Below are 253,080 nucleotides of genomic sequence, written 5' to 3'. Positions count from 1 at the left end.
ATCTATATCTATATCTATATATAATTACTGTACTCTCTGAATCTGTACAAAGTATGATTTAAACAGCCCAGGTAGTGTGAGATATCTAATGCATGAATGTAAATACCCTGAGACCTGCCTTCCTAACCGTGTGCCGAGAGTACCGGGAAGATGGCTCTTATTCCCAGGAGTTCTGTCTCAATGGACAAATACACGCATCGGTGCCGTCTTGCCCACCAACAAGCCACTGATGTCGACTCTGTGCTGAGATGTTGCACAGGAAGCAGGACGGGCAGCACTGGGGGTGGGCTCCGTGTTACTTACGAGGAAGAAAGCACCATGCCTTTTTATTTTCAATAAAAATATACTTATAAAGATGGCTGTCAGTTGTCCTTTGTGGCGGAGTGGGGAAGGAGAGAGCGGACTGAGTGTGGCGGTGTGGTCCTTCCTTGAGGCCGTGCTATAGACCCAGGTACCTTGGGTACCTGGCTGGCCGTGGTACTTTGCTTGCCTGGTTTCTATATGGTTTTATCGTAACACCCCGAGGCTGGCATTTGTGGGGATTCCAAGGTATCAAGCCTCTCCGTCAGCCCCAACCCGGCCACCTTGATCCTTGACTCAAGTGAGAGGAGGGTGGCCAACCATCCTAGTTCGCCTGGGACTGGGGGGTTTCCTAAAATATGGAACGTTCAGAGCTGAAACGGGAAAAGTGCCTGGCGGAATGGATGAGCCAGTCGCTCTAATTTGACAAGTGCTCACGGGAATCATGGGGGCCAAGGATCAGCGGGCCACGCTGGAGGGGAGACGGGTTACTTCTGTGGCCAGTGACAGGCCTCCTACTATATCTACCCCCAGGTCTAGACCTCGGCCCCCAGGGTCAGTCTGCAGCTGCTCAGATCACTGTGGTGTGGCCTACCCTGCGCCCCCAAGCAGAGGGACCCCAGCCCCACCAGGAGCAGCCCTCTTTCCCTGTGCTTTTGGAGAGAAGAGGCTCCTGTCTGATGGGCCAGGCGGGATGGAGAAAGAAAACAGTTGCCCCTGCAGCATCATCGTTTTTATCCGAGGAGTGAGGAAAGAGTTTGGAGACGGAGTGACAGCCAAGGTCACGCAGACACAGGAAACGGATGGGACTGGGGTTTGCACCCAGACTTGGGTGTCTTCAGCATGCAGCCACTGGACACGACTGAGGGGGACCCCAACCCAGACTGTCTCCCCACAGTTGGGGTGCTGCTGGACCCCATCACCTCTACCTGGGTTCCCCACGGCTTCAGAGTCAGCTCCGTGGAGGCAATTGGGAGGCCCCTGTGTGCCCGGAGTTGGGGGCCTGGAATTTCTCCAAGCTGCCAGCCGAGGGGGATGTTGGCTCAGTGCAGCGGCTCTGGAGGAAAGGGCCTGTGTCTCAGGCATCTGGGGTCAGGGAGCGGAGGGGAGCCGTGGAAGTCCCTGCTGAGAGCCAGGAGGCTGTCACCCCAGTGGCACACCCCCCGACCTCCACCTGGGATTCCACGAGCTGTCATTTCCCGAAACTTGACACGTGTCCTGGCAGACAGTAGGCGCACGGTGGGTGGTGGCCACCATTGCTGTCACTGTCACTGCTGTCATTAATAAAAGGCTGCCACCCAGGCCACAGGGAGAGCTCCTCCGCCCACTGGCCACTTACCCGGGTCCCCTGTTTGGGGCGGGTGAAGATTCGGTGGGGCACCTCCGACCTCACTCCCGGGCACCCCAGCCTGGCCAAACTCACAGCAGCAAAGCCCGAGGCCAGCAGGGCGTGTGGCAGGGTGCATCAGGCCTGGGTGTGAGGCTCTGCTGACCCCTGCAGGTGCCCGGCGGGCAGGAAGCAGCACCAGCCTAGGAGAGGACAGGTGCTGGGGAGCCGTCAGCCCAGAGCGGCAAAGTGCCCCCGCCACTTCCCATCTCCACCCCGCCTTTCTGGGGCTTTTGGCCGCGCTTCCAGCTCCAGACGGAGACCAACACGGCAAACAACGGCGGGTGCTCCGGCCGCCTGCCAGCCCCGTGCCCACCCGTGAGCCTCGCCCCTCGTGCTCGGGGTCCTGCTGCCGCCACCCAGGTGTGGGACACGGTGGGATCCACAGGTGACCGGGGTGGCGGCACGGAGCTGTGCTGGAATGACTGCCCCTGGCCAGTGGGGGGCGGCTCTTCCTCCTTGCTTCCCTCAGACGCGGCACTGAGACTCACCGTGGGTGACATCTCGGGAGACGGTCCTGTGAGGTGGAGGGAGCAGTGGCACGTGGTTCCCGGTGGCGGCCTCGCTGCGGCCTCATCTTTGGCCATGCCCACCCACCCCACCTGCCTAGGGACCGGCCCCACTGGACCTCCACTTCCTTCCTCCACCCTCCCCTGCCACCCACCCCCGCCCAGGAGGGAGCCATTAAGCTCCCTCCTCCCTCTTCCCAAAGTAGCTGTCAGGAAAGCACCTGAAAACTTCCTTGACATAGTAGTTTTGATGCCCTGTCTCCTGTTTCCATCCCTGGCACAAACAGTGCCACCAGCCCAGACTCCGGGCGCCGCTGTGACTGCCCTTATCCAGCACATCCGACCCCTCGGGCCACCCCTCCTTCCCATCCTCTGCTGGGGAGCGGTTCTCCCAAATGTACATCCTCAGGCTCCTGACTTCAGCTGTCAATCATTTGCTCAGTCGTTCCCCAAGTACTTACAGAGCATCTGATATGTGGCAGGCAGCACACTGGACACTGGGGTTCAGCTTCCCCGATGCTTGAGGTCCCAGCTCATTCTCGCCCTCAAATCCGGCAGGTCCCGCCCTGGCCCTCCAATCGGCTGTCCAGTCCCACCTCCGCTGTCCCAACCCCCAGTGCTGGTCCCACTCCCCACTTTCCCCAAGCTCTGCCTCATTCCATCTAGCCTCTGTCTGCCCACAGGAACTTCCTCAAACCTACCCCGCTGACGGCTAGGGACCACTCCCTGGCCACGGTCTCTGGCCTGGCTGCCCTTCCCTGGGCCATCCCACACCGCTCACCGCAGCGCCACTCCACGTGCACACCTCCCCGTCTGCAGGTTTCAGGCTCCCCTCCCCCACCCCTTGGCCTGGCTGCATGGCCACATCTAATGTGCTGTGCAGATCCTCTCAGAAGCTGCCTCTTCCCTGACCACATGGACCAAAAGCCCACGGGTGCACAGAGCCCAGTGATTTCTGCCTTCTCTGGACGGCACAGACAGCCCTGCGTGCACAGCTCTCATGTCTGCCCTCTCCCGTGGACAGTTCCAGAATCTTTCTCCTCTCTTGTGTGAACCTGTCACCCCCTGGAGAGCCTGCATCCACTCCTACCCTAGGTGTTGACCATGCTGTGTCCTGGGGATTCAGAGAAACAGGAGAGGGCCCCACCCCCAGGAGCAGTTTGGTGGTGGCGATGTAAACAGACAGTGACACCCGTGTGGAGATGGAGGGACACCCAGGGTCGACTTCCCAGCACTTCACATACATCATCTCTTTTAATGCTTCCTGCAAGCCTAGGAGGATGTAGATCATCCCTATTTCACGGAAGAGTAAACTGAGGTTCAGAGAGGTTCAGAGGGGTTCAGTGGCTCACCAAGGGTCAAAAAAGCAGTAAATGGCAGAGCCGAAATTCAGACCCAGTTCTGTGTGGCTATAAGTTCGAGGCCCTTCCAACCCAGACAGGCCCTCAGATTTCAAATGGTCCATCCCAGCTAGATTTACACCCGATTATCTTCCCAGCCCATGAAAAGCAAACAGGACACTCAGCGTCCCCAGCCCCTGGAAGCTGGAGTCAGGGATTCATGGATCTAACATGAATCATTTTTGTGATTTCTTTTTTTTTTAATCGAAGTATAGTTGGTTTACAACGTTGTGTTAATTTCTGCTGTACAGCAAAGTGATTCAGTTCTACATATATATACACCCTTTTTTTAAAAATATTCTTTTCCATTATGGTTTATCATAGGATATTGAACATAGTTCTCTGTGCTATACAGTAGGACCTTGTTTTTTATCCATTCTAGATATAAAAGCTTCCATCTGCTAACCCCAAACTCCCACTCCATCCCTCCCCCAACCCCCTCCCCCTTGGCAACCACGAGTCTGTTCTCTACGTCCATGATTCTGTTTCTGTTTCACAGATGGGTTTATTTGTGGCATGTTTTAGATTCCACATATAAGTGATATCATATGGTATTTGTCTTTCTCTTTCTGACTTACTTCATTTAGTACTAACATGAATCAATTAATATGTGATTCTGGCAAGTCCTCTCCCCTCTCAGAGCCTCAGTTTTCTCATCCGTAAAATAAGAGTAATAATCCCTGGCCAGCTGCTTCTCCAGGATGTGCACATGGAAGGGACTGGAAGGGTCCCAGCATCACCGGATTGAGGTCACAGCAGTTGGGTCCTCATTCCAAGCCTGCAGGAGCCTGAAGCTCTCCTGTCCTCTCTACCCATCCCTTGGGGACTTACATCTGGCTACAGACTTCAGAGCCTTCAGGGTTGCCCCTGGTCCCCAACAAGCCAGCCATCACGTGACACCCAGTCCCTGCTTCCTGGGTCTCCACAGAAGATTCTCCAAGTCCTGTGAGACATTCATGTATGGGACGACTTTAGGGGGGCTCTGTGTAGGTGGGTGAGGGGAAAATTGCCTTCTCAGTCAGTACCGGCACCTGGACCCTGAGGACGCCCCCAGCCCCAGGGAAGGAACCAGAGATGGGCCTGAGACCCAGGCGGCCCCTCTTTTCTCAGTCTTCGAGAAGGCCTCGCCCCAGCCATGTGAGCCACAGACTCGGAGGGCCCCTCCACCAAAGGTGGGGAGCCCACGCCAGGCCCCCCAGGGGTAGTAGGGGCTCCCTGAAACCAGAGGGGCCTGCAGGGCTGCCCAGAACAATATGAACGGCGGCCCTGGACCTCCTGACTCCCCTTGGCTGACGCAAACAGCTGCTTCCCACCAGGCCCAGATGCCGTTGGGTGTGGGTGCCTGAGGCACCCTTGGCCTCGCATTTGATGGCTCTCTGTGGGTGGCCGTGTGGCCTCAAGAGGGTCTTCCTGGGACGGCTTCTCAGGGACAGGAAGCAGAATCCTGCCCCCACAAGGTTGCACTGGACTCTCATCCTCCCTGGCCCCTGGTGGGCATCGTCACCCCTGCCTTGGCTGCAAGGTCGGTCATTCAGAGTCATTCCCTCAACAGAAGCCCTTGACCTTTGACCTCGGCCCTGTACTCCTGCCCTCATGCCACATCTCTATTTCTTCCACTCAGTTTCCTCAGGGGGATGGGGGTCCTTTCCTGTCCGCTAACCAGAGCCAGAGCCATCTGGGGCCAATAGAGAAGCTCTTCTAACAGTGAAGCCCAGAAGGGACAGGGTTCAGGCTTAGTTCTCTTCTCCCAGGAGCTTCCTGAGGGAAAGCATCCTCCTTTTTTTTTTTTTACGAAGACAAACACAAGCCACCCTTTCCCAAAGGAAATGAGTGTCTACTGACTCCCAGCTAAGAGGGGCCCTCAGGAATTCCTCCCAGAGCAAAGAGGTAACTTGCTGTCTCCACCGTTAGAACTAGAAGAAATCAGAAGCTTTTGTTTGTTGTTCCCCATGTGCCCGCCCTACACCCCTTAATTAAAAAAAAAAAAAAGTCCTTTCCAGACTCGCTGATACATGGGGATAATGCAATTATGAAAAGGGAGTCAGGCAAGGCGCCCCCCAAAGAAAGAGTCGCTCTGATGGTGGGCGTGCAGGTTGGGGGATGTCTGAGTAGGGGGCACTGCACCCCTGACGTGAGCGCAACCCTAGGAAGTCCAATCCCTGCCCAGGAAGACAGAGGGGTCCAGAGGATCGTGACGACACAGCTAAGCACACAGACGATCGCCAGTGAGGCCACTCTGAACCTGTCCTCAAAGAGCAGGGCTGAGGAGGGTCTGGTGGAAGGAGCCCTTGTTCTGTGGAATTCCAGGGGGGCTGGCTTCATGCCACTGACTTTTGCCTGGAGGTTTGGCCTCAACCTTTCAAATGGGACGTATTCTCAGCGGTAAGTCTGTTCTCTGTGAGAACTTAATTTTCGATTTCATTCTTAGTCAAACTTAAAAAAAAAAAGTGTAATAAACATGTCTGGATCATAGGAATACATACTGAGATTTCAGGCCCACATTTGTGTTCAATGTCGCCCGGTGACGACAAACAGCACCATTTTAGTCGTCGTGGGTGATGAAAAAAGAAGCCAGCTGGGCACCGTGGCTGGCTGGCCTCCCCACTGCCTGGCCTCTCCGTGCAATCCCCCTCCTCTGTCTGCCACACCCTCCCAGAGAGCTCATCCAGTCCTGGGCTTCACACCCCATCAAACATGCATGACTCCGGTTCCCACTTCCCAATCATCCCCAGACCTGAGTGCGTCCAACTGCACACTTGCTGTACGCGGGCATCTCATCAGAGCCCGGAAGGACTCCTGGCTCTCTCCTTACGACCTCTCGTCACCCCATTGTCCTCACCTCCACACCTGGCCTCTTCAGCACCACTGTTTCTCAGCCCAAACCCTGACAGTCAGTCTTTATTCCTCTTTGCCTCTCAAAAGGGACATGTTCTCAGGGGTGATCATTTGTCAGTGGCCAATAAACCAGCAAGTCCTATCAACTCGGTCTCCAAAACACTTAAATCCATCTGCTTAACTCGGCCCCGACCACCCCCATCCAAGCCACCATCACTTCCTGCCTGGACTACAGTGACAGCCCCTGCCTGGGCGCTCTGCTTCCACCCCTGCCGCCCCCAGGATCGTTCCCACAAAAGCCAGAGGGATCCTTACAAAACGTAAGTCAGACCACACGTGAGTTAAAAACCTGCCCATGACTTTTTTCATACTTAAACGCCACACTCCGTGCACTGGCTCACAAAGCCCCTCCTGACCTCGCCCCTGCTTCTCCGGCACCCACTCCCCTTCGTCACCCTGGCCTTCCTGAGCTCCTCACATGTGCCAGCACCTTCTCATTTTAGGTCTTTTCAGCCACTCTTTCCTTGTGGCTTTCTTCAACCAGCCCTAGTCCTTCTCTAATCTGTCGCCTTAGTAGTTTATTTTCAATACAGCACTTCTCGCTAGCTAAGGACACTTGTTGAGAAGTGTATGCATTTCCTGTCTTTCTCCTCCCACATGAATATAAGATGCGTGAGGACAGGGGCCTGCTCTGCTTTTGGGTCTTAGTCATTGCCAGGTCTCTAGACCCCCAGTGTGACTGACCCCAGAAATGTTTGTAGGATTCATTGATTAATTGTGGGTTACAAATTTAATACCGTACACACAGCGTCAAGAAAAGAATACAGCACTTTATTTCCCAAAACTGTTCAGAGTCCCCACCTCACTGGGTGTAGGGGGGTTGAGGCGGCAGAAAACCCTGAATTTGCAAATTGATGGTGTTTGGGCCTCTTCTGGTTTAACTAGTTTCTTTTGGATGACTCTGTCTCTTTGGGACAGATGCTCAAACTGCGAGCCATCTCCTCAGTCCGGCTCCCCTCCAGGAGGCTCCCAGGTGTGCCCCTGAGGGGGGTATCCGTGGTCTCGGGCACAGGCAGAGGCAGGTGCAGACCACGTGGTGCCTTCGGGGTCCTGGCAGGTCTCGTGGCCGGCCTGGGCTGCTTCCGGGCCAGGTGACTGCAGAACTGTGCCTGGGCCCTTCCGGTCTCCAAGGGTGACGGCACCCCCAGCTGCAAACGTCCACACTGTGGCAGCCTCTTTCCCCTGACCATGGGCCCTGCCCATCTTCCTGCTCTCTCAGCTCCAGCCACGGGGACTCTGGAACCTGCACGCTCCCGCAAGCCGGGAGAGAGCTGCTGGAGCTGGGTGCAGGATTCCATTTGCAGCACCGAGGCTGCCCAGGGCTGCCGGCCCTTCTCCTGGAGGCTTGTGCACCACCATGTGATGGGGCTCCCTGGGACATTCCCATCATGACATTCCCATCAGAACATTTCTACAATGTTCTCACCCCTAGCAGGGAAGCTGCCGACATGCCCACCTGGCCTCTCTGCCCTGCCCTACGTTTGTCTCCCTTTTTCTTTGGCCAACAGTCCACTAGGGTCCAGAAGAGGCGGGCTCCCCATTCCCTCATCCTGTGTGACCAGAACTTTCCCTGCGTCTGAACCCCCTCCCACCCACGCCATCCATGGAGCTAGGCTGGGGAACGCGATTTCCTGGAGAAGAACAAAAGACATATCCATTTATTACTTTCAAAATATCATCCCCATTACAAACACAAGGATGTGTTCACACCATGTGAAGTCCCGGTGAGGAGAGAACACACCATATGCAGGAGGATTTCCCAGTTGCTCATTCAAACAGAGAAACGCGGGAGGGAGAGCCTTGAGTCACCACACGCAGCCCAGCAGCGTAGGAATGCCGCATTCCAGAGGATGGGAGCCAAGGTCCCATTGCAAGCTGTGATTTCATCTCAGCAAAGCACCAGCTGCCACGTGGCATTACAGTTGGAAGAAGAAACGGCTGCGTGACTGTCGGCTGCTCAGCCCAGAGCCTGGCATCCCCAGGAGTAGCGAGGGGTCCTTAAAGTTCCACTCTCATTCCTGTTTACGACTCCCTCTCTGTGCTAAGTACCGGACAGACATCGTTGCGTTTACTCTTCGTGGAAACGTCCGCGGACAGGACTTAGCATCCCCATTTTGCAGCTGACGAAACTGAGCCTTAGCGAGATGAGGTACTTGCCGGCGGTCATAGAGCGGGTCGGCGGGAACGTCCGCAACTGGCCTGGCCGCAGAGCCTGTGTGTGTCCCCCTCCAGCTGCCCCCCAGCCCTGAGCCCAGCATCGGGCTCTCTAGCTGAAGGCTCTGGGCACACCGTGCTGTCTGAACTGGCCGATCCCCTCTTGGGAACTTTCCCACCACCAGCCCCCAGCACCCCACCTGGGCAGCGTGATTGTCCTCACCTGGAGTGTTTCTGTCTTTCACGCCTGATTACTTGCTTGTTCCTTTCTTTTCCAAGTGGCCACTTGAAGGAGCGGAAATCAGGGCATCTGCCAGGCAGCCCCGGGAGGCTCCCCTCTCCACCGGCCTGCGGGCGGGGGCCTGTCTGGACTGCATGATTAAAAAGGCAGCTCTCTGTTCGACCAGATCCGTGCCTTCCGCCAATGTCCCTGGCACCCTGCAGGGAAGAGCTGCTGCCAGGGCTCACCTTGCAGGGACCAGCCCTGACTAGAAATGAGGTCGAACTGATGGGTCGGGGTGTGGAGGGGGCCCATGGCCATGCAGATGGAGGTCGGGGAGTGATGCCAGGGAGAGGTGGGCCACTGTGGGGCTGAGAGCACGGCCCCAAGTCCTGCTTGGCCACTGGCTCGCTAAGTGACACTGGGTCAATCCCACCCCGTCTTAGGCCCGTAAAATGAGACGGTCGGTCTAAACTGGGTGGCAAACTCACAAGCCTGCAGGGTGGAGCAGGTGAATGAGTGAAGCACCAACTGGAAGGCAACAGGATTTCTGCCGAGAGGCTGTGGGGTCTTCCTGCTTGGGAGGCAGAGGTCAGTAGTGGGAAACGGTACAAAACTGTAGACTGCATGCTCTAGCGGAAGTATTCAAACTGAAAGGGGAAATGGAAAGTTCAAGTTCATCAAACAAAATATGCTGTGGGCCAAGTTTCACCAGCAGGCTGCCGGCTGCTGACTTCTGGTCTATGTGATTCTAGGTTACCTTGTGGTCAGGTGAGTAGCAAAGGACTCTACCCATCATTGACCTGCCAGAATTATGTAGGAGAAAGAGCCAAGGCTTTGGAGGCAGACATATCTGGATTCAAAGTTTGCTCTGCCTCTTACTGAGTGACTCCTGCAGATACTGTCTCTCCATGCCTCAGTTTCCTCATCTGTAATATGGGGTTAATAACAGAAGTACCTGCCTCACATCACTGTTGAGAAGACTGAATGAGATTGCTGTATCTAAAGTGCCTGACATGCAGTAAGCCCACACAGAGGGTAGCTATGATTATTTGAATTAGGGGCAAGTCTCAGCAGGGCTGAGTGAACTCAGACCCCTAATCTAATAGAGTTCACCATCCCAATCTGATGCATTCAGAAAATTTTATTCTTTGCCATAAAACTATTATATTAAGTGGGAAGCTAAATGTGATTTAATTTGTGAGCTATAATTCTTTGGCAAATAAATGAATTCCCAAAGTAAAGGAGAAAATGCCTTTGTCAGATGAAGTGACAGTGGCTCAATGGAAATTTATTATGGATGATTAATAAACAGAGAAACCAACAAGACTGAGCTTCCTCCAAAAGAGCCCTCAGATTGCTTTATCCCATGCTCTTGGCACATTTTAGCCAAAAGAGGCCAGAATCAAAGAAAGGGAGAGAGAAATTAACATTTACTGAGTGAAGCTCTGATGGAGTCAGTTGGCCTTCTGGTCCTAATGCTACTACTGCCAGCTTGACCTTGGATGAGCCATTTAACTTCTGGGCTTCAGTTGCCTCACCTGCAAAGTGGGAATATTAACGGGGAAGAGAGGGCTAAGAGAAGTAAAGATAATGTTTGTGAAGTGCTTAACACCTAGTAGATACTCAGTAAACGGTGGCTCTGTGGTTTCACTTGAACCCCCTTCAAAAGAGGCTCACTGCTGTCAGTGGAAGGAACTGGCCAGCCTCTTACTGATAACACTTCCTCTCCCAGAGGGTTTGACTCATAAAAACATAGTTTGGTTCCATTCCATTGAGTTCCAACCACTCCCTTCATTCTTCTTAAGACCATTACTGTTAAAACACCCAATTTGCCCAAAATACATAGTTTCAAATTAATTCTATTAAAGAGGTATATTAAATGATCTGCATTGTCCGATTAACGCCAGAAGCCCTTGAGTCCCAGCTCACGAAAGAGTCTTGGTGAATAACCCATCTTCTCTGATCCAATCCAACTTTATTTGTCCTGTTGTAGCTTGGAAATGGAGACGAAGTTGCTGCGGTCACTTGGCCTCAGATGAGACTCTTAGGGAAGAGAGTTGCTGAAAATATCCCATTGTCAGGCAGAATGACACGCTTGTAAAGAATGGCATACAATGAAGACTGGACACCCTTGGTTAATGAGCGCGTTTCAGCTCCCATGGGTCTTGTAGGTCTTGCTTCTGAGGGACTGGCTGAAGGAAAAACCAGATGAGCCTGCAGCTGGGAGCTGTCCCCTCGTCTGGTCTTCATAAGGTGGCACAGGTTTCCTCGGAGGTCCACAGAGTCTGGTACAGTCTCCCAAGCACCACCTCAGTCCTCCACTCGTTTGTGCTTTCCATCCCCCCAGGGAGATGCGTAGACAGCTCCATTTTACAGATAAGGCAAAACAGAGGTCCAGAGAGATTTAATAACGTGTCCAAGGTCACCCAACTAGTAAGAGGCATGCTCACTGCAAAAGAGTCATGGAATCTACGCATTTGCAGATTCTGGCCCATTCTACCCTTGGGAATCTCAGAATGTTCTGTTCACATCCTGGAACCTGTAGGATTCCGTGAGGGAAGGAAAACTGAATTTATTTATTTATTTATTGGCTCTTCTCCAAGCCAATAATCAGAACTGGCCAGATCTGGATTGAAGTCTCTCTGCCCTCTCTGCTGCTGTCAGAGCTGTCACCCGGGGCTGGACTGTGGGGTAGCAGGAGTCTATATGGACCGTGGTTGAGAGCACAGTCCCTGGCGTCAGACAACCTGGGGTCATGTTCCGGCTCTGCCTCTTACTAGCCGTAGACCTTGGGCAAGGAGCTTTACTTCTCTAGGCTTTAACATGAGAACAAAAACAGCAACCGATAACTTTTATTGAGGGCTTACCATGTGCCCGGCATTGCTTTAAGCTCTCTCCTTGCATTCTTTATTTCGTCATCTCAACAACCCTGTGAGGTAGAATGTGTCACTGTCCACATTTTACAGGTGAGGAAACACTAGTAATGCAACTTCAAAAACCCTGAGGCTTTGGGGAAAACATACCCATGCAAGGGTTCAACTCAGTGCTCCTCGGTGGCCTTCACCTAGGCCAGAGGTCAGGAGACTTTTTCTGTAAAGGGCCAGATGGTAAATGTTTTAGGCTTTCAGGACTATTCAGTCTCCTTCATGACCCTTCAGCTCTGCCGTTGTAGCACAAACACAGCCAGAGACAATGTGTAAATGGCTGGTGTGGTTGTGTTCTAGTAGATTTTTTACAAAAACAGGCAGTGGGCTGCAGTTGTCTGACTCCTGACCTAGGCAAATGGCTTCTCCTCTTCCTTGTAAGGACAAATCCTGCTAAACTTCCATCTGTCCCTTCTTTTCCTGGCTTTTTTCTTCTAAGTGCCTGAGCCCCGCTTGCTGGAGAGGCTACCACAATGACATAACAAAAGAAGATGAGGATACTGGGTAATGAAGTGGGCAGGGGGGAGTGAGTGTAAGCCAGAGAAGCCTGCTGATCTCTATCAGCCAATGAAGTGGCAGGGTCCCAGCAGGGGCAGTATTTTGGTCAAGCTGGTAGGAAAACTGGTCCCACAGTTCTGAGGGGCAAGGAGGGAGACCTGCCTGGATGGGACCAAGGACCCAGGTTGTGACTGGGGTAAAGGAAACAGGTCCAGATAGCAGGAAGCATTAGAGGTGACCCAGTCAAGAGGGCTGAGCTAAAGGGTCATCTCCAGCCCTTGGGGGGATGCAAATACAAAGGGAAATTGAGGCAGAAGTTCATTCAAGGAACTGGGCAAAGAAGATGGAGAAGAAGCTGTGGATGACTCTGGACCTTGTCTACTGGTAGAATAGGGCCACCAAGATCCCGGCCACCTGTGGCAGGGTGGGCTCAGGACCACTAAAGAGCTGGGCCTACAGCTGAGCCCAGATGGGGAAGTCAGTTAAACCTCCAGGGAGAGCAGCCAGGGCCTCCTGCTCCAGCCTGTGTCTGTAACCCCCTCTAGGAATCCCTGCATAAAAAAGAGAAAGTCACAATTTAGCCCTTGCTGAGCCCACTGGGTAGCTCAAGAAAGACCTGCTGCTTAATCAAATCCGTTCCATTCAATAGACACTAATTAAACATGTATTATGAGCCAAACCCTGGGGATACAGAGACAGGACATATCCTCAAAGCCGTCACAGTTTACAAGCGAGATAAGTACATGCGCAACTTTTTATCATACAAGACAGAATGTGCACAGAAGCATAACCAAGCACGACTGGGACAGAGGAGAATTCTGAACAGGGGAAGGCCTTTCCAAAGAGTTTGTTGGCAAAATATGAGGAAGAATCATTTCTACACTCTTACTATAAGGACCTATTGGTTCCCCACAAGTTTTCATAAGAATGGAGATCTGCCAGCCTGTCTTTCTAGAACTCATGTGAAATACTTAACATTTGAGGACTTGTTTTCCCCTGAGAAGCATTAAGATATCAGACTTCCCAGAAGAAGAGAGAAGCTTCTTTAAAACCAACATTAAAAAAAAAAAAAAAGTCTCATGCCCTCAAAGTCCCTCCTAGAGAATGGACTTCAAATAAATTGTGTATTTCTCTCACCAAATGACCTTCAAGAAAGCCTTTTCCTCTAAAAATTGTACTTAGTCTTAATGGAAGTTAGAAGTTTTAAAAGTTTAGAAGAAATGGTTGTCAGGAACTAAACTCTAGCTCTATAAACTGATTTTAAAAAACCCCAGGCTCACAAAGATAATAAAAAATGCATTTAATAGCATGTCAATATACAGCTTAAATGTATATTAAGTCTTCTTTTAGTCAGTGCATTACAGGGATAGAGAAGAGAAATATCATTTGTGAATGCACAGTCAAATGTTAAATATAAGTGCTGATAAATCTTGGTGCTCTTACACTATTAAAATTCCGTTTTATGAAACACAGCTCCAGGTGCAGTGTTCTGTGTCAGCGTGGGGAATCGTCTGGTCCAGTATGCAATCTACAGTTTTAAATTGAATTGTATACAAGTATTAACAAAAGAATAAAATTTATTATTCACAAAACTAAAGTGGTTGTCATAAAGCTTACAAGAAAGTACAGCCTAGGACTAATGAGTTGAAAAACTAGTTTTAAAAATAATAAAACTTACTGGACAGTCCTGGAAAATGATATTATAAAACAAAGAAAACAGTTGGCACAGTTTAACCACCTAATTTCTAAGTGCACTTTGTAATGGTCCTTGCAAGCTGCCACTTTTCCCAGGATAATGACAAAAAGCTTCAGTCAAGTGTCACTGGCTTATGGTGACGGGGTTTTTTTATTGCATTGCCAAGAGTGGATTTTAAGAAAAAACACTACAAAGGTTTCAAAAACCCTATTTATTCTCTATCATCAAAAATAGCAACAGGGGGACTTATACAACTTTTCTGTGAGTACCCACCAGTCTATTTTTTTTTCTTAAAAAAAATAGAAGTTAGTTAAAGAAAAATGATTTGGTTTTTAAAAAATAATGTAAGGAAACACTTAATCGGATAGCCCAAGGAGTCATCAGAAATGTGTAGCAAGAAAGCTTCATTTTGGCCCTCTCCGGCCTTTGCACGTCTTTTACTAAACTAGAAAGAGAATGTACAGTACCAATATGTTCCCCAACCTGCTTGGATCGAATTGTTTTGTTTTGAAACCCATTATTGCTAAACCAGAGTGTTGACACTGAGAGCCGAGGAGTCCGCTCATAGAGGATAAAATTGAGAGGCTGCTTCTGAGGACTGGATCTCCACCTGGGCCATTTTGAACTGGGTGCACTGCAGCCACTTGCGCAGGGCCGCCAGGCTGGCACTGCTCTGGGTGGAGCCCGGCAGCGTCCTGAGGCTGTGGTGGTTCACGTTGTTCTGAATGGCCTGGAGGCGAAGCTGGAGTCCCGCAGATAAGTGCTGTAAGAAAGGGCAAGACGGTAGTTTAGTTTCTTTCCTGCTCGGGTTCCTGTCAACCCAAGGAGTGCCGGCCGGGACTTCTTCTGCAGGCAGAACTTACACGTGGCACGGGAGCTGTCTGGCCTGAAGAAGGCCAACTCTCAAATTTGGGGAGGGCTCAGGGCAGAGGGCGTGGGCTGGTGCCATGTTCTTAGAGCCCACCTGGCCCAAATCCATCCAAATAATGCCCCTCCCATCTCGACTCATTCTTTGCAACACGAGTGCAGGGGCTGACACTTAGAGTTGTCCCGCTATGTGGGCCTGGTGTTGCGGGCTATGTTGCCAGGCTCCCTGGGTTCAGATCCTCGGTCCTCTGTAAACAACTTGGGGAACAAGGTTTTTCGGTCTGTGTTTGGATTGTCTCATGGGCAAAGTGGGGATAGTAACACTCACCTGACGGGGTTATTGTAAGGTGAAGTGATTTAACAGAGGGGTCAGAACAGAAGCTGGCACATAGGAAGGGCTCAGGACATTTTCATCATGATTATAGTCTCTCTGTTCTCACGTTCATGCACACGTTCATGTACACACAAAGGAGCTAGGTTGTAAGCTTTTCTTATTCTTCTTAGCTTTCCATGAAGTTCTGTTGGCCTCCACTTAGCACTCTGGGCAATGTCAAATTGCCACAGATGACTGCCAAGCAGGGGGAGGGCAGTTTGGAATGCCTTGGGGTGAAAGTCCAAGCAGTTTTCACAACAGAAGCTAGTGGTGCAATGAGGTTTTCAGCAAAGCCATTGGCCCTACCGGTGGCCACAAACAGCAGTTAGGCCGTGAACCAGTACTCAAAGCCTGTGGGCACTGCTGACAGCTGTATATCTCTCTTGGTATCCCTTGAAGTCACCTCCCTTCCTTCCACAAGCATCCCTCCCCAACTCTGGGAGGAAATCCAGCAACAAGGCTTCCATCTTCTCCCCCTCCTTCCTGATACTCCCAGTGCCTTAGACGGGACCCAGTTTGGGATGGAGAGGGTGGTGAGCTTTGCCATCTTAATGTTAAGCCCCAGTAACTAGATTTACAGCCATGGAGTATGTCTGGCCCTGCAGTGACAATGCGTCACTCAAGGCGGGGCCTGGCAGTGAGAACTACGTTCTGTCTCCCCCTCCCTGGCTGTGGGACCCTGTCCAAGTTACTCTTCCTTCCGATCCTATGTTTCCTCTTAAATAGAATGAGGGGGGGAGTGGGCAGGTCCCTTCTAGTTCAATTCTGTCATTCACTGAATGTTATCCTCTCTTAATAGAATTCTTCCCATCACAAAATGTCAGTCCTAGTGGCCAGGAAATAGCACCGGACATGTCTGGGACCGGATCCCATGGGTATCCTCTGAAGGTACAGTAGCTTTTCAGACTGTGTTCTAGACAGTAGCGGAGCCTCGCGCAGACTCTGGGATCCTCCCCCTCCCCCTTCAATCAACGATGAGTAGGACAGCGGCTCCTGCTGTCACCTCGGCCCACAGGCCCCCTACCTGTCCCGCAGGGTCTCCTGCATTATCAGCCCCCAGAGACCAGGAACAGGTAATGAGTGGCGCATTGTGGAGCCCTGTGAATGTTATGAGCTTCTCTGGAGGGAACTGAGCTTCCAGTCCACCCGGGGGTGACTTACCTTGATATTTGACTGAATCATTGGCAACCACATAGGTATCAGCTGTATGGAGAAACACAGAAGGCCCATTATTACTGTTCTCCATTCTCCCACATAAGCTCCACTTACTGCCTGGCAAAGCAAGGCACACGGAATCCCTTTAACATCACAAAAGGATGTGGGCCTCTGCTACAGAGTTCCCCCGCTATCAGACAAACGTCTCTCTGAGGCCAAACCCTGCTGAGCTGGTGGCATTTGGAGGTTAATAAGCGCCCCATGAGTGCCTGAAACACACACGGTAAATGACTGATTGTCTCTTGAAAGCTACCAAGCATGGGAAATTAAATGTGTATTTATTTAATTAAATCCTCTCTTTCTTGAAATAGAATTTCCTCCAGGGGATCTTTAGAACTGAGTCTCCAAGTAGCATGGTGAAGCTCTCTGCCTGTGGTCGTTAAGAAAAGATCACTGGGAAGCGGTTAAAATGCTTAAGTGATGGACAAAGACAAGCCCTGAAGTTGCCTGGCTGTGATCTGGGAGACGAGACACAGCAGGAGTGAGCGCAGGCCGGGGTTTCAGCAGTGTGGGTGCACGGGCAGGCGAGCAGCGGGTCCCTGCTCCAGCCGGGAGCAAGGCTCTCAAATCCTGGGCATCTGGGGAGCCCTGCCCCTCCGCTGCCTCTGATTTGCCCTGAGACCCTTCCTAGGAGGTCACAGGTGCCCCGCCCGAGCTCCCCCAGCAGCGGCTCTCCTCTGTCCGCTTTGGTCTCTCGCCACACTTCAGCCCTTCCAAACGCCAAGTGTTGACTTGTGTTCGTGGCCTCATAAATCCGCAAGTCAGGGACAGAATACATTTCCCAAAGTGTATTCCACAGAACTCCAGTTGGGTGGGATTTAAATGGGGAAGGGGGGCTATGATCTAATAAGTCTGGAAATGTTCGTTTCTTTCAGGACTGTTCAGATCTTTAATATGCTCAAATGCATCATATCATTTCAGTCCACGCTCCTTCGGACTCAACTCCAACAGAGCTGATATGGATTGCATTGTGCCCTCTCATATAGCCGTTGTAGTCCTTGCCCACAGCCTCAGATGGGACCTTATTTGGAAATGGGGTCATTGAAGATGTAGCGAGTTAGAATGGGGTCACTCTGGAGTAGTGGGGACCCCTAATCCAATATGGCTGGTGTTCTTATAGCAAGGGGGAATTTGGACACAGATAGGTACACAGGGAGAGCGGTACATGAAGGTGAAGCAGAGATCTACAAGCCAAGGAACGCCAAAGATGGCCAGCAAACCCCCAGGAGCCAGGGGAGAGGCTGGGACAGATGCTCCCTCACAGCCTCAGAAGGAATCAATTCTGCCATCACCTTGATCTCATAACTTCCTGCCTCCAGAACCACGAGACAATACATTTCTGTTACTTGAGTCAGTCACCCAATCTGCAGTGTTCAGCAGCCTAGCAAACTAATACAAGGGCACTCAAGGAAGCAAAGCCCAGAGGTGGGAGTGTGCAGAGAGGCGAGGAAGCAGTGGGGGTTCACGTGATGCTGAAGGGTGAGGTTCTTAGCACAGGGTCATGAAAAGCAAGTTTAGAAAAGCAGAGTGAGGCCTCTTGATGTTTGGCCTTGATGTTTGGGAAATACCTGAACTGACCTCTTGTTAAGAATCCTGAGGGATGGGGAGGTGGGTTGAGACCAGGGAACACTGAGTACTCTGCCCCTGGGTGGACATCTTTCCCAGGGTTGCCCCAGGGGCTAAGGGCCTTTATGAGGCAAACAAGGGGAATACTGAGGCTGATTTTAGAAGTGCTTTTGTTATTTCCCCACTGATGTAACACAAGACCATAAGATTCTAAACATACCTGCAAGGCGCCTTCAGGTTTGTGATTTACCAACCTGACTGAAGGCGTCAGGTTAAAGTTCATTGTGAAGGACAGCATTATACAATCCAGCAGTCATCCTATTTCAGGAATGCTAATTTGACTGTTTTGAATAACGGTTCATTTCAGTACCCTTTTGCTAGTGGCTCCTACAAAGCTGTCAGTAAGAATTAGATGTAATTTATTCTGGGCACTGTAATGTTATAATAAAATTGGTTGGTTTTTTTTCTTCTCCAAAAACAATATCCAGAAAACTGAAGGACACTTAAAAAAATATGTTTTTCATCAAAATCAAAGGGATACTTTTCCTCTTATCTTGGTTTATGTTATGGGATAAATTGAAGACTTCCTGCTCAGTTGGACTATATTCATTTCACTCTGTGCTTTTCCCAGCCCTCAAAATAAAATTAGTCATGAAACTTTCTCTTTCACCCAAGATGGAGTGACAAAGACCAGATTTACAATCCTGCCTAAAACAAAACTAAAGTTCCAGATGAAGGGTAATGAAACAATGATTTTCAGACTTTAAGTATCAGCAGTGCAGGACAGCGATCACTGAGGGAGAGGAAACGAACAAGGTGACCCCTACAGTTACCCTAGCTCACTGCCTAGACAGTGTTTTCAGGCAGTAGCACAGGGAGAAGGAACCCAGGTAGAGTCTGGTGGTCTTCCTGAGGTGAGGAGATGGAGCTGGGAGTCCAGGGAGGCCAAGGGAGCTAGAGTTTGTAAGGCAGAGTAGTGGAAAGGAGAGAGCTGGAGAGAGAGAGAGAGAGAGCACTAACTCTCTGAAGATCTGTAAAGGGCTCCCCTTGAGTCTTCAGCTCAATACTGACCAGTATACACATGTGAGAAAATTATCCAAGGCTGAAGAAAAAATAACCTAAAAAGATTAGAGGGAAAAATCCCTGGTAATCACATAGCAATAGTTTGTGTTTCCACTAGTTATAGTGGAAAAGTCTTGCAAATCATAGAACGCCAAATAGAGTACTCAGGATATTACCTTACCAGTGAAGAAATAGGAGCCCTAGACAAACTGCTGCTCCGATCCTACCTAACAAAGCTTAACACCAAGTTTAAAAGGCATAAAACTGTTTCTAAGTAATTTAACTATGGCATAGAGTACAGCTCAAGAATGCTTGTAGGAATAAAAAAATATCTAGCACCCAAAAAAGTCAAATTCAAAATGTCAAGAATCCAATAAAAAATTACCAGACATGCTAAGAAGCAGGAAAATGTGATCCATAATGAGAAGAAAACTCAAGTAACTAGGAAAGACCCCGAAATGACACAGAGAACAGAACCGGTAAACAAGGACGTTAAAACAGTTATTACAACTATATTCAATATGGTCAAGAAGGTAGAGGAAATATTGAGTATGTTAAATAGAGGTATGCAAGAAAATCTTAAAGAAACAATAGCTGATACTTTTCCAGATATAATGAAAACTATAAATTCACAGATCCAAGAAAGTCAACAAAATCAAGAACAAGAAATATGAAGAAAACTACACCAAGGCATATGCAACAATGGTAAAGAAAAAAATCTTCAGAGCAGCCTGAGAAAAAAGACGTATCATATACAGAAGAAAAAAAATAAGAATGACAAAGATTTCTTCTCAGAAACAATGGAAACAAAAAGACAGTGGATGAATAGCATCTTCAAAATACTAGGGGGAAAAAAACTTTGAACCTAGAATTCAATAACCGCTGAAAATAGCTTTCAAATATGAAGGCAAAGTAAAGACTTTCTCAGACATACGAAAGCTGAAGGAATCAAGCTTCAGTAGACCTACATGAGAAGTTGTAAAGAAAGTCCTTTGGGCAGAAGGAAGATGGAAGTTTAATTCTACAGAAAGGAATGAAGAAAACTGAAAATATGGCAAAAACAGAAAATATAAATAAATATAAAACAAAATTTAAATTGCTTTGAGAGATAATTGTTTAAAGCAAAAAAAAATTATGGTTTGGTTTATAACGTATGTAGGAGTAAAATGGATGACAATCATAGCACAAAGTCTGGAAATGGAAGTATACTGTTGTACATTCTCATACTATACATGAAGTGGTACATTATTACTTGAAGGCAGATTGTGTTAAGTTAAAAATGTCGACTATAAACTCTTAAGTCAACCACTAAAAATGTCGACTATAAACTCTTAAGTCAACCACAGCTAAGACATATAGCTAATAAGATAACTGAAAAACACATTTAAATAACCCACGGGTCAAAGAAGTCAAAAGGGAAATTAGAAAGTATTTTGAACTGAATGGAAATGAGAATATATCAAAATTCAGAGGAATACAGCCAAAGCAGTACTTAGGAGGAAATTCAGAAAACCAAACACTGACAGCTGAATAGAAAAAGGTTCTCAAATTAATGACCTCAGCTTCCACCTTAAGAATCTAGACCAAAAAGTGGAAACCGTATCCAAAATTTAATCATTAAAAACTCAATTAGTCAAAAAGAAGGTAGAAAAAGAGGGAATAAAGGACAAAGAACAGATGGGAAATAAAGAAAACAAATAGCAAGGTATTTTAAGCCAAATGATATCACAAAACACATTAAATGAAAATGGTTTAAAAATCCCAATTAAAAGGGATTGTCAGATTGGATTTTTTAAAAAGCCCAATACCCAACTACATGCTGCCTATAAGAAATATACTTTAAATAAAAAGACACAAATAGGTTAAAAGGCTAGAAAAAGATATACCATACTAATACTAGTCAAAAGAAAGCTGGACTGCCTTTATTATTACCAAAGAATATTATCGAGGATAAAGAGAACCATTTCATAATTTCAATTCATTAAGAAGATATAGCAATCCTAAACATTTATACACCTAATAATAGCTTCGTAATATGTGAAACAAAAACTGGTATACCTGAAAAGATAAATTAGGGAGATATTTCAATACCCCTTTTCAATAACTGATAGACTAAGTGGATAGAAAAAGAAGGAAGGACATGAAAAAATTGAAAAATACTATCAACAAGCTTGAATCAACTGACATAGGAAACTATATTCAACAACAGCAGAAGACATATTCTTTTCTAGTACACACAGCATTTACCAAGATAGACAATATCCTAAACAAGACTCAATAAATTTAAAATGAGTCAAATTATACAAAGTATTGATATTTTCTCTGATGATAACGGGATTGGATTAAAAATCCATAACAGAAAATCTCTAGAAAAGCCTCAAATATTTGGAAACTAAATTATTGCCTCTAAATAAGCAATGGGTCAAAAAGGAAAGCAAAAGGGAAGATAGAAAGTATTCTGAACTGAACGAAAACGAGAACAGAACTACCAAATTGTAGGATGCTGCTAAACCAGTGCTTAGATGGAAATCTTAATCACTTATGTTATAAAAGAAAAAAATCTCAAATCAGTGAATTCCACTTCCACCTTAAGAAACAAGAAAAAGAAGAGCAAATTAAATTGGGAGTCAACAGAAGAAAGAAACTGATAAAGAACAGAAATCAATGAAACAAAAACTACAGAAAAAATCTATGAAAACCAACCAAAAGCTGGTTATTGTTGTCATTGTTTTAAATCAAAAGCTCACTAAAATTGATAAACCTTTAACCAGATTGATCAGAAAAATAAAAGTGAGATCACAAATCACCATTATCAGGAATGAAAGAGGTAGCATAACTACTGATCCTACAAATATTAAAAGTATAATAAGGGAATATTATGAGTAACTTCATGCCAATAACATCAACTATTTTGATGAAATGGACAAATTCTTTGAAAGGCACACTGTCAAAGATCACTCAAGAATAAGCAGATAACTTAAATAGCCCTGTATCTATTAAAGAAATTGAATCTGTAGTGTAACACCCTCCTGCAAAGAAAATTCCAAGCCCAAGCAGTTCCACTGGTGAATTTGACCAAATATTTAGGAGAAAAAAAAATACCAAACATATATTAACTTTTCCAGAAAATGGAAAAGAAAGGAACACTTCCTGACTTACTCTATAAGGCCATCATTACCCTGATACCAAAACCAAAAATAGTTATTACAAGAAAAGAAAATTACAGTCCAATATCCCTCATAAACACTGATGCAAAAAAATTATTTTAAAGTGTTAGCAAATAGAATTCAGCAATACATAAAAGAATAATACTTCAAGACCAAGTGGTTTGTCCCAGGAATATAAGGTTGGTTTAACATTCAGAAATCAATCCATGAATCTCACTGTTAATAGTCAAAAAAGAAAAATCAAATGACCATCTCAATAAATGTAGAAAAAGCATTTGACAAATCCTACATCTATTCCTGACAAAAATTCTTAGCAGACTAGGAATAGAAGAGACCCTTACTCAATCTGACAAAGGGTATCTATGAAAAACTAACAGCTAACATTTATATTTAATGAATGCTTTCTTCCTAAGATCAGGAACAAGACAAGGTTTCCAACCCTCATGACTTCTATTCAACTTGTATTAGAGGATCTAGCCAGAGCAATGAGACAAGAAAAAGAAATTAAAAGTATAAAAATTCGAAAGAAAACTGCTTCTACTTGCACATGACATAATTGTCTACAGAGAAAATCTGATGAAAGCTACAAGAAAGCTACTAGAACTAATAAATGAGTTTAACAGATTGCAGGGTATAAAGGCATAAATCAGTTATATTTCTAAATACTAACAATAAAATACCAAAAATTTAAATGTAAAAAACCATACTATTTATAATACTATAAAATTACTATACACTTAGGAATAAATTTGATAAAATATTCTAGTCCTGTATATGGAAGACTATAAATATTGCTGAAAAAAATTAACAAAGACATAAATAAATAGAGTGGTATACTCTGTTCAAAGATTGGAAGACTCAATATTGTTAACATCTCAATTCTCCTTAAAGTGATGTATACATCAGTGCAACCCACATTCCCAGCAGGCTTTTCGTAGTAATTGACAAGTTGATTTTTAAATGTATCTAGAATGCAACGGACCTAAAATAGCCAAAACAACTTTGAAATAGGTGTAGAAATTTAGAGGAGTAACACTACATGATTTCAAGGCATATTAGAAAGCTATAGTAACCTAGACAGTGTGGTACAAAGGTAGACAAACAGATCAATAGAAATGAATTGAGTATCCATTAATAGAACCATACATGAATGATCAATTGATTTTTGACAAAAGTGCAAAGTCAATTCAATGGATAGAATTTTTCACAAACAATCCTAGAATAATTGGATATCCACACACATAAAAAGTACCTCAATCCATACCACACACATCCACAAAAGTTAACTCAAAACGGATCATAGATATAAACTAACACCTAGAAGAAAACATATATAATATCTAGAAGAAAACACAAAGAAAACTCTTTGTGATCTTGGATTAGGCAAAGATTTTCTTAAATACAACATCAAACGCATGATTCATAAAAGAAAAATTTGATAAATGGTATTTCATCAAAATTAAGACTTTCTGCTCTTCACAAGTCACTGTGAAGACAATGAGAAGACAAACACAGAAAAAAATCTTTGCAAATGACATATCTGATAAAGGACTTGTCTCTGAAAATTCAATAATAAGAAAAAAACCAACTTGATTTTTAAAATGGGCCAATAATTTTAATAGACATTTTACCATGCAGATATATGGATAGCAAATAAGCACATGAAAAGATGTTGAGCATCACTTGTCAACAGGAAAATGCAATTTTGCAGTACACAGTTCTTAGAATGACTAAAACTAAAGATTAACTACATTAAGTCTTGACGAAGATGTGTAGGCACTGGAACGCATACCGCTGGTGTGAATGTAACAGGGTACAATCACTTTGGAAAACAGTTTGCCAATTTCTTTAAAAGTTATACACATATCATACAGCCTAGCAATTCCACTCCTTGGTATTTACCCAACACACCTGAAAGCCTATAGCTACACAAAGACTTGGGTATGTGTATTCATAACAGCTTTATTTGTAATAGCCTCAAACTTTTGGAAACAGCTCAGATGTCCATTAATTGATGAATGGATAAACAAAATGCGTTATATCCATATAATAGATACTACTCAGAAATAAAATAATCTACTGATACATGTAACATGGATTAATGGTAATATAATTATTCTGAGTGAAGGAAGGCAGAGAAAAGCATAGCTACTGTATGAATCTATTTATATGAAATTCTAGAAAATGCAAACTAAGCTATTATGACAGAAAGCAGATCAGCAGGTGCCTGGCGATGAGGAAGTGGGGTACAGGAAGTGGTGGAACAGAGACTAACCAATGTGTATGAGAAAACTTTAGCTGGGGAGGACAATATCCATTATCTTGACTGTGGTGATGGATGGCTTCACGGGTATAATACGTGTGATGTGAAGATATCAAATTGTACATTTTACGTATGTAAAGTTTACTGTGTATAAATTATACTTCAATAAAGCTGTAAAAAACAAAATCAGGTATGATCACCCAAGTGTCAGTCATGTAGTTTCTCCCATAGTGTTGACTTTTGCTATTGACTGTCAAGCTAGATAAGCTATATCTATCCCTTTTTAACCAACAACCTTGCAGTTTTCTGGTAACAGTCAAGCTTTCCCTAAAAACGTGCTGCTTTTCTTCAGCACTGTGTGAGTTAACTTTACAAATGTCCTTTATTGAAGGGAGTCAACCAAGGAGTGAAATAGGAAGTTATAAGGTTCTAAACTGATGCACTCTGTGGGTTGGGAGGGGGGAGGTGGGTGGTGATGGTGGCTGGGATAATGGAATATAGACATGGAAGGCAAAGAAGGAAGTGCTACAAGAAGAGGAAGGACAAAGAATCAGTGAAACAGAGAGGTGGAATGATAGAAAGGAAAGGAAAAAGAATGGAAATAAAAAGAGAAAGTGAGTGAGCAACCAGGTTCTCCTTTGTTCTTTTATCTTTTTATCACACTAGCATGTTTCTGATGTCCCTGGATAGAAAACAAATACCTGAATTACTTTCACACACTGTACAGTGATTTAGAATAGTAATATTAGAAACAAAATTAATTTATCTTAGAGAATAGTATCAGCTACCAAGTCAAACAATGACAGAGTATTTTCCTTGGTTGTCTGGATATCTTGCAAGGTGAGGCTCCACCAAACAATTTATATGACTCTAGGATCATTTCCAGATCAATGTTTCTGGTAATATTTTAATTACTTATGTTGCATGCAATCATGGTGTGACATACTGAACCCAGCTAGAGTTGTTATATGAGCCCGATTCCTCCAGCCCCAACTTTGAATGTGAAAATTAAATCAGTTTTATTTTCCTCTTCAGAAGGTACATTCAAAATAAATCCACATTTGTTTTTAGAAGCAAGAAATGGTCTATAGAAATCATAAGATTTTCCTACCTTGACAAAAATTGTTGAATTGCATTCTTGCAATGCCTCCATTAAACTAATCACATGGAGACACACCATTTCTACCATCTGAAACAACAAACAGGAAAATCAATTCCACTCAAGGTGATACGGAAACAGTCTGCAGCCGCATGCCCTGTGCCCAAGAGGACATTCTGCACAACAACCAGAGGGGACCAGGGGTATTTATTCCTCTCTAAAACTTCAACCAGAAACTGAATTTTATAGGCTGCAGAGGTTTCCTCATGCCATGCCTTCCTCATTTAACTTGGGTCTGCCAGTGAATTCAGGTATCAATCTCTCTAATCCACACCACACTGCAATTCACACCAGAGGATAAACGGTTTCTGCTTCCTTCATTTCCAGCTGCAGAACTCTTGGGCTTGGGTCTTTTCTCCATCTTGATCGATCCTTTCTCCACAGTTTCTTCACTTGGAGCGGCTGTTTCATTTATTGCACCATCTGTGTTTGAGGCTTTATTCTCCGTGGAACAAGGCAGTCATATTTACGACAGTTTAAAAATACCATAGAAATGATATCCCTCATCAGAAATCCCTGTGGCTAGATTTTAAACACTCCAGGGGGCATTTTACCAGACTGGCTTATGTAGTTTAACAAAATTTTCAGAATTTAAAATTAATTCAAATTCATTTGTAACACCATTTGTACAAGATTCACCAGTAACAAATTCATTTCCAACATTTGAATATTAAGAGACATTTGGAGGAGAGGTATTAATGGTATCAAAAAACGAGTGACAGTAGAAGGAAACTCTGAATCTCTAGTTTAAATTTAAGGTCCCAGTTTCATCGTCTGTAAAAGAGCAGAATAGAATACTTGACCTCCAAGTGCTTCTTCAGTCCCAGACTCTATGATCTAATAAATGTAATTATCTATGCGGTGGTCAGAACTGTTGGTGTACCCTAAAGTTTTCACGTAAATTTCCTTTAAGTTGAATTAAAACACCTCTCTCCCTACAGAACTGCCTTAGAATATCTGCTTCTCTAAAGAAAAGAAAGTGCTTCCCTAAAGGAAAAATATAATCCCCTTTCCAATTACAACAAAAAGAAAATGTTTCTTAGACTAATATTCAATCAGTCAAAACCACTGCAGAATGCATTGGTGGACAGTGAATTACTGGGTTTCTGGGCACATTGTAATCATCATTATGGCGTTCTTCCAGGCCCCTTGCCCTTCACAGATAAGAACTCTATTGATGAAGCCCCCATAACCAAGACACTGGATGCTGCTTTCCCAGCTGAGAATCTCCCTCCAAAGTAGCAAACTAAACCAAAGGACTCCCTTGTAAATTCCTTCCATACACCCTCCAATCTTGACTCCATAGGACTAAGCTAAGCTTGTTCAATGAAGTGGGCTCATGCTATCCATACCTCAGCTATTTTCCAACAAGGTGAGCCATCCACATTAAAATGGAACTGGATTTGAAGATTGAGGAGCTTAGGTCCTCAGAGGGCAACTCAAAATGGTGAGACTCTTTTCAATTTTGGGCCCTAAGTAGAATTAACACGTACAGTCAATACGCTCTTTTTTTTTTTGCGGCACGCGGGCCTCTCACTGTTGTGGCCTCTCCCGCTGCGGAGCACAGGCTCCGGACGCGCAGGCTCAGCGGCCATGGCTCACGGGCCCAGCCGCTCCGCGGCATGTGGGATCTTCCTGGACCGGGGCACGAACCCGTGTCCCCTGCATCGGCAGGCGGACTCTCAACCACTGCGCCACCAGGGGAGCCCCAATCTGCTCTTAAACACCACAAAGAGATGACTTAACTGGCTATGGTTTTTCCAAATTGCCTTAGAATCCAAAAATAATATAAATCTCCCTCCTCACTCTCTGACTTTACAGCACAAGACAACTCTTAAAGGCAGAAGTTTCACATAAATTTCCTTTGGCACTAGGCAGAGAAAACAAAAATGGTTTTTACTAAATTTGTTTGCATTGTTTTTCATCAAAATTATTATGCAGGTAGAACACCCAGGTTATAACATAAAAATTCACCAATCCATTTATGTACTGTTACAACTGGAGTCTTTAAAAAAACATGTAATGTGAGGACTGAGAGTGGTTTTTGAGACTCTGTCCAAGAGGGGAAACTCATTTGTGAACTCACCACTTTGTTATGGGCCATCAGCTGAAGGATGCTGGGTGTCACCCTACTCCAAAATTCTAGTGCTGTCAGTATCGCTGTGAAGCTGAATTCATTCTGACTTTGAACATTTGTAGCCACAGCACTTTGTTCACAATATACGGTCCAGAGCTGAGCAAAGATAAATGCATGGAAAAGAGAACACATGTGCAACACGGAGGTCTGAAAAGGAAGAAAACAGGGAACCGTTACATGCTAGTGGGCTGTGGTGCTCCAAGGAGCCCTCTCCGCACGGCTTCAGCTTTCCAAGGAGCACAGCCGAAGTCATGTAATTCAAGTGATCCAAGGCTGGAGGAGTCGTCTCCAAGTTACAAACTCATGATTCATCACCTCCAAACAATCTGCTCTTCACTCAGTTAGTGGGAGTGCGCTTAGAGACCAAGCATCTTTTCAGAGAGAAGGCACCTTAGTTTGCAGAATAAATCTACCCTCCCCCTTGCCCTTTAATGAAACTGACGTTCCTATCCCTACACTAGATTAGGAAGAACAATCATTCTACCATTTTAGGGTGCTTGCTGATCTGTAACATGGAGATAACAGTACCCTCCTCAAAGAGTTGTAGTTAAGAGTAAATGAGGTGATATACATGAACGCACTGCCCAGCACTTAATAATTATACTATGAGTAGTGATAGCAGTAGCAGCAGCAGCAAAGATAGTATTCCTAACTAGTAGTGAGTACTGATAGTATTCCTGACTAGTAGTGAGTACTGATAGTATTCCTGACTAGTAGTGAGTACTGATAGTATTCCTGACTAGTATAAGTACTGATAGTATTCCTAACTTGTACAAGTATTGATAGTATTCTTAACTAGTAGTACGTACAGATAGTATTCCTAACTAGTAGTGAGTACTGATAGTATTCCTGACTAGTAGTGAGTACTGATAGTATTCCTGACTAGTATAAGTACTGATAGTATTCCTAACTTGTACAAGTATTGATAGTATTCTTAACTAGTAGTACGTACAGATAGTATTCCTAACTAGTAGTGAGTACTGATAGTATTCCTGACTAGTAGTGAGTACTGATAGTATTCCTGACTAGTAGTGAGTACTGATAGTATTCCTGACTAGTATAAGTACTGATAGTATTCCTAACTTGTACAAGTATTGATAGTATTCTTAACTAGTAGTAAGTACAGATAGTATTCCTAACTAGTAGTGAGCACTGATAGTATTCCTAACTAGTAGTGAGTACTGATAGTATTCCTAACTAGTAGTGAGTACTGATAGTATTCCTGACTAGTATAAGTACTGATAGTATTCCTAACTTGTACAAGTACTGATAGTATTCCTAACTAGTAGTGAGTACTGATAGTATTCCTAACTAGTAGTGAGTACTGATAGTATTCCTGACTAGTAGTGAGTACTGATAGTATTCCTGACTAGTAGTGAGTACTGATAGTATTCCTGACTAGTATAAGTACTGATAGTATTCCTAACTTGTACAAGTATTGATAGTATTCTTAACTAGTAGTAAGTACAGATAGTATTCCTAACTAGTAGTGAGCACTGATAGTATTCCTAACTAGTAGTGAGTACTGATAGTATTCCTAACTAGTAGTGAGTACTGATAGTATTCCTAACTAGTAGTGAGTACTGATAGTATTCCTGACTAGTATAAGTACTGATAGTATTCCTAACTTGTATAAGTATTGATAGTATTCTTAACTAGTAGTAAGTACAGATAGTATTCCTAACTAGTAATGAGTACTGATTGAGTAAGCACCTATAATGTCCCAGACACTGTGGTAAAGACTTTTTATAGATCACCTCAGTAATTCTCAAACCATTTCATCTATTTTACAGATGAAAACCTGGAGCTCAGAGAGGTTAAGTAACTTTTTCAATGTCACAGAATTACAAAGTACCATCATGAGGAATCAAACACAGATTGGGTTGAAATATTAGGAACTGACTGCCTAATTCCTTTTGCAAACATCATTCAGGTCATTTGGATGGGTGCCCTATTTGATTTCAGAATAAATCTATTGCAGGTCAGCTTGCCCTGGCCTAAATCCCAGCTGTTCCCAAACCCGCCGTGACCTCCTAGAATTTGTCTAAGCTCTGTGAGGGGACCTTGTCTCCTCATAACTGATTAGTACCAGTGTGTCTAGTTTGCTTGTATAGGTTCAGATTGATGCTTGCCCTGGATTGACTTTATTCCCTTAAGCACATCATCTGTCTCTACAATTTATAAGTTCCTCTGTGTAAGGGATTCCAACATATACTTTAGTGAGCTCCCAACTGGCCTTATTTTCATTTTTTATCTTCATGTATCTCTAGAGATTTAAGTTGAAAGGCAGTGCATAAAAAATTAGAGTGTAAATTATCCTCCTCTTCATATTTGGTTCTAAAAACTGATCACAGAATTTTTATTATATTTCCATCCTTGTATTGCTCTTCATTATTTTGAGACAGAAATGCCTAGGAAGCTAACTCTTGCTTGCCTCCATAATTTATCTACATAAAAGTAAACCGAAAAACAATTTAGGGGGAAGAAAAGATAGTCTGGGAATTTGAACAACTTTAAATACGGCATTAGCACAAAGTTGCTTTCCTAGCATCCACAGGAGGGCAAGTGATAAGATGCATTTTCTTCTCAGAAGAAACATAATTGGCTGATAAGGGTTTCCATTAGCAATTTTGATGCATATGGTTTTAATCTTGCAGAAATCACTTACCTTTGATTGCTCTGGAAATCCAATCAGGATAACAATAAGATGATCTGCAATATGGGAACCTGCATCCAGAGGTATTGGCAGGCAGGGAAAGGAGGCGTTTGGACACACTGCATTATGAGTGAGGGAACCCAGAAGCAGCCAGGACAGCAGCCGGATGTGAGAGACACACTCAATGAATTCTTTTGGTCTATTAGGGAGGAAGGAAGTGTTAGAGATGTTTTTGTGTTTTCGGTTTCGTTGGGTGCTTAACAAATGCTTATTGATGGAGGGGTTTAAAAGTGTGGTCTTGTAGGCAGTTACATGAAGTAAAACACCAAAGCAACAAAGTGAGAACAAAATGATAAATCTGGTTTTCTGGTTCTGCACTCTAACCCTGGATCTTAGCTTCTCGAGCAAAGAGCAGCCTTTGGCGACACAGGATTAAACATCATTCTTCCACAAACCTGGCTGCCATTCTGATGAGCTTCTCTTTCTAAACTCTTTCCTTTCTTCTCATTAGAAAGTTCTCGGATATCCCCACCAGAAGGGAAGGAATAGGAGAGGAGATAAAATACACAGCCACCCACATTCCTGTTCTCCAGTAATTTTCTCCCCCTGCCCCCCCTACACCCCACTCCAAACCTTTCCTCTAGCCAGGAAGCTGCCCATGCAAGATGGCAGGTCAAGCGTGCTCCAAGGTCCCAAGTAAACTAGCCCACGGGCACCTCCCTCTTCTCAGCCTCCCTTATGGGCAGGGTCAGGGGCTCACACCTCCTTGAACTCTATTTCATCTCTGATGTAGATTCTGTTCAAGCTATAATCTAAGCTCCTTGAAGGCAGAAACTATGTAAGTGCACAAATAAATACCTATCAATTTACTTAACTAGTGGGAATTCAGAGTTAAAGTGATAGTTCTAAGCTCCAAGTTTTCATCATCCATCAGGATGACTGAGGTCTTTGTAGGAGGGCAACTTTTATTGCCAGCATGTCATGAAGTACTCGTGTTCAAAAATGCTGCCAGGTCAGCAAATAAGTATGGAAATTGGTCTCAATTCCCATCTCCCTAACCAACCATATTCTATTCTCATAGATCTTCAATGCATTCAGTAGCTCTTACTGAGCCCCAGGAAACTCAGGGGTGTTTCCTGCCTCGTGGCCCGAATAATAAGGGTCTTACCCTTGTTGCATTGCAGAAGGGGGATGATAGAGCCAAGGCAGATAGCGAATCACAGCTTTGTTATCTCTGTGGTTGCCCCGTGAGATTTCCATGGCTGCAATCTGAGCCAGCCCAACTTTGAGATGGCCACCAAAGGTATCTTCATGCAGAGGCTGGGAACATGTCTTCATGTGGCTCTACAAAACCAAGTGGTATTTTGTGACTTTGGCAGAGTAAATGGGGATGTTCCAGGGCACTCTTTAAGAAGATCAGGTTGTCATTTCCACACCTTCTATCACCACTCCCAAGCATACAACCCATTTAAACTGCTTCAGGGGCTTCCCATTGTTCTTAAGATAAAGGGGGAAAAAAATTCCTTAGCATGGCCTAAACAACCTGGAATGATCTAGATACTTCAGATTTCTGCATCTTACCCCTTCATCCTTGTGGTCCAGCTACACTGGCTCTCCATGTTCCCTTCCATCACTGGCCTTTGCTTATGTTGTTCTCTCTCCCTGAAATACTGTTTCTGCCTCTCTTCGCCTAATTAACCCTATTCATTGTTCAGATTTTAGCTCGTGTCACCCCCTCCAGGAAGCCTTCCTTGATCTACTTTAGGAGCCTTCCTAACCTCCCTGGTAGGTCATATCACCCTATTAGAAGCTCTCATGCTGCTGTCTACCTCTTTTTCATAGCAATTGTGAAAGTCACAATTTCACTTTAGTTTGTATGAAATTTTCATTAAAATTGGCCATCGCTGCCAGACTATAACTGAGGGCAGCCACTGAGTCTGTTTTTGCGGATCATCACATCCTTAAATGCCTAGAACAGTGTCAGGCATGTTATTGGTGCTCAATACATACCAGTTGAATTAATTCAGAAAAATTTCGTTGCTCAGTGTGGCTTAGTGGAAAGAGCAGTGAACTGGGAGTTGAGACCTAGGTTCTAGACCCAGTTCTGTCCTAACAGTCACATGGCCTCAGCTAAGCCACTTGCCACTTGACCTTTCTGATCTGTTTCCTAATATGTAAAATCAGAGGGTTGGATTATGTCTACAGTCCCTAACCTTTTGGTCATCATGGATCCTTCTTATTATTTTTCTCTGTATTTTGGAAGTGGCTATAAAACTATTTAGGTAATATTGTTTCCTCTTCAGACAGCAAAGTGGTTTCAGCGTGGGCAACCAGATTCAGCACGTGCGTGAGCAAACACTAGGGGAGCTTACTCAGAAATGACTGGATTTGGATATTGTGAGAAATCATCAATTTAAATTTTGATTCTACTCTCTGCAGAGCATTTGCAAGTCTATCCCTATCCCAAGAAACACTTGGATCATCTGAGCAGAGTCTGGAAACTGAGTTGGGTGCTGAAGGGACCATAGCTTTAGCTGATGAACTTCTGGGATGACTAGATCCTATTTATCAAAAAGCCACATTTAGTGCTGGACTGCAATCTGGCTGCTCATCGGGCCATGTCTGGCTCCTCTTCTGCTCTTTGTCTGGGGCCTTCCTCAAATCTCTCGGACTATCAATCTTTTAGCTCCCTAGTCTTCTCGCAGCAGGGAAGTTGACTTGCATCAGCAATTCATTCCACCCTGCAAAGCAATCAATATCCTCAACAACCTCACTGGGATTTTATCCATATGCAAATTAAATGTTGTTCTGTCTTTAATTATTTTCTGGAAGGACATAGCCTTAATGCAGATAAAAACCATAAACAACTTACGTTTGCATAAGGTGTACACATTTCATACAAACCAAAGTGTACAAAAGTGTCTTCACATGCATTATTTCACACCAAACCTTAGAACGGGCAGCAAAGGTAGGTTGATTTAGGTGGGTTTATTAGACTTCCTTTGCTAATGAGGAAACTGAGGCTCAGGGTAGCTAAATGGGTGGCACAGTGAAAAGAGGATGGATTGGGGGTCACTACAGTCTTAGGTCACCCCTGATTCCACCACTTAGCAGTAGCGTGATCTTGAGCAAATGACTGCACAACCTTAGGCCTCAGTGTCTACATTGGTAAAATGGGAATATTTTACAATAGGAGTATTATGAGAATTGAATAAATGGCAAAAGTAAAGGTATGCACAGAACTGGAGCCGCCATGGAAATATCCTTTCCTTTCTTCACTCCCTCTTCACAGAGGTGGAACTCGGTTCTTCAGAATCCCAGGACATGGGCTCATTCAACAGTGCCACCACGGCCTCTCCAGGTAATGATAAATTTCCATCCAGTCTGCTTAATTCCCTAAAAATGTCTCTCCAGTCTCGCTAACCTGAGGGATGAGGGGACGCAGGCCCTCTTACCTTCAGTTTGGTCAGCGTGTGCATGTCTGCCATGAAGTCCAGCACGTCGTTGATGTACTGCCGCACACACTCCATCGCCGCCGTCCCGCACTGAAACACACAGAAGGACACGGCGGGGCGCGCGCTCTGAGTCACGGCCTGCACTTTTGCCCTGACGGAAGTGATTGTCTCGCTCTGGTTTCACGCTGTTTACTAATGAGTTGTTTCATTTTCTGGATTTCTGACTCACTTCGTTACTCTCAGCCATAGCCTGTGATTGTCTGCCCCAACTTTGGACAAAAATTAATAAAAAGGTTTGTGGTGGAGAGCAAAGAAATGGGATGGCCTAGGGAAGACAGGGTTTACAGGCTTTTTTTTCCCACTGGGTCATTGAACTGATTTTGTTTGCTTGTTTTTAAACTGGTTGGTATATAAAGATTTAGCCTATGTAAAAGTCATTAGTATCGGTCTTCATGACATGAATCACCTCAAAACAACAGTAACACTTTATCACTCCAGGGAGTCTTAGACACACAAAAAATATGTACCACCAAATTCTACCACCATAATCTTAGATGTCTTTCTCTATCAAAAAAAAAAAAAAGGACATAAACAAATATCATGTTTGTTGAAAGAGTCAAAAATTCTTATATTCAAGCACTTACAACTTCTTATACATAGTAGGTACACTATTAAACAGATAAATTTATCATTGTTGAATTCTTGCTAGGGATAATTAAAGAAACAAAATGGTCATCTTCCCCACATACTAGCAGCGTGTTTGAGAAGTTTTAAAGGAAAAAAAAGCATACTTGTGTTTCAGGTTATTAAATGGAATAAACCTGCTCTCTCAGGGCAATGCAGTGAATTTAGGATTATAAACAAAGAAAAGGAAAATGGACAGACAGGCTGCTACATCAAAGCTGTATGAGAGAACTCATACATAAGACTGGATATAGTGTGGATCAAAAGCAGGCCCTCTTTGAAGCCATCTGAATACTATGCTAAGGCCTTTCTTAGCTTTCTTTAGGAAAATCTGGAACATTATATACTTAACTAGCTCACCCAGTGGCTCTCATTTTCCCATATTCATGTAAATCTGCACAGCACTGAACTATATCACCTTCTATCTCTTCTAGAATGTTACGCCTGTCGGTTCCTCTGACAGGATAACAAACAGTAAAATAAGGTCATTGGCAGTTCTGTCAAGAGTGTTTTCCAAGCATTTCATATGTTTTAAGGTTTTCTTCTTTTAATTTAAATCAAGTGAAGGAATTATAAAAGGTTATTGTGCTCCAGCTTTGGGAATATTAGTCCCTTAGTGCAAGAAAGGATTTCCCCCCCCCCAGTTTATTCCATTTTCTCTGACCTTTCACATGTCATGCAAATAAGAGCATATACTCTGCTCCTGAATTTCTTGAAAGGGATTTGTTTCTTTCATAGGCAATATTTTATACCATTTCAACTAGGCAAATGTCACAGAAAATAATTACTTGGAGCATTATTCAATATTTGTCTTTTACTCTTGAATTTCAAAAAATGAGAGGAAAGAATTTACTATTACCAGTTACTTTTGCTCTAGAGACAGTAACTAGATCTAATAAAAGGCTTAAAATACACTTTCTAGTCAGGATAACTTCAGTGAGCCATCTACACTTATAAAACAAAGCATATAATTTCCAATTGCCCCCCTTTTTTCTTTTACTTTGCAAAACATAAGTATAACCTTAGTGTGTTATTTTAAAAAACCAAAAAACATAAAGAGTCTAGCTCAACTTGTTTCAAAAGACTTATGTTTATTTCAGTGGAAAAACTGATGATAAAGGAGTTGAAAACATACTCTAATCTCAAAAACATGAATTGAAGTGAACCACATCCAATTCTTTCTCAAAACTTGTATCTGATTTTAAAGTTACATTTCTTACATTATAAAGATAACACGTGTTCGATGTAGAAACCTTGGAAAATACAAATTAATAAAAGAAAAAGAAAAATCACCATAATCCTAATTCCTGCTCTCCACCTCTGAGACAGCCACTGTTAATATTTCCAAATATATTTTAATGCATATAACATACACACATATATCATTTTTTATAAGATTGAGATAATTTTTTCTAACCTGCTTTTTAATTAGATTCATCATAAGCATTTTCCAATTAATTAAATATTCTTTGAAAATTTGATTTGGTCCACATAATAGTCTATCTTATAGATGTACTTTATTTTATTTAAATAATACCCTAATGTTGCACATTAATTTTGTTTCCATATTTTTGCTATTTTAAATGCTACTTTAATAAATATACTTGTAGATAATTCTTTATGTGCTTGTAGATAATTCTATATTTAATTACTTTCTCAAACATATTCCTAGAAGTAGATTGTCAACTCTTTTTCAGCAAAACTGACTATCACCAGTAGCTTTTAAGAATTTTTGTTTCGGGCTTCCCTGGTGGCGCAGTGGTTGAGAGTCCGCCTGCTGATGCAGGGGACACGGGTTCGTGCCCCGGTCCGGGAGGATCCCACATGCTGCGGAGCTGCTGGGCCCATGAGCCATGGCCGCTGAGCCTGCGCGTCCGGGGCCTGTTGCTCAGCAACGGGAGTGGCCACAACAGTGAGAGGCCCGCGAACCGCAAAAAAAAAAAACAAAACAAGAATGCTTGTTTCACTTCATCATCAGTAAGTTTCTTTGTTAAGAAAAACCTGTTGATTTGCTAACTGATTTTAGATTTTTATATTTTAATTTATATTAAATTAATTTATATTAATTTACAGTTCACTGATTGCTAGTGAGGGTAAAAGGCTTATTTTGAATGGCTTATTGGTCATTGGAAAGGGTTCTATATGTAGAGCTATAACTGTTGCTATTTTGTTGTTTTGGAATATTTGTCTTTTGTTGATTTCAATAAACCTTTACATATTAGGGATATTATTTTTTAGCTATCGCATAGGTAGTAAATATTGAGTTTTAGAGAATTAAATAAGGAAATCAGTGAGTGCTGGGCAGAGACTGGCTAGCTACTCACAGAACCATTTTTCTTCTTCCCTAGGATGCACTAGACCACATTTCCCATCCTCCTTTGCAGTCGGGTGTGGCGGAGTGACTGAGTTCTAGCCAATGGAACGTGAGTAAGAGAAATGTGCACCACTTTTAGACCTGGCCCATGAAAACGTTCCATGTACCATATTCCCTTCTCTTTCCCCAACCACCAGCTGATTGCACAGGACTGCACATGACAGAAGAAAACGGATCCCCAAGTGCTCATGTGGAAGTCCTCCTCCCTTTGTTAATCAGGACACCCGTTCAAACTTCACTTGGGCAAACAATAAACTTTTTTGGAGCTAAGTTGCTAAGAACTGGAATTTTATCTCATAGCATCTTGTATTACCCCAACTATTGTCAAGAACCTTTAAAAAAAAACCCAGAATCTATGAATCTACTCCTAGAAATCTATTATAAAGAAATAGTCTAAAATATGAACAAAGATTTAAGCACAAAGATGTTTATCACACATTAGTTACAATTGCAGAATACTGAAAATAATGAAACTATCCAACAATAAGTAGTGTTTGTTAATAGTATTTTTTTTACTTTTAGTTGTATTTTATTTTTTTATTGAAATATGTTTGACATATAATGATGTAAATTTAAGGTGTATAACATGTTAATTTGATGCATTTATATATTGTAATATAACTGCCATCGTAACAATAATTAGTACCTATATCACATTATGTAATTATCCTTTCTTTGTGGTAGGAATAATTAAGTTTTAGTCTCTTAGCAAGTTTGATTATTATAATACAATTTTGTTGTCTATATTCACTGACCTGTGCATTACATCTCTAGGACTTTTTTACTGCTCATTGTAAGTCTGTACCCTTAAACATCACCTGTCCTGTCCCCCTACCTCCATTAATATTATTTTTAATAGTTAATGTTTACTCAGCACGTACTATATATTTAACACCATGCTAATGTGCTTTACATGCATTATCTCATTCAATCCTCAACCTAGACCTTAGGCCCTATTATATCCCATTGTACAGATAATACAAACCAAAGCATCATGGGTTAAATAACCTTCCCGATCACACAGCTAGTAAATGTCAGGCCTCAAACTCAGGTGTGAATCAAAACCCATATTGTTAACCACTATTATGTGTGCAGTCACATGAGGTAACGTCACTTTGGGGAAAATGCTTATGACATTTGAAGCCAAAGCTGCATCTATGTTACGGTTTGACTATATTTAAAAATATACATAGAAAAAGAAGAAAGAAAATACATTAATATGTTAGCAGTAAAATTATCTCTGGGTTGAATGACTGTTATTCTTCCTCTCTCATAATATTTCTCCACATCAAAAAAAAAAATGAAGTAATGTTTAGTGTGCTGTGGATAAAACTGGTATACTTATAAATGTAAATGAATAAAACCTTCTTGGAAAGCAACATGGGAATATGTATTGTGAAGATGTTCCTGCCCACTGACTAAGGAATTTATCCCAAGGATATCATTCAAAATAAACATGAAGAGGATCTTTGTGTATATGCTATATACTATGCTATGCTATACAAGCAAAGAAACTAGAAAGCATATAGATTTCCAACAATATGGGAATAAGCAAATTAGGATACTGAATAGATTAAAAGATGTAAAAATTTTCTAAAACAATAGGGTTCTTATTTTAGGGCAGAAGGATTATAAGTGATCTTTTTTCCTTATTAAAATTTTTCTCAGACTTCCCTGGTGGTGCAGTGGTTAAGAATCCTCCTGCTAATGCAGGGGACATGGGTTCGAGCCCTGATCCGGGAGGATCCCACATGCCGCGGAGCAACTAAGCCCGTGCACCACAACTACTGAGCCCACGTGCCACAACTACTGAGCCTGCGCTCTAGAGCCCGCGAGCCACAACTACTGAACCTACGTGCCACAACTACTGAAGCCCGCGTGCCTAGGGCCCGTTCTCCACGACAAGAGAAGCCACCGCAATGAGAAGCCCGTGCACCGCAATGAAGAGTACCCCCGCTCGCCGCAACTAGAGAAAGCCCACGTGCAGCAATGAAGACCCAACGCAGCCAAAAATAAATACATAAATACGTAAACAAATAAACTAAAAAAAATTTTTTTCTCTACTGAAAATTTAAATAAATTTTTTCCATTAATAATTTATATCTCTAAGTTTTCTCAGTTTGTTGCAATAACCTTGCTATCAATAAGTTATTGTGGTTTCTCATATTCAATCCTATCTATAAGAATCTCAACATATTTCACCAAATAGTTCACTAGTTGATGATAACAGAAGTTTTTTTTCAATTTTCAGAGGAAATATTATAAAGGAAAACAAGATATTAAATGCTTATTTCTTTCTGGCAGTAGTTAAATCAAATTGGTTAACAGAAGCCAGTGTAAGAAAACTGATTCTGGAAAAATTGAACTTTAATCAAATCTATGCTGTATGCCTGGTAATTTCTTCCCTCTCCTTAATTGGCTGCTTCAATTTCATTCATGTTTCCTGGAATTAAAAGTTTCCAGGGGCAGAGATTGATTTAAATGTTCACCAGTGCTCTTTCAAACAAGATACTAATGATTTCAATTTTACAGTGTTTGTTCTATCAAAAGCGAACCAGGACACAGGCCAAAAGTACCTCTTGGCTAAATGAGGAAATGAGTAATAGGAAGTGTGGACAGTTAACTCAGTCAGGACTTACTCCAGGTACAGAGGCGATCGTCTGCTCGCTCAGGATCGTCGACTCAGCTAGTTTGGTTCCAGCATCTGCACAAATAAACTGATAAGAAATTGAAAGGAAAATTAAGAGCATTTGGACAGTAATAAGGAATTTGTAATTTCATTAACGTGGCTTAAATTCGTTAGCGTTTACTTTGGTGACAAGCTGCCCTAGATATATGGGACTTGCTAGTCATGAGAGTTCATTCCTACCAGAAATTCAGAATCGTAGTACTGGGATTAACACACAGATTCTCACTTTAACCAGACAGTAGTTCAGTGGCACTGAAGTGCCACATTCAATCAAGGAAGAAAGGAAAGGTGTCAGCGTTGTCAGATTTATTCTGAAGTCATGCTATTTACTCTTCAGCACTTTTTGACAGTTCCTGAATTTTCATAGATTTTCCGGACTTCTGTCATTATACCATACATTTAGACTGAAAACAGAAAAACAGTCAACTTCAGAGTGAGGACTGTACCTGTTTCTTCCCGTCCGAGGCCCCTCAGTATCTGGTGTTTCTCCTCCCACTTCATTCACGCCTATCCTCTGTGCTGATAATGACCACCGACCCCCCGCCCCCGCCTCCCTCTCTGTATCCCCACAGGACTTTCCACACATTTCCATTGTAACAGTCATCACATCAGGTTGCAATGATCTACAAGTCTATTTCTCAACTGGCTACAAGATCTTCGAGACCACAGATTTGATGCAGCTCACGCCTGGCACTAGCTTCATGCCTGACATCTCGGAGGGGCTCAGCAAGAGTTTGTGAAATGAGACGATTAATCAGGTACAACTCGAGATCATGGTGAGGATGGCTTTGTCAGCTTACAACCTGATTTGCTTCATTACAGATTTTTACAGGTGTTTCCCACTTAATGCAATGCCCAACTGTTTATTAATGGTTTTAGGGGGAAAGTCAAACATGAAGTCTGTAGAGTTTGCTATGAGCAGCTGGTTCCTGGTTAGTTTCTCTTTCCTGGCCTCTGGCCCCAGTGACTTGAGGATCCAAAGCTGCTGCTATCCAGAGCTCAGAGGTTCTGAAAGAAGCTTTGACCCTGACAGCTCTTCCTTCTGATTCATTTCACTCTCATACTGGAAGAGCATGGTAAATTTAGGTAGGTCAGCCAGGCAGGCATGGTCCCCGTCAAACTGAGGAGAAGCAGTACGGATCGGGGTAGCAGAAAAAGTCTCAAGGAGGACGAGGAACAAAACCCAGCATGTTGTCAGGTTAGCCAGAGATTGGAATCTAGGCGTTATTAACAGGCAGCATTGGCCAATAAGGTGAAGCTCTAACGTCAAAAGACTTTCTGAGGGTCAGGGGCCTGTAGACTTCTCATCTGGGGCCATGAGCTGGTTTTCAAGTGTGGGAGAGGCGGTCCTCCCTGAAAGGTATTTCGGGACAGGTAACTGAGCTGGAGCTGAGACGACAGCAAGCAGAGCTGTCCCTGAAAGCCGCATGGCAGGAGTGGACACAAATCTCCAGGCTCACATTCTATCCTCTCCATTTGCCTCGCAGACAGTTAGAGAAAGCTGAAGAATCCATTTGGCTATTAACTCTGAAGACCAGCTAGTAACATCTAGGGAACACCTAAAATTTTCTATTATTTTATTCAAGAATGCTTTATGTCTGCTCTCCTAACTTGGACTTATTTCTAATAAGAAAAAGTGAATAAATGAGGATAAATAATAATAATGAAGCCTACAACCTTGGCAAACCTCTAAGTAAAAAAGGAGAATATTTGAGGGACTTCTCTGGTGGTCCGGTGGTTACGACTCCACTGAAGGGGGCACGGGTTTGATCCTTGGTGGGGGAACTAGGATCCCGCAAGCCGCGCAGCGCGGCCAAAAAAAAAAAAAACTAGTTAAATATTTGATAGAGGTACATAGTGAAAAGGAGGAACACTCCCAACCTCCTGGCAGATACTGCATGTTTTCCCAAAAAACATATTTTCAAAAGCTATCAGAGTCTGCCATCTAAGACAAACGACTTATAATAAGTTCCAAAAGCCCCGTCAGGACTCCAACGTTTTAATTAATTTCTTTACAGCAGAACCAAGAGACTGCACAGCTAAGAGAGGCAAAAAGAAAAGAGAGAGATGCATCTAACTGTGGGTGAAGCGGGTAGGAGTCCTCTGCAGTATCCTATGTAAGGATGGTGCAAACCCTGACCCCTAAAGTATGCTTGCAAGCCTGGCTGTGCCCTTAAGGGCAAGAGAAAATGTGTGAAGAAGCAAAATTTCAAGTGTCTGTATCTCCCTCAGCAGAAGCCTTTCTCCCTCACCAAACTCAGGTTAGAGCTTCACCTTATTGCGTAGCATAACGTAAGCAGGTTGTCAGCCATGTGGTGTTAAGATTTGAGGCCAAATTCAAACGTCCGATCTGCGAGAGCTAATAGATAACTTCAGAAGTCAGAATTAATTTTTTTAAAAATCACTCTAAAAGTTATGGAGGAGTCTCAGAGAGTCTGATGTACTAAAAGGCATAAAAGTACATAAACCTCTAAAATCATCTACTATTTTTTATCAATGTCTTTTCCTCCGGTGTAATTTTACATAATATGTGTGACTAAAACCTTAACAAACCTTTCTGTCTTCATTTTATATAGCTGCCAACTGAAAAACTCCATTATTATTTTATAGAGTTGTTCAAAATATAAAGATATAACTAAATCAGAGGGAAAAAGAATGATGGCTATAGAAGGAAGAATTCAGTACTTTTAGATAGAAATATGCCACTGAAATAGGCACTCCCGCATGAATACAAAAGAAACGCAATACCCATTATGTGTCATTACTAAAATCATTATCAAAATGATAATAAAATAGGATCACCACCTCTCATCCCAGAGAGTGATCAGATTATTACTAACGCAACAAATATTAATTACCCCACATCAATAGTATCTGGGAATTAAAAACAACAGCCGTAACTCTGCCGTTTCTTTGTCCTCCAGCCCACAACTAAACTATCTTTAAAAGAAAACCTTTCACCCACATGATTTCCCACAGCTTGAATATGCAGGTGTATCCCACACAGTGGGAGTGTTACATGCAAATTAGCAGAATGTCTACTCTTGACACATAATAGGAGCTGAGGAAATTCTTTTGGATTTGAGCCTATATAGATTTTATGGTAGCTTTCAATGAGTTACCACTCCATTATGAAAACTCTAATCCATCCTGAGAACAATAATAATAGCTTATTACACATAAAATATCTACAGCATGACAGCAGAAGAGAAAATGTTATAAGTGAAAGCAAAAATGTCAACAGATCTGAATTAAAACAAGATAGGGCAACTGTCCAAAGTATAAAAGGGGAACTACACCCTGATGGTCAACAATAGTAGATTCTGAAGAATACATATATTTTTTCTATTTGGAAAATTCTTTCCTGTCTCCATGCCTCTTTTTCCGTTTTTAAAAAATCCACCTGAACATTTAAGGCCACCTGATTGTATATGTAAGTTAAAACAAATAACAGGAGTGATGGCTGAACAACCATAATATAGCAGACTGGGAGATACTCCACAGTGCCAGGCCTCCAGGAAGAAGTTCTAGAAATTGAAAACCAGATTGGTACCTGTCACTGCCTTGAAATGTTTAGAGCCTGAATGACCCTGCATCCCTTGGGCAAGTGTTCCATTGTCCTTTAAAGGAACACTCTTACTGCCAGAGTATTTGGTAAACAACAAAAGTATGGTTTACCCATGAAAAGAATTATGAACAGCCTCATATCTGTGAACTCATCTATCTACTAAGTTATTAATTAGAGAAGTACAATAGTAGAGGGAATATCCTAGTGGTTCCCTGTGGGGTGAAAGAACCAATGGTAAATCCAAGGTCTGAGCAACTGACTCTCTTCTCGCCAATGGGGCTAGTGTCACTCATGATGGATCACCAGGGGACTTTTGGTTTTTTTACTTCTAAGCTTTAAGAAATTTATCTTTTTAAAAATTTTATATTGGAGCAGAGTGGATTTACAATGTTGTGTTAGTTTCAGGTGTACAGCAAAGTGATTCAGTTATACATATACATGTAGCTATTCTTTTTCAAATGCTTTTCCCATTTAGGTTGTTACATAATATTGAGTAGAGTTCCCTGTGCTATAAGGTAGGTCCTTGTTGGTTATCCATTTTAAATACAGCAGTGTGTACATGTCAGTCCCAAACTCCCAATCTATCCCTCCCTCTCACCCTTCCCACCAGGGGACTTTTTCCTTCCAGTTGTTACTTTCTTTTCTTTTTCCAAGTTGCATTTTCAGTTAAACAGAGCCGCCTCCAGTGTCCTGAGATGACGGTCATGATATCCAAGAAGGAAGTCGCTGTCTGCCCCAGACACATTGTCTGTTCATATTGTGAATCTGGTCTCCCAGGTACCAGGAACTGACACTGCCCACCAGTGAAGGGGAAAGCTTCTCTCTGACTCCATGCTAGATTCTCTGGTTTAAGAGAAACTACCAGAGAACAGGCTACCACTTCTGCTACCCGCTTGAACATTTGTCAAGGGCAAGAGAAAAAGGAACGGGGAAACCCTGCAGAAAGATGCACCGCTTTCTGTAGTGAGACAAAAGATGCTTCTCCCTCATCCCATGAGTGGCCCCGTGGCAGACTTTTCTCCACAACTTAGCCAGGAAGCACAGCGGGGAAAAGGGAACTACTTTTGTTTTTTTTAAGGTATGCCTCACTTTTATTTCTCTCAGTAATTTTTTCATTACTGGTTTATTCCGAGTTTATAGAACAAGGATATGTTACTTCAAAATGGCATGGTGTTTAATATTTTTTGTTGGAGAAGGTCGAAATATTATTCACTAGGTTGTTCCTCATGGGCATGATCTCAAAGTGTCCCCCCCAGATATCTCTTTGATCTAAATAATTTTACAATCTGATTTTTAAATTTAACTTAATGACTCAATGACAAATACATACCTGTTTTTAAAGATGAAAATGTTATACATTTGAAATGGCATGAGAGAACCCAAAATACACAGAAGAATTTACTTTTTTGTCTTCCTTCTTCCTAAAGCTAATTTGTGTTTGTTATTTATTCACCTAGCTGTGATGCAATAACCACTGTTTTCAGGGTCTCCCGAAGCACTGAGCAATTTAAACTGTCGGTGTTCTTTCACTGTCTTGTGACAAGTGCTTATTACAGCCAGCTAACGTACTTCAGAGAAAAACCCGCCCCCAGTTGCAGTCACAAAGCGGGGTGCTAGAACCCAAGAAGATCAGCCACACAGACCGGCTCTGCCAGGATTGAGGGCAATCAAGGGACCAGCCTCTGACGCCCGCAGGAAAGCACCTTCAGGGCCTGGAAACTGAGGTTGCTTTGAGGTGGCATGTCCCCAGTCTAAACGCTATCAGAAGCAGGTGACTTCCAGACACTGTCAACCTGCTGGCCTTACCTCCCTCGTGGGCTACTTCACTAAGCCTAGGTCACCTGCCCTCTCCTCCAAACCAGTGTTGATCTTATTAACCTCTATGGTCAGTTGCATCAAAGTTACTTGTACTCAAAAGTGGTGTTGCTGCTGATGTGTGAAGAGGTAGGACTGGCCAACGGCAACGCACTGGAAGAGATTCAATCTGTCTCTTCTTAGGAACACAGATATTTCCCGGCTATGCTTTGCTTCTGTCTCCCTCTTGGGCTGTCCAGCATCTTGGTACAATGGGAGCCATTTCACTCTGACTATATCATGCCCAACATCCACTGCCATCATTTTCCAGCAGTCACTCCTCTCAGAAAGCATCACTGTGCCTGGGAAAGCTCTTTAAACATGCCTTAAGACCATTCTTCACTGAAAGTATACCAACTTTTTATTAAATCTCAAGCCTTTGAGAAAAACTTGGTTCTGTTCCCAAGGATTACTAGTATAAGGCGGGGGAAGAAGCGGACCAGTTAGTGGATATTAAATGGTTAATGACAAGGGTATTCCTCCTCTCCTCCCAGGTAGACCCCCAAACTTCTGCACACCCTTCAAAAACATACGATCCCTTTTCTACACTACTTCCCTCCTCAGTACACACCTCTGCTACCATACCCGTCACACTGCGCCGGGAATTTTTGTTTCGATGTCAGCTACTCCCACCAGACAGGAAACTCCTGGGAGGAAGGGGCCATGACATTCATCTCTGTTTCCCCAGCACCTGGGCCAGGTCAGGGCTCATAACGGTTAATGAGCCTTCCTCCATCTCCCAGGCTGAGCTGGCCGCTCCCTCCTCTACAGTAGTTTATATACCGTACAGATTTTCAGTATACTGGTTAGCACGTTATAGGGGTAGGGCCTATGCTTTTATATCTCTATATCCCCAGAACCTAGCCGAAGATAGGTGGTCAGTAAATATTTGTAGTGGGAAATAATGCTGAATAGTCAAATATGGCCAGACAACGGAAGACCTTGACAATTCGGGTACCACAAGGTCACTGGAGGTTTTCGATGCACAGAATGATATGATAAAGAGCAGAGCTTTAGCAAAATTCCTCTAGGCAGCCATAGGCTATAAGACTGGATTGACGTGGGGAGAAATGAACGGTGCAAAACGCTAAGAGCTATTAACGGTAATCCAGGCAAGTGATGTGCGGGCCCTGACTAGGCTGTGCTCTATACTGATTAGACCCTGCGGTCAGGTGCTTACGCTACTTATGCCAGCTGTGTGATCGTGGGCAAGTCACTGACGCCCCCACCCCGAGCCGCAGTCTCCTCATCTACGGTGCAGGACCAATTCCTCTCACGGCTGAAGGAGTGAGGGGGATATATAAAACCCCAGCATGCTGCCTGGCACTTAATAGGTGCTCCATTAATTTCCCCTTCTCCCTCATCTCTCCAAATGGCACCCAAGGTACCTAAGATTCAGGGAAACCTGTCTAGTTCCTTGATATCAAGCTCCATTTTCCTTCATTTATTTAAGCTCAACCTTGTAGGACCAGACTCTGGGACTGGCCATAACGCTCAGCAGGGAGAACTGAAACAGCTGTGACACACTTCCTGGGTACTTTGCACAAAGGCAGTCTGAATGATACCCTGATCCCAGCTGCAGCTCATGACCAAGTCTTTAAAACCAGGCTCAACCTTTGGGGTAAGAGGCAGGATCCCAGTTTACCTGATCCCTTGCTGACACCCCTGGCATGGCCAGCCTTTTTCTAAACCCATCCTCATGTCGTTATTTCTAAATTTATTCCATCTTTCTGCTGAAGCCTCCCTTTATTGCTTGAAGATGGTCAGCCTCTGGTGCTGAACTCCAACCCCAGGCAGAGTTTGGCCTGCACCCACCAGTCCTTTGTGACCCAGTTCAAACGCCACTTCCTTCATGAAGTCTTCCCTGATTTCACACCATATGAGGTAAGATGCCTCCTGCTCTTAACTCCCCCCTAGGACTTTATCTACATCTCTTTCTCACTCATGGCACTAATTGCAGCCTATCTTGTGTGATCAAAACCTGCACACTTGCCTAAGATGCTGAGCTTAGGATGCCAGGGATGGAGAGCTAAAGCCTCTCGTAAGCAGCCCTACAACCAAAAGCATTAATCTTTGCAAGTTCTCTAGAGCCTGCCTGGTATGTGTTCAAGCCCTGCCCCCTGCCTTAGGGCTCCTGTGGTGCTGGTTCTTTCACACCCACATCCCACCCTGGTTGGACTCAGTCCGTCCTGCCTTTTGACCATATCTGGCTGGGGCCCACCCTCACTTTCACTTCTGCTTCACAGAGATTTGGCGACCCATCCATACTCATGCGACTCTGCGATCAGACCTCAGCCTCCGGGTCGCTCACTTTTGACTTCGTTAGTCCTGCCTCAGCTCTGGTAGCCATTAATGGGCTGCCCCTCCAACCTACTGGACCATAAACTTCTCGCGGACACATTATCGTTTCATTCTTCTTTTTTGTCTCTCACAGAACCAGTTCCACAGTAGGAACAAAATAAATACTCCTTTTCCGGTCTTTTTTAGCCAGTGGAAGTGCCAAGTGCATAGTGACAGACAGATCATGGCTCACGTAAGATATATTATTTCTTATCTCTGGACAGACATTTAATTTATGCATATATCCCACACCTTCCTTAAATTTTCCAAACATAAGTGAATTTCATGAAAAGTGAAATGAGGCATAAGCCTACCTGGACAAGCAGAAGGAGGTTTGTATCCGGTAAAGGAGATTTGAGCTTCAGGGCCTGCAGGAGTTCTAGAACAACACTACGAGACAAATAGAATTTATCCCTCTCCTAAACGAAACAAGAGAGAAGAAGGTAAGCGATTTCTAAAACTTCAATTAGAATAGATCTATGTCAAAAGAGCTTCCAAAAGATTCACAGATCAGAAATAAGAAACAGTATTTTAAAATGCATAATGAACTGTCCTTAAGAAATAAACCCAAGAAAAAAGAAAAAGAGCATTTTTGTGTTTGTAATGAGTTTAGTGAAGCACTGAGAACACATAATTTAATGGATAAGAAAAAGACAGGCTACCTCTTAAAGACTGAAACCACGAGATTTGGTTCTTATTCACAGAGGAGAGGTTCCAAGAACTGCAGAAACTAAACAAATCTAAAAGGATGTTTTTCAATAGAAAATGATTTAGAGAAAAACATGTAACACTGTTGAAAGGGTCTCATATCCTCTCAAAAGGAACTTACTTTTTAAGTGGACTATTTCAAGCATACAGAAAATTAGAGAGATGGAATGCATCATCTACCTATTACCCATCTTTGTTAAATCATAGCATTTTGCTTTATTTAATACTTTTTATCAAAAATCAAACATCACAGAAATAGTTGAAGCTACCTATACAGTGCTCTCTTTTCTTTCTCCCTTCCTTGAAATAGCAACTATTTTGAATCTGGTGTTTATTATTTCATGTACTACACTTTTACTACATATGTATACCTCCATTATAAGGCTTACTATTATTTTTGCTTGTTTTTAACTTTCTATAATGTTATCATACAATGCAAATCTTTCTGCAACTTATAATCTTTTACTCCATTATACATATACACATATATATATATATATATATTTTTTTTTTTTTTTTGATGGTACGCGGGCCTCTCACTGTTGTGGCCTCTCCCGTTGCAGAGCACAGGCTCCAGACACGCAGGCTCAGCGGCCATGGCTCACGGGCCCAGCCGCTCCGTGGCATGTAGGATCTTCCCGGACCGGGGCACAAACCCGTGTCCCCTGCATCTGCAGGCGGACCCTCAACTACTGCACCACCAGGGAAGCCCTCCATTATATTTTTGAAGTGAGTCCCTGTTGATACATATAGTTCTCATTCTTTCAACTAAACAGTTTAATGATGTTTTATTGTATGAACATACTGAAATTCATTGATCTGTCCTTGTTAATGCAATGCTAGAGTATTTTCAATTTTGTAAGCTTTATTTATTGTCAAATATAGCACCCATGCAGAAAAGTACATAAAATATAAGTGAACAGATAAACAGATTAGCATAGATTGAACACTCATGTGATCAGCACCCAGGTCGGGTACACATCACAAGCACCTTAAAAGTCCCCTATGTGTCCTTTCTTGATCATAACCAACTTATTGGAGACCCTGTAGGTCTGTATCCACTGTCTTTTCTTTCTACTTATTCTCACTTGTGGTGTCTTGCCTCCTCATATGTCTGGTTATCTTTGCATGTTGCATCCTTTATTTTTAAAATATTTTTAGAAATAATTTGAGGCCTGAAATGTTATCTTCCTCCAAAGAGCTTTCTGTTCATTTTTTACCAGGTACTGGAGGCACTAGTGATCCAGGGTTACCTTAATACACATACAAACCTCGTAATATCTTATCTTGGGCCCCCAAAGGTCTTGACAGGGATCTGGGTCCATGTGAGGACAACTTTACTTCTGGGTTATCTTTACTTAGTGGTCCCAGCCAAAAGGTGCAGGAGGTGCAGGATCAGAGAGTCTCTACTCTTGGAAGGTCCCGGATTCTGACTTTTTTCCCCCTAGCCTCCTGGATCTTCCAGAATTGTCACATCTTTCAGATAGGCAAACACCCCCAGAGCAAAAAAAAGGTCTTCAGTGCTAGACTCACATCTCTGCATTTCTGTGTTCTCTCAGATCTTAGCCTGGTAATTCTATATCTGGTTAGCACTTTGATGATTTTTTAAAGTTTTCAGAGAACAGTTTGTTCACTTTTTTAAGAAACTTTTCAAATCCAGTGGGAGGATACATTCAAATTATCTAGTCCATCAGTATCAGGAGAGAAAGTCTAGGATATTTATTGGAATTAGACTAAATTTATAGGTTATTTTGTGAGAATTAGCTATCTTTATTATGCTGGGTCCTCATTCATGAACATGAGATCTGTCTCCATTTATTTAACGTTGTTTAATAAAATTTTCTGGTTATCTCCATAAAATTCTTGCATATTTTTGTTAGATTCATTTTTTGTTGCCACAATAAATGCTATTTTAAAAGTACATTTTATAATCATTTGTAGCTGAATAATTAAAGGTAGATGATTTCTGCATATTCATTTGTATCAGCATCCTTGCTGAACTCTCATAAAAGTTATAAAAAGGTGTCTATAGATAGATTCTCTTCAGTTCGTTTGTAATCACATCATCTATGAAAAGGGAGAGTTTTTTTCCTTTGTAATCCTTATACTTTGATTTATTCTTCCTGTCTTACTCAACTGAGCAGGACCTCCAGAACCATAGCAAATAGAAGCAGTGATAATGGCCATTCTTGTCTTACTTATGATTTTAAAGGGACTACTGTTGGCATTTCACCATAAGTATAATGTTTCCTAGAGATTTCTGGTAGACATCCTTTATCAAGTTATCCCTTTTACTCCTAGTTTGACAAGATTTATCATAAATGGATGTTGAATTATATAGAATGCTTCTTTTGTATCTCTTGAGATAATGATAAAAGCTTTTCCTCCTTTAATCTGGCAACATGGTAACATAAATAGATATTCTAATATTCAAACCAATTTTATATTACAAGAAAATCCTCACTAGGTCATGAGGCTTTAGCTTTTTAAAATTTTTTAAATTGAAGTATAGTTGGCGTACAATATTATATAAGTTCCAGGGGAACAATATATTTATTCACAATTTTTAAAGGTTACACTCCATTTATAGTTATTATAAAATATTTCCTATATTCCCCATGTTGTACAATATATCCTTATATTTTATACATAATAGTTTGTACCTCTTAATCCCCTACCCCTAATCTGTCCCTCCCCACTTCCCTCTCCCCACTGGTAACCACTAGTTTGTTCTCTGTATCTGTGAGTCTGTTTCTTTTTTGTTATATTCACTAGTTTGTCGTATTTTTAGATTCCACATATAAGTGATACCATACAGTATTTGTCTTTGTTTGTCTGATTTACTTCACTTAACATAATGCCCTCCAAGTCCATCCACCATGTTGCTGCAAATGGCAGAATTTCATTCTTTTTTATGGCTGAGCATGAGGTTTTATTTTTAATGCATTAACTTGGGATTATTCATTCAGAATTTTTGCATCTTTGAAGTATAACTGGCCTATAATTTTCCTTTCCCCTATTGCCCTTGTCTGGTTGGTATTAAAATTCTATTGGCCTCATAAAATATGTTGCAAATTGTTCCCTTTTTTCTATTCTCTGTTTTAGTTTGCATAAAGTAGAGCTCAATCTGCTCCTTAAATGTTTAATGAAAGTTGTCTTTAAAATTGGAATGGTTTTTAAACGTAAGATAGATAGCTAGTGGGAAGCAGCCACATAGCACAGGGACCTTTGTGCTTTGTGACCACCTAGAGGGGTGGGATAGGGAGGGTGGGAGGGAGGGAGACGCAAGAGGGAAGAGATATGGGAACATAGTATATGTATAACTGATTCACTTTGTTATAAAGCAGAAACTAACACACCATTGTAAAGCAATTATACTCCAATAAAGATGTTAAAAAAAACTGGAATGTTTTTAACTACTGATTCCATTTTTTCATCATTTAAGTCTAGCCATCTTTTTTCTGATTGTTACACATTACATTTTTTCTAGAAAATTGTCCCTATTTCCCAAGATTTCAAATTTACTGGCTAAATCTTCCCTTTATATTCTTCATTTCTTTATCTCCCTTTGCTGCATGCTATATAATTTCTTCAGATCTATTTTCATTTCACTAAATCCCTCTTTGGCTATGTCTAATTTGCTCTCTAACCTGTCCACTGAGGTTTTTTTTATGTCAATGACTATTTCATTTCTAGAATTTCTACTTTGTTCAAATCTATCTGTTTTTTTTTTTAAGTGACTAGATCTTTTCTCAAGTTTTTAATTCATCTTTTAATGCTTATCATTCAGAGTATGTTTTTATAGTCTCTATCACATTGTTCTAATATTGGAAGTTCTTAGGGGGAATAATCTGATTTTTGTTGACTATGCTAAAGTAGCTCATGGTGGATTATTTCTTCACATGTTTTGTAATTTTAGATCATGATCTCATGTTCATCCAGATTTTTTTTTTTTTTTTTTTTGGTGGTATGCGGGCCTCTCCCTGTTGTGGCCTCTCCTGTTGCGGAGCACAGGCTCCGGACGCACAGGCTCAGCGGCCATGGCTCACGGGCCCAGCCGCTCCGCGGCATGGGGGATCTTCCCGGACCGGGGCACGAACCCGTGTCCCCTGCATCGGCAGGCAGACTCTCAACCACTGCGCCACCAGGGAAGCCCATCATCCAGATTTTAATTATGGGAATCCTGTTGGGCCTAGGTTGAAGGCATATCCCTCCAGAGAGGTTTGAGGATTGATTTTGAGCTTGTTTCTGCCAGACACTCCAATGCAATTACTTGCCCAGCACCAATTTATTTGGCTTTTGGGGGTTCACAGAGCATGCAGGTATTACAAATTCAAATTCTAAACATGTTCAAAGATAGGCTCATGTTTACTAATTCTCAAGGGAAACTACAAATCTTTCAGTTCCCAGGCTCAGACAGAGCCCATTCTTTGTCACCTCCATATAAGAATATATCCTTTCCAAATCAAACTTTTCTCAAACATATAGCCTTTCAAGGGTTCTGGCTTTCTCCTGGGGACAACTCAGCTCCAACTCCCAGCCTGAAATAGTCCCAAGACTTCATTTCCTTTCTCTGTATGGGCTTTAAAACTCAAGTCACTGAGGAATATAACAAAAAAGAAACAGACTCACAGACATAGAGAACCAACTAGTGGTTACCAGTGGAGAAAGGGAAAGGGGTAGGGGACTAAGAGGTACAAACTACTGGGTATAAAATAGGCTACAAGGATATATTGTACAACAGGGAATATAGCCAATTTTAATAATAACTATAAATGAAGTATAACCTTTAAAAATTGTGAATCACTATATTGTACACCTGGAACTTATAAAATATTGTATATCAACCATACTTCAATTAAAAACAAAAAACTCAAGCTACTAAGTTACCAAAACAATCAACTTCTCTACCCCAAGACTGCTACAATATCAGCTTATATGCTTACCACTCTGGTTCTCAATTCCCTTTTCACTTTTTCAACTTTCATTCTTATAAAATTTGCTATATATTTAAAATCATGTTTATTACTTTTCATCCATCACTTCTAGCATTTTAAGTGGGACGGTTTTCAAGTTATCGAGACTGCCCGATTGCCAAATAGTCTCCAAAGCTATTACCTTTCCATGTCTTTTCTTGGGCACATGAAAAGATGCTCAACATCACTAATTATTAGAGAAATGCAAATCAAAACTACAATGAGGGTATCACCTCACACCCGTCAGAATGGCCATTATCAAACAAATCTAGAAACAATAAATGCTGGAAGGGGTGTGGTGAAAAGGGAACCCTCTTGCACTGTTGGTGGGAATGTAAATTGATACAACCACTATGGAAAACAGTATGGAGGTTCCTTAAAAAACTAAAAATAGAACTACCCTATGACCCCGCAATCCCACTACTGGGCATATACCCTGAGAAAACCATAATTCAATAAGAGACGTGTACCACAATGTTCGCTGCAGCATTATTTACAATAGCCAGGACATGGAAGCAACCTAAGTGTCCATCGACAGATGAATGGATAAAGAAGGTGTGGCACATATATATAATGGAATATTACTTGCCATGAAAAGAAATGAAATTGAGTTATTTGTAGTGAGGTGGATGGACCTAGAGTCTGTCATACAGAGTGAAGTAAGTCAGAAAGAGAAAAACAAATACTGTAGGCTAACGCATATATATGGAATCTTAAAAAAAAAAATGGTACTGATGAACCTAGTTGCAGGGCAGGAATAAAGAGGTAGACAGAGAAAATGGACTTGAGGACATGAGGTGGGAGGGCGAAGCTGGGGCGAAGTGAGAGTAGCATTGACATATATATACTACGGAATGTAAAATAGTTGGCTGGTGGGAAGCAGCAGCATAGCACAGGGAGATCAGCTCAGTGCTTTGCGATGACCTAGAGGGGTGGGATAGGGAGGGTGGGAGGGAGGCTCAAGAGGGAGGGGATATGGGGACGTGTGTGTGCATATGGCTGATTCGCTTTGCTGTGCAACAGAAACTAACACAGTGCTGTGAAGCAGTTGAGGAGAAGCCTCAGTTAGATACTGCTATTTCTTTAGCTATTTCTTATAGTTTCTCCTTATCTGTGAAAAAGGTGGGAATGCCCTAGATCAAAGCTTTCTACAACTAATAGTCATTTTGAGTTGCAGAATGAAGAAGGGTAGATGACAACAGGAAGAGAGAGGCCACAAAAGTTATGATAGATTATGAGGGGATATAATGCATAATGAATATTTAAAACCAAAAATATCTTGAATTCAAAATAGTGGAAGGTCCACTGTAATAAATACTTATAGTACACAGCATAGAAAGTACAAACTCATTATGATTCCTCTTCTATAAAATATATAATTTAAACAAATCAAACATAAAGAAAATTAAGAAATAAAATGACTTCTAAAAATAGAATATCTTTTCATTGTATTTGCTGCTGTGTCTTTTTTTTTAAGTGAAAAAAAGTAAAAGAAGTTATTTTTCAGGAAGGATTTGAAAGAAGAAAAAAATACTGATTATTTTCGTAGTTAGAAAACATATTGTTCCAGGCAGAGTAATAAACAGTTTATAATCATAAAGATTAAAGAGAAGGTTATCATGAAACACTTAACATGGCGGAATGGACACAAGATGGTAAGAAAGGAGACAAGGGTGTTTTAAATAGAATGAAAACCTTGATAAAAGTTAGATTTTTAGGAGAAATTAAAGGGCTTGTAGAAGTGGACAACGTGAATAAAGGAGTATTCTGAATGTTTAAGAGGGAACAACAGAAACAGAAACCCCATTGAAAATAAACTTGGAAAATTTGGAAATTGGAAAAGTAGCATTTGCACATTGTTCTTAAGGACAGAAACGCTCTCAATTTGTCCTGCCTTCTGCTTTTCCATTAGGATAGTGTCTATCAGCACCAACAAGGCTGCTATATGCACTGGGCAAGCAGTACTTTTCCACTTCCTCAGTAGTGGGGCAGGGGATACTAAAGATAATGCAATAGAGAAACCATTATCAAAGCAAGATGACAAACGATGAGATTACAGTCTCAGAGGCCAAGAACCCAGAACTGGGGAGACAGACAAATGATGAGAATTAAGGAGCTCTCCACAGGCTTTTACAAATGACAAGCTGGTATTTTTCTACTCTGGGTATAAAATTGATATGTACTGATGGCTTGCCCACTAATCATAGGATGGTGAACTTGAAAAGGACATTAGAGGTCATTTAGACCATTATCTCATTTCATTCGGAATACCTCTTCTCTAAACCATATGACCCTCAGTTCTCCACATTTGCATATATAACGTATAGTTTATATATTTGTGTGTGCAAAGTGTTTCCTTCTAATGAATTTTATTAGATCTCAGTTGAATTACTCACTTTTAACTATACTGAGGCAATTAACCTAAGAGGGATTTGATACTGATTAGAAAGAATATGTTTCTGCCAGTTTTTTGTTTCCCAGGGACACATAAACACACATGCAACCTTACCTTAGTGAAAGCTCGGTAACATAAGCCACACACCTCCACCAGGTAGGCCAAAGTGAAGATGGCATTCTGAATTACAAAGCTGAGCAGTTTTGAAAATGGTTCCAACAAACTCTGCAATGAGATTGGGGCCAAAATAAAACCAAAATCAATTGCTGATTCTTTCATTAAAAAAAAGTATTAAAGTCTAATGATACCTTAACTAATGGGATCACTCTTTCTTAATTTCAAATCTGTTGCCAGGTGGCTACTGTAGCAACCCTGTTTGTCTAACAAGAACAGAACTGAATCTTCAATCAATGGCTCAAAGAGCATGACTTAATCATTTTATTGCTAAAAATAATCCATTTTTTCCATGTGGCATCATTTATAAACCTATGTAACTCCAATCTTATCCTCATACCCACCCCCAGCAATCAAGACTCTGGGAAGTTTGCTTTAGGATCTCCCACTCTATTTCTCTGAATCTTTAGGCATGTGTGAGTTCATCAGACCCAGCTCCTCTAGAAGCCTGTCATCTCAGTTAAGTAGCACAAACCACCCTTGCACGTAAGTACCAAAGCACTATTAGCTTAGATAATACACATCAGGACCCAGCTTCCTGCCAGTGTTTACCAGGAAGGCTGTCAGTTTTGGTTTCCCCATCTGAATCCCACCCATAAAGGGTCAGTTTTAGATCCTTATGCTTTCTTAAGTCATTTAGAGACATTTATTGGGGACCTACTAAGTATCAGGCAGAGTTACACGCTTTTGTTTCGTTTATCTCGTTTAAATTTCTGATAACAATCCTGGGGAGACAGTATATTATAATAATTAATGACACAAGCTCTAGAATTTCACACCAGTGTTTGCAAACTTTAGCTCTCTGTGACCTTGAATAAGTGATTTAACCTCTCTGGGCTTAATTCTCTTCCCTGTAAAATGAGGATAATAATGACCTCCATCTCAATAGTGTTGTGAGAATTAAAGAAGATAATGTATGTAAAGCACTTGGCAACAGTAAGCCTTCCATCACTGTTAGTTATGAACTGCGCCATAACTCTCTGAAGCTTTACTATCCCCATTCTTCAGCTGAGGCAGTTAAGTAGGCAAGTAACTTGCCTAAGGCCATACAGCCATTGAATGGAATTCAAACTCAAATTCCAGGGCAATTTTCCAGAGGGAGAATTGCTCTGTAGGGAAGACAGGATTTTAATTGGGCTCCAAAAGACTTCGATGCTGTGATTTCCACTACTTCTCAACCTCTATGGTCCTAACTATCTGGATTATGAAAGTAATACATGCTCAGTGTGCAAACTCAGGATCTGTAGAAAAGCACAGATAAGGAAATAAAAGTCATCCATATTCCCATCACCCAGTGATAACATTTTGATATATTTCTCTTCTTCATCACACACCAGTTTACTCAGTTGAAATCTTACACGTATATATAATACTACATTTTGTTAAGATAGTAACGTACGAAATTTCCAATGCTATTTAATTCTTCATAAAGATCCATTTTAATGGCCACAAAAGTCAGATTTTATTATATATAACATCTCAATAAATATGTTTTTGCATGAAATTTGCATTTTCTTCCTTAGAATAGATTACTAGAAAAAGAATGACTAAATCAAAGAATATGTGCATTTTTGAGGTCCTTTTTCCTTATGGATACAAAAATGAATTCATTACATGATAGCTGCCTCTGAGGATAGGAATTATGTTTGTTATTTGTATTACCCGCAAAACCATGCAGTGCTTTCCATACAGAAAATCTTAGAGACACTCTTTGAAATAGTACTATTGATTCAGTACTGTTTGCTTTGTATAAATGTTGTTGCCTTAAAACACTAATAATGAATGAACAGGGATAGGGATAGGAATATGTCTCTGGTTGATATACATCCTTATCGGTCAAAAAAAGAAACCTGAATTCAGACCTATATAGAAACTTGCTCTTTTATCTAGCAAAGCAGCATGGTAATGGGGCACTACAGTACAACAGACAAATAAAAAAGTTTGAAATCAAAGGACATAGATTCAAGTCTCAAATCTTCCAGTAACCAGCTCTGTGACCTTGGCCAAGACACTTCATCTCTCTGAGCCTGTTTCCTTATCTGTAAATGAGCAGACTAGACCAAACGATCTCTATGCAATTTTCCAGCATAAACCATGAGTCTATGCAAGCACAGTCAAGGTAAGAAGTTACAGGGGATGTGGCTTCTTGGTATATTAACTAGTAGCTACAAGCCATTGCAATACAAATTATTGCACTATTGCATATAATGCAGCCTGGGAATGTAGCCAGGAATACGAAAGTAAATGAGACACAGTGCTGGACTTCATAAAGCTCACAGGCTCACTGGGGAGACTTCAGTATAATATAACTGCTCATATAAAGAGCTCTGTCAGGTATTGTGGGATCTGATATAGGAGGAAGTTGCTACAGAAAACGTGAGCCTTTTAAAAATTGGAATGGAATTCAGATTCTCATCTTGAAGAATGAGAAGGAGTTCACTCACCAGCAAGGGTATAAAGCGTTTCAGGCAAAGGAAATGGCCTAAGCAAAGGCAAGGAAGTTTGAAATTAAATAAGATGATAAATGTACAGCAATTAGCACAATGTCTGCCATATGGTAAGTGCTCAGCAAACAGTGGTTATTGTTTCGCTGACGGTAATGATGATGATTCTGAAAGTGCGCAGGAAGCACAGGGATGGGACAAGTAGCCAAAGACTAACTAGGAAAGGTAGGCTTGCAAGTTAATGAAGTACCTTCTTGTATGCTCCATTAAGGAATTTGGACATTATCTTAAAAGAAGTGAGAAGTTATCAAAGATTTTAAACAAGGAACCAGTGCGATGAGATCTGTGTTTGGAAGGATCATCTAGTTCATAGTATTGAGGATGAACTGGTGGACATGGCCCAGGACTAAAAGGACCAATGATATTGTAATCTATTAGAGTTCTTCATACTAGGCACTTTCAGAAGGTTGAAAGTGGCAACTACAGATTATCATACTAAGTGAAATAAGTCAGAAAGAGAAAGACAAATACCATATGATATCACTTATATGTGGAATCTAAAATATGACAGTGAATCTATCTATGAAACAGAAACAGAATCAGGGACATAGAGAATAGACTGTTGGTTGCCAAGGGGTGGATGGTGGGAGAGAGATGGATTGGGAGTTTGGGATTAGCAGATGAAAACTGGTATATCTAGAAGAGATAAACAACAAGGTCCTACTGTAGAGCACAGAGAACTATATTCAATATCCTGTGATAAACCAAAATGGAAAAGAATATGAAAAAGAATGTGTATATGTGTATAACTGAGTCACTTTGCTGTACAGCAGTAATTAACACAACATTGTAATTCAACTATACTTCACTAAAAAATAAATTAAAAAAAAAAGGTTGAAAGTGAAGGATTCAGTATGTGATAACTATTTCTTCAGTATTGCTTGCTATATGCCTGTCTTTTTAGGTTAAAAAAATAACCAAATAACTAACTGGTTATGTTTTTCTGAAACATACATACCCTTGTGGCATTGGTAGAGGGTATCTTCAAGAGGCAAATCATAATTCTCAAACTGGAATCTAAAGAACACTATGAACAAATACAAAAAAAGTAAAGTCAGTACTCTTCTTAACATATTTTTGCTTCATGTATTTCCTCTAAGCATTTATTTTAGGGAAAAAAAGTCTGAAATATAGCTGTCTCCTTACAGTTTTCCATGCCATATATTCATGTTGAAAAAAAAATAATTCTTAGCTTTAAAAATTTCATTAAACCATTAATTAAACAGTGTGAAACAATTAAATAATGTGAATTGATATTAAATGTGCCCAATCCTAAAGAGGTCTATTAATTTGTGAAAGGTCCTGTTGAAAAAAAAAAACCTACTTAGATCAATTTAAAACCATTAGGCTTATTAGTCCAAATAAAGAACATGTCATCTGTCATTTCTCTGCTACAAAAAGATATAACAATAACCTAAGAAAAAGCAGTAAAATTCCTACAAGAGAAAATCATGCCTCACAAATCAAGTAGCATATTCTGGCACAATTCCACATCAAAATGTACTTTTTAAATAACGTGTACTGGGTTTGGGGGAAAATGTTATAGCAAGAATAAGCAATGATATTATTTAACATTGTTAAATATATGAAAAGAGCAGGTTACAGTGAAATCTCTGCAGCTGTGTACAATACGAACCTCTTTAAGATAGTACAAACGAAGCCAGTGTTTCTCCAAGTATGATCCCTGGACCAGCAGCACCTCTATTACCTGGAAACTAGTTGGAATGCAAATCCTCAGGTCGCACCCCTACTGAACCAGAAGTTCTCAGAATAAGGCCCAGGAGTCAGATTTTTAGCAAGTCCTTCAGGGACACTGACACACACTGATGTTTGAAACCCATTTCTCTAAACTGATGAGAACAAACTACAGAAGGTCTTTCAATGGCTTAATGTTTTCCCCAGAGATTAAATACACAGCATAGGATGATCAGAGGCAGTGCCCAGACAAAATCCAGCAGGGCAAGTTTTCAGATAAGTGCTGAAAGCATTTCACAAGTATCAATACCTTCTAAGGGAACCATTGGTCTATTTAATCTGCTCAATACCCATAGGAGTTGACGTGACATTTACATTACTTTAAACCAGGGGCTGAAAACCGGGTGCTCATCAGGTCCCCACAGTGACCTATGAAGGAAGTCAGGAAATATCTCAGGAAACGTGGGGAGATGAGGATTGCATTCTCAAATAACAGTCGGCTAGAGTGGAGTAGCAGCTGACCCCATTAGAAAGGACTTGTGCTCTCCCGTTCTCAAGGGTCTCAATTCTCCTTATCTCACTCCACTCCACTCATTAACCTTGCAGTCAGGGTCCCTTTGGACAGGACTGATTATTACAAATTAGGTTTACTAATTGTTTCCAGCTGGCAATACTTCCAACTAGTCCATGTTCAAGTTAAATATTTTCATTATAGCACCGCCCTACAGGCATTTGAATTTGCCATGCCTGCCCCACACCTTCTCTAAAAGTGTGTGGCTCCTAAGCAATGAATGGCCCTGAATGGCTCTCTGCTCCTAGGGAAGGTCCATGTGGTCGTGTTAAAATGCATGCACTTGAATATTGTGGTACATGACTCTTTTTGAATTATGGTTTTCTCAGGGTATATGCCCAGTAGTAGGATTGCTGGGTCGTATGGTAGTTAGATTTTTAGTTTTTTAAGGGATGTCCATACTGTTCTCCATAGTGGCTGTATCAATTTACATTCCCACCAACAGTGCAAGAGGGTTCCCTTTTCTCCACACCCTCTCCAGCATTTATTGTTTGCAGATTTTTTGATGATGGCCATTCTGACCGGTGTGAGGTGATACCTCATTGTAGTTTTGATTTGCATTTCTCTAATGATTAGTGATGTTGAGCATCCTTTCATGTGTTTGTTGGCAATCTGTATTTCTTCTCTGGAGAAATGTCTATTTAGGTCTTCTGCCCATTTTTGGATTGGGTTGTTTGGTTTTTTTATATTGAGCTGCATGAGCTGCTTGTAAATGCTGGAGATTAATCCTTTGTCAGTTGCTTCATGGACTTGAGGATACGGGGAGGGGGAAGGGTAAGCTGGGGCCAAGTGAGAGAGTGGCATGGACATATATACACTACCAAACATAAAATAGATAGCTAGTGGGAAGCAGCTGCATAGCACAGGAAGATCAGCTCGGTGCTTTGTGACCACCTAGAGGGGTGGGATAGGGAGGGTGGGAGGGAAGGAGATGCAAGAGGGAAGAGATATGGGGACATATGTATATGTATAACTGATTCACTTTGTTATAAAGCAGAAACTAACACACCATTGTAAAGCAATTATACTCCAAAAAAGATGTTAAAAAAATGCATGCACTTGATTTCCTAAGTGTATATGTACAATAGCTATGTACATACACAGTTTCAAAGTACCAATTCTCTTTGCTTGGATTTATTCAACTACTCTAGATTTCTGGATAGACAAGAATCACAGGATGTGAGAGATGGCAAAGATCTCAGTATTCCTGCTTCTTACAGTAATTTCAGACTCAAAGAAACCAGTATACACCAAGGTAAGGGTCCCTGAATTATCATCCTTACAGACCTTATTTGGGGGTCGCATTTTCCAAATTTGCCAATTTGGGAAAAGGTATTATCAGAGGTGGTTGGTCTTTTTAAAACATTTTACATATATGTAATATTCTTTTCAGAAGTAGTGCTGCTAACGTGTAACTTCACTTGTCAGATCCAGTTTTGCTGCAAGTTGAATATTTTTATCTGTGACCTGGATAAAGCACAAAAAGCTTGTGGAACCAATGAGGTTCAAAGACACAGCAATGGCCACTCCCAGCTACCTCCTTTCTCCCTGCTATAGAGACCTGAATGCCTCTAATTCACCCTTGTTCTAGAAGGACTCTAGGAGTCTGCTAGTGAAAGGACACTGGACTGGGAGTCAGAAGACTTGAGTTCTAATCTTTACACTGCCACTATCTCTCTGAATTTGCAGATCTCCATCTGGAAAATGGGAGCGTTGGAAAGGGTGGTTTTTACAGGTCTCTTCCAGTTTTGACAGTAGAGGATTCTGGTTTTGCATTTAATGGGCTCATATTGGAAATGTTCCTTAGGCTACCAGATTTCTAGCTAGGTAATTTTGTGTGTATTCTTGGAGGGCGGTGTGGCGTTGGGCAGGGGCGGGGGGAGGGAGGAGGGGGAGGAGGGGTAAAGCTGTCAAATAGAAAAATATCATCTTGGTCTTTCAAGTACTTTATTCACACACACAAAAGCAATCACTTCCCTTTAGATAATGCTCTAAAATTGAAGCCTTACATTATATGTCTGGTCTCCTTTTAGATGAAACTATTATGTTTTTATTTAATATCCTTTTGAGAAAAATTTCTAGATAAACACAATCTACTAACGTCTTCCTGAACTTTTTTATGTTTTACTCAACCGGAAACATGAAATCACTGAGTCAAAACGTCCACTGCATATTACCGTCAATCTGTAACATTTGAAGAGAAAACCTAAATAACACTCTCTACTCTGTGGCTAAAAGAGACTCCTTATAGCCCTTTATGAAACATTCAATCACCCAAGACCCAGATGATCTGCAAACAGTAAGGAAGTAATTTAAAATGAAGTCCTGGGTTCAGCTTACCTTCAGAGGCAAAACACACGGCAGCTTGGCAAAAAAAGTCTGAAACTGGTTGCTGACGATTGCCCAGAGGCTGCTAGGAGAATCCATGGGCAAAGCCTCCATGAAGGTAGCCATGTTTTCCAAACAGCGTATCATAGCACCCCCTGCTGGTAAATTCTTTTTGTTATTTAGACCCTAAAAACACAAAGCATAGGCAATCAACTGCTGAAACAGTGTGGGAATTCATACAGCTATTTGGCGAAGGTCAGTTTTTAAAAATCATATATTCCCACTATAAACGCGTGTTGTGTGCCTGCTATAAAAGCTAATCATTGTAACTTCAGGAGTACAGGGAAAAATGGACGAGTCCACACAAAGTTGGGGGGGAAACTGTGATCTCTGACTCAGTGAGAAAGGGTGAAATGTGAACAGGAAATTAGAAACACCTTTTAAGGATCTACAGTTGGTGTGGTTAGGTGTCAAGAAACGCAGTGAATGATGCTTGTTGGAAATCCACCGGCCAAAGACTGAGGATGCCTACTATAGCAACAGCAAAGTCCCTACGGCAATCTGCCAACCCTCCAAGCTAACTGAGAAAAGCTAATGAGCAGAGGACAGGAGACAGACTCCAAGTAAAGCGATACAGCGAATAAGCCGTGGAGGTGAGAAGTAGCTTCAAGTCTCATGATACAGAAAATAAGCAGACCTCGAACCCAGATCTTGTGATACACAAACAAACAGTGAAGCTGAAATCTGAATCCAAGTCTCGTGATGCAATGCACATGGATCTGCGCACCACCCATTCTGAAAGCTGGAGACTTTTGTGGAGGTGAGTGTTCCACGCCTGACATCCACCTCTTAGCGAAGGGGTCCAGAGACTTCAAGTAAATTCTAAGTCCACACTAAACAGCAGTGTCCAACTGATACTATTCTATGCGTTGGCAATTTTCATTTTTTTAATTTTTTAATGTTAAATTACTTAAAATTTAATTTGACATTTAAATTTTAATACTTAAATTAAATGACCCTGAATTTCTTCCTCAGCAGTGATTTCGGCAGGGGCTCAGAGTGCCGAGAAAGCAAACCTACCTCCAAGAGCTGACTGAGGACAGCAACAGAGCTCAGTTCATTGAAGTCCATCAGAGACGTGGCCAAGGTCCGTAAAAAAGTCCCATCTGGAAAGACAACAATCAGATTCAGTAGCGTTTGGGTTTCAGCGACTAGCCACGTCTGTGGTGTCTGAATTCCCCATGGATGAATTACCTTTGATAGTGCTCTGGAACAGCTGCGGGAAGATGCCATTGGGAGCCAGTTGATGGAAGATACAGCGCAGGAACTGCTTGGCCACCCCCGCTGCATTGCCGGGGAGCATCATGCTGGCGTTGACCAGGGAGAGAAAACACAAGGAATCTTGGAGCAACCAGCATGAGTTCAGGTATTTATTTACTTATTTATTCACATACACATCAGTCCTCTTATGGAATATCCCACTGTCATTTTCATTAGTAAGATGAAATATTCTAGTCACACGGAATCCCTGTTAACGATACGTTTTTAGAAAGAGGGAACCAGGTAATGCCAGAGTTGGTCTCAGACTAATTCCAGCCACCCCACTGTACAGATGAGGGTTCCCAGCCAGAGGGAAAAGGTGACCTACAAAGGCTACAAGTCCAGAGAATGGCAGAGTCAGGACTAGAATCCAGGATGGGGATTATCAGCAAGATCCTCTCAGAAAGTGGCGTTGGCTAAGAGAGACAGCCCCTCTGAGGGAAAATGCAGGAGGGACATGTTCATTCCTACTGGAAGATCTGGGAAGTTTTCTTGGGGCATCTGAGCTGCTACTTGTAAAAAGGTTAGGACTTTGATATGTGCAGTTTTCCCCTTTACCCTCTGCACTACCAACTGCATATCAAAACAGGGAGCCAAGAGATGATTATTTGGCCTTTCCCCTTAGACCGAAGTATCAGAAAGGACGTTCCCAGAGGTGACTGTAGCTGAGTTGCTGAAAAGCAGAAGGAGGAAATCAAAGAGCCCAGCTGGATAACTAGTAAAAAATCCGTCTTGTCTAATTGTTTCTTTCTGCCTTGTCTACCCTGATATGCTGGCTCAAACTTATAGGTCAAAAATGTTCTTCAGGAAGAAATGACACCAAACTCTCACAAACTCTTTCGAAAATTAGAAAAGGAGGGAACCCTTCCCAGTGTATTTTATGAGGCCCTAAAACTAAAATCAGATAAAGCATTACAAATAAAGCAAAACAAAAAACAAGAAGGAACAAAATGAAAAGAAAAAGGACAGACCAATAGTCCTCATGGACATTGACTCCAACTGTAGATAAAAAGGATGATTGACCGTGACCAAATAGAGTGTATCCCAGGAATGTAAGAATGACTTAATATTCAAAACCCAATCAATGGCCTTCCCGGTGGCGCAGTGGTTGAGAATCCACCAGCCAATGCAGGGGACACGGGTTCAAGTCCTGGTCCGGGAGGATCCCACATGCCGCGGAGCAACTAAGCCCGTGCACCACAACTACTGAGCCTGTGCTCTAGAGCCCGCGAGCCACAACTACTGAAGCCCGCACGGCTACAGCCCGTGTTCCACAACAAGAGAGGCCACTGCAATGAGAAACCCACGCACCGCAACAAAGAGTAGCCCCCGCTCACCGCAACTAGAGAAAGCCTGTGCACAGCAATGACGACCCAACACAGCCAAAAATAAATAAATTAAAAAAAAAAAACGAATCAATGCAATTCAATATCTTAAAGAATAAAGGGCAAAAACCATAGTTATTTCAATAGATAACAGAAAGTGCATTTGATAAAATTCAACATGCATTCATGATAAAAAACTCTCAGCAAACTAGAAATAGAAGGAACTACCCTCAGTCTGGTAAAGGGCACCTGTGAAAACCTATAGCAAACATAATTAATGGTGAGATATTAAATGATTGTCTTGTAAGAGCAGGAACAAGGCAATGGTGCTCATTCACATCTTTACTATTACACTGGAGGCCCTAGCCAATGCAAGAGAGTAACAAAAAAGTAAAAGGCATAAAAATCAGAAAGAGGTGAAACTGTCACTATTTACAGACGATATGACTTTCTACATACAATTGCCTTTACATTCTAAGGAATCTAAAAGACAGCTACTACAACTAAGTGAATTTAGTTTATTACATTACAATATTAATACAAAAATTGTATATCTGTATATCAGCAGCAAAAAGTTAGAAAACAAAAAATTTTTAAATTTCATTTACATGGGCATTAAAAAACCAAAATTCCTGGGAATAAATTTAACAAAAGCTATGCAAGATCTCTACAATGAAAACCATAAAACATTGCTGAGAGAAACAAAGACCAAATGAAATGACAATAGACACCATGTTTATTAATTGAAAGACTCAATATTTTTATGATATCATTTATCCCCAAACTGACTTAGAGTCTGAGTACAATCCTAGGAGGCTTTCCCCCGCAGATTGAGAAGCTTTTTCTACAATTTATATGGAAATGTAAGGAATCTAGAATATCCAAATCAACCTTCTTTTAAAGGATGACCAAAGTTGGAGAATTCACAATGACTTCAAGGCTTACTATACGGCTACAGTAATCAAGACAGTGTGGTGCCAGCACAAGGATCAACATACAGATCAGTGAAACAGGATAGAGAGGCTAGAAATAGACTGAACCTAATACGGTTATTTGATTTTAACAGACACCAAAGTGATCCAATGGGGAAAGGGAAAGTCTTTTTTTTTTTTTTAATGGTGCTGAAATAACTAAGGTATTCACATGGATAAAATGGAACTTCAATCCCTACCTCACACCATACATAAAGATTAATTTGAGATGGATCATGTAAATGCTAAATATAAATGCTAAAACCATAAAACTTCTATTGGGAGACACTGGAAAATATATTCTTGACTTAAGGATAGGCAAAGGTTCCTTAGATAAACAATAAGAAGGAATAGTCATAAGTTGTTTTAAAATTTTAAAACATTAGACTTCATCTAAATTAAAAACTTCTCATCAGAGCTTCCCTGGTGGCCCAGTGGTTAAGAATCCGCCTGCCAATGCAGGGGACACGGGTTCAAGCCCTGGTCCGGGACCACAAGCCATGGAGCAACTAAGCCCGTGGGATGCAACTACTGAGCGTGCGCTCTAGAGCCCGTGAGCCACAACTACTGAGCCCACGTGCCACAACTACTGAAGCCTGTGTGCCTAGAACCCGTGCTCTGCAACAAGAGAAGCCACCGCAATGAGAAGCCCACACGGCGCAACTAGAGAAAACCCGAGCACAGCAATGAAGACCCAACGCAGCCAAATAAATAAATAAATTTATTTTTTAAAAAAAAGTATTTGTTGACTGAAATGAGTGAATGCAGGATTGAATAAATGAAGGTGTGAAGAGAAAATGAACGAGTGCTGTCTGGAGCTGCAACTGAACCTAACCATATTCCTCCCGTGGTAAACACTCTAGTGTTTTAGAAATGGATGAACACGCACAGGGGACGAAAAGAAAGTGAGATTTGAGCTCATTTTAGGACCTTACCTTTCTGCTTGATTAGAAAAAGTTGTGCTGGATGCCAATCTAGGAAATAAAGTAAACAGAGTCACATGAGTATCTTAGGGTTTCATGATGAAATGCATGAGTACTGTATGCCACATTGCAGCTCCCATTTCGATGCGGGACATGTAAAACCATTGACAACGCCCTTGACCAGGGACAGAGGATCCACTCAGGGGTCAATCTCCAGGGTTCAATTTAATCTAGTTTCTGAAATCTGCTTTCTGCATCAAATATTTCCACGGAGATGCATACAGTTAAGTTAGTTGAATAGCACCCAGTCAATCTACAAACATGTCCTTTGCAGCCAGGTTAGACAGATAACAGAACAGTATTTGACCCAGTCCATCCCCATATTAACTCAACTCAAAATTCATTTCTTTGTATACAACCTCTGAAACCTCACCGCAAACAAACCACAAACTGTAAAAGCCTCTGTAAGATAGCAAAATGGGTAACGGGTATTTGTCAGCTAATCGTTGGGTTGAAATGACATATTGAAAAGAGAAATGTATTAGGTTAAGTAATCAATATATAACATGTAATTTTTGAAAAATATAATTATATGGTTCTATATGCATGGAAATATTCTAGATGTATAGAAAGAAAAAGAATGTAATAAATTTGTGGGTTTAGAAAAACACGTCTTGATCAGTGAGATACTGAAGAAACAAACAAGGAGAATGCTAAAAAGTTATTTACTTAAGACCACAACAGTGAATCGAGTCAAGAATGCATTTGGACAGGAATAGAGGGTCCAGCACCAGTAACACCAGACATGATTCCCAGTTTCTTTGGTTATGGTCTCTCTCATACTAATGACACTACAATGAATAGATAATCATTGGCAAATGAAATAAACAGTAATTAAGGGTGCAGCCAATGTGATCTTGAAGGCTGCATCTAGAAAAAGGGGTGGGTAAATTTTAAGAGATCTAAATAGAGAGCAAAATATGAAATCATATGGAAAGGCTTGGGTGATAAATGAAAGGGATGTGCTGAACTTACACACTCTTAGAACATGCTGGAAATAGTTCCTGTGGGACTAGAATAAACTTAAGTGTTCGTAAATCCACACTGCTTCACCGGGAATTGAGGTATGCAAGGAAACCCTGAATCAGGTGACTCCTGAATCTGCCTTCTTGGTAGGTTTGGTTGCTAAGAACTGGGCAGCTTGCTTTAATGCTCTCCCTGTCTCTTGCTAGTCTGCCCAAAGGAGGTACAGATTTAACGATTTTTATATGTAAGTATGTAAAAATATATCTCTATTGTTTTTCCTTTGCTTTTCTTCAAAACTTGTTTGTTTCCATCCTAAGAATTGGCAATGCTTGAACATGATTTATTCTCCCTTATGTTAAAACAAAATAAAAACCCCTCTGTGTATCTATTACAACTTAGATCAGCTATTTCAAGGAGATGGTAACAGACCGGAACAATAATTCTGTCTGTTCTAAAACTGAAAAGTATTGATAGTAGGAATCGAGACCTTGCGTTAATAAAAAACTTTCAATTTCACAAGTATTGCTGATAGCTGGTATAACATTTATTCCACATTTATTATGATTAGGTTAAAATCAAGGGCTTAATTCATCTTTTCTTATCTCTCTATCTCCCTGTGTTCATCACTTACTTTACACATTGGCTATTTCTAAGTATTAGAGGTGGAATAGTTATACCAAGTCTGACTGCATACTCCTAAGGATACACACACCTAAGAAAAATCTGGGGAAGGGGGATAAGGGAGTCACATACTTCTGGGCTTGAGGGGTTTTTAATGCTTCCCTGTTTGTCTTTAACTTGAAATCACCATTTTTTTCATTAAAAAGATTAAATTTTAGCTCCATCAAGATTCATTCTCTTTCCTCCATCAAATACCAGGAATTTGCAGAATCCAGGTTTTTTTCTCCAACCTCCTCCATAGAGACCTTCCCTAAGAAATCATTTCCATCCTGAACTCCCACAGCACTCACCACACATATCACTCATGAATACAGCTCTTAATCATGTCCCATCTTTTATGGCTACTCAGTTATTCCACATATCACTGTCCTCTTCAACAACTAAGCCATAAAGCACTTGAGGGCAAGAGCTAGGTGTAATGCCTGCAACCTAAAGCACCTAGCTCTGTGCTAGCACAGATTGGAAACTTAACACATTCACGGGGAATTAACTCAGTCCTCTCCTATACGTTGTGTATGCTAGGACTACAATTTGTTACTGAATTTGAACTTTACTTATATCCATGAAGTACATCACTTTTCTTCTAATGTCCTATCTACTAAATGGAATTTTCTTAACATGAAAATTCTCAAAGCAGCTAAGTTTTAATCAGTCAGGCTGAAGGCTCTGTTCCCAAAATGTGTGCATCTTTCCTTTTTCTGAGTCAGAAGTATAAAACTACTATACTTCCATTTATCCCTTCACGTGACAATGCCGCAAGTTGCATAATTAAGTGAGCCACCCTAAGATTACAAGAGCCTAGAGAACCCATCTTAAAACAGGTAAAGTGAGGGACTTCCCTGGTGGCACAGTAGTTAGGACTCCACGCTCCCAAAGCAGGGAGCCTGGGTTCGATCCCTGGTAAGGGAACTAGATCCCACATGCATGCCACAACTAAGAGATTGCATGCCACAACTAAGAGATTGCATGCCACAACTAAGGAGGCTGCCTGCAGCAACAAAGACCTGGTACAACCAAATAAATAAATAAATATTTTTTTAAAAAACAGGTAAAGAAAGATAATAATAATATCTAAAAGTTACAAAGTGTTTCGTGTGAATTATGCACAGTTCTGAGCACTGTAACATACACTGGCTCACATAGTGTTTAATAGAGAACAACAAACAGTAGGGTTTTCTTAGTGCAGTTTCCTCTAGCTCCACTCTGACGTTGTGACTCATGACCCTACATGGCTGCAGAATTCAACCAAAAGTTTGGTACATTCAGTTTGTGAAATTAGTCTGAGTTGATCCCACAAATATCAAGCATCTGTAAGGTTACAAAATGTTTCACTTTTGAATTGGCAGTTTTTATTTAAGGATACAGATTGAGTAAGACTCCTTCCTACCAAACAAAACAGAAGCTGACATTCACCTTCCCACAGACTGCATGATATCCAGCAACAACGGGGCTGCCAAGTCTGGGCTTAAGTGAATGAATGTGGAGAGAACCACAATGGCCAGCCCAAGGGTTTCCTCATCATACTCTTCAAGAATGGCCCCACAGTCATGGCATCTGCAAAGAAAACAGAGGAATGCTTTCCATGAAAGCCGACAGTGGTTTCAAGGTGTAAGTACATGCAGCCATTTTTGGTGAGTCTTGGAAAAGTCCCCAAAAGGAGGTCAGCGGTCCCATTCTAACAATAAATAGAAAACTCCAGCACCACCATCACCTTAGACACAGAAATAGCACACACACCAGAGATCAGGAAGGTTCCGCTGATCACTGAAAATGGTCTTTCAACTCATTAGCATCTGGCCTTTACACGAATTAGTGCTCCCTTTTACAGTGAGCGCCAATTGGACTAATAGTCTGAAGCTTCTGGTTGAAGGATTTTCTGCATGTGAAATTATTGCTGGGGATAGTCACTAACTAGATTTTTTTTCATTTGTTGAAATTAAAAGTGAAAAATATCTAGACAAAAATGGAAGCCTTCTCAATCTTTCAGATTTAAAAACATCCTATTAATAAAGACGTAGACACAGAGAATGTACTTGAGGACACGGGGGCAGGGAGGGGGAAGCTGGGGAAAAGTGACAGTAGCATCGACATATACACACTACCGAATGTAAAATAGAGAGCTAGTGGGAAGCAGCCGCATAGCACAGGGAGATCGGCTCGGTGCTTTGCGATGACCTAGAGGGGTGGGATAGGGAGGGTGGGAGGGAGGCTCAAGAGGGAGGGGATATGGGGACATGTGTGTGCACATGGCTGATTCACTTTGGTGTACAGCAGAAACTAACACAGCATTATGAAGCAATTATACTCCATAAAGATCTATTGAAAAAAGAAATAAAACAAAAATAAATAAAAAATTTAAAATCCTATTTGTGACTGAGAGACAGAATAGTCTAGTCAATAGAACCCTGTAGAAAGCCTAGGGAGTCTGGATCAAGTCTCTTCTCTACCCGTCACTCAGATCAGTTTATGAACTCACCATGCCTACTGAGAGAGCAGTCTGTAAAAACACAATGGTCCCTGCTCTTAAGGAACTTCCAGCTTATTGCTCTTTGTAGTATCTAATGTGGGTTCAACTGATGTCATCTCAACCAAAGCGGAGCTCTTTTTCTCAGTGGCCGCTGAACAGATTTATACGGTGAAGGGAAAAGCAAGGGAGGCAGCGCTAAAATAGCTACTGTGACCTTTCCATCTGAAAACTTCCTGATATACATATATATCACTCCTTACAAACTTCCTGATATACATACATATCACTCCTTACAAACTGACTTTTAAAAAAAATATAGGATTCACACTTGTAACTAAAAACGAAGATAAATGGAGTACACACAAAGGCAACCGGGAAGACAACTAGGAAATATTGAGACTTGGAGGAGGACACAAAACGAGAAAATTATACCAAAGAAAGAGCTAAGAAGAGCCCTCCACAAGCAACTAGGTGCTCCCCATGTGGACATGGTCAGGAGCTGTTCAAGACAGGCCTTTCACTTCTTCAGTAATGATGGCCAGCTGTGGCCAGCTGCATGGATACTCATACCAGCCCCTTCCACCTCATCTTCCTCTCCTTTTATCACAAGCGTACTCAATTTCTCACGTGGGTCACCTTTACCAGGAAGCCTCCCCGGCCCAAGGGATCTCTCCAAACTTGAAATTGTACAAGTCTTATTCTTTATCGTATTCACTGAACAGCATTTATGTGCCAGGAAATGTATAGGGACCTCAGAGTATAAAGTACAGAAGAAAGGGTACTAGTCCCTAAGGAACTCACAATCTATTACAGAACATGTGTGTATAAACATCTAACGATTAAAATACAGCGTGATAAGTGGTAGAACAGAGAGATGTATCAAATACTATGGAAACTTGGAGAATGGCATGATGCATTCTGCCTTGTGAAATCAGGGAAACTTGGCCTCAGGTTGGGTCTTGATGCATGAATAGGAGTTCACCAGGCAGAGAAAGTACAGAGTGAAGGGCACCTATGAGATCACAGAGGAGAGAACACATCAGGCATGCTCTGGAGAAGGTGAGGGGGCTAGGGAAGGAGTTCCTGGTGAGGAGTGGTTAAGTCCATACCTTCACAACCTAAAGGGCCTTTTACAATCAGCTAAAGCATTTGGACTTTATCCCATAAGAAATCTGGGGGGACTGAAGGCTGACAAACAGAGAGGCAACGTAACCAATCTGAGATTCAGAGAATGAATTCTACCAGCTGGATCATATCTCAAATTTAGTCCCACTCTTAACAATTTGAAGCTTCTGGATGAGAGATTTCATTTGTGTGAAATTATTGCTAGGAATAATCAGTAAGTGGACATTATTTGCATTCATCCAAATTAAAAAAACAAAAATGCCTTGGCATAGATGAAAGCTGCCCATACAATACTGCATTTCTAAAGTAACAAATGTTTACCAACACTTATGGCTACAGCCATTTGAAGAACAAATTATGACTTAAAAGCATAGCATGCCTCCTCTGATATTTTCTCACAACCATGGTGAGCAACTTCTCAAATTCTGTAAACAGTGAAGAAAATAACTGTGAGCTTACTTGTCTGTCATCACCGTCGGCTGCTCGTCTGTGAATTCTTCGGGTGCTGGTACAAACATACTCACAATGCTGGGTGCTGACAGCAGGCTGGATTTCGTGGCACCTGGGTAAGCAGCAAAGAAACAGGTGGCGAATAAATATGTGTGTCTGGGGGCCAGGAAAAGCCCTATTCTCCTCTTATAAATCCTCCAAAGATCACATTCACAGGGATGTAACAGGGACAGCCCAATTCCATTGTGAAAAACCATCAAGAGTGAAATGAATTCAAGAAAGACTGATTTGTTTTGGCTTATATCATTTTAAGAGCTAGACTCCTATGGTTCATTTTGCTTCTTGAGTCTGAAAAAAAATCAGAAAGAGTTCAGGTGTGCCAACAGGGTACTAAAACAGAGAGGAAAAAAAGTGTGTGTGTGGGATCTATTCAAGGGTATCCTTAAATGAGTTACAACCCTTAATTGCTAGGCATAAATGGAAGCTGCTCATACAATACTACATAAAATCACAAATGCATGCCAACACTAAAATGTTGCTAATTTGGAAAGGGAATCAGATCCTAGATCTCTACACACCTAAGCAAGGGGAGAAGTTTGAGCTAAGAAATATCAGGAAAGTTTTCTACTTTGTAAATTAATATAAGCCCCAAAGCAAAAGACTTCATTTTTCAAACTGAAATCTTTATGAATGAAATGTGAAGTTTTTTTGAATGAACCATCTGGTGACTTCAGCCAATCGATATCACAGAGTTTAGTACTTTGGGTTTTGCTGCCTTCAGAGAAATCTGAGGCAGGAATCTAGTGCTCTAGTGATGAGTAAATCTGGAGATCCAGGAGGCTGTTCTCCATTAAGAAAACCACCAGCGCTAGACAGATTCTCCAGGAACTATGGAAATAAGGCACTCCAAGAAGAATACCAAAGTGACAACTCAGAATAATACCATGTTCTACAAAGTAATAACTGAGACTCTGAGTTCTTCAAACAGGAAAGAAGCCAGAAAAACCCAATGGTCATTAAAGAATCTGTTTTTCATTAAGGAACTGCTAACTTTGTGCTGAAAAACAAAACAAAACTGTCTGGTCTTTCCTTAAATAGGAGAAAGATAATGATTCAGAGAATTGGTTTCTAAAGGAATCAACATAAAAAATTTTAGAAACCTCACCAAGTGGGCAAAGTATTTCAATCTGAGGGAGAAAAAAATGGTATCAAAGCCTTTGATGCTTCCATACTATACAGACTCCCTTGTCCGATCAAAGGCTACAAAATCTGTTTATAAGGAGACTTCAGACCCAAACAGCAAAGGAAATTATCTGAAAATGTCTTGATGTCACTTCTGAGGATCCCAAATGGGAATCCAAATTTTGCTACTATATTTATCAGCTATCTCTGAGATAATACTCTTTCCAATTATATCATTAACAAAGATCTCCAGCTGTTTCATAAAGATGATGCTTTGAAAGGAAGCAACATATTTATTACAAGCAAAGGTATAAATCGATTAATAATAGAAAAGGCAAGAACCGGGCCAAGATAAAAGAAGATATGATTGATTATTAAAACAGTAAGGTAAACTGCATGAAGTTGCTTCAAGAAACCAAAACAAAGAAAGTTCAACTCCAGTACTCCACATTTCTTGAACACTGACACACCACATCTGCCAGATGCCATAATGCCTGCGCTAAAAGTGGAAACTCAGCCCACAAGATACGTGGTGATATATATACAGTCTTACTAGAAACATAAGCAACTGATTTTTTAAAAAACCAACAACTCTGAGTCAAGGCTTTCAGAAGATGCTTGCTAATTACTACTGCGTACATAGGAATCACAATTCAAGTCAAGAAAAGTGGGAATCCAAGGCATTTGGGTGGTTTCAAGCCAATCCTTACCTAATACAAATGCCGAGGAACAGATTTTTTTTTTTTTTTTTTTAAGAAGATGTTGGGGGTAGGAGTTTATTAATTAATTAATTTATTTTTGCTGTGTTGGATCTTCGTTTCTGTGCGAGGGCTTTCTCTAGTTGCGGCAAGCGGGGGCCACTCTTCATCGCGGTGCGCGGGCCTCTCACTATCGCAGCCTCTCTTGTTGCGGAGCACAGGCTCCAGACACGCAGACTCAGTAGTTGTGGCTCACGGGCCTAGCTGCTCCGCGGCATGTGGGATCCTCCCAGACCAGGGCTCGAACCCGTGTCCCCTGCATTAGCAGGCAGATTCTCAACCACTGCGCCACCAGGGAAGCCCAAGGAACAGATATTTTTGACAACAGCATCATGAATTTGTTTTTCCACACAACACAGAATGTACAAGGCAATATTTATGACAGTCATTTATAAAAGCAGATAGGTTAAGTTATGAGACATTGGCCACCTTATGGCAACATTAGCTGAATCAATGGATTTCTAAATACTGCTTATGATAAGGGAGCAAAGAGTAATATACAAGGAGAAGGTGGGCAATGCAAAAAGGAAGCCATTGACCTCAGCCACCTTGTGCTATAGCTGAGTCACAACTAAGTCTGCAGTATTAAGGGCAGTCCCATTATCTCCCATTATCTAGGGCAACACTTCTGGTGCCACCCCTACTAGTTCCCCTACTGAATACCCAAAGTGCACTGTATATGGAATTAGGAACAGAAACAGAACATTCTTAGAAACTTGAATAAAGAGGGGACCTCCTCCAAAGCCCAACTTCATAGCTGGAGATTTTTTTGTTTGTTTGTTTTTTGAGGTACACGGGCCTCTCACTGCTGTGGCCTCTCCCATTGCGGAGCACAGGCTCCAGACGCGCAGGCTCAGGGGCCATGGCTCACGGGCCTAGCCGCTCCGCGGCATGTGGGATCTTCCCGGACTGGGGCATGAACCCGTGTCCCCTGCATCGGCAGGCGGACTCCCAACCACTGCGCCACCAGGGAAGCCCATAGCTGGAGATTTTGACAAAAGCTTCTTAGAGAGTCTTGGAGGAAGTATACAGGTGCTGGTTTGTCTCAAAGCGTAAACGCACACATCAGTCCCCTAGCTATATCAATGGAGTCTTCAGTTTACCATGAAAGAGACTTTCTTTGTTCCCATTACCTCATTCCACTTTTGCTTCTATTGACCGAGTCACTAGATCATGGACAAGCACCAGAGTTTGTTCAACCACCCTGATTTCTGCTCATAAAAGCTTTTCCTAAGCCCATAAATGAGAAGAGTCTCATCTCATCGGATACAGGAGATAAAACTGCTACTCAATGCCAAATAAATGTTAGCCAAAGCTGGAGATAACTGTCTCCTCATTCCTAAGGAAAATCAGAAGTGATATGGTCCAGGATAATAGGTTTGCTTGATTTATGGGACTAGCTAAGAGATGTGGTCATAATTCATTTTTGCTTTTGGGTTGTCACAAGTAATAGGCTAACCTGCCTTCTAAATTAAAAAAAAAAAAAAAGAACAAAAGTAATGATTAACTAGACATAAGATGAATTTAAAAAATACATATTCTGATTATCTTAGCATAGATTTATTCTCAGCTTGCTCCTATGATCATCATAAAGTCAAGTGTATATTTTGTTCAGTTCCGGATAGCTGAAAAGAAGCTATTCATCTATGATCTCAATAATCTAGAAGAAACATAGATAAGCTGGGCCATGTTCAGAGAAGTAGGTACAGGATGATATGGAAGACTGATACATATCAGGAGGAATACCAAATGACCAGGGATGTGTGGTTTAGAAAAGCCTGAGGAAACAAGCAACTGGTGGCTCTCTTCAAATATCTAAAAATTACGTGAGAGAGTCTAGACTTGCTTTGTGTGGCCCCAAAGGTTAAAAATTCACTATAAGGAAGACATTTTTGTCAGTCATGTTCAAAGATGAGATGTCGTACATTCCCAGGTCCTGGAAGCGTTTGAGCAAAGGTTGGATCCACTTCATGGAGCTGCTGAAGAAGAGATTCCAGCACCTGCTGGGTGACTAGATGATTGACATATATGGTTTCTATCACCCTTTCGGTCTGAGATTCTGCGACTCAGCTCACCTCTCATTCTCAGTGGCTGTCCCTCCAGGTCAGGGTTTAGGCACGTTGGCACATTACACTGGCGTTTCCCAGGCTGTATCTGTTCTGTGGATAAATAGAACATTTCAGTCTTCATTGCGGTCAATTGCGCACAATTCACAATACAAAGAATTTAACCAATAATCTCTTGGGGCCATTCTGTGGTGATTGTTACTGTTGATTATTAACATTTACAGGAAACATCCTAGATTTTAGGGTAGGGTTGCTTGGGGTTTCACTACAAACCTGCCATTCAGGTGTATGAGATGCAGCTGAAAGCAGGAGAGTATCTAAAACCATCCCTAAGAGTCCAGATTCTCTAATCCCTCCCCCACAAAAGCTCAGATCGCAAATCTCTTGATATGAAATGAAAAAAATGAAAGGCTAATGTCACAGCCATGAATGACATGCAAATCAATAAATACATAAGTGATCATTTGTGGCAATGACCAGATAGATCGTACAGAAAACATGTGGAACTGGTAGCAAGGAAATGACAGGCATTTGACTGAGGGCTGCAGAACAGGAATAAGGGGACAGGGGCAAATGGAGGAGTAGTGCTTCAGGAACATTTTTTTCATGTGAAAGATGAGGCAAAGAAGCAAGCCATCAGATACGCATGGGTGGAGAAGAGGCAGGTATCCTCTGAGCGAGCAGGTGCATGCTGAGGCGAGTCGATCATGACCCATGCTTTAGGCTGCCTTTCTCAGTGTGTCTGCATGACCAGATTTGTTCTTCTGGAGACTAGCAAGTCACTGAATCAACGTATGTGGTATAAAGTGACATGCCACGTAACAAAAAACTCCACACTCATCGACTCTCTCTGGTCTTGGATTTGGGGAGAATTTTTATGACACTAATAAGAAAAAAGAATATTGAGATGAAGCTCTAGGAGGACTTGGTGACTAGCAAACCAACTTGGAGGATGGAAAACAAGCCCAGGAAAACTCAGACGAAAGAAATTCAGACAGCATGTAAATGGTTAAGTATTAGATGATAAACCAGAGTGACATGAACAAGGCTGAGGTTTAGTTGAAAAGTGAAACATTCAGTTAAATGGGTTATTTGGCATCATGTAGTTTTTTCTTTAGATTAAAATTTGGATTAGAAATTGAGATCTATTTGCCTTTTTAAAGCTCTACAGAGTCAATCAAACTAAGCTGTAATTGTAGTCAGAATCTAAAATGGATAGCTTAGGTTGAGCTTGCTACAGAGAACAGCAGCATGGTCAAATAATCTTCAGGTCAGCCTAACGAAAGATGGGCATTTAATGATCAGAGAATGAACCTAACAAAAGCTTCCATTCTCAGTTTTACATAGCACGAGCTCAGTAAAGAGAGGAACAAAGTCCTCTTTGGTGTGAACAGAAAAGCTTCACCCAAACCCAGTAAACCCTCAAGGCTGGTTACTCAATGTCTTTCTCCTTGTCTCCCTTGCCCGTTGGCTTTTGGCCATTTCATTATTCACTACCACTTATCACTAAAAAGAAGACAAAACACTAAACCTTTAAAATGTTAAGAACCTTAATAAAGGCCAGGAGAGTTGAAATTATCTGTTAAATATAGGATTGGGTATGGTGTGTAGGATTTAGTTATCTAGACTAGCTCTCTTTTTTTTCTTGAAGAACAGTGGGGAAAATAAGACGAAATATATGTAAATATTATGGTTATGAAAAATTAACAGTATCTCAATATTTTGGTTTTGTGGACACTGTAATTCCTGGTCATGAAGAAAGCTATTAAAATAATTTCATATAACTGTAGCCAGAAAGTATACTAACCAAGATACAAAAATAGTCCTATCCAAGTGTTGGCCCCCAGAGCATATCACAGTAGTAAACCCTGGCATTTTCAAAGTGCATGCATCTTGCAAAAAGCTTTCACATATATAATCTTGTAATCAAATGACCCATTTAATTAAAAAAGAAAAAAAGAAAAGGCAGGCACTCAAAAGAGCAGAATTGCAGCAGTACTACTGGTTTGAGAAAGTAGTACGTGTGCAGAACGTGGTAACAAAGTTTAGAAAATGCAGAGCGATCATGTTTAAAATAGACATGTCATGGCGGTCAATTCTTACTTTAAAATTGAGGTTAGAGGCAGTTCCATCGTATGAGCATGAGGGTGTGCGGCTGCAACCTGGTGACCCTGCTGACTAAAACACAGAGCTCATATTCCCAAACCTACCGGCAGATCATGACGTCACTAAGCTGACATTTGTTATTACTGTTATTATTACTATCAATAGTCCCTCATTTTTGATAATTCAGAGTTTATAAAACAGAGAATATTGATAATCTGGTGTTTTGTTTTCTAATTTGCATCATGAAATCATAGTTCCATTCCCTCCTTTATGCATTTATATCATTTAACCCCCAAAGAGATAGCCTAACATCTGGTATCTGGGTCTTAGAGGAAAACAAACAAACAAACAAAAAAAAAAGAGCTGGACCAGCCGAGATGGAAGAACCGGTGGCTCTAGAATACTTGGAAAGTTTAAATAGACTTATTAATTAATTACCTTAGGTTAAAAAAATTGTTTGAACCACAGAATATGAGAAAAAATCTATTCCTTCACAAGGAAGCAGAGGGGACACAGAGAAAGTGGCATTCGCTAATCTGAGAGGTAAAACAAGAAGAAAAGGCTTGACCCACCAGTGTCCCAGTTGCTGATGTTATGGGGGGCGCTAGACTGATGCTCCAGCTGTCGCTTCATTAACTGGCTCATTGTCAGAGCTCCCAGGGATCCCCTTTTCATCTGCCTATACTGAGCTATATGGAGGAAATTAGGAGATAATTACTAGGGGGAATAAATATGCACAGCACACAAAGGCTCTACACATCCATACAGAATCTTAATTGAACCTTCGTTGGCTATTCATCATTGTTTAGTGAGTTGTATGCTCCTGTCCAGATGAAAAACTAAGGCACTATGCTATTTCTGGTGCCTGTCTTCACTCGATAAAGAAAGAAACAGTGCCTATGAGCACTTATCTGTAGCCTGTAAATATTTACCCCAGTTACAACAATATGATATTTTCATTTACTTTTTAATTTATATACTCTGCCTTGTTCCCAAAAGGATTCAAGACAGATACTACTACTTTGAATTTATAGCTTAACTTTCTTTAATGGAGCTGTGCATACATACATAGTTTCAGTTTCCATTATATCCCTCTGAGGCCCCTGCGCATGTGTGTGTGTTTGTGTATGTACATGCATACTTTGGAGTAGGATGACACATATCAACCCCAATTTTTAGGGAGAAATTGAAGCAAATGAAATTATGTTCCTTGGAACCAACCAGCAAATGAGGTGGTCGTAAAACCAAAACATGTTGACTCCAAAGTCAATGCTGTTTTCAATCTCTGTATGAGCCTCTGCCTACTGTTGGAAAAATGTGAATTGAATAACATTCCACAAGTATATTCTAGTACACATCTTTGTTTTAAAAAAAAATAGTGGTAACATTTTTATCTTGCAATTAGGCATTGACAAATATCCCATGATTGATAAGTCACGTACATAAGCATCTCCAAACTGGAAAAACAGTGAAAAGCACTTCTGACAACAGACTGCTGAGTGAGAAAGCAACCTGTCTCCTACCCTCCTATCCCTCCTCAAGTGGTCCCACCAATCCCTGCCACCAGCCCAGTGAGAAAGGAAGAGCATCGCTAAGAGACCTTTTATACATGATCCCAAACAACTGGATATTTGAGAACTCGTGGTTATTCACTCTCTTATAAGGACAATTTCAGAAACTGAAGCTCTGAAATACACGGTCTAGAAGGGGATGGTAGAAACCGAGATGTCTTTATGGCCCTAGAAAGCCTTACGTGTTATACACAGGTTTCACAATCATGGTACCAGGGCAGCAACTTGGTGTGATGCGAAATCAATTATGATGTTATTTTTAATGTAATTAGCATGCTGTTTGATTCATGGTGGTCATGGCATGTTTAGCTACAAAATAATCAGCTGATAAACTGAGCAAAAAAGAGGGGTGTGATGAGAATTCTTGTGTCTTGGAGTCCATGTTAACTGAATTCATGGAAATGACTATGCAAACTAATGAAAAATCTGATTCTTGTGGTTGATTGGTAAATTTTGCAATTTCATGGTTCACTCGAAAGTGCAGCTCCAGGTAAAATCCAAAGGCAGAAATCTTTTAGAAAATTTAACAAATTTCAAGTAAAATTCAAAAGCAGAAATCTTTTGGAAGATCGACAAATTTAAAAATTAGCCCCATCTATCAGACAAAATCAAAGAAGGGTTAAAAACCTCTAGTGATTAATTTCTCCAGTCCTCAGTATTTTTTTAAAGACAGAAGAATTCCCTGAGAGTAAAGTCCCTTAATGTTTAGCTCAGTGTGTAAAGCACCTGGCATTATGTCTCTAAGAACACACCACCAAGAGCTATCCAATACATGCTTTAAATGGAGAGAAGGAGGAAGGTGGAAATTTAATGATGCACTATGCTGAATCCAAAAGGGCTAGATTCAATCATGACTTCAGGATCATGATTCATTGATACATTTATTTTATGATACATGTAACTAGCACTGAAGTCAAACTGACTTAAGTCATCCTATCTCAAATTATATCCAACTTGGAATTCTAACTATAATTCACTTTTTTCAGATGACTCATGCAAATTAGGAGAAGATACACTTTCATGATTTTAGTATCTATGGACTTAAAAATGGGCATTTTTTCATGTTATAAAACAGATTTTTTGTGATAAAAGAAGAACAATTAGATTCAGAATGAGGCGTTCTTCTTTGCTGCCAAAAGGGCAAATAACTGTTACTTGAAAATGCTTTCTTAGAATTTCTGTAATCTCTATTATAACTGAATTTGAATTATTCTAAGGCAGTGTGGTATACTAAAAAACACCATGGGCTTGAAAAATCAAACAGACCTAGCATCAATTCCTGTCTCTATCACTTAATAGCCGTATGACTTTAGGCAAGTCACTTAGCCTCTCTGAACCTGTTTCTTAGTCTATTAAAACTGGGTCAATAATATCTGCCATGCAGTGCTGACGCAAGGATTTAATAAGACAGCAATGTGTTAAGAGAGCAACCACTTAGCACAGTGCCTGGAACATGGTGTCAAATAATTGGTAGCAGTTATGACTATTATGTCTGTAAATGCCTGGAGAACAAGGGGTGTCTTATTCATTCACCTGTGATCACCAGTACCAAGCACAGTGCCTGGCACTCAGCAGACACTTAATAAGCAGTTGCTGAATGAATGAAAGCATGAATAAATGAATGATGAAGATGACGATGTTGTTCCATACTACCAGTCCAGCATTTAAGTTAAGATGTTTATCTGGTTTTCAGGATCATCTTTATTTCAAAAGACTGTCAAAGGAAAATTCACTAGCCCTTGAGGCAGTGGCCACATGGAACACAAAATACACCAGCACAGATGACAAGGGTTTGCAGAAGTTGCACCACTGTTTGTATCTCTGATTCCTACTGAGAATTTCCCATGCTAAAGTCTTTTAATTGACTCCACTGAGCCAGGTGGACACCCTTATTTTCACCTCAGTGGAACTCAAGCTCCTCAGGGGCAAAATATAGGACCCAACAAACAAGGTAGTTTCAAAATACTGAATAGTTGCCTCCAGTAGATCCAGTAATACTTCATGCCATTTTAATTTTCCAGTCCAAAAGCGCTATATTCAATAATAACTTTGGGATCATGATATATCTGATACATTTATTTGATGACAACTTAGATACAAATTTTGTCAATGATGGCGGTGATTCAAATTAAACAAAGGTGTTTCATGTAAAATTCTGTCACAGACAATGTTTTTCACTTGTCCCAAAACCAGTTCCATGTTTTATGTTTAGGCTAGTCATACATAATACTTATTTTATTGAATTATCCAGTGATTATACCTTAACAAATTAGGATTCTTGGCCTATCAGTAGCTGTACTGATTTATCAAACACTTGAGATGCTGACAAAAGTGGGCCTATGTCTCAGGGTCTCTGAGAACATACAACATAGTATTACCTAGGAAGCTAACACAACGTTAAAAAGAAGAAGAAAAAAACAATACCAAGAGTGTGAAAATTGAAAACTATGCAGCAGATAATGTTCCAAATCAATGTACAGGTGAAATGATCACCAAAGGAAATCTTACTTGATATTGAAGAATGGCTGCTTGTTTCTGGCACACCTGCTTCTAATGTGGGGGCAGATGAGCATTCTCGTGGCATTTCCAAAGTTGAAAGTCCTTTAGTAGTAGGATCTACAAACAGAAATATTATTTAAAACTCAGGACGTTGATTAAAAGCAAGTTCAAGAACCTTTTTCATATATTTTCCCCTCTTGCCCAATTCTCCCATTCAAATCATTATATACTTTCTGGCCCTACTAACTACATTAATGGAATCACATACACACTGGTTTCAAAGTTCCGTGGGAGCTGTGTCCACATTATATTCTGCATGTGTTGCTGTGCCTCTCAGAAATTAACGACAGCACAGTTACAAAGCTAGAGCTCAGCATGCTCATATCACATATCTTTGCACCTTTCCGCAACTGAATTTCTTTTCATACAAAACCCAAAGGCACCTACAGTTGATCCACCTATATCATTCCACCACTCCACCTTTGTCTGGCAATTTCCTCCTCATCACTTACATCTCAATTTATATAGACAATTCCTCCTCCAGAAAAGCATCCAGGACCCCCACCCCCAGATTCAAACAAAAAACTGAATCATGTGACCCTCTTATGCAATCCCAGAACACCCTGTCCTAACCTGTACCAAAATGAATACGCCATAATGTAACTGTCTGTTTACCGGTCTACAACCTTTGCTAAATCATAAGTAATTTCAGAGCAGGGACTGTATCTAACTTGGAATAATTACTTACCAATTACTCAGGTTTTCGATTTTATTAGTTGAGCAAGAAAGACGTATCATTTGCTTCTGCTGTTGACAGATGCATCTAAGGTAAAATATTTTCTGCATATAATATTGTCTTTTTCATCTATGAATAATGGGAAACAAGCTGTCCCACGTTATTCTAGGTAAAGATTATCCTTTACAGCTTTTTGAAAAGTTTAGTGGGTTATCTTGGCAAACCCCTAAAACTTTTTTATAAACTTCCTTGACATCTTAAGCAACACTCACTGTATATTGAGCTCAATGAGCAGCCAGGAATTACCACTATGGGCTTCCATGATTATAACATGTCCACCCTAAATGGCTCCAAGTTCTTAAGCTTCATGACATCTGTCTCCTCCTTTTCAGGTTATCAATTGTTTTTCTTGCCACAGAGCAAGTCACCATACATTCACACATACATAAAATATAAGTATGCAGATGCTATTCTACTATTGGGTGATCATTAAACTTATTAAACTGTCAGAAATAAAAGTAAAATAGATCCTAGGTGAGGGCTGAGGAGAAAAGCTTTTAAGCACTGATTTTGGAACATCTATTTTTGGTTCTCAGAGGTCTTTCTGAATAGATACATTTGCCAGATAAATACTTTCTTGGTAACAAAAGAAGTATAACTGTTACAATGTTTCCCAAACTCTCCAAATACAGCATAAAAATAACTACCCATTAAAAATTCCTTAGTGATTAAGCTATTGCTTTTCTCCTAGGTATTCTCCACAAACCACAAGTTTAAAACATGCATAATTACCTATCTTACCCTTATCTGCTTCTGGTTTACATTTGCTGCTACTCTGGCATAATAATCCCACCGATAATGTAGAACAAGAAAGCTTAAAGGCAAGAATTCTTTAACAGATTATTGAGACTTTTAGAGTCTCGATACGCTTATTAAAATCCTTGGTATCTTTAATTTTAAAGAAACGTCATAACTGTAAGATACTTATTAATAATCATTAGTGTACCAAGATTCTTTAAGCCAGGGAATTTTTGCTCAGTCCTAAATCATTTTATGAAGCCTTCCATTTGTATATAGTTTAAGACAACAAGTATTTGAATAGAGCTATACACTTAGCTTAAAATTCTTCTATTCAATTTTTTATACTGATGTGAAGAAAATGTCATGTTATCGATTCATTCATTCATCAAATATTTGCCACCACTCTACTAGGTACTTGGGATACAATCAAAGAACAAACCAGAGAAAATTTCTTGCCTTTGAGAGAACAGTGGGGACAGACAGACAATAATTAACATACATAAAAGTAAATAAATTATTGTATATTAGAAGAATAATTCTTTATAGAAGAGAAACAGAGAAGAGAAAGTGATTCTAAGATGCCGGGTAGGGGTGGAAAGGTGGGGTGTGGTCCAGGCCTCATGGGGAACCTGATGTTTGAACAGAGAATTAAAAGAAATGAGAGAGGGAGCCAGGCAGGTATCTGGAGAAGACAGTTTCAGGCTGAGGGACCAGCCGGTGCAAAGGCCCCAAGGTAAGAAAATGTAAGGAGTGTTCAAAAAATGGCAGGAGGCCACTGTGGCTGAATAGAAGAAATGTGGAGAGAACCAAGCAAAATGAAGTCAGAGAACTAATGAGAATCAGGACTACATAAAGCATTTTAGGAATTTAAAGGACTTGACTTTTTACTATGAAAGAAATGGGAGCCAATGGAGGGTTTTAAGCGGAGTAATGGTATAATCTCGTGTTTTAAAGGATCACGGTGGCTGCTGCGTTGGGCAGATATGAAGGCAATACGGGTAAAAGGCAGGAGCCCAGTTAGGAGGCTATGGCAGTTGATCCACATGAGAGATGTTAATGGCTATGTGAGAGATGTTAATGGCTATGTGAGAGATGTTAATGGCTCAGACCAGGGTGGAAGCAGGGCTGATGGTGAGAAGGAGTAGATTCTGAAGGTAGATTAAGGTGGCCAGATAAAAGAGGACACCCAGTTGAAATTTAATTTGGGATAAAAAACAGAAACTTTTTTAGTATGAGTATGTCCCATGCAGTTTTTGGCAGATGAGGCCCCAATTCTTCACTCCTCTCCGAATCAATGACCGTTGCCATGTAACTTAAAAGTTCCTCCCACTAAAGAGGCAGAGTGTGTTTCCCCTCTTGACTTTGGCTCCAGCCAGGTGATTTGCTTTGGCTCGTGGAAAGTTTGCAGGCATAACATGACCAAAGGCTGGCCAAGCTCCTGTGCAACAGGGCTTGCTCTCCTGTGCCTCTTCCATCACCCTAAGAAAATATTTCCAGGCTTCATGGGTCCCAGGAGGAGGCTGGCCACCCAGTCCAGCCTGGATTAGCTGATCTGCAGATAGCCAACAGCCCTTGAATTGAATAAATGCTTATTGTTATATGTTGCTGATATCTGTATGTTTATTTGTTACACGGCATTATTCCAGCAGTAGGTACCTAATAGAGTTGTCTCAGTATACAGACAGTATGTAAAACTACAAGAGTAGATGAGATCACCAACACACTGAGTGTAGACAGACCTGAGAAAAGGACCAAGGACAAAGACCCTGGGGCACTCCCTCATTAGGGAGTTAAGGAGGAACCGAAAAAAGAGATTGAGAAGGAGTGACCACTGAATATGCAGAAAACCAAGAGAATGTGTATCCCAGAAGCCAAGTGACGTGGGGGTGATCAACTCTGTGAACTATTGAGTCAGAAGATAATATCTAAGAGCTGACCATTGGATTTAGCAGTGGAGGCCACTGGTGACCTTGACAAGTGAAGTTTGGGTGAACTCTGGAAGCCTCATAGGAATGATGCGTACTTTTTAGAAAGAATAGTATGGGAGAAAATTGGGAATAGTGATAGTACAGATAACTCCTTAAAAAGTTTTGCTAAAACCTAGAGGGTATTATGCTAAGTAAAGTAAGCCAGACAGAGAAAAACAAATACTCTATGATTTCCCCTATATGTGGATTCTTAAAAACAAAACAAGTGAACAAGCAAAAGAGAAACAGATTCATAGATACAGAGAACAAACTGGTGGTTGCCAGAGAGGAGGGGGATGGAGGGATGGACAAAATAGGTGAAGAGGATTAAGAGGCACAAACTTCCAGTTATATAAAATGAGTCATGGGGATGTAACACACAGAATAGGGAATATAGTCAACAATACTGTAGTAGCTTTAAATGGTGATAGATGGTAACTAGACTTATCATGGTGATTATTTTGTAATGCATATAAACATTGAATTGCTATGTTGTACACCTAAAGTTAATATAATATTGTATGTCAATTATACTTCAATAAAAAGGCGGGGGTGTTTTTTGCTAAAAGGGAAGAAGCAAATGGGATAATAATGGGGAGAATTAGGATCAAGAGCTTTTTTAAAAAGAGAGAAATAAGATGATGTTTGTATATTCAAGTCAAAGATACCTTAGAAAAAACTAAGGGAGGAGCAAGAGGGGAGATTTCTGGGCGTACATCCTTGAGTAAGTAAGAGAGATGGAATCATGTCCACATGTGGAAAGGCTGACTTCAGACCAAAACACAGTTCACTTGCAGCCCCAGCTAGGAAGGCCAGGTGTATGGGTGCAGTTGATGGAAGGGAGGCAGGGGAAGGGGTAGGAGGATGTGGAAATCTCTTCAGATTATGTCAAATAGGAAGAGATACTGAAAGTCTGGAAAGAAAAGTCGCTATGAAATAATCAGGAGAATGGAAACGTGAATGGACCAGGGAAATACGGTGTGATGCCAGGTAGCTTTAAGGACCCAGTTGAGGTTCATGGTCATGAATTTAAAATAAGACCAGTCAATATTGTTATGCGTTTTGTTCTCCAGCCACACTCATCTGATAGGTACAGGCGTTGGTAGATGGAAAGGCAGATTTGATGAGGGCTGTGTTTAGCCAAGCAAGTCTGAAAAAGCAGAGGTCAGGAATGATGTAGGCAAGAAGGGATTGTAATGATTGACTTGAGAAGGGAAGACATGAAGAAGGGGAGGAACAGTGAGAGGCAATAGGATCAATACAGTGCTGTCCAGAGAGAGAGGAAATGGTAATCAGAGAATGGGAGACACTGGACTGACACCATGGACAGGCTGCAGTTATTGATAATAACAAGTTCTGTGATATGACCATAGGAATAAGTAACTGAGTGAGGGTGGAAGATGAAAAAAAAAAGTCTCTGGGGAAGACGAATTCGAGGAACTGAGAAGCCAGAGTGTCAGAAAACACTGCACTAAGACACTGTACTATGTGTATTAATACTGAAATCAACAAGAATTAAGACAGGAATAGTTTAGGAAAGAGTAAAAAGAGCCAGGAATTAAAACTGTCAATAAATGAGAAAGTCAGGGTAAGTAATGTGAGACTCAGAGCTGGGTGTTTTTAAAGACAAGGTGGGAATGGTCTGAAGGGGGAAATGATGAGGAAGGAAGATGCCTACACCCTGGCCCTAGTCCAAGGACATGCTTCCTCAGGGAAGAGCTGGGTTTCCATTAGACTAAGAAGGGAAAGGAAACAGAGCACATGAAGGACCATGAATTTCTGATGGAGGAAAAGTTTCAGGAATTGCGATAAGGTGGGAGAAAGGACCTGGACAGGAGATGTGCAAGGCCTTATGGAAATTAGAGTGAGAGAGATGAAGGGTGATCTGGAGCTTCTTGCAGGGACTGACATGAACAGAAGGAAAGTACACAATGCCGTTAGACTTGGTAGACTCAAGGCAATTAGCAATGGCAAGGCTGTGAGTCCAGGCCTCCCTTGACTATGACTGATAGAGGCAAGAAGGTCTCGGGAAGCCTGAGTCTTGCTCTGAGCACATGGCCCTCCTTCCAACACCCAGCAAGGAAGGGTAGCTCTGCATGTCTGTGGCAGGTGGGACACTACGCAGATATAAAATGATTATGACAGTATAACCTATATTATAAAAATTTAAAATACGTATCATCTTAATTGTCAGATACTTTCCTTCTTGCTCTGGTAACAAATATATTAATATAATACCAATCTCCTCCCTGGTAGCCTGGGGAACAACCTGACATAAGGATGAATAAAGAAAGCAACACACACACACAAACATACATACCACAACCTATATACAACCTATATATCATATATACCCACCCTATTGACCTCATATAGTTTCTTATATACCCACCCTACAGACCTTATATGGTTTCTTATATACCCACCTATAGGCCTCTATAGTTTCTAGGTCAGTGCTTTGCTCCATCTATATGCAACAATTTTCTTGGCTCCAAATAATAAAAGGGTGTCCCAGTTTCCCAAGAAACCTTCTTACACTTTCTTGTTATTATGAGAATCTTTTTCTTCCCCCTGCCTGGCTGGAGCATGGCCTTTTCCAAATACATTAATGTTCATTTGACAAGTTTTTACAGAGCCCCTTGAAGGTACACAGCTCTGTCCTGTGAAGTAGAGAACAATTGGAAAGCTCAGGAAATGCCCGGGGCAAATAAAAGGGCTGAGCCTGTTCTCTGAGGAGTTGCTTTTGTTATGGAGTGGGGGAGAAGTGCTGTGTGACCTGGGGCAGGGCATGTCCCCTCCTCCGAGTGTCAGTGTCCTCTTATAGGAAATGAGGGATTATACTAGAGGTCCCCAAGATTTTTGCCAGTGCTCAATGTTCTGTAGTCTATGGATCTACTAAAATAATCATCCCTGGCCAATCTCATTTTTCCTAGAGATTCACATTCTTTTTTGTTTATTTTTAAAATATGGGCTGAGAAATGACGCAACATTCTGATCAGTATTATGATAACAGAGCAGAGAACTGTGTTTTAGGATGAGGTGGACTACCAGCTTGTCACTTTTTCAAGTTAATCTTTCTTGGAAACAGTGCCTCCAAGGAAACACAAGAAACAGCATTTGAGGCAGGAAGTGCTCGTACTATAACAACTTCACCATCAACTGGTGACCATGGATTAGAGTCTAGGTTGTAACTGGGCTCTTTTTGGTTCCTGAGGGCACACAATGTCTGCCAGACTGCTGATACTTGCTTAGAATATGTAACCAGTATAGACCCTAAGTGACTATACAGTCAATTCTTAATCATTCCAAGCACTCTGCTTTATTTTAGCCCTTCATGATATTTTAGCTGTATCATTATTCACTAAAGTATAGCAGGAAAAAAAAGAAAGCAATAAGAGTACAATTAATGACTTTTGCTGTTTGAGGAAAACGAAAATGATACTTGGAATGTCTTGATATGAATTAATCATTGCCTCTTGTTGTCAAGGATGATCAAGAATTGAGTGCAGAGTTTAGAAACAACCAATACAGAAACATTTATGGAGCCAATAGAACCACATCTGAATCCAACACACTCCAGTAAGCAGGAAGGGTTCAGAGTGATAATGAAGCAATTATAATGTCATTCCTTGACATTTTAAAATTTAGAGTTTGATGCGTATCAGTACCAAGACCCTAACAAGTAAAATGCAGAAACTTGAACGTAAGGCTGGGAGGAAGAAGAAAGACGCGCTCACCTGGATCTTTCTGATCTCCCAATTTGTCTAGAATGTTGAAGGAAATGTCAAGGTACTCTCTCTGGATGGCACTGACCGCAATCTTCCTCTGTTTCCTCTGCCTGGGGACAATCTGAATCTTAAATTCAGATTCCTCAGCAACCTCCTCTTCTGCCTTCCTTTCAGGGTTCTGTTCTGCGTCTGATTCAGCACTGGCGTCTGGCTTCTCAATTTCCATTGGATTCTCCGAATCTTCAGGGACTTTGAGGAGGACAGTTTTTGCCCCTGAACTTGGCATCAGCCCACCGGGCTTCCCTTCCTCAGTGCTGGGCTCAGGGTTATCGTCCAGTGACATCTCAGGGAGAGCAAGCGTCTTCTGAAGGAGGTCTCGTTTTTGCTTAAGCGTGAGCGGGCTGCCACAGGAACACCCCTGCAGCTCCTCAGGCTTTGATAATTCTTCGGAGTCCGTGGGGTCTTCCAGAGCTATGAGAGGGGAGTCCCTGTCACCCGCCGACTGGTTATTTCCTGAGTCCTTAGAAGAAAAGTCTTTGGAACAGTCTTCCACGCTTACTTGCACGAGGGGCGTCGTACTGAGGCTGAGGGCAGAGGGGCGGTTGCGGATGGAGGGAGAGGAAGCAGCATCCTTACCAGAGGTACCATCGTCCCCTTGGTCCATGGTCTCCTCTTCATCGCTCTCTACTATTCGGAGAGGGGGAAGAGGTTCAAACACAAGGGAGTCGCTGTCCGATGTTGAGAGCGGAGAGTGTTTTTCAGGCCCAGATGCTGAATCTGAGGACAAGTCTATCAGATCTAAATCCTCTTTGGGAGCAGGCTTTATTGGGGAATCCACTTTCACCTCAAATGTCTCCATGCAGTTTAACCTAACTTCTGGTATTACAGGCCTCCGAGCTTCTTGAAAACCTTCCAGAGCCGGGTTCTCGGGGATTTCGGCATTGTCAGACCTCGTAGCAGAGTTCTGTCTAGACCGTCCATGGTCATGCTGTCTTTGCACGAAATATGCAGCTTGGGCTGGAGGCTTGTCTATGTCACACCGGTCTATGCAGGACTTCCTACGGTGCTCATCTAGCGTAAACAAGAGGGAGTCTGCATTCCCTATATCAAGAGATTTTTGTTTTAAAGAGCGCAGCTTTTTTTTCTGAATGCTTTCTTCTCTCACACAGTGTAGAATGTTGTCTTGTAATGCACCCGTTTCTCTATATTCAGCCAGTTCTATTTCACCTGATTAAAACAGAAAAAGCTAGTACTATTTTACTTGGAGATTTCACCTTTCTCTTCCCCTCAAACTTGGGCATACAATTGGCATCGACCATAATCATAATCCCAGCTCTACCAGAAGGTAAAACTGACCTCCTGGCCAAATTTTCATAAGATTCATTCTAATTTCAAAACCCAGAAAACTTTGGAATGAGAGAACCCCAAAAGGCAGTTTAAGATCTTATTTCTGAAATCGGGCTTCGGGATAATTCCTCAGCTCTGTTCATTTGTGCACAGGAGAGGGGATCGCTTTTGGCTGAGGTGGATCTAGGAAACTTTATTCAAATTGTGTGGAAGAGAAGCAAACATTTTGCAACAAATCAAATCAAGCGATGGCCCTCTAAGACGATCATGACATTAATGATGTATCTGTCAATTCACGTATATATATAAGTGCATATATATATATACTGGTTGTGCATACATATATATCAAATCAACGGTATTAAAAATGTGTAGTAACATAATAAAATTGAGATTTCACCCCCAAAAAATGGTAGAGTACAACATTTCTGCATAAAACTACTAAGAGGAAAAAATTCATACTTCTCTGAACATTCATCTCAACCGGTTGATATTTCACCATTTTGCTGCCGCCTATCCTTTTCAATCTTGCAAAAAAAGTTTGAGACTCTTTATTGCAGGGTCCAGTAGGTGTATCATGAATATCAGATTCATCAAAAACACTATCTTCTTCTAATTGGGGAGAGAAAGTCAAAATTACACTTAAGAGGTTATTCTCTCTTAGGCTGTATCTACACAAGCATTTCATTGAAAGCATTATGGAACACAGCCTGGGGTGGTTCTAAACCAGCCCAAGTCTAGCCTGGCTTGGCATTTCATTCAGGTGTCAAATTATTCATGCGTTGAACAGAGCAACTGTTACAAGTTTGCCCCTCATACTTCATGTCACAGTGGGCAGCATTTTCAAGACAGGCATCTCGATATTCCAATAGGACCTTCATGGGAAAACTTTTCCAATGTACTTAAAACCAGATAACCAATACACGTCAGGAATCTGGGACACTCCTTAAATGTGCCTGCTTTGGGTGAATTTTCAGGCTGATTTGGCAAAAGAAAATTAAACAAAATGAGTGGATCTTGCCCCTTCCAAAAATATATGCCTTCCTGGGATTTGAGAACTGGCATAGACACAGCCTAGCAGTACATGCACCTTAAACTTTGTGAATGCAAAATACTGTACTCTACATTTGGCAATGAAACACACAACACACAGAAAAAGCTTAGAAAAGCCACCAGTCATCTCAAAAGCTCCACAAATGATTATGGACTGATAAACAAAGGAAAAAGAAAACAGAAAATAACATTTCCCCATATTAAAGTAAGAGTTTGCCACAGGTAGCTATTATGAATCCCAGAAAGAATCTTTGACTCTTATGGTCCTGAGGCCTCATAAACAAACTGGTCACTTAGCGTCCTATCAAGCTTGTTTCTATGTTCTCTTCTATCCACATTTGGCTACTTTTAAATCAAAGAGAAACCCAAAAACACAGTAATGAGGAAAAGCTTGCTATTTTGCAACCCATGAAGTCCACTTAATAAATTTTCTTCTTGCATCCTTTAGAAAAGCCAAAGCCATGTACAAAGCAGCAAGAGAAAAGGCTACAAAAATGCATTTAATACCACAGTAAATGGAATTAACCTACTCTTCAAGTTGAACATCACTGAAATCATAGTATTTGGCCTATATTTATATCTACCTGTCTGACAAAATGAGCCTCAGGTGTGATTCTGATTATTTAAGACTTCTTGAGTATAAGGGGAGTACCAGCACAGGGTTAAGTTTTAAGGACCGATCCTGTCTTAAAACACAAGATTCTATAAGTTAATGAAATTTGAAGCAGTAGATGTTAGACAAAGTAATCATAATAATCTTTTTGGTCAAATAAAAAAATAAGCGTTAATGATCAAAATGGATACAAAACTCCCAGCGAACTTCTGCGGTGATGAGGAAGCCTATCAACACAATGATCTGTTTAATTTATTTCCTTTTTAAAAATACTCTCCTTTGAAAAATACAGTTTTTCGAAGAAATCATTGTGTAACTTCCCTTACATAACTTGGAAATAATTCTCAAAATGTACTGAATGAGAGAGATGGAAAGACTTCAAGATGGCTCCTCCCATCCAGAAAGGTTCATCTGGGATTGGCCCAAATACTGAGCCCACATTGACGACATCTATAGTTCAACTGAATCTGTCTAATTTCCCAGAAACTAGGACCTAAGATATTCTTCGGGAAGGATCTGAATGGTACCAGAACTTAATGAACTTAGTTCTGACAGCTCTATCTCTGGCCAACCTAGGCTCTTGGACCTTTTGGCAATAAACGAACAAGTGGAACACTGGCTCCAATCCCTCCTATCCAGACATTTCCAGAGCAGTCCCACCGAAAAGGAATCTATTAACACCACAAAGGGCCACGGGGCACTTGGCTTTCTCCCAGGACTGGATCGATGATGTCACCTTTTACAAGTCTAGTCACCCTGCAACATGCACTAAAGACACACCTTGGCTCTTAAGCTCTCACCTGAAAACATCCAGGCTGGAAGTTTATCTAAAGTTTCATTCTACTGCCTCCTTTGCCGAAAAGCTATCAATATAAAGAGTGTTGATACTGGAAATAATTTAAACCTATGCAGCAAAAATGTTTCATTTCAGTTGCCTTAAATTAATTCTTATTGAATAAGGAGGCTAGGAAAAAGCACTTCAGCAAATTTAGGCTCCATTCAAATCTACGAGCACAAGGTCAGGAGCAAACTAGAGATGGACAAGATTATGGCTCCACTGAGTACCAACCAAGATGTACTTCACAGTCCAAAGCAAGATGTTTCCAACATATAGGAAAAGGTTTACAAAGCCTCCTTAACTAAACAGCAGACAATTTTTTTTACAAAACACGATTTCTTATGAAGGGGGCTTTAGAAGCATATCGATTATTTCTCTTGAGTGTTCATTTTACATAACGAAAGCAGCAACATTCATGGGAAAGTTGGAAAATTAATGAAGCAGTAGGTCATTTTTTGACTCCAGAATGATATCTGGGGGGGCTCCTCTATCATCTAAGAGAAACACTGTGCAGAAATGTATTACGTATGCAAGCTAAGCTTGAGATAGAATTGAGATATGTAAAGTACCTTTTTCTTTTTCGCTGTATCTGCTTATGTTACTGTTGTCACCGCACAGAGGTCCTGCCGCGGCATGGGGCTTGCAGCTATGATATTGTGCGTTGAGTGTATTGACTGTCATGTGAATCAGATGCAGCAGGACCTTGCTGATATCACAGTCTCGGTATGGATACTGCTCAATGAAATGGAGGGAGAAAAATATAAACGGTTATTTTGAAGGGTAAAGTTTTCCACTTGATCTTGCTAGATATTTTTCTCAGTCTCTTCTGGGTATAATAAAAAGAAAAATATAGAAAAGCAGAAACATAAATTCTTATCATGGCCTTATTTTGACAAGGGACTGTATTCCCTTCCTCTTGCACCAAATCATGGATGGCAACGCATGCCATTTTGTAGTTATAAGTCCTTTCAAGAAAATTACCTGGCATAAACATTTGGTGTATGAATACAATTTTTAATAGTTTTCTTGTTTTCTGACATAATAATTAATATATAGATAAGATATGAGGTTCTGAGCATAAAGGGAGATTATTGATCAATATTCATCAGATTTTGCTTCAAGCATTTTGGAGTATACACTGGCATGGTCTACATTTCTATTTTCATTCCAACGGCTCTTTACTTCTCGACACTAATTGTGTATCATGCATCTTCCTCTGAAGGTCAAATTACTATCCTACAGAGATCTCTTAAATGTTCTCTCTAAGAGAATCATTCCACCCAAAAAATGAGTGACTACAGCAACTCACCTTGTAAAGGATGACAAGCAAGGCCTTCAACCACATCTGCCGGATGTGAGGTTTTAGGGACCAGAGAGAACAACGAGGTGGCTGTTGGAAATAATGCCGTAGTTGAGGACAAGAGCAGTATTTGAGCACCTGAACCACCAAGGGGAGAAGGTGTTTTCCCAAATTAATGTTATAGTCCATAACCTGAAATAGGAAAAAACGTAATAACTGAAGGAAAACTATAAAGAGCATTTATAAGCCAAAAGGAAAACTTTGAACCATCAAAACACGGGAGAAATATTTTACAGGTATCTCACAAAATAGTAATAGTAACGGCCAGTACATATAGAGGGGGAAAAATCCTAGCTCACAAGAAATTTAATAACTTGTAACTTAAATAGTTTTAATCTACTTAACTATTTAATTTATCTACTTAATTATCTGTTGAAAATAAATTTCATCTTTTAAAATGTCCTATTAAACTATTAACTAGAATTAAACTAGAATCAATGAAAACACATAGTATTGGTAATTATGTAGGGAAATGGGCATTCTCAGACACCACTAGCAAGAGTATTTCTCAACGTTTCAGGAGAGCAATTTAGAAACATGTATTCAGAAGTAGGAAAAAGCACATAGCCTCTAATACAGCAATTAAATATATCCTAAGGAAATAATCTGACAGGCATTCCCAGATGTATGCATAAAGATATCCAGCATTATAGCCACCGCAAATTGAAAACAACCTCCAGATTCAACAATATGGAATTAAATAAAAGATTGTTTATATGACAACAGAATACTGTGTAGCCATTAAATGGAACATGGTACAAATTTATTTACGTGATATGAACTTCACAATAAATTTTAGGTTTAAAAGATACATATATGTATATATATACATATTCATACACACATCAGGCACATACATATATCAGTATGTATAAATGATCCCATTATTATAAAAAATATGTGCACATATACATATACACACATATGTGTGTATGCATGTATATATGAATGTATGTAAATCTGGAGCCAGTGACATACACCAAAATGTTAGTAAGTTATATTTGTCATGGGTTTCCTGGAGATTTGCATTTTAATTTTTTTCTTATATATCTAAAATAAATATGCATAATGTGAATATAGAAAGAGAGAAGTGAGGGAGGAAGGGAGGTAAAGTTTGGTATCTGAAATGATGTATTCTCTCTCCATCATAGACAGCTGAGTATTAGTGAAGATCCACCTAGTTATCAACACCAGCAAGAGACATACATATTGCTCCCCCTTTGCTTCTCTGTGTTCATTATATTAACGATCTATTTGAGCTAAATAATAACAGCTGCCATCACTGAGTCCCTACCATGAGATAGGCACTGATTAAGGCGTTTGCAATATGTTGTCTCTAATCTTTCCCCCAAAAATCTATTACCAGTGAGCAAAGAAGCAAGGATGCTTAAGAGTTAATAACAGTGGCAGAGCTGAAATTCATATCCATTTCTCTCTAGCCCCAAGTTCTACACCCTTTGCAGGTTGGGACAGCCATTTCGGACAGTGAGATTCGTAACATTGGTCAAAGTAGGCATATATATACCCAATGATCTGTTACGTCTGCTCCTGGACCCATATCCCAAAGGAATTCTTACACTGGTGAATAAGGTGCACGTACAGAATGTTCATTGATGATCTGTATGGGGTGGTGAGGAGTTGGGAGCAATGTAAGTGTCCATCACTGGGGGAGTGGATAGTTAAATCATGGAAAATGTATATACCATGATGTATAATACAGCAGTTAGAAGTAGCAGAGAAACATGAAAAAAGCCAATGATGATAAGGTGACATGAAGTAGGTTGGACGATTAACTCAACTCTCCACTTGAAGCCAAGAAAGGAAGACGGTTTAAAAAAAAAAAAACCTACAAACAAAACTTCCACACTTCTTTATTGTTTAACGGGTAGAGTTTCAGTTTAGGACGATGAAAAAGTTCTAGAGATGGAGGGTGGTGATGGTTACCTAACAATGTGAATATACTTACTGCCGCTGAGCTGTACTCGTAAAAATGATTAAAATGACAACGGAACGTCACTCAGCCATAAAAAGAAACGGAACTGAGTTATCTGTAGTGAGGTGGGTGGACCTAGAGTCTGTCACACAGAGCGAAGTCAGTCGGAAAGAGAAAAACAAATACCGTATGCTAACACATATATATGGAATCGAAAAAAAAAAAAGGTTATGAAGAACCTAGGGGCAGGATGGGAATAAAGATACAGACCTACTAGAGAATGGACTTGAGGACACGGGGAGGGGGAAGGGTAAGCTGTGACAAACTGAGAGAGTGGCATGGACATATATACACTACCAAACGTAAAATAGATAGCTAGGGGGAAGCAGCCGCATAGCACAGGGAGATCAGCTCGGTGCTTTGTGACCACCTAGAGGGGTGGGATAGGGTGGGTGGGAGGGAGGGAGATGCAAGAGGGAAGAGATATGGGAACATATGTATATGTATAGCTGATTCACTTTGTTATAAAGCAGAAACTAACACACCATTGTAAAGCAATTAGACTCCAATAAAGATGTTAAAAAAAAAAGATTAAAATGCTGTTTTCTGTATGTTTTACCCCCCCAAAATCCCCAACTCCCTTTATGATATCAGGCTGTTGATGTCCTCCACGTACCCCTGCCTAATAAAGCAACTTGTGCAAAACTTTACACTTAACCAATATCAGCTAAATGGAATTTAATGACTTGTTTGTACTAAAAGCCTAACGGCATGACTCCTGAAAGCTTACACTTACTTGGGCAATTCCTGCAATAAACGCATTAAAGCAAGTTGACAGGCGCATTTTTTGAGGTGCAATCATGAAGCAACCTTCCTGCTGGTCGTAGCCAAGTAAGACATACAGGTGCCGCTTGACCGTGTTGAAGGCCTTGGCGCTGCTGATGTCTGACTCGGCGCTGCTCTCGTCCTTGGCCATGAACTTCATGAGCACTGTAATTAGCTGGTGCACTGTCTGGTGGTCGATCCCAGCATCTTCAGGGAGCAGGTCCTTGATGGTGTTGTCATCCTCAGGGGACTGTCGGCCTGTCGGTACAAGAAAGGCCATCAGTGGGTGGTTCCCCCACAGGTAAGTTTACACGAAAATCTCACTGATCAATGAAGCACCATCGCGCCCTATTTCATTCTTTACATCGATAAAGCCTCTAAATATTTAAAGGTCTGCTCTAGACAAACTTAAAGGCACAATATGGCCTACTGAGCAAAGCACTGGTCCCAGGGTGGAAATTACAACGACCAAGTGATTTGGGAAGAATAAGGGAATGCAAAAAATAAGGAGACACTATAAAGCAAAGTTATCTTCAAACAGCAAGACAAATACCTACACAAACTTTGCATTTTTAGCAAATTTTTGAATATCTTGGCAAAGTTTTATCCTCACTAATAAAGAGAAGTTTCCCTTCCAGCTTTGTAAACTAAGCGTGTAAGAATAACCACAAAAACCATTTTCCTAAAATCTACTGAGCGACTAAAACATCCATTGAGTTATTTTGTCTAAATTATAATCTCAATTCAGTTATGTTCAAATATCAGCTGATACAGAAAGAAAGGTTTTCTTCTCCAAACTCTAAGGTATTAGCAGTGTGCACTCTCTGAACGATATAGTCAAAATTAGAAACAGCAAATTATAAGCCCTGCTGTATGTAATGAGAAACATATAAGGGGTGGGAGGGCACAGACAGAAAGAAAGAAGCATGAACTTTTAAAAACAGAGAAAAACACCACATGAAGGTGAGCTGAAAGTTCACATGGAAAGAAAAAATACCATAGCCCTTGACTTACTCTTAACCTAACAAATAATTATATCTGAGTAGGTTCCTGACATTGACTTTCTCTGTTATTTCTCAAAGTCAGAAATTATACCCTGTCTCCCCTTGTTTTCTGCCTTTTCTGATCTGGTTTAGTTTAGGACTTTGAGGGAAGGAAGAGTGAGATTTGCTCTTCCATATTTATGTTTATGTTTTGGGCCTTATTCAAAATACCCTAAATGCATTCTTGTCCTTCCTTTGACAAGCCACATGAGAATTTCTAAATTGGAAACAAAGTTTTTGCCTGGTGGGTTAGACCCACACACCAGCATTCTCATCTCTCATCCTGAGAGGAAACATTCTAAATGATGACAAGCTTTGGTTACAAATCATTACAAACCAAACTTTGATTCTATCCATTTTAATTATGGCATGCAGGATACAACCAAGAGCTAGGTAGTAATTTATATCCTTTAACGCCTCAATTAATTTGGCAAAAATCTCAATCTTCTAGGACCAGCCAAGAGAAGCAAGATAGAAGAAATGTTTCCTGGGGACCACAGAAATTAGCTGTCTCAAGCCTAAACACTTTCTCTGAAGTAGTGGCATGAAGGTAATGTCAAATTCTGAATTTACTAGTTTAGAACTGCACATAAGGTTACATGCTTGGTTGTCTAGTTTTCCCAAGATGATCAGAAGAATGTTGACCTTTTCAAAAGTGATACACTGAGATGGGATAGTTGACAATGAGTGAAGAGGCAGCAGAATCAACTAAGTCTGAGAACCTCTAGTATAGGGGAAACCACCTAACAAACTTCAGTATGACCCTCGGACATTAACAACATTTTTCGGTCTCATAGAGCCTGTTCATGAAGGAATAAATGTATGCAATGTACTTTAGAGAAGTTTTAACCAAAAATTATTCAAATAAAACCTAAGGATTTGTTTATTACACTGTTTCACATACAGAGAGTGGTCAATAAATTGTTACTATTATCATTATTTATGAGGCATGCTTGACCCATCGGGAAAAAAAATCAATTCATGTGGAACACCCTATTTCACAAAAGGTCATAAATGTAAAGCATTACTGTATATTATAATTAAATTAAATGTCTGAAATAGAAGATCAGGCCAAATCCTTATTTTAAAAGTTTAAAGAACTATCTTTTCAGCATTGAAAAATATTTAGTCTTGATTTTTTTTTTTTCCATCAGAGTATTACTTTACAACTAGCAGGAGGGTATTGCTCTGGGCAAGCTTGGGCCAAGAATGTGACAAGTGTGAGAATCTAGGTTACCTGCAGGGTTCAGTGTTATTGTAGCAGCAAGCAATGGCTGTTACGATGATATAGCTTCATTCCTCAATTCGTTTTAGCTCTGGGGGGCAAGGTTTAGGAGAGCATGTATCACTCAGCCCTGCTCAGCCACCTCCAAGTCTAGACTGGCTTGACTCCAAAGTTAAAAATGGAACTGAGGAGGAATTGAGAAGGAGATGCAACTTTGTTTTTTAGCCCTGAGAGTCTAGGGGACTCAAACAGAAGAAAGGGAGATCCAGACAAGGCCCAGCTAGGACACCGGCTCCCTATTTCCTCCTATCTAGTTCAAGTCTAGAAAATAAACTATCAGGCTTCAAGTTTAAATATTTCAAATCTCTTCGCCCCATTGCAAGTAGACATTCATTTTAAAAGTGTGTAACCTTAGTTTTTCCCATCAAATCACATTTTCCTAATGACTAAGTATCATTTCACAAAGGGCCCATCCTCATTTTGGATTCATCTTCATCGATCTGCCGTGCTTAGCTTTAAGTTTGCTGCTCTTTGCTTTCCCTGAATAGCCAGTAATGAGTGATCTTTCACAAACCATTAAATGTACTGAAAAAAGAACTAGTTAATGGAACTTTTTACATAAAGTGAAAGAAATCTCTTTTCATTCCAATAATTTACCCTCCAAGTGTGGGCTTTGCAAGTCTATGCTTTGTATATTGTCTTTCTTTAAAAATAGTGTAAGCATGTGACTGACACCACTCTTCATCAGGAAAAGTTACCTTAATCAAATCCCTAAGAAAAATGAGCTTAGGAAAGCTGAAATTTTCTTTATGGATAAAGACAACATTACTATTTTAGTTATCTATAAAAGATATAAAATTTCCAGTTTAAAACTAAATGCCTATAATATTTTCTCTAAATGTGACAATTAAAACACTTCCTTTTGAATTCTAGTCTGTGAAATTCCTATATCTGTTTTAACTATGGAGATTTAACAGGTTAAGGGATTTGATTTTATCATTTTTGTAAAGAAAAATGTAAAAATCTTTATTATCATGGGGGCAGAGCTACTCCTACCCTCACTTTAACATGGACCGGGTCCATCATGACCTGTCCACAGAGTGGCACAACTGATTGAAACGCCACGGTATAATACAGTTTTATTTATTCAGAAGATGTGAAACCAGGCAGGACCAGGATCTGCTTTTCCAGACTTATCTCCTGTTGCTCCACCCTAAATGCTCCACAGTCTTACACACGGGGCTACTCCTGGATCTCAGAACGGAGCCAGCCTTTTCCCATCTTGGTGTCTTTGCTCGTGATGCTCTCTTCACCTTGCACGGTGGTCCTCCACCCGCACCCCCAACTTTATCCTATGGATCTGGTCCCCAGAAGCCATTCTTATTAACATGCCCACCCTCCTCTCAGCAACTGGGGTCCCTAAATCTATACATCTCCAAAAACAAGAAAGGAGGGAAGATGGGTGGGAAAGAGTGCAGGAAAATTTCCTTTAGCATTTCCCAACTCTCATGTGGCAAATAACTATTATGCGAGGCAGAACTTTCTTTTTTTATCCATTTGCTGTATTTCCCCTGTAAGAACAAAGATTCCTTGAAGGCAAGTGCTATGTCTTATCCAGTTTTACATCCCTCACAGAATACGGGACACTGTTTGATATATAGTAGATGCTCATAATTCGTATATGTTTAAAGTGCATTGAATTCAAATAAATATTTCATATCTTTTCTACATGGGCAAAAACCTGATGAAGTCCCCAAACAGCAAGGAAGTGGGTAGGGAAATAGGGAACATTCCTCTGTGTAAATCGACTCACTGACCCCTCTGTCAAGCCGACAAGTGACAGTTAGGTAGTGGAAGGAAGTTTCTATGAGTTTACTCTGCATTTGGTCCAGAGAAACCAATGATCAAGCACTATAAATGAGTCCGCATTATGTTGGTAGTTCTAACTACACTGCCTCACTGGTCTCCGTGGCTCATTAAAACAACTTAAGGCTTCGTTCACAGCAGTTCTGTTCTGTATGCACAGAGCCACAGGAGGGCCGTAAAGCTGGGGCCGGTTACTAGCTGCATAGCTTCATGTGCTCCCCATCCCTGCCTTTGCGTCTCCTATCCCACATCCTATCACCATGCATTTACCTCCTATCCACCTGTCTAGGCCTGGCTGAGTCACCTGTCCACAAAACCTTCCTTGTTCCCTCCAGCTCTCCTCCCATTGCATTTGACGTGAACGATCCTGTAGTACTACCACTTTCACACGAGATGAGAGTTCACCTATGTTCATACTTTATCTCCCTTACTTGACTATAAGCAAGTTGAGAGTACAAGAACTTCTGATGTATCTTTACATTCTTCATATTTTCTAGTACAGCAGGTGCCCAATAAGTGTTTGGTCAATAGAAACTGTCATTTTCCGAAACTATCATTTCAATCAGGGTCATTCCTATAAAAACAATTGAATTCTTTGATTTATTGGCTCTTAATGATCAATAGGCATTTTGCAAGTTAGTGGAGACATGAAATGTAAACCACCTCTAGAAAGAGAGAGCCCAAAGAGAAGTAATTTGGAATTCTAGGCTGGACATTGAGGGAGGCGGGAAATACAAGAGAGTTTTACCAGTGCTACCCAGTACTGGGTACCTTCTCTTGTTGACACAAATTCAGACCAAGAGATCTCAAGATTTCTCTGCAGGCTGGAGTAGAATTGAAAGTATATATGTCCCTTTAGGGATTAGGATAGCTCTAGACCAATCTATAAGTCCTGGTCGGGAAAGGTCCTTTGGTCTGGACACTCATGGGCTTAAGTCACATTGGAGCTTGAGCGCCCAAGTCAGCTCCCTGATAAGACTGGTGTCCTCACGTACCCCAAGGCAGGGACACCCTAAGACCAATTTATTGAGAAGAAGCTGTAGTGGAAAGAAAGCAAATAAAGTCTCCTGGACTCAAGTATCAGTCTCTATCTAACTAACTAGTTATATGTGATCATGAGCCAATTATATAAGCAGAGTTACTTAGTCCCCCAGGACCTCAGTTTTCCTGTCTGTATGTAAAGTGGAAAAAAAAATAATACTTTATGTATATGCAGAGTTGTTGTGAAATCGAAATTAGATGATTTGCATTAAAAACACTCTTTATAAAAAGGTACTATACATATATAAAGTGCTATTGCCGTTATTAACATTATATACCCACTATTGTTTAATTATTCATCCCAGGGGATGAGGAAGAAGATATAACTAAGTTTCCCATGATCACATGGGGTTGATACCAATTTTCCAGTACGGTCCAATGGTAACCTACCATAACTGCTGCATTATATTCAATTAAGATTCAACAGGTGTTCTGAATCACCAAAAGCAAAGAATTCCTGGTTCTCACAGCATCAGTGAAAAAACAGCTTATATCTAATTATAATTATACCAAATTCAAACTAGCAGGTAAAATTGTATATTTCATCAATTGGGATTAAATGAAGGTGCTGAGCTCCTGCTAGCATTACCACACATGCCTTGCAAGAGAGATCAAGACATCTGGGCTTGAGACCCAGATCTGTCACCAACAAGCTTGTGAAACTTGTTCCTTTCTGGGAACCTCAGTTTCCTCTTCTGGAAAATGATAATGTTAACATATCTCTAAGGTTTCAGCTATGACAGTCTATGAATTTTACTTATATGCACAAAGGCCTTTGATTTGACTCATAAAAGTCACAGAGGGGGCTTCCCTGGTGGCGCAGTGGTTGAGAGTCCGCCTGCCGATGCAGGGGACACGGGTTCGTGCCCCGGTCCGGGAAGATCCCACATGCCGTGGAGCGGCTGGGCCTGTGAGCCATGGCCACTGAGCCTGTGCGTCCGGAGCCTGTGCTCCACAACGGCAGAGGCCACAACAGTGAGAGGCCCGTGTACCGCAAAAAAAAAAAAAAAAAGTCACAGAGGAATGCAACTCTTCAGTAGCCTTGCAGAGTTTACCCCCTATACAAGTGCATTTCTGCTGCAAAATTTGCTGTGGGCAATATATAAATGCTAAGATCAGAGAGCCATAAACTGTAAATCCAGTGTCCAAAAGTTCAGCCTAAACAGCAACTAAAATTAAGTCTTGCTGCATAATTAAAGGACACCTGCTTTATTTCAGGCCTGATCAGTAAGAGGTGTTGCACAGAGGAGCTCATTACTTGTACCAAACAAAAGCATGTTCGTTAAATAGCAAGGTCTTCGGTTTCCATTTGATTACTATCTTAAACCACTCTGTACAATCTTGTGATTATCCTGGCGTATCTTTGCTTCCAAGTTAAAACACTCAGTGTTCAGTAAATAATAATGCAAAAATGAAAACCTAGTTTGAAATTGCCTTATAAGCTGAGCCACCTGTTTCCAAATCTAAGCAAGTTTTGCTTATGGTGGTGTCATGTAATTATCTTTCCAGAAGCATTAGCTTTATATTTAATTTAAACAATACTGTTATCTGCCCCTTTTCCATCTGATCACTTTTGATGGGACAGTTAGAAACCTAAAGGCTTTTCTTCAAGAAACATACGTACATGTTTTTCCAAAGAGATGTGAGAGGACTCCTACGGTTGGATTGTTAAAATGGATAATAATAATTAAAGACTAGCTTTTCAACTAAGCCTTAAGACAAAAAGAAAAGACAGGGTAAGATAAAGGTAACTTATGAAATTGCATAAGACCAATCTCAAAAAGATCTAACTGAAGGGAAAATGGATATTTTCACATTTTAAATGAAGCTCAGGATCAGAAATTCTTATTTTTATTCTTTTTTTTTTTTTTAATCCCAGCACAGTTGAGGCCCGAGTGATGCTCAAAACAAGGTAGAGGGACTCTGCCAAGTGTGTGCTCCCCTTTTCTCATCAATTTTAAAAGCAAAAATGCACTTAGGCCAACATCTGCCATCTGCATTCATAGTATTTAGGGCTCTCCCTCTTCCCCTCGTCTCCCACGCCTAACTGCTTCTCTTTCTACCATCGTTTTTACAACACGTTCTTGAAAGTCTCCTTACTTGAAATACTCTCCTTCTGAGAGTATCGGTACCATTCTGAAAAGTTTATTTTAAAACTACTCTTAGATGAAAAGCCAAACGTTGTATAGCATGATACATAGGTGGTAGTTACCAGGTTTGTTTTGGACAAATAAGCAGGTATTCAGAACCTCCACAATTTTCCCAGCAAGTATGGCATCATGTGTGTAGATAACATTCAGTCTGTAACAGGCTCGCCAGCGTCCCTTCAACCCTTAAGATACTTCATGATAAGTTAATCTATCAAGAACGTCAAAGGACAGTTACACTCTACCAAGCAGAATATGATCCCATGGTCCTCTAAACAATGGAAATCCTCCTTTCTCGAGAGACAGAAATGCATGTAAGAGCTGCAAAGAATCGGAAATGGCTAAGGGGATGAGTGAATGATGGTGGTTCAAATGTATAACCTTTTAAAATGTAAATGAAATGTTTTTCCTAGAGCAGATACATATGAACATAATATTTCTATGTGTAAAAACACATACAAATATAAGTACTAGGTATAGTTCTAGTCATACTGGCTCTCGGGGGAAAAGTGCATACTCAGGTAACATGATGCTTCTTACTGGACCATAAGTTAACAGGATCAAAAGTCATCTGCCAATTTTAAGATGGAAAGAATTGTCATGTCAGGGGCTCAAACACTTGAGCATCTCGAAGGGGTAAAACCCTCCGAGCTTTCAAATCCTAAATACATCACTCTGGTCCAGTTAGAGACACCGCATTCTTTACCTTGTCCACCTGTGATAGACACTTGCACACGGCCCTTCAACGTCAGAAGTACCCACCTGGCATCTGTTCGGGTGTCCCACCGAGAGCTGGAGCAGACTGCTCATGCCTGGTCAACCTCACAGCTTAAAAATCAACAACAACTCTATTTAAATAAGCATTAAAAACAACTTGAGCCTAGAAAACATACTCAGTGCTAACTGCACTGGATAGCAGGAGCAAGTTTAGTTTTCGTATTTGTAATTAACATCACATACAAGATGTTTACGTCACAGAAGTTCTGTGGCTTTCTCTGAATCTAAAGAACATCCTTCAATGTTACTTCAATTCTTATTCTTCAAAATTGTTATGTGAATCAATTAACAAGAAATAACAATAAATAAACTTTATATCCCAAACTGATTAGTTAGGTTATAAAAGAGCTGGGAAATTCATATCGAAATTGTAATTTATTGAATCTAGGTACTGGTTTCTAGAATCTGATGCAGTTTCACTGGGCCTAGCAATGCTAAAGATTATTCTTAAATGGCCATCTGTTATTATCTTTGCTCCCTGAAAAGCTGGGTCATTGATTGCTTAAAGGGCTTTCATTGACTCTTCCAAAGTTTAAAATACCACATTTCCGTAGCTTGTCATAAAATAGAGAGAAATGCAATAACCAAAATAAAATCATATTTATGATTAAAAATGGTTATGTTACATAAAGCTGACTTCTAAGAAACGTCAATGAAACAGCAAACATTTCAGCTTCTGACAGCATAAAAAAATATGTTTTATGGTGTTATTTTATTAACTTCATGACATTATTTAAAAATTAAATCATTTAATAAATGATTACAAGTTAGTATTATATTTAATGTACTTATTCGCTAATATGATGATTTAGTTATGAATTTTTAATTATTTGTCATTCATGAGCCATTGCTAATCATTACAGTTCATCTAGTCATTTGGTAATTTTTTGTTTTCTTTAAAAGCGCAATATAAAAAAAAGACCTTTAGAAAACAAGTATATATGGTCTTTTTTTAATTGGCAATGATGTTTGTTTTTATTTATAAATTATCTGGTGAAGTTGGGCAGAAATTCAACTTCTTATCAGCCTGTTTTTTCTTTTTTGAAAACACCATTATTATTGGTTTTCTAGGAGCTTCTTGGCTGGCTTTGTCATGCATGAAAAGAAAATGCATTCCCCAAAGTTCTGCTCTACCCTCTTAGTTGCCATGGGTCTTGACAAAGTCTCATCCAGGAAGGTCTTAGGTTATAATGGTGGTGGTGGAAACTTTCATATTCTAGGACTTAGGAGCAAACGCTTCTCCTGCGTCTCATGCCATGCATCAATGGATTTACTGCCTTCTACATTTCAAAACAATCTACTGCTGGATCAGGGATTTGTTTCACCAGCAACTGGGAAAAGCCACCCAGGGCATTGACACACCTGAGGGGACCCTCTAGGGAATGTGAAGGCCAATGCAGCTGAAGGAGCTCAGTTTGCTAAATACACTACTGTCTGTGAACATTCAACAAGACATGTCAGCCTCAGAAAGACATCAAACAGATTTAAGGGAAGGATGGAAGAAGATACTCAACGGATTTTGGAGGTTAGGGTCTCAGGGAGGGAGAGCGCCCTCTTGGACTCCGCGGGCCCTTTCACGCTGTCTCTGAGGGAACGCACACTCTTCTGGCGGTTCCTTGCAAAACGAGCCCTCTTGATCTTCCACAATGCTGCATCACTGAGATTAGCGACATTGGTCCTCACAGCAGTGATAGCTTTGCAAAAGGAATTAGAGGTGATCATTTTCCTTAACTCGCTATGTTATACAAGTAGTTTGAAACAATCCATCTGTGTATATTTTCAATATTAAAAGTCATCTTCCATGGATACATTTCTCATTCATCTATCTCCCTCTATGATAAGCCTTATATTAAAAAATCATGGCTATTACCTATTTTGACTATCGTTTATCATTTTTCTGTTTAGACCATAAGATTAAAGTATCTAATTTTGTTATCACTGGATAAATAGTTGAGTGACCAAAGTCTTTCCTCCATCTATTTAGAGCTCCAGGTAACTGATTACTAAGCATGGAAGAGTAAATTTACAAAGTGCAAATATATCTCACAAAATTGCTCACGGACATTACAAACATGATGGCTGAATAATACTTAAGGAACACAGAGTCATAAATAGTTCTCATCGGTCCTCGAATAAATGAGGGGTTTTTTTCATTTTTTTCTTTGGCCGCGCGACGTGGCATGTGGGATCTTAGTTCCCCGACTGGGGATTGAACCCATGCCCCCTGCATTGGAAGCGTGGAGTCTTAACCACTGGACTGCCAGGGAAGTGCCTAAATGAGAAAAATTTTGATGTTGGAATGCCAGAAAATAGTTAACCTGCAGATTACCACAGTAGATATTCAATAAACATTTGATGAACTGAGTACATGAAGTCAAGGCATCCTCCAGAATGGGAAATTAAACTACATGCGGAGTATCTTCTGTTTATCCAGCAAGCACCAGAATAGGAACTGTGACTGTTTAAAGCAAGTTCTTTGTTTTGCTTACTTGTAGGAAAAGGAAATTCTTTGTTACAATCCAAATGTAGCTGAGCTTCCAAAGAAAGCGTTTCAAATCTGTTGACAAAGAACTCCCAACTCAAAGCAGGAATATCTTGCTTAAGAAAATGCAAGAGTAAAAGCTTGCTCAATATTGTGGGTCGATCTTTAACCACAGTATCAAACTGGAAGTCAAGACAAAGACACAGACCCTGGGGAAAAGGTAAAAAAAAAAAAAAAAAAAAGGAAAGTCAGATGTAGATACATGCTTACAATGAAGAATGATTCAACTGAAATCTTCTTTGATTGCATTTTCGGTAGGGAAAAAAAACAACAACGCAGAAGAGGCGCTTCTCCTAATTGTTGAATATCTCTTGAATTTTGACTCAGAAATCTGAGCTAAATGTATATTATTGATTTTTCTGATGCATCGAATAATAACCACTTAATCCAAATACCCTCAGACCAGTGTTTCTTTCTTTAATGTCTGTTACTTTCTATTAAGAGAAGCATACTTCCAAAACTACATTTTAGAATACACAAGAATATGGTCTTTAAATTCCCTTTCAATGCTAAATTCCATGATTCTAAAAGAAAGGAAAGTCATCTTGTCTTCTTGGAATGTGAGTGGAACATAGAATCTTAAGAAACCCAAGTTGGAATGGACTGAGCATCTATTTCTCTAAATCTAAAATTTCTGAATGAAATTTTAAAACTAATTCCCCAATTATGCTATTAATTCATTCAACTCTCATCTAATGAGTGCCTCCTATGTTCCAAGCCCTGAGCAGGGGTTAGACATACAACTACCTTGTCTTATTAAGACCAACACAGAAGGACTATCCAGAAGACAACTGGGAATTTTTACATGGGGAGGTATGGGTCCACAAGCAGCAGAGCTCTACAATTTTTCAGATTCTGCATAGTTTGCCCTTTCTTCTTAGTCTTTTTTACAAGAGAAGCTCTTACACTGGTTTGGGAGACCTTGTGCGCGCACGCGCACACACACACACACACACACACACACACAATTAAGAACATGGACATTATTATGAGTCAGACCTGAGTTTGTGCTGCCACTTATTAGCCGTGTGACTCTGAAAAAGTTACTTAAACTTTCTAACCCTCAACTTCTCTATCTGTAAAATGGGAACACACACAATATTATTGTGAGGATTAAATGAAGTAATGCATGATGGGACACTTCTAATACACTGCCCCGGAAACACAATACCTGTTTGACAAATGTTAGTTCCTGCCATTATTATTACTTTTAATAATAACAATATAATAATAAATCAGGTGCCAATGTGGAAAAACAGTAGATCAGGACTTTAGAGGTTCTAGTCTTGGTTCTCCCATGAATTCACTCCGTGTTCTTTGAAAAGTCACGTTATCTCTCTGAGACTTGGTTTTTTCAAGTATAAAATAAAGGTGCCAAATAAGATAAATAAACAACTCTCTCCAGGTCTCATATTTCATGTCTCTTTGATTTTACTTTGTGGTATTTCATTTCAGTAGTATATTTGCCATCTCTTGTTTTGCTTTGGTTTATATCATAATTCATCTGATTTCTCTTTGCATCTAGACTCAGTGACAAGGGCTTCTGCCCCAGGAGCCAGCTGAATGGTATAAAATAACCAAGCTAGTTTAAAAATCTGCCACACACACAAAATTATACAATAATTACATCTGTCAGAAGCGATGGCAGCATAGGGACAAAGACTGGAAAGAAAGAATCAACAAATAAAAACAAGAGATGTGTTAATACAGTGTGGTTCTGGGATGCTTTTCTCAATGTAAGCATTTCCACTGCTACCACCATCATCAGTATTCTGTGTGTTCATGTGACAAATAACTCAATGAATTAGGGGAGCCGAGCAGATAATGCACATCTGAGGGACGTCACCTGCAAGGCTGGCCTCTTTATGGTGTCAAGCAGGAGACCAGCCCTCGTAGCCACAGCTGGGTTGACGTCCTCCACAGCCGTCAGAAAGCAGCAGAAGGCGTGTGCCAGGGAGTACTTCAGCAGGTGGTTTTTGGTCACTGAATGAATATCCAGAAATCTACAAATTACAGCCACTTTTTCCACTGCAATGTCAAAGGCAGAGAACAAAAAAAAATTGACATTTATTTAGACGGTCTGAGAAATGAGCCCACAGAGAAAAAGCTAACTCTGGGCCCCCCTACACTGATGTTAAATACCAAAAGGAAATTCTAATGCCACCTTTTTTTTTTTTTAATTTATTTATTTACTTATTTTTATTTTTGGCTGTGTTGGGTCTTCGTTTCTGTGCGAGGGCTTTCTCTAGTTGTGGCAAGCGGGGGCCCCTCTTCATCGCGGTGCGCGGGCCTCTCACTGTCGCGGCCTCTCTTGTTGCGGAGCACAGGCTCCAGACGCGCAGGCTCAGTAGTTGTGGCTCACGGGCCCAGTTGCTCCGTGGCATGTGGGATCTTCCCAGACCAGGGCTCAAACCCGTGTCCCCTGCACTGGCAGGCAGGTTCTCAACCACTGCGCCACCAGGGAAGCCCTAGTGCCACCTTCTTTAGTGTTCCATTTTATCTGTGCGGCAGAGACCGTTTCTACGCAGTGTAGTATTTTTATGTCAGGCAGCCTTGATTTAGTTCTGGGTTTTCTATTCTTTTCTTTTCTTTTAATGGTCTTTACCTTTGTTTAACTTTCAGCCACATTTCAAACTTTTCAAAATGCCTCCATGCTCATATCTTTGTTCATTCTATAGAGGTTCTGCAGACCACACAGGGATGTGAGACGTGCCCACCAGGGCTGGCTCTAAGCCCTTAATATGTCATGAAGTGATATGACAACCAGTCTTCCTGGGGCTATAGAAGCCACATATTTCTTCCATGAAACAGATGTACCATTATTCTGCACATCTATATTAAATTATTCCAGCCACTCTTTAAACATAGCTTTATAAAAAGTTATAATAAATAGTGAAGCAATACAGTTCCATGCAAAGACATTTCAGGACTTTACTTAAGCTGTTCCAGCAGCCTAGATAGAATATTCTTTCTATTCTTTTCTGCTTATTGACATTCTACCATCCTTAAAGAGTCTGCTGCTGAAATTCTACTCTTCTGTAAAGTCACTCTGACTTCCTAGAGTGGCCTTTTCATCCCACGAACTCCTGCAAAAATACTATTCATTTACCTATGGCATTTGTGTGTTCATATATAGCTATATGACATATCTTCTGTTGTCTGAATTATATCTATACCGTTATCTTCTGTTGTCTTGAATTATATTTATACTGTTATAGTTTCTTAACCTCTTACATGTTTATATTTGATCTCATCAATTAAATTAGGAGCTTCTTGAGGGCAAGAATCTGCTCTTACACTCTTTGTATTGCTCCCATGATAACTAGTACATACAGTATTTATTCAATAAATTCACTGATTCACTTATTTTTAATTAACCATAATGGAAAAGAATATGAAAAATATGTATAGGGCTCCCCTGGTGGTGCAGTGGTTGACAGTCCACCTGCCGATGCAGGGGACACGGGTTCGTGCCCCAGTCCGGGAAGATCCCACGTGCCGCAGAGCGGCTGGGCCCGTGAGCCACGGCCGCTAAGCCTGCGCGTCCGGAGCCTGTGCTCTGCAATGGGAGAGGCCACAACAGGGAGAGGCCTGCGTACTGCAAAAAAAAAAAAAAAAAAAAAACTTCCCTCTTAGAACTGCTTTTGCTGCATCCCATAGATTTTGGGTCGTCGTGTTTTCATTGTCATTTGTTTCTAGGTATTTTTTGATTTCCTCTTTGATTTCTTCAGTGATCTCTTGGTTATTAAGTAGTGTATTGTTTAGCCTCCATGTGTTTGTATTTTTTACAGATTTTTTTTCCATAATTGATATCTAGTCTCATAGCATTGTGGTCCAAAAAGATACTTGATATGATTTCAGTTTTCTTAAATTTACCAAGGCTTGATTTGTGACCCAAGATATGATCTATCCTGGAGAATGTTCCATGAGCACTTGAGAAGAAAGTGTATTCTGTTGGTTTTGGATGGAATGTCCTATAAATATCAATTAAGTCCACCTTGTTTAATGTATCATTTAAAGTTTGTGTTTCCTTATTTAGTTTCATCTTGGATGATCTGTCCACTGGTGAAAATGGGGTGTTAAAGTCCCCTACTATGATTGTGTTACTGTCAATTTCCCCTTTTATGGCTGTTAGCATTTGCCTTATGTATTGAGACGCTCCTATGTTGGGTACATAAATATTTACAATTGTTGTATCTTCTTCTTGGATTGATCCCTTGATCATTACGTAGTGTCTTTCTTTGTCTCTTGTAATTGTCTTTATTTTAAAGTCTATTTTGCCTGATATGAGAATTGCTACTCCAGCTTTCTTTTGATTTGCATTTGCATGGAATATCTTTTTCCATCCCCTCACTTTCAGTCTGTATGTGTCCCTAGGTCTGAAGTGGGTCTCTTGTAGACAGCATATATACAGCTCTTGTTTTTGTATCCATTCAGCCAGTCTATATCTTTTGGTTGGAGCATTTAATCCATTTACATTTAAGGTAGTTATCGATATGTATGTTCTTATTACCATTTTCTTAATCGTTTTGGGTTTGTTATTGTAGGTCTTTTCCTTCTCTTGTGTTTCGTGCCCAGAGAAGTTCCTTTAGCATGTGTTGTAAAGCTGGTTTGGTGGTGCTGTATTCTCTTAGCTTTTGCTTGTCTGTAAAGCTTTTAAGTTCTCCGTCGAATCTGAATGAGATCCTTGCTGGGTAGAGTAATCTTGGTTGTAGGTTTTTCCCTTTCATCAGTTTAAATATGTCCTGCCAGTCCCTTCTGCCTTGCAGAGTTTCTGCTAAAAGATCAGCTGTTAACATTATGGGGATTCCTTGTATGTTATTTGTTGCTTTTCCCTTGCTGCTTTTAATATTTTTTCTTTGTCTTTAATTTTTGATAGTTTGATTAATATGTGTCTTGGCGTGTTTCTCCTTGGATTTATCCTGTATGGGACTCTCTGCGCTTCCTGGACTTGATTAACTATTCCTTTCCCATATTAGGGAAGTTTTCAACTATAATCTCTTCAAATATTTTCTCCATCCCTTTCTTTTTCTCTTCTTCTTCTGGGACCCCTATATAATTCGAATGTTGGTGTGTTTAATGTTGTCCCAGAGGTCTCTAAGACTGTCCTCAATTCTTTTCATTCTTTTTTCTTTATTCTGCTCTGTAGTAGTTATTTCCACTATTTTATCTTCCAGGTCACTTATCCGTTCTTCTGCCTCAGTTATTCTGCAATTGATTCCTTCTAGAGAGTTTTTAATGTCATTTATTGTGTTGTTCATCATTGTTTGGGAGGTGGCATTTAAATGGAACCTTGAATAGAAGAGGGTTTCAGATGGAGAGCACAGAATGGCCAACACATGGATGAAGGGAAGCAGGAAGCAATGGAGAAATAGCAATGGTATACGTAGAAAGAAGAGTGGGAAATGAGGCTGCAAACACTTGCAGTTATTCTCTGGGCATCGAAAACCCATTAAAATTTTTTGAGTAGAAAAGCAACATAATCCGAGCTGTGATTCAGAAGATTAATTTGGCAATAATCTAATCCTTAAATTGTAATGAAAGAGCATAGTTAAATATTTACCTGCCTTATTTGTATTCAAATGCCTATAAAATGTGGCCAATGCTATGTAGGCTTTTGCTAGAAGGTTTTACTCTAATTTCATACAACATTATGTGCTATCACATAAATAAACCAGCCCCTGGGATTCATGGGGCATTAAAAGCAGGAACTCTTTGAAGTGGTCGGTTATTAGGGAACTGAACTCAAAGTAGAGTAGTTAACTCACCTGATGGAAGTTCCATTTCTCTGCTAAATTTCTGAGACACTAAAATATATGAAACCATTCTGATAAGGCACAGGTTGCTATGCCAACCCTGCTTGCTGCCCCCTGAGAACGGGAGTACCAGCAGATGCAAGGCTAAGGGAACACATCCCAATTCCTTCCTTACCATGTTCCTCTGGGAACTTGCCATTCTAAGCAGTAGGAATTATACCCATCACTGCACCAGATTTGGTCACTGATGCTCCAATGGCAAGAGTACAACAGCAGAGCTTCTCAAACTTCACTGAATTACCTGGAGAACTTGTTAGAAAATATAGATTTCTGGCCTCACCTCCTGAGATTCTGATTCAGTAGGTCTAGGATGAGCCCCCAAAATCTGCATTTTTAACAAACATTCCCAGGTACTCAAATGCAAGTAACCTATTAGGTGACTACATGATTTATTATTCAAGCCAGGACCCATTTGAGAGTAAACAAGGGTGCAATTAATAAATACACCTGGACAACAGGCATAAACTAGGACTATCCCAGACAAACCTAGACATGGTCAACCTACCTAAGGACCCCTCTGAAAAATTCTATTATCAAGGGAGCTCAACTAAGTAGACCCATCAAAGAACACTAGCAAGCAGGACAATGCCTTCTAAAAAGAAGGGAGGGGAAGGGAGGGCCAAAAAGAGATGTCATGACTGGACATCTGGTTTACCTTGTGACCCAGAGAGAATTTTTAAGCTAATACAGAGGTACCTGCTTCAAACCTCATCTTCCAGTCTTTGCTGTTGAAATTGCCATTAATGATTGTCCAAAAGATGTCAGCACCATGAGGAAGTGACAAAGCGTGAAGAAGGAGAGGAACTGCCAATGAAGATAGCTGGGAGAATTCAGATTTGACGACTCTCCACAGGCTGGGGAATCAAGAAGAAGCAAAGTGGTTACAGTTATGACAATCTTTCTAGGAAAAGAATCTTATTATTTTAGTTTGTGGGAGGTATAGTTAACAGAGGGCTGGTAGGGATGCTTTTGGTGAAATTCCATTCATTCACAAGAGTATAACCCTTGGAAAACCGTTCCTATGCTCTTTTCCTATGTTAATTTTTTTAAAGAAATTACTTTTATGTAATAACATAGGAAAACACTACCAGTTAACAGTGCATTTTTAACATAAAAGTTAAAAATTGTATATTATAAATGAAGGTACATAAATGAACAATGACTGTTAAATAATAACTGATATCAGTTATGTTAAGATGATGGGGTGATAAGTGATTTTTTAAATTTTTCCTCTTATTCTAGCAAAGAACAACTCTTTCTCTATTAAGAACAGCCTCTCCACCAACTGGCAGGGCTGTCAATCAAGTTCCCCCACCTTCTCTATCCTAATAATGAACACAAAACCCAGGGTGATCAGCGTCATGAAGAGTAATTAGTCCAGGGGTGGGCGTGTGACCCAAGCATGAGAGTGCTAGCATCCTTTTTCCAGGTTTTGATATGCACTCTGAAATCTCAAGAATGAAGTGTAATGTCAATCTAGGGCTGCTAGCAACCTTCTCTCTTTCCCACCTCACAGGAACAGCCTGAGGAGAAGAAGCCAGCACAGAGAGAACTAGGCTAAGTGATGGGGAGGGAGAAAGGGGCGGGGAAAGAGAGAGAGAAAAAAAACAGAAGGAGAGAGAGGTATCCCTGGTAACATCTTATGAGTACCTGCCATTCTTAAAACCAGACTACTACTGGTCAAAAACATACCTTAGCAAGTTTAAGCTAAGTCCCTATCATTGCATGCCAGAATAGTGCTGAATATATATTTCTAGTAATAATGTTTTCAAAATTTTTATTCAATTATTTAAAGTATGCCTTCTATTTCGTTTCATTTTGTTTTGTTTTCTATTTGGCTCCAGAGTTAATATCAGAATCAAAACTATGTTTGACTTTAAAAACTTATAATGCAGCACTAAGAGAAAGAAGAAGTGACACGTTATCTCCGTTTTACAGAGAACATATTGAGGTACATGTCACTAGAGAGCCTAGTTTTGAGAAGACGTACTAAAGCTATGGAATGAAAAGGAGTAACTTTCAAACACTGTGTGCTTCATCTTAATAGTAGAAATCAGACAAATATACATCTAATCCCAACCCTGCCATTAATTAGCTGTGTAACCAAGCGTAAATTTCTTAACTTCTCTGAACTTTTGTTTCCTCCCAATGCTGGTTGTATTAAATGAAATGATATATAGTACTTAACACACAGTAGGTACTCAAAAAGCTTGAGCTACTGTTATTGTGTGATGAAGGATGATGATGCTTCCAGAGCACAACAGTAGGTCTTATATAAGAAGAATGTCCAAACAGTTGCCCTCATGGAGCTTGCAATTTAGTTGAAGGAGGCGAAGCATATATATATATATATACAGCACTAGTAGAAAACCCTCTCAGTGACAAAAAAATTCTGGATTTGGCCAGTAACATATAGCTCTCCCAGTTCTCTAAGGCAGTCTTGTTTTAAAAATGGAAGAGCGTCCCTTCCGCAAATCCCCACATTGTCCACCATGGCTTTTGTGTCAGGGTGGTACTTTGGGGGAAAAACCTGGGCTACAAAGCCCGAAGGCTGAGGCAGAGATCCCACGGCATCAGCAATCCAAATGGCCTGGGTACATATTTGGTAGAGATCGCTTTAACAACAAAAGTCAGCCCACCTAGAATACACAATATTCTTAAGCCATCTAACAACTGAAAGGCATAAAATAATCCTTATTTTGCCTTTTCTACTTCTAAAGTACCTAGCAAAGACAATTACTATTCTTCATATTGACATACTCAAAAATTAGACTACATAAAAGAAATAAAAGTAGTTCCCATAGGTAATTAGCCTGTGCTGGCTAAGAGAAATAACCCAATGAGTTGGTAAGTCTTATTCTAAAAATGATTTTCACAGATAAAAGCCTAAAATATGAACAAACAAAAAACTACTAGAAAGACATACCTTGCAATCAACATATGATCCTGAATATAGGCTAAAAATTGAGGATGATCTTTTCTAGCACTGTATAAACACTCTCCATGTAGACAGAGGATCTTCAGGCAATTGAGCATATTAAAAAGAATGTCTGGCTCTTCAAACTTGGCCATTTCCTATGCAAAGAACCACAGGTTTACTGAGTTATCTAAAACGGCAATGCTACTAAATATAATATTCAAATATTTCAAAAAATATACCTGGAAAATGGTGTATATTAGTCTCAGCGTTACTGGAAGCTGCTGGTAGCAAAACTTTCTTTCAGTATCATTCTTTATTGCTGGGAAGAAATAATTACACAAAGGTTAGCATAACTCCTTCCCTTCACCGTTCATGAATTGATCAAGACCATAAAACAAAGAGGAGTAAACACAGAAACAGAATATATTAAAAAGTGTTCATGTAATGTGTTTATTTGTTCTCCAAGGTAGCATATATCCTTTCCATGATGCAAGTGCAGGAAACCTTCTAGATTTAGGATCCTCAGCTTCCACCTTCCACTGTGTATTCAGATGTCTTTGATTCCCGGAAGCAACCCCAGCCCAGCCCTATGCTCCTGTGGGCAGCTATTTCTGCTGACACCTGGAAGGGGCTTAGGGCCTGCCGAGGTCTGCCCTTCTAACTGAAAGGGAGATAAGCAGGTATTAAAGAGAGATACGCAACTTATATTAGCACCTAAGGAGGGATTTACCCCAGGACTCAAGTGTACACTATTCACACATGCACAGGACTCCCATGTGCAAAAAGGGAGCCTTTTAAAGAAGTTGAGCATATTCAAATCAGAACTACTCATGGTTGTATCTTCTTGTGAGGAGCTCTAAAAAGACCTTTGGGACTTCCCCGGTGACAAAGTGGTTAAGAATCCGCCTGCCGATGCAGGGGACACGGGTTTGATCCCTGGACTGGGAAGATCTCACATGCCGCGGAGCAACTGAGCCCGTGAGCCACCACTACTGAGCTTACGTGCCACAACTACTGAGCCCACGTGCTGCAACTACTGAAGCCCAAGCACCTAGAGCCCGTGCTCCACAACAAGAGAAGCCACCGCAATGAGAAGCCCGTGCATCACAACGAAGAGTAGCCCCCACTCGCCGCAACTAGTGAAAGCCCGTGCGCAGCAACAAAGACCCGACACAGCCATAAATAAATAAATAAATAAATAAATAAATAAATAAATAAAAAAAAGAACTTTGCCTCTATAGTGGGTAGTGGTGGTATATTTTACATGAGGCATGCTAGAGAAAAGAATTCAAAAGTTAACCAGATATAGAAACGAACGTAAAATGTTTTCAAATCACCATTCTAAGCTTTGGCCATTCCTAGGATCAGAGACAGTGAGAGTCAAACCCTCTTGGTGTGTATACTAGTTTATTGGGGATCTTCCACTCCAATGTATTTTAAATACTTGTTATCAGCACTAAACTCCATTTGGTCTAGCATGAAAGAAATTTTCAACATTTTTAGTGGAAGACATCTCTGACTGCTATAAGGAATAGGTACCAGGCCACAAAACACAGAAAGAGGAAATACTCTAGAATGAGAGAAGGAAACCGCTGAACACGTGTCAGTAGAACACCCATCTGTTCTCTGACAGAGGAGCTCAAGACCAACACCTGGAGACCCACAAAGCAGAAGCAGGGTCAGCATGCGTAGCAGCCAGGAAGGCCGGTCTTGGAAGAAAATTCCTCTTCCCTGAGGACACAAGTGATAACTGTGTCCTGTAAGGACAGCAGAAAGTAAAAGAAGGAAAACAGACCAGAGGCTGTGACCAGAGTCTGAAGTAGTGTTTGGGGGAGATGAATACAGCAAGTGTTTAAATAAGTGGAGTTTACAACAATTAAGCAAAGGAAAGTGTAATTTATAAAAACAAATTGCTTCATTTTAACCATTGTTCAAATAAAATGTTACATATAAATTAAAATGGTAGTGAACTGATTTGTGTGCTATGTCAGGTTTAAAAATATATATTTATATCTAAAAAGTACAGGTTATTGGATCGTAAGTGAAATCGTTGCTTCCCTTAGGCATCAATGCCTGATAGAAACATGGCCCTGGGATCTAGTCTCAACCCTGCCACTAACTAGTTGTACAATATTTGGGTTTCCAATTCCCAGTCCCCCGCCCCCAAATATGCCCAGAATCAGGGGTGAGCAGGTGGAACTCATTTCATTTTGTGTTTCAGCTCCTCAGATGACCCTGATGCTCTATTACAGTTTTGAAATCATGTTAAGCATAAAACATAAATCAGGGCTTCCCTGGTGGCGCAGTGGTTGAGAGTCCGCCTGCCGATGCAGGGGACGCGGGTTCGTGCCCCGGTCTGGGAAGATCCCACATGCCGCGGAGCGGCTAGGCCTGTGAGCCATGGCCGCTGAGCCTGCGCGTCCAGAGCCTGTGCTCCACAATGGGAGAGGCCACAACAGTGAGAGGCCCGCGTACCACAAAAAAAAAAAAAAGCATAAATCAGGAATGAATAACTTGTGCTATATGACCATGGGCAAGTTGCTTAACCCATCTTGGATGTACTTTCCTCATCTACAAAGTGAGAAGGCTGACCAAGATCCGCAGGTTTCAAATTCCTTGCTATGAAATCCTTTGTTGAAAGAGAATCTTACTTAGAGCTCCAACATAGGAAATAGCGCAAGTCAGAACACTCTGGTTGAAGCAGGGTGGGGAGCCTGGGTCTTTATCATTTGCCCACATGTTCTCACCAATTGCCACCCCAATTAAGGAAGGTCAAAAGGAAACAACACAGAGATTTACAACTCCAAGTACACACTGAAAACCAATGAAGTAGGTTATCTCAGGTGTTCCCTCATCTAAGTTTCAATGGTTCTAAATAGTGTGAGGTAACACATACATCCTCAACTAACTATTTACACAATCATGCTGAAGCAGTTAGTTTCAACCAAGCATTTTGTACTAATGATGTAGTTACCTTGGTCTGATAAGACACCCCGTGACTTGCAATGAGCCCCACAAAACAGTCACTTAATAATGTTTGCTGTCCACTGAAGAAATGATGGAAAGCTTCCCAAACTTTGGTTCTGGGGAGTAGGCTCCCCAGGGGCCAGGTATTCTAACAATTCAGGATAGTGGAAGCAAGAAGACAAAAATTCCGAGAGTGTCACAGTGCAGATCCAGAAACCAGGCTTCCTCAGAGGCAGTGGAGTTCCATCCTAAATTCCTGAAACTCCTTCAGAGTTTGAGGAGCTGGAGATGATTCCAGGCCTGCCTGCCATCTTGCTGGTCCCAATTCACCTACATAGAGCCTTTAACCAAAGTAGAAGGAGGTCACCTCTCTTCCCAGCTCTCAGCAGAGCCAACTAGCCTTAGAGTACGACTTGTACAGCTATTCACGGTGAGGCCATCCAGGGTCACAGCCAAGCCCCTGGGGCTCAGAAGCTGCACGAGCTCAACTTTGGTCACCTCTATCCAAAAACACTGTGCTTTGGCCAAATGCCCTGAGTGGCTTTCAAGAGTGTTGGCAGCCTCCACTTGGGCCCTTCAGCCTTGGTTCACAGTCACTTCTCCACAGAGAACATGATTCACTATATGTAGAGGTGATGCTTTCACGGACAGGGTAGGTTTTTATCGATAGCAAGAAATATGCTCAGTGACCTCTCTACTGTGAGAAGCACAACCTGGATCTGTTCACTTCATAATCCTGAGAGAAATGGTTCACGTGCACAAGTCTGTACTGAGGAACCCAAGTCTGAGCTTGCCCAAGCCGATGGTGATCTAAGAAATCCGGGTTCTGAGTGTTAGACCTGTGCAAACTGGGATGTGCACACCTCTCTCCCCATCAGCCAGGGTCCACCTACCAGCATGTTCCATGGGCTCGGTGCGATTGCCTGGGTTCTCCTCATGCTTAGTTGCTGGGTTCTCCTCATCCTCACCTTCCGGGCCTATAATAAACTCTGGTCTGGAAGAAAGGAGGCTATCCTCAAGGCTGTCTGTGGGCTCCTGAAACAAATATGACAAGCAGCCAGATGAGCAGCCCTTTGGGGATGTAAAGAACGGTTCCACTTAGTTCAACAAAGATGGATGAGCACCTGCTGTGTCCCAGGCCGTGTGCTGAGCCCCAGAGGGCAAACGCACGTGCCTCCATAGAGACTTGAGTTTATTGCCATAATGGTTAAAGGAAATTTGGATCAGCTGTTTTCTGAAATATTTTCATTCCCTTAAAATAAATATGGAAAAAATCTCAAAAACATTGTTAAATCTTCCTAGGCCTGCTTTCTCATCTCTGCTGTAATCCCTGTGAGCAGGTCTCACTTGCCAGGTGATTCCAATCCATGCTCATTCTGTTTAATCACAGCATTTAATTAGCAGAGAATAATAAGGGGTTCACACCAATATATTTAGATACAAATACTGGTTGCTGGGGGAAGTCAAATTTTCAGGAGCAAGAAACTTCTATAATATGTGAGTTAAAGAGAGCAAGGTATGGCAACCCAGGTGTCCATCAACAGATGAACAGATAGACAAAATGCATACAACGGCATATTATTCACCCTTGAAAAGGAAGGAAATTCTGACACATGCTACAACATGAATGGACTTTGAGGACATTATGCTAAGTGAAATAAGCCAGTCAAAAAAGGACAAATTTTCTTTTTTAACATCTTTATTGGAGTATAATTGCTTTACAGTGTTGTGTTAGTTTCTGCTGTATAACAAAGTGAATCAGCTATATGCATATGTATATCCCCATATCCCCTCCCTCTTGCGTCTCTCTCCCACCCTCTCTATCCCACCCCTCTAGGTGGACACACAGCACCGAGCTGATCTCCCTGTGCTATGTGGCTGCTTCCCACTAGCTATGATTTTACATTTAGTAGTGTATATATGTCCATGCCACTCTCTCATTTTGTCTCAGCTTACCCTTCCCCCTCCCCATGTCCTCAAGTCCATTCTCTACGTCTGTGTCTTTATTCCTGTCCTGCCGCTAGGTTCTTCAGAGCCATTTTTTTTTTTTTTTTTTAGATTCCACATATATGTGCCAGCATACGGTATTTGTTTATCTTTTTCTGTCTTACTTCACTCTGTATGACAGTCTCTAGTCCATCCACCTCACTACAAATAACTCAATTTCATTTCTTTTTATGGCTGAGTAATGTTCCATTGTATACATGTGCCACATCTTCTTTATCCATCCATCTGTTGATGGACACTTAGGTTGCTTCCATGTCCTGGCTATTGTAAATAGAGCTGCAATGAACATTGTGGTACATGACTCTTTTTGAATTATGGTTTTCTCAGGGTATATGCCCAGTAGTGGGATTGCTAGGTCGTATGGTAGTTCTATTTTTAGTTAAAAAAGGACAAATATTGGATTATTCCACTTATATAAGGTAAGGTATCTACAGGAGTCAAACTCATAGAAACAGAAAGTAAAATGGTGGTCTCCAGGGGTTAAGGGGAGGGAGAAATGGGCATTATTGTTTGATGGGTACAGAGTTTCCATTTTGCAAGAGAGAAAAAGATTGGTTGCACAACAATGTGAATATACTTAACACTATATCTATATGTCTATATATAGATATATAACAAGCTGGAAAAGGGGCAAAAAAGAAGATTTAAAGAGAGAGACAGAATGTACTAGGAATAGCTACCGTTTAAAATATCCATCTCTAGTTACCCTCCTATTCCAGTTTTATTCTCTCTTTCAACTCCCACCTTCAAATATCCTCTTCTAAAATCATCCTCTTTTAGGGGAAAGGTTGGGGGAGGGATAAATTAGGAGTTTGGGATTAACATATACACAGTACTATATATAAAATAGATAATCAACAAGGACCTACTGTATAGCACAGGGAACTGTGCTCAATGATCTGTAATAACCTATACGGGACAAGAATCTGAAAAAGAATGGATATATGTATAACTGAATCACTTTGCTGTACACCTGAAACTAACACAGCATTGTAAATCAACTATACTCCAATATAAAATAAAAATTAAGTTAAAAAAATTTTTACATAAATAAAATTTTAAAATATCCTCTTTAGCTAACACTTTAACCAGTAATTACTTTAACCAGTAATTTGAAGAATTACTTGATAGCCAGCTGAAAGCAAGAAGGAGGTAAAGATTGATGGGATACACGAAGGACACCAAGAAGAAAGAAACCAGTGCTAAAACGGTGTCTGGGAGGGTTCTGAAGAATATCTTTGCCAACTTTGCAGTTTTGCTGAGGCTGGCCCTGTTCCTTGGTCACCCATGAACAAGACACTAAATCAAATTATAAACTGAGTGTCATAAAATTCGATATGGCAAAAAGTTTCCTGCTGCATACACCCAGTTTTCTTCAGCATACACCCAATAACTCACGTATAATTTTCTGTAAATGGAAACATCATCAGCTCCCAAGCCAGGAAACATGGATTTGTCCTCAACTTTTCCATCGCTAAACGCTAACTAAACACCAAGTGCTGTTGATTCTCTTTCCTAAAAATCCATCAGGTCCACACCTTCTCTTTGTCACCGCCATCAATTGCTTTAGTTAAGGCTCCCCTGTTTCTCCCCTGAGTGACAGCATTACCTTCTGACTAGATACCTGTCCCTGGCCTCCAAATCCTCTAATCTCTCTCCTCCACTGGCAGAATTTCTCAAATTCATCAAATTATATCACCACCCTGATTAAAATTCTTCAGGATTCCCCCATTGTCGCCAAGACAAAATCCTTACCTCTTAGTTTGGCAGACAGAGCCCTTAATAAATGTGACTATAAAACTGAGTCTACCTTTTACTCCTTTGCCATCCTCCTCGCTGCTCTAGCAACGATGAACTACTCGTAGTTTCCTGAGTGTATCATCACCCCCTTTCCTCTGTATCATTTAAACAGAGAGTTTTCTGGGTCTTAACAGTCCTTCTCTCCTATCACCTTCATTTCATTAACTCCACTCCTCCTTCAAATATGCGCTCAGCAGACATCTCCTCCGGGAAGACCTTGCCTATCCCATCACACCTCTAACCTATATTCATCCTCTCTCTGTCCTCCCATAGCTATCTTGTTCATCTCTTTCTCACTATGATCATCGTGAGCATCTTAGGTTTTTCATTTACATAATCATCTTCCTTATTAGGCTCTAAGCTAAACGATGTTTTCGAACCATCTATTACTGTGACTGCTTTAGACTATATACCCAATGACGGTGTTAAAAAACCATACTACAGGAACATTATGTTGTGGCAGGTAGGACTAATGAGTTACGTGGGCTGAAAGGTATTTAAAAACTGAAGAAACACTTTACTGCATATATACTATACATCCCCAAAGAATTTTTTAAAAGAAGTCGCTTTCTACCTAGACAAACACTAGAGGAAGAAAAAGAGAAGATGGCGAACACCGGCTCAGATGATTGAGGTTCATCTACCTATGATGCTATGTGGGTGTTTTGGTGATGTGTGTATCTTAGATGGAAAATAGGCTAAACAGGGAATAACTAATATATGGAGTAGATAATTCATGGCATATATTAGCTGTTCCCTATTTAAACAATTTTCTTAAAAAGCAGAAAATGAAATGAAAGCTTTATTGGTTGTTGATCAAGTCAATTGGTTTTATACACTGAGGTGACCAAGGAATTTTCAGTGTCCATATCCAATCTACTTACTCAATATTTGATGTCTATATTTTGTAGTATTCATTTTTATCTAAACTTTGTAATATAACTTTGTGATAAAAGTTATTTCAAGAATACCAGTAATGCTTTGTATTTATGAAAATTGTATGAACGGATATACTACAACCCTAACTCAAGACTCAAGAATTCTAACTCAAGAATTCTGTGTAATGTATCTCCATCTCATGTCTCTTTCCAGGAGCCTGAGTTAGCAGAAGGAACAGGGAAACTTTCTTTTAACGCAATCTCACATATAACCCAGCATGGAGCATAAGATAATACTGGAGGAAGACTCCATTACACCATCTACTGCAGTCTTTATTACCATTAGGCATGGATCATCTCATGTCTTCAACTGCTTACCACCAGCCGGCTTTCTTCTTTGGGAGCCAGTCTCTCCAGGAGCTCACAAGCAAGCTGATAGCAGAGAATACTAGACTGACATAAGTTACACTCAATTGCTTTTTCTTCCTTCTGGCAGGTGTGGGAGCCCCCCCAGGGGGCTTGGAAGACATTGTTTATAATGGAAATAATGTCCTTTGATAAGCTGTGCTCTAAGCCCATCGTGATCCCATCATCTTGTAACTCCATCTGAAAGATACCAAAAAAAAGCCAAAAAAAAAAAAAAAAGAAGAAGGAGTTTGGTCCTTTTGTCCAATATTTCACTGGCACACTAACTGGGGACAATTTTCACTAACTGATGACAATATAAATTATTTAAAGATGATAAGGCTTACAGACCATAAGCATACATTACTTTCCATGGAATCTTCTAAAAAGAATATAAACACAATACAAAGTAATAGGAATTATTTTTTAAATCATGTAGGACATTTAAAGGAGAGTTCTTTTTTAAAGCCATCACTTTGTGAGATTTTACACATTTAAAAAATGCTGTTCCTCACCTAGTGTCCAGATCTTGGTTTCTAAATACCATTATCCACTAAAGGAACCAGGATTCCTTGGAGAAATGGCTGATTCCAGGGTTGGGGCTAGGAAAATATAAAATGAGCCTGGAACATTCTGTCATGTGAGACATTAAGGAAATGTTCAAAGAATGATGGGAATATGTCAAAAGAACACAGAAGCCAGTTTGAAGGGACTCTCAGTGGCCAAATGTGGGATGAAATGAGCCTCAAAATAAATAATAAATAGATTTTAGCCCACTGAACAAAAGAATCCATGACTACATTCGGGTATAAGTAGATTAAACAAATAAACATATAAATGGGAGAGGCAGGGAACCTGTTCCTTCAGTAGAATGCCAGCTAATAAATTAAAAGAAATGATGGAATTAGAATATTATCATTTGGTAACCAACAGAGTAAAAATTGATTCAGGCATGAATCATCCATGGATACTAAGACTAGAAGGTGAAAGTCTGATGAAAAACAGGAAATCTGTCTTAAAGTAGCTCCCTACAAGTTAGTTATTAAATACAAAGGGGAAAATAGTGGCTTTGTAGTAGAGAAATCTGGCAGAAATCACCTTAACCAAGTTATTACCACCAGTAATGGGACATTATGATGTCATGTGCCCCCCGATATCATGCACTGAAAACAACATAACATCACATCTGTGGTATGACTGACAAAAATGCTTAACTCAAATTGATTCATAAGGAAACCTCAGACAAACTCAAACTGAGAAGTATTCTATAAAGTAACTGGACTGCACTCTTCAGAAATGTCAAGAATATGAAAGATAAACAAAGATTAAAGAACTAATAAATCAGGACAAATCATTGTAATGAGTGATGCTGGACTGTGTCCTCAGTCAAAAATAACTTTTTACTTTTGCTATAAATATGGTATGATTATTATATCAATTTTTTAAATGAATAATTTCTGTAAGTTTTATAATAGATAATAATATTATAACAATATTAATTTCCTGATTTTGATAACTGTACTTGGTTATGTAAAAGTATGTCATTTTTTAGAAAATACACTCTGAAGTATTTAAGGATAAAGGGACATCCTGTTTGCAATTTACTTTCAAATGGTTCATTAAAAAATTCTACAATTCATACATACACATAATTAAGAGAGAGAGAGGAGAAATAAATGTGGTAAATGTTGACATCTGGAGAATTTGGGGGAAAGTACTTGGAAATTTTTTGTACTATTCTTGCAACTTTTCTGTAAGTCTGAAATTATTTCAAAATAATAAGTTAAGAAAAAATGTTCTCCTGACCAAAGTCTTTTTCTTTTAAAATTAACTTCAAAAATCAATTTATATAATATATTAAAATCAGCCCATCACTATAGAGTTGTACCTTGCTCTTCCCCAAAACAGCATTACCCAGTTTGTTCACCAAATTTGTTCAACAGAATCAATTCTAATGATGCTAGGGTGTTTCTAAAATTCATATCCATTCTCATGTGTCAACATCATTGAAGTTATTCATACAAGTATTTTTCAGACTCCTTAGGAAATCCCCATAGAAGTTTGTGAAATGTCTTGAGCGATGCTGCATCATTTCCGTAAGTGCGAAGATGCCCAACACATAGAAAGAATCACTATACAATGCTTTCCCTCATTCTTCACCTCTGAACTAAAGGAAGTTCATGCTTCAGCTACCTGCTTCAGGAGAAGATCAAACATGAGGATGAAACAATTTAGATTCATTTCATCATCTTCACAATCAAAGTCAATAGTCCTTCCTCCTTGATGTCCAAAATTCTTGAAAGGACTACGAAATGGGCTACGCATAGGACTCCGAAATGGACTCTGAAAAGGACTATGAAACGGACTCAGCATATTGTGCTGAACTCGTCGACCAGGATCAGAGGCAACACTCACCTAGAAGAAAAAACATTAACACACATAAGTGAACTCACAGGAGCTCAAATGGCTGTACAAAATATTGGAGGACTCTGTGTAAGGTATTTCCAGCTGTCACACTGATTTCCTTCCTTAGCCAATGGCATTAGTACCTCCAAATCCTATGAATCTTCTCAAAACATAAAAATAAGAAATAAAATATCTAAACTTTCTAATTGTCAGGTGAATGAAACATAAGTACCCTGAAGAATGAAGGCAGCTTTCTTTGCCATTATATTTTTCATTCCGTAAAACATTTCCAATTAAACTAAACTGTCTGCATCTACTTAAAACCATAACCTGAAAAATGATAACTTACAGAAGTAAGGCATTGCAAGATCACTTGTAAAATCATTAGCACAGAATCTCAGATTGACATGACTGGTTAAAGAAAAATGGTCTCTGGGTATAATAAGTATTAAACTGCCATGAAAAAACGATATATGTCAAGCCTGCTGTACTGTTTATTCTCCGTTTGCCAACCCAATCCTTCCCCCCAGAAGGCCCTCACCGCCCTTTTCTGCCCTGTTCTATGCCCAAGGATGCCCAGGACTGAGTCTCTCCTGACCCTCTTGCTGGCTGGCTTCCAGTTGGGTTCAGTTAATGAGAGGCACCAGTGGAAGACCTGAAGCTGAAGGAGCGAGAGGTAGGAGTTATTTCTTCCCACCTCCTGCCTCCTTTGATGCTACATCTTTGGCAGTATCTCCACCCTCTATAGTTCCTCTAGCCAGCCTTTCCTTATAATTTCAGCTCCCAAAAGGCCCAGGAACATTTTCCCTTGCTCCTTCAGCCCTAGGGGTATAAAGGCTTCCTAGTGAACTACTGCTGGCCCCTGGGTGCCTCACCAACCCCATCGCCCCCTTAACCTTTCCCATAACTCTATAGGCAGAGTACCCATTAAAATCTCTTCATTTGAGCCATCCGGGATAAATTCTGTAGCAGGACGCTGACTGACATACCTGTACATCATTCTGAAATCATCTTTTTTCTCTTTAAGATCTCTCTAATGATCAGAAATCTCCTTGAACACCATATTTAAAATAAAAAAGAAGAGTACCCCCATTAAGAATCAGAATACCTGGATAATGATAGCGTTATCTATGGCAAATCACTTCAGTTCACTGAACCTCAGGTTAAGTAGTTGTAAAATGAGGCTCATGAGCTCTTCCCACCTGCCTCACACAATCCTGTGATGTCATTAAGTGTGAATACGTTACACAGTATAAAGTGCTAATAATGTACTGTAATATTAAAGATTACTGAAGAAATCAATAAAATATAAATGTTTGGCAGCTGGCTCCTATGAGGCAGATGAGAAAAGGAGTAATGATTTTTTAAAAAGAAAGCACTGAATACAAACTATGATCCCATGATCATGTTATATTCTCATTTTCTAATCCCTAGAGAGCAGGTAGAATGACTGGGGGCCTGCAGTATACAGCCGGGAAAATGTTATGGAGAGGCTTGGCAAGGAGACAGGTGAGAACAGTCCCTGCCTTGGAGAGGTTGATGAGAGTCAACCTCTCCAAAACTGATCATGGTCTGGGAATGTCAGAACAACAGCAGAAATTTTATCAGGTCCTCTCCATAGAAAAATTATCACAGATGTCCAACAGTTCTTGTACACTGTAGACCAGACTATATTTTCTCATCCTCAAAGGTACAAAGGGGTCAATAAGATGGGCTCAGTTAGTTTACAGTGACAACATCACTCACCATCACCCCTAGTTGATCATCTTTTCCCAAAACACTATAGGGAAAAACAAAGAGCAAGCAAACAAAAATATCCAAACTCCTCATTCCCAAAGTGAAGCAGTGGTCTGCCCACTAGCTGGTAAAGAATTCTTATTCACCAGAAAACAAAACAAAACAAAACTGGATAGTACCCCAAAAGCTCAAGCTACTCTTTTTGGTTTATCGAGGATGAGAGGTAGCTAGCAGAGATGTGTAGGAGAAAAACTCAAAGGAAAATGAAAACTCAGTAACTTACTGATTACAGACTATACCAAACATGTCTTAGAACAGTGTTTTCTGTTATTTAATGTGCTTAAAAGGTTAACAGAGTGAGTGGGATAGGATGAAGAAAGCATTTTCAGAGCAGTTTATGAGGATGTGACTTTAAGGCCCACTATAATTGACAAGAGTTTTCAAAATCTTAACAAGTAAGACAAAAACAATTGTGGCAATAATTACCCTTCGAGCTGCAAGGTTCCCTGCCAGTTCACTGACTCTTGATTTTCTTTGATTTGCCAGTTCTTTAACAGAATTAACTCCATCAGAGAACATACTGATTAATAGTTGAAGTGGAACCATGATGTCTAACTCTGATAATACCTGGGGAAAAAAGGCATATGTCCCCCAAAATATAAACATTAAAACTCAAAAAAACTATGTTTAACATTTTTCCCTAAGGTGACCTATTGAACATAAGGACATTTAGCCTCACACATATTCTATCTGCGGTCATCCTCAATTATTCATGCTAAAAAATTCAAAGCTATCATTGAACATTCCCACTCCTCCACTCCCCACACCCGATAAATCGCCATGTTCTTTCTATTAAAACTTCTAAGTATCTCCTGATGCTGTCCCCTCCTTTCCATACCACTGCTGTTGCCTTAGTTCATCACTTTTCTCCTGAACTAGTATAATCTGCGAGCAATCTTCCTCCAATCCTTCCCCACTCTGACCTTAATGCCCCATCCGACCTTGCTCTCAGGTACCCTTCTGTCAAAATCATGTTACTTTATCTGTAATGAATTTTCTAGAAATAGGTGCCTCCTTCCTTCAGACAGAATTAATCCATCTGTCTTCTCCGCTTTCTTAAAACTTTGTACATACCTTTATTAGAGCAATTATCACTTTTTATTATATTTGATTATTTGATACTATCTCCCCACTGTGAGTTCCTTGAAAAAAGGAAGTATGAGGAAAGGATCATTTCTTATCCCATTTTTATCCTACTGCCTATTACTGTGCCTGGTACATAGGAGCTCTATAAATGTTTCTATAATTAATTAATAAATGAGTCAATCCAATCACTATATTGTTCACTCTGTTCCCCAAATGGTTAGACCAGAGGTTTAAAACCTCCTTCAACTACAGAGTGCTTTGAAGCACTCTGTCTTCAAAGCAAAATTGTGTCAAAGCCCAGTCTGTAAAACATATAAGCTGTAATTGCTCTAGCTATGGAGAACCTCTATGTTCTGGAGGTTTACAGGCCTGTCTGCTCACCTCCAGATGGCACAGCTAAAGGGTGTATAACTGAATAACTGAGGCGCTATCTAGCCATCTGTAGAAGGATGGGCTTTCCTAAAATGGAATTATCTTATGGAAGTCTACTTGGGGATGAAAAGTTAAAATTCTGAGTCCCAAAAGTGACTTTTTAAAAAAAAATCCCTTTACTACTTGTCAGTTATGAAAAATATTATTCTTTAGTTTACAACCCAGAAAGGCATCTCCAGAACTTGAAAAGCCTTGGGGATCACATCCTTCCATGATACAGAAATGTATCTGCACCCAGAGCTAATCTAAATATTGACTCTGTCCTCCTTTTCTGAAATTGTCCAAATTTTATAACAGGAATTCAACTCAATTTAATAATTTTTTAAGAATGTACACTAAATAACAAAGCATGTGCCAGATGCTGAGAGGAAAGGATGAGGGAGTTACAAATTCAAAAATGAAAAAGACCTGGACCCTGCACTCCAGGCATTTGTAATCAGGAAAAGAGATAAAAGTTAACTATAATATTAAACAGAAATAGAGTTTACACAGAGAACCTATATGAATACTGGGGGAAGGAATAATGAACTCTAATGGGAAGATAAGGGCGTGACGTAGGAGAAAACTTCATAGATAATTTCGGAGCTGAATTTTAAAGAATAAGCTAGAGTTCACATATGGAGACAGGAAATGAAATCATTCCAGGCTGAGGGAATAGCATGAACTACTCCCTAAATCAGTAACTTTCAACCTTTCCAAGTAAAGGACCTATTTAATATCAAAAAATTTATCAGAATCCCACAAGACAGCTATTACACTTTTAGTATCTATTGATAGAAAAAATATAAGAACCAAAAGCTACTATGAATTCAGTAATAGTATTGCACAAATTTGTATTTTATTAACCACAACTATAGCTAATATATTTGAAATATAGCTATTTGTCTATGCATATGAGTTACTAGTCTACAGATAGTCCTGAGCAAACATACGTGTTTAAGGATTCTTTGCAATAACTCTCTGCCCCCTACCCAAGGAGCTAAAGTTCATAGGCTAAAAACTATTGCCCAAAATGATCAAAAGTGTCATTTACTTACATGAAGCCACAGTAAAGCTTGTTCCTGCACAGAGGAAGGGTATCCTGTGAACCGACAACTAATAAAGCCAAACATCTCTTCCATTGAAAAAGGTAGAGGACAAAGCTCAATGTCAAACATTTTGCTGAAAAGCAGAGCAACAAAAGTAAATGACCAGTGGGCATATAGTAGGGTCTACTGTTGCATTTCCATCTATATCTTATTTGGGGAGCCAAACAGTTTAGTCTGTGTTCTGAACTATTAGCATGTTTCATTTTACTGAAAAAGCTTATGTCGTTGGAATAGATATAAATAATTCATACAGTTGTTAATAACATTGGGGTTCATACTCATATCAGGTTTAACAGAAGGAGTTGCATTTCTAGGGAATTGCACTTCTAGGGAATTGCTCCCCAGCATCTAAAAACATTGTCCCTTTGTACTTCTCCCACTTTATCCAAATCATAATTACATTTGAAAATAAACAATATGGTGTATCTTTTTATTATCCCATAAGAACGAAATCCTTTCTGAACAATTACAAATCATCTTAGCACAATTTATAGCAACTATTTCATTTTGAACCTTCCAATTTTTCTATAGGATCATTTAAAAGTAAATGAGATTATATAAAATGCTTAGCACAGGGCCTGGCACACAGTACATGCTCAATAAATGTTAAACATCATAATTAACGGTAACGTCATTACACTACTTACCCACCTTAATACTTCCCTGAATTCTTTTAACTGATTATCTGGGACTTCTGTTCTGATGGCTTCCAGCCATTCTGGCATGATACACTCCCACACGGACTGACTGATCACATTGTAGGGAATCAGGCAGAGGATTCGGTTGAGACCTTCCTTCAACTGAGTCACTGTGCTACAGGACTTATCCCAGTATCCACCAACCTTATGGCATTTCCACAGCCACAGGGGAAAAGAACAAAGTGCACTTGTTACATTTATACTCAAGGAAATACTACATGAAATGGGTACAAAGACCACTATCCATTACATCTGAAACCTGGGCCAAGTATATTGAGTAAGATTTGGAAAAAACTACAAACCACCAGGATCCCTTTGTTACCAAAAAGAAACCATAGTTACAAATAGGTCCAAATAATGATCACAGACTGAACTTGAACTATTCTACTGCAGACTTCTCAAATCACACATGAATTAAAATTCCAAAGATTTATTCCTAGTAGGGTGAACAGGTTATTGGAGCATTTTTTCTAAGGTTTGACAAACCCATTGCAAATATGTGCAGTTATACCTGTGTTTCAAAGGAACACAGATCTCTACTACTGTACACTTTGTATTGAAGATTTTTCATATGGAAAACGAAGGGACAGAGAGTACTTTTTTCCCCTATACTGCATATTCTGCCACAATTTTTTCCCTAAGAATGTTCTAAGGCTGGTTGAATCCATGACTTTTTTAAAAGCTATATTTTTTACTAAATAAGATAGTATATTAATTTTCTAATGCAGAAAAACTTAAAATTACAAACTGAGGTTCTGTTTGTAATTCTGATTTTAAATAAAGATCCTATATTACTATTATACGTATCAAAGTAACAAAGGGTTGACTGGTCCTAGGTCTTTACTATATAACACAAGATTTGTGGGAAAATACGTTATTTTTTTCCTTCCAGTTTTATTGAGTTATAATTGCCATGCGGCATTGTATAAGTTTAAAGTGTACTGTACACCATAATGATTTGACTTACATACATCATGAAACAATTACCACAATAAGTTTAGTGAACATCCGTCACTACAGATACGAAATTAAAGAAATAGAAAGATATTTTTCCCTTGTGATGAGAACTCTTAGGATTTATTCTCTTAACAACTTTCACATGTAACATACAGCAATGTTCATGTATTTATCATGTTTTTACATTATATCCCTGGTACTTATTTATCTTATAACTGGAATTTCGTACCTTTTAGCTGCCTTCATCTAATTCCCCTTTCCCCCACTCCCCACCTCTGGTAACCACAAATCTGATCCCTTTTTCTATGAGTTTGTTTGTTCGTTTTTGAAGTATGATTGACCTAGAGCACCATATCAGTCCCTGTTACACGACATAGTGATTTGATATTTCTATATATTTCAAAATGATCACCCTAATAAGCCTAGTTACCATCTGTCACCATATAAAGATATTACATAGTTATTGACTATATTCCCCACACTGTACATTTCATCCCTGTGATTCATTCATTTTGCAACTGGAAGATTATACCTCATAATCTCCCTCACCTATTTCTCTCTTCCCCCTAACCCTCCTCCCCTCCCGGAACCACCTGTTTCTTCTTTGTATCTATAACTCTGTTTCTGTTTTGTTATGTTTATTCATTTGTTTTGTTTTTTTAGATGCCACATATACGTGAAATCACACAATATTTGTCTTTCTCTATCTGACTTATTTCCCTTAGCATAATGCCCTGTAGGTTCATCCATGTTGTCACAAAAGGCAAGATTTCATCCTTTTTTATGGTTGAGTAATATTCCATTATATATGTACCACTTCTTCTTTATCCATTCATCTATTGATGGACACTTAGGTTGCTTCCATATCTTGTCTATCATAAATAATGCTGCAGTGAACATAGGGATGCATGTATCTTTTCTAATTAGTGTTTTTGTTTTCTTTGGACAAATACCCAAGTGGAGTTGCTGGATCATATGGTAGCTCTATTTTTAATTTTTTTGAGGAACCTCCATACTGTTCTCCATAGTGGCTGCATCAATTTACATTCCCACCAACAGTGCAAGAGGGTTCCCTTCTCTCCACATCCTCACCAACACTTGCTATTTGTCATCTTTTTGATAACAGCCATTCTGACAGGTGTGAGGTGATATCTCATTGTGGTTTTGATTTGCATTTCCTGATCATTAGTAATGTTGAGCATCTTTTCATGTGCCTATTGGCCATTTGTATGTCTTCTTTGGAAAAATGTCTATTCAGGTCCTCTGGTCAATTTTAATCGGATTTTTTTATAAGAGTTGTATGAGTACTTTGTACATTTTGGATATTAACCCCTTATCAGATATATCATTTACAAATAGCTCCTCCCATTCAGTACGTGGTCTTTTCCTTTTGTGAACATTTCCTTTGCTGTGCAAAAGCTTTTTAGTTTGATGTAGTCCCATTTGCTTATTTTTGCTTTTGTTTCCCTTGCTTGAGGGGACACGTCTAAAAAATATTGCTAAGACTGATGTCAAAGAGCATACTGCCTATGTTTTCCTCTAGATATTTTATGGTTTCAGGTCTTACGTTTAAGTCTTTAATCCATTTTAAATTTATTTTTGTATACTGTGCGAGAAAGTAGTCCAGTGTGATTCTTTTGCATGTCTAGTTTTCCCAACACCATTTATTGAAGAGGCTGTCTTTTCCCCATTGTACATTCTTGCCTCCTTGGTCATAGATTAATTGCCCCAAAACTATCTTATTTTAAATGAATCCAATTTAAAATATTTAATTGTTATATCTAGAATTCCACATTATTCAAAACAAATAAACTCCATTTAAATTTGAAATATCTATTTGGTATCATATTGGCCAACACGCTAGATGATTGACTAGACATTTTCAGGAAGTGACTACATTTCTGGGGTTGTTGTTAGTTACATAGACTCAGAAGAGCTACCACTGATAATGTTGCGATTGTGGAATGCATCATTACTGAGGTCCCTTTGGCTATTTAATTTATGGTTAAGCCATATAAAGGCCTATTGGTTTTGGGTCACATTTTGGAACAGGTATCCTTATGGAGATACTAAATTGTCAGTGACCAGACAATGGATCCTTTGATTTGGAAAAGTTTTTATGTTTAAAAGGATTTTAGAGAGTTCTCACCCTAAATAAATGTCCTCTTACCAATGGGGAAGGATCAGATTGACAGAAGCATACCAAAAATGGATCACAGCTAGCCTAAAAGACTCCCTTAACAAAACTGAAGAACAGAAATCTGATTTAGAAAGAAAAATAAAATCCACACCCACCATAAACCTCCCCCCTCCACCACCTCCCTCCTACGAATGACCCAGTTGGAGGTTGACATTCAGAGCCTGGTAGGAGCCATTATAAAGGCCTTCCCTCAGAAGTTTAATTGCGCTAAAATGGAATGATCTACTTGGAGAAAAGGAATATATTCTAAAACCTTTGTCACACAATTTATAAAAAATATTGCAAAGGCACACAGCTCTAAATCTACAAATCTCAGATCATAGGAGTCTTTTGTTTTCTACTTTAGTTGAAAATCTCGTTTCTGATATAAAGAGGTTACTTCAAAGTAATGTGGTTGCATGGGCAGGCCAGCTCCTTAATGTTATTATTGAGGCTGTCATCTAATTCTTTGAAGAATTAAAAATAAGTGGCCTTGCCTTACTAATTGAATATTTACAAAAACTAAACTGTGGCTCTAGAAGAATCCCAAAGCTCATCCATCTTTCTTACCAGTCCCAAAGCCTCCCCTATTCATCTCAAAATGATTGCAGATACTGTAAAAAGTCAGGACTTTGGAAAAGCGACTGCCCTGCCCTTCAGAAGAAGAAACACTTAAATAGCAATTGTCTTAGGCCCAGCCTCCTCGGACAGGCTCCTCTGAGTCCTCTTCTCAACTAAGGCCTCACCTTGGACCTGTTAAAAACTTCAGACTCTCAACACAAATAATTTTGTCCACCTCCCATGAACTTCCTCAAAATGCCTGCTTGTAAAAGCTCAACGCTGCCAAGAGAATTTATTGTTTGTCCCAGTCAAAACCTGTTAAGAGACAAATCTGCCCTGGAAAACCCTCTTAGATTGTTATCTAGCAAGCTTGCATCCTTTCTCTCCCTCTTTGACATTTAAATCTTCTACCACCCAACACTACCTTCTCAAGGACTTGAGAATCATCTCTTTAAAATGCAAATGTTCAAGAAATTAAATGTGGCTCTCTAAGGGGTGCCTCGCTTTTATTTGTACTATTGCCTCCTCTCATAAAATAGGAGAAATTTATTTCTCCTCCTGATAAGCATCACTTAACACTCCCCTTAACAAACCTCCAATGCCTTTTTCCTTAGCATACTCCAGCCTTTAAAAAGTAACTTCTTAGTCAACTAAAACAACTGTCTTAGGCTGAATCACAGCCTCTATCATATTATATATCAGGGCAAATAAAAAGCTCTTAAGGATCTCCCCCTACAAATATTGCTTAAAAACTTTAACCCTATATTGAACAGATTAACTAACAACTTGGTCCATCTGCTAGAAACATAATTTGAATAAAAGTGAGGTAAAGATGAAAACCAGCTCTTATATAAACTAGTGAGTTTTGTATTAGGTCTGTATTTTCTATAAGGTCTGTATTTGTGTCTGCCTGTATGTTTATATATGTATGGTATGTATATGTGGTATTTTCTTCCTCTGGATGGTTTTGCCAAATTAATTTATAAAACACCTTAAAAGATCTCTATTCTAAATGGGCTTAAAAAAAAATAAGAGCTTTTAAAAATTAAATATTCCTCCAGTCCATCCCATCAGGAAACTTGCACAAGCCTCTTAGATAACCTCATCCACCAGAGGGCAGACAGCAGAAGCAAGAAGAATTACAATCCTGCAGCCTGTGGAACAAAAACCACATTCACAGAAAGATAGACAAGATGCAAAGGCAGAGGGCTATGTACCAGATGAAGGAACAAGATGAAACCCCAGAAAAACAACTAAATGAAGTGGAGATAGGCAACCTTCCAGAAAAAGAATTCAGAATAATGATAGTGAAGATGATCCAGGACCTCGGAAAAACAATGGAGGCAAAGATCGAGAAGATGCAAGAAATGTTTAACAGAGACCTAGAAGAATTAAAGAACAAACAAACAGAGATGAACAATACAATAACTGAAATGAAAACTACAGTAGAAGGAATCAATAGCAGAATAACTGAGGCAGAAGAACGGATAAGTGACCTGGAAGACAGAATGGTGGAATTCACTGCTGTGGAACAGAATAAAGAAAAAAGAATGAAAAGAAATGAAGACAACCTAAGAGACCTCTGGGACAACATTCAACGCAACAACATTCGCATTATAGGGGTCCCAGAAGGAGAAGAGAGAGAGAAAGGACCCGAGGAAATATTTGAAGAGATTATAGTCGAAAACTTCCTTAACATGGGAAAGGAAATAGCCACCCAAGTCCACGAAGCACAGAGAGTCCCACACAGGATAAACCCAAGGAGAAACACGCCAAGACACATAGTAATCAAACTGGCAAAAATTAAAGACAAAGCAGCAAGAGAAAAATGACAAATAACATACAAGGGAATTCCCATAAGGTTAACAGCTGATTTCTCAGCAGAAACTCTACAAGCCAGAAGGGAGTGGCATGATATACTTAAAGTGTTGAAAGGGAAGAACTTACAACCAAGATTACTCTACCGGGCAAGGATCTCATTCAGATTCAATGGAGAAATCAAAAGCTTTACTAACAAGCAAAACTAAGAGAATTCAGCACCACAAAACCAGCTCTACAACAAATGCTAAAGGAACTTCTCTAAGTGGGAAACACAAGAGAAGAAAAGGACCTACAAAAACAAACCCAAAACAATTAAGAAAATGGTCATAGGAACATACGTATCGATAATTACCTTAAATGTGAGTGGATTAAATGCTCCAACCAAAAGACACAGGCTTACTAAATGGATACAAAAACAAGACCCATATATATGCTGTCTACAAGAGACCCACTTCAGACCTAGGGACACATACAGACTGAAAGTGAGGGGATGGAAAAAGATATTCCATGCAAATGGAAACCAAAAGGAAGCTGGAGTAGCAATACTCACATCAGATAAAATAGACTTTAAAATAAAGAATGTTACAAGAGACAAGGAAGGACACTACATAATGATCAAGGGATCAATCCAAGAAGAAGATATAACAATTATAAATACATATGCACCCAACATAGGAGCACCTCAATACATAAGGCAACTGCTAACAGCTATAACACAGGAAATCGACAGTAACACAATAATAGTGGGGGACTTTAACACCTCACTTACACCAATGGACAGATCATCCAAAATGAAAATAAATAAGGAAACACAAGCTTTACATGACACAATAGACCAGATAGACTTAATTGATATTTATAGGACATTCCATCCAAAAACAGCAGATTACACTTTCTTCTCAAGTGTGCATGGAACATTCTCCAGGATAGATCCCATCTTGGGTCACAAATCAAGCCTCAGTAAATTTAAGAAAATTGAAATCATATCAAGCATCTTTTCTGACTACAATGCTATGAGATTAGAAATGAGTTACAGGAAAAAAAAGTAAAAAACACAAACACATGGAGGCTAAACAATACATTACTAAATAACCAAGAGATCACTGAAGAAATCAAAGAGGAAATCAAAAAATACCTAGAGACAAATGACAATGAAAACACGATGATCCAAAACCGACGGGATGTGGCAAAAGCAGTTCTAAGAGGGAAGTTTATAGCTATACAAGCCTACGTCAGGAAACAAGAAAAATCTCAAATAAACAATCTAACCTTACACCTAAAGGGACTAGAGAAAGAAGAACAAACAAAACCCAAAGTTAGCAGAAGGAAAGAAATCATAAAGATCAGAGTGGAAATAAATGAAATAGAAACAAAGAAAACAATAGCAAAGATCAATAAAACTAAAAGAAAAAAAAATTTAAATATTCCCCAAACTCTCAGAAATATAGGAAGCAACCCAAATGTTTTTCAAGTTCATGTGATTTAGAAACTGAGCAGAACCTTGAGCCCCCACCCCACCCCCAAGTACAAAGGCCCCTCTATGTCCCCTGCCTCTTGTTTGTAGAAAAGCTGAAGTCTCCCAGGCCTCCCTGAGTCACCAAAAAGCAGGCTCAAGTTAATGATTAGGACTAGAGAGTCACAGAATCTTTCAGTGTCTGGTGCACATTCCTGAGCTGTTTTACAGATGCTCTAACTGCCACCAGAGGGGAAAAGCTGACTGCATGATGACCAGACTGTAGCCATGACATAAGGTGCTCCACTTGAGCAGTACTGAATCTATGGCTAGCACATTTCTAAGAACTGGCCTCAAAAGAATGGGATTAACATTATTGCTCATAATAATCTATATCTTTGTGGGCATCAAAATAATTGTAGCTTGCTCTGCCCATATATATAAGTGGACAACTAAAATTGTCAGCAAAGAAATGCTACAGACCCATGTCGACATCTTTCACTCTGAGAATACAGTGCCCTATGTCAGCATGAAGAAGTTACAGAGAACAGACCTTCACCCCTAATCCCACAGAAATGGAATGATGTCTGAAAAGTGGGGATTTGTAAGCAGCTCTTTTGCCCCTTTCCTGTTTGCCTATTTCTGTTCCCCTCAAACCTTATAGGAACGAGATCACTAGACAATTTAACCTAACTCCTGACTTATGCTCTCCTGAGTGCACACCATGCCTTGCCTAACCTGTGGATTCTTTTCCTGGATTAAAAGAAGCAAGAATGAAGAACTAAGGAGTTAAAGAATAACTAGCTCTCTACCCCCAGCAGCCCCCTTAGCAATCCTGCAGGCAGATCACGCAGGCAATATAACATCTGAAGAAAGAGTCAGCCAGTCTGCACCCAACGGGGAATGATGCAGAACCCAACTTCCTGCCTCAATGATTCACTGAGATTCTTTCCCCTTTTTCCTCTTAAAAATTGTCATGGGGCTTCCCTGGTGGTGCAGTGGTTGAGAGTCCGCCTGTCGATGCAGGGGACGCGGGTTTGTGCCCCGGTCTGGGAAGATCCCACATGCCGCGGAGCGGCTGGGCCCGTGAGCCATGGCCGCTGGGCCTGCGCGTCCGGAGCCTGTGCTCCGCAACGGGAGAGGCCACAATAGTGAGAGGCCCGTGTACCGCAAAAAAAAAAAACAAAACAGAAAAACTGTCATGGCTGCGCGGGAGAGGCCACAATAGTGAGAGGCCCGCGTACCGCAAAAAAAAAAAAAACAAAAAACTGTCATGGCTGAGCACAATCTTCCAACTTGGTCTTGGGACATGAGTTCACCTCTTCAGATTGCTGGCTTTTCTAATTAAAGCAACTTTCCTTTCTACAAATACTTGCCTCTCAAGTATTGGCTTTTGAGAAGTGAGCAGCCAAATCTGAGTTCAGTAACAATTTGTGTAAATCTTTGATAAATAAGACTATTTTAATACTGTTGGTTTAATAAAAACAGCTGCATCTTCTGAGTTATCAGCACTGAGTATCATATGAGCATACATTTTTATTTGACGTGGGTTTACTAGCCAAATGGGCTAATATTATATTTACTAGAGGTTTAAGATTATAAAATTTATAGATTCCATTTTAATCAAATTAAATTATTATTATGAAAAACTTTATTTCAACAGTAATTGTGTGTTATAATATGTCTTCTTAGAAGTAGGTTCCAAAATCTTTTTGGTAACCTGAAACTAAATTTATATTGAGTTAAATAATAGATATTCATTGAATATCTAGATCATTTCTAAATAAGATAAAACACCAAAACATTAACTACTGAATATAAGTTTAATTTTATCTACTTTTGGCTTCTTATTTTTACAGAGAGCTAAAGCTGTTTGGATCTGTTAATAAATGTGTTCATTTTGCCACTCTGAGAAATTATACTATGAAGAAGCATATCCTCCAGAAGTTATGAGATGGTATAATCATAAAATTTGCTAGTATGCTACAAAATGCTGGTATGTGACAAGCAATTCACAATTGTTTACTTCCTGGTCTTCGTGGAAAAATAGAGGTTATTAAGTGTTGAAAATTATAATCAATATATAAATGAAACTTCTAGAAATAATAAGGACGAAGGAAAAAACCTCTTTATGCAAAATATTCAAGGAATGAGGGGTGTTCTTGTCAAGGGAAAAGATTGTAATTCTGTCCTAAGATATCAATAGTGGTTTAGAGGTTGTGTGAAGGCTTTCAGATGAGAAAGAGGAAAGTGAAGGACAAAAACCTGAATGAAAATATGAAGTTGTAAAGGAACTGTGTGTGGGGAGGGGGGGAACATGTCTTCATCATGTCCTCAATTATTTAAAAGAACCGAGTCTTCTCAATTTTAAATTATGTTAGATCCCATATTTACTTTTGATATCTGTATTGCCATTTTGGTTAAATGGATAACTAAGTATCATTTCATAGTGACCTGTCATCCTGGTTAATTAAGTGTCCAAACCTTTTGACACTTTGACAACTTTTGATATTTTGCTTCCCCAGATCAAATCCTTATGCTCGCTTCGGCAGTACATATACCAAAATCAAATCCTAAATAAAATCCTGATCTCAAATTGACTTTGAGACTTCTGAGAGGGCCTCTGGAAAACCTCAAAGGATTTGTTCTCTCCTAGTAAAAAGAGATGTTAAGCTAATTAGGTCTATTTAATATGTTGAACTGCATGAAAATCATGGTCAAATAAGAAGAGACTCTTAACCTTCCCTAGCTTATATCTGTATAGGTAAATGTTTTTAACATAAATATTCCAGGAATTAGATGTAATTTCTAAAAATCTGTCAACGCCTTTTTTGCTCACTATTATATTCTTATGCTATTTTGCCTGATAGTATACAATAATGGCATAACTTTATCATCATAATTCCAGTTGCTCTCATCAGATCTTTAATACAGCCATTTTAAGCCTTTATCATTCACAGTTATCGTTTTATTCCAGTGTTTTCCAGAAAGCTCTTGCAATCGGCTACTATCCAGAATGCTTCATCTTTAGCAAAAAGGACTGTCTCTGAGACCGTGGCAAGGACTATAACAGGTAATCTGGGGTATAGACTTCTGATGGAATTGCTCAAGTTACTTTGAGACCGTGCCACTGGACTGAGTAAAGATTCCAGAACTCTAGTGCAGAAGCCAATGGGTTCATAAAACTGCTAACCCAAGACCAAGCAGAACAAATAATTAATTACATGGGACTGAGTGAACTGCTGAAGGAAGATGATAATTTTTATGTGTTTTTTACTGCTGGTTCATTAATATTCTGTTTTCTGGGTATAAGATTTCTCTTAAGCTATCTATAACTCATGACTATTTAGTAGATTATACCTTTGTAAACAAAAGGAAAACATTTCTTTTTCTCCCTACCTGAACCTCCCAGAATTCAGAAACTCTTACAATACTCTTATTTATATGGCAATATAGCTATTTACACAAGTTCAGTAAGAATCTGTTCTCCTTGTAACAAGACATAATTGGAAAAATTGGTTATATTATCAAGGCTTTGACTGAAATGTCATACTTGAGAAAGATATGCATAGAATCAAATATGACCAGACAGCTTTAAGGAACTAAGGTTGACATCATGGAACCAATGCTTATAAAGCCCTCTTGGAAAAAACCAGCCTGATACCTGACTTATGATGTTCCCAGCCTACAGGCAAATAAGAAAAGTCACTTCTTGACAGGCCCAGGAAACAGTATTTTGGGGACCTCAAGAAGAGAAATTCACCCAAATCTATAGGTACTGAAGATAAGTATGATGACAGATTGGCTTCCGAGCGTGGAGAGGCTTTTAAAAGTCCAATCTGAGCGACCTTCCTGGCAGTCCAGGGGTTAAGACTTCACCTTCCAATGCAGGGGGTGCAGGTTTCATCCCTGGTTGGGGAGCTAAGATCCCACATGCCTCGTGGCCAAAAAACCAAAACATAAAACAGAAGCAGTCTTGTAATGAATTCAATAAAGACTTTAAAAAATGGTCCACATCAAAAAAAATCTTTAAAAAAATAAATCAATAAAAGTCCAATCTGAGATTCTTTAAAAAACTTCCAGCAAAGCAAATTTTTAAAAGCCCATGTGGTCAAATACCATTTTTGCTGCACTTATGCAAATAATCAGGCCAAATTTAATGAGACTAGACTTATGTTGTGAACAAGAATCATCTTACTTTGTTTTTCTTTGATCAAAATGGTGGTAATTGAGAGAGAAATTTTATGTTTCAACAGAAAACTATAACCCATCCTGTGGATTATCAGATTCTAGTCCTGTTCATTGTCTTTGCGCTATTTTTAACCTCTTTATAAACTGGATCCTTCTGTCTTGCACATTTTCAGCAATTAATGTTTCCAATTTTTCTACTACCCTCTTCACTTGGTGTCACTAAGAACTATAGAACCTGACTGCCCAGTTCCTTATTGAGACTCTAGGTTGTCTTGTCCCAAAGTCCTGTAAGCTGAAGCAGGACAACTTGACATAAACTTCAAAGGACTTATTGCTGCAACAGTTTAGGCCACTGAGGAAGTTCACCAAACATCCTCATCTTCCATGCTCTGCTCTAGGAAATAACCATGACCATGACGCTGATGGTCTCATTCATCACCTAAAGATGCTTCAAGCCCAACATCTAGAAATCTTCTTGACTGGCTGCCCTTCGGACTCAGAAACTAGGTTTATTGTCTACTCTAACCACTAATCTTTGTTTTCTTTTCATTTCCTTGTTCTAATTTATGCTCTTTTCCTCCTTTTCAGATCTCTTACCTAGCATTTCCTAACTCAAATCTTCTTTCCAAGTCAATCAACCTAGATTCCTTTTTGTGTGAAACTTCTAGGGAAGTTACAGATAGGAGAAATGTGGGGACCCACTCAGACCCCTAGAGTTGGTATAAAGATTATTTTTTACCTTTATAAAGTGAAGATTAAAAAAAAAAGTGAAAACATTTGAGCTAAAGAAGATGTAGAGAGGAACCTTATCTGAACTTCCCTTACCTGACTAAAGCAGAGCCTCCAGAAAAATATGGCTGCCATTAACCCCCTTCAAAGGAAGTTTCCTGTGAATTCAGCTGCTTTGGAGACAGGCTGCCCATTTCCATTGGCATCAAAATGCCCAAAAGAACTTTCCATATCTTCCCATTCAAGCCTCCTCCAAAATGCCTCCTCCCACCCCCACCCCCCGGAAGTCTGGTATATAAACCTTTTATCTCTGGTTATTAAAGAAATTACCCATCAATGAAGAGTACTCCTGTGCATAAATATTAATAAATTTTGTCTCTTCTCTTGTTAATATGTCTCTTATCAATTAATATGCAGGCTCGCAACCACTGAACCCAAGCTATAAGAGGAATAGTTTTCCTCCCAACATAATCGCTTCTTCTTATCTTTCAGAATCAGATCACACCAGTCCTTTACTATTCCAAAAGGAACAATAATAGAAAACATATCAACACAGTCAAAGAATGCCAGGAAATGGCATTCTTTGCACATTTCCATCATGCAAAAATCTAATTTTATATATGAGTCAGTAGGTGGCACCAAAGAAGAAAGAAGTGTATCTTGGTAAATGCAAAGAACGCTCTGAGTCCTGGAAATCTAATAAAACCTACTCTCTAGAAGGTCTGTGTTCTGTTTTATCCTTAAATATCTTATTTAAACTGAAAACTGGGACTTCCCTGGTGGCGCAGTAGTTAACAATCCGCCTGCCAATGCAGGGGACATGGGTTTGAGCCCTGGTCCGGGAAGATCCCACATGCCTCGGAGCAACTAAGCCTGTGCGCCACAACTACGGAGCCTGCGTGCCACAACTACTGAAGCCCACGCGCCTAGAGCCCGTGCTCCGAAACAAGAGAAGCCACCGCAATGAGAAGCCGCGCACTTCAACGACGAGGCCCTGCTCACTGCAACTAGAGAAAGCCCACGCGCACCAATGAAGACCCAATGCAGCCATAAATGAATAAATACATAAATAAATAAATAAAATAAACTGAAAACTGCCTCAAGACTTCACTGAAAGTAAACCCAAAAATCACACAAAAAATTAAAACTTAGAAAATACCTTGAAAAAAATTTCATATATTGCTGCCAGAAACTGATTCTAGATATCCATCTTGCTGGGTTAGACACAAATCATATTGTATTCAAGAAATATGATGTCTTACCAGCTGTATATCTGAAGCCTGTGATCCACCTTGGCAGAAGCAAGAGGATAAGCACAGAGAAATTTGTCCTATAAGCCAGAGGAAAAGGAGCATTGTGGCAGTTCCTAAATCTTTTGGGCATTCCGGATGGGAGGGCAGGGACCATTCATCTCTAGAAATATATGTGAAACCACAGAAATTGCCCCTAGTCAAATGTTAGCCTTTCCACAGGCTGTAAACCAGAAAAGGACTGAGCTCTTGCCACCTCATGGAAAGGCTTTTTTATTTTTTCCTGTTTCTTAATAAAAATATTCAGCGATATCAGGAAAGAATATTTCCTTAAATTTCTTAAAGATACTTTGCACATTCATCTTGCCATTCTTCCCCATCACAAACTATCATCAAAGCGGCACATCACTTAAAATGTAGTTACTAAACTCACTTAGCTATAACAAAAATTAATATAAATAAATAAAAGACTAAGTTAAAGAGAGACGTCCCTCTTCTACAGTCACTGATAATACTCTAGCGGCTAAGGTAGTGTAAGCAGATAGGGTAGGGTGTCCCCAGAGAAAGAGAACCCCAGAGAAAGGGTAGGGTGTCCCCAAGAAAGCATGGCTTTCTTGACAGAAAAGAAGCCATTTCACCTAAGCCATTTTGTGATCTAAGCCTGGCCACAATGCTTGCCCTTGAACAGGTCTCAGTAATTAACGATTTTAAGGGCAGGAACAAAGGAAAAGCAGTCAAGAAACAATAGTTCAGCAATAAAGCAGAGTCCTAGTTCCTCCTCAAGAATATACGTCACAATCTGATACATATTTTTGAGCTCTGCAGGAACTAAGCCCCTCCCCCCCCACACACACCCTACCAGATAGAGGATGGTGACTACATGCTGAGACCCCAGACTGGTCGGAACCTAAGGAATGATGATGTTGACCTTTTCTGACCCCCTGACTTCTATCCACTAAAGTCTGGACTCTGTCCATCTTTGCCCCAATTCTATGCTGACTTCTCTGCTCAAGCCCCTTCATGAATATGCACGTACCCTTAGCTTAAAACTTCCCCAATTTTGCTGTTCGGAGAGACACTACTTTGGGAAAGATCCCTGGTGCTCTCCTCACGTGCTGCAAGTAATAAATCCCTCCTCCTCCAGCTCTCTGCCTTGGTTGTGTCTTTTGGCTCGACACCCACCAAGAGGCAAACCCAGTGTTTCTGTAACAATAGTGCTTCTCCCGAAGTCCTCCTCTCCAACAAGGTCCAAGCTGTAGGCCTTGATGAAAACAATTCATATTTTATAGCAAGACAAGAAAATTTTAAACATAAAATTTTTCTCTGGGCTTCCCTGGTGGCGCAGTGGTTGAGAGTCCGCCTGCCGATGCAGGGGACATGGGTTTGTTCCCCGGTCCGGGAGGATCCCACATGCCGTGGAGCGGCTGGGCCCGTGAGCCATGGCCGCTGAGCCTGCGCGTCTGGAGCCTGTGCTCCGCAATGGCAGAGGCCACAACAGTGAGAGGCCCGTGTACCGCAAAAAAAAAAAAAAAAAAAATTTTTCTCTGCCCATTTGGGCCTCCTCCATCCCCTTTAGTGTGTGTTGTGCAACTGCATTAACCAGACTTCCTTAGGAGATAACATTCCTTCTTAACCTCATCAAGGGTCACAATTCCTTAGAAGATAACTTCCCTTCTTGATCTTGTAAAGGGCCATGATGACCCATGACCCACTACGTGCTTTGTATGTGTAGATCTGGATTCTGTAAACTGTCAATAATACATCATTTGATGTAAAACCCTCTGTCTCAAAATTTTATATACCTGGGCTTTGACCTCTAATGGGCGGAACAGTCCTCAGAACTTTCTGAAAGACTCTTTCCTGGGTTATAATCCTCAGGTTGGCTCAAATAACATTTTCCATTTCTTTCTTAGATCGATTATTGACTATGCTTTTTTTCATCGACAGCCTCCACTTACCCTGGCAAATTCCATTGGTTTGGGAAGAAGGCACATGACCATGACATCAAAGCGAACATCACATACTGTCTTCAACCACTTGGTGACAAACTGAGGCTTCAGCTTTTCCACTAAACTTCCAACTTCATCATCCATCATATAGGCTGTGGAGTGAAACCACTGAAACACCATGGCCACCAGCCTGGCCAAGCTTTCCGTAGGGGTGTTCTCACTGGGCGTGCAGAGGCTCACCTGGAAATAGGGAGATCAGACTCTCCTTCAGCCTCCTTACATAATTATTACATGTTTGGTAAAAGACGAAAACAAAAGAAAGATGCCCCGTATAATCCATTTGAAATAGGCAGAGGTTTTTTCGGGGTTTTTTTGTTGTTGTTCTTTGAGCCCTTTGAATGCCCATTTATTTCTTTAAATTTCTGAACCACTTTAAGAATTACTGAAATATGATTTGTTTAAATTCTTATTAAAACTACATTTAGGAGTAATTGAAATCTCCCCCCCCTGGACAGGAGTGACATAATACCACTGTAGGGTAACTGCTTTACCTTGTCCTTCTCTTCTTGACATCCGCTGCAGCTTATTCACTTAACAAGAGGTAGAGGCCTTTTCTGGGTTTTGGTTTTGTTTTTGTTTTGTTTCGTTTTTTAATGTACAACTTGTCAATATTTGGCCAGGGAAACAAGTCTTTATAGCAATTGTATCTCTATCTTTTGGACCAAAGTTTTTTTTTGTTTGTTTGTTTTTTGTTTTCTGTTTTTTGGGTTTTTTTGAATTTTATTTTATTTATTTTTTTATACACCAGATTCTTATTAGTCATCCATTTTATACACATCAGTGTATACATGTCAATCTCAATCTCCCAATTCATCACACCACCACCCCCACCACTTTCCCCCCTTGGTGTCCATATATTTGTTCTCTACATCGTGTCTCTATTTCCACCCTGCAAACCGGTTCATCTGTACCATTTTTCTAGGTTCCACATATATGTGTTAATATATGATATTTGTTTTTCTCTTTCTGACTTACTTCACTCTGTATGACAGTCTCTAGATCCATCCACGTCTCAACAAATGACCTAATATTGTTCCTTTTTATGGCTGAATAATATACCATTGTATATATGTACCACATAATCTTTATCCATTCGTCTGTCAATGGGCATTTAGGTTGCTTCCATGACCTGGCTATTGTAAAGAGTGCTGCAATGAACATTGGGGTGCATGTGTCTTTTTGAATTATGGTTTTCTCAGGGTATATGCCCAGTAGTGGGATTGCTGGGTCGTATGGTAGTTCTATTTTTAGTTTTTTAAGGAACCTCCATACTGTTCTCCATAGTAGCTGCATCAATTTACATTCCCACCAACAGTGCAAGAGGGTTCCCTTTTCTCCACACCATCTCCAGCATTTTTTGTTTGTAGATTTTCTGATGATGCCCATTCTAACTGGTGTGAGGTGATACCTCATTGTAGTTTTGATTTGCACTTCTCTAATAATTAGTGATGTTAAGCAGCTTTTCATGTGCTTCTTCAGCATCTGTATGTCTTCTTTGGAGAAATGTCTATTTAGGTCTTCTGTCCATTTTTGGATTGGGTTGTTTGTTTTATTAATATTGAGCTGCATAAGCTGTTTATATATTTTGGAGATTAATCCTTTGTCCGTTGATTCGTTTGCAAATATATTCTCCCATTCTAAGGGTTTTCTTTTTGTCTTGTTTATGGTTTCCTTTGCTGTGCAAAAGCTTTCAAGTTTCATTAGGTCCCATTTGTTTATTTTTGTTTTTATTTCCATTACTCTAGGAGGTGGATCAAAAAAGATGTTGCTGTGATTTATGTCAAAGAGTGTTCTTCCTATGTTTTCCTCTAAGAGTTTTATAGTGTCCGGTCTTACATTTAGGTCTCTAATCCATTTTGAGTTTATTTTTGTGTATGGTGTTAGGGAGTGTTCTAATTTCATTCTTTTACATGTAGCTGTCCAGTTTTCCCAGCACCATGTATTGAAGAGGCTGTCTTTTCTCCATTGTATATTCTTGCCTCCTTTATCAAAAATAAGGTGACCATATGTGTGTGGGTTTATCTCTGGGCTTTCTATCCTGTTCCATTGATCTATATTTTTGTTTTTGTGCCAGTACCATACTGTCTTGATTACTGTAGCTTTGTAGTGTAGTCTGAAGTCAGGGAGTCTGATTCCTCCAGCTCTGTTTTTTTCCCTCAGGACTGCTTTGGCTATTCGGGGTCTATTGTGTCTCCATACAAATTTTAAGATTTTTGGTTCTAGTTCCATAAAAAATGCCATTGGTAATTTGATAGGGATTGCATTGAATCTGTAGATTGCTTTGGGTAGTAGAGTCATTTTCACAATATTGATTCTTCCAATCCAAGAACATGGTATATCTCTCCATCTGTTGGTATCATCTTTAATTTCTTTCATCAGTGTCTTATAGCTTTCTGCATACAGGTCTTTTTGCTCCCTAGGTAGGTTTATTCCTAGGTATTTTTTTGTTGTTGTTGCAGTGGTAAATGGGAGTGTTGCCTTAATTTCTCTTTCAGATTTTTCATCATTCGTGTATAGGAATGCAAGAGATTTCTGTGCATTGATTTTGTATCCTGCAACTTTACCAAATTCATTGATTAGCTCTAGTACTTTCCTGGTGGCATCTTTAGGGTTCTCTACGTATAGTATCATGTCTTCTGCAAACCGTGACAGTTTTACTTCTTCTTTTCCAATTTGTATTCCTTTTATTTCTTTTTCTTCTCTGATTGCCATGGCTAGGACTTCAAAACTATGTTGAATAATAGTGGTGAGAGTGGACACCCTTTTCTTGTTCCTGATCATAGAGGAAATGCTTTCAGTTTTTCACCATTGAGAATGATGTTCGCTGTGGGTTTGTTGTATACGGCCTTTATTATGGTGAGGTAGGTTCCCTCTATGCCCACTTTCTGGAGAGTTTTTATCATAAACGGGTGTTGAATTTTGTCAAAAGCTTTTTCTGCATCTATTGAGATGATCATATGGTTTTTATTCTTCAATTTGTTAATATGGTTTATCACATTGATTGATTTGCGTATATTGAAGAATCCTTGCATCCCTGGGATAAATCCCACTTGATCATGGTGTGTGATCCTTTTAATGTGTTGCTGGATTCTGTTTGCTAGTATTTTGTTGAGGATTTTTGCATCTATATTCATCAGTGATATTGGTCTGTAATTTTCTGTTTTTGAGTATCTTTGTGTGGTTTTGATATCAGGGTGATGGTGGCCTCATAGAGTGAGTTTGGGAGTGTTCCTTCCTCCGCAATTTTTTGCAAGAGTTTGAGAAGGATGGATGGGTGTTAGCTCTTCTCTAAATGTTTGATAGAATTCACCTGTGAACCCATCTGGTCCTGGACTTTTGTTTGTTGGAAGATTTTTAATCACAGTTTCAATTTCATTACTTGTGATTGGTCTGTTCATATTTTCTATTTCTTCCTGGTTCAGTCTTGGAAGGTTATACCTTTCTAAGAATTTGTCCATTTCTTCCAGGTTGTCCATTTTATTGGCATACAGTTGCTTGTAGTTGTCTCTTAGGATGCTTCGTATTTCTGCAGTGTCTGTTGTAACTTTCCTTTTTCATTTCTAATTATATTGCTATGAGTCCTCTCCCTCGTTTTCTTGATGAGTCTGGCTAATGGTTTATCAATTTTGTTTATCTTCTCAAAGAACCCGCTTTTAGTTTTATTGATCTTTGCTATTGTTATCTTTGTTTCTATTTCATTTATTTCCACTCTGATCTTTATGATTTCTTTCCTTCTGCTAACTTTGGGTTTTGTTTGTTCTTCTTTCTCTAGTACCTTTAGGTGTAACATTAGATTGTTTATTTGAGATTTTTCTTGTTTCCTGAGGTAGGCTGGTATAGCTATATACTTCCCTCTTAGAACTGCTTTTGCCACATCCCGTCGGTTTTGGATCATCGTGTTTTCTTTGTCATCTGTCTCTAGGTATTTTTTGATTTCCTCTTTGATTTCTTCAGTGATCTCTTGGTTATTTAGTAATGTACTGTTTAGCCTCCATGTGTTTGTGCTTTTTACTTTTTTTTCCTGTAACTCATTTCTAATCTCATAGCGTTGTAGTCAGAAAAGATGCTTGATATGATTTCAATTTTCTTAAATTTACTGAGGCTTGATTTGTGACCCAAGATGGGATCTATCTTGGAGAATGTTCCATGAGCACTTGAGAAGAAAGTGTAATCTGCTGTTTTTGGATGGAATGTCCTATAAATGTCAATTAAATCTATCTGGTCTATTGTGTCATTTAAAGCTTCTGTTTCCTTATTTATTTTCATTTTGGATGATCTGTCCATTGGTGTAAGTGAGGTGTTAAAGTCCCCCACTATTATTGTGTTACTGTCGATTTCCTGTGTTATCGCTGTTAGCAGTTGCCTTATGTATTGAGGTGCTCCTATGTTGGGTGCATATATATTTATAATTGTTATATCTTCTCCTTGGATTGATCCCTTGATCATTATGTAGTGTCCTTCCTTGTCTCTTGTAACATTCTTTATTTTAAAGTCTATTTTATCTGATATGAGTATTGCTGCTCCAGCTTTCTTTTGGTTTCCATTTGCATGGAATATCTTTTTCCATCCCCTCACTTTCAGTCTGTATGTGTCCCTAGGTCTGAAGTGGGTCTCTTGTAGACAGCATATATATGGGTATTATTTTTGTATCCATTCAGCAAGCCTGTGTCCTTTGGTTGGGGCATTTAATCCATTCAAATTTAAGGTAATTATCGATACGTATGTTCCTATGACCATTTTCTTAATTGTTTTGGGTTTGTTTTTGTAGGTCCTTTTCTTCTCTTGTGTTTCCCACTTAGAGAAGCTCCTTTAGCATTTGTTGTAGAGCTGGTTTTGTGGTGCTGAATTCCCTTAGCTTTTGCTTGTCTGTAAAGCTTTTGATTTCTCCATTGAATCTGAATGAGATCCTTGCCCGGTAGAGTAATCTTGGCTGTAGGTTCTTCCCTTTCAACACTTTAAGTGTATCATGCCACTCCCTTCTGGCTTGTAGAGTTTCTGCTGAGAAATCAGCTGTTAACCTTATGGGAGTTCCCTTGTATGTTATTTTTCATTTTTCCCTTGCTGCTTTCAATAATTTTTCTTTGTCTTTAATTTTTGTCCGTTTGATTACTATGTGTCTCCACATGTTTCTCCTTGGGTTTATCCTGTGTGGGACTCTCTGTGCTTCGTGGACTTGGGTGGCTATTTCCTTTCCCATGTTTGGGAAGTTTTCTTCAAGTATTTTCTTCTTCAAATATTTTCTCTTCAAATATTTCCTCGGGTCCTTTCTCTCTCTCTTCTCCTTCTGGGACCCCTATAATGCGAATGTTGTTGCGTTGAATGTTGTCCCAGAGGTCTCTTAGGTTGTCTTCATTTCTTTTCATTCTTTTTTCTTTATTCTGTTCCACAGCAGTGAATTCCACCATTCTGTCTTCCAGGTCACTTATCCGTTCTTCTGCCTCAGTTATTCTGCTATTGATTCCGTCTACTGTAGTTTTCATTTCAGTTATTGTATTGTTCATCTCTGTTTGTTTGTTCTTTAATTCTTCTAGGTCTCTGTTAAACATTTCTTGCATCTTCTCGATCTTTGCCTCCATTGTTTTTCCGAGGTCCTGGATCATCTTCACTATCATTATTCTGAATTCTTTTTCTGGAAGGTTGCCTATCTCCACTTCATTTAGTTGTTTTTCTGGGGTTTTATCTTGGTCCTTCATCTGGTACATAGCCCTCTGCCTTTGCATCTTGTCTATCTTTCTGTGAATGTGGTTTTTGTTCCACAGGCTGCAGGATTGTAGTTCCTCTTGCTTCTGCTGTCTGCCCTCTGGTGGATGAGGCTATCTAAGAGGCTTGTGAAAGTTTCCTGATGCGAGGCACTGGTGGTGAGTAGAGCTGACCGTTGCTCTGTTGGACAGAGCTCAGTAAAACTTTAATCCATTTGACTGCTGATGGGTGGGGCTGGGTACCCTCCCTGTTGGTTGTTTGGCCTGAGGCAACCCAACACTGGAGTCTACCTGGGCTCTTTGGTGGGGTTAATGGCAGACTCTGGGAGGGCTCACGCCAAGGAGTACTTACCGGAACTTCTGCTGCCAGTGTCCTTGTCCCCATGGTGAGCCACAGCCACCCCCTGCCTCTGCAGGAGACCCTCCAACAGTAGCAGGTAGGTCTGGTTCAGTCTCCTGTGGGGTCACTGCTCCTCCCCCCCGGGTCCTGATGTGCACACTACTTTGTGTGTGCCCTCCAAGAGTGGAGTCTCTGTTTCCCCCAGTCCTGTTCAAGTCCTGCAATCAAATCCCACTAGCCTTCAAAGTCTGATTCTCTAGGAATTCCTCCTTCTGTTGCTGGACCCCCAGGTTGGGAAGCCTGACGTGGAGCTCAGAACCTTCACTCCAGTGGGTGGACTTCTGTGGTATAAGTGTTCTCCAGTCTGTGAGTCACCCACCCAGCAGTAATGGGATTTGATTTTACTGTGATTGCGCCCCTCCTACCGTCTCATTGTGGCTTCTCCTTTGTCTTTGGATGTGGGTATCTTTTTTGGTGAGTTCCAGTGTCTTCCTCTCAATGACTGTCCAGCAGCTGGTTGTGATTCTGGTGTTCTCGCAAGAGGGAGCGAGAGCACGTCCTTCTACTCCACCGTCTTGGTTCTGATCTGTCCAAAGTTTTAAATGTACACTTTCCTTCTGGCTATTAGGAATTGTATGTTAAGAAGTCCAAGACTGGCCTTCAGAAGAAGCTGAATCAGGCACTCTCTGCCCCTCAGTCAGAGTTTGGGACTAGAGCTGTGTCCCAACCACCTTCTGCTACTGGTTGTTAGCAGTGACTGTGGGCAAGTTGAACTGCCTCTCTGGGCTTCTCTGTCCTCATCAGAAAAATGAATGGGTAAAATAGGCAGTTTTTAAATTGATGGAGGACCACTTAGCCTGGAAACTGTGTTCTTCTCTACAGAGAGAGATGGACTGTAAGAATTTCCCCTCGAGCTTGCACCTCCCTACAAGCTTTTCCCATATAAGAAATCTGTTACATAATCTGCACTAGATACTTTAAACAAGTTAAGTCTACAAAGTGAAATTTCATAAATATCTTCAGTAAAAAATAATCTATATATATTTCAGTTCTAAAATGATCAGATGTAGCCAAGAATTTCCTATCAGTAATAACTCTGAAACATTAGAGCCCCCCCAGTTCCCGATGTTATAAATAGACTTTCCAAAACTGCTCATCACTTAGTAATTCAATCATTCTGAAATAATCTCTTTTTAAGCACTGAAGTAGCATTCAGGAATATAAAAAAATAAGTAAAACACTATCTCTGCCTTCAGGAGTTCACCATAGTAGTCAGTATGTCATTAGATAATAAGTTCTAGCAGCAAGACATGCGAAATCAACAATTAAACTGCAATTTGGCAAAACAAAACAAAGCAAAAGAAAACCAAAAAAATGTGTGAAAGCATAAAAGAGATGTATCACTTTGGAGACTTAGCCCATGTCTCCAATGGACAAAAACAAAAGTCTGCTTTTCTGCAGAACTGGCAAATTCAGCATGCTTGGAACTTTGGATCTGTATGTTTGATCTTTCCTAAATGAATACTGCAGTTGAATCAGTCAATAGCAATCAAATTCCTTGCATTGGTTTGGCTATAATTTTTCTGGCTGTATTGCAGACTTGCCATAAATACACAAAAAGCTCCACAGAGACTGAACTTTCAAGCAAACTTTCATGTCGATCGGATGAATGATCTGTAAATTATATTGAATCCAATATTTCACAATATACCCTAGCAACTTTCCCACTTGTTTATTGCCAAACTGTGCATTTCCAACAGTTTAGGGTCTGGCACAGTAGGTTCAACACCTGGCTATTCATTAGAATCAACTAGGGAGCTTTTTAAAAAGTTCCCAAGAGTCTGGGGTGGAATCTGGGCAATGGCATTTTTTAAAAGCCTTCCCAGGTAAATCCAATGTGCAGTTACTGTCCTAGAGTATAGAGTCCCTATGCTAAGTCTAATTTTTCACTATTTACTATTTACTTCATTAAAAAGAACAGAAGAAATTCCTCGTCAGCGCAATGTTGGAATGAAACATAAGAAAGCAGAGAAGAGTTAACTTCTTTTCTTACTAAGAACCATATCCCAAATTGACTGAGTAGCCGCTGGTCGTGTTTATCATCATCTTTGTTGTCAAAGTCAGCGTGATCCAGGGAATGGTGGGAGGAGGAGAGGCCCAGCTGCCGCCGGCGATTGAGCTCATGTTCCCGCTGCTCAGCATGGAACTCGGCTTCTTTCAACAAGCTGCCAAAGGGGAGAGATTTCAAGTTAGACTGCCAAAACACATTCGAGATTATGACCTATTCAGAGCAATTACTTCATGAGTACTCAAGCATCACTCATTGCTCTCCTTTAAATGGGAAGGAGCCTAATTTCCTTACTATTTTCTACTCCATCCCCATTTCAAAGGTGAACAAACTGAGACACAAAGAGGCTACCTCCTCCAAACAATTAGAATCAAGCAGAACTGATGCCTTCTGGCTTCTAGTTCACCAACCATCCCACTATATGTCAATGCTTCTCCTATATCTAATATGAAGCTGTGTGGACATCAGATGCATAATACAAGGAAAGACTGAGGAACTGGTACCCAGATGGAAAACTATTTAATATCTAGTATTCAAAGACCCGACAGTGAGCAACGAAGAGTCCTTTCTCACTTGCTAAGCAAATGACAATTTAAAAACATAATACCCAATGTTGGCAAGGGTTTAGCAAAAACTATTAGTTTCATACAGTGATGTATGAAATTCACATACACTCTTTGAAAATCAGTTTGGTAATGTATCAAGCACCATTAAAATATTCAGACCCTTTGACCCGGTCAACCACCTCTGGTCATCTACCCTAAGAAAAAATATATACGAACAGCACTATACACAAAAATAGTTATCAGAGTTATTTTTAACAGTAAAAAAAAAAAAAGAAGGAAGAAACTGAAATATCTACTGGTGGAGGAAAATAATCTAGATAAATATTATGTAGGCACTAAAAAGGATAAACGTGGAAACTACACAACATGGAAAAGAGCTAATGGTATAAGGTTACATCAGAAAGAATGTGGATACACTGTGATTGCAGTTATATAAACAAAATATGCATTTGAATAAACCTAGAAGAACATGTGCAAAAGTGATGATGATGAGAGCAGTATGGCTGATTTTTTTTCCTATTTCCAAATTTTCTGTAATGTTTTATTTAGCAAACATTTACTGCACTTCTACATGTATCAGCCACTGGGATAAGAGAAACAGAAGACTTAGTCCCTCGCTTTAAAACTTGCATTCTGGGGCTTCCCTGGTGGCGCAGTGGTTGAGAATCTGCCTGCCAATGCGGGGGACACGGGTTCGAGCCCTGGTCTGGGAGGATCCCACGTGCCGTGGAGCAACTAGGCCCGTGAGCCACAAGTACTGAGCCTGCGCGTCTGGAGCCTGTGCTCCGCAACAAGAGAGGCCGCGATAGTGAGAGGCCCGCGCGCCGCGATGAAGAGGGGCCCCCGCTTGCCACAACTAGAGAAAGCCCTCGCACAGAAACGAAGACCCAACACAGCAAAAACAAATTAATTAATTAATAAACTCCTACCCCCAACATCTAAAAAAAACTTGCATTCTAATATTTTTTCTTAATTTTTAAAAATCTTGCCTCAGTGAATATTATACAAAAAGAGAACAAATCTAGAGGTTATCACTTCTAAAGCTTCCTTTTTTGTGTGTGACAGAAGGAGAAAAAGCCAGAAGCCTGCAGGATCAGGCCCCTGCCTTACTCCACAGCCTTCTGGTTTACTCCAGTACCGAATTATCTAGAGCTCTCCCATCCTTCACTGCTATCAGTCAGGTCTGGGACAGCCTTATTCCCACCTCTCACTCTGACTGGCGCCTCCACTTCATTCCCCTAAGACCCCCTACTCTGTGTTGTCATTGTGCTCACCACACTGGATTGCAATTTCGTTCTTCTGTTTTTATAGTCCCTACATGGGTAACTTGAAAGCAGAGGTTACATTTTACTCTCTTCTGTCTTCCAAGTGTCTGATACATGCCTGGCACATAACTGGCATTAGATAAAAATATTTGTTGAATGAATGAATTAAAACATCGTCATTGCAACATTGTGGAAGTTGAGCTGCCTGGCTGAGGGCACTTGAAGTTGAATTAAATTTGCACATCTCGGACTTCCCTGGTGGCGCACTAGTTAAGAATCCGCCTGCCAATGCAGGGGACGTGGGTTCGAGCCCTGGTCCGGGAAAATCCCTACATGCCACAGAGCCACTGCGCCCGTGTGCCACAACTACTGAGCCTGCGCTCTAGAGCCCACGTGCCACAACTACTGAAGCCCACGCGCCTAGAGCCGGTGCTCCGCAACAAGAGAAGCCACCGCAGTGAGAAGCCCGCACACCGCAACGAAGAGTAGCCCCTGCTCGCCGCAACTAGAGAAAGCCCGCGTGCAGTAGCAAAGACCAATGCGGCCAAAAATAAATAATAAATAAATAAATAATTTTAAAAATAAATAAATAAATTTGCACATCTCAATGTGAACAGGGTGGCTCAAAGCAAAGGCAGTGTTTTCAGGGTAAGTTTCTAATGAAGCTGTTACCTAATCACCGCCTCCACGGCGCAGACAAGTTCCTCGGCACCACATTCTCGAGTGTTGATGGGTGGAGGGGAGGTCTGATAGAGGTGGGTCTCCGAGGCAGCTCCCAGTTCGTTACTGTGATGATTTGAGTGGCATCTTTTGCAGTACCGAACAGGCCTGTTTCCGTGACGACCACAACACCCTGCTGAAAAGCAGGTGACAACAGCTCTTCTAACGTGGGAACTGCAGTTCTAGAACAAAAAGAGTGAAATCAATTAAAAGTCACCACTGAGGTAAATTTGGCTACTAATTGGAACAAATGGAAACTTAAAGGGCCACTGGAAGTGGCAGCACATTTCTGAAGTGCCACTAGTTTCCAAAATGCAGGTCATCTCTAACCAGTGAGATTTCAGCTATAGTTAAAAATAAAGGTGAGAAGTGGTTTCTATTAGCGTGAGTGGTAGAAACGTTCTAAATATGAGTGAAACTGTTGAAAAGTCCTCTGTAAAGTGACCTCAGCCATGGGGCATGGGGGTCTTCCTGGATTATTTCAAGTTAGCATTTCAAGAGTTTTCAGCAGAAATATGAAAAAAAATTAAAACTGTGGTCCAGAGAGAGTGCATCACAGCACATCAGAGTCGGAAACAAACAATTTTAACCCCTAAAATAAACTTTCAAAATTATTTTATCCACCACCTAAAGAGCCGATTTCCACTGCAGCTCATCTGTCCTTGGTGCATTCAAGGACAGGCAGGGAGCTGTGCTGCACCGAGCTGATGACCCCAAAGCTGGCCTGTCCATCCCCACCGGCACTCTTTCTATCAAGACCTAAAGAATATGTCAGTGGACACCACAGGAACATCAAAACACAGCAAGAACCATTCACAGACTCAGCGGCTGACATCAACTAGAGGAAAGGAGTCAACAGATGAAGTGAGAAAAGTGGTGCAGTATAAGAGAGATTCTGAAGCTCAGGGGGGTTTATTATCAGACCTGCCCTGACAAGAAGCAGGGGAGAAAGGCAGCGCCCACATAATGCAATTTGAGGAGCAATCAGGAAATATCCCTGACCTCTGCACAAAACTGTGCCCAAGCCTTTTAGAGATGTCACCACCACATAATCAATGTCTTGTGTCAAGAGAGCATTTCAGTCTTTCAATAGAGCTTATTAAGATGGAACATACTGAAAAAGAATGAATATATGTATATGTATAACTGAATCACTTTGCTGTACATCTGAAACTAACACAACATTGTAAATCAACTATAATCCAATAAAATTTTTTAAAAGATGGAATATAATAGGGGAAATAATATCCTAAGCCATTATGAACTCAGGGCTTGAGGAAGACTGAAAACCTTCCATGACAGATATCTTGCGAAGTGCGGAGACAGAAGAAGGAAAAAGGCAAGTACAAAACCTATGTCCAAACATTGACAATGTATTGAATTGCCTATCGGAACAACCATCTCAAAGTAAGGCTTGTTCCACTTCGATTTTAGCACAAGCCTTTGGATACGAGTGCTGGGAAATCTCATTTTCTGAACAGGACCCAGGTCAATAAATCATAAAAGCAAGTTTAAATTTTTTATGATCTTTTTTCCCTTTTATTAACAAGTTTTTTAAAATTATTTGTTAAAATACAGTGTGCTTCCTCTGCATCTGAAGCCCAGGTCTTCTTCAGCATCCAAGTCAGCCCTGACTTCTCCAAGTGAGGTGTCTTTCCTGCTTTGTGCCTTTTCTTTCTCTTTCACTTACTAAATTTCATTCTGGAAGCACATGAATCCTTACCGGTTTGGGGCTTCTCCAAACCAAACCAAACCAAACCCAACCACATCACTAGCAGGGTGGGTTATATCGGAGTACATTGTTAGTGTTTATTTCTTCCTTTCAGTTATAGTTAGTCTTTGTTCCTCCGGGATTCCCACTGTTACATAAACAATAGGATGTGGATATGGGTTTAGTGGGTAGTTATTAGCTATAATAAAGTCCCAACGTTTAAGGCCTGCAATTTCCAATCCTATTTTCTGGTCACAAATTATTTACATTCTTCCCACATGCAAATTCCTGGCTGGAGGTCCAAGGTCTTCTTGTCTAAATTAAGTCCAGCTGTGGGTGAGGCTCTTTTGGTTTAGTTCCTCAGATATGCTTTCATGAGCCTTGAATCTGGATGGGCTGTGGCTGCTTCAACCAAGAGAGCACGGCAGAAGTGATACTCACAGGACTCCCAAGGCAAATTCTAAAAGGACATGCAGCTTCCAACTTGCTGTCTTAGAATATTCTCTCTTCAGAAGCTTCCTCATCAGGATACTCTTAGAACTGTGCCATGGTCAAGGCACATGGAGAGGCAATGTGTAAGTCTCTACTCTAAGCCCAGCCTTCAAGTCACCTCATCCCAGAGCCCAAACATATGATCTAGATGTCTCTAGGTAATTCCAGCCCCTAACTAGTCAAGTTAGTCTTCCCAGATGAGGCCCCAAACATCATCAAGCAGAGATAGGCTGTGGACTGTGTCCTGTCCAAATCCCTGACCCTCAGAATCTGTAAGCATAATTAAATAGTTGTTGTTTCATGCTGCTACATTTTGAGTGATTTCTTAGGTAGTATCTGGACATACTGTGTATGTTAGTATCTGGAATATCAACTAAAAGTCAACCTGCCTTATCCCCATGTGCCGTCAATTCTAAATAATATCAGCAATAAAATACTTTGCCCCTAAATAACCTTTGGTTGGTCAAAGTTCTAAACAGTTGCTGTGGTTCCTACTAAGTTTTAATAATATATTTCCAAGCCACAATCAGTCCTAAACCCTGTGGACTCAGCTACATGTATTCATTTCAAAAGTAAATTAGAGAGATTTCCCTTAGGTTCAGATTCAGCTGGGCATGTTTTCAAAGGTTCGCTCTAGCCACTCTGTTTCACTGCTTTGAATTTTAAACATAAATAAATAATTCCAAGTGGTCTCACAGAACAGCAGAATTGAAATAAAGCATCTGTCTCTTGATGCTTATTTGATACAATTTTTTAATTTATTTTTTTACTGAAGTATAGCTGATTTACAATGTTGTATTTGATACAATCTTGATGTTTATCTCAAACCTACTATTCAAATGTAGGAATATGTAGTACTGAATATGTAGTACTGAAAGACACAAACTTTGTCCAAAGCAAGCTCAAACAATTCTGATCTATTAGGAACTTAAGGAAAGTTCTCCAAATTAACTTTCATATAAAACACAACATTTATTAAAGGATAAGTAATAAAAATGTGCTAATTTTAACCTTATTACTCAAAATAATTTTGTCATATAAAGGAGGGGAGTGTTAAAAAATGATCCACCCTGGGTGTCAAGTATGTTACGTATACCACCAGAGCCAGGAAATGCCAATTTAGAAATAAAACTGTTTCTCGTCCTAGTCTCTCCAGCTTGTAAAAGATTCTCAAAGTAGGAAATAGCCTCGGAATAAAAATGAAATCAAAAGTATGCTGAATGACTATATGATCCCTTGTTAAAACTTCAGAAAGCTATATAAGGCGACGCCCAGTTGAGCCTTTCAGCTAGAACAGGGCTTCTAATAATGTTAAGGGCTGAAATGCCCAAAGTATAGAAGGCATTTCTATACTCAAAAAGAATTATAGATGTGCCTTTGAGGGCACTGAACCCCAATTAGATTCATTGAAAATCCACAAAGTTTTAAAGAGAGGCATACTAGCAAAAGTACCATCAGCAGACCAAACGGGACAGACACAGTTCAACACGAAAAGAGGACTATGGAACCCCAACTTCTACATACAGGAAGCAGACTGAGAGGGTTACTCAGCTGCAACATGGGCCATTTCTTATTATAAAGGAAAGATGTCTTAAAGAGTGGAGCAAAGATCCCAGGAAAGAAATGACTTAGGAAACTATCCCCAGGAAGCAAAATCAGATCCTAATCAAGGCATATTTGCTATTCCTTAAAGACAGAGGAACTGTTGACATGTTCCTGGCTGGAGCTGCTATTGACTAGTAACAGCTATCTGCTTCCCCTTCCTCTTTCTGAACAGGGGTCTATTGCTGTTATCCAATCCCTGTCTCGCATTTTGCGTTGGGTATGTAACTTGCCTTTTTAGTTCACAGGTCTCTGGTTCAAGAAAATTCGTACCCGAGGGGTTTCATCAGTGACCAGACCAGATGCAGATCATAAGACAATGGACTTTAAGCCTGAAGTCATAAATGGGTAAGACTTTTGGAGGTCTTATAAGGTGCTGAGAGTATTTGGTACATGGAAAGAATGTAAGTAACGATGCCCAGAGGGTCACAACCTTTTTGTATTTAGACTTCTATCCCAGAGCTACACATATGCTTTTATTTCAGATTACTTTTCAGAAACACTGTGCATAGATGGGTAAGCAAAAGCAGAAATGTAAATAGAGACCATCCAGACACAGCAATCTTGCATGCTGAATTATTTCCTTTCCCCCTTCACAAATACAGTGACATGTACACACTGGGAAACCATGGTGCAGAAATGAGGCAGATGTCAATGAATGAATTTACATACAAACACAGCAAATCATGCCCCACCACACAGATGGTTTGCTCTTACCTTCTTCTGACATATAGCAGATATTTCAGCTGTAAGGGGAAGGTACACAAAATATCAACAAAGAAAGAGAGCCCGTTTTAAATAAGGGCAGCCACCAAGGTGAGCAAAAAACAAGCTTAGTAACACAACCTCCAGACTTGGCCAAAACAGCTTCTCCCTTCTCTCATAAACTGTCATCTATTTATGTTTAATGAGGTTAAAATTACCTGTGGTATGTTTAATGAGGCTGCAAATATTTTCACCTATCCTTAGAAATAATTCAATCTTCTCAGACATGACTTAGAATTCAGATCAAATAACTTTAACCTCACCCCCTCATTTGACAGAGAACAAAATTGAGGGTTACATGGCTTCTTCAGAGTCACACGGGCCATCAATGGTACAGGCCAATCTGGAGCAAACGTCCCTGGACTCCCTGTCTACTGTCCTTCCATCACGCTGTGGCACTGAGTTGACGTGATATGCTTAGAGTTTCACCATGGAGATGATTTGCTGTATCAGAACTGCAGGAAAAAACTTAATAACTTGGATGAATTAGACTCAAACTATCAACTTACATCAGTCCTTAACTAGTGCAAAACCAGCTGCAGGCTTATTTAAGAGAAAGCAATTTCAAACCCATGGACTGGCCAGCTGGAGTAAGGCTGTCAAATTACTTTAGTACTTCAGGATTGACTTTAATAAATGGATAAAAACTCTTTTTAGTGCGCATGCCAATTATTTCCATGAAAACTGATGCTTGAGAGTAACTGAAAATAATTTTTCCAAGAATCTGTTAACATTTCCCATGAAATAGTAAGTGCTCAAAAAATAGACTAAATGCCTGTGTCACAATTTATTAAAAAGATCAAAGATAAATGTCTCCCAAACTCTGTCTGGAAATTATGAATTAGCGGATGTCAAATCAATGAAATTAACAACTCAGTTGTTAAAACTGATTTTGTATAATTAATGGTTATTTAACAGTTTGATATCTTGGAGTTTATCTTAACCTGAGGTTAATGGGTCACATCTCTGGATAAATAATGCAAAGTTATTATCAGTTTTCTTCCACAGATGAATACCATCTGCAGATCATGGCCAGAATTCAGCAACATATCTGAAATTTAAAACATAGTTTAGAACCTGACTATGGGTTTTACCTCGGAGCACTGGAAGTTCACTAATTTAAGGGGGAAAAAAGGTTACCTTTACCCATATAAGCCCAAGTCTTTTTACAGATATTCTTATATAAAATTTTTAAGTGTCTCTTTAAAGGATATAGAGGCTGACATTATTGACCCATTTTACAGATGCAGAGCACTCACTAAACAATTTATTTCTTCAGGTTGAGATAACCTAATATTAAGAGTTAGACTACAAAGAAGGAGTGTAATTATCATCAGGCAAAGAAGGACCTTAAGTTTTGAAAAAAGTGTTAACCGAATTTAGTTAACATGAGGTTTTTACATTTCTTTTTAAGTGAGGCCTTTCATAAAAATTCTTTTAGTATCTACCTCTGAAGTCATAGATCAAGTTCTTCCTGGGTGCCTGATCTGTGCTCAGTATGCCCCCAGCTTTTTCCACTTTTCATCTTTCCTCTGCTAAGTGTTTTTCCTGGTCATTTCATCCTGCAATTAGGTGGCCGGAATACCTGCTTCCCCATGTGTAGGGAAACACTCTGTCTGCAACCTGCCAACTTATCAGGCACAGCTTTCAGAACTCTAGCAAACTGCAAGCGTTACAATCTCGTCTTTTCACTGAGATGGGTCAGATATATTTATCCCCATTTTACTGAAGGGGAAACTGACTCTCAGAACGATTAAATAATTTTCCCTAAAAACACAGAGCTGGTAACCATGGCAGGAGAAAGACCCATTATTTATGCTCTTCTCACTGATGTTCCTTATTTCCTTTCTGACTTGCACAGCAAACGTATCACTGGCAACACCTGTTATATACACAGAAAACCCCTTAAGGCAGAATCCAGCTTTGGTCATACAGAATCCTAATTCCAACACCTACCTCTAATTGTGGTGGAGATGATACCTCTTCCCTCATTATTAAATGTGTGGGTATATTACAAGCAAGACACTGATATCATGCTTCATATCAGTGAATATGCACAGAAAGTAATACTTCGGTTGCTGTCTTTGTAAAATAAAACAGTACAAAAGGAGAAAAATCAACGGTGCCATTAGTCATGATTACTCATTATTCATCCCTTCTGAAGTAAGCCATACCTTGCGGCAGAAGAACGTCAATCAACCATTCACTGTGGTCCCTATAAAGAAAAACAGAATTCATTTTTGAACTTTGTTGCAATGTTACCCTTCCACATGAAGGTTTATAAGCTGCACGCTATTGCTAAAAGGCTTTTAATATAAAGGATGTGTAATTAAGAGCACTATCATAATAAACTATTTAAATGTCTAATGCATTCCATCTAAATTATAAATTATAGGCATTTCATCATATTCAGTTATCTTTAAATGATACTTTCCAGATGCTAATTAAGTCAACCAAAATACAGCATGATTTGTACAAAGCTGAGTGTGAGTCTGTGAAACGAACAAGCATAGAAATCCCATATGAATTTTATGTCATGTTTGAAAACCACAGCTTTCTTTTATTTTTCTCTGCGGCCTTTTTCACAGGGTCACTTGAAGAGTGGAGCTGCTTTATTAAGTGGAATTGCTTTCTCTTGTCACATGGAGAGAAATACTGCAATTTTTCAGAGCTGAAATCTTTTCAAATGAAAGTTTGATATATATTAAATATCTGACAAACTAACCTTTAAAAAACAGAGAGGCTAGTGGAAAATGAAGGTAACAACCAATTTAAGTCGAAGTGATTATTCTTCTCTTCTCACTGTAGCCCTATTTCCTTTGCTTATACCTACCCTGCAATCCTCTGGCTGCATTCTTCACAGAGATACAATGGGGGTGGTTTATCACCCAAAGCTACAGACAGGGAGGGGTCTATACACATCTGAAACACATGAAAAGACAGAATGAACTCTCCTGTTTATCACGTTCCCTATATCAAGGGCACAAATGTTTCGATAATAGATTTTCGAAAGCAAAGTAGAATAAATATTTTCAGTAAAACCCATTCAACCTATAACTGTTTTCCCACATTGGAGTTTTTCATTTCTCCTGTTATTGGCAATTCAAGTCACAAATAGTGTCAAGAAATCCACCCTCTGGACTTCCCTGGTGGTGCAGTGGTTAAGAATCTGCCTGCCAATGCAGAGGACACGAGTTCAAGCCCTGGTCTGGGAGGATCCCACATGCCGCGGAGCAACTAAGCCCGTGCACCACAACTACTGAGCCTGCGCTCTAGAGCCCGTGAGTTGCAGCTACTGAACCACAACTAATGAAGCCTGTGCACCTAGAGCCCTTGCTCCACAACAAGAGAAGCCACCGCAATGAGAAGCCTGCGCACCGCAACGAAGAGTAGCCCCCACTCGCCACAACTAGAGAAAGCCCGCGCACAGCAACGAAGACCCAACGCAGCCAAATATTAATTAATTAATTAATTATTTTAAAAAAAGAAATCCACCCTCATTCTATAAAGATAAAAAATCATCTTGTGGGTTTCCCTGGTGGCTCAATGGTTAAGAATCCACCTGCCAATGCAGGGGACACAGGTTCGTGCCCTGGCCCGGGAAGATCCCACATGCTGCGGAGCAACTAAGCCCGTGCTCCACAACTACTGAGCCTGCACTGTAGAGCCCACGAGCCACAACTACTGAGCCCATGTGCCACAACTACTGAAGCCTGTGTGCCTAGAGCCCATGCTCCGCAACGAGAAGCCACGACAATGAGAAGCCCGCGCACCACAACAAAGAGTAGACCCGGCTCACCGCAACTAGAGAAAGCCCATGCGCAGCAACGAAGACCCAACACACACACAAAAAAAACAAAACATCCTGTTCTGTGGCTGTTCAAATTGCTTCTGTATTACTCATATAGTAACTCCTTCTTTAATGCAGTAAACGCAGTAATCTCTCTTTGGGAAAAGGAAAATGTATTATTAAGATTTAAAAATCATAACTGTTACCGAAATGCTGGCAGTAGAGAATTTTGCTTCTCAAGATAGACCTCATTCAGAAAACTTAGCATTAAATCTAACATTGAGTGATTCACTTTTCTTACTCTGGAATAAGTTCTATATATCCAACTTTCAACTTCAGGTAGTTTTTTTTCTTCCACATATGAACTGTAGTTTGTTTAACCCTGTAGTGCTCTGTTCAATTTTGAGTTATTTATGCCTGTTTTCATTAGTGTAAGTACAGAGATTAAAGTATTAATCTTAAATTGGTCATTAGGATATTTCAAATATCTGGATGTTTTAAATCAAATGGACAAAACATTCAATGACTAGTAAAAAATGAATTTTGTACTTTGCATTGGTTTAAATGTCTATGACTTACTGAACTCTTTTTTTTTTTTTTTTGGCTGCGCTGGTCTTCGTTGCTGCGCTCAGGCTTTCTCTAGTTGTGGCGAGCAGGGGCTACTCTTCGTTGTGGTGCTCGGGCTTCTCATAGCAGTGGCTTCTCTTGTTGCGGAGCACGGGCTCTAGGCACACGGGCTTCAATAGTTGTGGAGCACGGGCTCAGCAGTTGTGGCTCACAGGCTCTATAGCTCAGGCTCAGTAGTTGTGGCACACGGGCTTCGTTGCTCCACATGGCATGTGGGATTTTCCTGGACCAGGGCTCAAACCTGTGTCCCCTGCATTGGCAGGTGGATTCTTAACCACTGCGTCACCAGGGAAGTCTCAAAGTCGTTTTGAATTCTGTTCCTGCCCTTCAAGAAGTAATCAATCTATGCTATGGCTGAGTATGAGTTAACATGCCTAGTACACAAATTCTTCTAGAACTTCACTCTGCCTTTTCTTTAGGCTTTTTTTTTTTTTTTTAATGATTTGAAGGGGATAAATGAACTGAACTTATGACCCAAGCAGCCTGTCATTTAAAGTTAAAACCCTTAGGAGTTTCAATGGTTGGGGAAGTAAGAGTTAGAATTCCTAAACTTAAATAATTATACCATCAAAATCTGTAAATTATATATTCCCTGGTGCTAAAGGCCCAGTGTGAAAATTTTCCTTAGGTAACTTTCATGCTTCCTTTGATGCCGTGAATAACTACTTTCTGGTGTGTTAAATCAGGGATTGGCAAACTTTCTGTAAATGGCCAGGAAGTAAATATTTCAGGCTCCGTGGGGCATGAGTTCTCTGTCACAACTACAACTCTGCTGTTGTAGCATAAAAGCAGCCAGAGACAATATGTAAGCAAAAGAGCACAGCTGTGTTCCAATAAAACTTTACTTGCAAAAACAGGCAGCAGGCCATATTTAACTGCGGCCATAGCTTGCTGACTCCTGTGTTAGCTAATTATCTGGGATTCAAATATTTCATAAAGTGATTTTCAAATAGGACCAAGTAAAACCAAAAAACAGAGTGGGATATAATGAGCTATAATTTCCAACATACTTTCATTTTAGGATCCTATCATAACTTTTGGCTCTTGCCTTAAAAGTACTTTTTTGCAACCTACTGCATTATATGTATATATATGTATATATATATATAATGCTTTTCTATTTGGCAAATCATTATGTAACTGAGCAGGACCTTATGGGGCCTTCCCGAGACAAACCCTTCCCCCATATCCTCTGCTGTAGCTCCTCTCCGAAATACCTAGTTATATAACAGTATCTGATGAACATTTCCCGAGTTGTTTTACAGATACTAAAACCACCACTAAATGGAAGAAATTAACTACTTCATGATCACGAGCACTTTGTAGCCCCCAGACCTACTGGCACCTAAGGACTGATAAGGTTAGCCCCTGTGACATCACCGTGTTACCTCACCATCAACCAATTGAAGAATTGTGCACGAGCTGATCACAGACCCTGCGACCCCTCCCCCCTGCCCCCACCTGGCCTTTATAAATGCTTTGCTGAAACCCACCAGAGAGTTAGGGTGTTTTCAGCGCTAGCTGTCCCAGACTACTTGTATGGCGCCTTACAATAAATGCTGTGCTTTCCTTCACCACCAGCCGGTATCAGTAGATTGGCTTTACTGCACACAGGCGAGCAGACCCAAGTTTGGTTCATTACTGCCTAGAGGTATAACTCACTATTATGGAGATATTAGGCTTTTTGTGAAAATAAATCCATTTTCCCTGAGTTTTTCCCATGCACTCCATGTAGACCTCTTCTTCAGTATAGGTACTTTACTCTCATTTCTAATGAGTCATTGATACCTCTGTCAGGTAAAGATATTTTTTCATTCCATTCCAAAGTAAAAACTCCTAGGATGTTAGAACTGTAAAGAGTCATTAGAGGTTAGCTAGTTGACCTCTGACATGTTAAATGAATTAACATGACCCTTCAGATTTGTGGCTAGTAGTGTCAATCCTGTTCCACACTGAACAGGTCAGTTTACATCCACATTAATATGTTCACATCTGACTGTTACACTTAAAAATAGTTATTTTCTGTCTATAAATATAATACATGCCCAAGGTAAAGGCTTCAGAAAATGAAGAAAAGGAAAGAAGAAAATTTAAATAACTCATTAACCCTCCATCTCAATGTAATCACTGGTAATATTTTGATGAGAATTACTGGTTGGTGTTCATTATGAAGATGAATATAAAATTCATATATGTGATTTTTAAACTACATTTGCATCATACTGTACACTTCATAATTTCTTTTTCATTTAACATTATTCTGTAAGCATCTGGATGTTGGGTACCCTTGATTTACATGTCATATGCTCATATCTCTGTGGGTTTGTGGAGTGCTCATATTGTAAAGAAAGAATAACCCTGAGCCAGACCGGTGGTCGTGCAAAAACAGCCTCTGCACAGGAAATGACAACAAGAATATTCCCTTTCTGGGAAGCATAGAGTGAAAATGTAAAAGGAAGCCCTTTAAGAAAACTGGGACTGAGAAAGTAAAATTTGGGGGGGTGAGAAAAACGTTTAGAAACTAGATAGAGGTAGTGGTTGTACAACATTGTGAATGTGATAAATGCCACTGAATTGTCCACTCTAAAATGGTTAGTTTTATGTTATGTGAACTTTACCTCAATTAAAAAATGACAGAAAGTGGGATGGTTTGGCTTATCCTGGAGGACTGGCTATAGGGAATGGCCTGTGAGAAAAGTGAGGCCAGGCCAGAGGAGTAGACTGGGCTGTTTGCCTAAAGAGAGGGAGAATTTCTAATGCATGATGACTTCTGTGGGAAGGAAGCCAAAAACCATTACTAATCAGCAAGTCAGAGGACTCCCGAGAATGCAGTCTGACATAAAATCAAGGAAAAAATAACTGGAAAAATTAAACAGATTTTCAGTACCTCCTTTCTGTTGATGTCTGGGTGAACGAAAAGAGGGCACTGTAACTTAGGCAGAAAGAGGAAAGGACAGATATAGAAACTACGGGAATTGTGAAAGTCTCACCACTGTGAAGAATTAAGCTGAATACTATATGAACTCACTTGTGTTTAGCTCAAAATGTCCTCACACCAAAGAAAAGTACCTTTGAACCCCAAATGTTTATGGAAGTTCAGAGGAAGAGTACACATCGTAGAATGGGAGAGGACTAAGCTTCCATTGGTGCGTTACCCTCACCTGCTCTTTCTCAGCATAAATTCATTCAATTTACTTTCATCAAAAGCAGAGATCAAGCATAATAATAGAAGGATGTCCTTTGTTGGTAAGATATATGTAGATGACAATATGATAATTGGCACTCCTGTGCCACTTTTGGTATATGAAATACATGTTTTATTCCATTTAGAGTTCTTTTTGGTTCCATTGATATTTATATTTCTTATATCTCATTTTACCTCTTCTACTCTGTTTCTAAAAATTAGAGTATTATTTTTCTATTACTTGATAATCTTTACAATCTACCTCTCTATAGAACAAGAGAGGCAAACTTCCTTGACAATAGGTTCTAAAAAGCAACTTGAACTCTAATCACTTGACCTAACTCCCACTGCTCAGAATTTAAAAATCAACCCTTGTAAATCCAGACACAGGTCTCTCCAGCCAAGTGTTGTATCCGACAAATATACCAAAAGTAATTTTGTTAAGTGGTGTAATTATTTTTCTTAATTTTCTACTTCAAAGATTCAGGATTATAACAGGACAGAACCAATTAGATGTGGCAGGAAAAGAATAAGGCTGAGAGTCAAGGTACCTAGTTCTGTCTGCGTGACCTTAGGAGAGTGACTTGACCTCTCTAAACCACTGTTCCCTTACCTCTTTTGTAATTTTCCATGTGTTTGCTGTCCAACTACCACTCAGTCATTTCACAATTTTATCTGTTTTTGTCCTACGACTCTTGAATTCACATAGTCACACACTAGACCACTCATAACTTGTAGCAAACACATGAAAACAGGGCCAAAGTACATTCCCCTGAGTTTATTAGCCCAGACAGAAATCAGTCAAGGACTATGTAAGTGTTTCACCAGAATTATTCTGATAATTAGCGCCGTTCTCCACAGCACTTGGCTATGAACTCAGAGACAAATCTGCAGATATCACTATTCATTGCTCTGTCTTGAACCAATCCACCAGAGTACAGTCAGATCCAAGTAGAGTACAGTCATTTGAGATGACCACAGAGTACAGGCTTCTGCTTTACAGAGCAGGATGCAATCTCCATTTCATTCAGCAATTTGCTCCTGATAATCTGACCACTGACAATACACTACAGCACCATGTCTAATCAAACAGTACCTTCACAGCTGGCTTGTTAATTGCGTTGTGGCATTCAGTGTGCTGGCAGTGGATGGGGTTCCAAGCTGTAAAGCAAAGCATAGCTGATGAGTATTTCTCACTGACATTATTCACGCCCTAGGAAAACACAGCAGATACTTCACTAGTTGTCCTTAAATAGAACCATCATCAGAAGGTTTCCTAAAATAATTATTTTTTTTTCAGTCTATGAAGTATTTTTAAATTAAGCAAAGATATCACAACCCCATCCATTTTCCCATGGGGAGAGACAAGCTAATATAAGGTGGCATACCCAATACCATAATATTATTTCACAGTGATATACCATTAGTAAATTCTTAGAAGTTTTTACATCTGTGTTTTCACTTGATCCTCCCAACAACCCTGTGCGATAGATACAGCAGGTTATTAACCTCATTTTATGTGTAAGTTAAAATTTTAAAGGTTAAATAGTTTGCTACGGTCACAGAGTTAGTAAATGAAAAGCTACGACTAGAACATATATCTCTTGGTTCTCAAAACTGTGCTCTTTTCACTATAGTATACTATGCTAAACATCCTAGATTTTTGGCAGCAGGAAGTGTTTCAGATTAATAACAAGTGAAATGAGTAGTAAGGCAACCTCCACCATTCCATTTCCCACCCATCCCCATTAAATGTGGAGACTGAAAAGATGAGTTTCTTGCCCAAACGAAATGCGTCCCTCTCACACATTAGCCACAGTCTAAACCTCTGCTAGTCTGCTAATACCCAACTCCTCAACACAGTATACACACAGAATGAGGACAAGAACCAAGTGATCTGAGACAGATCAGAAAGAGAATTACAATTACTTCTCATCATCCAGATGATTCTGTAGCCCAAGGCACTTAGCTAACAATATTCCACCATTAAAAAAAAATGTAATAGGATTTTATGTTTGAAAGTAGGACATTTTTCTAAATCGCCATATTCTAATCCTATAGGACCATGGTTGGCCTAATATATAAAAATCTGCAGATGAGAAGATATTCTTAGTTACATGTCTAATTATAATCCAAAAATATTTGTTATTAATGATCTGAGCCTAATTTGTGCTCTGAACATTTTGTAAAATTTTCTAAGAGTGTCCCAACTTCCAATTCTTCTATGCTATTGTTAGACCAGGAATAAGATTATGTGTCTGATTTGGAATTCAGGAAAATATGGTCAACAGAACCAGTGACCTTAAAAAAAAAATACACAATGGGTCTACTTATTTAAAAAGAAGTACAGACTAGAACTACTACTATAATAACAAAATATCATATTGATTATATCTTTTGAGAGAAAGAAAGAGGAAATGAATGAGTAAGGAATGGATGAATGAAGAAATAATTTAAATAAAGACATGCCATATTTGTTTCCTACATGTGGAAAAGCCAAGATAGAGTAGCAACAAGTTTTCTTGTGTAATTAGAGAAATCTAGAGAAAAAAGAGTGCCTTCAACCAGTACAGAAGTTGCAAATACATGGAACGTGTACCCCATTCCTCCAATCCCAAACTCATGACAGATAAGAGCATTCTTTCCTGCTGAGTCTAGAACTGGCCTTAAAATCTTTCTCAACACTGAGCTCCAGGAAGTCACCACTAGTCAAAACAGAGTTGGCATACAAGATGAAATCTGCTAACCATCTCTGAATCCATGTATTATGAGAATATTTGCAGATCACTTTATAAATATTAAGAAAAAGTTCATGACATTTTTAGATAAAAGTAATATTTAAACTACATAACAACCGTTATGGCACAGGTACAAACAAATTAGAACGTGAAATGGCCATAGCACTTGATCAGAGCTCCAAAAACTCCTGCTCTGCCAGAAATCAGTGTTTTATATGTGGATGGTGGGGATATCTAGGAGGTCCTACTCCTCTTTTTATTCTATTTTTACAGGGTGTCACTAACTTAAGCACAGGTTGTAGAATACCTCCTTTAAGTTCACCAAAGTCACACACTAGATTTAAGCTTACTAGACCAGTGATTATTGGCTTTTGTTTTGTATCACAAATCATCTGTAAAGGTTTTTAAAATATGATGCCTGGAACCTCAAAGCCCAGGTATCTGTAACTGGGAAAAGCAACACAGTTGATTCTGATACAAGGACAATCTACATACCTTACCATATGGCAAATATTTTCATGATAGACCTCCCTTTATTTGAAAATAAAAACAAAAATATAGCATAAACATGGCAGACAAGAATTCTGCTTCCAACAATGACAGAGTAACTGGTATTAGACTCGCCCTCTTACCATAAATAACTAGAAACTAAAAAATACATGAAACAACTGTTTTAAGAAACTTGACTACAGGTAGTACAGGACAATGACCTTTGAGAGAAGAAACAATGAAATGAGTCCTACAATTACCCTTGGTTTCTTCCTGGAAGCAAGTTCCAGGTCTTGGTCCTAGAGGTAAAAAGATAAGCACAGTAGGGTGGTTTCATTGAGTAGAGGGGACAAAAAAAGAATTTAGAAAGGCAAAGAGGCTTAAATTTGCTGAGCAGAGTACCAAAGATGAGGGATCTATGCAAAGAAAGAGCTCCAGATATCTGAGTAGGAATCCTTTTGGGTCTTTGGCTTTACACTAAGCTGAGCATGTGTAAGGCAAAACTCCATTAAGCTGCTTAGAGAAAACTACGGGGGATCTGTAAGCTTAATAATTCCTACATCTCATACAGGGCTGAGAGATATTTGAGCTTCAACCGGCCAGAGTGGAGAGAACTCAGTGAAAACCTGGGATATTCAATTGAGACTCTGGGAGGTCACACCTTAGTCGTTGGGCTAAACTAACATTAGGGAAATGGCTAGTCCAGGTTCACCCTAAGAAAATATAAGAACAAGGCTTGAAAGGGTCACGCTGATCCACCAGTAAGCTGGCTGCCAAAACAAACTTCAATGCACTGTAATGGAAGGCAGCAAAATCCAGACACTCAATAATGTAATGTTCATGAAGTCCAGCATCCAGTCAAAAATTACTTGATATTTGAAAGGGGAAGAAAATATTATGCAAGAAAATATTACCCACAATTAGGAAGAAAAAATTGGCCAAGATAAACAAACCCAGAAACTACAGAGATGAGGTAATTAGCAAACAAAGACTTTAAAACAGCTATTATAAACATATTCAAAGTAAAACATGAACACAATGAGGACAGAGATGCAGGACATAATAAAACAACCAAATGGAATTTCTAAAAGTTAAAAATACAATATCAAAAATTAAAAATTCTCAGAATGGGCTTAAAGGAAGATTAGACAATGCAGAAGAAAAGATCAGTGAATTCAGAGATGTAACAACAGATCCTACCCAAACTGAAGTACTGGAAGAAAAATAAATAGAGCTTCAGTAAGCTGTGGGAAAATATCCAGGAATATACATGTGGTTAAAAGCCCAAAAGAAGCAAGGTTGTGGGGGTGGGGGTGGAGGCAAAAATTTGAAGAAGCAATGGTCAAATTTTTTCAAGTTTGATGAAAACTATAAACCCACAGGTCCAAGAAGCTCAATGAAGCTTAGGCAAAATAAAAGCAAAGAAAATAACACCAAAACTCATTATAATCAAACTGATGAAAACCAATGATAAAGAGAAATAACTTAAAAACAACCAGGGAAAAAAAGACATTACTTACAGGGGGACAAAGATAAGAATGATCACTGGTTTCTCGTCAGAAACAATGCAAGCCAGAAGACAATGGAACAACATCTTTAATAGGCTGAAAGAAAAAAACTGTCAACCTATAATTCTAGACCCAGTGAAAATATCCTTCAAAAATGAATATGAAATAAAGACTCTTTGAAGGCAAACACAAGATACGAGAATTCATTGCCACCTGAGCTCCACTACAAGAAAAGCTAAAGGAAGGTCTTCAGGCTGAAGGAAAGTGATACCAGATGGATGCTAGGGCCTACACAAAGGCATAAAGAGTTCTGGGCATGAAAAATACAGTGAATAACTACAAACAACTTTCTATATATATAGAAGTAAAATATTTGATAAAAAACTAAAAGGATGGGAAGGGGAAAATGAAAGTGCACAGGATTCTTGCATACGTGTAAACTAGTATAATATTACTTGAAGGTAGACTATGAAGTTAAAGGTGCATATTGTAATTGTAGAACTGTAGAGTATTCTTTTTAAAAAGAGGTATAACTAACAATTTAAAAAGAGAAACATGGAATAGTAAAAATTAACCAAAAGAAGGCAAGATATTAAAATGAAAAGGAACAAAGAATAGATGGGAAAAACAGAAAACAAGCACAAGATGATAGACTCAAGCCCAACCATATCTGTAATTACACTAAGTATAAATAGCCTAAACAATAAATACATTACATGTAAATAGTCTAAAAGACAGAGATTGTCAAATAGGTTTTAAGTTTTTCAAAAAGCATGACCAAATATATGCTGCCTGTGAGAAACACACTTGAAATACAAAGGTAGAGAAGTTAAAAGTAAACGATAGAAAAACTTATACCATTTAAATGCTAGTCATAGGAAAGCTGGAGTGTCTATATCAATTCAGACAAGTAGACTCCAGGACAAAGAATATTACCGGGAACAAAGGAGGATGTTTCACACTGATGAAAATGTCAATTCATCAAGATAACATAACAGTCATAAATATGTGTGTATCTAAAGATAGAGTTTCAATTTACATGAAGCAAAACTAACAGAACTAAAAGGAGAAATAAGTCTATAATTAGTGTTGTAAATCTGAACAATCCTCTCTCAGTAATTGATAAAACAAGCAGACAAAAAAAATCAATAAAAATAGAAGACTTGAACAACATTCTCAACAACTTGACTTAATTGATAACTACAGAATTCTCCACTCAATCACTGTGGAACAGACACAGTGTCTAGGTAACATTTACTAAGATAATATTCACATTCATAAAGTAAGCTCCAAAAATTTAGATGGAGTGATAGAATAAAGTATGTTCTCTGACCACAATAGGATTAAACTAGAAATAAATAACAAAAATATACCTGGAAAATCACCAAATATTTGTACATTTAAAAAAATATACTTCTACTCAATCCATAAATCAAAGAAGAAATCACAAGGAATATTATAAAATATTCTGTTCTGAAATACAATGAAACCACAGCATATCAAATTTGTAGGATGCAACTAAAGGAATGCTTAAAGGGAAATTTATAGCTTTAAATTCTTATTTTGGAAAATTTTAAAGGTCCAAAATAAATGATTCATGCTTCTACTTAATAAGATAGAAAAAGAGCAAATTAAATTAAATATTAGTAGAAGGAAGAAAATAATAAAGATAGAAGCAGGAATCAATAAAATTGAAAACAGAAAAAGTCATAAAACCAAATGCTGGGTTTTTTTTGGAAAGTTCAATAAAATTGATAAGCCCCTAGGTAGCCTGATGAATAAAAAAATAGAGAAGAAGTAAATTATCAATATCAGGAATGAAAGGTAGGACATCACTGCAGATACTGCAGACATGCCAATAAATTGGACAAGTTGGATAAAATGCCCACATTCATCAAAAAACTTGGTTACACAATTACAAAATTCAACTCAATTAAAAGTAGACAGTTAAATGCCCCATAACTGTTAAATTGAATTCATAATGTAAAACCTTCCCACAAAGAAAGCCCCAAGGCCAGATGGATTCACTATTAATTATTAAAGGGATAAATTATACAAATCTTACATAAATTCTTTCAGAAAATAGAAGAGGAGGAAACACTTTCCAACTCATTTTATGAAGCCAGCATTACTCTATAAACAAAACCAGATGAAAACATTATAATAAAAGAAAACTAAATCAATATCCCTCATAAATGCAGGACCAGAATCACTTAACAAAAAATTAGCAAATTGAATCTGGCGATATAATATAGCAAACAATGTGGAATTTATCCCAGGAATGCAAGGTTGGTTTAACATTGCAAAGTAAATCAATGTAATTCACCTTATTAACAGAATTAAGGGGGGAAGTCATATGATCATCTAATAGGAGAAAACACATTTGACCAAAATAGACATTCACTCATGATAAAAACTCTCAGCAAACTATGAATAGATGAGGACTTCCTCAATATGATAAAAAGCATCTGTGAAAATCCTACAGCTAACATCATGTCTAATGGTGAATGTCTGAACACTTTCCCCCTACAGATGAAGGAAAAAAACAATGATATCCACTCTCAGCACTTCTATTCAACACTGAACTGGAGTTATGAGCCAGTGCAATGAGAGAAAGAAAAGGAGAAAGGAAGAAGGGAAGAAAGAAATGGAGGGAGGGAGAGAGAGAGAGGGAGGCAGGCAGGCAGGTAGGCAGGCAGACAGACATACAAATTAGAAGAAAAAAAAGTTTTAATTATCTTTATTTGCAAGAAAGCATAATCATATATACAGAAAATCTTAATAAACTTACAAATAAGCTACAAAAATTAATAAGTGAATTTAGGAAGGTTCAAGGATATAAAAGTCAAAATACAAAAATCGATTATATCTATATAAATAATGTCAATAAACAAGTAGAATATTACATTTTAAAACACTATTTACAATAGCACCCAAACCCATAAAATATTTAGGAATACCTTTAACAAAATATCTACAGGACCTGTACACTGAAAACTAGCAAATATTGCTGACAGAAATTAAATACGACCTAAATAAATGGCTAGAAATGCCACGTTTATGGATCAGAAGACTCAATATTGAGTCTTTTCTCAGGAGGTCAATTCTCCCCCAGATTAAATTACATATTCAATGTAATCCCAGTCAAAATGCAATCAGACTGTTTTGTAGAAACTGACAAGCTGATAGTAACATTTCTATGAAAATGCAAAGGTCCTAAAATAGTCAAACAATTTTGAAAAGGAACAAATCTGGAGGATTTACACTACATAATTTCGAGATTTACTATAAAACTATAGTAATCAAGATAGTGTGATACTGGTGAGAGGACAGACAATGAAATAAAATATGGGGTCTAGAAATGGATCCACACATATGTGGTCAATTGGTTTTCAACAAAACAGTCCAGGTAATTCAATGTGGAAAGAGTAATTTTTTCAACAAATTGAACTGGAACAATCGGATATCCTTACGGGAAAAAGTCAACCCTTACGTCCCACCATATACAAAAATTAATTCCAAACGGATCATATACTTAAATGTAAAAGCTTAAACTATAAACTTCTAGAATAATACACAGGAGAATTTCCCTATAACCTTAGGAGAATTTCCTTATAACCTTAGGGGAGAGGAAAGAACCATAAAAGAAAAAGGATCGATACACTGAAATTTACCAAAATTTGAAAATTTTGCTCTTTGAAATACCTGAAAAGGAAATCCCCTGATTAAAAGAACATATTCACAATACATATATCTGAAAAAAGTCTTCTATTTTGAACATATAATAGACAAGCAACCCAATTGAAAAATGAACAAAAGATTTCACTGAGAACTTCAAAAATATATGTGTGTGTATATATATATATATATATATATATATATAAGCACCTGTAAAGATGTTCATTAGCATTAGTCATCAGAGAAATGCAAACTAAACAACAACGTGATATTACTACTTGGCCATCAGAATGTCTAACATTAAAAGACCAACAATCCCAAGTGTTGATAATAATATAGAACTTGAACTCTCATATACTTCTGGAGGGAGTATAAGATGGTACAACCACTTTTGAAGAAGTGTTTGGACATTTCTTATAAAATACACTTACCATATAATCCAGCATTTTCATTGCCAGTTATTTATCAAAATAACTAAATGTATATCTTCATAAAAACACTTTTATATGAATGTTTATAGCTTTACTCATAATAGGTAAAATGTTCATCAAGAAGTGAATGGATAAACTGATATAGCCATACAATGCATTACTACTCAACATTTTAAAAAGTGAACTACTTATATACCAACATGAATAAATTTTAAAAACATTATGCTGAGTGAAATAAGCAGACACAAAAATAGTACATTCTATACAATTCCATTCATATGAAATCCTAGGACAGGCAAAACTAGTCTATAATGACAAAAAGCAGATCAGTGGTTGCCTATGGTGGATGGACTGAAAATAAAACTAGGAGATATTTGTGGGGTGATGGAAATGTCCTGTATGTTGATTACAGCTTTGGTTACATTAGCGTATACACTTGTCAAAAGTTATCAAACTATGCTTAAAGTGGGTCGTTTTATTGCATGAAAATTATATCTCAACAAAATTGATTTTTTAAAAAAATGAAGGACCAACCAAATGTATACTTCAAAGGAAATGAAATAGTATACTGAAACCTGAGAGAAAACATTTGTCTGAAAATTATCTAGTCAATGAATCAAAAGATTTTAGGAAAGTGTGTGGCATCTGCAACATGAAGCAAGAACATAAGACCTCTATAAAAACAGGAGTAGACAGTCACAGAAATTCAGGGTGACATAGGACACTAACAGACTGAGATAAAAATAGAGTTAGGTAAGAGACATGATAAACGTAATTAAACTAAAAATTAGATAGCAAAATTAGAGACCCTCATTCAGTGCAATAAATAGAGCTGATTTGGGGAAAAAGTCAAGTAAGTTATAGAGTAAACCAACCTGAAAAACTAAGAATATAGAGGAAAAGATAAATGTATGGAAAATAGTGGCTATTAACAGCTACACAGCACAGAAAATGAAAACATGACCTATGAATTACAGGTGTTCCTGAGGAATAAACCAAGACAATTTGAAGAAAGCAATAATTTAAAATTTCATTAATGCGAAATTTCCTGAAAAAAGGACCTGAATTTGCAGATTGAAAGTGTTCTTCACATTATAGAAATTAATGAAAAGATACTTATATAGAAATATTTAAGAAAAGGGTTTTTTTTAATAAATAGATAAGGCTCCAAGAATTAAGAACAACAAAGGTAACTCCTGTAACAGATAAAAATCACTGGTCTAAGATTTGTCTTCTATAACTCTGAAATTCCAGGAACCTATGAAGCAATTTTTACATATTTTTCACAGTGAGGCAGAGGTTACTTTCATGTGTGAAGAAATAGAAAGACATTCTTAAATATGCCTGACCTCAAAAAATATATATGACCTTCATTTCACCATTGAAAATACTACATTAAAAAAAGTCTGGGTTCCATTTCTCCAGAAACAATAGACAAATAAATTCAAGTCAGTTCTCCTAATGAGAACAATTAGAAAACCGGACAAGATTAAATGCAAAAGGAAATAAACAAACAAACAAAAACCCAGAGAATTGTATGAGAGAATTATGGGGCCATGATCCAAAAGAAAATGAGATTGCCAAAAGGTAGGCCTGGCATTTGAGGCCACTCTTTCTCCTTTGCCTATTTCTCTTTCTGCCAATTCCACAAGATGAGCAGATTTCAACAGACTCTCTGAAATAGGGGAACTAAATTTGGAATTGGGTGACTACCAAGGAATGGGAAACCTAAAAATCTCCCTGGGCTGTGGGTAGAGGTCCCAAAAGGTCACACCTAGGAGTAAAGAGGAACCAGAAATAGACCAACCCTCACAGGGACTGAAGACCAGCTTCAAATCATCTCAAGAATTGACCACAGATTTTTTTTTCTGAGCTGCATTAAAGTGACCTGGGTTACCAATTCTACAGCCTCCTGCCAGAAGCAAACACACAAATACTCTCTGAAGAAACATAACTTAATCCTAAACCTCAAATTAACCCCATAGTTTTTCTATCTAATATCTTGCACACAATTATTTAAAAAATACAAATACAAAGACAAGAAAAAAAAAAGAAATTACAATAGAATCAGAGATCTGGAATATTGAGTTATCAGGAAAAGACTTTAAAATAACTATGCTTAATATATTCTATAAAGTAAGAGACAGAGAATATAATCAGATATTGGAATTTTTAAAGAACCAAATGGAAATTCTAGAACTTAAAAATACAATTAACAAAATTAAGAATACATTTGGGAAGTTAACAATTAATGATGGGGAAGAAAAGTCAGATAAAAAGATTCAGAATGAAGCACAGAAAGATGAAATGAGAGAGGAGAATACAAAAAAATATTCATAGAAGACATGGGAGAAAAGATGTAACATATGTGTCATTGGAATTCCAGAAAGAAGGATGAGAATATGGTATAAGCCATTGTTGAAGAAACAAGGGAACTTCCAGTTACAGCCATGATGTTTTAAGACTGTACTGGACTTACCCTTCAACTGGACAAAATGTATAAAGCAACTTGTTTCCGACACTGGGCATAGATTTTAACACAAGGTTGCAATCCTCTGAAAAGAGGGGAACACACAAATTAAGTTCTACATTCACCTTGGTTTTCTGCCTGGGAACACTTGCAAACTGCAGCAAAGAGAAGTGAAACCCAATTAGTAATTAGCATTTTCGGGGGGTAGAGGAAACATCAGAGTGACGAAGTGCTAATGCAACTGGAATTTGTAAGTAAAGTGAGAACAGAAGGGAGTGCCAGAGAATAGGTCCCATAAATCTGTGTAAGGACGCTCCTCAGGTCCTTGGCTTAATCCTAAACTGCATGGTCTCACAGAAAAACTTCACAAGGACTAGCAGAGAACACATACTTAATGGTTGAAAGCTGAACAGAGATTTTATAGGTCACATTGTGCTAGAGACGCACTGTATTTCCAATGTAGCCAAAGTGAGGAACGTTGGTGAACACACCAGATATTCAGGAGACCACAGATAGGTCACTACTAAAAAAACTAAAGGTCAATATCCCTGATGAATATAGATACAAAAATTCTCAATAAAATACTAGCAAACTGAATTCAGCAGCACATGAAAAGGATCGTTCACGATGGTCAAGTGAGATTTATCTGTGGAATGCAAAAATGGTTCAACATACACAAATCAATAAATATAATACATTACATTAGTAGAATGAAAGAAAAGAATCATAAGATTACCTCAACAAATGCAGGAAAAGCATATGACAAAACTCAAAATTCATGATAAAAACTCTTAACAAATTAAGCATAGAAGAAAAATATCTCAACATAATAAAGGCCATATATAACAAGCCCATGGCTAACATCATACTCAATGGTGGAAGGTTGAAAGCTTTTCCTCTAAGATCAGGAACAAGACAAAGTACCCCTCTCACCACTCTTATTCAACATAGTACTGAAAGTCCCAGCTAGAGCAATCAGGCAAGAAAAAGAAATAAAATGTATGAAAATTGTAAAGGAAGACATAAACCTGTCTCTATTTGCAGATGACATTATTTTATATATATAAAATGCTAAAGACCCAACAAGAAAACTGTTAGATCGATGAATTCAGTAAACGTGCAGAATACAAAATTAAGATACAAAAATCAGTAGCATTCCTATATACTAACAATGCATTTTATGAAAAAGAGATAAAGAAATCAATTTCATTTACAATAGCATCAAAAACTATAAAATATTTAGAATAAACTTAACCAAGAAGGTGAAAGATCTCTAGTGTGAAAACTACAAGACGTTGATGAAAGAAATCAACGACACAAATAAATGGAAAGGCGTCCCAAGTTAATGAACTGAAAGAATTAATATTGTTAAAATGTCAATACTACCAAAAGCCATCTATAGATTCAATGCAATTCTGTCAATATTACAATGGCATGTTTTATGGATGTAAAAAACACTCCTAAAATTTATATGGAGCTACAAAAGACCTCAAACAGCCAAAGAAATCCTGCAAAAGAACAAAGCAGGAGGCATCACATTCCCTGATTTCAGGCTACACTATAAAGCTATAGTAATCAAAACAGTATGGTACCAGCATAGAAACAGACATACGACCAATGGAATAGAACTGAGAGCCCAGAAATAAAGCCAAGCATATATGGTCAATTAATATTTGACAAAGGGAGCCAAGAGTACTCAAATGGAGAAAAAACAGTTTCTTCAATAAGTGGTGCTAGGATAAGTGGATATTCACATGTAAAAGAATGAAACTGGATCCCTATCTACTCACAAAAATTAACTTGAAATGGATTAAAGACTTAACTGTAAGACCTGAAACCATGAAAATCCTGGAAGAAAACATAGGAATAAGACTCGTTGACATGGGGTTGGTAGTCATTTTTTGGATATGACACCTAAAGCATAAGCAACAAAATCGAAAATAAACAGGTGGGACTACACCAAACTAAAAAGCTTCTGCACAGCAAAAGAAACCTTCAACAAAGTGAAAAACAACCTATGGAATGAGAATAAACATTTTTAAACCATATATCCAAAATATATAAAGAACTCATACAGCTCAATAGCAAAAAAGAAGAGGAAAACAATTTAAAAATGGGCAAAAAACCTAAATAGATATTTTTCCAAAGAAGATATACAAAAGGCCAACAGGTACATGAAAAGGTGCCTAACATCACTAGTCATTAGGGAAATGCAGATTAAAACTACAAGGGGACTTGGGGACATGGTGGGGGAGGGGGAAGCTGGGGCAAAGTGAGAGTAGCATCGACATATATACATTACCGAATGTAAAATAGTTATCTAGTGGGAAGCAGAAGCATAGCACAGAGAGATCAGCTCCGTGCTTTGCAATGATCTAGAGAGATGGGATAGGGAGGGTGGGAGGGAGGTTCAAGAGGGAGGGGATATGGGGATATATGTATGCATATGGCTGATTCACTATATGTATGCATATGCCTTATTCACTTTGTTGTACAACAGAAACTAACACAGTATTGTGATGCAATTATACTCCAATAAAGATCTATTAAAAAAAAACACACACACACAATGAGATACTACCTCACACCTGTTAGAATGACCAGCATCAAAAAGACAAGAGAGGGCTTCCCTGGTGGCGCAGTGATTGAGAGTCTGCCTGCCGATGCAGGGGACATGGGTTCATGCCCCGGGCCGGGAAGATCCCACATGCCGCGGAGTGGCTAGGCCCGTGAGCCATGGCCGCTGAGCTTGCGCGTCCGGAGCCTGTGTTCCGCAACGGGAGAGGCCACAACCATGAGAGGCCCGTGTACCACAAAAATAAAATAAAATTAAATTAAAAAAAGACAAGAGATAACAAATGCTGACATGGATGTAATGAAAAGGGAACCTTCATGCACTATTGTAAATTAGTGCAGCCACTATGGAAAACAGTAAAAGGAACACTCAAAAAGTTAAAAATACAACTACCATTTCCACTTCTGGAAATATATCCAAAGGAGACAAAAATACTAGCTTGAAAAGATATCTACACCCCCATGTTCACAGCAGCATTATTACAATAGGCGCGACATGGAAGCAACCTAAGTGTCCATCAATGGATAAATAGATAAAGAAGTTGTGAGTACAAATTTCCAGTTATAAGATAAATAAGTACTAAGGGTGTAAGGTACAACATGATGATTATAGTTAACACTGCTGTATGATATATAAGAAAGTTGTTAAGAGAGTAAATCCTGATTTCTCATCACAAGGAGAAAAAATTTTTTTCCTTTCTTTCTTTTCTTTGTGTTGATATATGAGATGATGGATGTTAGTTAAACTTACTGCAATAATAGTTTCACAATATATACAAATCAAACAATCATGCTGTACACCTTAAACTTATACAGTGACATGTTAATTATTTCTCAATAAAACTGGAAAAAAAGAAAATTTCAATCAAATAGAAAAAAAAAAGAATAGTTTTCAAAAGAAAAAAAGAAGGCAGTTTAACCTTCAAAAGAGCAACAACTTGGCATGAAACTAGAAATCAACCACAGAAAAGGAAATGAGAAAAAATGATCACATGGAGACTAAACAACCTGCTACTAAAAAAACCAATGGGTCAACAATGGAATCAAAGAGGAAATTTTTAAAATACCTTGAGAAAAACAACAATGAAAACACAACCATACAAAATCTATGGGATGCAACAAAAGGCAAATATATATATATATATATATATATATGTATAACTGAATCATTTCACTGTACAGCAGAAATTAACACAACATTGTAAATCAACTATACTTCAATAAAATTTTTTAAATTAAAAAAAAAAATCTATGGGATGCAGCAAAAGCAGTCCTAAGAAGGAAGTTTATAGCATTACAGGCCTTCCTCAAAAACAAGAAAAATCCCAAATAAACAACCTAACCCACCACCTAAAAGAATTAGAAAAAGAAGAAAAAACAAAACCTAAAGTCAGCAAAAGGAAGGAAATAATAAAGATCAGAGAGGAAATAAATAAAATAGAGATTTTAAAAAAATAGAAAAATATCAATAAAACCAAGAGCTAGGTTTTTGAAAGTATAAATAAAATCAACAAAACCTCTGGCCAGGCTTACCAAGAAGAAAAGAGAGAGGACCCAAATAAAATAAGAAAAGAAAGAGGAGAAATAACAACCAATGCCACAGAAATCCAAAAACAGAAATCATAAGAAAATACTATGAACAGTTATATGCCAATAAAATAGAAAACCTAGAAGAAATGGACAAGTTTGTAGAAACATACAGCCTGCTAAAACTGAATCAAGAAGAAACAGATAATTTGAATAGACCAATCATAAGAAGTAAAATAGAATCTGTGATTTTTAAAAAAATCCCGGCAAACAAAAGTCCAGGACCAGATGGCTTCATTTGGGGGTTCTATCAAACATGCAAAGAAGAACTTATACTTATCCTTCTCAAACTCTCCCAAAAGAATGAAAACGAGGGAAAACTCCCAAAGTCACTCTATGAATCCACCATCACTCTGATACCAAAACAAGACAAAGACACTACCAAAAAAAAAAATTACACGCCAATATCTTTGATGAATAAAGATACAAAAATCCCCAACAAAATATTTGCAAACTGAATCCGAGAACATATAAAAAGGATCATACAACATGATCAAGTTGGATTCATCCCAGGGTCTCAAGGATGATTCAATATATGCAAATCGATCAGTGTGGTACACCACATCAACAAAAGACAAAAACCACATGATCATCTCAACAGATGCAGAAAATGCATTTGATAAAACTCAACTTCGATTCATGATAAAAACTCTCCCCAAAGTGAGTACAGAGGGAACATATCTCAACATAATAAAAGCCATTTATGACGAATCCACAGCCAACATAATACTCAGTGGTGAAAAGCTAGAAGACTTCTCACCAAATTCTGGAATGAGACAAGGACGCCCACTCTCACCACTCTATTCAACATAGTATTGGAAGTCCTAGCCATAGCACTCAGACAAGAAAAAGAAATAAAACGTATCCCAATCAGAAGGGAAGAGGTAAAATTGTCATTATATGCAGACGACATGATACTCTATATAGAAAACCCTAAAGATTCAACACAAAAACTATTAGAACTGATAAATGAATTCAGCAAGGTAGCAGGATACAAGATTAACATACAGAAATCTGTTGCATTTCTTTACATTAGCAATGAAATATCAGAAAGAGAAAGTTTTTTTAAAAACCCATTTAAATCTCATCCAAAAAATAAACCACCTAGGAATAAATCTAACCAAGTAGGTGTAAGACTTATACACTACAAACTGTAAAACATTGATAAAGGAAATTGAAGATGATTCACGGAAATGGAAAGATATCCCATGCTCCTGGATGGGAAGAATGAATATAGTTAAAATGGCCATACTACCCAAAGCAATTTACAGATTTAATGTGAACCCTATCAAATTACCCGTGACCTTTTTCACAGAACTAGAAGAAATAACCCTAAAATTTATATGGAACCACAAAAGATCCAGAATTGCCAAAGCAATCCTGAGGAAAAATAACAAAGCTGGAGGCATAACCCTTCCAGACTTCAGACAATACTACAAAGCTACAGTGATCAAAACAGCATTGTGTTGGCACCAATGTTGGCACAAAAACAGACATATAGGTCACTGGAACAGAATAGAGAGCCCAGAAATAAACCCAAACACCTATGGTCAATTAATCTTCCACAAAGGAGACAATGGAGAAAAGACAGTCTCTTCAGCAAGTGGTGTTGGGAAAGCTGAACAGCCACATGTAAATCAGTGAAGTTAGAACACTCCCTCATACCGTACAAAAAAATAAACTCAAAATGGCTTAAAGACTTAAATATAAGACATGACACCATAAAACTCCTGGAAGAGAAGATAGGCAAAACATTCTCTGACATAAATCGTAACAATATTTTCTTAAATCAATCCTCCAAGGCAAAAGAAAGAAAAGAAAACATAAACAAATGGGACCTAATCAAACTTATAAGCTTTTGCACAACGAAAGAAACCATAAATAAAATGAAAAGAGAATCTACAGAATGGGAGAAATTATTTGCAAATGAAACGACCGACAAGGGCTTAATTTCCAAAATACACAAAGAGCTCATACAGCTCAATAAATAAAAATAAAAATAAAAAAATGGGCAGAAGACCTAAATAGACATTTCTCCAAAGAAGACATACAGATGGCCAACAGGCACATGAAAAGGTGCTCAACATCACTAAAATTAGAGAAATGCAAATCAAAACTACAATGAGGTATCACCTCACACCAGTCAGAATGGCCATCATCGAAAAGTCTACAGATAAAAAATGCTGGAGAGAGTGTGGCAAAAAGGGAACCCTCCTACACTGTTGGTGGGAATGTAAATTAGTACAGCCACTATGGAAAACAGTATGGAAGTCCCTTAAAAAACTAAAAATAGAGTTATCATATGATCCAGCAATCCTACTCCTGGGCATATATCCAGAAAAAACAAAAACCCTAATTTGGAAAGATACATGCACCCCAATGTTCATAGCAGCACTATTTATAATAGCCAAGACATGGAAGCAATCTAAGTGTCCATCAACAGATGAATGGATAAAGATGTAGTATATATATAAAATGGAATACTAGTCATAAAAAAGAATGAAATATTGTCATTTGCAGCAACATGGATGGACCTAGAGATTATCATACTAAGTGAAGTAAGTCAGGCAGAGAAAGACAAATATTATATGTTATCACTTATACATGGAATCTAAAAAACAGCATAAGAAAACATATTTACAAAACAGAAACAGACTCACAGACATAGAAAACAAACTTATGGTTACCAAAGGGGAAAGGTGGGAGAAGGATAAATTAGGAGGATGGGATGAACAGATACACATTACTATATACAAAATAAACAACAAGGATTTACTGTATAGCACAGGGGACTATATTCATTATCTTGTAATAACCTATAATGGAAAAGAATCTGAAAAATAATATATATATACATGTATGCATATACATATATATATGTAACTGAATCATTTTGCTGTACACCTGAAACTAACACAGTATTGTAAATCAACTATACTTCAATTTAAAAAAGAGCAAAAACTGACAGCTCAACAGAAACAATGAAAACAAAAAGATCATTAAATATCTTCAAAGCACTGAAAGAAAATGCCAATCTAGAATTCTACACACTGAGAAAATATCTTTAAGAAATCAAGCCAAAACAAAGACATTTTCAGACAAACACTAACTGAGAACATGTATCCTCAGTAGAAAGGCACTAAAGGAAATACAGAAGGATATTATTAAGGAAAAACATTAAATCCTAGATGGGAGCTTACAGATATAAAAAGGGAAAAGAGCAAGAAAAAATCTAATGAATACTGACTGCAAAGAACAATAATAATTATGTTTTCTGTAATTATTAAAAATAGAAAGAGCATAACAGCATAGCATGAAAGTCAGGAGTGTGTAAAAGAAGTTAAAATCTTCTGCCATTTTACAGAAAAAGGTAAAAGTACTATTTTATACTGGACACTGACAAGTCAAAATGCATGGTGGGGCTTCCCTGGTGGCGCAGTGGTGGAGAGTCCGCCTGCCGATGCAGGGGACACGGGTTCGTGCCCCGGTCCGGGAAGATCCCACATGCCGTGGAGCGGCTGGGCCCGTGAGCCATGGCTGCTGAGCCTTCGCGTCCGGAGCCTGTGCTCCGCAACGGGGGAGAGGCCACAACAGTGAGAGGCCCGCGTACCGCAAAAAAAAAAAAAAAATACATGGTGTATGGTAATCCACCCCCCCCTTATCTATGGGGGATACGTTCCAAGACCCCCAGCAGATGCCTGAAACCATGGATACTACTGAACCCTGAGTATAATATGATTTTCCTATACATATATATCTGTGATCAAGTTTAATTTATAAATTAGGCACAGGGCTTCCCTGGTGGCGCAGTGGTTGAGAATCCGCTTGCTGATTCAGGGGACACAGATTCAATCCCTGGTCCGGGAAAATCCCACGTGCCACGGAGCAACTAAGCCCATACGCCACAACTAACTGAACCTGTACTCTAGAGCCCGCGAGCCACAACTACTGAGCCCGTGTGCTGCACACCTAGAGCCCGTGCACCACAAGAGAAACTACTGCAATGAGAAGCCTGCACACCGCAACGAAGAGTAGCCCCCACTCGCCGCAACTAGGAAAGCCCGCATGCAGCAACGAAGACCCAAAGCAGCCAAAAATAAAAAAATAAAATAAATTTGTTTAAAAAAATTAGGCACAATAAAAATTAACAATAATAACTAATAATGAAGTAGAACAATTATAACAATATACTGTAATAAAAGTTATGTGAATGTGGTCTCTCCCTCTCAAAATATCTTATTGTACTGTACTCACCCTTCTTAAGATAATGTGAGATTAAAATGCCTGCATGATGAGATGAACTGAGATGAATGACGTAGGAATTGTGTTGCTGTGTTAGACTACTATTGACCTTCCGACAATACATCAGAAGATGGATCTTCCGCTTGGGGTTATCCTGGATCATCAAGCCATGATGATGCTGATGACTGGATGTCAGGAGAATATGATGTCTATGGTTGGGAATCCCAGGTGGGACACTGCAGGAGGGTGTGAGATTTCATCATACCATTCAACACAGCACACAATTTTAAACTTATGAATTATTTCTGAAATCTTCCATTTAATATTTTCGGACTGCAGTTGACCGTGGGTAGCCAAAACCATGGAAAGCAAAACCATGGGTAAGGGGGGACTACTGTAATCTCTAGGGTAATGTTTAAAATTAATGTTTAAAATGAATAACTCACCAGGACAAAGATGAAATATTTAAATATACTCAATTAGTGCAAAATAGGCAAAAAGAGAGAAAAAAGAGAACACAAAAGGCAGGAGAAATAGAAAATGGTGGATTTAAAATCAAATATCCTAGTAATTACATTGCATATATATGGACTAAGAGTTTCAATTAGAAGGCAAAGATCATGAAAACTGAGTTTAAAAAATAGAACTATATGCTACTTACAAGACACACATGAAATAAATATACAAATCTTAAAAAGCTGAAAACAAAAGGGTCGGAAATTTTATACTACACACACACTCATGAAAGCTGGTGTAGCTATATTAGAATAAAACAAAGTAGATTTTGATATTAAGAAAAGCATTACTAGAAATAAAGGCATGCATTTCATAATGGTAAAAGTTTCAATTCACCAGAAAGATAGTGTATTCTAAATTTGTCCACACCTAATAAAACAGCCTCCAAACTTATACAGCAAATACTGACAGAACTACAAGGAGAAATACACAAATCCACAATCATCAGTGGGAGTTTAACATTCTACTCTTAGTAACTGATGGAAGAAACATACAAAAATGCAATAAGGATATAGAATATTTGAACTACACAATTAAGAAATTTTATTTAATTGATATATTTATATAGAACACAGTATCAAACAACGGCCAAATATGAGTTCTTTTAAGTACACAGGAATGTTTACAAAAATGACCATAAGCTCAGCCCTAAAGAAAGTAGGGCTTAAAACTGTCAGAGGAATGAAGTAATACAAAGTATGTTGTCTGACTATAGAGGAGTGAGGCTATAAATCAATATAAAACTTCACTACGAAAATCCCCATATGATTAGAAATTAACCATCATCCTTCTAAATGACCCATGGGTCAAAGAGGAAACCATGAAGGAACTTAGAACTCAGCATAGCATAGGAGGTTTCAGCCCATACAACAAGGCAAGAGACATAAAAGCCTTAAGGACTGAAAAGGAGACATTAAACTGTTATCATTCAACAATAATATAATTGCACACATGAAAAATTTTTTAAAAACAAAACTACAGATTCATTATTAGAATTAAAAAGTGATTTATCAAGGTTGCTGGATCTAAGATCAATATACTAGAATTAACTGTATGTCTATATACTAGCAAAAAGGCTTAGAAAATGTAATTTCTAAAAGATATATCATTGACAATAGCATCAAAATAAATAAATAAATACCTAGCAACACACTACATGAGACATAGGCAAGACATCTACACAGAAAACTACAAAACAGCATTGAGGGAAACTAAAGAAAGCCTAAATAAATGAAGAGAGATACTATGCACATGGACTAGAAGATTCAACATTACACAGATGTCAGTTCCCCAAATTGATCTATAGATTCAAGGCAACTATCAATCAAATCCTAGTTGTTTAGGTATATGCTTGTGTGTGTTTAACTTGACAAACTCTTCAACTTAGCAAATAGCTAGGAATAACCTTGAAGGAGGAAGAGAAGAAGAAAGAACAGGAAGAGAAAGCAGGGGAGACAAGCAAGAGATCAACAATTACAACAAGGTAGAAAGACTTGCACTGAAGGGTATAAAATTTTATTATTAATGTACATTAATTCAGACAGTGTAGTATTGTGAAAAGGAAAAATACACAAATAGAACTAAAAGAATCCACAGACAGAGCCATCCTCAAATAGGCACTTGATTTATGACAAAAATGGTACTACAGAGCAGTAATAAAAGGACGATATTGGGCTTCCCTGGTGGCGCAGTGGTTGAGAGTCCGCCTGCCGATGCAGGGGACGCGGGTTCGTGCCCCGGTCCGGGAGTATCCCACATGCCGCGGAGCGGCTGGGCCCGTGAGCCATGGCCGCTGAGCCTGCACGTCCGGAGCCTGTGCTCCACAACGGGAGAGGCCACAACAGCGCGAGGCCCGCGTACCGCAAAAATAAATAAATAAATAAAAGGACGATATTTTCAGTAAATGATGTTGAGTTGACTATCCATAAGAGGAAAAAAAAATTGTCCCTTACCTCACACCATACAGGAAAATTAGTCCCAGATACATCTAAATGTAAAATGTAAAAAACAAATATTCTATAAGATAATGAATAATATTGTCATAATTTTGGAGTAGGGAAAGATTTTCCTAGGATATAAAAAGCACTTTATATAATGAAAAAGATTGCTAATTTGATTACATTAAAAATAAGGAGCTCAGTTAATCAAAAGTCATCATTAAAAGAGAGAAAAAATAAGAAAAGATATTTGTAACATATGTAACTGACAAAGATTATATAAAGAGGATATCCAAATGGCCAATAAATATATGAAAAAGTGTTCAACTTCATTAGTAATCAGGGAAACACAATAAGGTACTTATAAGCACAATATAACTATAAGCACAATAAGGTACTTCTACAAATCCTCGAATATGACTACAATTTTGAAAACAAATAAAATTAAGTATTGCTCAAAATGTGAAATATAGACAAAAAGAACTCTCATACACTACTAACGGTAGTACAAACTAGTACAACCATTACTAGTTTTAGAAAACTGTTTGCCATTATCCGTTAAAACTGGATAGATTCATACCCTCTGATCGAATAATTCTACCCTAGGCATACATCTAGCAGACATGTGTTCATGTGTGTACCAAAAGACACGGGGAAGGATGTTCATGGCAGCATTATTTGTAAGAGCCAAAAAGTGTGAACCACCCAAATATCCATTAATAGTAAAATGGATACATAAACTGTGGTACATACATTTGGTAAAATATTGAGATATATATATATATATATATATATAGTAATAAAAATGAACAAAGTGCAGTTATGCTCAACCCACGGATAAATCACACACACACAGACACACTGGCACACACACACAAATAATGTGTGATTCCATTTATATAAAATTTAAAACTAGGCAAGAATGATCTCTGATGTTAGAAGTCAGGCTATCAAAGAAATGGGAACAAACCAACCCTGGAACTGAAGATGAACTGTACTTAAGACAATCAAGATGATGCTGGTCAGACCACCAATTACAAATTTCAAGATGACTGTCAGAGCTGACTGTTCTGTTTCTGCATGTAGCCCCCTCCCTCCGTCTATAAAAGCTCTTGCCCACTGACTGTTGGCGGGGCAGGGTGGAGGGGGTGTGGGAGGGAGGGAGTCAGCCTTTGGACAGGAGTCCCCCCGCCAACCCCCTTGTGTGCCAGCATCCAAAATAAAGCAAACTTTCCTTTCCAAAAAAAAAAAAGAAGGCAGGCTAGTGGTTACCTGTGGGACAGAAGGAGAAGGTAATCATGGTAGTAAACATGGTGGGAGGTGTTCCACATATACTTAAAATTTGTATTTTTTTACATGTCTATAATGCACCAATAAAATGGTTTAAAACATTTTAAATTATTTTAAATTATACATTTAAATTATGTGGACATAAAATCAATATAATAAAAAGATAAATAAGAAGTCAATGAGGAGGAAGTTAGGACGTAAAAGGACTGGTAGGCCTTCTTGTATTTTTAACTTGTATACAACTCAAGAATCCAACTCTACTAATGTAGGGTTAGATATGTGGTAGACTAGACCAAAGTTTAACCTTGTAGTGCTATCTTAAGTCATTCTCGATCTACTTTTGCCACAATCTCGGTCTTGGAAAATTATATATTGTGCCACATTTTTGTCCTCTAATTCAGATGGAAACTACACAATAACTTGTGTTCACCTTTGTTAACAAAGGCTAAATTATGTACTATTGGCACACTGTAGCAAGAAAATTGCTAAATAATTTCTTTCTCCCCCACAGCAGAGCTTTATAGAACAATATAATGGCTATTTCATTCCCAAGAAACTTGTAATTTTTGTATCTTTAAGACTTGTATTTAATGACCAAAATAATTGGGGTAGTTTTTGTTGTTGATAAATACTAATAAACTCAAAAGAAGCAAACATTGTAGATTACCAAATCCTCACTACTTGATCATCATCTTCATATGAGCTGTAAACATTCCCATGTTATTACGCTTTAAAAGCAATAAATAAATTAAATACATATATGTATAGTTAAAATTATGGTGAATTACTAATAATTAGTAAATCTAGGTGGCTATATGTGTGTTCATAGTGTTACTCTTTTGTTTGTTGTTGTTACAATGGCTTTCTTTTTTTAATTATTATTACAAATTTATTTTATTTATTTATTTATTTTTGGCTGCATTGGGTCTCGCAGGCTCTAGAGCGCAGGCTCAGCAGTTGTGGCACACGGGCCCAGGTGCTCCGCGGCATGTGGGATCCTCCCGGACCAGGGCTCAAACCCGTGTCCCCTGCCTTGGCAGGCAGATTCCTAACCACTGCACCACCAGGGAAGCCCCCATAGTGTTACTCTTTAAACTTTTCTGTATTTGAAAAATGTCATAGTAAGGAGGGGGGGTAACTTTGTATAATTATATACAATATGACCTCTATTGTATTTTAAAATGCTCATCAAAAAAACTGGAGGGAAATATACCAAAATGTTAATAATGGTCATTTCTAGTTAGTATTTTTTCTTTCTTTCATATTTCTATAATTTTTCTAGAAGCAAATTTTCCTTTTATAAAAAATAAAATTTACTTTTTAAAAAGGAAATAAATCACTGGGAAGACATACAGTGTTGCTGGTCCCTAAGAAAGTATTTCATCTTTGAGCTTCCAAGTCCATAAAATTCTATCTCCACATAATTTTTTTATTGAGAATATTTAGGGTTTTAATGCCACCTAAATACCAAAGATACCCTTTAGTGCATATTTCATTGTCGAAAGCATTGCAGAAAATTTCTAGTGCTCCAGCTAAAGTTTAATTACAGAACTGAATTGAACAGAACAATGTGGATTTTCAATTAAGATGATCTAGGATCAAATTCAAGCTGTGCTCCTTTATTATCTGTGTGAACTTCGTGCTGTTACTTAAACTCTCTGTCCTACGCTTCATCTGTAACATTGCAATAAGAAAACTACCTCTCAAGATGTTTGTAAGAATTAACTGAGAAAAATGTCTATAAAACCCAATATGGCGCTTGGTCCATAAATTTTGTTCAACTAGGAGAAGGCTAACATATTAAATGAGATAATAAGCAGCTAGAATGACGTCAGACAGACAGCCAGTGCTGGATAAATAGTAATACATAGATCAGAATGATTAATTTTTTTCAATGATCCCTTGTTTCCTGCACAAAACACGATGGTCAACTAGCATGGTAGTTCCAAGACAGCTGTTTCCCAGGGCCTTGGACAGAGGCTGGCAGGTAGAAGACAAATAATGACACACTGAAAGGATGGAAGTGTGTGGAGATATGAGTACAAGAATGGACTGGAGAATGAATGCCTTTAGACAGAGACATCTTGTTCAGATAAGCCAAGAGAAGATGAGAGCATCTCTTCTGATCTCAGTAAGCATAGGCTGAGCTATTCTGGGGAGACAGGTTTGGCTGGCTCTTCCAAGAGGGTATGGTCACGGGGGTAAACGGAAGTGGCTGTCAGTTTGCCAGGCTTCTCATATGCTCTGAACAGGCAAATCTCATCATGTGGTTTCTCCATTTAAAACCTGTGCATGGGGCTTCCCTGGTGGCGCAGTGGTTGACAGTCCGCCTGCCGATGCAGGGGACACAGGTTCGTGCCCCGGTCTGGGAAGATCCCACATGCCGCGGAGCGGCTGGTCCCGTGAGCCATGGCCGCTGAGCCTGCGCGTCCAGAGCCTGTGCTCCGCAACAGGAGAGGCCACAACAGTGAGAGGCCCGCGTACCGCAAAAAAAAAAACAAAAAAAACAAAAAACAAAACCTGTGCATGGTTTCACTTTGCTGCTAGGATAAAATCCACATTCTTTCATGGGCCCTGTCAGACTTTCTGCTTCTCTCTGGCTTTTCTCCTCCTGTCCCTCCACTATCTGGCTGCATATGACTTTTTCCAGTTCCTAAATACGATCATGCTATCTTCGGCCTCCAAGTCTGAACCCATGCAGTTCCTTCTGCCTCAAACTCACATTTTAGCCGTTCATGATTCACTCCCCTTATGACTCTATCTATCGTGCATATATCTTTCAGGCATCAGCTTACATGTCACACACTTGAGGACTTTCCTTGACAACTTAACCCTCCCCAAATTTGCCCACCATCAGGGTGAGTTCAGAGGCTCTTCCTGTGTGTTCCCACAGCTCTCTGTATTTTTGCTCTACCTCAGTGCTTATTACACTGTCAGGTAGTTTCCTGGTCTTTCCCCCAGCTGGAATGTTCACACCAATGTCTTAGCCTGTTTTATTTATCACTGTATCACCAGTGCTTAGGATAATGTCTGGCTAATAGTAGATGCCCCATAAATATTTGCTGAGGAAATGAATGAATTTCCATATCTAGACTGCATTAAGCTCCATGGGGTCTGGTTTTGTGTCAGTTCTTCTAACGTCAACACAAAGTATAGTGCCTAGCACTATACTTCTCTTTCCTATAGTACTCTTCAAATATGTATCAAATGAATAAATTTCATTTGATACTAGTTACCCATTCATACATCCCATAAACGCTTATTTCAGGGATCTATTGAGAAGGGATGGTGTCAAATATTTCCGTCATTTCACCTTTTATTTTATTAGTGCTTCCAACTTCTTGCTTTTACATTCAAATTATCCACTCAGCAACGCTTAAACATTCTCCACTAGCAATGATATAAAACATCAATGATACCAATTTCCATTTTTTTAAATTTACCTACTATCTACCTTCATCATTTCAATTAATACTATTGTTACCACTAAGGCCAATATTATTTGTTCTGAGTTTAGAATAAGCCCACCAAGGACCATCAATACCTCTAACACTTGGCTTTAATCAGGAACATAAAACAGACACTTGAATTATGTTAAATCCCCTCTGAACCACCTCAAATCACCTTTGGAAAGATGAGTGATGCCAAGAAAAAAGTACTTTCTCAGAATATCAGTATACAACTCCACAATAACTTGAATAAAAGCTATGCCCAAATATGCATCTCTTCCATTTTCAGAAAAAATATTACACAGTTAAGTGGGGGGAGAGGGTAGTCAGGGGCATCAGAAACTACATTAGCCATAGATTGCTCCTTTGATTTTATAACATATAAACATAAACTACATAAGGGTTAGTTTGTTTGGTTTTTGGTAAATATATGTCTTTACAATAAACTCAGTATTTACTTGTTGGCGATTAATTATACCAGTATTCACCAATGGTTGAGTCTTCATGTCTACCTAGGCTTTCAGGGTCATTCAATTTTTATTTAGTGCCTGAACTGGTAATGTTGAAAGCACTCGAAGCCTTCTCAACAGAGCAGAATTAGCCACTTGGGATTTTGCTAAATCTGAGCCAATCTGCAGCATTACTGACTGCTCACACCTTTGCAGTGATCAGCATTAGCGGTGTTAAGACCAGAGGCCAGGTGTACAGCAAATGGGACTGAAACTTAACGTGGTTTGCTATGATGTCATAAAAGCTTTTGAAATTAATTTTAATTAATTTATTTTTATACCACCTAGTTTCAAAAAGGATTTATGACAATGTCTAAAGGCACAGTAAATTTAATCTAGCAAGATTAAAAAATACAAGCAAGTGAGGCAAATGTGGCACAGAAGAAATAAAGATGGGGCATCACAGAGCTATCCTAATCTTACCTGTGTACTGTAAGCCCCTGTACTCGCTTATTGCCCCAGGAGGTTTTAAATTGGGCCAGTAATGGAACAGCATTTGCACGGCTGGAGGTTTCACCTGTGAAGGCCCATAGGCTATCACATACAAAAGATCCTAAAGGAGACAAGAAGCATATTTTCACTAGCATCATCAAATAAAAATAAAGGTAGCTCATTCAATATTACCAAAGCAGTGAAAATTCTAATGGAGAGATTGAGGTGGTTAATTTCCCTGGAATCTCATCATCCAGATGGGCTTTGCAGATTAAATCATATTATAATATTTTTAAAATTATTTTTATGGGTCCTGTAAATAAGCCCCCCAGTAGTATTCAGATGTACACTATCTTTTAACAAATTCTTCTCTCCTCAGAATAACGTGAAAGAAAGATTTTAGAATAGCATAAAGCCAGTTTGCCAAATACTGCATTTTTAAAAACATTTCCCTAAAACATATTTCTTAATAATTCACATCTCCTATTTGAAAGAAGAAAGTTTCCCAAGCAACATTTCAAATCAAGTAAAACTGTCACATAATATAGTATCTGCTAAATTTCAAGAATAAGATATATCCAATTATATTTTCTGTCAAGCCACTGTGTTCTTCAAGTATCATTTCTGCTCTAAATGGTAAATAATTAACCAGTAAGGAAAGGATTATAAGTTCTACCATACCAAAATAATAAGACATCAATAAATTTGATCTAAACAATAGTTTTAATATGCAAACAATTTTTACTATATTATAGAAATTGAACTTGTGACTATGAGTTTAATGTGGCCCCAAACTTACTTTCCAGACTTCTTGTTTATATTTCATGAGGCATTCCAATAATTGACAATGATATACTGTAAGGAAGAAAATATAATTTGAACGTGAAATGTAAATACCAGACAAAAGGTCCTTTAAAATAAACTATATTAGTCTAAATTATATTAGACTTTTCACTCTAATCATTAAACTAGAAATTACTTATTTTCATATATTCATGCCTTTCAAAACTCATAAGCCCTTGACTTTACCAAGCTTTATTCCAAGATCCTTGAGAAGTATTTTATTCATCTTAACAAAGGAAATATTAAGAAAACTCCCTAGTAATCATACTTTTATAACATAAACTTATATCAATGTAATCAAGAACTGCACGGGGAAAAAAATAGCCTAATAGGATCATAATAACAGCTTACATTTATTGAGCGTTCATTATGTGCCAGGTACGGAGCTAAGAGCTTTATGTATTATGTATCTCATAACCACCATGTTGCAGTTAAAAAAGTGAGGTTTAGTTTCCTACCTTGCCCAAGGTTGGACAGATAGCAAGTGACAGACTGATGGATTAGAATGGCAGTCTTTTATCACCAACTCCATCTTGTTGAGGAGTCCTTAAAAGCTATACAACAGCAATCTTCTTTGATTTGCCTATGTTTACTTGAGGAATAAAGATACTTTCACCTTAGTTAGATACCCGTTTTATACCTTCCCTAATCTATCTGCCAACCCTATCATGGCACTGAAGCAGGTCTCCCTTTAGTCACTGATGACCTCCATGTCGTTCAATTCTATGGACATTTATCAGTCTGCCTCCCACTTGACTTTCAGCAACATTTAGTACTGCTGACCACCCTCTTTCCTTGACTTCATGACTGACCCTCTCCTACTACCTGTGGCAGATACTGTTGTTGCTGCTCAACTGCTATCAACAACCCTTTCTTCCTTGTTCAGCTCCCAGTACACAGACTGCCAAGCAAGACAATTTCCCAGATTCTGTTGCAGCTAGGGATGGCCATGTGACTCAGTGCTGGCCAGCAAGACCTAAGAAAGAATCTGCTGAGGAGTTTCTGAGACTCATTTTTCCTCTTTGACAGAAGGAAAGAGGCACACCAGGAGACCTTTCTCTGATTACCCTGACTGATCCTATTTTTGATAGGATTTGATAGGATATACTTTTGAAACCTGTTTTTAGATGTAGTTGTGTAAGAATATAATAACCTCCACTGTGGCATATCTTGCAAACATGAGGAGAAGTTCAAGAGAAACACAGAGATGGTCTCTCAGGCCCCTGATACTGCGGAGCTGTCTCTAAGACTTCTTCTTCCACTGGGCCAGTATCTGTTGGAGCTCCTGAAGGCCTGGTCATTAAGTCAAATCCACTTTTCATTCTGTGCTCTCTTGTAAGCAATGTCACACTCATATACAGCAATATATCAGAGATACTGCAGGTTCCATTCCAGATCATAGCAAGAAAGCAAATACGGCAATAACGCGAATCATACAAATTTTTTGGTTTCTCCATGCATATAACAGTTATGTTTGCACTATACAAACATTAAGTATATTAAGGTATACTTTATATAAACATAAAGTATATATTAAGTAGTCTATTAAATGTGCAATAGCAATATATCTTAAAAACCAGTGTACACACCTCAGTTTTAAAATATTTCATTGCTAAAAAATGCTAACCATTGTCTGACAATGCAGGGTTGCCACAAAACTTCAATTTATAAAAAACACAATATCTGTGAAGCACAGTAGAGCAAAGTGCACCAAAAGGAGGTATGCCTGTACAACTTCGGGTACCCTCTATATGCAATTCAGTGAATAGCACTGGACACTTACATGAGGGCTCAAAGTTCATTACTTCTAGCCCAGAACTCAGTTCTGGGTTCATAATACAACTTCCTAATTACTATTACCTCTTTTTTCTGAAGAAACCTGCTTTTCTTGCATTTTTGTGTTTTGGATATGTATAACTATTACTGAGGTTATGTGTGATTTTTTTCCACAGCTTTATTAAGATATAATTGACATAGGACATTGTATTAGTCTAAAGTATATCATCTCCTCTTAAATGTCTCAAAGACACTTCTAACATAACATGTCCAAAGTAGACCTCATGGTCTTCCCTTAGAAACCGGGTCTTTCTCTTCCAGTGTCTCTTTTTGCAGTGAATGGAACCACCATGCACCCAGTTCAGAAGCCAGAATGCAACCATATCCAATACATCACCACACCCTACCAGTTTTACTTCCTAAATAGCTCTCAGATGTATCCACTTTTCTCGGCCTCAATCAACCCTGACTTTTACATGCCTACACAAATGCAATGGCCTCCTCATGGGTCAATCTGTATCCATTCCAGCTCCTTCTTAATCCATTCTCAACTGCAGCTCGGGTGACACACACACCACCACTCAAAGTCCTTCAGCAGTTTTCCATTAGACTTGGGATAAACGCAGGACTCCCAGAGCCCACGACATCCTGCATGTTCTGGCCTGCAGAAGTCTACAGTCTCATCTCACACCAGGCAGCCCTCACTCTGAGCTCCAGCTACAATGACTTTTCAGTCCCACCTGCTTGCCAGGCTCCCTTCTGACATATGAGATTCCTCTGCCTGGAAACCTCCACTCCCTGACAGGCCTCGTTAATGCTACTCATCCATCAGTCCTCAGACCAAACGTTATATTCCCAGAAAAGCCCTCTCTGACCTCTTCAGTAAAAGAAAAATCCCCTTTTATAGGGTCTCATCATAGCACAATGTACATCTTTCGAAGAACCTGTCACAATTGAAACTGGGCATTGACTGTTACAATTATTTGATTAATGTCTTCTCCTTCCACCACACGGTAAGCTTTATGAAGAGAGGAAAGGGGTCGGTTCTGTTTTACTAATTATGGTGTTCCCCGTGCCTGGCACATAGCAGATACTCAGTAACTGTTTGTGGAGTATATAAATGGTCCACTAGACTTGGAATTTTCTGAAGTCATGACTGCGTTCTCAAGCACAGATGCTCCGGGGTACTTTCTCTTACACAGTGTCTGCTATTCTCCGTATGTTTGCTACACGAGCCTTGCTCAGAGGAGTGCACTGACTGCCCATGAACAGACCTAGAGAGCCCCTTTATTTAAACTGCTTCCCCTCCTCAAACATACACAATGGAGAAAAGACAGCCTCTTCAAGAAGCGGTGCTGGGAAAACTGGACAGCTACATGTAGAAGAATGAAATTCGAACACCCCCTAACACCATACACAAAAATAAACTCCACATGGGTTAAAGACCTAAATGTAAAGCCAAACACTATAAAACTCTTAGAGGAAAACATAGGCAGAACACTCTTTGACATAAATCGCAGCAAGATCTTCTTGACCCACCTCCTAGAGTAATGAAAATAAAAACAAAAATAAACTAATGGGACCTAATGAAACTTCAAAGCTTTTGCACAGCAAAGGAAACCACAAACAAGACGAAGAGACAACCCTCAGAATGGGAGAAAATATTTGCAAACAAAGCAACTGACAAAGGATTAATCTCCAAAATATACAAGCAGCTCATGCAGCTCAACATCAAAAAAACAAACAACCCAATCAAAAAATGGGCAGACGACCTAAATAGACATTTCTCCAAAGAAGACATACAGATGGCCAACAAACACATGAAAAGATGCTCAACATCACTAATTATTAGAGAGTGCAAATCAAAACTACAATGAGGTATCACCTCACACCGGTCAGAATGGCCATCATCAAAAAAATCTACAAACAATAAATGCTGGAGAGGGTGTGGAGAAAAGAGAACCCTCTTACACTGTTGGTGGGAATGTAAATTGATACAGACACTATGGAGAAGAGTATGGAGGTTCCTTAAAAAACTAAAAATAGAACTACCATATGACCCAGCAATCCCACTACTGGGCATATACCCAGAGAAAACCATAATTCAAAAAGAGTCATGTGCCACAATGTTCATTGCAGCTCTATTTACAATAGCCAGGTCATGGAAGCAATCTAAATGTCCATCAACAGAGGAATGTATAAAGAAGATGTGGAACATATATACAATGGAATATCACTCAGTCATAAAAAGGAACAAAACTGGGTGACTTACAGAGATGTGGATGGACCAAGAGAGTGTCATACAGAGTGAAGTCAGTCAGAAAGAGAAAAACAAATATTGTATATTAATACATATATTGTATATTAATACAAATATTGTACATATATGTGGAATCTAGAAAAATGGTATAGATGATCTTAATTACCAAACAGAAATAGAGACACAGACATAGAGAACAAATGGATACCAAGGGGGAAAGGGGTGGGGGTGGGAAGAATTGGGAGATTGGGATTGACTCATATACACTATTGATAGTATGTATAAAATAGACAACTGATGGGAACATACTGTATAGAACAGGGAACTTTACTTAATGCACTGTCGTGTTCTAAATGGAGGGGATGTATGTATATGTATGGCTGACTCATTTTGTTGTGCAGTAGTAGAAACTAACACAACACTGCAAAGCAACTATACTCCAATGAAAACTTAAAAATAAATAAATAAATAAATTGTTTCCCTCCCAGAACGCCCCATTTACCTTATCAATCAAAATTCTATCCGTATTTTAAGACCCATTCTTTGCTCAAGTGGCACAAAGCCTTTCCTGATCATTTCAACCCATAGAGTTCTCTTCTCTGATGAATTAATACAGTCTATAGTATTTATTTGGTACTTTTTACATACTACTTTACATTGTAAATTAATGACTTATGTAAACATGCCTAATCTTCCCAATGAGACATAAGCTCCATAGCAAGCATCATATCTTACATTTCAGGGTGGTTTTCACAATGCCTAACACGGAGCCATGTACACAGGTGTTTTGCAATGAATTCCTGGTGCCTGAGCAAGAACCCTGCTCCATCCTTGATACGCAATCAGCTACAAGGACCAGGCTGCCACTTGCTGTCTCCCCTAAAAGTTCAAAGGATAATGATGCCCTACGCGCTTGATCTCAGAGAGTCCCCTGGTGGATAGCACCTCACTTCTTATGTTTCCCCCATCATAAGATTAATTTGGGGTCCCAAATGTCATTCTTAGTATAGAATAGCTAGCTATACACGTTCCCCCATGAACAGATGAAGATACAGATTAAGAAATAACAGAAGTATTTGATCACAGTGGTTTCCCAATGAAACGTTCAACTCCAAGAAGACAATGACAGATTGTAGAGATCCGTGTTGCTGTTTCCTGAGCAGTGCTTATGATGTGTCAAATCACTATGCTAAAGAAGCACTTCACACACACTTAAGTCATTAAATCCTCACAACAACATTTTAAGGTACTACAGGAAGAATTCCCATTTTATAGATGAGGGAACTTGGTCTTAGGGGAGTTAAAGAACTTGCTCAAGGTTAAGCTACCTGGCAATCTGCGCTGAGCTCAGATATGAACCAACATACGCTTAACCTCAAAGCACACGATTCTACCCAACCTGCTCTACTGCCTCCCAACTTCGAAATTAGGACCAAACCCTGATGATGAGACTTTAGTTAACTAACTAGATTCTATGTGAAGGGGTTTTTTTCAGGACATAAAATCTAATAAATATAAATGACATTATGAGGATCCTTTAAGCCAGAGTGAGACACGAGGTATAACTTCCCCAAAAATATACATTTTAATTAAATGCACATAATAATCATAAGGAATTTCATATTTAAAGGATGACACTCCAGGCTAAGAAGCATTAAGATTTTAAGTGAAAAAAATTATTTTCCTTATGCTGAGTCAAAAACTCAATTATTATTCATTATGTAATTAAGCAGAAGGCTGAAAACAGGGCCACCAAATTTGTTTACTTTCCAAATGAAAATAAAAACTGAGTTCATATCTTAGCATGTGACTCCAACAGTCAGCCCCCTTTAGGTCAGTTTCCCAAAGTTCATCTGCAATTACACTGATGAATGGAAATCCAACAGAATATATCAGATTATATCTGTGCCACATTACTAGAAATCAAAGAAACACAGATCAAAATGACATATTACTTTTTATCTGTCCATCTCTATACAAATGTTATAATAACACTCAGTGACAGGTTACAATGTACTTTCACGTATAATTAGTGGGAATGTAACGAACGATTTATGTGCAAGGATATTCATGTGGTGTCAGAGTAGCGAATTCACAAAATAGTCCCAGTGGTTATCTTTAGTTGTTAGAATTGCAGGTGATTTTTATATTTCTAATTTAATTATTTCTATATATTTATATTCAAGCAATTTCCAGTCAGTGTTCTAAAATTGTGTTCTCAGACATTCTAAAAAGATCAGTAGTCAGCAAGATGACTGCTAATAGCAAGAGGCAAAGGAAATTTATTTCAAGTTGAAAGTCTGTTTTCTAACACATCTCCAGTTTCTATTTACCAAGAGAAGTTCTTCTCACATGAGAATTCCTAGCTTGCTTACTTGATGTCTTATTTAATTATTGGTTTGGAATTACTGAAGCCATCCAAATTTTCACTTACCTGGATTGGATGTGTACTGCATTGCAATCATTAGCATGGATGATGCGGAGAGATTAACGTGGGCAGGAACACCTTCTCTCCTTGAGGAGCCCACTGAAACCAAAATTTTTTTGATTAGACACAATTTATTTATATATATATATTTATATATTTGTACATTTATATTTAGTTGCTACTTTGCATAGAGCATGAGAGCTGAGAAGAAACTTGAAAAAAAAATCAATAGAAGTTTTGCATAAATAAAACCACAAAATTTGTCCTAGCCTACAAACGCTACAGTAGTCATTATCATAGGCACATTTAGGGAGAATCTTCAAGGGGCACGAGCAATGCCAGAAGGTAATGTAATCGTTTTATCAGAATTGTACTTAAATGTGATCTCTGTTTCCAAGATGTTTATATCTAGGTAGAAAAGAAAGAAAAAACAGAATCCTCCATGTACCCAAATATAAGGCATATTGAAGGTTATCCAAATAAGAAGGTAAAAATAAAACGTTTTTGAACACGACTTGAATGCATTAACTTTAAGAGATGCAGATGAAAGAGTCTACTTTTAATGGGTACCATATGCATTTAGTTATATCAATTTTAAAATTATTTTCAACTCTCACCTATCATTAAACGATTTTATTCAAACCTTCACATGTAACTTCATCAGCAGCATCTTAATCACCATGACAATCACTTTTTTAGTTTTCCAGAGCTTACCATCTTCACATCCACCTGAGTTGTTTGAAATACAGCACTTTTTGAATCTGTGAATAATGCTGTTGCTGGACATTTTATCCTATCCCGCAGTATTCAATCACAAAGTCAGTTGGTTTCTTCAAAATTCACCTTTTAGCCGTATAATTGTGATCTCCATGTGATAACCACTTACATACTGCTTTTAAGAGACATCTTTAAGTGGCTTGTTTAGGATGACATCCAATACTGTATTAACTTTCTTTCTCTTTCTTTTTTAATAGAGGGTATCAGGTAACCTCTATAAGCATCCAGAACTATCACTGATGGAGGTCATTCGCGGTAATATGTTGTCCCCAGAGTATTTTATTATTCTAAACACAGTAACTGAGAAAGGGCCCACAATACTTTACAAGGACTCAAATATAAAATGAATTCCTTTTCTCAGGATAATTGCAGGAATAGCAGAAACCTCTCCTTAGAGCTGGGCTCCTGTAGCAAATTGTCAAGAAAGCATGAACAGAACAGTAAACAGTGACTATAACACCCTCAAAAAGTCAACTCTCAATTTCCAACACATACTGCAGAAGACCATCAACATAGACAACAAGAAAAAAGCAGATAACCCTAAAATCTGCTTTATTTTAAAGTATTAAAGTGCAATGTGTGGGAATAGTATCTCACCTACAACCAACAAGAATAAGGCAACTTATAATAAAACACAGGTATAAAAGAATCATTCAAGCACTAATAAAAGGTTTGTTGTATAGTAAAGTAGAGAAGACAAAAAAAAATTTAACATGATTCTTCTTTTTAACGTAAAAAACTGAGCACCACAATGGACAGTGGCCTTTACAATAGCTTTAAAGAAATAAACAAACAAAACAGATCTATAATTAAGTTCCATTTACCTGAGTTTGCTTTTATTAGTAACTTACTGCTGGGCTGCTGCTAACCCACTGAGCAGGTGATATTCAGGTACATAAATTAGTTTGGTTATACAATATAAATAAGAATTAGTTATTATACAAAGATGTGAGGATCAGCTCACTGCTCGTAGATGTTAAAGCTGATTAATCAAATACGATTAATCAAGGAAAACAATCTTTGTGCCAAATCCTAAAGAACAAGATTCAGTTTCAGAGCTTAGACAGGGCGGTGGTTCAAATTCAGCTTCCAGGGCCCCATACCTAGAGAGTCTAACTCAATCAGTTTGGAAGCAGGAAAGCTACATGTTTAATAAGGACATCAAGTGATTCTGACCAAGTGGGTCTTAGAGCTGCATTTGAGAAGTACTACTACAGGAATGAGAACAAAAAAGGAAATACTCAGTAAGGTGTCCAAGTGTGGGAGGAATAATTGCATGCCCTTGGGTTCTTTCTTTAAGGGGGAAAAAAAGCAAAAGAAAGTGTAGTCTTTGACATACGCAAGGAAAAATAATTATATGTATACTATATCCATTCCTTTTGGGACAAGTGTTTTCACCTTTATTTAAACTCATTTCAAACTTTTAAACTATAAGTGTTTCTAAAAAATGAAAACTACTTATTAAGGTAGGCTGAGAAGCACTGTGCCTGGAGGCCTTTAAAAATGGGAGAGATGGGACTTCCCTGGTGGTCCAGTGGGTGGGACTCCACGCGCCCAGTGCAGGGGGCCCGAGTTTGATCCCTGGTTGGGGAACTGGATCCCGCATGCATGCCACAGCTAGGAGTTCGTATGCTGCAACTAAAAGATCCCATGTGCTGCAGCTAAGACCCGGTGCAGCCAAAATAAATAAATAAATAAATATTTAAAAAAAAAAAAAATGGGAGAGATGCCCAAATGTCTCAGATGATTTAGATGAAGTTTATTTGGAGAACAGGACAAATGGCTCGGTGACCTCTGAATGTCCCCCCTACCCCTACAAATCTACGCTCTCCCTCAAGAATGGTCAGCCACAAAGCCAAGAGTGCTCCCGTGGCTCCAGCCCTCAGGAACTGGCTCCAATATTTCTATAAACAGACAGCGCCTTGCAATTTCATAGCTTTCTAACAGACTGAACAAAATCACCACAATTCTAATTTAATAAACATGCAGAGGCACACATCATTTATTGAATCTTGTTAAAAAGGCACGAGGCAAACAGATGTGTAGCTTGTCCCCATAAGGGTGTCTAAGGTCAAAGCTACACACGATGGAAGGAAGCAGAGAAGTAATAAAAATAAGAAAATTTTATATTTAATGTTGTGCTCAGAAAATACAATTAAGTTTTAAGACCTATTCCCTCATCTTCCTAGCACCACCAAAACAATCATTACCACCATCCCCTCCTTCTATGAACAATAACAATTTCTTAATCTGTTTCTGCATTTTATAATTCCTAACGTGTTATCATGTATAGCTCTTATATGATTCTCATTTAAAAAAAAAAGTATATGGGAAAAGCCATCTTATAAACGAGAAACCAAATTTTGCATGTGAACACCAACCTAATTATTAGGACTACAGCCTGTCACTTGACTTCACAGCTAATGTGCTAGTCACTTATTTATTCACAGAGTATTTTTCTTTTCAGTATCCAGACATTGTTCTAGGCCCTCGAGACACAGCCATAAATAAGATAGGCAAGTCTTTGTCTTTATGAAGCTTAAATGCTAGAGCTGTGCTATCCAATATAGTAGCCACATGTGGTTAAATTTAAACTAATTAAAAGTAAACTAAATTAAAAACCTCTCTCTCACTAGATACATTTTCAAGTGTTCAGTTGCCACATGTGGCTAGCGGCTATTCTACTGGACAGCACAGAATTTTATATAACATTTCCATCATTGCAGAAAGTTCTGTGGACGGCACTATTCCAGAGGAACAGGCAAACAAATACCTGTGAAGAAATATAAAGCAGGGCAAGGGAATACGTAGAAAGCAATGCAAGGTCCTATTTTAGCTTGAGAGTAAGGAAGGGCCTCTGGGAAGACTATGATACTTGAGCTGAGACCTGAAGGGAATGAGGAAGCAAATCACGTGACCATTTGCACGAAGGGCTTTTGACACAGAGGAAAAGCAAAAGCTGGGTGCCTTTATGAAACTGCAGAAAGGCCAATATGGACAGAGCAGAGTGAACATTAGCAGACACAAGTGATGAAGTAGTAAGATAAGCAGGGCCCACATCACAAGGCAGAGGGCCTTGTGGGCCACGGAAGGGTGTTGAATTTGATTTGTAGGAGTGATTGGAGGCTATTACACGTTTTCAAAGAGGCAAGTGACATGATCTGACTCACACGTTTGGAGGATAGCTCTGGCTTTTTGGTGGAGAGCAGGCTGTAGGGGGGGCTAAGAGTAGAAGCATGGAGACCAGCTCAGAAGCTATTGGTCTGGTCCAGATGAGAGACAGTGGTAAGGAGTGGTCTGAATTGAAATATATTTAAATAAACCCCTCTAGTCTTATACCTTTTTAAGGGGTAAAGGTAAGGGAATCACCTGGGAAGAAGAAAAACATTCTGATGCCCGTTCTACCGCATGACAGAACCATTTCCTGTGCTGCCTGGATCAGCAAGTGGCCTCTGTTTGTGTAAAGCAGAGGCAACTGCGTTCCATGGGGTAGGGTTTGAGCGTAAGATACCTGTGCTGTCAGAAGGTCGTATCAGTTCAACATAAAGGGGGGACTAAGACACCATGAACCTGAAGTCTATGTAGCATTAAAATATGTGCGGATTGGTAGATTAATAAAAAGTCATAGAGACAGGATTGCCCATCAACACTGCAGAGGTGTTCTGTCAGGTTCTATGAGATCTAAACCTGACATAGCAATTACTGTTGTTACACAACACACTCTAGGGGGAAAAATCCCAAGCCTCAGCAGATGGCCCGTTATTATTTCAAGCAATATTTAAGATGATAAAATTTCAGGACAACATGTGATTTTGAGCAGAATACTGGAATTAGTTGCAATGGGATTTGACATGGCCGTTATTTGACTGAGCGTTACACGTTGATATAACATCAGACAATATTCAAAGGTCATTCCCATATGTTATGTCATGGCCTTCACAACAAACATTGTGATGTAGACAAGTGAGGTTATGATTATTCACAAATTTACAGCTAAAGAAACTAAAGTTTGATAAGGTTGAGAGATTCAGCCTACAATTCAGCCCTTCTGGATTCCTATTCCAAAACATTTCCCACAATTCAATAATAAAGCTCTTAAAGTATAGTAAGATCTACTTTATAAAAACAATCATTAGCTAATAAAACAGATTTTATATATAAAAGATTATTTGAATACCATCAATATCTTGTGTTGGTATTTTACTGTCTTTTTTCTATTATCTTTACTTACTAGTGTTTGGAAGATCATAGAACATAACACACATCCTCTGTAGTAGCAATAGAACAAAAAAAATGATACAGGGCCAATGGTTTGGAAGCAGACCTTCAATTAGATCATACAATTGGTTTTAATTCAATGCAAAGATCTAAATGAACCTCTTCTTTTACCTGAGGATGAGTGATTTTTGAGGAAATTTAAGTTGGAAAAGAAACTAGATGAGACTGCACAGTTCAGGATACCAAGATACCGCTAGAAGGCTCTTTCACTGATTTAATTGTTCAGCTTTACTATTCACTTTAAAATAATGTATCCTACATCACATAATGTTCATTTGGGACCCGCTTTTTCTTTTCTCTGCCAAAATATCATCTTCCCAACAACCATATTTCAATTTGGTCCACAAATCACAGAACCTTTGTGAAAAAAGAGAGGTTTCCATGGTGAAATGCAAATGACTTTTTCAATTCTTAGTAACTCCTTTAATATATAAACAAAGCCTATTGCACACATGTGGAATAAAAACAAGTGTATCTTAATATATACACAAGGAAAGAGTTAACAAGAAAAGGTTATGTCAAAGGAAATTTTTACAATAAATTGCAGTTTGCTCTGCAGCACCTCAAAGGAGTTATTTAAAATAAAAGCAACAGTACTTGGTTTAATGACAAAAATGACATAAAAGACATAACTGATATACATGCAGGGCTCTTAAACTGAAGGAGCTGCAATACCTCATTAGGTCCACTTGAGAGCTCAGACTTTCATTTTCTAAGTCCTTAATGATATAATCATTTAACACCTGAAAAACTGTCCATGTATTACATTTGACCTTGTGAATACCATACCAAAGAGATAAAAGCCTTTTTGTCTTAAAGACTTTATCAAGTACTCAGAAAATGCAACATCCTTCATCTCAGGCCTGAAATAAAAATATTCTCGAAGAAGTTAAATGCTCCCCTCTTGTTCTGGTCAGAATTTCTACACACTGAAACAACTTCCAAAAATAAAACCAACATGGGTGCAAACAACAGGCACACATTCTCACATCAATTCAGTTTGACTTGATTAATCTGGAACTCAATTCCCTCCATCTTTGGATCTATGTCCTTTGTATCTACTCTATGAAGGAATAAGTACAAAAGAAATGCCTGAATGGTTTAATAGAATTTGGCTTTAAAGATTAGTACCACAATTTCTTTTCAAAGATTTAAAGATGACACAGACTGGCTACTGTTGATGAGAAACGAGAAAGTCAGAACTAGGAGACTAAAACCAGAGCAGCAAAATAAATGAACCAGATCAGCGATTGCATTGGAGGGAGATATGTGCCTCTTACGTAAAATAAGATTGATGTTATTTAACCTAGAATTATTAAGACAGAAATAACCTTAGAGATGGAACATTATTCTCTAAACCTCTCCTTTACAGTAAAAAAAAAATGGAGACAGAAATGACTTGTCCCTACCCTTTAAACGAACACCAAGCTACTCCACTAATAAGCATTAAAATTTTCACACAATTTTTGTAAACTCAACTTACTATTTTGTTCTCCTTAGTTGTCAAGTTCACACATTTAAATAAGTAAGGATTCCAATGTGACTACAAGGCATGTTTTGGGGTCTGTTTCTAATTAAGCAGAAATTAATAATCAAGGGTGAAGAAACAAGTTGCCAGCTGTCACATGCTCGTTTGCTCTTTATAAATTCAAGGGCCTGAAATATGCACTACATCTCCCAAAATTATTAACTTATTTCTAAGAAGGAAGGATACAGTGAATTTACACTCATTATTAGAAAGATGCAGCCTCACCTGCTATTCTTAAAAGAAAAAAATTTCTATGCCTAAGTTTAACAGTTAACATACTTATTAAAAAAAATACAGGGGTGCTTCCCTGGTGGCGCAGTGGTTGAGAGTCCGCCTGCCGATGCAGGGGACACGGGTTCGTGCCCCGGCCCGGGAAGATCCCACATGCCGTGGAGCGGCTGGGCCCGTGAGCCATGGCCGCTGAGCCTGCGTATCCGGAGCCTGCGCTCCGCAACGGGAGAGGCCACAACAGTGAGAGGCCCGCGTACCACAAAAAAAAAAAAAAAAATACAACTATGCAATCCTAAGGCTGTATCCATAAGCAAGTACTTCTCAATAAGGATACACAGAACCAAAAAAGAGAACGATCAAATATTCTATTACTTGAACAGTATAATCAGTCTGCTAATTTTTTAAATAGCTATATAATTTAGGCAGAAGTCAGACTCTTTGTTTAAAAGACATGAAAATTACAATTCCATAGCTAAAATTAAACTGAATTGTAAAATAAGTAAATGTGGCTCAAAGGTACATATGTTTACCAACTGTTATTACAAAGCAACAACTTTAATAAGATCATAAAAGTACATAACATTAAAACAGTGAAAAATGATCTCTAGGAATTGAATGTGACCAACACAGGCATTATTATAGAACAAGAGTTGAGGGAAGGAAAGAAGTAAACTAACACTTATTGAACACTAGGCATTGTGCTAGCACTCTATCAACATTCCAGTTAATCATTTCAATTGTCACAGCGACCTTATGAGGCAGTATTATCATTATTCTCATTTTACAGGTAAGAAACAGAAAGGTTAGGTAACTTGCCTAAGCTCACACAGCTAGTTGGTAGCAGAGCTGTGATTTGAATCTAGATATGTTTGACTCCTAAACCCATAATCTTTTCAGATTATCCACTGAAACGTAAATTAATTAATCACCCATTTCTTTTAAAAAATACTTTAGCAGGATTTTGATCATAAAAAACACAACCCAACTTATTTTTTTCTCTCTGTTATCACATCTGGAAAGCCTGCAGAATTAAGTTTATAAAAGTGAAACAGAATTCATATCGATTCCATGTTTATAAGAGTACCTTGCACATGAGTTGTAAATTTCAGCTTTTTACAAAGTGTTTTCATAAATTTTGACTCATTTTGTCATCACAACACCCCTGTGAGGGAAAGCTGATGATATCATCATTCTGGAGATGAGGTTTCAACTATGTCAGTCGCCCAACCTCATATCATACGTCAGATTACAGATAGAACTGAGACCACAGGAGATCTACATAATCCTGATTCTATCCATTGCTCTTCCCGGCACACCCTACTTCTTTCAGATGCAAAAGATAAGAATTTCTACATCAAAGGCAACACTTTGCTCCACCCTTTTTTCTAAAGTAGCCAAAAAATACCATAATTTATATGGAGGAAATACAGACTGTGCCTTGACATGTTCCTTCTTCCTATCCAATAAGATCAAACTATGTGAACACAACAGTTCTAAGGTATAATTGTCTTTTCATTTCTTTGATGTTCACCATACTATTCATGCTGAAATAACTGAATTTAAATCAAAGCACATGTATACAGCAAGTGATTCCATTATAATCTTGAAAATCTGTAGCCTAAACAGCAAAAGCAATTTCCATTCATACAACACATAAAAATAATCTAGTATTAGGTAAGACCGAACTTACATATAGCCATTGGTAGAAAAGATGTGCTGAGATATTCAATAATATCCTTGTGCAGAAACGGAGGAAAGGTAGCTAAAGTTGATATCATCGTGTAGGGCAAAGTACTCAGAATATCATCATTGAGAAAGGGGAGCAAACACGTAGTTGTATAAAATATTGACTGTCCAAGATCTACAAAACAAAATGAAGTAATCAGTCACTGAATATTTTGCCATCTAACAAAAAATGCTAATTTTACATTTTAAGTTTTTATGAACTGGTTTAAATTATAAGCAACCATCACTCCCTTCCTATCAAGAGTTCTGCAGAGTGCGTACACAGTCTTTGATGAATGATTGCATTAAGAAATATACAGGGCTTCCCTGGTGGCACAGTGGTTGAGAGTCCGCCTGCCGATGCAGGGGACATGGGTTCGTGCCCCGGTCCGGGAAGATCCCACATGCCGTGGAGCGGCTGGGCCCGTGAGCCATGGCCGCTGAGCCTGCGCGTCCGGAGCCTGTGCTCCGCAGCGGGAGAGGCCCACGTACCGCAAAAAAAAAAAAAAAGAAAAAAAGAAAAGAAAAAAATATACAGTTGATTCGTGAACAACACAGGTTTGAACTGTGTGGGTCCACTTACACATGGATTTTTTCAATAAATATAGTACCTGTATCTTCATTTTACAGATCTTTAAATCAACTAACTGTGGGGAAAAGTTTGTGTTCAATTAGAGATCACAATAAGTGGAACCCAAAGAACTAGGGTCTGAGTCCTGATTCTATCCAAACTGTCTCAGCTCCCTGCCCTTAGGTGAGTCATTTATCAATTCCTTTGTTTTTGAGGCAGAGAGAGCAGCAGAGATTGCAGATTTTCAACTGTATGGGGGCTCAGTGCCCCTAACCCCACAAGTTGCTCGAGGGTCAACCATATCTATGATGTGAGCTTTTCCTCAACACCTTATCCATCTTCAGTAGTACTTGGTATTCATATTACTCCCTGATATCATAAATTAAAAGCACTTTCCAAGTGATTAACGAATCTTGAAATCCTTCCAGCATTCTTACCTCTGTTACATTTTACACAAGATCACTGTGGCACAGCGATGTTAAATTATTTTCTCACGGGAATTTTTAGAAAAGTCAAGGGCAAGACTGGAAATAAAACCATGCTATTTCTGCTCCATCGACCGAACAATCCTCCTACATCTGGAGTCCTGGGCAATGAAGTAATCTGCGTCTTCCAGCACAGTGGCCGATTCAGCACGCACCAAAGAAAGGAAGCCGTAAACTGATACCGCATGACCCTGAGCACTTAGTTATCAATGATCACAGAAGGACGTGCCACCTAATAATAATCTATCTATCAGCATTTTTAAGTGACAGGAACAGTACCTACCTCACTTCATTAGAAGGATTGTTAGGAGGTTTAAATGAGAAAAACGTAAAGCGCTTAACATAGCACCTAATGTGTGCTCCACAAATATTAGACATTATTATGAATATTAATATTATTATTATTACCTGCACAAGGAGTAAAAATAGAGGACATTCAAAAAATCATAACGATTTAGCTTTAGAGTGCATGTAAACTAAATCCCATTACACTGAATATATGTTTTGATATCTCTGGATCTCCTGATATACAGGTCATCAGCCAAGACTTGACAATGAAGACTTTTTCTCATTTTCGTATCCATTATAAAAGAAAATTATTAGACTTGTTTGTCTTGTAGCAGATGCACCTTCTTTGTGCTATTTTGATGCCTAATGTTAATTCTGATTATCATTAGAATTAATATGCCACCTCAACAAGCACATCAACTGACAGCCGAGAGGATGTGGCCACACTGCCCACTGGGGGGTGAGGGTCAGTCAACCTTGGGCTCAAATTGATAAAATCGAACATTCACAAGTGTATTCCTAAGAACTGACTGAGTCTGTGCACATAAGACACCTCAGCTGCCTTTTAGCCTAGTTACAGAACATTGGCACTGAAAGGAACCTGAAGCCCCCCTGGAATATTTTTCAAATGAGGAGACTGAGGCCCAGAGAAGGGAAGTGATTGCCCAAGATCACCTGAGAGTTAGTAGCTGAACTGCAACAAAAATGCAGCTCTGGGGCTTCCCTGGTGGCACAGCGGTTGAGAGTCCGCCTGCCGATGCAGGGGACACGGGTTCAAGCCCTGGTCTGGGAAGATCCCACATGCCGCAGAGCGGCTGGGCCCGTGAGCCATGGCCGCTGAGCCTGCGCATCCGGAGCCTGTGCTCCGCAACGGGAGAGGCCACAACAGTGAGAGGCCCGCGTACTGCAAGAAAAAAAAAAAAAATGCAGCTCTGCTGGGTACAGTGCAAGTGCAGTGGTTCTCAAACTTGGTGTACAGAAGAATCACCCAGAGAGCTAGTTAAAAATTCAGATCCTCAGGACCCACCCCTCAGTCATTCTTATTTAGAAGTTCCAGCTTGGGAACCAGAATTCCAGGTTCCGAACTCCCTCCCTCGGAAAGTCTGATGTCATTCAGATCAAAACAGGGTTGTATTAGTTTTTAACTTCTAAGGGATGGTCTAGTGAGTTTTTCCTATCTTCTAAGATCTGTTATGCAGAACACAGCCTATAGATAACAGTAAAGAGGAAGGTCACAAAATAGCTGTGGGTAAAAGAGCAAAAATACAAATAATCCCCCCTGAAATTGTCACAATTTACACATTAACTGAATGTGAATGCTTTTATCTTAATCAAGGGGCCCTAACTCAGTGGCCCATCCCAAGACCAGGCAGGTAGTCACAAAGGAAAAGCACTGACAAGTTCACCACCATGGCAAGCTCCGGGAATATTACATTCAAAGAGTCATCTCCTTTAAGTTCTGAGCTGAGATAGGATCACAATAAAAGTGACTAGACTCAAACAGCTACAAAATTGTACAATAAGCAAACTCACAAGTTTCTACATTTTTTTATATTCACTGTTATACAGAATTGTAAATATAAGAAAAAACAAATTAATAATCATTATTTCATCATTTTTATAAAAGAAGATTTCTTTTTTAAGTTCAGAACACATCTTACTAAATAAACCATTAAGCATTCTCTTAGGAAAGTTAGCCATAATTAAAAGACAAAATAACCTCCACCACCCACCCATTTCTGAAATTCCAATTTTTTGGACAGTGAAACTTTGGTTATCATACCTCCATGGACCAAATTATCAGTGCTTTAAAGTTAAGACAACTGGTGTATTAAAAGCTCATTTGCTGCAAAAGTCATTTTTCTTACTGTATGATTTTTCATTTGATTCTCCCAAATATAATATTGAATACTTAAGTAGTAGATATTATTGTGCTCCTTTTTATGGGCTAGAAGAATTTGGTAAGCATGCAAGATAATGAAATTTACTAAAGACACACAGTAGAAAGAGGAAGAGTTAAGAAAAGAAGCATGCTCTTAGGCTTCTGTCCTAAAGCACCACTAAGACTGTGTAGTGTATACCATACATGGCATGCATATACTATATATGGCATATAGCACCACTATACACTGTACCACTTGGTCAACATTTTCTAATAACTATTGATTGTTTGTTAAATTTGGAAGAGTTCTTAGAGATTCCTTATTATCTAACCTCCTGGGTTTAAAGACAGGAAAAATGAGTCCCGGAGAGATTCTGTGATTTGCTCCCAAAAATCACAGAATTAGTCAGTGGATATGACGTGCCCTTTAAGCTCCACCTCATACATTTTCTGCGGGGCAAGTTTTTAAAACTTAACCCCCAAATCGTAATTTCAACCAGAGTCTCCCTGATAAGCAGATCAGGGGAGAATAGGTAAGTTCCTTTTTATAGTCTTCCTCCTTTCTCAAGCCCATTCCCCCCACCCATGGGGGGACCCACTTGGGTAACATCCCTCTGGCCATAAAACAGCAAAAAACTGATAATAAGGGAAACACCATAATTAAGTTTCAGTGTAAGAAAGGTTTTAGCCACACAAAGACCTTTCAAGCAATTTATTATAATAACAACAACAGTCCGTAGCATCTATAAACATACATGTACATTTTCAAAAGTTTTGATTAAATCCTCACCATGTTGGCCATGCTGTAGTAAAGGAACTAGATCCAGGAGAGTCACCAAAGTCACGTAGAGGCCTTGATAGTCCAAAGAAGGGTAGTCTGACAAGTGAGCATCACGACTTTGCAGGCCACGTTCAGAGGGAGCATCTCGCAGGACGCTGTAAAGGAGGGAGCGAGTAACAGTAGGGTTGATGGAACTGACCTGCGGTCTTAGAGATGGGGTGAGTGGGAATGGCACAGGAAAAAGACACATGGTCATGGGCACTGTCAAATTGGAGGCATCTTGGTTTTCCTTCTTCCCTGTGCGGGACAAAATGCTGTTGGGGGGACAAAGAAAAAAAAGAGACAACAAAGACACAAAGAACAGCACATTACATTGAAATGACACTCTAAAACAAATAATAAAACACCAGATACATCCCACATAAGATGCAATTGCCACACCAGCAGCATCTACAAATCTAGTACGGGTCGCAGAGCTTCATGCGCAGAGATACCAATAACGTAAGGCTTATTTTGTGGAAGTTGCATTGCATCTCATGTGTTATCTGGCTAGTAAGGAGCAAAAATATAAAAATGCATGTTTCAGTGCCAAACCCATGTTTTACAGTTTATTGATTTGATGAAGGCGAGGTTTCCGGAAAGGAAGAATGATGGCTTTGTCTAATGAGTTAGAGCTTTCATTGCTAATTAAAAGGAGCTTTCAAAGCAAAGGAAGTTTTCAGCAAGACTGTCTTAATCAGGTAAAGAAAAACTTGCAAAATATAGGTATGGCACTTGCAGAAACATGTTTTAGCAAAGAATAAACATGTGTGTTTATTAAGAGAGTCTTAAAAATCACATGTTTATTGCATCAAAATAATGTCTATATGTATATTATGATACTGTTTCATGACATTCTGTCAGTATCATTTGAGATAATGAAGTTTAAACAGGCATATGAATTTAGAAATAATACATATTTCTAAAATGTTAGCTAAACTACATTGGAAAAGCTATAAAATAATATAGAGTAGATGGTCCATAGCATATGTTTGTGAACTAATGATAATGGTTATTTATGTGTGTTTTTAAAATTTTGCATGTTGGGGAGGAAACATTTTATTTTATGAATACAAACAGAGATTTGTTAAATAGTTATCTTCAAAATTCTAAAGACTAAGCAAGCAGTATCTGTTATATAGCTGCACGTCATACAATAAGATCTCATATATATATTACTGCTGCTACTTACGTTATTATTCAACAAAACTCACTAAAAACTAAAGAAAAGATAATTTACAAAGTTAAAAAAATTTTAATGGAAGTAAAAAGAAATTCTTAAAAATAAATTGGCTTTCTTTTAGCACTAATTTTTAAATAAAAACCTTTTAGTAAAAGCAATAAAGCAGAAAAGTTGCTAATTTAAAAACAGAAGAAATGACTGCTTAGCCAAATGTTTAGTTTTTTTAAATTAGGTTATACTATTTAATCATTAAGACATTATAATGGTAATATCTGCTGCACTTACGAAGTGCTTTGATACAGCACACTTCGATGTTAATCAAAATAGATAACAATTTATAATTGTTTCATTACATAGAAATAATCTTATCTTACACTTATTCTATGTGCATCAAACATTACTAAGTTCTTAGTTAATGATATTACATTTACAATTTTACAGTGGTGTGAAGAACTGGTTAGTGTCAAGCATGCTCGCTATTTCAAATTTACATTTATTTTTATTTACTCTTAGTGCAAAATATGTTACAATGTAAGAAAAATGACTACATGCTTTTTGTTTGCCATGTGCCTAATTTACCTCGATTTCCTTTGTCTTCTGTTACCCAATGTCCAGGGAAAAACAATTAATAATAATAAAAATAACTTCAGAATAGTTATATAATACTTCTTAGCAATAAATAACTTAAGATTTAGTGTAACTTTTTTATTTTTAAAGGGATTTAATTTACCTTTTTTGTGTGTGATGTATTTAACTTTGTAAGCTTATACTTTACAATGGGATAATATCAACATTCCAGTTACCCCTGCCTGCCTACATCTATTATAAATACCATCAGACTTTATACTTTACTCATATAACTCAATTACTCCTAAAAGTACCCCCTTTAAATGTTATATTCTTGATAAACCCACTCACCAAAAATCTGTTTTAAACCTGTAGGATTTTATCCCACTGAAAATTCCCTTAAAATCACAATGGATGTAAGTCAGAAATATTATTTCCCAAACTTCAGCCCTAAATTAGCCTACTACCAACATCCTTCCAAAATTGCAACATGTGGCTCTTATAGAAGTGGCACGGAAAAACAATACTTTGCCTTAGAGAATAAAATTAGTTGTAGAGCATACATTAATGCTTTTCTCTAAATTAAGTACATTGCTCTCATCAAACGTTTCCTTGGTGGGGGAAATATAGCACATTATTCTCTTCAAATACACAGTAGTATTTTTTCAAAGTTTGATATAATTTAACAAACATTAGTGAAATCAACTTTGGAGGCTCTACATTGGTATTTTTCCCTTCCTGTATATGCAGGGTTTCCAAATGATAGCAGCACCAACTTCATATACGTAGGGAAGAAAAAACGTCAGCACTGAAACAGTAAACTTCTTTCTCACTGCTTTTAGATTTAATAAGTAGGTGAGGTTGAGAAAAAATGGCTGAAGATGAATAATCCATGAAACCAGTTTTAAATTACCATTCATGTTTCAATGTAAGGAAATGTTTTCATTTGTGCAAAAACTTAAGAAGGGCTCATGAATAAATGTACAATGCATTGTGATTTCATGATGTTTTGTGAAGTTTATTCATTAAAAAAAGGAAACTTATTTCCCCAACCAAACTGTCTAACTTGGGAATGATAAAACCATCTTCCCCATCTGAGATTCTTTCCCAGAGGTCTGTACCCCCAACCAAAAAGAATATTAAGAATGCCCTGCTCAGAAGAGTCTGACCCAGCAGACAACTCTTCACCTTTCCTCTTCACTCCTGAGATCCTCTTTACCAAGCATTTACTTCCAATATCAAGAGAAACCAAGAGAAGAGGAACACTGTGGGTGTGGGGAAAGATGAGGAGTCGCCCTGAGGTATCTATAGCACAGAAAATTAATATGTCATATCAACTTTCTATAAGATTATGAACTTTGACATTTGAATTAGACCTATGCACTTCATAAAATTTACTTGATTATGCTATGCTCTAAAGCTACTCTGTGGACAATAAATCAGTCATTTGAAGGTCTGTATTTTGTTCCTAAGCCATTAGACATTAGAATTCAATTAAGATTATCGAACTGAAACTAGAATCCCTTTTAAAAACATATTAAACATTTACTAAAGAGTTAGCAGCAAGTAGCTTTCCCCAAACTCAATGATTTTTTTAAAAAGATTGTATGTGCTAGCAGTTCGAATGGCACCAGAAGAGTGATCTGGGGAAAGGAATTCCAAAAGAATGTTTGAAATAGGAAGACCAGAAGAAAGCCTTTAAATGTTCTCCCAGATAAAAGGCAAGATCCCTATAGAAGACCTTAGATGTTTAAAATATGGTCCCAGAATGCTTCTAATATAAAATGGACAGACTCCTCTGCAGCCATGAGGGGAGATTAAACCAGATGATCTTCATAGTCACTTCTAATGCTAAAAGCAAACAAAACACTAAACTCTGAAGTTGTGTATAAACTGTGTGTCCATTGCCACACTTAGATCCCTACTAAGTTAAAATGAGGACACCTCAGCACTCATACAAAATCTTACCCAGGACCCTTGGTCACTGCTAGATTATGTAAATGCTCTAGAAGAGTTCCTGTGATGTATGAAATTTGGACTCAAGTCAATTCAATTCAACAAATACTTACTGATCCCCTTCTAAGGACAGAACATTGCTCTAGACTCAAGGGCTAGCAAGATGAGTAACACAGAGGACTTGCCTTATGCTCACCTAGAGTTTGGGGAACCTCCATGAACTCTAAGTCCAATAATAAACTAAGTGGACCTATGTGGACTGTTCAACTGCTGATATAGTCAATTATGGTCTCTATATTTCTCTGCAAATAATCTCTCCTCTCCTATGGATTAAATTAATTGAAGTTAAACACCTAGCCTAATCTCTGCCTTTGAAAATATGTACAAACCTCTACTGGAATCAGAGAGAGTTACGTGCGTGCATGAATACCAAATGACTATTACTCTAAAAATGCAATTGTGACTTAAATGATGCTGCTGGAACTTCAAGTTGCATATTTTAACCAAAATAATTTTAACTTCATTGAGAATACCCAAAGAGAAAGACAGAGGGTTACTCTGTGAGAATTTAATGCTTCCTTGTTTCTTTCCAAGAACCTGAATTCTGAAAGCAAGAAGTGCTTCTGAATGTATATAATAAACTATATAAAATGCAAAGGAAACCATCTTGTTTGGAAGTAGAAAGCATTACTGTCAAAGAATCTTGGACACCAAATACTTAGACCATCTTATTTGTCTTGAACTTTCTAACAGCATAAGTAAAATGAAGAATTATAAATATGATTATTACGGATGTATAAACCAACGGTGAGAATGATGAAAATGACCACAACTTGGTCTAATACACAGGACAATAGTTGTAAGTTCTGTATTACTGGAATTATTGGAAAGTAAACAAAAGAGACGAAAACTTTTTTAAAACTGAGGTAGGCAAAGAGAAGAAAGAAAATGCATTGGGTTCAGCCCAAGAGTTGAACCTGTGAGTATTAAAGTCCAACCAGGGACTTGTGACATTCCTCAGTGTCTTCTTTCTTCCTCCCACTTGATGTGTGTGTGTCCTATAGGCTGTCAACTCTCCTCGGACCTACTAGCCACAACAAATTGCTGAGTGGGAGATAGTGCTAAAACATCTGGGAATTGAAACACTGTCCACATCACCTCAGGTATAGCTCAATTTAACTTTCAAAAGGATGGGGACTTCCCTGGCGGTCCAGGGGTTAAGACTCCACGCTCCCACTGCAGGGGGCATGGGTTCAATCCCTAGTCAGGGAACCAAGATCCCACAAGCCAGGCAGTGCGGCCAAAAAAAAAAAAAAAGATGGTAAATCTTTGCGCCAAGCACTTCCTTTCCTCCCTAGATCTCAAAGAGAGCCAAAATTATACTCTATGGACTCATAATGGATGCCAGCATTCTCAAAGGCCAAACCAAGTTTTTACTAAGAGAAGTGCCCCTGGATTATGATAAGCAGCAATAGTAAGGAGAAGCAGCGTAGCCTGACTGTTCAGAGCGTGTGCTGTGGATTAGGACTCCCAGGGTCGAATTCTGGTTCCAACGCTCACCAGATATGTTAACTTTGAGCAGTTTGACCACTCTGTGGTTTCATTTCCTTATATATAAAATGGGTATAATAGCAAACTTATTTAATAGAATTAATATGAGGGGTTAAATGAGATGACACATGTAAAGTGCTTAGAAGAGTGCTTGACATATCATTTCTATTACATATTATAATATAATATTGCTATGATAATAATAGCTATTGGTTAGTACTACCATTCGTTGTGGCTGTTGATATTGCCTCCCTTTGAAAATGGGCTCAATTGCATAAAGTCTTTCCCAACAGCACTTAAATAAACTATTTTAACACTAGTTTTACCATTAAAATGCTGTCACCCATGATCATATTCTAATGATTCATTGCTCAAGAAAATGGAATCCTCATGTCTTGCAAACATGACTTCAATATCCCAAATTTCTTAGTTTTTTGGCACCATGACTAAGACCTAAGCAGCAAGTTTCAAAGTGCCAACCAGAATGTCACAGTTTCTCTGCAAATGGAATTCGGAATTTGCTTCCTACTGAAAAGTGTCTCTCACTTAGACAGCTTTCAGAATTTGTGATAAAGGAAAGTGTTTCCCGTTGAGAACCCTGACCTCAAAGACAAAAGGAGAATTCAAGAGGACAGAATCGGATGCCTTGGTGCCTTATCTGATTATTACTGTGAAAACTGAGCTAATTATTCCACTGCCATTGGAAAAGAGAAATGTCCTATAACAAGGTCCTAAACTTACTATGTAAGTATGAAATCTATGAATCTGATAAACAGAATCCCTTTAACATAGAACAAGGACACTAAGGGTTCTAAAGAAGAAGAGACATTCCAAAGAATAAGAACACAGAGACAGTGGCACTGAAGACTAGGAGCTGACTTGATCTAGTGAGGCTTCTTTCTACAAGGCATTCAGTCCGCCCAGGGCAAAGCCTTAGACTGCTGGGAACTCCAGTGCCACTACAGTCGTTCTGAGCTGGTATTCTTTCCCTAATGCCTATCTTACAAAACTTTTGCTGTTATATAGCTGAAAGAAACGGGTTTCTAAAATCAGATTTGGAGCGAGGAGATCAGGATAATGGAGGAGACCAAGCCTTAGAATTTAATGGAAAGGGAAGTGTGCTCTCACCTCTTCGATGTTATTTCCCCGACAATTGAGTCTACCTGAAAGGCTCACCTTTGTCTGCCTGTTTTTCCTAATGAGAACTCTGAGGCAGATGGGTCCTCCCTGTCTCTACCTTATAGTCAAAGCAGACAGTATAAAAGGGTGGCCGTGGTTTTGTTTGTTGTCCTCCATATCGATTGTAAAGCATATTGAACACTTGAAGTGTTACATGGATTAAAAATAATTGTTATTATCATAAATTATGCTTCGAGAAATAGGAAATACTACTGATGAGCTTAAAATGCTTCGTAATTCTGATTTTCTTTAAGATCGTGTTTCCTGTTCTTAATTTTAAGCAAATGTAGGTTCTCCTTTTAATTCCACTCTATATTAGTGCCAAACATATAACTTTTATCACTATATAAATCTCTTGAAAAGGCGTTCAACTGAGGAAAGCAGGCAGTAGCCATTTTTATCAGTTAGGCCTCTGATCTCATCTGCTATATACACCCAGAAAGCTTGAGTCCAGACTCTTCTGGCAGAGCACTAGAAAACATAAGGTCCTTCAAGACTTTCAGTTCGATAAAAATTTAGGTCCCAATCAATTTAGTAGAACTACCTAATAATTCTTTCAAAGGACAGGATATTTTAAAGCTTACCTTAACAAGGTCTGAGAAAAGTATTTCAGGGTGTTTGCAATATCTGTTCCTGAAGGTACAGGATAAATGTTGTGGAGAACTCGGTTATGATATTCCTGTAAGTACCGGATCTTGGAAGCAACTAGATAAAAGCAAAAAAAAAAAAAGAAAGAAAAAATAAAGAATCATCTTATAATATTTATTAGGCATACAGTTATTTTTTTTAATGATCAGATACAGGAAGTTAATCAGTATTTTAAGGAAAATATGTACATTTTTACTGGAATTCCATGATGGAAACAATTATAAAAGGCCTTTAATTTACTTATAATTGTATTCCACACACAAAATTAGTTATAGTTACCTGGCTTGATATCCTAGTCACAAATTAGCCGTTACTTTTTATCACTAAGAAAGGCAGTACTCCAAATCATCCTATAATGACCCCCAAGTTAGCTTATTATTAGCAAAATAATAATAAGATATATATCTCTGCCACCAGAGAATTATATTTAATAGTGCTTAACTAAAACTGGAGAAAACTCAAAAGGTCTTTCAACAACACTAAAACTCCTAAGACATAGGGAATCCGTTGCATAATAGCAACAAACAAAACCAGATTTTTAACGCAATAAGGGATCATAAAGTGTGTTTAGTGAATGTTTGAACTGTGAGAATTGTTAAAGTAGATTAACTTGGTGAGTATTAAGTAAGAATGCAATGACTGTGTGGTAACAAGTTACAAAAAATGAATGTCACATTTTTCTTCCAAGTAATTTCATAAATTAGGAGACTTCCTAATAGCTTTCTGAGCTTGGCTGCCCAGATCTTCTCAAGATTCAGGAGGGACTAAATAGGCTTATTTACCCTCCTAGACCTACCTGGAGTCACCAGCATTGTCCACATTCCTGACCTGACCTTTGACCTGGCAGCAGTGAATGGCCCAGTTCTAGTCATTCCTCTTTGCAAATCCCAAGGGGCCATGATGATCAACGTCTCTCAGGTCTCCTCTTCCACAGAGCTCTCAACACTGTCCATTTGTCCTTTCAATCTTTAAGGCTACCAAAGGAGCCTTTTAGGTGGTATGGCTCACTGTCAGCAGTTAACAGAAGACATATCAAGTCCTGGAGAAGCACGGCCTTGCTGTTCCCAACAGCCCACGGAAACAAGCTCCTGGATACATTCTAACTGAAATGCTGGCTTAAGCAACTTGAAGAAAGTCAAAATGCTTTTGATAGGCATGGGACGTAGAATCACAGAACGATGAGACAGCAGAACTAGAAGGACCTTAGTTAGAGACCTTTGCCCATAACCATTTCATTTTAAAAGTAGGGAAACTGAGGCACATAGGTAGTCAACGGCCGAGCTAGACTGGAACTTATGAACCCTGACTCCCATCCAGTGCTCTTTCCACTATGATATACTCTAGCACACCATCTGAAATGAAGTCAGTGTGCAGACAGACAGTGGGTGTTCACTGCATGACATCAAAGCAGTTTTCAGCTGTTATTAGGTTAATTATAGATTCTAAATCTCAAGTATACCATTTATCAGATTTGCCTTTTTCCCCTCCTACTATTTGCACTGTTTCCATAACATGGTTAGCATTTTCCCACACAAATAAGTCTACATTGTAGATAATAACTATGTAACTTGAGTTTATATAGCACATCACCTCTGAAGAAAGCAACAGGTTTAAATCCATTGTCTCAATTAACCCCAATAAGTGTTTGGTTGTAAATAATCTTTTTCCTGAGATGATAAAAATTTAGGTAAAAGTAGATGACAGTTGAAAATGTTTCAGTTACATAATCTACAAAAATCCATCTTCTTCTCCATGTTTTTGATCTGCCATTCATCATCTTTTTTAAAATTACATTACAGGGAACCCCTATATTAATACACAGTTCTGAGATCCAAGAATTTGAGATATGTGCTAGGCCAGCATACACTTTCTGCATACCCGCCATCACAATAATGCTTTGTTACTGTGACTTTTCTCAAGCTTTAACATTCAGCAGGTTTCTGTCGAGTATTTCAGGAATACCATTAATCATTCTACCACCTTAAAAAGGTGTTGATAGTGTAGGTTTTGGACAATAAGCTCAAATGAGGAGAAAAGTCATCGATCCCCCAACTCAATGCTTGCTCGTGATTCAAGAACTACAAAACTGTCACTACACAAAGACAGTGAGCATTCGAAAACGTGAAATGAACAAATGTGCTTTTTACAGTTCCTTTCATTAAAACGCAGCAAAGACTCCTTTCAATGGGTATCCAAACATGCAAGGGAAAGCAAAGAGTCACTCCCTTCTTTGAGATCTTTTAACATTTTACAAACGTTACAATGTTATTGCCTTTGTTTACTTACCTGTTTATTTTTCTTTACCAGGTTGTAAATTTCTTGAAGGCAAAAACTATACCTTATTCATGTCTCTACCCCAAGCCTAACACACCGCCTGGCACTTAATAGCAGGCACTCAATACATTTGCAGGATAAATGAACACATGAATTATTAATTTAATAATAGCACTATCACTTCGGGGTTTTTTGCATATATACCTGTCTCCCACACTAGATTGTGGACTCTTTTTATCCCTAGTGCCAGACATCTAGTAGGTGTTCAATAAATAATTGATGAGTGAAGATGGGGGAAAAAGGAAGAAAGAAAGGGGGAGAGAAAGAAGAACAAAAATAGTGGTGAGTAATCATTAAAAACAATTTTTTTTATAGAACCGGTTGGAAAAATGTGCAAGCTAATTTGTTCATTGGTGAATGCAACAAAATCCTAGCAGTCACTGATTTATTTAACTTTCCTGTTTTCAACTATTTAAGAACAGCCAGAAAGGTCCCTGACATACAGTAATTTGTAATTGTGCTGAGGATGTGAATGAAATTCACTTACATTTCAACTTTGCATACAAGAGATGGTTGTTTGAGCGCACAGCAACCTCATGGCAGCAGAGGGCTCATATGTAATAATTTACTCCACCCATACGCCTAAATATTGCTGCAGAAACTCAGATAATTGGGTTGACTGGATGTAAACAAATCACCTCCAATCTCACCTGACCCTAAGGTTACATTTCTCTAGTAAGCTCCTTCTTCTGCCCTCTTCAATCACTGTTTCATCTTTCTCCACACTTTTCAAGACTACCCCTACGGCCAGTTTTTTTCCCTTACACTTTAAGAAAACAGAAGCCATCTGCTATAGACTGAATTTTGTCCCCCAAAATTCATATGTTGAAGTCCTAATCTCAAAATGTGACTGTATTTGGAGATCAGGCCTTTAAAGAGGCGATTAAGTTAAAATGAGGCCCTTAGAATGGGCCCTCATCCAGGCTGACTGGTGTCTTTAAAACAAGAGGAGATTACAGCCCAGGAGAGACACCAGAGATGTATGTGCACAGAGAAAGGGTCATATGAGGACACAGTAAAAAGTCAGCCATCTGCAAGCCAAGGAGACAGTCCTCAGGAGAAATCAAATCTGCCGACACCTTGGTCTTGGACTTCTGACCTCCAGGACAGCAAGAAAATTAATTTCTGTTGTATATGCCATCCTGTCTGTGATACTTTGTTATGGCAGCTCTGGCAAACTGACTAAAATACCACACTAGAGGAAGTCCTCTAAGAGTATAAGTAAAAGCTAAGAGTCTGAGCTCTGAAATCAAACAGCTCTGGACTAAGAATTTGGTTCTCTCTCTACTCAACCCCAGTTTCCTCATCTGTAAAATGGGGATAATCATACCAACTTCATGGGGCTATTGCGAATAATAAATCATTTACTGTGCTAATAACTTAGCATATACCTAGTACATATTCAACATACAGTAAATATCAAGCATCAGTCCCACCACGAGTGCCCTCCATCCATCAGTTGTCTCTCCTACATCATTAATTTCTCCCTCCCTACGAAATTATTTCCATAACCATTCAAATAAACTCTAGAATCTCCCTTGTCAAAGGGATACAAAACACTTTCCCTCGACTTGACAATCCTTTCCAGCTATTGGCCTCTCTTCAGAGCCAAGATAATAAAGAGCTGTGTGCACACTCTCACCTCCCCATCATTCCCATTCTTACTTCTACTCACTCTGCAGCCTGGCCTCTGCCTGCACCACTGCCCAGAATCTGCTTTTTCCACCATCGTCTAGAGTCTCTATGTTGCCAAATCCAAAGGGCGCTTCCCAGCCATCATTTTACTAGACCTTTCAGCACATTCCATCCCTCCGATCCCTCCTTCCTTGAAACTCTCTCGTTGGTTTCCCTGACAACCACATTCTTTTAATCTTCCTCTTACCTCCCTAGTGTATCCCTCTCAACACACTTTGCCACCTCCCTTATTACTTAAAGTTTAAATGTTGGAATTCCTCAGGACTCAGATTCTCTGCTCCTCTCTCAGTACTCTCTCCACAGTTCCATCCATCCAAAGGGCTTGAAGCACCATCTGTACCAACTACTCTTGAATGTATATCTCGGGACTTCCCTGGTGGTCCAGCAGTTAAGAATCCTCCTTCCAATGCAGGGGACGCGAATTCGATCCCTGGTCGGGGAAATAAGATCCCACATGCCGCGGGGGCAGCTAAGTCCGCGTGCCACAACTACTGAGCCCATGCGCTCTGGAGCCCGCATGCCGCAATGAAGAGCCCACGCGCAGCAACAAAGGACCCCGCATGCCGCAACACAGATCCCGCGTGCCGCAACTAAGACCTGACGCAGCCAAATTAATTAATTAATTAAAAAGAAAACTACACTGCACAGAAAACTGTATATCACCATCCCAGATGGGGATGGGTCGCTCTTCTGAGTAACAGACCTTATCTATTCAATTTCTCTTACAGATATTACGCGGCAAACATGTCCAACACTAAACTCTTATCTCTTTCCTCACCACCATCCATGTAATCCACCAAGTCACCCCAGCAAAATGTCCTCGACAGCTCCTATTCCCTCTCCCCCACTCCTTAATCCAATCTGTCACCAAGTCCTGCCAGTGCTACCACCAAAATACACCTCCAACTGTCTTCTGTTCTTTATCTTCACTGTCATCACTGGGCACCATCATCTCCCAATCAATTCTAAAAGCCTCCTTACTCACCTTTCTGCTTATTTCTCGCCTCTCTCCAGTTCTTTCTCCTCAGAGAAAACAAAGAGATATTTTTTAAATATAAACTGTTTCGTGCAAATCCCTCAGTGGCTATCCATTGCCCTCAGAATAAAATCCAAAATCCTTAACCAGGTCCCTGCCTATCTTCCAACCCGTCATACCACAAAGGCCAGACACGTTGGCTCTTGCCCCAGTTTTTTTGAACACACAAAGCTATTTTTTGCCTGAAAATCTTTATACGTGTTTGTCCCTCTTCCTACTATGCTTTTCCTTCCACATTTTGTCTGTCTAACCCCTTCTCATGCATCAAGGCTGACTTTTTTTTTTCTTTTTTTTTCCATACGCGGGCCTCTCACTGCTGTGGCCTCTCCCGTTGCGGAGCACAGGCTCCGGACGCGCAGGCTCAGCGGCCATGGCTCACGGGCCCAGCCGCTCCGTGGCACGCGGGATCCTCCTGGATCGGGGCACGAACCCGTGTCCCCTGCATCGGCAGGCGGACTCTCAACCACTGCGCCACCAGGGAAGCCCAAGGCTGACTTTAAATGTCACTTCCCCATGGAAGTCTTATGTCTAAATTGATTCCCTCTCCTCCACCCTCATTTTCCTCTCTCACAACACCCTATTCTTTTTTTCACAGTAGTTAGCACAATTCTTAGTTATATACTTATTTGGGTGATTGTTGACTATCTCTCCCAAGCGGACAGTAGGCTCCAAGAACTATGTCCCCTGTTCACCACTGTATATGCCCAGTGACTAGTGACTAGTGGGTGCTGAATTTGCTGGATCCTAGTAAGAATGAAAGGAAGAGCAGGAGGGAGGTAGAAAGTGGCTTTCTGCAGTGGTTAAATAGGTTACACTGTGCTTCTTTATGAAACTAGCCAAGGAAGCCAAAGGTTAAAGCTGTGATGAAAATGAAGAAAACATGAAAGGGGGGTCTAAGAAAGTGATGATTTTTATCCAGGCAAACACAAGTCTAATCTCTGCTCTCTGCTTCTTCATTGCTCATCCTATCCCTACCATCTTGGAAACTGCTACATCTTGAGAGAAAGAGCCACGGAAACAAAATTCAGTCATTCATTTTAGGCATAGATAGAAAACTACAAAAATACTTTAACAAAAATAAACTAATAACTTGTTTTTCTTTAAATCTTAAGCATTTTCCTACGTCTCTAAATATTTTAATTAGGAATCCATTCCTATTTTAAAATTTTTAATTATCTATGCTTATTACCATAAAAGTAAAAAAATTCGGGTAAGAAGATTAAAATTACCTGAAGGCCCACTATTCTGAGACAACCACAGATAACATTTTTGGTATATTATCCTTCCTGAAAATTTTCTCTTCATAAATATACATCTACAAAAATGGAGTTATACTGTATACAGATTTAGAATCTGCTTTCCTCACTTTCTATATCTGAAATATATTTCTACATCATCATTTCAATAACTTTATAACTGTCCTTTATGTAAGCGAATCATAATTTATTTACCAATCATCTATTTGTGAACTTTTGGGTTATTTTTACTATTCTATTCAATGCTGCAAAGAATATACTCTTAAATATGTGCACACATCTTTATTCCTTAGAATAAATTTTTAATTGTGTAATTGCTGAGTCAAACAGGAAATACTCATTTTAAAGCTTTCGGTAAGAACTGAGACATTACCCTTCAGAAAGACAGTATCTCTTTACATACCAATAGTATATGTATAACTAATAATAATAATGTTTATTGAATGTCCACTATTTATCAGGCACTCTATATACATTATTTCTTAATATACATTATTTTTAATCCTCACAATAACTTTTCAAAGTGGTTATTATCATCTCCACTTAAGCTGAATAAACCAAAGCTCAGAAAGAGTAAATGACTTGCCCAAAGGCACTAAGCTGGGAAGTAGTAGAACTGACAGTTTAACGGGTTACAAGCCAGGCTTCTCCACCAGGTCACATGGTTCCTTAATGATTCTTACTAGTTTAATAATATTTAATTATTAAATATGATATAGCATGAAATACTGACATTTCTCCTATTCTACTGTTCGACATTTAGGTTGTTTCCAATATTTCATTAAGTAACACTAGAGTGAACAAACGAAATATTAGACTAAATCTGTTTATTTTTTTAGGAAATACAAAATGACACTTGCTTACTTCACCAGTCCCACACTTTTCTGCCTGAAAAACCAAATCCCTTTAGTCCTTGAAGACCCACCTTAAGAGTCACACCATTCAAGAAACCTTCTAACTGACGCTTATCACTGCCTCCCTTTCGGAAGACTTAAAGCACTCGTTATCTGCCTCAAAAATTTTGCCACTTAATTATATAAATTTTTCACTGATAATAAACTGTTCTGGATGGTTCTAAATGAGTTTCATGTTTGCAAATCTAGTCTCCCTAACAACACTTTAAGATCTTTGAGGACAGAACTCATATATCATTTGTAATGCCCTTACATCTTGTCACAATGCTGGGCACATAACAGATGGTCACGTTAACACAGGGGTTGAAAGGAATTAAAAGTTTAAACGTCAGCTATCTTACATCTTATTAACGTCCTCTAGATAAATTCTTTAACATTCTAGTATCATTTACACAAATAAGTAATTTCCAGATAAAATTTGTTTCTACAACATGTAATTAACCCAAAACTCTTTTCCTGATTTATTTTCCCCTCATCTCTCACTCAACAGAACTCCAAATAATCATTTCACTTTATATACTCCAAACATTTTTATAGGTTCTTCATTATTTTTTGCAGTATTTACTCATTTTTTTTTTTCTTAGAATAGGCCACTTATTGTACTTTTCCTGACTTGGACCCTAAACATGCTGGGTAAATGTTGTGGAGCCATCACAACGTCTTGCAGAGAACTCTGGGAAGCAGTGAGTTTCCACCTAGAGCTATGTGTGAGCCTCAGGGGTTCTTGTTTGCTTGTCTGCTTGTTTGTTTGCTTGTTTTGTTCTGTTCCTTTTTTGCCAAGTGAGAAATTAAAATAATACTTCCTCCAAATTCTTTGCAAAAGTTGATTATTAACGTTGTAGATTCGGAAGCATATATCTTAAATCCATCTTATTTTTTATTGGTTTCCTCTTCCACTCCATGAAGTCTAAGACTTTATGGATTTGCTGTGATTGCGTCCTTTTAAACTATTCATCTTCTTTTCAGTTTAACCTTTCATTGAGAAATGATAGACATAAACACAGAGTATTTGGACATACTTCACAAATTTGGATTGCTATAAATATTCACTTCAGTGGTTAAAGTAAGAATTATGCCTGGTTCCTTTTTCACTTCTTTTTTTATTAATTTATTTTTGGCTGCTTTGGGTCTTCATTGCTGTGCACGGGCTTTCTCTAGTTGCGGCAAGCAGGGGCTACTCTTCATTGCGCTGCGCGGGCTTCTCATTGCAGTGGCTCCTCTTGTTGCGGAGCACAGGCTCTAGGCGTGCGGGCTTCAGTAGTTGTGGCACGTGGGCTCAGTAGTTGTGGCTCACGGGTTCTAGAGTGCAGGCTCAGTAGTTGTGGTGCACGGGCTTAGTTGCTCCACAGCAAGTGGGATCTTCCTGGACAAGGGCTCAAACCCGTAACCCCTGCATTGGCAGGCAGATTCTTAACCACTGTGACGCCAGGGAAGTCCCTCATTTCTTCTCTTGATTAGAGCATCAGACGCCTTAATCACCCTACATATCTGTCCTAACTTACTATTTTTGTGTCTCTCAAAGTGTTTGTCGTGTCCAATAGATTCTACTCCTTGGCCCAATTGGTTCTATCTAGAAATAGTCTCTAAAATCTATTCTCTTCTCCATCTACATTTACATCACCTTAATTCAAGCCTGCATATCTCTTTCCTAGATTACTGCTGTCACATCCGGACTGATTCCCTTCTGATCCTTTTCTTACATGACATCCAGAGTAATCTTTCCAAAATGCAAGTCTTCCTCCTTTCCTGCTAGTTGAAATCCAGATAATTAACTTAGCATATAGAGTCCAGCATGAATGGATCCCTGCTCATCTGTCAAGCTTCATCTTCCGTCTTTTCACTAAGTACCACACTTCAGCCATAATGACTTGCAAAAAACCCCGACACGACGCTCTCACCCTTCCATGGTTTTGCACACACTATTCTCTCTACAGGAATACAACCCATACTTCTCTGCCTGGCCACCTCCTAAGAATTCTTCGTATCTCAGCTATAACCACTTCCACCATAGACAACTAACCCTCCCTACCACAAGCTGCATTAAATGGTCTCATTGGTACTCTCACAGCACACAGGGCTGCGCTCTATCATAGCCCTTATTGCCACATGCTATTGATATAATTACTAACTAACGGCCTCCCCCACTGCTCTGAGCCTCAATTTCCTAACCTATAAAACAGGGATGATGAGATCTCTCTCGCAGGGTTGCTAAAGGATTTAAAATATTACATATATAAACTGTTTAGCACAATGACTGGCACATAGTGGATAATAAATTGCTACTAAAATTAGCAGTTACACGTGAGATCCTTCTGCTTCCCCCTTTCCAGTCCAATACTCTGGTCCCTCGAAATGGAATGACTGTAGAGTAAGGAAAACACAGCAGTGATCTTTCATCAACAAAATCAAGCATAACCCCCTACACACACACACACACACACACACACACACACACTATAAATACTGCATTTGGTACTAAAACCCAGTTCTATATTCAGAAACTCATCTTTTTTAAAGAATAAATACAGCTAATAATAAAGATGTTCAGAGATGGAGATGTGGGGAGAACAATGCAGCAACGCATGGCTTGGGAGTTCTAATGAGGAGCCAGAGTTCTTTGCAAATCCTTGATCAAAGAATGATCCTCCTTCTTTGAGGAAGGTCACCCTCTTGAACTGAAACCTCCTAAAAGTAACAAATGAAGGGAGACGGGAAAGGATACACGTATTTAGAGAGCCAAACAGTGAAATCTCCCCTCAAAAGCAAAAAGATGTCACATGTCACAAATCTCATTGTCAATTCTTCCAAATATTCTTATACTTACATATATAATCTTCAGTGAGCTTTACTTCCAGGAGACAAACTTTATATGGCACTTTCAGCAGACAGGAGAGGTCAGCGAACACTCCCATTCTTGGGCAAGTGATTCCAACACCACCATCGTCGTCGTCATTATCATCGTCATCATCAATCACACTTGTATAGCCATTTACATTTTTCCAAGCATTTCCACATACATTATTTGTCACATTTTTTGAACAGTTAACTTGTGAAAAACAATACGTCAGGAGTTCTAAGACATTTTTGACATTGAGCAAAAGTTAAGCATCAAAGGTGAAGGGAAAGATACTAGTGTTCTTATTCATTCACCAGATATTGTTGATTGAACGCTCACTACGCGCTAGGCACCTTGAGGCATGGGTAGATCAACAATAAAAAAAGACATGATTCTCATCCTCTGAGTCACAATCACAATAATAATTCTAAATTCTGAGTGTTTACTTTGTGCCAGTGAACATAAAAATAATAGTTTTTTAATAATAATTATTATTATTATTGCCATATTACCAATGAAAAAACCAAGGCTTAGAGAGGTTAAGTAATTTGCCAAAGGTCACACAGTAGGTAAATGATAGAGCACTTACATGTCACCTATAAAGAGAAACAATTGAACAAACTGTGGCCCACCATACATTTTTGAGCCTATTTTTAAAAACACATAGATACATAAAATCATCCAATGCTTTCACGCATGAATTAGTGAGACCTGACCGCTTGCCAACTGGAAAACCTCTTAACGTGGAAAAACCTCATTTGTCAGAAATGGGGCACTGGAAATAAAGAAAGGGGGAAAAACAATTTATTCAAGTGAAAACTGAAGATTCCTGTTTGGTTCCTGTTGCACTGTTGGTCCTGAGAGCTTGTGCTAGGAACTGTGAAAGTGAGATTCATTTCATATGGTGATGGAGAAAGTGATAAAGGCAGTGAATCTTCTTCAAGTTGAGTGTTTGTTGGATATTAGTAATATTTGAAATGGAATATGAATCTCTATTTTATTTTAATACAATCAGGTTAGGTTATACAAGTTTGTTTTTAGAAGTTTACTGGATAGCTTCCTCAGATCAAGATTTTGAAATTGAAGAATCTAAGAGGCCAAAATTTAAGTACCTCACATCCCATCTGAAGAGTTACTCACAAGCTTGTACTTTCTTTCTGATGTGATGAGACCTCTGAATACTGTACTTGAAACTGCAAGGACAGGGGGAACAAGAGTATTACTGATTTGTTCAAGGAAGTATAAATCTAGACATACGGCTTTAGCAGAAGAAAACTAGAGAATATTTTAACTCTCATTGCTAAACTGTACTGAGCTGTCTATAAGCATAGATTTTTGAGGAACTGAGGAGATATTTGGTAGAAATTTCAGATATGCCAAGGTTGATGAGTATGAATCATTCTTTAAGTTTCTACATCTAAGGGCAATATCCAAGACATACCTGAATTATCAACCATCTATCCAATCAGTGTGGTTCCATCTCAAAAGAAAATGATTGTACCGAAAATAAATTATACTCCTTAAGAATATGCAGATATCGTGCAACTGCCTAAATAAGAACCTGACTTACAGACAGCGCTGTCCTGAAACTTAAGTGTCTGGTTACATGGACAAACTCAAAAATATTTGGGATCCTGTTTTCCTGATAAAGTACACTCTCTTCCATGACAGTGCTACAGTCCAAATTGAGATTCATGATCAACCTGCAGTTAAAATTCAGATGTGCTGTGATTCAGAACATACTACACAATACTCAAAAACAATTCAGTCCAACACACAACAACATTTTCTCTAACCTGATCAAAACTGAACACCAGTTAAATATAAAATGATAACTCTTTAGAGACTCTTTTTTTAAGACTCTTAAAAATATAACGTCTCCTTAGTATTTACCATGTGCAAGGCAATGCTCTAAGCACTTTACCCTTTTAATCCTTGTAAGCCTCACAGCAATCCAATGAGGTAGGAGCTATTCTATTCCCCTGCCCTTCTTTTTCTACATGTGAAAAAACTGAAGGCATTGCTATCAAGTTTAAAAATTCAGGCCTACATGTAATATGTACTTTCACTCATTCAGCAAATATTTACTGAAGGTCAACTATGTGCCGAACACTAGGGATATAACAATGCATGAGAGAGCTGCAGCCCTTGATCTCATGTTGCTTATGATAAAGTGTGAAAGATGAATGGAAAGGACAAAAAAAAATTGCTTTAAAGGTCTATAAAGATATGGGAACTAAAACAGAGAATAAAGCAAAGGATAAGGAATGCCTCCTTTACATAGGGTGGTTTGGAAAAGCCTCTCAGAAGAGATTATATTTAAGTTAAGACATAAAAAATGAGAAGACAACAGCCATGAAAAAGTGGGAGAAAGTTTCTAGGTTAAGACCACAAAAGTGAACACAAGCATCTAAATCACGCATACTTGAAATGCTACCAAACTACAGTAAAAGATTTTTTTTAAGACAAGAAGAAAGGGACAATAAGCAAGAAGACACACAACAACATAATTCTGGAAGCTTGAAAACCAATAAACAAGTAGCCATTGACTTGGCAGATCAAACAAAGTCAAATCCCAGGCCAGCAGTGAGGAAAGCTGAGAAACAATGATGTGCATCTCAGAATTCTCAAAAGGCATGGAATTGGCAGCACTGTTAGCTCTGGAACTGCGGGGGTGGGAGGTTGGGGGGTGCGAATAGGAACTTTTAAAAAGAGGGATTGGTTGAAAGCTGTTTAAGAAGCAATTGGGGGACTTCCCTTGTGGTGCAGTGGTTAAGAATCCATCTGCCAATGTAGGGGACACGGGTTAGAGCCCTGGTCCGGGAAGATCCCACATGCCGCGGAGCAACAAAGCCCGTGCGCCACAACTACTGAGCCTGCGCTCTAGAGCCCGCGAGACACAACTACTGAGCCCATGTGCCTAGAGCCCGTGCTCCGCAACAAGAGAAGCCATCTAAATGAAGAGTAACCGCCGTTCGCCACAACCAGAGGAAGACTGCATGCAGCAACGAAGACCCAACGCAGCCAAAAATAAATAAATAAATATTTTTAAAAAGAAGCAATTGGATCCCTAAATTCTCTCCCTACCTCACATCCCTGAGGGAGCACCTCTCCCCAACTCAGCAGAGCTGAAGTTTATTGTCTAAAGAGAATGTACACCAGAGGGTCTCTGGGATGGAAGAAACTAAACACAACTGAAGACCAAGGTAACCTACTTAAACACAAGGAACTGGTGGTTATATGAAGTGTGAATACTGAATAGAGAGTAAGTCAAACTCTGTCCCCTCCCCACACACACACCTAGCAGCCAGACCCTTACTCTTCAAGCTGTAGATTAGAAGCCTCTTTTTTTCTCCTTCCTTCTGTGAATCTGACCAGTCAAAGAGGAAAGACCTAAAGACAGACAGTGACATCAGGGGTTCCCCCAGTAAATGGCCCACCGACATGCTCAGGTCAGCTCCTTAGTCCCAACCCGTAATCATGAGTGGATAGCAAAGGACGTCCAGCCCTCTAAAAAAAAGCCTCTAGCATGGAAGACAAACGGAAGGAACAAAACATCAACTTGGAGAAAAAGAATCTATGTAAGAGAAGGAAACCTTTTTAAAAAAACTGTCATTAATATCAGAAATATGAGACTCTATCCACAAATGATAAAAAAAGCAATATACAGAGAACAAAACAAAACAGAAAACAGTTCTTAGAAATTAAAAACATGATCCCAGAAATAATCAATACTCAATAGAAGGGCTAGAAGATGCAGTTGAGGAAATTTCCCAAAATACAGCAAAAAGAGAGACAAAATAAGAAACGATCAATCCTAGAGATCTAACATGAGAATAAAAGGAGCTTCAGGAGAAAAAGCAATAGCAAAACCAAAAGGGTTAAAAAATTAACATGGGAATTCCCTGGAGGTCCAGTGGTGAGGACTCCGTGCTTCCACTGCAGGAGGCCCGAGTTCAATCCCTTTTTGGGGAACTAGGATCCCACAAGCCACGTGGCACAGCAGAAAAAAAAATTAACAAAATTATTTTTTTTTAATTTAGAAAGTGGCAGATTAAAAAGGTCCACCAAAATGAATAAAAATGGACATATAACAAAACGCATCTTTATGAAATGTCAGAAACTGGTGACAAAAAAATTCAACGTGCTTCTGGAGGTTTTTTTTAAAGCAACATCACTTAGGAAAGATCAGGAATTTTAGACTTCTCAAAAGCAACACTGGAAGCAAGACAATAATGAAACAATGCCTTTAAAACCCTGGGAGAAAAATGATCCTCAAAGTAGAATTCTATATTGAGGAAAACTATAAATCAAGAATAAAGACATGTTTATACATTACTGGTTTCAAAAAATTTATTTCCCATGCATCCTTTCTCCTGGGAAAGACCCAACTGTGCATCAGGCATAGACAGCAACTGGACAAGATCAGAGCACTGTGGTCCAAGACAGAGTGTTGAAAGCTGTCATCACAAAGAGCCCCATGCCTATATACAGGGTTGTTTTGTTGTTGCTTTTCTTGTTTTTTTAAACTTATTTATTTAGTTAGTTATTTTTGGCTGCGTTGGGTCTTTGTTGCTGCACGCGGGCTTTCTTTTTTCTAGTTGCGGCGAGCAGGGGCTACTCTTCCTTGCAGTGAGCAGGCCTCTCATTGCAGTGGCTTCTCTTGTTACAGAGCACGGGCTCTAGGCGCGCGGGCTTCATTAGTTGTGGCACGTGGGCTCAGTAGTTGTGGCTCACGGGCTCTAGAGCACAGGCTCAGTAGTTGTGGCGCAAGGGCTTCGTTGCTCTGTGGCATGTGGGATCTTCCCGGACCAGGGCTCAAACCCGTGTCCCCTGCATTGGCAGGCAAATTCTTAACCACTGTGCCACCAGGGAAGCCCTATATACAGGGTTTTTAACCAAAGGCGGAAGGCCTGGGTGAATGTGCCCCAGACTCTTATTTGTTCTCGAGCCAGCAAAGCACCTACTCTCTTCCACAGTCTCCTGGAACAGCTAAGAACACTCATTTTACTCCCAAAGAAGTGTTCCTTGACCTACTTCTAAGGGCTGGGGGTAGGTCATGTTGAGCTTAAGCAGAAAATACAGAGTAACCCATTCCTCAACCATATTTTTGCCAGAGGTCCAGTACCTGGCTCACACTTCTGCATCCGGCAAAAGCCCCAGCTGTCTTGTTTTCCTGGACTCACTCCTGACCTTGCTCAGTGATGTCCCTGGAAGGGACTCTCATGAATACTGAATTAGGGCTGTTTTCCAGAGACTCTATTTAGTTTCTCTTGATGTTATGAAAGAGGACATAAAATTATATATACAGATTCAAAAATAACATTAAATGCATACTCATGTACCCACCACCCAGATTAAAATATGGAACATTTCCCATATCTTATGCGTGTCTATCTCTAATTTCATCCCTCTCACTCACCATAAAGGTAAATACTTTTCTAAATTTTCTGAATCATTTCTTTGCTTTTCTTTATAGTTTCATCCCCGGAGCATGTATATAGTGCATATAAACATTATACTATTTCATTTCAGAAAACTGAAGAGCAAGCCTAAGCCTAGTGGTATAAGGAAAGCTCAATATTGCCATTGATTAGGAGGCTCCCATATTTACAAGTTTTGGTCATCTCCTCTTAATGGCAACAGGAAAAAAGAAAGGACTAAAGGGACTGCTGTGACTTCGTCTTGATACAGACGTAGAGAGTGGGTGAGGAGTCACAAGCCTGGTTCTAAAGGCAACAGCCATTTATCCAAGAAACGGATCTTAAATACCAGAGAATAGGGTTTTTAAAAGAGTCATGTTAAATACCCTAAAGGAGGAGGATTCCAGGAAGAGGGCAATGGCAGCAGCATAGGTTACGAAGCAACCCAAGCCCCTCCAATAAAAACGGAAAGGTCAATGAGGGTGACAAACCCAAAGACTGGCTGACAAAACTATCTACAACAAAACTAGGTGACAAGGTAGCCCCATGAACCAATTACAAGTGGATAGGGACAAACTTCTGTTAGCTACACTTCCATGCAACATCAGTATCCATGTTGTAAGATACATAGGGAAGACACATAAGGGCCTCTGATGGTCCTCCGGTCAAAAGAACTCTCAAATCATCCACAGGTACTCACTGGAAACTGTGGTGTCCCAATCTGAAAATAGAAATCAAAGCAAGGAGGGAGTTCTTCAGATGATAAGATCTGATAATGATGGAAGAGACTCTCAACTCTAACAACAAGTCAAGCCTAACCTCGAGATAAAGCTCTGTGTTCAGAAGAAACTGCGGGGAAGAGAATCCCAATCCCAAGAGAGAACAGTGTAAGGATATTAGACGCAAAGAAAGTCCAAATTAAAATGGGAAAGAAAACCAAAGAAAGCAGGTCTCAGAAAGTACACGAGTATATTGTTTTATCACTCTGCCCAAAAACTAAAAAATGAAAGAGGAGCCCTAAAGTTATCCTGAACCACCCCCTCTGTCTTTAAAAATTGTAGAAAAACCTATTTCACTTTAAAAATGAGCAATGGAAAATCCCATATGAATTTATCATAAGAGAAAGAGAATAAGAAGCAGAGGCACGCGCACTAAGCAGATGAAAACTGTAACCCAATACTTCAAAGCAAAAGCTAAAAGAAATTAAGAAAATGATTGAAACTGTGTTGTTAACACACTGAAATTAGGTGACTAAAGAAGAGATTGTGACAATCAACGTGAAAGAACTCTAGAGAGAATTAGAAATAAAAGAAAAAAATATTTTTAAATGAAGACTAAACCAGTAGAAACACAGGAGTAAATAAACGCAATGGATGATGCTTAAGAAAGATAAAGCATGGAAAGGAGGAACTCTTTAAAATTAAAAAGAAGGGCTTCCCTGGTGGCGCAGTGGTTAAGAATCTGCCTGCCGATGCAGGGGACACATGGTCTGGGAAGTTCCCACATGCCGCGGAGTAACTAAGCCAGTGTGCCACAACTACTGAGCCTGTGTTCTAGAGTCCGTGAGCCACAACTGCTGAAGCTCGCACACCTAGAGCCCATGCTCCGCAACAAGAGAAGCTCCCACTCTCCACAACTAGAGAAAGCCTGCGCGCAGCAACAAAGACCCAATGCAACCAATAAATAAATAAAAGAATCTGCCTGCCAATGCAAGGGTCATGGGTTTGAGCCCTGGTCCGGGAAGATCCCACATGCAGCAGAGCAACTAAGCCCATGCACCACAACTACTGAGCCTGCGCTCTAGAGCCCAGAAGCCACAACTACTGGGCCCACGTGCCACAACTACTGAAGCCCACGCGCCTAGAGCCGGTGCTCCGCAACAAGAGAAGCCACCGCAATGAGAAGCCCGCGCACCGCAACAAAGAGTAGCCCCTGCTTGCTGCAACTAGAGAAAGCCTGCACGCAGCAACAAAGACCCAACACAGCCAAATAAATAAATTTATTTAAAAAAAAGAAAAGAAAAGAAATGAAGAGGCTCTAGGTTATGATAAAATAAACCTCTACCTACAATCGCTCTTCCTCTCACAGAAAACAACTAAGAAGCTTGTACATAATGAAAAAGCAACCCCCCGAAGGTACAGGAGAATGAACAGAAGCGGATAGACTCTGATAGGGGAATTCCAGCTACCAAGGAGGAGGGAAGACAGGCAACTATACCAGCAAGCTCCTGTCTCCATGGGCCTGGAGCTAAGTGCAGCCCACGCAGTGTGCACAGTGGTGAGAGCAGACATAGAAAAACCCACAAGCTTTCTGGCCTGGGGAAACAGAAAAGGAAAACTGGCAAACTGTGAATGTTGAAGAGAGTAGGGGAATCTACCTCCTTGACTGACCCCTGAACCACACGAGTACAAAACAGACTCTAAGCAGCCCAGCAAAAGGCAAAAGATTTGAGCAGAGTAAGGATTTACGGCATAAGCAACAGAGTTTTACAGTTCAAGTCCAGCCAAGAAAATGACCCATTAAAACAAAGGAAACACTATTTGCCAGTGGGAAATAACAGAATCCAAAGTTTTCACAACTTTACGTTCATAACGTCCAGGACACAATCGAAAATTAGCCAACATATGAAGAAGCAAGAAAATAAAACACATTCTCAGAAGAAAAGAAAATCAAACTAGTTTGATCACTAAATGAAACAGAGGTTGGAATAACAGACAAGGTATAAGCAACTACTATAATATCCTCAATGAAGTAAAACAAAACATGCTTTCAATGCATGAAACTCTCATTAGAGAAATAAGAAGTCCCAGCAGAAAAATAAAAATAATAAAAGAAGAACGAGATGAAAATTCTAGAACTGAACAACATAATTTCTGAAATAAAAACGTGACTTGATAGACTTAACAGCCAAATGGACATGACAGAAGGAAGAGTACATGAACTTGAAAATAGAGCAATAGTAAGCATCCAAGGTGAAGAACAGAGGAAAAAAAAGGTTGGAAAAAACAAAGTGAACAGAGCCCAGAAATCTGTTAGATAACATCAAACAGTACAATTAAGGATATGTAATTGGAATATTAGAAAAGGAGAATGGAAAGAATAGAGCAGAAAAAAATGTTTAAAGAAATAATGGCCAAAGATTTCCCAAATTTGATAAAAGACAGAAATTTTCAGACACAGAATGATAAGCAAACAGCAAGCAGAATAAAATCTAGCAAACTATGCCAACAGAAGCCCATATGATATTCAAACTATTAAAGACAAAGATAAACAGTATATCTTGAAAGCAGTGAGAAAAACAATATATTTTATACATATTATGGGAATAATACAACTGATGGCTGAATTCCCCTCTGACACCATGAAGGTCAGATGGAATAGTACCTTTAAAGTACTGAAAAAAACAAGAAAAGCTGTCAAAGCAGAACTCTATATTCAGCACAATTATTATTCAAAAATAAAAGCAAAATGGAGGGGATGAATTGGGAGATTGGGATTGACATATATACACTAATATGTATAAAATAGATAACTAATAAGAACCTAATGTAAAAAAAAAAAAAAGGAGCAAAATGAAGACATTTTCAGGCAAAAGAAATCTAAGAAATTTGGTCATAAGCAGAGTTGCAGTTACAGTTTTTGGGCTGAAGAGAAAAGATACCAGATAGAAACTTGGATCCTCAGAAAAGAACGAAGAGCATCAGGACTGGCAAATCTCTTGGTAAATACAAAAGGCTATATTTTCTTTTTCCTCTTAATTTCCTTATTAACTATACAATTTTAAAGTTATAACACTGTCCTGTGTCATATATAACATATGTGTATGTATTACATATAACTATAAATTAAAGAGGGATATGAGACTATAACGTTGCAAGGTTTCTATATTTTAAATAAAGTAGTACATTATTAACTGCAAATCAACTGTGAAAATTAAAGGTACGTTATAATTGCTAGGAAGCCAATAGGAAATTATAAAACATTAAAAGAAAATGGATGGAAAATATACACCACACAAACAGTAAACAAAAGTAGGCTGGAGTAGCATTATTAATATTAGATAAAACAGATTCCAAAACAAACTACATTAACAAGGATAAAAAAGACACTTCATAATGTTAAAATGGATCATTCAACAGGGAAACATAACAATCATAAATGAGTATGAACCCAGTATCAGAGCTTCAAAACACAAGAAGCAAAAATTGACAGTTTTAAAGGGAAAAATAGAGAGTTCCATAGTCATAGTCAGAAACTGCAATATGCTTTTATCAGCAACTGACAGAAAAGCTAGACAAAAAACAGCAAGGACATAGAGGATTTGAACACATCAACAAACAACTGCAGAATATACATTCTTTTCAAGTGCTTATGGAATGTTTACCGGTCAGTGTAGACCACGTTTTGGGCCATAAAACAAGTCTCAATTAATGTCAAAATATTGAAGTATATAGAACATGTTCTCTGACAAAAGTGGCATTAAGTTAGAAATTGAAAACAATAAATAAGATAATCGGGCAAAATCCCAAATATTTAGAAATTAAACAACACCCTTCTAAAGAAACTTTGGGTCAATGAAAAATATTACAAGATAAATTAGAGAATATTTTGAACTGAACTATAACAAAAATAGAACCTATCAAAATTTGTGGAGTGCAGTTAAAGTAAGGCTCACATGGAAATTTATGGATTTAAGTGCCTATATTCAAAAACAAGAAAGGTCTCAAATCAATAAACTTTCACTCTAAGAAGATGGAAAAAGAAGAGCAAATTAAACCCACAGCAAACCAAAGGAAGGAAATAGTATAGATAGTGACAGAAATCAATAAAATAGAAAACAGAAAACGATCAAAATCAGGGCAACTAAGCCCACGAGCCTCAACTAGAGAGCCCATGTACCACAAACTACAGAGCCCATGTGCTCTGGAGCCCACATGCCACAACTACTGAGAAGCCCGCGGGCCGCAATAAAGATCCTGCATGCCGCAACTAAGACCTGACCCAGCCAAAAATAAAATAAATATTTTTTTAAAAAGAAATAAAAGACAGACACAGCAACAGATCCTACAGATATAAAAAGGGTAACAAAGTATTATTACACACAACTTTAAGACAATGTATTGACAACTGGACAAATTTGTCAAATGGTCAAAATAGACAAATTCCTTGAAAGACACAAATAACAAAACTAAGAATAAATTAAAGCAACAACAAAAACTTGAAGAGTTCTATATCAATTAGATAAATTCAATTTAAAATTTAAAACCTTTGTTAAAAAGGAAAGAAAAAACCTTCAGGCTCTGATGGCTTCAAACGTCAATTTTATCAAAAATTTAAGGGAAAATGAATATCAGCTCTATACAAACTCTTTCAGAAAATGTAGAAAAAAGGAACATTTCCTAACTCATGAGGTCAATTTTACCCTGATCTGAAAACCAGACAAAAATATTACAAGAAAATAAAACTGCAGACCAACATCTCTCATGAGCATAGACACAAAAATCCTTAACAAAATACTAGCAAATAGGGAGTTTCTTGGTGGTCTAGTGGTTAGAATTTGGTGCTTTCACTGCCGTGGCCCAGGTTCAATCCCTGACTGGGGAACTGAGATCCCACAAGCCATGCTGTGCAGCCAAAAAGAAAAAAATGAGCAAATAGAAACCAACAAAATTTTAAAAGGATATATATTATGACCAAATGTGGTTTACTTCAGGAATGCAAGGTTGTTCAATATTGTGAAAGGGTCAAAGCTTTCTACCTAAGACCGAGAACAAGGCCAGGATATCCACTCATACCACTTTTAATTAACACTGTCCTGGAGGTCCTAACCAGTGCTATAAGACAATGAAAAGAAATAAAAGGCATAAAGATTTGAAAGGTAGATGTAAAACAATCTTTATTCACAGATGACATGATGATGGGGTGTGCTGAAAACCTTAAGTAATTCCCAAAAAAGCTACTAAACTAATAAGTGAACATTGCAGGGGTGCAGAATATAAGATCAACATACAAAAATCAATGGTATTTCTCTAAACTAACACCAAATAATTAGAAAATGAAATTTGAAAAACAACTACATTCACAAAAATGCTTAGGAATAAATTTAATGAATGACGTGACAACTACAAGACATTACGAAGAGGAATTAAACAAGATCTAAATAAGTATACATATATATCATTCCAAGGATTGGAAGACTCTATGTTGTTAAGATACTAATCCTCCCCAAATTGATCTATAGACCAAAATTCAAATAAGCTTCTTTTGAAAAAAATGACAGGTTGATTTCAAAATTTATATAAGAAAACAGAGAAATTAAAACAGCTAAAATAATTCTGAAAAATAAGAGCAAAGTTGAAGGACTTACACTACTCGATTTTAAGCCTTACTATAAATTTACAAAATAAAGACAGTATGTCACTGGCATAAGGATAGACATATAGATGGATAAAGAGAATTGAGTCCAGAGATAGACCCACATATACACAGTCAATCAATTTTCAACAAAGGTACCAAAGTAATTCAATGGAGACAAGACAGTTTTTATAAGAAATGGTGTTGGGACAACTGGATATTATTCGTGGAAATAATGAATGTCAAGGGGCTTCCCTGGTGGCGCAGTGGTTGAGAGTCCGCCTGCCGATGCAGGGGACATGGGTTCGTGCCTCGTTCTGGGAAGATCCCACATGCCGCGGAGCGGCTGGGCCCGTGAGCCATGGCCACTGCGCCTGCGCGTCCGGAGCCTGTGCTCCGCAACGGGAGAGGCCACAGCAGTGAGAGGCCCGCGTACCCCCACCAAAAAAAAAGAAAATAATGAACGTCAAGCCTCACCTCATACCATACATAAAAAGTGACTCAAAAATGTTCATTGACCTAAATATTAGAGATAAAACTATTATATTTCTAGAAGTAAACACTGGAAAAAATCTTTATGTCATTGAGTTAGACAAAGATTTCTTAAACAGGAGACCAAAACACAAATGATAAAAGAAAAAATTAATAACAATGGATTTCATGGTTTAAAGTTTCACTTCTCAAAAGTCATACTTATGCAAACACAAAGGTAAGCCACAGAGCAAAAGCGAAATTTTTCAGAACAAAGGCCTTCTATTCAGAATATGTAAAGAACTCTTACAACTCGATAAGAAGACAACCAAAAAAAGCTAATAAAAATGGACAAAACATTGGAACAAACATTTCCCAAAAGATATACATATGGCCAATAAGCACATGAAAATATGTTCATCACTGCTAGTCCTCAGAGAAATGCTAATTAAAACCACAATGAAATACAGCTACACACACACTAGGATGACTAAGTTAAAAAGACTGTCAATAGCAAGTGTTGATGAGGATGGGATATGGAGCAGCTGCATTGCTGGTGGAAATGCAAAACATTACAGCCACTTTCAAAAACAATACGGCAATACCTTACAACAGTAAATACCATATTGTCAAGCAATTCCATTCTTTGGTATTCACCCTCGAGAAATAAAAACATATGTCCCCATGAAAACATGTATGCAGATATTTTAGCAACATTATTCATAATGGCCAAAAACTAGAAACAACCCAAATAATATATACAAACCATGGAACACTACAGAGCAATAAAAAGAAACAAAATATTAATACATGCAACAACATGAATGAATCTCAAAAACATTACGCTAAATAAAAGTAGTCAATTAGAAAGACTATGTACTGAATGATTCCATTTATATGAAATTCTAGAAAAGGCAAACTATAGTGATGGAAAGCAGATCAATGTCTGCCTGGGGCTGGGGGTACAGGAAGGAGATCAAGAGCAAAGGGGCACAAGGAATCTTCTTAAGGTAAGAGAACTGTTTCATATACTGGTTAAGGTGGTGGTTACAGGATTCTATCTGCTTTGCAAAAGTCATTAAACTGTGCTTTGAAAATGAGTGAATTTTATTATATGTAACTATTTCCACAATAAACAAAAAGAGGACAAAGTAACATGCATTCCAATATGTAGGTATTTGGGCGTGTCTACACTAGAAGACAGAATGATGTAGTCAGATGCTTGTACTTACTTATATTGATTAAGTTTGGATTTATGAGAAATAAGGTAATATTTAAATGAATAGTGTCAATTTTATTTATATTTGACATTTCAAGTTAAGAGCTAAATAAATATATATACATGTGGAATCACCATGAATAGGCTAGTTCATATAAAGACTAATAAAGATATACTGCACAGGTAACTCTTTTAAAAAAAGAGGGGGCTTCCCTGGTGGTGCAGTGGTTAAGAATCCACCTGCCAATTCAGGGGACACGGGTTTGAGCCCTGGTCTGGGAAGATCCCACATGCCGTGGAGCAACTAAGCCTGTGCGCCACAACTACTGAGCCTGTGCTCTAGAGCCCGCGAGCCACAACTACTGAAGCCCACACGCCTAGAGCCCGTGCTCTGCAACAAAAGAAGCCCCTGCAATGAGAAGCCCGCACATTACAACAAAGAGTAGCCCCTGCTCACCGCAACTAGAGAAAGCCCGCACACAACAACAAAGACCCAACTCAGCCAAAAATAAGTTATTTTTTTTTAAAAACTCAAAAGAAATACAGAGAGAGATTTTTAAAACATTCAATAGAAAGTGATCCATACAGAAGATAAGCAAAAAAGACCCAACATACATATGATAGGGATCTCAAAGAATGTCAAATGATAGACCAAAATAAATATTAAATTATATTCTATAATTTCAGAACATTTTCCTAAAATTAAAAAAAAATCTTGAATTTATACATTGAAAGGATACACCACAATCACTTCAGCGTGACCAACGCTGAATCATATTACAGTGAAAATTACTTTAAAAAGAAAATAAAACATCATTTGGGCAACTAGGCAAAAAGGCTAAGACACTAATAAGGGAAAGAAAACAAGATTGTCCCCTGACTTTTCAACCAATTCCTAATACCCAAAGAACATGGTGTAACAAATTTAAGACACTCAAGGAAGGGAAATATGAATCAAGGATTTTACATGTACCCAAACTGGCCTCCAAGTAAAAAGCTGCAAACAAACTATTATAAACTTGCCAAAACTCAAGGTACATTGATCCTGTGAGCCCTTCCAAAAGAATCTCTCAGAAAAAAACACTCAGACGACCAAAAAGACTGAGCGAGACAGTGATATAAGAACCATTGGTGAGCACTAAATATAAATATTCCTATAGAACAAAGATAACCCATGGTCATAAAAGAGAGAATATAGCAGACAAGTGTAATTATCAAAAATTGGGGTCGGGGGAATAAGGAGTGCATATGGATATGACTGTCGATTAAACGTTAACTGGAAATAATAGGATATTACTTTAGATCAGATACTGGGATAGAAGGAGCAGGGGAGAAGAGGTTACAAGCTAATTTCAATATTTTTCAACGTAGGGAACCAGTAAGTCCGAAAAAAAAAAAAGTGGACTAATGGTATTATTTAAAGGTATTAGTATAAAGTTAACCAACAGAACGAACAAGCAGGTAAAACCAACTGCATAATGAAAAAACGTAGATACAAAAGACAAAAAAAGAAGTATAATGGAACTGAGGCCAAACATATTAATCATATCAATAGATGTAAATGGGCTTAACTCACCTATCGAAAGAAAATGATTTTCAGATTGGCTAATAAATCAAAATCCAACACTATGCAGAATACAAGAGACACACCTAAAACAAAGAGATTCAAAAGAGTTAAAAATAAAAGGATGGAGAAAGACATATCAGGCAAACACAAAAAGAAAACAGGAGTCTTAATCTTGATATCTGACAAGGTGGAATTGAGACCAAAAAGCATTACAATATATTAAAAAGGCCACTTCATAATGGTTAAGGCTACAATTCACAATGAGGATATTACAGTTATTAATACTTATGAACCCAATAACACAGCAATAACTTTAATTAAGCTGAAACTTACAGGAGATGCAACTAGAAATAGACAAAAACACACTAACAACAGGAGATTTAACATACCTTTCAAAATCCAAGATCAAGCAGACTAAAAATTAGTAAGGGTATAGAAGACTAAAACAACATAAATCAGGTGGATCTTTTAGATCTATACCAAACTTTGAACACCAATAACAGAGATTACAATTTCTTTTCAAGTACACATGGAACATTCATAAAAACTGACCTAACCTTACGCCACAGAGAAAAGCTCAATAATTTCCAAATAGAAATAATGCAAATATCATCCTCAGACTATAATGCAGTAAAACTCAAAATCAATAACAAAATAAAAAGATGTTAACTAGACTTGTGGTGATCTTTTGCAATATACACAAACACTGAATTAAGTGCACACCTTAAACTAATGTTATATTTTAATTATACCTCAAAAAGAAATGAAAATGCACACACAAAATAAACAAAAATGCCCTTCCATGTGGAAATTTACAAGCACACTTTTAAACAACACTTGAGTCAAAGGCAAAATACAAAATTAAATTGCAGAACTTTGTGAAAATGATAATAAAAGCCTGACATCAGAATCTGTAGCCTACAGCTAAAGGAAGTGTCAAATAAAATATATTGCATGAAGAAATGCCTGATCAAAGATATTAAAATAAATAAACACCCGACTCAAGAAGCTAGAAAAAAAACACCAAAGTTTAAAAAAACGATGTCTGGGACTTCCTGGTGGTCCAGTGGTTAAGACTCCAGGCTTCCACCACAGGAAGCATGGGTTCGGTCCCTGGTCGAGGAAGTTCTTCATGCTGTGCAGTGCAGCCAAAAAAAAAAGAAAAGATGTCTGGGGAAAAGGGAATTAATAATAAAAGCAGAAATTAATTTACAAATCAAAAAAAAAACAGTGGAATTAATAAATAAATCTAAAACTGGTTCCTTAGAAAAGAAATGAATAAAACAGACAAACCACTAACTAGATCAGGAAAAAAGGGGATAGGGATGGGGAGAGAAAACACAAGTACACAACATTAAATATATAACATTAGAAATGACAAGGAGAAAATAAACATCAAAATAGGGGAAATCTTAAATTTTCTAAAAGACTCTTCTGCATAATTCTATGCAAACAAATTTGAAAACTTAGATGAAATGAAAAAAAATTTAGAGAAATAAAACTTACCAAAATTGACCCCAGTAGAAACAGAAAGTCTAAATAGAACAAGGGTCATAGAGGAAATAAAGGAAGAAGTTAAAAAGTTCCACTACAAAAAAGCAGCAGGCCAGATGATTTCACAGGGGAACCCTAACAAACTTTTAAAGATCAGAAAACCTCAATGTTACTTTAATTATTCCAGAGCATAGAAGAAGAAGGAAATCTTCCAAACTCATTTTATGTAGTCAGTATAACATTGTTTCCAGAACCTGACTAGAATTACTCCCCACCCCACCCCAAAAATGGACCAATC

General features: G+C 39.2%; 1 protein-coding gene across 1 annotated transcript; it reads right to left on the bottom strand.

Annotated features, from left to right (window-relative positions):
• Positions 1-10,036: 10,036 nt before the first annotated feature.
• Positions 10,037-230,534, bottom strand: UNC79 (unc-79 subunit of NALCN channel complex). Its single transcript, XM_022576210.3, has 52 exons — positions 226,980-230,534; positions 226,120-226,240; positions 219,070-219,374; positions 215,019-215,189; positions 206,521-206,613; positions 200,007-200,062; positions 199,199-199,328; positions 172,454-172,518; positions 166,590-166,678; positions 165,931-165,971; positions 163,709-163,737; positions 159,139-159,368; positions 156,621-156,792; positions 148,478-148,708; positions 133,332-133,522; positions 132,630-132,753; positions 130,501-130,641; positions 128,065-128,286; positions 125,845-126,072; positions 121,675-121,816; positions 118,054-118,133; positions 117,821-117,969; positions 115,591-115,748; positions 110,925-111,106; positions 109,026-109,227; positions 108,051-108,230; positions 106,522-106,587; positions 98,409-98,695; positions 95,629-95,811; positions 94,889-95,051; positions 92,278-92,427; positions 90,478-91,695; positions 83,246-83,353; positions 79,739-79,855; positions 77,070-77,153; positions 73,064-73,166; positions 70,426-70,566; positions 67,318-67,356; positions 64,021-64,133; positions 63,847-63,932; positions 62,779-62,952; positions 59,131-59,199; positions 55,609-55,719; positions 47,730-47,834; positions 39,604-39,681; positions 33,907-33,996; positions 31,620-31,795; positions 30,464-30,650; positions 27,745-27,942; positions 25,611-25,688; positions 16,388-16,429; positions 10,037-14,749 (listed from the first exon to the last, which is right to left on the bottom strand). Exons 1-52 carry the CDS (start codon positions 227,080-227,082, stop codon positions 14,549-14,551), a joined length of 8,202 nt encoding a protein of 2,733 aa, XP_022431918.2. The 5' UTR covers positions 227,083-230,534; the 3' UTR covers positions 10,037-14,548.
• Positions 230,535-253,080: the final 22,546 nt, after the last annotated feature.

This window comes from Delphinapterus leucas, chromosome 2 (genome assembly GCF_059928025.1).
Source record: "Delphinapterus leucas isolate spDelLeu-1000000601 "Yukka" chromosome 2, BTC_Dleu_Yukka2, whole genome shotgun sequence".
NCBI lineage: Eukaryota > Metazoa > Chordata > Mammalia > Artiodactyla > Monodontidae > Delphinapterus > Delphinapterus leucas.
The sequence above is the reverse complement of the archived record's forward strand: the minus strand, read 5'-3'. Positions and strand labels throughout refer to the sequence as shown.

Coding starts and splice junctions, on each gene's coding strand:
- UNC79 (XM_022576210.3), bottom strand. CDS start 227,082: ATGGCCCCTTGGGATTTGCAAAGAGGAATGACTAGAACTGGGCCATTC. Junction 128,287..130,500: donor GGAACCTTGCAGCTCGAAGG/GTAATTATTGCC, acceptor TTTTTCTTCTAG/GTGAGTGTTGCCTCTGATCC. Junction 83,354..90,477: donor GGGAGATCAGAAAGATCCAG/GTGAGCGCGTCT, acceptor TTCTGTTTGTAG/ATCCTACTACTAAAGGACTT.